This window comes from Scleropages formosus, chromosome 7, assembly GCF_900964775.1.
Source record: "Scleropages formosus chromosome 7, fSclFor1.1, whole genome shotgun sequence".
In the NCBI taxonomy this organism is placed as follows: Eukaryota; Metazoa; Chordata; class Actinopteri; order Osteoglossiformes; family Osteoglossidae; genus Scleropages; species Scleropages formosus.
Window position 1 is genome coordinate 2,579,215 of NC_041812.1, and position 288,358 is coordinate 2,867,572.

The 288,358-nt window shown below is 45.2% G+C and overlaps 5 protein-coding genes, 1 long non-coding RNA gene and 1 other non-coding gene across 12 annotated transcripts in view; 4 read left to right on the forward strand and 3 right to left on the reverse strand.

Annotated features, from left to right (window-relative positions):
• Positions 1 to 6,147: 6,147 nt before the first annotated feature.
• On the reverse strand, positions 6,148 to 116,467 carry LOC108927986 (sodium channel protein type 4 subunit alpha-like). The gene is made up of 28 exons (XM_029253514.1): positions 116,400 to 116,467; positions 98,495 to 98,798; positions 94,397 to 94,515; positions 88,866 to 88,955; positions 87,110 to 87,238; positions 83,143 to 83,234; positions 80,108 to 80,347; positions 78,981 to 79,044; positions 64,319 to 64,460; positions 63,773 to 63,970; positions 63,354 to 63,533; positions 62,688 to 63,038; positions 58,846 to 58,975; positions 56,347 to 56,585; positions 50,909 to 51,082; positions 50,019 to 50,375; positions 41,431 to 41,853; positions 33,485 to 33,487; positions 26,545 to 26,665; positions 21,319 to 21,473; positions 19,746 to 19,919; positions 10,277 to 10,399; positions 9,886 to 10,158; positions 8,821 to 8,874; positions 8,394 to 8,535; positions 8,215 to 8,315; positions 7,655 to 7,925; positions 6,148 to 7,370 (listed from the first exon to the last, which is right to left on the reverse strand). The coding sequence occupies exons 2-28, from the start codon at positions 98,756 to 98,758 to the stop codon at positions 6,148 to 6,150; spliced, it is 5,832 nt and encodes a 1,943-aa protein (XP_029109347.1). The 5' UTR covers positions 98,759 to 98,798; positions 116,400 to 116,467.
• Positions 72,597 to 72,669, forward strand: trnak-uuu (transfer RNA lysine (anticodon UUU)). The gene has a single exon. It is a non-coding gene; the product is annotated as a tRNA-Lys (tRNA).
• Positions 116,468 to 122,638: 6,171 nt separating the features above from the next.
• Positions 122,639 to 134,677, forward strand: LOC108928022 (WD repeat-containing protein 48). Of its 2 annotated transcripts, none has more exons than XM_018741764.2 (19): positions 122,639 to 122,704; positions 124,488 to 124,628; positions 124,911 to 124,989; positions 125,168 to 125,250; positions 125,676 to 125,805; positions 126,587 to 126,675; positions 127,156 to 127,257; positions 127,951 to 128,175; positions 129,274 to 129,348; positions 129,571 to 129,673; positions 131,662 to 131,759; positions 131,872 to 131,979; positions 132,283 to 132,379; positions 132,510 to 132,605; positions 132,707 to 132,812; positions 132,916 to 133,003; positions 133,309 to 133,385; positions 133,645 to 133,837; positions 133,955 to 134,677. In XM_018741764.2, exons 1-19 carry the CDS (start codon positions 122,657 to 122,659, stop codon positions 134,048 to 134,050), a joined length of 2,034 nt encoding a protein of 677 aa, XP_018597280.1. In that variant the 5' UTR covers positions 122,639 to 122,656; the 3' UTR covers positions 134,051 to 134,677. The 2 variants fall into 2 exon arrangements, with proteins under 2 accessions (XP_018597280.1, XP_018597279.1); XM_018741763.2 differs by having other exon boundaries at positions 122,643 to 122,704; positions 132,704 to 132,812.
• Positions 134,678 to 135,921: 1,244 nt separating this feature from the next.
• gorasp1a (golgi reassembly stacking protein 1a) lies at positions 135,922 to 142,418 on the reverse strand. Of its 2 annotated transcripts, XM_018741765.2 has the most exons (10): positions 142,296 to 142,418; positions 141,351 to 141,494; positions 140,832 to 140,912; positions 139,877 to 140,080; positions 139,329 to 139,415; positions 138,575 to 138,705; positions 138,360 to 138,504; positions 138,005 to 138,134; positions 137,444 to 137,581; positions 135,922 to 137,365 (listed from the first exon to the last, which is right to left on the reverse strand). In XM_018741765.2, the coding sequence occupies exons 2-10, from the start codon at positions 141,411 to 141,413 to the stop codon at positions 137,094 to 137,096; spliced, it is 1,251 nt and encodes a 416-aa protein (XP_018597281.1). In that variant the 5' UTR covers positions 141,414 to 141,494; positions 142,296 to 142,418; the 3' UTR covers positions 135,922 to 137,093. The 2 variants fall into 2 exon arrangements, with proteins under 2 accessions (XP_018597281.1, XP_018597282.1); XM_018741766.2 differs by lacking the exon at positions 142,296 to 142,418 and having other exon boundaries at positions 137,444 to 137,578; positions 141,351 to 141,622.
• A 4,392-nt stretch (positions 142,419 to 146,810) lies between these two features.
• LOC108928012 (cysteine/serine-rich nuclear protein 1-like) lies at positions 146,811 to 159,576 on the reverse strand. Its single transcript, XM_029253353.1, has 5 exons — positions 159,356 to 159,576; positions 150,626 to 150,825; positions 148,656 to 148,915; positions 148,132 to 148,428; positions 146,811 to 147,846 (listed from the first exon to the last, which is right to left on the reverse strand). The coding sequence occupies exons 2-5, from the start codon at positions 150,798 to 150,800 to the stop codon at positions 146,872 to 146,874; spliced, it is 1,707 nt and encodes a 568-aa protein (XP_029109186.1). The 5' UTR covers positions 150,801 to 150,825; positions 159,356 to 159,576; the 3' UTR covers positions 146,811 to 146,871.
• Positions 159,577 to 253,992: 94,416 nt separating this feature from the next.
• Positions 253,993 to 261,452, forward strand: LOC108928003 (uncharacterized). The gene is made up of 3 exons (XR_001965639.2): positions 253,993 to 254,673; positions 257,422 to 257,586; positions 260,685 to 261,452. It is a non-coding gene; the product is annotated as an uncharacterized LOC108928003 (long non-coding RNA).
• An 18,591-nt stretch (positions 261,453 to 280,043) lies between these two features.
• Positions 280,044 to 288,358, forward strand: part of xirp1 (xin actin binding repeat containing 1) — a 12,085-nt gene continuing 3,770 nt past the window's right edge. The window contains exons 1-4 of one of the 4 annotated variants that reach the window (XM_018741759.2): positions 280,044 to 280,109; positions 285,290 to 285,438; positions 285,757 to 285,813; positions 286,704 to 288,358. The exon at positions 286,704 to 288,358 is cut by the window's right edge and continues 3,217 nt beyond it. In XM_018741759.2, the coding sequence (XP_018597275.2) occupies positions 286,704 to 288,358 (1,655 nt within the window). In that variant the 5' untranslated portion in view covers positions 280,044 to 280,109; positions 285,290 to 285,438; positions 285,757 to 285,813. The other 3 variants (XM_029253506.1, XM_029253505.1, XM_029253507.1) reach the window with 3 other exon arrangements.

The following is a 288,358-nucleotide window of genomic DNA, read 5'->3' on the forward strand; positions in this document are numbered from 1 at the left end:
GGGTGCAGTAGCGCAGTGGGTTGGACCGGGTCCTGCTCTCCGGTAGGTCTGGGGTTCGAGTCCCACTTGGGATACCTTGCGGCGGACTGGCGTCCTCTCCTGGGTGTGTCCCCTCCCCCTCCGGCCTTACGCCCTGTGTTGCCGGGTAGGCTCCGGTTCCCCGTGACCCGGTATGAGACAAGCGGTTCTGAAAATGTGTGTGTGTGTTTGGAACGCTGCACATGTGCAAAGTGTTTTGCTTTCAGTTTCAGCAGTGGGTGACCTGTTAACTCAATGTGTGTGGACAAGCCATCGAGTCCAACACATGGCGGAGGAGAGGGCTGTCTGGAATCACTCTTTCCGTCGTGGGTGTTGTTGGGGGGGTGCGCGCATACACAGGGAGAAACGTGCAAATCGCACACACTCCGAGCTGCTCCCAAACCATGTAGCCACCGCATTGCGAGGCCCCTCCTTTCCCCGCTGTGCCACCGTCTCCCTTAACTCGACCCCCTGGCCGACGTTGTTTCTTTATCGCCTTTCTCTTCCTTATATAATGAGGACAACGAAACTGTTGTGTTACTTCGTCTGCCGTGACATCCGCTGAAAAGAAATGAAATGCGAGATAATAGTTACGTCGCACAATCTCCAGTGAAGAGGACTTCGGAACGGGCACAAGTGGCACGTCGCAGCGCTGATGGTGCTGATCTAATTGGCCTGACGTGGCTGTTTCGTGCCCGTTTTCGGAGGGGCTTTCGGGCTCCTCCAGCCTGAGACAAACAGGAGGATTAACCTCTCGAGAGCGATGTCACCGGTCCCGCTGGGAGAGCGCGCTCATCTCCCGGCCCGTTGGGAAACCTCATCAGGGCTCCGCTGCCATGGCGACCGCACCGCAAACACGGGTCTCCCAGGGTCTTCGCTTATCGCAATTCGCTCGGAAGGACGGATGCGGGGGGCGGGGAGGGAGCGGGGACGGTGCTAGCGTGGGCCGCCTCTGCTGCTCGGCCATCGGCCATCAGCCCAGGGTATATCCCACGAGGCATGTGGTGAACCCCGCCCCCGAGAAGATCAATCGCTTCATTTCGAGCGGATAAACTGAGCTCAGGCTCATCCCACAAGCAGCCGCAAGACGACGGCTCCGTGTTACCGGCGCCGCGTTCTTTCAGTCGGCGGCAAACAAGCAAAAATCGTGGCGTATTTGCGAACTCTCTCAAAACGAAGCACCGTAGCCTCCGCCGCTCCATAGCAGGGCTGACGGATCTTTCGCTGCCCTCGTTCGACAGCGGCCTTCAATCATTCCGAATCAAATCGATCTTCTCGGTGCGTCCGTCCATCACCGGGAATGTGCTGGTGCGATGCAGGGTCGTGGTGGTCTGGAGCCTATCCTGGAAGCATAGGGCGTGAGCAAAGGGCACAGCCTGTTTGGGATGCCAGTCCGCCCCAGGGCAATCGCACACACTCACACACACACGCATACACACACATTCGTGCGCCAGGGGCACTTTAGGGTCACCAGTTGACCTGAAACACGTGTTTGGCCTGCGGAAGCTTCCAGAAACACTTCAGCATGTTTTGAGTGACTACAATTTTCTTACAGTTGGAATGACTTTCCTTCAAAATATTTCCCATTTTTGTTTTTAAAATATTGAAAAGAGCATCACATTTGATTTCTACCCAGCAAGGTGGTTCAGTGGTCCGACACGGTAAACAACAAGGTAGCGCTCCCAAAGACACAAGGAAGACTCCACCATCAAGGTCAAGATCCCGAATGCCGAGATATTTCCACGTGATCATGAGCTCAGAAACGGAGTTTCACGGGAAGAATCGTCTAGAATTTTGCGTTGATTCAAGTGATTTGTTGTGCAACTGGAACAGAAAACTTCATGGTCCATGAGTGTCATACAGCGGTATAAAATGGACCCTGGACCACGAGCGTAATACCGTGGTATAACCGGCCTGTCTGTGGATGGGAAGGTCACGCCGAGATGCGGCACGAAACAAAGTCGTTTGTGGTAACTGGAAATTGTACCTGCTCTGCACACACACACTCGCTTTGTGTTGTGCGTGTGTGTGTGTGTGTGTGTGTTTTTGCGTTTTCTGCCACAAAGAGGCTTTATTCGCTGCGCCGCGAAATCTGCCACGTGTTCACATGCTTTCAAATCAGATCAGCTACTAGGTCACATTCATACTCTTTTTTTTTTTTTTTTTGCAATTTGTGCAGAAACCCAAATTAAATTTAAAGCATTAAAGCATCTGTCTCTGGCAAAGCTTGATGAAAAAAATATGATGAGCCTGAAGCCAGCCTTAATATTTTGTTTATTTATTTGTTTGTTTGTTTATGTATAAACTGCTAAGGGGCCACTTTCCGATATCAACCCCGATACAGGAATGACCACAAAGGGGAATCTCTCTCACCCCCTTCGTCCGCAGTTCTCTCTTTATGCGTTGCACTTTGCAAACGCTGGTATATTAAAGCAAGTATATTTTTAGTCTTCTCGTGGTTTGGTTATTACCAACTGATTCGATTTCACCATCACCTCTGACTGGCAACACTAGAGACATTTTATTTTCACTGGAATGAAACCCCGTGTCTCTCCCTCAAAGGATATATTGCAACCGCGACAGCAACAATAGTATGTTTATATTAATAAATAAATAAAATTCTCTCTTTCTTCTAATGTAATGAACACATTGTATTTTCTGAGATGTATGTCACTTTGGAGAAAAGTATCTGCTAAATGAATACATGTAAATGTAAATTATATATATATGTATATATACAGTATATATATGTATATATATATATATATATATATATATATATATATATATATATATATATGTGTAAAATATAGAATAAAAATGGATTTAAAGGGATACCTGGAAATATACATTAATTTCTGTCACCAAGAGAAATTCCTTGTATGTGTGAACATACTTGGCAATAAAGCTCGTTCTGATTCTGATTTTAATTCACCATTATATTACTGTTTTAATTCAGTTCTATTATGTCACTCATCAGCAGAGATCAACATTCACATCTGTTTTCTATAGTGTGAACATTGACTTTTCTGCAGTCAACCAGGCAGTTATTGTCTCTTCAATCAGAGACGGTCTTCTGTGCTTAATTTAGGCAATGATTAAAAAAGGAAATATGCTGGTGGATAACAAACATGCAAAACTTTAATTTACCCGGTAAATTTGCCAGGTAGAAGACATCAGTACATACAGTATGAATGTATGTGAAACCAACTGGAATGTAATGCATTACATAAAATATGCCCAGTTACATAAAAGATACAGTGATGCTGTAAGAGTTGACTGACTTTGTTTAAACCAAAATAATTTAAAGTTAAAAACAATAATATTTCTAATTATAATATAATCCAATTTTTATTTATCTTAGGTGCTTTCTGCTGCTGTTGCCACACAAAATTTCATTTTATTGCATAAAATGGCAACTAAGTATCTTATCTTATCTTGTCTCTAAATACATATATACAATAATACTGTATATATATAATACATTACGTTACAATTAAATTTCTTAAACTGTTTTCATATATGTTAAATGCTGTGATGAGCCATTCTTCTTCTTCTTCTTCTTCTTCTTATTATTATTATTATGATTATTATTGCTGCTGTTGTTCTTGTCATGAGTAATGTGACTGCGGTTGCAGAGTGTGTTCTGATTGCACACTGTTGAGAGTACTATCATTTTACTTTTTTTAAGCACAACCTTCAGCCTTGTGTCGGTATGACTTTTACAGAAGTTGTGCCTAAACTGCTCTGCTTACTCCATTATGGCGCCGGTGGAAACACACCGCTGCGGTTGTTACCGAACGTTAATGGTCTCTGGAGGACAAACGGTGCTTTCCATGTCCGAACGCTCGTGACCGCAGCGCGCGTTACCATGTGCGCTCACTCCGCCTGCGTGGAAAGGGTTACGCTTTCATTGTTTCCGGAACCACTTTGTTCCCGGCGCTCTACCGTTGCACTGCGGTTACCATTTGTCTGAAACGGCCGGCCTTACTCACATTTTGCTCCATTTACACACTGTACGTACAATGGAGTAACGAAGGGCTCAGGTTCATGAAGACGTATGCGGGCAGTCCCCGGGTTACGAACGTCCGACTTACGTACAACCTGTAGTTACGAACCATCCCCCGTAAAGCCTTCCATATTAAAAATTTGAGTTACGTGCAATGGTTTGTAATAACCAACAGTCGCTACTTTGCGAAGAGCATCGAAACGCTGCGCGTCTACAGCGGTTCGTTGGCTCGTGAGCCCGAGGTAGGAGAAAAATTTCCTTCTTTTCAGTCGGACCACGTTGCCGCTAACAGTGTCTCATGTGTTACTGTATTTGTCTTTAATTTTTTGTTTTTACCGTCCTAACCATGTCATCGAAGCGTAAATGCGATGCAAGTGATGGTGATGCGTCAAAGAAAAGGGAAATGATCACAGCCGAAACTAAAGTGCAAATAATAAAGCGATCGGAAAAAGGTTAAATGCCAACGAACGTTAGAAAAGCACTGGGCTACAGTCTGGCAACAATCGGGACAATTTTAAAGGAGCATGTAAAAGGCTCAAGTCCCGATGTGTGTGTCTGTCTCTCCCTCTATTATAAGTACTGTAGTAACATTTATTATTATTATTATTATTATTATTATTATTATTAGTAGTAGTAGTATTGTTGTTATCATTATTATTATTACATCATCACATTGTATTATTATTATTATTATTATTGTGCTGTGATATGAAAGAATTAAAGATGTTTTAGTGTATCTGGAAGTGTTTGTTTAATGTTTTTATGCATAGAAAGGTACACGATATACGATATACCAAGACAGACGTTTGACTATCTGACGTTAAATACGAACTGTTCCAACTTACGTAAAAATTCGACTTAAAGAGAGACTGAGGAATGGAACTCGTTCGTAATCACACACACACACACACACACACACACACACACACACACACAACTTCTTTATGAATCTAAGAAACATTATGCGTTACACCCAAACTGATTTCTTTACACCCATTTCTATCTCTAATTGCGTGATGAGCACTATAAGAGCATCCGCAGTTTTCTCAGTCCATATTTGCTCCATATTTTCCTCCTCACATCAATACCTTGGAAACACACAAATGCAGAACACTAATAGGAGTCACCGAGACTGTGCCAGGATGAAGGTTTAATATGATACAAACAACTGTATGATACCATTCACTTGCTGTGCAGATGCTGATACTTTGTCTTCTTGTTCAACAACCTTACCCCTCTGAAATCATGTAAAACATGGTAAATCATGATTTGATATTTGAAAAAAATTCAGGCACACACTGGAGGTATTGCTACTAGATAAAGCCCTTCAATACTGGAAATCATTGCTTGAAGAGAAATTTATAATATTCCGGTATATATTCTTTGTGCAAATTTAGCTCCTTTCCAATTGAATTATACGAATTATTAATAACACATTCTTTTTTTTCTTTTTTTTTTTTGCACAAAATACTGCCAACATGTCACTAAAATAGCGTATTTTATGTTCTAGCTTTCAGAACTACAGCCCACTGTGCTATTGCATGTCGGTCTACTTTCATTCAGTGTTTTCACTCCCTGCTCAAATTTTGACAGAATTTCTCATCTTTCCATTTAACTGTCCCTCTGCAAAAGACTCATAACATCGAATCATGTTATATTTTGCTAACAGAATTATATAATTTTTATTATTCAATTTAAATAATAATAATAGTAGTAGTTGTACATTGTCATAAGAAACCACACATATGTAAGACCTTAAATGAACGCATACAGTCAGGAATATTAAGTAAATAGCAATAAATTGGACCTTTTAGTCTGTTAACTGATAATTATGTCTTTGATACAACTTGCGTAACTCTGAACCGGTTGTTCATGCAAACAATTGTTCGGCACGAGTCAGCGGGGTCAAATGGTTGTTTTCATGATTCACGTGTTCCCTTTTTTTGCATTCCAACAAAAGAATTGCAAAAATGGAAATATATTCTGCAGTGAAATACTGTAGTGCCTTAACGTGACTCAGCCGCCCAGGTTATATTACATTCCATTAACCGAAAAGAAACGATCCAAAAAAAAAAAAAAAAAAAAATTAAACCAGGTTTTAATTAGCGTCTCAAAAGGGTTTAAGGGTTTCTTTCCGCGGGGCTGTATGGTTCAGTGTATTCTTTGTTCCTTGCTTCAGGTATGATAACCTGGTAAAGGTCCCCAGTAGCCCTGGCCACACTGTCATAAGATGGCGGCGAAGAGGTGGAGGACAACGTCTCTATCATCTCCATCTCTGGTCCATAATGTTCTTTGATTAAGGAGGCTATGAGCCCCTCCTTCTCAGGCGCGTCATCCACGCTGACGGAGTGCTCCCCGTTGATCTGGCGGTAGAGGAAAGAGGCTTGTTTCATGTGCCGCCGCACCAGGTGTCTCCTGTACGCCCTCTGGATGATAACCACTGACACCTCTTCCACCTTGCGCCGCAGCGTCGTGGTAATGGGCTCGTGAGAGATTTTGGAGGGGTTGGCCATCATGAACTTCTCCTCCATCTGCTGCTTCAGCGCATCCATTTCCCCAGATTCTCCCAAGACCCTTTTGGTGAACGCAAACAGGATGTCCAGACAATGGATTTTGTCCCCGCTGACCATTGGCAAATCCATGGAGATGAGCTTGATCTTGTTCGGCTTCGCGATGCGCAGCGGCTCCGACAAAGAGTCCGCGAAGGTCGAAAGCATGGAGTACTCGATGAACTGCGTGGCCTCGGCATCAAACTTCTCCCACACCTCGTAGAACATCTCAAAATCGTCCTCGCTCAGCGGCTCTGTGCTCTCCTCCGTGGCCACGCTGAAGTTCTCCAGGATGATAGCTATGTACATGTTTACAACAATAAGGAACGAGATTATGATGTAGCTAACAAAGAACGTGATGCCCACTGACGGGTTGCCACAGTTGCCCCTGGTGTTGGTGCCGGTGTTAGTGATGTTGGGATTGCACTCTTCCGGGGAATTGTTCAGGATGGGGTTAAGCAGGTTGTCCCATCCAGCAGAGGTGGTGATCTGGAAGAGGCAGATCATGCTATTCCCGAAGGTTTCAAAGTTAAACATATCGTCAATTCCGCCCTGTTTCTTCACATAAGCAAAGTTAGCCATACCGAATATAGCATAGATGAACATCACGAGGAAAAGCAGGAGGCCGATGTTGAACAACGCTGGCAGAGACATCATTAAGGCAAAAAGTAACGTTCTTATCCCTTTGGCTCCACGTATCAGTCGAAGGACACGTCCTATTCTCGCAAGTCTGATGACTCTGAAAAGAGTCGGTGACACAAAGTATTTCTCTATAATGTCAGCTAGAACAATACCTAGGAGAAAGAAACAAATACGTCAGAGTTTTGGACGAGTACTTCATTGTTTAGGCAAATTAGATTACGTATCATGACTATGTTCTGTCTCACAATTCATGACTGGGACTCAAGATTGACAGCCCATCCAACGACAACAATCCAAAGCAAGACAGGCTCGCAACAGGCAAATGTACTGGAGTTCATACAATCCGTATAAAGTATCTCAGCAGTAATTCTCCTGATAGCAACAAAAATTTCAACATATGAAGAGGAAAACAATCAGAATAACCACAACCACCCACCCACTATGGAGAGAATGACCACGACAAAGTCGAATATGTTCCACCCAACGGTGAAGAAGTAGCAGCGTAGGGCAAAAATCTTGATGAGGCATTCAGTGGTGAAGATGACGATGAAAGCCAGGTTGATCTTGTTCAGAATGGCCTCCATGTGAGCCGACTGCTCGTCAGTCTCGACCATCATGGTTATCATGTTCAAGATGATGAGCATCATGATCATGATGTCAAAGGCTTGCTTTGACACGAGGTCAAAGCAGAATCCTTGCAGTATGTTCTGGGGAGTTAAAATAACCAGACATTAACCTCTCGAGGACTGAAGTCTTGAGCTCACGCAGCTATACAAAATATTTTCATTTCCTACTGCTTTCATCGTTCATTGAGTGACAGTGTTCTCAAAATCAGAGGGTTGGAATTTGATGATCTAGGCAGCGTTTTAGCTTAAAAATGTACATGACTAAAATAAAGCATGGATACAGCATATTTAAACATCACGGCCACGGTTGTATTACTGTTTGGTGCATTATAAGAAAAAAAAAAACGAATTGGTCACATTTTTTTCATACCACTGGCCTTGGGATAGGCTTCTGAGGTTTTTTAGATCCCAGTTTCTTCATGGCATTGTAGTATTTTTTCTGTTCCTCGGTCATGAAAATATCCTGTCCACCTAAGTAAAAAAAGCATATTAAAATATTATTTTTTTTTGCAGATATCCACATAGACTTTACAACAGGAGTTTGTACACTTATCTTTCTTTTCTGCTGGTTGAAGTTATCGATGATGACACCGATGAAGAGATTCAAGGTGAAGAAGGACCCAAAGATGATGAAGATGACAAAGTACAGGTACATGTAGATATTGAATTCCTTGATCGGCTGTTCCTCCACCTATCGCAATCAGACGAAGATCACACGACGCGTCACCGCAGGAGCGTGTTACAATTCGACACGTTAACGTGATCGGTATTGTGAGAGTTCTCAGAATGTTTTTGCGAGAACAGTTTACATCGTGATGTGGTTACTTATTCATAGATTCAAAGGTAATTTCACACCTACAGGCAGGAGTGGGTGGGGGGTGGGGGTGGGGGTGGGGGTGAGGGGGGGCTTTCATTCCAAAAGGAACAGGGCCTATAGCATTTAAAAAATAAGAAATGCTACAAGTGCGCCACTCACAGCTCGTGAATCCACGGCCGCGTACATGATTTCCATCCATCCTTTAAAGGTTGCCTGTGAGACATCAGACAACAGACTGCATGTTTACTAATTGTTTTCACGTTGCAATTCAACCGTGTCTTTGTGCCTTATGTGCAAATAACAGACAATGAATGAGTGTTTAATCCTGAACCGCTTTAAGAACTCATTTTTTTCATGATGCCATCAGAGAAGGATGCTGAAAGTACTTGTTGTAAATTATATATAAAAAGGGGATATTTGAGAAGCGCTGTTCTGCATTTTAATTATGCAAATTGGTGAAACTTGAGAGGCGAACATGTGCAGCCGCCTCCAGCTGCCTTTTTTTAATCCATATCAACGTGTGACAGCTGGTAGCTTGGTGGTTAGAGCTGCTGTCTTTGGACCCAAAGGTTGCAGGTTTGCTCACCACCTGCAGCTGTAGTAGCTTTGAGCAAAGTACTTACCCTAGAACTGCTCCAGTAAAAATTACCTGGCTGTATAAATGGGTAAATAAGTGTAGGTAGACTTACGCTTAATTCGCTTCGGAGAAACATGTCAGGCCAACGTATGGTCCTGTGGAAAATCCCTGGCGGCTGCTGCTCACCAATTCTAAAATCCATTGCGAATTTCTTCCTGACTTTGACTGCGGCAACGACATAAATTGACTTCCTTCGAGCGATATTTTTAGAAGACGCGAAAGCGCTGGTTTACTTGAAATCGACTGAGTGCCTATCAGCAGAAATCAACGCCGCTGTCCTTTTGCCTGGGTTACCAGTAATTACAGGCTTGTGTGAATGACTGGGGACAGCCTATTTCTAGATGCAAATGAAAGGTTTGCACTGAGTGAAGTCAGAAGAATGTGACAGAGTACAGCTAAGTGACTTGTTGCTAGGCTACTACACAAAATCAGTTAAGCAGAAGAATGGGAAGTACTCTTGTACAGCATTAAGTGTCTTCTTTCGGCCCTTTCGCGGATAAAAATAATGTCCCGCTGACTCGCTGATCAATTCCAACTTCGACAAAAGAATAATATACAGAAAATAAAAGCATAAAGTCCGAACTCACAACTTGCAGGAGCGAGAGGTAGCCGGAGCCCACGTTGTCAAAGTTGACTTTCACCTTGGTCCAGTAGAACTGCGTGTCATTCCTGGCTTGGCATTCCGACTTGTTGTTAACCACGGAGGCATTGTGGATGTACCCTGTGCGGTTCACGCACTTGCCGAACTTGCCCGCGAAGAGGTTCACGCCCATGATGCTGAAGATCAGCCAGAAGATCAGACAGACCAGCAGCACGTTCATGATGGATGGGATGGCGCCAATCAGGGCGTTCACAACCACCTGTTGAACGAGGGAGCACATAGGTCTCCCTTAGCTAACCGACCGTCACCGAAACATATACGTACAAACATTTATATTTATATTCATATATTTTTTTAGAACCAGTTGTGATCCCTACCCTCATGCCTTCAAATCTGGACAGGGCTCTCAATGGCCTGAGAGCTCGGAGGGTTCTGAGAGATTTGATGGCAGCAAAGTCAGAGTACCCCAGAGAGTTAGCTATAAGGCTTATTAAAGATACCTACATGGAGAGAAAGATGCAAGACTATCAGGATTGTAAAACACCCTGAAAAAAGAGACGAGATCAACATTCAACATAGTTGAGTTGTGGAAGAGAGATGACATCTCTACTTGCTGCTATCATGTCATCCCCCCACGCGTCCTAGGAGCGGTGGCAGTAGACAACGGTTGGAAAAAGATCAGCCAAAGATGCCTGGGGTATTTTTCGTGACGAAAAACATCCAATGGTTCTCTTACTGACAAGTTACTTTCAGTCTTTTTATCACTGAAATACAGGAGAAGTCAACGATGAATTATTTTGTGTTCCTCGTGTAAAGGAGGATTGCGTCGGTGTTCGACTCAAGGAAAGTTCCTTCGCATCAAGCGCTACTCTGATAACTTGACGTAACCAACATTTTTATGCGATAGAAAATATTAACAAAATTAGGGTAAAAACGATATTCTAGTATCTGTCGCTTTTTTTTGGTCATGTTCAAGCGTGGCAGGTTTTCGTTTTCGACTGTTGGATGCATTAACGACCTGCCATCTATTTTTCCTTCCGTGACTGAAAAATGACATATGATTAATCAACAATTTTCTTCTGTATCCTCCTGGGAACAGGCCTTGTTAGATGACGTACAATCTTGGCGATAAAATATTATTATAATTGAACACTGAATATTCTGATAGATTTCAATGACTCACGTCTGTATCTAGACTCTAATTTTCAAATACAGGACTGAAAGTAAGATGCCAGCGTGACAGAAGTCACATATTTTCGGTACAAAATGAGATGACGTTCATAGAACAAGGAAGCAAAAAAAAAAAAAAACTGAGAAGAAAGAAAATGTGAATTTGGAATTTTTTTTCTTTTTTTTTTTTTTTTTCATTTTTTAGGAGAATTACTCATTCTGTTACATTATCATGAACTGTAGTGTTAACAAGAACATTGAAGATAAGCAATAATAATTAGTTTTTTGGAAAATATTTCATAAAACCCTTTGTTGGTGTATATGAACTATAAGAACAGCGGGGGGCACAATGGTTAACATGGTTTTTGTAACCTCATTATAAGCCCTACTTCTTGCTACTAATGAAGTACCCTTGAGCAGGGTATTTACCACAAATTGCTCCATTAAAAGTACCGGGTTTTTTAAAGGAATGAAATAACTGGTCTCTTTGGATAATGACTTCCTAAGTTTTAATTTGTATTGAAAATTGCTTCTATGACACAAGCGCTCAGTAAAGAACATAAAACAAATGCATTTTGAAATCGTATGAACTTTTGACGACAAACAAAAGTTATCTGCAAAATATAAAAGATACAATAACGCGTCCCTACAACTACAACAAATTGTGTTTATTTTCAAGTGTATGGAACCATATCTAATTTTGTGACTTTGGAAAGTTTACAACTATGGCCGATTCTTTAATCTGGTCTAATAGCTGTATCTTTCTTTTTTTTTTTTTTCGTTTTGATCTCGGTCAAATTGTTTAAAAGCCAGAACCCTTCAGTCTTGTACATTAATCCATGGAGCATGCAAAACATACAAAACAGGACACACTGACAAAAGTTCATCGTGCTGCAGAAAGAAATTTCTGGAAAACATGTAGTACTTTATCTTTGCAGGAATATGCATTGGGCGATCTTGAGGTCTGAATGAGCTGAAATAGACACTTTACAACAGACGTCCCTGGGTGAATGGAGTTGCTGAAGAGTGCCTTAGTAACGCAGTGATAGAATGAACGCACTCTTTTCCCGAGACATATTTTAAACTCGGAGTACCTTAACGCCAAAGAGCTTCACGAACTGGACTATAGATTATTATTACTTTGCATTCCTCCAGCAAATGACCAACTTGACTGATCTCCCTCACCCTTTGGTAGCTTGGTGAGTATCAAACGTTGTCCCAAAATACTGTTTTAACAGAGAATTTAGTTAATACGTGAAAAGTTAACTCATGCTGCTAAGTTCAGTGCCGAAGCCAGATATTAAAGCGAGTTGTTAAACTGGCAGTGGATAGTTTGAGTGGTTTGGGTTGTTGTCTCGCGCTCAAAAAGCTCAGCTTTGAAGCCCATTCCCGCTGTCATAACCTTGTGCAAGGCAATTACCCTGAATTACTCCAGTAAAAGCTACCCAGCTGTTAAAATGGAGAAATAATTCAAATCTCGACATTGTAAGTTGCTTTGCAGAAAAGGATTACTTAAATGAAAAATTAATATTAAAGTAGCCAGCTGCCCTGGAAGAGTAAGGTCATCATTTATCTGACACTTTTTCTCTAAAGCAATTTACAGTATTGAGGTACATAGTGTACAAGTGTTTACCCATTTACACAGCTGGGTAATTTTACTGCAGCAATTTTATGCTAAGTACCTTGCTCAAGGGTACTATCGCAGTAGGTGAGATTCAAATCTGCAGCCTTGGGGTCCAAAGACAGCAGGTGTGACCCTTACTCTACTCTACCAGCTGCCCCCTCTGATACGCAACCATTAAAATGAGTGTCGTTCGTGTAGCGCTGTCCACCTCTCGTTCTCGAGGGCCTCAGTTCAGACGGTTTTATATATTTTACTAAGTGCCTGATTTACACCTAAACAACAGCTGACGTGACAGACTGTCACATGTAGCAACATGCCATTACATCAATGAACGTGAAACAAAGTAAAACACAGTATAAACAGTGGTTCTCAAGGGTTTCGCCACCCCTACTGAACACACTCTACACACATTGTGTCCTTGGTGTGTGAATTAAAGCAGTGCTGCAAAGCTTTTAAAAATCAGAATAATCTATATGAGATAATTTGTCTTAAATAACGTGATATAATACAATAAGAAAAAAGAGAAAACAAAACACAAGTGTAAGGAAGAAAATTTCTGAAAGGTGCCTGAAAAAGGGGCAGCTGACCATCTCTATCTACTATGAAATATGTAAATCTGGGATTTTAAGTTGTTCTTATTTTCCAATATATAACCATCAAAATTTCAAACGCTTGTAATCAGAAAATAAAAAAAAAACACTGAGTCGGGGGGAAAGCGATCTCTATGCCGCATGGTTTGTAATAAGACAAGTTGTGTTGAACACGCTATTGCTGGGTGAGGTCAGCAGCTTCCCTGAACTCACCTAGCCACTTATTGCGTTTTAATGTCTAATTCTTACATAAACTACCCGCTTTCTGAACTTAGTCAATTTCCAAATCTATTTAAAAGCACAGATGAAGCTTAAATAGAACAACAATATTTTAAATCAAGATTATACTCAATAAACTGCTGCATCCTATTAGTAAACGATAAACACCATATTCAATAAACTTCTGTGTCTTCATATTAGTAATCTGATTAATTAATTAATTCAATTCATTCGTACCACTTTATTCCACAGCCAAAGCACATAAATATATTTCACTCTTGGATGACTCTGGTGGATGTCATGGTTGAAGGAACATGGAAAAAACCAAAAACAAAAAAAAATCCATTTGAGAAACGGTAAGGAAACAAAATGAAAGGGATGGAAATGATACAGGATTCGATACATAGAAGATAAATGTACATAAGCATACATGAAAATGTACATATGCATGTGGAGGTTTTCCTTGCATAACGAGCGTGTTCCATTTCTGAAAATCTGCTACCAAAGGGGACTCTCATAAAACAAAGTCTTTCATGATTATTAATTTAAATAAAAAGTAAATGATGCATTTCTGAGCTACAGAAGGGTCAAGCATTTTTTCCAGACATAAAAAACATAGAAAAGTGTAATGAATTCAAAGCCAAATCAAGAATATTTGAACTACTCCGGACAACTTTAAATCCAGGCTTAATACCCACATGTTTAAAATGACATTTATATGATTTTTTAAAGCTATTTTCTTTTCCCCTTGCCCTTCACTGATGTAACTTCTGTTTTCTCTTTTTGGTTGTTTCCTTCTCCTTGGGTGGTGTGGTAGTTTGTGGTGCTGGTGTGTCACAACTCCTGGTCCAGTCTTTGCAGAGTATGCCAGTTTTTCCCACAGCTGTGTGGGTTCCCTAGGGGTTCCCTGCTCTACTCCCCCTATCCAAAAGTACAAGTTTCGTGTTCACTGATGACTTTCAATTTCCCTTTGTGTGTGTATGTGTGAGAGAAAGAGTGTGCCTGTGTAACAGCTAATGCCTTGGACTGCGCTTAAGGAATAAGCTCTGGACCACTGCAACATTGCACAAGTTGTTGGTAATAATGTACGGTGGATGATATTTTTTATTTTGTTGTTTTATTCTGTTATTTTACTGTATTTTTAAAATGTTGGCATGTATTGTAAATTTCTTCGCTTTGGATTTGTAATATATATACCTATGTTGTTTATTCTAAAGTGCTTTGAAAAGTTCCTTTTAAATGCAGTATATAAAATTATTATACTCATAATGCTCATATCCCCTCTTTCCTGAGCTATTTGTAAAGTATCATTTGTGATAAAAATAGTAAATCAAGTTATAGAAAGTCATTTTAAATGAGACAATTCTATGGGTTTTATCCGTTCATAGATTGATAGGTAAGGCTGCCCTTTGCCTTTCGAGCTTCTTTTATCACTTTTTCCTTTACGGCCCATTGCTATGATACATGATAGTTTTACACAATGACTGAAAGCCACTAGATTTCTAAAAAAAAATGCTTGCGAGCAGACACGACGCTATGAAACAACAGATACACAGGAGAAGTCATGCCTCATGTCGGGGGGGCTGCTTGCCTTGTGTCATCCTTGATGTCACTAAGTCTTCAATTATAGTTTATGTTCAGGCTGTTTCATGTAAGTTTGAAGTGATAGCTCATTATGCAAATTTTAGGGTACAACTGTGCTTTAAAGTCTGAATTCTCATAATATCAGCGCTCATTATGCGAGGGAAGCCTGTAATAATATATATATATGTATATATTTTATACATATGCATGCACACATCTATGTGTATATACATATGTTTAAAAAAATATTTTTATAAAGAATCTGTAAAATTCCTTTCATTTTAAAATGACCGAATCATTTTTTAAAGTACAGATTTAATAAAAATAAGTACTATAGGCTTCCAGGTTGAAAGCTCAGCCCTTCAGTTCTTATTCAGGAAGCCAATAGAATCCAATGGAAAGTTTGAAAGTCTTGATTCACTTCAAAACTCAATTTCTTTATAAAATGTACAGGGATTGCTTCCAGTGTATCTACAGAAGATTTCCACAGAAATAAGAATGTTGAATTATTTTTTCTGGCTCATAGGTAGCACAGAAATGCGAGAACTGGCGAGGAATCCAGTGAATGAACTGGTCACATAGCAGGACAATCAGCCCAACTGAAGAGTATTAAACGATAATAAATTGATGTCGACGCATCTCCTTTAATAAAATCTACACTTATTTGAAACATTAAAGTGGTGTGAGAGCTCATCGTTACCGTTGGCCATGTCACAGGTTGTGTGAGACGTCACAGTGACAGTGATTGACATTTAAATTTGTACTATGGCACAATAGTACGCAGTCATCGTCACCGTTTCCCAGTTCGTTGTTCAGCAGTAGGGTCTCCCCTTAATTCCTAAGCCGTGTGAAGATGCTTGAGTGCACTGACTTTACATTTAAGCTGTTAGGTTCTTATCAAAGTAATAATAATGATAACAAAGAAAAACATAGATCTTCCATAGATAATCAGTAAATTAATGGTATTCTGGTTTTATCTGATATAAAAGCCAAGGTCAGATTTCTGAAATTTTTTTTTTTAAAACACGGATCGTAGACCAGCACCCCAATCTCAGTTTACTTCTGTTGTTGGGAAAAAGTTTTTTTTTTTTTTTTCTTCCTTTTTTAATTCATTTTAAAATAGACAATGGCTTTTGATATCTCTGTGTTGAACACTTACAAGTGGAACACACAGAAGTAGTTGTAATGCAGATGTCATTTACCTTTAGCCGATGAAGTAAATGTGCTACTCACCTCTATGACCTGCACTAGCACTTACCCTATCATAAGAAGTGTCTGTAGAGATCTGTACAACAACCACGGGACAGGTGAGACCAAAGGAAGCACAGTAAGGCCTTGCACATGGACAGACACACACCTCTGCACACCTTTGGCTACCGCACACATTTAGGATGTAAGTAAGGAGACAACTGGGATTTTTCGCCCGAGATCTTCTTCCTGGTGTGCTATTAATACTTAAGTGTAATTCACATGCTACTTAAATTCTCGTTTGTGTGAGCTTATTTTATTTTACTATGTGATACAGTACCAGTTCTGAAAAAAATAGAAAATAAACCTCATTTATCATGATTGAAACAATAAAAATAAATATTATTTAACTGCATTATATAACTGGAAGAATGAACAATAAAGGCATTTGAATAACAAACGGTGCGGAGGAGCTGAGGAGCACGGGTCTGCCGAATTGGGTGAAAAACACTCCTGTGACACTTCAGGTCATTGAAGCAGATTTGCTGTTTAATCAGTTTTGTTTTAAGTGAAAGTCATCAAGCTTAATGTACAAGAAGGAAGGCTGGGAGCTACCTGCAAGGTCCGTGTAATCAAGTAAACAGAAATATTTTACTTACTTTTTTAAAATATGCATTTTAATATACAGATTTTATTTTTTTATTTTTTATTAATAGTTTAATATTTTATCAACATATGTATATACGTGAAATACATACATATATTTTTAACATTTTAAATATTTTAATACTTTCTATGTTACATGGCCTAGTAAATGATATATCTGAATAATAAAGCACTACATTGCTAATAAATGCATACATTTTAAACGCTAATTTAAAAACTAGCAAGCAGAGAGCCGAGGCTACGCCTGAGAAGGAACAAAGTGGTGCTGGACTTCCCTCCTCCCAAATCTGATACCACCACAGTCACAAGTGTTACTGGAAAATTTGGACACATTTTGGAAAACTTTCTAATTATTCACTTTCCATGTTGGCTGCTGCTTTGTCATAACTGCTCATGATCTAATTTTATTGAGGATGGGAAGTGATGAAAAACTAAGCTGAGAAAACACCAAATGAAGCATTTAAGGAATTAACTAAATCAATGCATTAAATGAACAAATATAGCAGTGATTCGGTCAATCGAGAAAAAGTAGAAGTCAGTTTAAAAACAAGGAAACTAACTTTTAAATTAAGTTTTTAATTATTTTTTTTAAATGAAGCCTGTAGTCATCTTTCATCTTTTTAAACATTTATTTATAATATTCCAATAGCCTTTTATCATTCCCCTTTCTCAGTTTTTCTATCTATACTTCTGCTCTGCCTCCTTTTTATTCGACAAGCAGGTCGATAGCTACACGTGTGGAACGTCATTGGTCGCAAAGCGAACATTTGAAACGACTCTTGTAACTCTTGATCCTCCATGAATGTAAGACACACTCTGATTGGTCACTGACCCAACATTTGGAACGATGCCAACTCCTTGTTAGATTTCAGCAAAAGCTCATTGGCGGTTCTCTCTCTCACGGTTAGCATTTACCTCCACTTTATAAGGGTATTATCAGTACATACTGCGTATTTCGTAAAAAACTGCAGTTGACATCATCTAATGAGTTATTCTTATTTTCTCGGAATGCTTGCTAATGCTAGCTCATCTCGAAAATGTGAGGAAGTACGGAGGAGCAGCAGTGGCACATGGAGTCTCCAAATGTTTGGTTCAAAACCAAGAAGAGTCTTCCTGACATCTATTTTGCAGTAGCAAAAAAAAAAAAAAAAAAAAGATGAAAAAATAGGGAGACCAAAAACAGATGGAAGAAATGGAGACAAGAAGCAACATTAAAAAAAAAATTAAAGAAAAAATTAAATTGTATAAAGTAATAAAATCAAACAAAAAAGGTACTACTGTATAGTGTATTAAAAATCATGAATACACTGAATTTTAATTTTGCATGAAAGTATATGCACTGAGCTCTAAATTCTTTTATTGATTCACTGTTTTTTTTCCTGTATTATTTATTTACCATAATTATTTATAGATATAGATATTTATGGACTGAGTTCTTGGTTTTCACACTGTTTAATGTTTAAATGATTATTTGACGAGTATTACTTGGCATCACTCCTGCTCCATATTAATCGCCAATATGGCAGCTGTTATTGTTTCTCAAAGTCTTGTGAGAAACAAGGATGTTTTTTGCCAATATTGTAAGCGATGTGTGATTGATTGTAAAAATGTGCTACTCCAGTGAATCAGTGTCTGGGCCATTTCTGTCCAAAACACACTTTCTTTCTCATGGAACTTGTACACATAAATACATTGAGAAACAGTTTTGAAATCCCACTTTCGTAAACTCTTATTCGCTGTAAAAGAATAGCAACCTATGATTCACAAAAGAATGAAGAAATCAAATAAGATATGAGATAAAATAAAATACAAACTCAATACATTAGCCATTTCATAGAAAGAACGTTTATAAAAGTTCATAGGCAATCTTCAACAGTTAGAAACAATCACACCATTTTCTTTTCACCACTTTTTCTAACTTAGATGAACATTTTATTAATGTAAATCAAATAAATGGAAATTTGCGACTGCTGCATTGGTGTGAAATAAACTGATAGTATCTCTGTCTATCTACCTGCGGAAAACATAAAAAGGACATTTGTGATAAAACAACTTCACATGAAATGCCAGGTATTGTACCCTGAACGATCGATAGGAATAAGGTGAAGATCTTTTTTACTCACACAAATTCAGGTTTGTAAAAATGTATAAATGCCTTGCTGCCAATCCCAATAATTGGAGATATTGAAAAACATGCTTTTTAGGACAAAATTCGGTTACCTGTTACTGAGGTTCTCTGAAATAGAGACTATTGCTCCACCAGAGCAGAGAAATAGTTTCTGTGAGTGAGTGAGTGAGTGAAAGAGAGAGAGAGAGAGAGAGAGAGAGAGAGAGAGAGAGAGAGAGAGAGTGTGTGTGTGTGTGTGTGTATAGAGGTACAGTATAGAAGCTCTAAATAACCAAAATACATTTTTGCTATCAACATCACACGGAACTGTGATAAAATTTATTATCATATTAATTATCACGTTTAATTATCTATTTTGTTATATTATGTAAATAACTAAGCTAAGGCTGTATTACCAAAAATTAAAGGAGAGAAATATAAAATTACCAGGTTCAGGCACTGTGCTAGTGAATACATGTGAGAATGTCTTTATCAAATGCTTAGCAAACGTCATGGTGCTTTTCACTGATTTTGTTTGAAATTATATTGAAATCCCAGCCCCCCCCAACCAAATTCATTGTGGAAAATAATGTTTAATTTGCTTTGAAAATGCCTTAATAACTCACCAGTGTAGCAAACGAATTAAATGCACACAGACACACATGGGGGGTCGGGGGGCTTGGGGTTGGTTTACTTACGTCCACGATTAAAAAGTCAAGCCAGCACCAGTAATTGGTGAAGTACTTCTTAAAGCCGTACGCAATCCACTTGAGGAACATTTCCAGGACGAAGATGTAAGTGAAAACCTTGTCTGCATACTCCAGCACCACTTTCACCACTTTTCTTTGCTCGATGTAAATGTCTTCAAATGCCTTCGAAGAAAATAAAAAAAAAAAAAAAAAAAAAACTAGTTGTTATAAAATACTGCTTGTCATTTCAGTTTTCTTCTCTAAATCTGGTAAAACACTTTTTAACACATTCTTTGCTCTGGTTTATTTTTTATTTATTTGTAAGTATATATATATTTATTTATTTATATTAGATTTTTTTTTCTCCAATAATGTTTGCATTTTACAGCATTTCTTATTATATTGTAATTTTTTTTTTTTTTTTTTAATGTAGCACCATGGTCCGTTGTTTCGTTTCACTTTATACTGTACCAGCTGTATATGGTTGAAATGACAGCAAAGCCACTTTGACTTTGACTGGAAAGAAGAGGCTCTGAGCAAGAGCGGAATCTGGTTCGGCGACACCGTGTTCGATGGGGAGTTCATACAACATACAGTCACTTAGAATAAATGAAATATGACACACAAGGTTGCTTGTACTCTGGCTGCGCTCAGTTCACGGTACAGGTGTTGGTTGCCTTCAGCTGCACACTTCTGTCCCCTTTTGCACGCAGGCGATGGTTAGGCTGGAAAGTTAATTGCTATAATTTCCGCTGCACAAGATGGCACTCATGCAGCAATGGTGCAGATCTCTTGACAATGGTTATTAATTCTTATTTTAGCATTAGCATTAGTTACGAAATGCCAGTAGTGCACTTTGCTACCTTCTGCATGCAGAGAGTGTAGGAGTGGACGTGGAGGGAAACTGCTCGAAACTCATCTTACTTTCCTCTCATAACTTCTTAGAACTTGCAATAACTCGATCTAGACGTTTTAAAAATTAAAAGTGGTTTTAAGTGTGCATTTTATTGTAAAAGTTCAACTATATACAGTATGTTTTTCAGACTGCAGGAGGTGTGGTACTTTTGGTACTTGGTGTGGTATTTAGGGTCATTGCTGTGCAACCTGAAGGCCCCAGGTTTTAACCCCCTACTGGTGCTGTTGGACGCTTGAGCAAAGTTCTTATCCTAAATTGCTCTCGTAAGAATACCCTACTGCATACATGGGTAAATCACAGTAAAATTGTTTATCTAAGATTGTAAGTCACCTTGGATAAAGAGAAAGGTAAAAAAATAATGAGAAAATAAAATTAAAAATTACATCTGAAATTTTTATACATTTCGCAGAAGCAACGAACAGTTTCTTATATTGCACACTGCGAAAAGAGCAGAGCGGTGATGCTGGATCAAATGAAGTAGATGTCAAACGAACTGAGACTAAGAGTTGATTTAAGTCATCTGATCTCATTGAGTTTCTAGTTGAAAAGATGTAAAAGGCATCAGGCTTTGCTGAATGACTGTGATTTTGGGAACGCGGGAACTGAGACAGAGCGAGCGAAGGAGACAGGGGTTCGAGCGTGCAGGGGTCACAGGTCGGAGCTCACCAGGGCGCCGCTGCTGAGAAGAATCATGAAGATGATGAACGTCTCGAACCAGCTGTGCTCCACAATCTGGTAGCAGGTCTTGCGGAGCCTCCACCAGACCTGGCCCAGCCCTTGCGTGGTGTTAATCTCGCAGCAAGGGAAGTGACGCACACACACTGCCCATCAGACAGAGCACAAGAAATCAGGTCACACAGCTTAAAACCCTTCCTCATCTTCAGGCTTAGCCGACCGAACGATGAATTAATTAACATGACGGGCCAAACTGGGCTTTCGTTGCTTTTCGCGTCCTGTCATCGGTGGCCTCAAAACTTTACAATCGTGCAAAAAAAAAAGAAAGCGTTAAGCAGCTGAACATTGTCGTAATTGGCCTCATTCTTTCTATAGCTGAAAGAACGGCATGATTTCCATGTGAGGTGCAGCGGGTTATTTACCTCTAAGTGCTGGAAATCACCACGCGGTGAGGAAACCCGGGAGTGCGCAAAATGAATACTCCGGTCATGCAATTTTTAACGCACCGTGTGCCAGTTTGGATGCGTTCTGGATGGAAACCAATGTCGTGCAGCTGCTCACCTCTCCAAAGACCCCGCACAAAGCCGAGTGCCCCCGTTCGGATTAAAATCGCCACGTTGCACCTTGGCGCTTTGTTGGCGGAGCCCGCGGCCCACGTCCTTTGTGACCTCCTGGCGCCACTTGTTAAGGTATGATGGCTGTTACACAACAGGACCCCTGGTATCAATTACCGAGCTTTTTAAAAGCTTCCCTTTCCATTGGAGCACTCGGCTAAAATCACATTAGGGCCTTCAGCGTTCATTCGACTCTCTCCATTACTGGCATCCGAGCTCCTCCAAATTAACTTATTGCTTGTGATCCGTGATTATGGTAATGCGATGCGCACAACTCAATTTGTAACGACGCTCAAGCACTTTCTTGGCAGTTGCAGACGTTTAGCGCCCCGGCGCCAGCATTCGCTGAGCAATTTATTACATTACATGAAAGCTAAGGGGGTGTGGTAGTTACACAGATATTACATGGCCATTGCATCGCTATCTTTACCAAATGGGTAAATGTACACCCATGTGTTAAAGTCTATATTTTTGATTTTGTTCTGAAATCACTGCAGTCATGCACCGCTTAACGACATTTCGCTTAACGACTGACCACATATATGACGGTGGTCCCATAAGATTATAGTAGAGTTGAAAAATTCTTACCGACTAGTGACGTCGTAGCGCAACGTGTTGCTTGTTTGTTTGTGGTGTTGCTGCTGTAAACAAACCTTCTGCGCTGCCAGTCGTATAGAAGTATAGCACATACAATTATATACAGTACATAATACTTGATAATGATAATAAACACCTATGTTACTGCTTTATGTATTTACTATACTGCACTTTTTATGGTTATTTTACAGTATACTCTTTCTACTTATAAAAAAATTTACTATAAAGTTTACTTGATGATCGAGGCTATACCATCTAGGTGTGTGTAAGTACATTCTGTGATCGAGGCTATACCATATAGGTGTGTATAAGTACACTCTATGTTCGAGGCTATACCATCTAGGTGTGTATTGTGTATAAGTACACTCTATGATCAAGGCTATACCATCTAGGTGTGTATAAGTACACTCTATGATTGTGGCTATACCATGTAGGTGTGTATAAGTAAACTCTGTGATCGAGGCTATACCATGTAGGTGTGTATAAATACACTCTATGATATTTGCATAACGATGAAATTGCCTAATGATGCATTTCTCAGAATGTATCGCTGTCGTTAAGCAACGGGTGTCAGTATTTTTCAGAATGGCAGTGTGGTGTACTGGGTACCGCTGGTACCTCACAGCCCCTGGGATGGGGGTCTGACAGGGTTTCTAATCCAGCTCAGTCTGTGTGGCGTTCGCATGTTCTCTTCAAGTTTTACATGGATGTCCTCCTGGGGTTTCTGCTTAGTCCCACAGTCCACAGATGTGCTCCAGGTCAACTGGTAACTCTAAATTGCATGTAGTGTGTGTTTGGGTGAGTAAACGAGTGTGTGTGACTGGGATCCTGCCCAAGGTGTACTCTGTCTCATACCCTTTGCTTATGGGATAGACTTTGAACCGCAACCCTGCATTGGACAAGTGGTTATTAATAATAGATGGATTGTCATTTCCCTTACATTTATTCATTCAGCATTTGCCATCCATTTACCATCCAACTTAAATACAACAAAAAAGCTGTGAGAAGTTAATTAAGACATATTACAGGACAATGTGCTCAAGATTCCAGAAGGTCTCAACTGAAATCTCAGAAATATAAGAAAACCTGAATTATATATTATTCTGAAAACGGACCCACTATAACATATGCCGTAAATCAATATATTTCCGGGCAGCCAACTGTACACTGAGTTATACATTTTTAATGAATTCATCCCAGTGAGAAAGGCAAGTGGCTAAGCACACATGATTTCTATCTATCTATCTATCTATCTATCTATCTATCTATCTATCTATCTGTGTTTGGAGGTATTCTGCATCTTTATTCCTGTGGCACAGGGAGGGGATTTGACCGACTCTGATTCTGAGAACCTACTCATGGCCGAACCCCGTGCAAACACAGCAAGTTGCCAGCAATTGTTTCCTTGAACAAGTGATCCAGTGAAATTTCTGCTGCTGGTAACTGTCTTTCTCTCCAAAGGTTGCTGCTTCAAATCCCAGCTCTAGTATTCTAGAGTAACCTGTACTCCTTTTCTCTAAAGCAAAGCATCAGCTATGCACATAAAAGTAATGTCAGTATCTGCCTATGTTCTGTAGTAAAAGCCTGGCATTCAAAAATATCATTTTACAAGGTTTCCCTGCTTTCACTACAAAATGGATCTTACTGAACAAGAGAAGAATTTCTGCTAAATTGCCGCGTTCTGTTTGTGCAGTTACATGTCGGGACTGTTTTCATTCGGAGGTCACAAGGCCAGACTGGGGCTGGATGGAGGGTGATCCTGGGGGCCCCCACAGCGCATGGAGACACTGCACCTCAAAGTGAGCTTTTTGCAGCTGGCCGCCCACCGTCTTTCACAATAAATATCGATTTCGCTGATGTTTACAGGGAGCCCCCCAGATCTTCTGCAGCCGATCGGTCCATCTCTCTCCCGCAGCTCCACTCCGTGCAGCTCGTGCCATCGCCAGCCTGCCCACCTTGGCACGATTCGTCGAAGGTCTTCGAATGGGAATCCCAAGCATAACTGTGTCTGAACTGCACCCGAAATGAGCTGTATCGCACCGTAACTGTTCACATGCTTCCATAAGTTCGAAATAAGATTTCTAAATTATTTGAAATTTTAATGAAAATAAATTTAGAATTTATTTCTTCATAAGAAATATATTTATTAAATAAATGTATGTCACACAGATCGGTTGAAGCCGCTTGTCCTGAGCGGGGTCACGGTGGGCCAGGGCCTAGCCTGGTGGCACGGGGGGGGGCATGCCCGGGTGGGATGCCAGTCCACCGCAGGGCACCCCAAGCGGGACTCGAACCCCAGACCCACCAGAGATTGGGACCCGGCCAAACCCCCCGTGCCACCACACCCCCCTACATTTTGTCACAAACAAATATGTTAATTTCCTTTTTTATTTCATTTAATTTATTTAATAATTTATCACTGATATTTTTCATTGTTTTGAAATAAGATTTTTCTGCAAAGGTGGACAACTGAGAGCTCCACAGGAATTGCATAACATCCCATTCGCCTGGACAGCTGCTTTGAAATCCCCTTCCTTAAGGTAAGTTCATCCGCATGGAATTGCACAGCACCTTATTTCTTCTCAAATTCACAACAGACCACGTTGCGTCTAATTAGGAGACGGACGTGTATCTTGGCCCGAGGGAATCGCTGTGCTCTTCCGTAACAAGGCATTTCAAGCCACGTGCATCTCTGAGAAGCACCAAAGCACAGCGGGTAGAGGAATTTATGAGTTTACCTACATGTGCTGCTTTCTTTCATTGAAACTCCTTCTTTTCCCACGTACCTGAAGGCTTGGTTAGACAGCAGTTCAGCTCCTGCGTGCCCATTAATCTCTCTCACCGAGCCCAGAACGGTTCCGTCGGCACACGTGTTGTTCACATGCGGGCGCACGTGCCTTTCTGTCTGTTTTACTTCCAGAGCTTTCTCTGGCCAGGCTGCGGGGGGGCGCTTTATTTCAGGAAGCCAGGTGTGCTGTGACAGTTGTGTTATGACAGGCTTCTTGCTTTCTGTGCGAAGGGCTGCAACAGCAGAGCACCTCTGTGCAACCGCACAACTGGCGATTCCAAGTCACTGCACTATGATGTCAGTACTTCTTAGAGACTTGACCACATCTGTTTAATGGCATCTCTCTCACACACACACACACACACACACACACACACACACACACACACACACACACACACACACACACACACACACACACACTGTCTGAACCACTTATCCCATTCAGGGTCACAGGGAGCCAGAGCCTAACCCAGCAACATAGGATGTAAGGCTGGAGGGGGAGGGGACACACACAGGACAGGACACCAGTCCGTCGCAAGGCACCCCAAGTGGGACTTGAACCCCAGACCCACTGGAGAGCAGGACCCGGTCCATCCCACTGTGCCACCGCGCCCCCCCCAAATGGCATTATAGTAATTTGCAATATTTACTACATTATTTCCATTGGATTTAATTTAAAAACAATTAAAGCATGTATACTGGGTAGCACCCTGCCAGCATACATTGGTGGCATGGTGGCACAGCGAGTGGTGCTGCTGTCTCACAGCTCCTGGGTGGTGCAAGAGGACATGGGTTCAATCCCTGTTCAGCCTGTGTGGAGTTTGCATGTTCTCCCCGTATCTGCATGGGTTTCCTCTGGGTGCTCTGGTTTCTTCCCACACTCCAAAGACATGCTGTTCAGGTTCCCCCATAATGTGTGAGTGACAGAGAGAGAGAGAGTGTGTGTGTGTGTGTGTGTGTGTGTGTGTGTGTGTGTGTGTGTGTGTTCCGCTGATGTATGGATGAGTGACCCAGTGTAAGTAGTGTATCTAGCAGTGTAAGTTACCCTGGTGAATAAGGTGTGTGGGCTCATAACACTACATGGAGTTCATTGGAAGTCACTTTGGAGAAAAGTGTCTGATTAAAAAAATAAATGTGTGTTATTGGAGGGTTCTGTGAACAGAAGGATGTCCTTGCAGAGTGGCACATACACGGGAGCCTCAGGAATGCACTCACACTCGGGGAAGCAATCGTCGGGGTCCATGGCCTCTTCGGCCAGCTCAGAGTACTCGTCCTCCTCGTCTCCGGGCTTCCTCAGGTCCACCGTGCTGCCCTCCGACAGGCTGACTGCATCCTTCTGCCGGAGGACAAAAACCATGCACGTTTCAAGAAAAAAGAGATGTTAAGGAGGGGTTCGCTCGACAGGTGTCACTTTCAAGGATACGACACTTATGGTTTGCAATTACTGACTAGCTTATTATAGTCATATCCCCTGTCTTGTTAATACCATACTTGTTATGAAATGTGTGTTCTTATTGCATCACTGAACATTCTGAAAATATTTTAGCAAAGCCAACCTACCTTGAAGAATAAAGTAATATGTTTGAGTACGCAGAACTTCTATAATAGCCCTCTCTATAAATAAATAAATAAATACACAGATGCCGAGATGCCGTGTTGGAAGTTTGCCGTTTTAGGGTGACATCTGAACGAAGCCACCTTTGCATGTTCAGTGTTGTGTTCTGTTGGGACATATTTGGCAGCTATTTACTAGTTTAAATCAGAGATTGTAACTGGCCCACAAAAAAACTATTAATGTTTTATTCTGTCTCTTCTTCTTAATAAAGACAGACAATCCCAGTTCTAAAATAACTGTTTTATAAACCCAGAAGGCTGCACTTACACACTCACGTTGCTTGGGCTAGCTTTCTCCCGGTGCACTCTCTTAGTCTCTAAAACTGGCACCTGCTGCAACAGCATATATAACAATAGTTCCTATTGCTACAATTAACAACGCAACTTTCGCTAATATTTGCACTGCAAGGCATTTCTGGACTGAAGCACGACCGCAAAAAGGATTGAAGAGCGTCCTGCTTAGAAAAAAAAATATTGCTAGGAAGGTGATCAGGAATCGTTCATATTCTGATAAAGTTTTATGCAGCTTCTCGTACGATGAACATTGCTTCATATGGTGGAAAAAAGCAAACTAGCTGCACTTAAGAATCACACGTCTGCATCTAAGTGTCTCTTTCTGCTAATGTAATGAACACATTGTATTTTCGATGAGATGTTTGTCGCTTTGAAGAAAAGTGTCTGATAAATGAATAAATGTACAGCTGATCCCCGACTTATAGGGTTATGTTCTGCGAAATCCATCATAAGTTGAAAATACCGTAAGTCGAAAATGCATTTAATACATCGAACCTACCGAACATCATCGACCAGCATACATGTGATGGCCATTACGGGATTGCTGCATTCATGCTGGGCAATTATCATGAGTTTCTCCTCAACAGTAATTGTCTTCCTCTTCTTCTTCTCACCAGTAGCAGAAGACACAGATGGACGTTTCGTACACATGATGGATGCACAAAATACAGTGTAGATACAGGGGGGTATATGTGTATAGCAACTGCGCTGCAGACCGAGAGATGCAAATCACTGCCGCTGCCCAGCATCGCTGAGAGAGTATCATACTGCATATCGTTTGGACAGGAAAGACTCAACAATCAAAATTTGAAGTACAGTTTCTACTGAATGTCTATCGCCAGCTCACCATCGTAAAGTCGAAAAATCGTAAGTTGAACCATTGTAAGTCGAGGAGCATCTGTAAATGCAAATTTAATGACACCCACATGGTTCACCTTCAAGACACTCATTGTCAGAATATTTAACCAGCTCAGTGGAGGTGGAGACGGACGTGAAAGTAAGGACAGGTTGCGTTGCGTTGGGTTCCGTTGCATAGCGCTCCAAATGGGTGGATGAACCGGTTCACGGCACAACTGCTGACTTAAGTGACTTAAGGCTTAACTTGGTGACTATGGTGACTTAAGGCAACAGTGATTTATTATGTTTTGAATTTAATGCGTGGTGAAGAAAGTGGATCCAAGCAGAAAACGAAAGTGGCTGAGCGAGTGAAGGCAATGGCTTGGATCCGCTCGATGTCTATTTAGCAGAAACACAACAAGGGAAGGCAGATGCGCAGTCAATGGCACAAACAACATCTGACAAGAAGACACTCCTGAGTCTTAAAAAACACTGCAAGCCCACTGGTGCATTACAGCTGCATACAGCACAGGCAGACTGCATCTCATTACATTAGTAATCCACTTAGTGCAATCATGTACTTCTCTCCAATGCTGGAGGCAATTTAGAAGACACAGAGCAGGAGAGGACGTCACCGCAGGCATAACGGACAGGTGACACCTTCTGGGGTGATGTATCGAGTGCCTGTTGAGGAAATAAAAGCCCCTCACACTTAGAAACTGACTCACCACATGAAACAAGCATTAGAGACAGATGAGAGGTGTGCGGCTCACACACTTTCGAGGCTCACGTGCCTTTTGGAAGACTCGAGCCTGCGGAACGGTATTTTAAAAAGTTACCACATTCAACAGGGCACATTGACTCTAGTTTCCAGCACATCCCATCGATATATGAAGCGTGCCGCCCAAGTAAAGTGACCATGGGATTGAATGCTGGGAAACAAAACCCTGGCCTGTACGTGGTCGCTGCTGGACTCATAGTACAGTCCTCCTGGAAGCCCCATGGATTCTCAAAAAGCATCTCCTACGATTCACACTTCCACTGCGGAACTCTTCTCTAATGGACGTGAAGAAGAGGCTTTTCCCAACAAATAAATAAATAAAGACAATCTGCAGTCATTTGAAACGTTAGCCCTGCTTTCACGGGCACCGTTGTGCTGCTTTTTAATCACTCTTCACAAGAGGACACTTAGCGCGGTAATTTAGCTATAATTAAAAGTTTAACCTGCACACCAACACTGATCTCTGGCCACTTGAATAATCAATGATTTTGGATATCCGTCCGCCCTGATAATCTCTCATACCCATGCGGATTCCTTGTCGCTCAGACGCACTGTTTCATGTGTAGTCAAATTGCACCGAAGCAGATCATTGTGGTGGGGCAGTAATGTCGGAATATTCATCCTTCCCAGGCTACCATTCACTTTGGATTTAAGGTTTGGTGACCTGTACAGACACCCCTCTACTTACGTAAATTTGACTTACATAAATCAGGATTTATGGAAAAAAATTCCCGGCATACACATTATTTACAGATAGAGCTTTTATTTTACGCGAAGCATCTGAAATACGTTAAGTGCAAGTCGGTGTAACCAGACAAGGCAGGAAGCTGAATCTTTTCAGTCCTCGCATGTTTTGAGCTGTGAACGCATCTCCTCTCCTCAGTTTAGTGCTTTTCCCCATGTTTTTTGCCCATTTCATTATTCACAATGCCTGGTGGTAAAGGGGCACTTGAAAGAAAACGAAAACCGTCTCGCAAGCGTCCAGCAATCGATTTGGAGAGGAAATTGAAAATAATAAGGAAATATGAAGGTGGACAAAGATTACGGTCTATAGCACGGGAACCGGGTTGTTCACAGGTCGTATCGACTGTGAATACGATAGTGAAGCTGCACATATAAAAGAGCAGTGAAAGGAACAGCTGGCATGAAAACAACGCTAATAACGAAGAAACGTAATTGTGCAATAACTGAGATGGAAAATTATTGCTGTTATTATGTTGAATGGTGGGGGAGGAGGGGGATCCGACATACGTAATTTTCAATTTACGTAAAGGTTTGAAGAACAGTCTATTTGCGTAAGTCGAGGGGTGTCTATATTCCACAAGCTTTTACCACCCTTACACACCTCCGCCTCAGTCAGGAGGGGCCATGTAGTGGGTGGAACAGCAATACCCTGACATTCAAAAAAGGGCAAAACTGCATTAAAAATTGAGACACAATGCGAACTGGTTGAAGGCAGCAGAGCGATTCTTGTTACTGCATAGTCATCATCTCATCAGTAATGATTAGCACATCACCATGTTACCCTATTGTTACCATCTGACCGGTGAGAACCTGATCCAAAGAGTTCCTTCCCTGTATCGCTTCTTCTGAGCGATCCTCTCCACGTGGCACAAACGGACTCGATGATCCACGAAGGGCTGCTCTGCTCTGCTCGGCATAGTCCGCGCCATGGTTATGTAATTGTCTCGAGTGGTTTGAGGCCATTCCACCTCCGCTCGCGAGTCTAATGCCATTTTGATTTGATTTTCTTTTCAAGCCATGCGGAGCAACCGTATTTATCCCAACTGGGATTAGAGCATAGGGAGGGTCCTCGAAATCCTTACAGGTGTTGTCTCAATCCAATGAGTGAGCCATCTAATCTTGTTTTTGCCATCCTGGGGTGGCTGGAAAATGGGATTACAGTCAATCATCATCCCTGAGTTGGAATCCACAGGGACAAAACTATGGTGAAGGCCGCTGCCGGCCCTCAAGCCACACCCCCGTGCTCACTATTGGCAAGCTCTTCTGCGACCAGTGTCATGGTCCTCATTAAATGGCCTACTGTTCAGACGAACCCCAATAAGGGACCAATAAACTTCCGTAGAATGCATCAAGGATAAAAATCTGACTGCAACATTTTTTTAAACCTTCTAAATGGCTCACGGGGGATTTCTTCAGTAAGTAAAATTTGTTAACCAGTGTGACATTGACATAGCATGTATGTCTCTGTATGCCACAGATCAGTTCATTATCCTTAAAAAAATCACTTTTAATCAAGAAAAAGACTAAAACTGGCCACTATAAACCCTTTTTATGGATGGAGGGTATGTATTGCGGTGCGTTCAAAACCACACCAGGTATGTAACTACCTGGCCAGCTAAACAAAAGGTAGCACTGCTTCCTCACAGCACCTGGGCTGGTTTGCTTTAGTTTCCTCTAGTTTCCTCCTACAGTCCAAAGATGTGCTTCAAGTGAGTAGGGGATGTTGGGAATTACTCTAACTGCAAAGTGTGGTGACCCTGCGATGGACTGAAATCCTGGGTGAGTACAGCCTTCCTTGCCCATTGCTTAGGCATTCCAGGATAGGCTCCAGACTGCTGCGACCCCGTCAAGGACTTAATGGATGTGAGTAGGTGAGCTGCTCAGCTACTGCTGATGTAGTAAGTTGACAAACATAGATATTTTGGCTTTCTAGGGTAGCTAGGGTTACTGCATTTGAGCTGAATTCAACTCATAACCATAACTCATATGGTTTTTGTGGTACAGATGGGGATGGCAGCAGGGTTACTATAAATCTACACATTTCTTCAGATTGCTAAACTCAGGGCGGACTTGCAAACACCACGCAGCCTGAACGAGATTTGAACCCACAGCCTAACAACCAGCATCTCAGTATTGTGAAGCACTAGTGTTACCTACTCCCCCACTCTTCCACCTTCCAACTTTGTAATGCAAAACAATAAAAGCCATACAGAGCTGCTTGAAAGTATGTGAACCCTATAGGGTTGGTCAGTATTCTTGTATTGAATATTAAAATAAACCTTAAAATCTAGATGTTAAATCTCGAACCTAATAAATGACACACATTTACACACCTGACTCTACTTACCTACAGACGGTCCGCGACTTACTATGGGGTTATGTTCCGATAAACCCGTTGTAAGTAAGTGGAAAATATCGAAAGTTGGAAATGCATTTAATATACCAAACCTACCAAACATCATCACTACTTATCCTTTAAGATGGTCGATTGCGAAAGTCCAAGTTCACGTGCAAAGACCATTACGGGCTTGTCGCCTTCACGCTGGGCAATTATCTTGAGTTTCTCCTCAACAGTAGTTTTCTTCCTCTTCTTCTTCCCACCAGTAGTAGGAGACACAGATGGGCGTTATGAAGACATGATGGATTCACAAAACACAACGTAGCTATGGGGGGTATCCAAAAAAATGCTGGCAAGCACAGATCACTGTAAAATATCGGTTGTATACACTAGCGACCTCGTGGCAGACTGGGAGATGCAGATCGTTGCTGCTGCCCAGCATCACGAGAGGGTATTGTATCACGTATTGCTTGCCCAGGAAAAAGAAAAATCAAAATTTGAAGTACAGTTTCTACAAAATGCATATCACTATCGCACCCTCGTAAAGTTGAAAAATCGTAAGTTGGACCATTGTAGCAGGGGGTGCAGTGGGTTGGACCGGGTCCTGCTCTCCAGTGGGTCTGGGGTTCAAGTCCCGCTTGGGGTGCCTTGTGACGGACTGGCGTCCCGTCCTGGGTGTGTCCCCTTCCCCCTTACGCCGCGTGTTGCTGGGTAAGGCTCCGGCTCCCAGCGACCCCGTATGGGACAAGCGGTTCAGAAAGTGTGTGTGTGTGTGTGTGTGTGGACCGTTGTAACTCAGGGACCGTCTGTACTTGGTTTAACCAATGCAACTTGGGCTTCACTTATTTTTACACTTGCACTACTTGTGTGTCTCTATCGCACGCATGATTTCCTCTAAAGTGACATATGGAATCGGTCATTACGCACCAATTATGTCACATGAGAAACAGAGATTCTCATTAAATAGCCTTTATGTGGTAAAACTAAGGGACATGAGGGGTTCGCACACTTTCAGGCAGCTCAGTACAGTGTAGTAGGGCGTGGTGCTCTTTTCGGGACAGGGAAGCTGGCTGTCCGCCAGAGGTTCGAGACTACGAAGACAGGTGAGGGAAGCCATCACTTTCATCTCCTGGCCATTACAGGTGTTGTCCTTCAAAAGATCAAGATCAACCGAAGGATCAGACGACTCCTCGGCACCTCGGGGTCATCTCATCGTCCTTGATTATGTTCGTGCTGCGGAGACATCACACGTCCCCTCTTCCCATGAGCTTTCAAAGCCCATGAGTGCCCTGTAATCCCGGGGTGAGAAAAACCTCAAACTGTGAGAGGCACAAAGGCGGAAATGACCCCCCCCCCCAACACACACACACACACGCACACGTTTCCTCGTACTGAACTCATGCTGACATCAGCGCTGCAAAGAGTGTCTCGCGCCGGCGGCCGTGCTTTGACACTGAGGCGCTGTGAAAAGCATGTGGCACTCTCCGCTTCCCCTGCAAAGAAATCTCAAAGACAGTCTTCCCTCTGCATCATGCCTTTAATTTCACCTGCTTGCCTTTTCCCTCATTCCTCATCCGATGTGTTAATAAAATATGTACATTAGACGTGGGAAATGTGCTGTGCCGTGCTGCGAAAACCCTTCATTCCTTCCTTTCAACGTGCATCACGGGGCACGAAGCCAGCCTGACCGAGGGTTACGGAAAGCAGCTTTTTTATTTCCATGTTTCCATTTCCCCAGTGACTAATTCTGCGGTCGAGCGGGACACGCGTGGGAGGAGGAGCGGGGCGGGGGGGGGGGGGGCGCCCCGTCCTCCAGCCAGCCGACAGAGAGACCCCGAGAGGGGAAATGGGGAAAGAGAGGTGCATGGGGCGACTGAAAGAAGCAGTGCGTGGGTGAGGTGGAAGGGGTGAAAGAAGGAGCAAAAGAAAGGAGACGTGGGAGAGAGTCAGACTGGGGGGAGGGGGGTGGCAACTGAAAGAATGAGTGAGTGGGTGAGGTAGAAGGGTACGGGGGGGGTCGGTAAAACGGTTAACCTCTCAGTAAGAACTCCGACTCAAAGACATGTACCATATGGCACTGACAATTGGCACCAGCATTCCTAAGTGCTCTCCCACCACTCAATTCATCCCCAAATCCCCATCATGTTGCGGGGATGATTGCGGCATGTGTCCTTGTGTGTGTGCGTACGTGTGTGTGTGTGTGTGTGCACGCGTGCATGTGCTCACGCTCCTCCCCGTATCAAACAACAACCTATGTTGCTCTCTTTCCTGTCCCGAGCTCTGCGGACTTCTCTCGCAACGTGACGACAAGGCGAAGACGCCGCCTTCGGAGGGCAGCCCGATTACACAACAGGTCACGTGGGGCTACGGTTTTGCGCACGCTGCTGGCCAGCCGCGGGGTTAAAGCCCACAGTGCAGGGCTGCTGGGAAGAAGGGTGGCCTGGCCAGGGCCCGTGAGCATCCTGCAGCACCCAGCTTCTCTTCCCCGAGGTCAACGCCAGAGAGCGTCCTGGAGCGCCGACACCCCAGTTAAAAACAGTTTGTGGATCTGATTTATATCTGTAAATCTATTTTCCCTCCCGTTCTGTTTCTGGCAGCAACAATGACAAGTTGTACAAGTATGACTGCAAAATGCTTTAAAAAATTGCATTGCATCATTAATGCAACATTGAAGTCGCCGCCTCCTGAAATATGTTTGTATGTCAGTAAACCAGTATAGAAAGTTTAACGGAAATAAAAATAAACAGTAAAAGTGTCAGATTCCAGTTTTAAAAAAAAGATTTTTCAAAGGTAAACTACTATATATTTCAAACTCAAATATATTTGAGGTGTTTGGGTGGGAGGGGGCGCAGTGGGTTGGACCGGGTCCTGCTCTCCGGTGGGTCTGGGGTTCGAGTCCCGCTTGGGGTGCCTTGCGACGGACTGGCGTCCCGGCCTGGGTGTGTCCCCTCCCCCTCTGGCCTTAGGCCCTGTGTTACCGGGTAGGCTCTGGTTCCCCGCGACCCCGTATGGGACAAGTGGTTCCGAAAATGTGTGTGTGTGTACGGGTGAGAGAAACCTCGAGAGACCATACCGCTTTGCCTCTGATGCGTTCATTAACCTTCTCGCACTGAGGTGTGTGTCTGGTTTCAGGGGCTGTTTAAAGGGGCTGTTTAGACCTGATGAACTTCGGTTTTTCTGCTGGGCAGTTGTGTCCAGCGTATGTGTACGAGCGGAACACCACCATAGTAGGAGCCCTGAAGAAGTACTATGTCACGTTCACATGTCTTGCAGGATTATAATCGTGACTATAGTGGATTCATACTCATAACCACAATAGATTCATAATCGTGACCGTAATAGATTCATAATCGCAAATATAATAGACTCACAATCGTGACTATAATGGATTCATAATCGAGACTATGAAAGATTCATAATCACGACTATAACTGATTCATAATGGTGACTATAATGGATGCATAACCGTGACTATAATAGATTCATAATCGTGACTTTATTGAATTCATAATTGTGACCATAATAGATTCATAATCATGACTATAATGGATTTGTAACCGTGACTATGATAGATTCATAAACGTGACTACAATAGATTCATAATTGTGACTATAATGGATTCATAATCATGACTATAATGGCTTCATAATCGAGACTATGAAAGATTCATAATCACGAATATAATTGATTCATAATGGTGACTATAATGGATGCATAACCGTGACTATAATAGATTCATAATCGTGACTTTATTGAATTCATAATTGTGACCATAATAGATTCATAATCGCAAATATAATAGACTCACAATCGTGACTATAATGGATACGTAACCGTGACTATAATAGATTCATAATCGTGACTATAATGGATTCATAACCGTGACTATAATGGATTCATAATCGAGACTATGAAAGATTCATAATCATGACTATAATTGATTCATAATGGTGACTATAATGGATGCATAACCGTGACTATAATAGATTCATAATCGTGACTTTATTGAATTCATAATTGTGACCATAATAGATTCATAATCGTGACTATAATGGATTTGTAACCGTGACTATGATAGATTCATAAACGTGACTACAATAGATTCATAATTGTGACTATAATGGATTCATAATCATGACTATAATGGCTTCATAATCGAGACTATGAAAGATTCATAATCACGACTATAATTGATTCATAATGGTGACTATAATGGATGCATAACCGTGACTATAATAGATTCATAATCGTGACTTTATTGAATTCATAATTGTGACCATAATAGATTCATAATCGTGACTATAATGGATTTGTAACCGTGACTATGATAGATTCATAAACGTGACTGCAATAGATTCATAATTGTGACTATAATGGATTCATAATCATGACTATAATGGCTTCATAATCGAGACTATGAAAGATTCATAATCACGACTATAATTGATTCATAATGGTGACTATAATAGATTCATAATGGTAACTATAATGTATTCATAATCATGACTTGAATAGATTCACAATTGTGACTATCATGGATTCAATAATTGTGACTATAATAGATTCAGTCAGGAAAAAAGATTGAAAAAAATTTGTATGAAGTTTTGTGCATTTTTAAGTTCAACACAACTATTAAACAAAATGTTTAATAGAAACAAAAAACACCTTATTTAAAACAAAACTGAACAAAATGTAAATTTAAAATTTGATTAACACTAAAGTGTAAGACATTAATGAAGCTACTTTATGAAACTGCAGCAGTACATTTTCCTAATTATGAGTTTGTTATCAGATGATATGGTAAACGTGATTGATTAAAGAAAGTAATAAGGACTTCAAACTCGGCAGCAGCTGTACCCTGTTTATTTACTCTCTTGGCGTCAGGCTACTACAATGCCTTAGGGTCGAGCTGGGACGCTGTATCAACCCCCCCTAGGGAGATACTACCTTGCTGAAAAGAATATTATGACTCCCAATCAGGGCTAATCGCATTCGCTGCTGCTGATTGTTGTCAAGAGCGTACGTGTGTGTGTGTGTGTGTGTGTGTGTGTGTGTGTGTGTGTGTGTGTGTGTGTGTGTGTGTGTGTGCGAGCTAGGGACACGCAAGGCAGCAGGAGCTCGGAGAAATTGGTACCCACCTTATATATCACTTTGAAAAACTGGAAAAAGCATAGAGATAAAAGCCAAGGTTTTCAGCAGCTGCTGCACTGACATGTTGTGCTGCAGTAGGGCATCACCATAGTTAAACCTACATGGCATCCTGCTTTGTCCCTTCACTGATAATAAATCTTTATGTTACTGTACTCTGCTGTGTGACATCATTATTGGAATAATGTCAGGAACTCTGTGGTGTGACATCACCATTTGTTTAATGACATGTCATTGCTGTGTGACATTACCATTGGTACAATGACACGGCCATCTGACGTGTATCATCACTATTGGTATAATGACATGGTCCTCCGCGGTAGGACTTTTCTATCGGTAAACCTGCATGGCATCCAGCTTTGTCACCTCTCTGATAGTACAGCTTTATGGTACTCGGCTGTGTATCATCACTGTCAGTGTAACGACACAGTGCTGTGATGTGTGACATCATTATTAGTATATGGAGGCAGTGCTGTGTCACGTGGCATCACTATTGCTTGAGCCTTCAGCTGTAGCTCCTTGCAGATCTTGTCAGTGTCTCCTCCTCCTCCTCCTCCTCGTCCTCCTTCGGCTTCCTTGCTCGTTCGCCGGACCTGACGGAAGCTGCTCGACATGCTGAAATGGACCCTCTGGCAGTCTGACAAGTTCTGCCCCAGGGAGCGCCACAGGTCCTTTTGACCCAGTTCCCTCAAACCAGTTCGGAGCAGCTCAGCAGAGCAGCACAGCTTCCGAGCTATGATACAAAACCATTCCCTCCCCTCCCCTCCCCTCCCATCCCATCCCATCCCATCTCATCCCATTCCCTCCCCTCCCGTCCCTTCCCCGCCCCTCCCCTCCCATTCCATTCCATTCCATTCCCTCCCCTCCCCTCCCCTCCCCTCCCATCCCATCCCATTCCATTCCCTCCCCTCCCCTCCCCTCCCCTCCCCTCCCATTCCATTCCATTCCATTCCCTCCCCTCCCCTCCCCTCCCCTCCCATCCCATCCCATTCCATTCCATTCCCTCCCCTCCCCTCCCCTCCCATTCCATTCCATTCCCTCCCCTCCCCTCCCCTCCCATCCCATCCCATTCCATTCCCTCCCCTCCCCTCCCCTCCCATCCCATCCCATTCCATTCCCTCCCCTCCCCTCCCCTCCCATTCCATTCCATTCCATTCCATTCCATTCCATTCCAAGCCACTTACAGTGATTCACACAGAGGGAATAAATCATTTCAGAAACACCAGAGCAACACTGGTCACATCCCATGAGTTCTTTAACTAATATACTAGGCAATGTATTGAGCATGAGTGTAAAAACAATGAGGGGGTGCGGTGGCGCAGTGGGTTGAACCACAGTCCTGCTCTCCGGTGGGTCTGGGGTTCGAGTCCTGCTTGGGGTGCCTTGCGATGGACTGGTGTCCCGTCCTGGGTGTGTCCCCTCCCCCTCCAGCCTTACGCCCTGTGTTGCCGGGTTAGGCTCCGGTTCCCCGTGACCCCGTATGGGACAAGCGGTTCAGAAAATGTGTGTGTGTGTGTGTGTGTGTGTGTGTAAAAACAATGCATTTAAACAAGTGCCCATTTCGGCAAACATCTCAATGCGACGGTTTAGCACAGACATTTTTGCTCTTTGGATTTCTATAAGTGTTTGTTTTGTCTCATTAGAAACCATTAATTACTGAAGAAAACATTTACAGAGCTTAAATTTTCAGTGTTCATGAATGTTCACTTTAAATCTTTACACAGCTACTCCTGCAATGTAACGTAAATATTTATATGTATCTCAAAAAAAATTCTTACTAGGAAGGTGATCAGGAATCATCGATATTCAGAGCTGTGGAACTATATTCACATGTAACATTTCTGAACTCAACCACAAATCATCATATATGATTACTGCAATTAGATTGTATGGGCAAATATTTGAATTTTTCAAAGATAATGCACTGTGCACTATAATTTTAACATCATGTCCGGATCAATCTTTTACACAGCTATTCCTGAAATGTAACGTAAATTTTTCTATATATCTCAAAAAAAATTATTTCTTGGAAGGTGATCAGGAATCGTCGATTGATAAAGTTTTATGCAGCTACTCGTGTGAAGAACAATGATTTATATGGTGGAAAGAAACAAATTAACTGCACTTAAGAATCACACGTCTGCATCTAAGTGTCTCTTCCTGCGAATGCAATGAATACATTGTATTTTCTATGAGATGTTCGTTGCTTTGGAAAAAAGTGTCTGATAATGAATAAATGTAAATGTAAATATGCAACTCATACAGAAATTAAAATTCAAAAATAGAACTTGGGTTAACTTTAAGAAGAGCGAAGTGCCAGGGAAGCATGAGTGTTCAAACACACCTGACCTGAGCCACATTCAATACAAAGAGCACCAAAAAGAACAGAATCTGCAAACGCCGCAAGCCCTTAAATCCTGCCCTGTGCACAGCTGGCCGATGTGTGTCGGTCACCGGACCCCCTGCGATCATTTGACGGGTAAACGTACATGACCCCCACTTAATATCACCGCTTATACTCAAATGATATGAATATGAGACACCACTGAGTGTTTTCACAAAGCACAGGTAGCGATCTGCATCTCCAGGTGTGTATTAGGTGTATTAAACGCATTTTCGACTTACGATATTTTCGACTTGCGATAGGTTTCGCGGTACATAACCCCATTGCAAGTTGGGGACCACCTGTATGAATATCTATATGAATACTAATATATTTTGAATTTTAGTGTTTGAACTGCACAGGGGGTGTGGTGGCGCAGTGGGTTGGACTGGGTCCTGCTCTCCGGTGGGTCTGGGGTTCGAGTCTCGCTTGGGGTGCCTTGCGGTGGACTAGCGTCCCGTCCTGGGTGTGTCCCCTTCCCCCTCCGGCCTTACGCCCTGTGTTGCCGGGTAGGCTCCGGTTCCCCGTGACCCCGTATGGGACAAGCGGTTCTGAAATGTGTGTTTGAACCTGCATGAAGGGCTCAAACAATTGAATTAAAAAATAAGCAGAACTAATTCTTATATTTATATCATATTCTCATTCCACAGGGAACAGTGCAGGGTGAGGGCATGCTATATTCATGTTAAATTCATATTGCACTTTTAAAGTTGATAGACTAGGACCAGCAGTTAAGACAATTTCTCTTGGCTACATCTTAGAAAGAACAGTGTGCTGGTTTTTATTTGTGTAACTTGCCATACTCCTTCAAAATGTTGTATCTGTTTTCCTAGAAATCGGATCAAAACCTCGTCATATTATTAAGGCCATCGCTGTTTCGTGGAAAAGCCTCAGACAAAACAAAACAAATACGAAACTGGAGCAGCTCTAAAGAGGGTGACCGCGTACGGGAAGCAGAGGAGCGCAAGGGCTTAGAATGTCGAGAACAGCAAGTGTAAGCGGTCTGGCAAATATACCTTTGTACAAAAATTCCAGAAAATTCCACCAGCAAGCGACAGTCTCATGATGAAGCGAGCGTATGGGTGTCAACTGCTTCCATAAGAACGACATTAGTGAAATACGAAGAAGATTTATTGCAGTGTCCAAAACAGACTCCAAATTTTGTCCCAAAAAGCCTGAGGTTATTATTATATTGATTTGTTTTGCAGAATCTTTCATCTGATTGTGATGACTGCGTTTGATGCCTTTTCTCATGGGTCAGGAATCACCGCACGTATGGGCATTTGCTGATGCAGCTCATGGTGTCTTATTCTGAGACATAAACCTTCCTCGGACATAAACTAGAAGCCTATATTCTCCGTAACTTCAGAAGCCCAGTTGTATGTATTAGACCAAGTCGTTATTCATTCTCCGCAAACAGAATGTTTGTGTTGACTTGTTCTCTCCTCTTATATAAATAAATCTCTCTGTCATGAAGGACCCACTCATCTGCTTTTCAGATTATCAGATTACACATCCGGAAAGCATCCGCCTGGATCCACCAACCCAGCTGTAATCCAGCACCCAACTGAAGCAGCGCCACTATCTTGCTTAAGTGACACAGTCAGCAGCCAATCACGGCTTTCGCTTTGGCTCCACCTCTTTTTCCTATTGGATGGCCAGGAACTACAATCCAAAATTTTCCCAAGGCTCTAACTTCGCTTGCACTCTGCTTATTCCCTCAGATGTGAGTCTGGCAGGTGCACAGGTTCTCATCAAATGTGTAGTTTTTGCTTTGAACTGAAAAAAGCAATAGCTTCCGAGAGGGTAATCAGTGCCGAATGAGTCGTGTAAAGACCTTAGCAACACTAATAATAACATAAGTTTTCCAATACTTGCCAGTAGAGTATTTCTCATAGAAGACTTGAGTAAATCTGAAATCTCACATATGATGCAATACGAGGGAAGTAGGAAATCCCAAACCTGTTTAGTTTCCTCGTCCTCCGAAGATTCGGTGTCCTCCTCATCCTCAGGAAACTCCACGTCGGACTCCCCTGGAGCAATGGGGACATTGATGGTGAGGTTGGGGTTGGTCATGTAGCTGTCACCGTCAGGGATGATGTAGCGCTCCTCGGGCCGCCCCATGCCCGGCACGGTGCCATTGGCCTCCACGTGGTTCCCCACGCGTGTCATGCGGAACGAGGCTCGCGCCTCCATGGCCTTCTGGCGCCGCCTCTTCAGGCTGCCGTTGAAAAGGTCACAGAGGGCCTTCTTGAGCCACGCGAGGCCATACTGGATGCGGGCGATGGCTATCTGAAGGTTGTTCATCTCGCCGTCTTCGTCGGGAGCTGACAGGTTGTCTGAGCTAAAGGAGCTCAGCAGGAGGGCCAGGAAGAGGTTCAGAACCTGTGTTGGTGAGATGGAGAGAGACCATGAACAAACCACCCAGAAAGAGACTCTGGAGTACCCTGTGAAAACACACTCTTTTGCAACAAATGCTGGATCCATTTAATCCATTAAAAGAGCTACTGTCCTCAACTGCCATCTACATTCCATGATGCAACATGTTTTCCCCTTGCCCGGAGAACTGTTGTTCCGGATTGCTGTGCCCGAATCACGTGGAAATACGTTCAATTATCATTTTTGACACCTATGAAAGTACACTCATGTATCAAGCTAGTTTGAATTGTATTTATTTCATTTATTTATGACAACTATATGGGGCAGCTGGTAGCATATTGGTCAGAGCTGCTGCCTTTGAACCCAAATCCCAGCTTTAGTACCCTTGAGCAAGGTACTTACCCTGAACTGCTCCAGCAAAATTACCCAGGTGTATACATGGGTAAATAATTGTGCGTAGATTAACATTGTAAGTTGCTTTGGAGAAAACTGTCAGCTAAATGAATAAATCTAAACTAAATCATAAAAATAACACTCACATTTCGGTAAATATAAATTCACACATACCAAAGTAAAAAAGCTCCAGTTATACTCTTTGTACGAAGACAATCCATAGCAGCGTTTATTGTATTTTTTATAAGAGAGGTTAATTCTACCGGCATTGTACTGGCAGTGTTATAAGAGACATTACAGGCCTGCTTCCACAGCAATCATCCTACTAACTCAGTAACAGAAGACCTGACTTCCAAGTTAATGATCTTATTCCACAGCTACTGTTCTTTGCTCACAGTCTTGGTGTGGAACTTTACTGTAATATTTGATTCTGTATGTTACAGCCATGAAAATGGTGATATTTCTGCTCTTATTTTTTTTACTTGACTCAGGAAGGTGTGGTGGCACAGTGGGTTTGGTTGGTGCCCCTTTGTGTGGCAGGTCTGGGGTTCGAGTTTTGCTTGGGGTGCCTTGTGATGGACTGGCTTCCCTCCCAGGATGTTTTCCTCCTTTAGCCTTGCACCCTGTGTTTCCGGGAGAGGCTTTGGCTTTCCGTAACCCTTCTCGGGAGAAGCGGATGTTGACGTTGGTTGGTTGCTTTTGACTTGATTACACCTAAATAGCTAGTATAATCCATGGCTCCTTTGGCCCGGGGCTCAACCATGGGATAAGTAGCTGTTGTATGATTCATGGAAGTTGAACATTCTGACCATCCTTTGACCCGGGGCTCAACCATGGGATAAGTAGCTGTTGTATGATTCATGGAAGTTGAACATTCTGACCATCCTTTGACCCAGAGCCCAATGATGGGATAAGTAGCTGTTGTGTGATTCATGGAAGTTGAACATTCTGACCATCCTTTGACCCGGGGCTCAACCATGGGATAAATAGCTGTTGTATGATTCATGGAAGTTGAACATTCTGACCATCCTTTGACCCAGAGCCCAGTGATGGGAAAAGTAGCAGTTCTATGATCATGGAAGTTGAACATTCTGACCATCCTTTGACCCAGAGCCCAATGATGGGATAAGTAGCTGTTGTATGATTCATGGAAGTTGAACATTCTGACCATCCTTTGACCCAGAGCCCAATCATGGGATAAGCAGCTCTTGAGCAATTCATGCATGCAAAATGTTATGGGCATCTGCACCTAATGATGTAGCCTTAACTTTAACAGTGGTGTTAGAGTGGTGTCCTTGAAGCTAAAGGAAGTCGCATTTTGTACTACCTAAAAATTGAAATGTGCTTTGCTGTTGTTTTGGCTTTAACCGGAATGCCCCTAGTTGTTTATTTTGCTAAACTACACTACCAAGCTTACAGAGGACTCTTAATGAATATGTTTTGGCTCTGTGCAGATATTAATTAGCCTTATAATGTATTTTATTATTAACATCTTCTGACATAAAGAACCATTGAACAAAGCAAATGTCTCGGAGCTACTGTGACTGTGCGAAAACTGTGATGACTGATGCGGACAATTAAAATCTGCAGTAGTGCATTGCGAGACTTAAGAATTGTTAAGATGCTTGTGATGACAGATCTATGAGTCACGGAAAACAGAGGAGGGAAAACAGGCAGTGATGTTCCTCAGCTTTCTGCAGCTCGAAAGCGATACTGAGATCATCCTGTGGGGCTGTGAGTCCATCTCTGCTGATGTAAGAAATGTGTGTGAGGACATTGACACAGTGCTACCTAGTTTCAGTGCCGCAGAAAAGATTTCGATGGTCTGAAAATTAGTTTCTAGTGACATGTATTTACATATTTAACAGATGCTTCTCTCCAAAGCGACTGCCAGTGAACTCTATGTAGTGTTATGAGCCCACACACCTTATTCACCGCGGTGACTTACACTGCTAGATACACTACTTACACTGGGTCACTCATCCATACATCAGTGGAACACACACACACACTCTCTCTGTCACTCACACGCTATGGGGGAACCTGAACAGCATGTCTTTGGAGTGTGCGAGGAAACCAGAGCACCTAGAGGAAACCCACACAGACTGAACAGGGATCAAACCCATGTCCTCTCGTACCACCCAGGCGCTGTGAGACAGCAGCGCTACTCAATGTGCCACCCACACGTGACATTAAACACAGTGTTTGTTGTAGGGTAATATTCTCCATGTCCAGGCATCCATGCACCCGCCAGTATGACCATTCATCATATTGAACATGTTCCTCCCTCTAAGCCAAAATAATTTTCTGCTCAAAATATCAATATTTTAACTTAACATCTCCAGCAGTAAGTTTGCATTCTGAACGTACAAAACCAACTGAATTCTATTTTCAGCCACAGACGTAATACACTGAAATGCTTTGTACGAATGTTGATTTTTTTATTGGATTCAACAGTAAAAAAGAAACTAAAGGATATTTTACCAAAAAAAAAAAACTGTGTTAGAACTCGTTCGGCTTGTTCGGCTTTGAATAAAAATATTGATATTTATTAACAAATAATTTAAATTTTTTTAATAATAAAAAATTATTAATAATGACTAAAATCCATCCACTTTCCCCATAAAAGGGTAGAAGATCATGTTGGTACTAACAAAATAACAAAGGCAACAAACTGGTAGACTAATTTACCAAAAACTCAAGGAGAAAACTTACAATACAAGTAAAACCTTGATGTGACCATGGCATTATTTCTACAATTCTGTTATCTGTTTACACATCCATATTTTTACATCTGGATTTAGGAACCTGGATATAACATTTCTTTTTTTACTTTTTTTGTCATAGCACTGGCCACTGCGTTCCAATTGATTCCTAGAGGATAATCCAAATCCCGGCCCAGATTTCTCTGGCCGTGGGTTACAGCCTAGCCGGCGGGCACAGCTGCCACATAAGCCCGTCTCCACCCTGCTCGGCTGGAAGGCCGCCAGCGCGGTACGACCGCTGCCGGCCGAGGATCAATATGTTCGTTTTATCCACCGAGTGACTGGCGTCCGTTGCGGCCCTTCCGGTGTCAGTGAACTGGCAGCGGAGAAAGTCCTGGGGCCTTTCATGTGAACCGAAGCCGTTCCCACAATAATCCCTTCTTTTCACTCTTAGTATTTTACTATTTCAAGGTGAGCGCTATAGCTGTTGAGTTTTTTTTTTTTTTTTTTTAGGACACGGTAATGAATAGCTCTTAAAGAGGTCAAATACGTTTTTTTTTTTTCTTTTTTTAGCAGAAATATCCTTAACAGCTAAACAGCGAGCGCTTTGACCTGATAGAGCAGAAAAATTAATTGGAAATGTTTCTCCTCTGTGATGTCGGTGTTGGGAGGCAATGGAGCTCTGCGATGTGTTACTATGACTTGCTAAATCAATATTGAGCTTGTGCGAACACAGGGCTCCTGCGCGGACCACAATCGGCATGTAAATCGGAGTCTTTGGCAGCGGACAGCGGGAACGGGGGCACTCGTTCTCCCGGGAGGCCGGGCGAGACTGCTGCTTAGAGAGAGAATCGCGTTTAACGGCTCGTGACCACCCACAGCAGGTTTTCAATTAGCGTGATGAAACGACGCCCCGAGGACCGAGCCGTATATACGTCTCAGTCTGGGACTTTGCAGGAAGGACGCGACGAAGACTCAGAGCAAGACTCTCATATTAGGACCGGAACCCCGCACACGAAGAGTAATTTTCCGCTCAAAGTTCAAGATCCGTAACTGCAAAACCGATTCATCATCCGACCCTGAAACACAAAAGAAATCCTAAGACACTGGGTCAAACTTTAGCTCCATGGCAAGTAATCACGGAACAGGGTATTTCTTTAGGTTTTCATTCCATAAACAACGTATGTCAAAAGAAACAACAACGTATGGGGAATAAAAATGTCGAAATACCAACTGAGGTCAACATCAGAGCAAAACTAACTAAAAATTAGTTCTGCTGTGTGCATTTGCCCTGGCAGCGGAACATGTGAATAGGATGTAAAATTGAGGGTAATCGCAGCTCTACATCCCCACGCTCTCCTTCGCCAGTGAACCACCAATCTGGAGCTGCTATAATACCAGGGGATGAGACTAAACAGAGTCACATTTCTAAAGACAAGCAAATTTGAAATAGCTTGGGTGGTGGTGGTGGTGGTGGTGGGGGGGGTTCAGTCTGAGATCCTCTGGAATTTGTAGACAAAACTGAAACTCCCTGAAACTCTTCAGACAAAGGTATTATGCTGTAATTGCTGGGGATATGAAGACGTTTGGCAATAATTAAGTGATAATTTCATAAAAATAAAATTAAAAGAAATTAACAATGGCAAAAACAGTGTGTACAAACTCCTACATTTACATATTTAGCAGAAGCTTTTTTCCAAAGCAACTTCCACTGAACGCTATGTACTTATTCTAGGAGTTTCAGTATTATAGCCTTTTTGTACTTATTCACATCAGGATATGAAATACATGATAGTGGTGTGTGTATAAGCAGTGCTCTTCAGCACAAAGAAAGAAAAATAAACGCAACTATCTGCTCTTTTCCATATCAGAAGACAGTTACAAAAAAACGCAAAGATTGAAAATAATCAGAATGTCAACAGGGTCTTATAACTCCAAGTATTACTCTGCTTAGTATCTGTGGCCACAAGCGACCTGCCCAAGTCACAGCCCAGTAATTCCCATCTCCATAAAAATTACTTGGTCTACATTTGGGATTACTTGTGTGGCCTCACATTTGGGAAAAAAAAAATATAGGACCACAGTTGGTTGAGGCAGGTTTCACTGCAATGTGGTCAACACAGAACATCTCTTTTGTCCTTATACAATATGTTGATTATAGTATGATACTGCAAAATATTCTCTGTTTATGTCTTAATCCTTCCAGGGATTGAATTTAGGATCCACTATATCTGCATCCATAGAGAAAATAGTTGTACAGTCCTGTGATTCCCCCCCCCCAACCAAAAAAAAAAAAAAACAAGAAAGATAAACAAGATGCTGTTAGTGCATCTGATTTTCAGATACATAGAACAATTGTAGTGTAGCGTAAAGATGACACTGATGGTCTCTTGAAAAGATAATTGCAGATAATTAAAAATTGCCATATAAATGTAACTGTGATTTGTAAGATGTACAAAGAGAGGTGCAACTTTAAGTTAATTTCAAATAATACAATGGTCAGTTAGAGAGCCATGGAACTATATCTACAAGTAACATTTCTGAACTCAACCACAAGTCATTCTATATGGTTATTGCAATTAGATTGTATGGGCAAATATTTGAATTTTTCAAAGATAATGCACTATGCACTATAATTTTAACATCGTTTCCGGATCAATCTTTTACACAGTTATTCCTGAAATGTTTATATATATATATATATATATATATATATATGACTCGGAAGGTGATCAGGAATCATTGATATTCGAGTAAAGTTTTATGGAGCAACTCGTGTGATGGACATTAGTTCATATGGTGGAAAGAAACAAACTGCACTTAAGAATCACACGTCTGCATCTAAGTGTCTCTTCCTCGTAATGTATGAACACATTGTATTTTCTATGAGATGTTTGTCGCTTTGGAGAAAAGAGTCTGATAAATGAATACGTGTAAATGTAAATGTAATGGGGCATAAAGATGAACATCAGAGCAGAAGCACTGAGGACCCAGCATAAATAACCCAACATAGATAGATAGATAGATAGATAGATAGATAGATAGATAGATAGATAGAAAAACTCATCTCATCCTGCCATAATATTCTTTAATCTCTGCAGAAGAGGGAAGAAATTGTTCTCTTTATTAACCGTTTATAATAAAAACCGAGTGCCTTTTATGCTCTCACTTATTTTCAGTACAAGTCAGGAGTTATTGTTGTGGTTAAGTAACTGGACCTGTGAGTAAAAAGTTGCAGATGAGCCTTACAACAGAGCCCTGGAGCTCGGCAACTGTGCTTTGCGTGAAGTGTTTATTGGCTGAAATGTCTATAATGAAATCATGCACTTCAAAACACATTAGAAGACATTAATAATTAAGAATATTACTTAACTCAATAGACAACGACCTGAAAATGAGTCCACTAATTTATTGTCGATTTTGCCTCTACGGGAAAATCAATGACAAAAACTCTCTGCAAAGAATTATCATCTATATCATCCTTCCACAGCCACATTTCATTATCATCGGCACGGCTTGGCAGAGTGCAGGCCGGACCAACTCTGCTGAATAAGACACGCTAAAAGCGGTATCGTTTTCATTTGTAAACGAAGACAATTTGCCAGTCGCAGTTACTCCAAGCATCCAAATCTGCGGTTAACCAAAGCGAGTTGATAACAAAATGATGATGAAGTCACATGAAGAGGCACCGAGTCACTGACCCAGAGGGTTCACAAACAGCCTTGGGGAGGAAAGCAGAGAGTGACGCAGTTTTGCATCTTGGCTGAGAGATGTGATCGGACAGGTCTGATTTTTTTTCCCTCTCAAATTCAGCATTCGCAGAGTTCATAGTTCAACCTCTTGAAAGAAGCAGACAAATCCTGCTCTTCTATCCTCACTCATTAGATAAACTCACAGCTGGGAATCAGAGCAGCATCTGGGCAATGTTTCCGCCTTTTCTCATCGTTTCTTTGCGCAAAATTGTAAGTGACCTGTGTTACTAAAGTGGTGATGACTACAGCACACCTCAGTTAAAAAAGACTCAAAGACAACAAGGCTCTGACACTCTTTAATACTCTATATATATGGAAAAATTTTAGGATACAGATGCTCCTCGACTAACGATGGGGTTGCGTCCCGATAAACCCATCGTAAGTGGAAAAAGAATACAGTACCGCACCTACCGAAGATCATAGCCTGGACTAGCCTACCTTAAACGTGCTCAGAACACTTACCATAGTCTACAGTTGGGCAAATTTAAGCAGGAGACACACATGGGCATTTAGTAGACATGGGATACAAAAACGCAAGATAAAAAATTCTTTCAACAGAGTATCGCTTGTTGACACTCGTTGGTGTGATCGCTACAGAGACTACGAGCGTGGTTGACTGGATCCTGCACCTCAATGCCATCACCCAACATCGAGAGAGAGTATCGTACCGCATATCACAAGTGCGGGAACGGATCGAAATTCAAAATATGAAGTCCGGATTCTACCGAATGCGTATCGCTATTGTACCATCGCAACTTCGAAAAATCGTAAGTCGAACCATCGTAAGTAGAGGAGCATCTGTACTTTCAGCTCATGAGGATCGGTCCTGTGTGCACATACACAGGTGAACCTATTTTTTCCTATATGGGCAGCTGGTAGTGTAGTGTTTCACACTGCTGTCTTTGGACCCAAAAGGTCACAGGTCTGAATTCCACCTCTGGCTGCAGGACCCTTGAGCAACGTACTGACGCTAAATTGCTCCAGCTGTATAAATGGATAAAGAATTGTAAGCATCTTAATGTTGTAAGTCGCCTTAATGCTTTGGAGTGTCAGGTATCAGGTAAATGAATGAATGCAAAATGCTCAGACATGATGAGCAAGGAATCTAAAGGCTGTCAATATTTCAATTGTTGGAAGTGTCTCAGTGTCTGTCAACGTCGAGAATCCCAGAGCAAAAGTGAAATCGTAAACAGATTGTCATATTATGCAGAACTCCAAACCTGAGGTCCATGCTCACATCTCTGTGGGTACACGGTTACTGATCTCTTGTGAAATTAATCATAGTTGTGGAATCCACACGAGCAATGAACAAGGTACTCACCACTAGGTTCCCGATCACCATGACCAGCATGAAGACCAAGATGCAGAGTGGCTGACCTGCCACCTCCATGCAGTCCCACATGGTCTCGATCCACTCGCCGCAGAGCACACGAAAGACAATGAGGAAGGAGTGGAAAAAGTCAGTCATGTGCCAGCGGGGCAGAGAGCAGTCCTTAGAGATTTTGCACACGCAGTCCTGGTAGTTCTTTCCGAAGAGCTGCATGCCCACCACGGCGAAGATGAAGACAATGATGGCTAGCACCAGGGTCAGGTTTCCCAGGGCGCCCACGGAGTTCCCGATGATCTTGATCAGCGTGTTCAAGGTGGGCCAAGATTTTGCCAGTTTGAAGACCCTCAGCTGAAAAACAAATTGAGCCATGAAGTCTAGATGTACTCCGTTGCTCTTCGTGTGGAAGAGACGGTCGTGCTTAAAACGGTCCCAAGTATTCTGTGGAGCAAGGTGGCGTTTCCAAATTCGGAATGCAGATGTGTCAACCATGAGCGCCTTCCTATTAATTGACATTATTTGATGCAACATCTACAGAGGCCAGGAAGAATTACTGCTAACGTCATGTTGAAGGAGAAGAAAAAATAAAGCCAATAAATGTATGATGAAGAGAAACGAGTTTTTACTAGTTTGCAGTACAGTGTACCTTAATGGACCGACATGGTCCATGGCCCTGCTTGTGTAGTTGTTTTCCATTTCCAAAATGCGTAGTATTTTTCAATAAAAATCCTTTAATGCCTTGTTTCATATGTATTATTTGACAGCTGTGATGTAGGTAAGATTATGATTCAACGGGGTGTCGAAATGTCGAACACGGAGCAGCGTGTAACTGCATTTAATGGAAGCGTTGCTCATGAATAATCAGGGCGCCTGGATGAGATTACCAGTCTGAAGGACCGCAGCACCGACAGTCCCTCAACATTGGAGAGGCCGAGCTCCATCAGGCTGAGGCACACGATGATGCTGTCAAAGATATTCCAGCCCTGCTGGAAGTAATAGTACGGGTCCAAGGCCATGATCTTGAGGACCATCTCAGCTGTAAAGATCCCTGTGAAAACCTAGCGAGACGAAAAGAGAGAAAAAACATCATACCTTTCAGCGCGGCACTCAGTTTTAATGACTCTGTAAGTGCCGTGGGAGCGGAATTGCGCTGATTAAGTGTCACAGATGCCGCTTGTTTCCTGTGGCTACTTGACAGAACGCACCTCGCCGGCAAGTTACATAAGCGAAGAGAAACACGTCAGGTGTTAGGAGAGCGGAAAAAAATGTGTTCCGTGTTCTTCCGACGAACCCCAGCGTTACCAGGAACAGTAACTGCGCTCTGCGGGCCAGTGATGTGTGTCTGTTAATGAATACATCTGAAATTATGTCTCTTTCCACCCAAGGAGAACGTAGGATATGTTTTCAGATATATTGTAATGTTATACATATTGACTATGTGTATTTTATTTATATATACATATGCTGTACATTGCTACAAAAGATATATTACTATATTCTCCATATTTCACATATTTATTTCATTTATATATACATATATTACTATGTTATACATAGTTTATGTTTATTTTATTTCTTTATACATATATAGCCACATCAGATATATTACAATGTTATGTATTTAATAATTAATTGAAAAAACCCTGTATGCAGCTACACATGGAATATATATTGGTTCATACAGAGGTCTGTAACAAATTGGCTGTACCCTAGAATGATGTGTCTACATCCAAATCCCTTCTTCTGTTGATGTGCTGCACTTTTTGTATCGTTCTCGTCGATGTACGTCGCTTCGAAGAAAAGCATCTGCTAAATGTGTGCATAATTGTAAATGTATATTTGTATATCTGTTGCTTTGGTGTGGCTGCGATTGCCATCTTTGCCTCTCCGCACTGCTGTGAATTAGCAAGCAGCAGTATGTAATTTACATTTTCGTGACAGTGAGAATGATGCGACCTGCGGGGTGGGGGATGGGGGGCTCAAATGGCAGACGGAATCCAGGCCCGGCAGTGAGCCGCTGCTTCTTGTTGCCGTGACACACGCACCCCGATGTGACACGAGATACGTGACGAACACGCACGGCGGAGACGTTCGTTACCGGGCAGCGCGAGAGCCCACGAGGAAGCAGTCTACCCTGCAACGTCATCTAGCCGACATTGTACAGACCAGGAGGCCTGGGTTCATTTAGCATCTCCTTTTGCTTCGGTGCTTTGAAGGTTTGTACCTCTAGCAGATCATGATGAATCCTAATGGACTTTAATAGGAAAATTGGCAATAAGACATCTACATGGTAAACTCAGCGCTGCCGCAAACTCGAACATTCAAAAATGTTCAACAACAGAATGAAAATGGAAGAAGTTCAGCGATAGCACAAAGCACTGAAAAAAACTCTCGGGTAAATTTAATTTAATAAGAGTTGGTTCATCATTTAAAGCCCGCTTAATACTTCTTATTGCGGGGTTCTAACTGAGGGTTTCTTCTGCTTTATGCCATGGACCCCTTTGGCAGTATGAAGACACCTGTGGAGCCCTTCTTAGAATAACATGATTTAAATGCATGAAATGAAATACTGAGGACTACAAAGAGGGGGGTGTGGTAGTGTGGTGGTGCAGTGGTGCAGTGGGTTGGACCGGGTCCTGCTCTCTAGTGGGTCTGGGGTTCAAGTCCTGCTTGGGGTGCCTTGCGATGGACTGGCGTCCCGTCCGGGGTGTGTCCCCTCCAGCCCTACGCCCTGTGCTGCCAGGTTAGGCTCCGGCTCCCCGTGACCCTGTATGGGACTAGCAGTTCAAACAATGTGTGTACAAAAGAAAGCTATTATACTGAAATACAGTTATCAAAATTTTAATATTGCCTACATTCATAACTGAGGGAAATTCGAAATTTTGCTTAGAGGTTAGCGAAAATAAAGATGTAAAATTTATCCCGGGGTCCCAAGGTTAAGAACCCCTGTTCTGATTGATCAGTTTTAAAAAATACTGTAACTCCAGTAGAAGTGTCATTTACAGAAGCCTGTTCTAAAGAACTAAGATCATTTATGTTCCGCGATTTTCCCCAGTCTTGCCCATCTTTAATTCATATTTTCAATCCACAGTTATTAAGTATGTCCCTTTCTTAAACATAAAAGACATGTTTAATTTCATTGGGTTTTCTAGCATTTACAAGAGCCGAAATTTCATTTTATAAATACAGGTGGTCCCCGACTTACAATGGGGTTACGTTCTGATAAACCCATTGCAAAACTGAAAATATCGTAAGTAGAAAATGCATTTAATACACCTAAAACACACCTCTGCGTGACAGACTGGGAGATACGGATAGCTGTCGCTGCCCAGCATCATGAGAGAGTATCTCTCCGTGTATCGGTTGCCCGGGAAAAAACTAAAATTCAAAATTCGAAGTATAGTTTCTACTGAATGTCGATCTCCAGCTCACCATCGTAAAGTCAAAAAATCGTAAGTCAAACCATCGTAAGTCAAGGAGCATGCTTCTCTGTATATGTTCTGTATAATTATATATATATATTATAATTTTATATATATACAAAACACCCTCCAAACACCCTTTAAGGACCAAACACTAAGTAGAAGCATGATAAGTTTTTCCAGAAGTTCACCTCTTCTCAAGTGGATAATTTCTTGTTTCCTGAAATATACAATAATTATAGATACTAAGGTGCGGTGGCGCAGTGGGTTGGGCCGCAGTCCTGCTGTCCGGTGGGTCTGGGGTTCGAGTCCCGCTTGGGGTACCTTGCGACGGACTGGCGTCCCGTCCTGGGTGTGTCCCCTCCCCCTCCGGCCTTACGCCCTGTGTTGCCGGGTAGGCTCCGGTTCCCCGTGCCCCCGTATGGGACAAGCGGTTCTGAAAATGTGTGTGTGTGTGTATAGATACTAAATAAGTTTGTTGCGTTCCACAATTTAAAATGTCTTGATCTTTCTGACCAAGGTTTATTTCGGTCTGTTGAATTCCCATAACGCTGTATTTAATTCCCTTTAATTGACAAAATGAGTAACCCTATCCAGTTCCTTGGGTTTACAAATACAGACAATTAGATTTAGACTCTGCAACTGATGATGACTCTTCCAGCCATTGCTGGCAGACCACTATTGTTGTCTCAATGTATGGAAATAGCTACACTGCTTTAGACTAAATAGCTATGCTGCTAAAGACAAAGTGATAATTTTGAGTAAAGAGAACAGACAAAACAAACAAAAGTGGACGTTAGTTCAGTACCATATGATGAACGTCAATAGATGAAGATCAGTTAAACAGAACCTGGGATACTTGGGGTTCATTTAGGCTTTTTAGCATGTGTACATATTTTGAATCATACCTGAGATGTGTAATTCTCAAAAGTGTCGAAGGCACATGTTGCTTAGGAGTCGTGCCAGAATAACAGCATAGGTTGAGTTATGTTGTTGCTTTGGTCAGTGTGAATTTGGTAAGGACTAACACTCTTGGGTTGACAGTGATGTTCCACGCTGGAGCCTCCGGGGCTGCGCCGTACCCCTGAAATCTTGAACATCTTTGTCCCCCCAGCACTTGAACCACAAAGGATACATCACTTTGACAACGTTTTATATGTCCGTGTCGGAGGTGCCAAGGACCAAACGTGGAATCACACACTCATGTGTTCCATCAGACATGCAGAGATCCAGACAACACTGCAATCATCTGCCTTGTGCTGAAGGTTGAGGACCACCTGAGATCTCTAGGATGTCGCGAAACAACTGCTGCCAAGAACAGCAGCTCACTTTCTACACCAGATAAAGCAGGTCCAGCAATGAAAGAGGCCACAGCAGTGGTACGGCAGAGGAAATTCATTCTGTCTAAAGCAGATGAAGCATCATGTGCACCCCCTTGATTAAAGTCATCACGATTCTGGCTGGCAGGCTTGATGGCATCCAAGAAGATGATTGTTCAGCGCTGCATCCCTCTACATAATTTACCATTAAAACACCGGCTGCATTTATTACTGGACGGACATCCTCTTTTTATGAACTTCTTTCAGGGCCTCATAGTGAACAGATAGTGGATCTCAAATAATTAAGCTGAAGAATGATTTTCATGTTTAATTACATTAATTGCTTGAATCTAATGACATCATAATTAAAGCAAAAAAGTAATTTATCTGATAGATGCTTTATTTTGCAGATAACATCAAGATGTCAAAGTGAGACTTGGCACTGCTTCTCGTGAGCAAGACTCTCAGTGTCAGGGTGATGGACGAGGTGGCAACACAAAGCGAACTCTCCAGATCTCTGTGCTTTGCCATATCGTCGGGCACCGGCGAACGCTTGCGCACATAAATATGATGTGACATACATATATGCCCAAGAGTGAAGTAACGAAGATGGTTCAAAGGATTCTTCATCAAGATCAAGACCCTGGTTAGTGCCTACAAATGCATCAATAGAACTTCTCCTAGCTATCTAAAAGTCTTGATCAACCGCTACACCCCAACCAGACTGCTTCACTCATCTGCTTCTGCCCGCTTGGTGGTCCCACATATGAAAGCTAAAGCACAAAGGTTTCGGTTCTGGATCCGTTTTGGCGGAACGACCTCCCCCTCTCACTCAGAACTGCTGAATCTCCGTCCACATTTACAAAGGGGCTGAAAACTCATCTCTTACAGACTCACTTCGCCCATCATCTCTTAAGTTCATGTAAGGTCTAAATGTTCATGCACTGTAACTTTAAGATGATGCCCAGATCAATCCTTTATGCAACTTCTCCTGTAATGTAATGTAAATGTTTATATGTATGTCCAAAAAAAATACAAGGAAGGTGATCAGGAATCGTCGATATTTGGATAAAGGTTGATGTAGCTTCTTGTGTGATGAACATTGGTTCATGGGGGGGAAAAGTCTGATAAATGTAGAAATGTAAATGTAAACATGCAAAACATACAGAAATTAAAATTCAAAAATATGACTTGGCTTACATGAACACATGTACATGTAAATCCACAGGAGAACCCTGACAGTGAGGAGGAGTTACCGTAGTTTCACTATGAAAAATGCTTGATTATTCTAAAGGAGAACTGAGAGTGACAAAGTGTGGACATGATTTGATTAATTTTAAGGGGAGAAAGTTAAAAAATTAAATGCAGGTTTAGAAGTAGTGAGATGGTGGTTAGAGAAATGTAACAGTGTAAAAGTATGTGTTTTGCTCGAGGGAAAGGAAAAAGTGACAATACCAAAGATAAGTGTGAAAAGTTCAATTTCTCTAGAAATCGATGTAAGTAGCAGAGTAAATATAACTAGTTACGAACCAACCTAGGCTTGTTAGGATCAACCTCTGTTATTGTATAACATGCTCTTACCAGGTTGCCCACAGAGAGCATCCTGTTGAAGTCATCTGTCATGGGGTAGTGCTCGAGGGCCATGAAGAGTGTGTTGAGCACGATGCACACAGTAATGGCCAGGTCCATGAAGGGGTCCATCACCACGAACTTGACCCACTCCTTGAGGCGTAGCCAGGCTGGGCAGCAGTCCCAGATCAGGTACTGCTGGGCGAAAGCATGCCAGCAGGGGTGGCATTTCTGCCGCGAATCTTCTAGCTCTGTGGGTTGGACCACAAAGGATCAGTACAAGGTTCATGGGAGGCGATGCCCAAGAACCACCATGAAAGCATGGGCTGTGATTCATCCCATCAGGCCTGGGACAAAATTCTATTACTTTCTCAGACAAAACGTATACCAGATAAAATTAATTAAAATACAAAATAACTGACATATTCTGTGACAAAAAATATTTTTGCGTATGTTTTCATTTCATATTTTCTTTAATTCCTTCATTATCAATAGCCACACATCCAATGTGGGATCGGTGGGCTCCAGAATGTATTCAGAACACATCAGGTGCAGTTTGATCATTTGCTACGAGATCCTGTTATCTGAGGGTTGAGTCTGGTTTACGTGCCTAGGAGGGAAAAACTATCTATCTATCTATCTATCTATCTATCTATCTATCTATCTATCTATCTATCTATGATCTTCAGGTGTTCACCAAGCTTGGCATGGGGACATCTGAATTTTCAAGCAACCTCTCCGGACGCCTGGTCCCCCGATATTTTCAAAGTCCATCGGGGGGACCTCATCTATCTATCTATCTATCTATCTATCTATCTATCTATCTATCTATCTGTGTTTGGAGGTATTCTGCATCTTTATTCCTGTGGCACAGGGAGGGGATTTGACCGACTCTGATTCTGAGAACCTACTCATGGCCGAACCCCGTGCAAACACAGCAAGTTTCCAGCAATTGTTTCCTTGAACAAGTGATCCAGTGAAATTTCTAGATGGCACGAAGAGGCTGGCTCTTTGCTGCTGCATGTTTCATGTCTGCTTGAAAAGAACAGCAGTTTGGAAACGACACCGAGCAAATATTGAGACTCGACTCAGTTTTCCTGAAAATAAACAATTACCTTTTCAGCCCTCGGAATTCCCGGTGAATCTAAATGGGCATTTCTTTTTAATTATACACCTGAACAAACGAGCAAAACAGAGTGAAGACACCTGTTCTTACTACGATTACAGCCTCCCCCTGCTGAACAAACACCGCTGCGGCAATTTTTACAATGGCAGCGTTCGGTCTGTTGAGCTTAGATCTGAAACCCATTTCTACGCGACCGAAGTGATGCTGTCGCCTTCGCTGAACTCGGCCATAATTTAATTTCTGAACGGTGAGCTCTCCCAAATGATGTGTTTCTATGAAATGATTTGTTTATTCTTTCTCGGCTGAGTGTGCGTTCTGTTCCTACCTGGTGAATTGAGGTTTCCGCCAATAATCTGTTTCTGAGCTCTGAAATCTGCTGCGCGTCTTTTTCTCGATCCCTTTAAAACGGGATTGTTACAGGCCAGCTAGTGCCAAGCAAAAGGGCATCCTGGGACACACTTCCTCTTCTTCGTATTAAATTTGGTAGACATTATTCATGATTTCTTTTCTGGTGTTCACATCCGTATCGCAATATGGAGATTAGGATTTTCAGTGAAGCTCAAGAAACACAAAGGGAAGCCATGGAATTAAAGTTTTAATTTTTATATCCATTTAGTTCTTTACTCTTGAGCTCGTTTTATTTGTAAAGTCGTGTGCAGTGGCCTTTCTGCTAGACCTTTCCATGCTTGGACTATTTGGAGGGGGTGAAGGATGGTTAAGAGTAGTAGGTCACCGACTACTGGTCGCCCCTAAAAATAAAAAAGCGGTAGAATGGCAGCAGCAAATTGTTTGGCTTCTCTATTGATATGTTGCTGCGGATGTGGAGGGAACCGGTGAGGGCAAAGCACAACGGACGTATGGCAAGCTGCGCTCCTGTGATCCTGATGGTCCGGGAGGTCTGAATGCCAGGCCGCACCAGGGATGCCGTTCCCAGCCAGTCCCATACCGCGGTACAATCATCACACAGCAGCAGCCGTGGGCAGAGCACTTACTGCCAGCAGGTGCCCGAGCGCACAACCTCCTGGTGTCAATGCGGAGGCACTGTAATCACAGGGTAATCGGAGCGCTGGCTGCAGTACATGCCAACTATATGACAAAGAAAATCTATGCATATTCTGTTCTTTCCTTTTTCTTTTTTTTTTAATTACTCATCAAGAGTAAAAATACCAGGGTATGCCTAGTTTGAGCCAAAGAAAATGGTGACATAAGGAATAGACAGAATACATGAACATCTAGGTATGATGAGAGCAACAGATTTGTTTTTTTGGTTTTTTTAAAATCTAAAATTCACAGAGGCTGGCAGAGGAGTGAGGTCCTTGTGTGGTGGATTTTAAGAGCTGCTGCTCACCGGGATCAAGCAGCAGACAGAATGTCAGTGATCTTACCCTCCATGGCGTCGGTGAGGAAGCTCACAATGCTGAGACCCCTGTTTCTACGCTGGGGCTCTTCCAGGAGCTCAGGGGAGAGTCTCCGGGGATACTGTGCCCCAACGGCCTCTGCGTCATAGCTGGGTCTCTGCAAACAAAGGAGATGAGAGTCTGGAGAACGTCTGTGAGCTTCAGCTTCCCTTTGGAGGCCAGAGAGCATCTCTAGCAAGCAAAAGCACTTCAAAACCCAGTGATGAGACAGGAAGCAACCACTGAACTAATCCATCTCGCCTGTGATACTGGATCTTCCGGAATTACGAACCAAGACCGAGGCGAGGTTTCCATGTAAAGAAATGTTTCAGCAAAATTTTTGAGATTATTCACAATCCCACATTACCAAAGTTATTTGTGTTTCCACTAATCAAATGTAAGAAATTGCATTTTGAAGCAGTCCTGTATCCGTGGATGCATCTGCTGCACCCACATCTACGCAGCGGTCCCACATTATCCCGTATTTTGCCTCCTTAAGAAAAGCAGTAATTGAATGCCATTCCATTCCCCTGTAATTGAATGACTGGCACAGAGCTACTTTGTCAACGCCCACGCTAAATTTTGGCTCGAGAGAGGAAATCAGGCCACTTTCGCACATGTGAGCAGATGCCGGTGCAGCACCGATTCCACAGCTGTTGCCATGGTGCACGGGTGCATTTCCAAGACAACGAAAAGTCTCTGTGTCGCACCCCTTATTCAGTCATCACTGCACAGCACCCTTCAGTTGCGTTCATCGGCAACGGGGCCTCTGCATCCCCCTTCTCTGGGAGAAATTGCCAGCTTCTAGACTGACGAGGACACTTAGTCATCACACAGTTCCAATTTGCATTATAATCAAGATACATATTGTCTGCATCCATTAAATATCATTGAACTGGCATATTTTCTTCGTCATCCTGCTGAGATTTAAAGATCAGTTACTGGGGAAAAAAAAACAGGTATGCATCAAAATGAATGTATCGACTAAACAATGGAATATTATTGTCTACTTTTAAAATTATGCAAAAGACTGTCTTCATTTATGGCATCCATTGAGTGCCTGATTAGCTAAAGCTTAGCTGCCAACCTTGTTTTAGTTGTTTCAGTCCAGCCACTTGTCTCTACACTATAGCCTGATGAGCCACAACAAATAGGCACAAGCAGAACAGCAAGATCACTCAGTAAAATTACTACATCCAGGCCAATATTATTACGTTCAGCTCCACTGCGCTGACAACATGCAGTAAAAGTGATCCAAGAGGCATTCTGCTGTAATCTGAATACTGTCTTTTCCAGCTGCGATTTGCACTATGCCACGACGGTATACTGTTCACCTCTATATGAGAAGTGGCACAGATGAGGTGGTGGGTGGCACGGTAGTACAGCGAGTATCGCTGCTGTCTCACAGCACCTGTGTGGTACGAGAGGACATGGGTTTGATCCCTGCTCGGTCTGTGTGGAGTTTGCGTGCTCTCCCAATGTCTGCGTGGTTTTCCTCTGGGTGCTCTGGTTTCCTCCCACACCCCAAAGACATGCTGTTCAGGTTCCCCCATAGTGTGTGAGTGACACAGAGAGAGTGCGTTGCACTGACGTATGGATGAGTGACCCAGTGTAAGCAGTGTATCTAGCAGTGTAAGTCACCGCGGTGAATAAGGTGTGTGGGCTCATAACTACATAGAGTTCACTGGCAGTCGCTTTGGAGAAAAGCATCTGTAAAATAAATAAATGTAAATGAGCTTCCAGGAGGACTTGTGCTGCAAAGACACAGTAAACAACTTAGTCTTCAGCAGAGAGTACATGACAGCTCCCTCAGATTTAATGTTTTCTCCATGTCAGCATAGGCCATCAGATAGAGGCTTATGAAGAAAAAAAGAACACGCACACACACACACACACACACACACACACACACACACACACCGCCCTGCTCCATGAACTGATCTGTTTCTGTGGTTGTTCTTCTCCTCTCATGGTTCAGTGACGTAAAGGCTGAAAACCACTGACATTCGCAAAGAAACTTGATCTGAGCAGATGAATAACCTCAGGATTGTGTGAATAAGTATGTAAGCTGCATGAGTAAGTCATGTAAAAAAACTTTTTGGACACAATCACCACGCCTATACAGTAATGTAGTAAAAAATGTAGGTAAGAATGTAAGCATGAGCCTTAATCATTTCCTCATTGCATATGATTAGAACAATCTGACAGCATCAGGCTCTAAGGCCGTCTTTACAAGGAGTAGCATCATAATGAGAAACATGATTGCCGTTGTTTGTCACACATGCATGATCTTATTGCTCAAGAACTAGAATATTTCCAAGTATAATAGACAATCTCATATGTGTGCTTATATAAGGAAAAAGAAATATCACAGTATTCAATAAACTGGCTTTGGGAATCAAACTGAAGTTATTTCTCCTCCTTCAAAAGCACAGTACCTCCTCAAGTCTTCTCACAATAGGCGCTTAAAGTCAAAATCGGGCACCTGTTGTGTTGCTTTATTAACGAAACTCAACGTGCTGTAATTTTCTTATTCATTGTCTGTTTAGCTGACCGCAGTGCTGTCAAATCACAGCGTTAAAGTCCGCTATTAATACACAACCCGAGCACAACATCACGGGCCTTCTCGATAACTGCAAAAATAAGTAAAAGCAAATTTTTGAAATATTTACAGTAGAGCAAAAAATTCCTTTAGACCAATCACATGGAGCAATGTCTGCTGACCTTCCAGCCCATGGAGAATGTAATTTTATCATGAAGGTGTATTTGAAATACCCAACCCTGGAATTCTTGAAAAGAAAGCTTTCACCAAAGATGTAGTGCCATTGATATAGAGACAAATTGTACATTTACTTATCTAGCAAACACTTTTCTCCAAAGCGACTTCCAACGAACTCTATGTAGTGTTATGAGCCCACACACCTTATTCACTGCGGTGACTTACACTACTTACAATGGGTCACTCCTCCATACATCAGTGGAACACACACACACACTAGGGGGGAGAAACCTGAAGAGCATGTCTTTGGGAGGAAACCAGAGCACTCAGAGGAAACCCACACAGACACAGGGAGAACATGCAACCTCCACACATCCTCTCACACCACAGGGATGCTGCGAGACAGCAGCACTACTTGCTGTGCCACCATGCCACCTACTTCGCCTGCCTTTTTGTGGCAGATTATCAGGTGACAATGTATTTAACCATTAAGAACTGTTTTTGAAAGTTTTGACCACATACAGTAGGAAAGGAGGAACATTTGTTAATCTGGTCATTTAGTCTGTTTTGGATTAACCCCATTGTGAAAGGACATAATCCACTCACTGGATCCTTTTTGTACTCTCTACCTATCGTAAAGGGACACGAAAACAAAGCTTTGCAGGTTGGCCCTGTGGGGAATACACTGCTAACGGCTTCATAAATTTGCATGTGCGAACTGGCAGCGGGAAAGGCCACGAACGCAGTGTCACGGATAGAGTCATCTAGTCCCACGAGCCACTGCTGCAGCTTTTCTGCAAACAGTCTGCCTCTCGCACGAGCGAGCCGCAAACGTGTTTTATGAGTGCTTCATTAGGACACCGCTGCACCTGGGCCTCCTTCAGATCCTTCCTGTGACTGCAGTCCCCCCAAACTGTCAACCGCACACTAACAGGCACGGACAAACCGTCCAAGCAGAACGGCGATCGCAGATGCAGACCCGGCTGAGCGTGCAGGACGGAAGCAGCCCGTGACAGTAACAGCCCTAAATCTGACAATTATACCGAAGTTTCAACGAAGTCAATCAATGCGAAATTCCAAAATTAGGATCTGGCAGATTTCAAGAACTCACTCTTTCCTCCTTAACCTTGTCCATTGCACATGGTGGAAGAGGCAGGGAGTTGACCGTAGCCAAGCCGCTGACTCCGTTGAGGTCCACGGATAGTTTCCCGTTGACGTTCAGGGATGGGCTGAAAACTTGGGAGCAGTAGCTCCCCACGCTCTGGCTGCTTGTCCGCCGCTTGGGCCAAGGTGCGGCCAAGGAGCCCGTCCGGCTGCTGGCTTCCCGGTGCAAACTGTACTCATCGTCCGCCATCTCCGCCTCCGAGTCCTTTCTTCCGCGGAAGGTGAACACGCTCACCTGACTCCCCCTCCTGGCACTCAGGGGGTGGGATGACAGAGTGCGGACGAGAAGGTGCTGCATCTGTGGGCAGGACGGAATCAAGGTGGTCGCGGGACCTCGGTTTCTTAATGGGGCTACATAGACCGATTTTGGACTGAGCACGTCTCTGGAGCTATGTTAAGATAAAGTGTAGAAAGACACTTAAATTAGGTTCGTCCACCAAAATAATTGGATCATTACGGATCCTTTCTCTGTGCATTTCCTTCGAGGGTCTACAAAATCAAAATTATCAATATTTTATTACCATAAAATGTTCGCTGGCCTCATGTGTCCTCCAGCTGAGAATTGCACAGTCTCAGGATTTCACTTTGACAGACACTGACTGATAGCCATTACCTTGGGGCCACCATCTACGTCCACCTTTGACGCCTTATCTTCTACATCCTCCTCGGTTTCCTCCGACAGCGTCCTTTGGGATTTCTTCCTCTTCTTCCGTCCCTTGGTGTCCTTCAGGGTGAACGGGGACAACTCTGGGGATCGCACCGAGTCTGTCTCGTGCGCTTTGTGAGCCATGGCCTGAGGAAAAATGAACGCAAATGAAAAGACCACCGATGCCGTGTTTATGATGACACGTTCCGCAAACTTGTAAAACTTGGAAAAAAGCCCATTCTGTCCAAGGGAAATCCAAGGGAATTCTAACCCTAACCCAAGGAAGCAAAGAGAGTTTTTGACAAACATCAACTCTGTGAGGAGATCACACTGAAATCGGAATTTGCATGGCTGCGAAAATATGTGAGGAGAATATAGCACCGTACCTGCTGCTCCCTGCGGAGATTCTCCATGGCCAACTGGAACTCCCTCTCCTTCTGCCAGGCCTCCGCGATAGTGGCCTGATTTTGCTCCTCATAGGCCATGGCCACCACAGCCAATATTAGGTTCACAAGGTAGAAGGAACCCAAGAAAATCACCAGCACAAAGAAGATCATGTAGGTCTTTCCTGCAGACCGGAGAGTCTGAGAGGAAACGCTTTCCGTTAAAAGGCAGCCAGTGAAACATTGCATATAAAGTAGAACATCAGCGTATTAAATCAATCCCTTCTTATTGACTTCAGCAGATCATTTATTTTGCAGGAGTTGCTCCCTTTGCAGTTGCCGCTGTTGAGGAGATTAATTTTTTACTAATTATGCATTTAATTAATTAAATTTGTCACCTTTACAAGTTTTTGCTGAGAGTTTTGAGTGGTTTTACATATCGTTAAACCCATATATAACTCTAGACAAACAGCAATTTAGCAGATAATTTATGGGTTGCCCATCCTTCAGCTGATAAATCTTGGGTGATCTGAGGAGACACAGAGCTACCTGCTGATAGAGGTTTTCCCAAAAGTCCTGCGTCATGAGGCGAAAAAGAGCCAGGAAAGCCCACCCGAAGCTGTCAAAACTGGTGTAACCATAATTAGGGTTTCTTCCCGTTTTCAGACACTCGAAGCCATCAGGACATTTCCTGTGAAGGAAAACAGATGGAAAACAATTCCTGGATAAGAGCAAACCCTTTATTTGAACATACTGCAGATAATCATTTTTGTGGCACTATACCCAAAAAGTTGAAAGTACAGCTTTGCTGTCTCTGGAAATAAGTGTTTTGACAGTAATTTATCAAATGCAATGTTACAGTGTTCCTGATTTGAGCTCGGTGCAGTGGAATCTATCTGCTATGTCTATATCTATGTGACATACCATCCGCATGCTCCGTGTGCTCTTAGGAAGGTCATTTAAAATGTCACAAGATTTGTTGATGAAAGGACTATATATAAAAATGACCTGTGGTTCATTACATTAGCAGGAAGAGACACTTAGATGCAGACGTGTGATTCTAAAGTGCAGTTTGTTTCTTTCCACCACATGAACCAACGTTCATCACACGAGTAGCTGCATAAAACTTTATCCGAACATCGACGATTCCTGATCGCCTTCCTAATATTTTTTTGTTTGAGATACATTTACGTTACATTACAGGAGCAGCTGTGAAAAGGGTTATCCGGCATCACCTTAAAGTTATGGTGAATGGACATTCACACCTTACATGAACTTAAGAGGGCGAAGGGAGTCGGCAAATGTTCATGGTGTGGTCACGCAGCTGGATATTTTACCAGAGACCATGTCCTCAAGGGTCCAAGAGCAGGGCCGAGTCCTTGTAACGTCCCACTAGATTAACCACTTGCTCCTTCATGTTTTGCGTACGGACCGCTGTACACACCGGAAGAGCTCCGGTACACTCAGAAATATTCGACACCACCCAGAGTCCATGTGGAATTCCCGTATCGTCATTACTTTAATTTGAGCTGGAGTTTAAACGCCTGCTACCCCCCTAAAAAAAATAAATATAACGCAATAGAATTTATTTCCAGGGGGATTACGGCAAGGCAGATGGATGCTCAAGTTGAGGTTCAAATTTCCAGTTTGATGCATCATTCCCTCCATCCTGAGCACTGAGGCATTACAGTGAAGGTTATATCCTTCCACGCAGCTAATGACAGCCTGGCCGGCATGGCCATTTTGGAAGAGTATAATTTAGTAATGGCTTGGCACAGCTGGATGAGAGTATCTGCAAATCTCACTGGTCACTAATCCCGTTTGAGCGGAGAACCGGTGCAGCCACAGCTGAAAAGAAAGCGGGAATCTCGACAGGCCCGCATTCCCATCATGAAAACAATTAGAAAAGGACAGGCAAGGCAAGACTGTAAACCGCCATTGGAGCGAAATATGCGTTTGCTGGGCGAAACCAGGATTCACCGATTCAGAGTAAACAGATTTTCATGGTTCCCTGTAATTCATGCAGGGACTAACGTTCCCTGACCGCAGACCCTTGACAGAGATCCCATGGAGGGAATTGCTTAGGCAAGCTATGAAAAATGTCATTACAATGTAAAAGTGAAGAGATCTTACTTCTCATCTGATGACACTTAAGGAAGAAGCCTAAACCACCCGGCGACGGCTGCGATTTCACACGGAATTCACAAAGTCCACAGACAGCAAAGTTAAAATTGCGCTCTTTTACTCTGCTTGCCGTGCATGGGCCAAAAGAGTGCAAAAGCATTACATGCACCCATCTGTCATTTGAATGTATGTCTGCAAAAAGCACTCTTATGTTGACCTAAATCATTTCAGATGTGATCCTGTCATCACCGTAATTAAATATCTCTCTGCGATACCATCACAAATGTGGTCATTCAAAAGCGAAGTATGGAAAGGTATAAACATTTCCTCTAATCCCTTTTCTGTCAAAATATAAATATGGACTCTAGCAAATCCTGTTGAGAGTTTCCGCAGCGGTTTATGAATGTGTTAATCCCTTCTATTACCGAGCAACAAAACGGAGGTTTTCGGAGTTCAAGAAGCAGCAATCTTAGAAAAGGGGAGGAGCCAGCAGATATCAAAGTACGAGTAACTGTCATCCTGGATCCAGTGGAGAAAAGCGATGGAAGATATGGTGGCAAAAACACGGAGTACAGGGTGTATCCCGGGTTACGAACATCTGATTTATGTACAACCCGTAGTTACAAACCAGCCCCCGTAAAGCCTATTATATAAAAAATTTGAGTTACATACACTGATTCGTAATAGCAAACGGCGTTACTTTGCGATGCTCATCAAAACACTGCACGTCTACAGCAGTTCGTCGGCTCGTGATCCCAAAGTACGACAAAAATTTCCTTCTTTTCAGTCGGACCACGTTGCTGTTAACAGTGTCTCGCGCGTTATTGTATTTGGCTTTGATTTTTTTTTTTTTTACCCTCCTAACCATGCCACCAAAGCATAAATGTGATGCAAGTGATGCTGATGCACCAAAGAAAAGGAAAGCGATCACGATTGAAACTAAAGCGTAAATAATAAAGCGATCGGAAAAAGGTGAAATACCAACGAACACTGGAAAAGCAAGCATTAAAATTTCACACACACACACACACACACACACACACACACACATTCTCTTTCTCTTGTCTTAATAATAATAATAATACAATGTAATTATTCTCTGATTACATTAAATTTATTATCATTATTATTATTATTATTATTATTATTGTTATTAATACTCTATTGTTATATTAAAAGATGTTTTAGTGTATCGGGAAGTGTTTCTTTAATGTTTTTTTTTTTTTATGCAGAGGAAGGTACATTGGAAGTTGCTTTGGTGAAAAGCATCTGCTAAATACACACACACACACACACAAGCTAGCTGAAACCACTTGTCCTGAGCGGGGTCACAGTGAGCTGGAGCCTAACCCGGCAACACGGGGCACAAGGCTGGAACGGACAAACCCGGGACGGGACACCAGTCCATCACAAGGCACCCCAAGCAAGACTCGAACCCCAGACCCACCAGAGCAGGACCCAGCCAAACCCGTTGCGCCACCACACCCCCCTGAGCTGCTAAATAAATAAATGTAAATGTAATGTATATAGGGGGTGCGGTGGTGCAGTGGGTTGGACCACAGTCCTGTTGTCCAGTGGGTCTGGGGTTCGAGTCCCGCTTGGGGTACCTTGCGACGGACTGGCGTCCCGTCCTGGGTGTGTCCCCTCCCCCTCCGGCCTTACGCCCTGTGTTGCCGGGTAGGCTCCGGTTCCCCGTGGCCCCGTATGGGACAAGCGGCTCTGAAGATGTGTGTGTGTGTGTGTGTAATGTATATGTACACTATGTACTAAGACAAACATTTGACAAACTGACGTTAGATACCCACCGTACCTAACTGTTCCGACTTACGTAGAAACACTATTTAAAGACAGATTTAGGAACGGAGCTCGTTCGTAATCCAGGGACGGCCTGTAACAATATTCCCTTCCTATATTTCATACCTAACATGAGATATGCTTAAACTCAATGTCAACTTTCCCAAGAACCCCACCCCCCCAACGAAATATACTGTTATTATATATTTTAATGACATTTTCCTGATGCTTGTCTCCAAAGCAACTTACAACATTGATCTATTTATAATTATTTACCCTTTTGTAGAGCTGGGTGATCTAGTAGAGCAATTTAGGATAAGTACCTTGCTCAAGGGTACTTCAGCTAGAAAGGGGTTTGGGTCAAAAGGCAGCTGCTCCAAAACCTGGTTGGTCAGGAAAATGCAGGGTCATGTTATGGATACAGCAGAAGAATTCTGGAAATTTCTATGTCCCAGGTGGAAAAGGAGGGTGAGAAATGTTGAATGGAAAGACAATGTGAGGGATGCCACAGATGAGCCCCTTAACTCCGACGGTGTGTGGAACCACCCACTTCCTCGGGATTCAGCAAGGAAGAAAAGGGGTTGACCTTTGCTTTATTTTTTCAGCCGCAGCAGCAACGTACGACCTCAAACTGCCTCCCACACATACACACACGTACACACATAGAAAGAAATACACAGCTGTCTGTCACTGGTTGGACTTCCACTCCAGTCCACCAGGTGACCACGGGACCTGGTCTGCCAGAGACATCAGAGGACTTTAATCTGGTTTCATCTCTCCCAGAAAGGGTGTCGCAGCCCAGACGCAACGAGACAACACAATCTACAAAGGAGCCACTGCGAGAGCAGCGAACTCAAAACACACGGCACGCTTCGCCATTTCGGCATGAACACACGCTCGAGTTTGCGTCCGTATTTGTTGTGCCGCTGCGCTCCCGTTCCACCCCTACACATCAAACCGCACTCGTGTTCCGCAGCCGTAGTCAGTTTGCTGCGCAAAAGACCTCCCTGACCTGTCACCTTAGAGAGATAAGAGGCATATGAGTTAATTTTATGCAGTGAGCTAATAGAAAAACAAGGCTGATGCCAGGATAAAAGTACTTAAAGTTTCTATAGCAACAGTATCCAGGAGGCTGTTGCCTGTGGAGATTTTTTCTTGCAGCATCTCTGGAGTGCTGTTTTGTTTCTTTGTCTCTGTCTTTCCTGGTACACTGCTGGGAAGATATTTCCAAGGCCAAGTAATGTAATTGTAATGCCATTATATATGTTAGATATTGATCTTATCATTTCATGGTGCTTTTCACCATAAAATTTAAATGAAGTGATGAGATAACAAAAATCGACTGCTTTGTTACGAGCCAAAGTCGTACTTTCTGTTAAAATTATCAGGTAGTAAATGTGCAGTGAATCAGTACTGAAGGAGGAAATGCCAAAAAAAGAATGAAAGAGAGCACTGTATAATAATTTTACTGTGTGAAATTATGGTAATTTCTCATAGCAGAATAAAATTATTTCATAAATCCAATAAAAAATATTGAAATATGCACACACATAAATCATTAGTGTTGACAAGCTGTGAAAAGGGCTTATTAGTGGGAAATTCCTGGGATGAAGTGAACTGTGAGGTACTGCATCAATGACACTCATCTCCATCTATTGTTGTTGAGATCATCAAACCAGGAGTCCGGTGTAGTACACTGTCAAGCACAACCAGTTTGCCCTCTCAGGCCACAGATTGTCACCCAGGAAAAACACGCCTGAAGCCCAAGTCAACCAAACTCAACCAAAGTCAACCCAAGTCAATCCAAGTTAACCAAAGTCAACCTAAGTCATCTCAAGTCAACCCAAGTCATCCAAGGTCAACCTAGGTCAACCTAGGTCAACCTAAGTCAACAAACCCCTGGTTTCTCAGTCCTTGAGCAACAGCTGTTGGGATTTTGGAGAAGTGTGGCTCATTGCTGTTTCGAAGCAGAATGACTCTCTTAGGACCCGTTGAGAATTGCGTGTAGGGTACTTGCCATTACTGCCATTGTAACATCTGAAACATGTCTTATAAATTAAATAAACACACATTAAATATCACTGGAAGTGTATACCTTTAAATAAATACATGTAAGAGAAGATATTCACTACAAACACAGGATTTAATCAAACCACCTGAGAATGATTTATAAAAGCCAGGTCATTGTTTTTAATTAAATATTATTTTTTTTCCCCTACTCCACCTTTTCCAGGGAACAGCAGTTGCGACTGTGCGAAAATGTTATTTTCTGGACGAAGAACAAACTTCAGCAATATGAGTTGAGAATTGCTGAGAAATTAATTCCACCATCCCATTTCCTCCTCTGTACTTCATACAGATTTTGTACAATATTGGTGCCAAGTAATGTTTTGTAAACGCAAGACATCGCTATAGAAAGTTGCATCATGTGTCATGGGGGCGTCTATAATGAGAGAATGAAATCACTGTGGTTTGAACCCATAGCAAATAACAAAAGAGAAAATCTGAAGGACACTCTTAAAAGGGATCCTTCATTACAAAGATTAGTGTGGGATTACTTGTCCTGTTGGGGTATTTTCAGTACACCAAAAATGCTCTTTAGCAATATTTCCCTTTTTGACCTAGTATATGCCTCCATGGAATATGAAAATATTTTAGCTTCAATGCAATTTTAAAACAAGGGCACAATAGTGAGTATTATGAAAAAGCAGTGTCACTTCTAATACATATACACACACACACACACACACATTTTCTGAACCGCTTGTTCCCATACAGAGTCGTGGGGAGCCGGAGCCTACCCGGCAACACATGGCGTAAGGCCAGAGGGGGAGGGGACATACCCAGGACGGGACGCCAGTCCACCGCAAGCAGGAATCGAACCTCAGACCCACTGGAGAGCAGGACCCGGTCCAACCTACTGCACCACCGCACCCCCTCGCTTCTAATAAGCTACCCTAAATCTAGTCAAAGCGGTTCATATTAATTATAAATTAATTAAAATGTTTCAAGAAATTAATATTTTTAAATAATATTTTTTTTTAGTTTAAATGATTAGTATTACTCATTGATTAATAAATACTAAGAACGAATAATTCCCATTAAAAATGGATATTATTAATATTAATATCTAGTCAAAGTGATTAATATTAATGTCATTCAAACCTCCACAACTTTCTCTTGAAAGTGTGCAAAAAGAAATTGTGGTTTCTCAAGTTGACGTTCAAGTGCACGCGCTCTCGGGAATGTATTGTACGTTTCATGCAGCTCTTATCTCCCAACAAGAGATTTACGAAGGATGGATTGACGAAAAACATTAGAATTTTAGGGTGAACAAGAAAGACAGAAGGTGGAGAGGAAAGAGGTTCAGGGACACGGAGAAACGGAGCGGTGGGGAGCAACGGAAAGAGAGCGAAAGAGACATTAATCCTCACTTTGTGCTGAAAGAGAAGAAACAGTCATTAACAAAGCCATTAAGGGCAGGGAAAAGAGCTTAAAAGGGATAAAATGTGACTAGAGGAGGGAAATCCTTTCTGCAAAATAGTGGGCGAAACAGAACTGTCGCCTACAAGGGGCATTTTTTTTCTGGGGAAATGGCTTAATGTATTGAGCACATGTTAGTCACAGGAAGACCATGCAACACACCGTGAGATAGAGCCTAATTCAATTACGCAGCGGCCACATAGCCATGAATCAAAGAAAAGATTAACGTCTAGACATTTTTCTACAGTCCGGTCCTCTTGCATTATTAGCCATTAATACAGTATGTTCTGATGTCGTCGTATCTTACAAAGTCCACTGGCGATCATAAGTTCACGTTGTGCGAGACGCCTGGGGAATTGATCATGGGGACGTATTTAGATGCTTCCAAATCAGCCAGTCCTGTTACTTAAACGCAGCAAGTTGCTTTAATGTGAGAAAGAACGGGGCGGCACAGTGGCACAGCGGGGACCCCGACCGCCCTACAGTGCTGTGTCTCTTCAGGCATGGGCGCGAGTCTGGATCGGTCTGTGCCTCCAGGCGCTCTGGTTTCCTCCCACAGTCCAAGCGCATGCAGTTGAGTTAAACTTGACACCCTGATTTAGCCCTAGTTTTTTGTGTGTCTGCCCTGTGATGGACTGGCTTCTTGTCCAGGGTTTTAATGAGGGAGTGACAAAAAGATTGGTTGAAACATTCTCGTACAGAGTAGATGTTGCATTTGGCGATTGGGTCAAGTGCCACAGCAATAAACATAACAAACAAACACTTTCAGAACCGCTTGTCCCATACGGGGTCGCGGGGAACCGGAGCCTACCCGGGAACACAGGGGCGTAAGGAACACACCCAGGATGGGACGCCAGTCCGTCGCAAGGCACCCCAAGCGGGACTTGAACCCCAGACCCACCAGACAGCAGGACTGTGGTCCAACCCACTGCGCCACCGCGCCACCGCACCCCCCTTTCACATAACAAACAAAGAAGGGTAAATGCTGTTAAATGAGATTTGACTCATGGGGACCACAAGTGTGCTCTTCGTGGTAAGACAGGGTATGGAAGGGGTTTACTGCTCTTCTGTACATTCTTGGGTTATGCAAACTGCACACCCTAACCCTAACTGTAAGACAAGCATACAGTTCAGGCACTGTGATGTGTCAGCATTACCCCGTACCGTACTTAGTAAACAAAGTAAACAGTGTCAAACACAACCTCAGCAAACAAAGTAAACTATGCCAAACCTCATACAGTGAACTTTTTCAGAACACAAACTTCTGTGCTGCTTGTATTCTTTGTCGGTATTGATACTTGAGCAAAAAAGTATGATTTCCATTCACTTGGATCCATTATATCTAGATATTTATGATGTTGTTTAATATTAGGCTTATATTTACACTTATAATCTCCAGTTCAGGCAAAGAAGAGAACTATAGAGAGCCTGGATAGCTCAATTGGTAGAGCATCAGACTTTTAATCTGAGGGTCCAGGGTTCAAGTCCCTCTCTAAGCAGATGTCACTTAACTGAATCTTCCCCTGGGGATCAAGAAAGTTCTTATCAACCTAAATAAGGGACATGTCAAGTGTAGCTCAGGGGGTTTTTCAAAAGATTGTAGAACATAGTAAACCATTCCTGCAAGTGGGGAATACATGGTTAGTTACATATTAATGTGGTTTAAAATGGAAATTTATTAAATCGTATTACTTTTGAGTCTGAAATTTGGTGCATCTGTAGTGCGGTAACATTGGTCGATCGTGCTGCTGTGAGGGACCCCTATTTATTCCTGACTGTCTATTAACAATGACTTTTTAATTACACACACACACACACACATTCTCAGAACCGCTTGTCCCATACGGGGTCGTGGGGAACCGGAGCCTACCCGGTAACACAGGGCGTAAGGCTGGAGGGGGAGGGGACACACCCAGGACGGGACGCCAGTCCATCACAAGGCACCCCAAGCAGGACTCAAACCCCAGACCCACTGTAGAGCAGGACTGCGGGCCAACCCACTGCGCCACTGCGCCACCATGCCACCATGCCACCGCACCCCCCTTTTTAATTACAAAACAATGTTTTATTTACGGGAGGGCGCGGTGGCACAGTGGGTTGGACCGGGTCCTGCTCTCCGGTGGGTCTGGGGCTCGAGTCCCACTTGGGATGCCTTGCGGCGGACTGGCGTCCCGTCCTGGGTGTGTCCCCTCCCCCTCCGGCCTTACGCCCTGTGTTACCGGCTAGGCTCCGGTTCCCCGCGACCCCATATGGGACAAGCGGTTCCGAAAGTCTGTGCGTGTGTGTGTGTGTTTTATTTACCAAACAATTAATTTCTGATCGCATTCAAGTTACTTTTTCTCATTGGCTAACAGGGAAAAACATGAGTATTCCAGTGGTGCAGAAAAGTGAAGCAAACAGAAACAGATTTTAAAATAAAAGCAAAATCAGCATGAAAGCAGAATTATAACAGCGCAATAAATTAATATCATTGTTTGCTCTTAGTATTATTTCAACATGAATAATATGTGAAATTAGTGAAAAATGTAACAATGCCCAAATTTTCAACGTAACATTCCTGCATATTATATTTAGCTGATGCTTCTCTCCAAAGTGACTTACATTGTTAAAAGTTACAATTTATTATTTAACGTATACAACTGTTACAACTTACAATTATTTACCCATTTATGTAGCTGGGTAATTTTACTTAATTAAACTCCGGTATTGCCGGGCCTAAGCGTGGATGAGAAAGGAGGAAGGTTGGGCGCAGGGTCGGCAACCCTGCCGTGTAAAGAAAACGATCTCGCAACGGAAACAACGAGTGCAATAAAGGGAAATATATCTCAGCAGAGGAATACAGGCCACCTTTTGATGACGGCCGTGGACCAAACCCGAAAAGGCATTCACCACCTGATGCGACCAAGTATTCTCGATGCAAAAACTGTTAGTACAAGGTCGAACACCGAAAACGTGGCGTTCCACCTTTCGAGAAGACCTGAAGACAATGAATATCGAACGGACGGAAGAAGAAGCCACTTGGCTGAACTGAAGAAGCCACTTGGATGAGTGGTGAAACGTCTTCAAGGAAACTCATGCAAGTCCAGTTGTCTTTGTTTTAGCTTGTTTTTAGATATATCCTGACCTGGATAATTTAGAATCTTCTCAGACAGAATGGATAGATGCAGAGACCATCGATGCCAGCAGAGCCCATCGGAGAACATCCATCCGTCCATCGCCTCAGTGCTGGTTCCGAGCAGGTGGTCGCGATGAGCCGGAGCCTTCCCGGCAACAAGGAGCGCAAGGCTGAAGACGTGGATGGGACGCCAGTCCCGCTGGAGAACGCTCGTTGCCCAATACATCAACCGACGTGGAAGGAACTAACCGACTAATTTTACTGGAGCAACTCAAGTTGAGTACCTCGCTCAAGGCTACTGCAGCTGGAAGTGAGATTCCGACGGATAACTTTCAGATCCAAAGGCAACAGCCCAAACCATGAAGTGTCATAGCTACTTGCAGTACAGCCGAAGTGTCGGGGGTGTAAAACGGAAGAGCAGTTGCTATGTGCAGCCCACGAGCAAGGTGTGACACAGTAAATCTCGCAAGGAGGAACATAGCCAGTGCTCCTGCAGCTACTGTAACTAGCGGATAAGGTCCGCGGTGGGAGCGGGAAAGGAAGCAAAGGCAGAACTATGCAGAGTCCGTAGGAGGAGGTCATGAGGAACTCTCGGTAGGTCGACCGCCCAACTCGAGAGCGAGCAAAGGCACGAACGCACACACAACGGAGAAGGGATCCCTGCTCTTAAATTGTGACCTTTCCTTTTTCAATCCCTGTACACAGGGAATCGATCCTCTCACCAGAGCGATAGCATAGTGAAAGACCACTGTTCCACACGGTCATGTAGCGGAGTGGGCGAGGGGTGTGCAGCACTAACTAACTGTATCTAACTGCGGGACTTATGTTCACACCAGCGTAACGGCAAATACATGAAATTTTCTAATACAATATTTATAATGTTATATAACATTTTATATTTTTATATTATATTTTTTAGAATATTTATGATAATCTAATATTTATAGCAACATTTTCGTTTCCGGAAGAGATCAGAGAAATTTTGTCGAGGAACCTTTGGACCCAAAGGTTGCAGGTTCGAATGCCACCTCCAGGTGTATACATTTATTCATTAAAAAAAGATAAAGAGCAACAGATGAGACTTAAACTGGCAACCTTTAGATCTGAAGGAAGAAGGAAGCACTTGTAACAAGTGCACTACCAGCTAAAGCACCCGTGAGCAAGGGGCTTACTCTAAATTACTCCAGTAAAGTTAGCCAGCTGCATAAAATGGTAAATAATTATAGGGAGCTTAACATTACAAGATGCTTTAGAGAAAAACTTCAGATAAATGTCAGCTTTTTACTCTCCCCCACGGTGCACTTGATTGCAAAAGTCTGAATTGTGTATTATTTGCTCAGATGGAAATGAAGTGTTCAGCCCTGAGAAATGAGAAACTGAACACGAACGCGATGCATCATCTCAGAAAAGGACTGGAAGACAAACACGCAAAACGATGTGACGATGAATAAAGCGATGCAATTCTCACCAATACGAATTCCTTTGCAACAGATAATTGAAATCGAATGTCACCTCCAGCTGTACATTCATTTATTGAAATAAACAAATAAATAAATAAATGTGGCATATCAGGGTGGAACAGTGAGTAGTGCTGCTGTCTCACAGCACCTGGGTGGTGCGAGAGGAGATGGGTTCGATCCCCCCTTGGTCTGTGTGGAGTTTGCATGTTCTCCTTGTGTCTGTGTGGGTTTCCTCTGGGTGCTCTGGTTTCCTCCCACACTCCAAACACATGCTGTTCAGGTTCCCCCATAGTGTGTGAGTGACAGAGAGAGTGTGTATGTGTTCCACTGATGTATGGATGAGTGACCCGGTGTATCTAGCAGTGTAAGTCACCATGGTGAATAAGGTGTGTGGGCTCATAACACTACAAAGAGTTCATTGGAAATCACTTTGGAGAAAAGTGTCTGTTAAATAAATAAATGTAAATAATTGGTATATCCATCATGAGAAGAAAGTGGCACGATTGACTGCCTCTCTGAAATGAAGAGCGCGATCCCAAATGGCCTGCCGTTAATATCCATCTGGCAGCGCGGTGCTGGGAATGAGGTGATTATCCAACACGTGGCGTTTTTTATGTGTGTGTGTGTGTGTGTGTGTGTGTGTGTGTGTGTGTGTGTGTGTCACTGCCGCACAGATACCCTCAGAATGGTCACCTTGACTATTCACAGAAATGACACGTTTCACATCACAGCACATTGATGGATTTTAGGGATTTCGAGCCAAGCGTAACTGAGAGACACATCACCCTGGAAAATGTGCCCAGACCTGAGCAAAGCAAAGAGGCTTCAACAAGTTCTGTAAAATCACTTTTACTTTGTTTTACCTCAGTGCTGTCTGTGCTATACCAGTGTCTGTCTGGGCATCATTAACTTTAATACAAGAGCACAAATTTACATTTCTTCTACATACAGTATTAGTCCCAAAATTACTCAGCGTCTGATGTGTTTCACCACAAACAGGCCCATTACAAATGTCAGCTTGGATCTATATAGTATCTCTAAAGCACATGTGAAAGTTTGCAAGGCATTTTAAGATGCCTAGGTGGCGGCAAAATTAAAAAAAATATATATATATTGGGGGTGCGGTGGCGCAGTGGGTTGGACCACGGTCCTGCTCTCCGGTGGGTCTGGGGTTCGAGTCCCGCTTGGGGTGCCTTGTGACGGACTGGCGTCCCGTCCTGGGTGTGTTCCCTCCCCCTCCGGCCTTACGCCCTGTGTTACCGGGTAGGCTCCGGTTCCCCGTGACCCCGTATGGGACAAGCGGTTCTGAAATGTGAAATATATTATTATTATTATTATTATTATTATTATTATTATTATTATTAGCATCAATAATCAGTTTTTTGAAATAACACACCAGAAATCTGAGTCATACACTATGGCTTTTTCATTCCTGTCTGATAATGATAATCGCTTTCGGTGGAAAATAATTGTGCAAATGATTTATGCAATGTTCGTAATTAAATTATGTTTTGTCATTTGCAGCAGAGCAATTAGTGCTCAGAGTATTGCAAAGTACCAGACTGCGTGAACGCCAACCGCTTACTTTTTCACTCAGGCTTTCACCTTTCGACACGCTGCTGCTGTTTTATTGTTTGAGGCCATTGAAAGCACAAACTCCCTGCTAGTTTCTCTTCGGTCACAGACAATAAAAAGATAATTAATTGCTCCTCTGCCACGCTCCCTTCTCTGTTTTACGATATGTTTTTATTTATGTTTTAAAAAGTACACATGCATGCCTAAAGCAGATCTGGACACAAGTTCAACTTGAATCGGTGCATGTGTGGAGCTGGCATCTTCTCCCTGAGTTTGTGTTGGATTTCTCTGACTGCTCTGGTTTCCACCCACAGCCCAAGCACACATAAGGGTCCTTTAAGGACAGATAAACTGCTGACTCCAAATGACCCTTAGTGCATGTACTGTATGTGTGGTTTCTGTGTGATGGACCAGCAACCTTCCCCTCTTGTATTGATTGTGGATGAATGGATTAAATTTACGCACACACACACACACACACACACACACACACACACACACACACACAGGCTGAAGCCGCTTGTCCTGAGTGGGGTCGCGGCGAACCAGAGCCTAAGCCAGCAACACAGGGCGGAGGGCTGGAGGGGGAGGGGACACACCCAGGACGGGACGCCAGTCCATCGCAAGGCACCTCAAGCAGGACTCAAACCCCAGGCCCTCCAGACAGCTGGACCCAGCTAAGCCCATCGCACCACTGCGCCCCCCAGATTATATTTATATTTATTCAAAATATAAATTTACATTTATCAGAATCAGAATGAGTTTTATTCGCCAAGCGTGTTCACACGCACAAGGAATTTGCTGTCTTTCTAGATGCTTCCAGTATTACAGACAGCAAACGGCTGACACAGAATTACAGAATAAATAATATATTTACAGAGTATACAAACACAAGACCACGAATGTTAGCGTAAGTACAAAAAATTTAAATACATAAGAAGTAAATTACAAAAAGTGACTGGATATTGAAAATTGCACTTAAGTAGAGGTATCTTATATAAAAGGTGTATTATTATTATTCATTGAGTGGACGCTTTTCCAACGGTAAGGTTACAGTTATTAGCAGCTTACAATTATTTACCCATTTATACAGCTGGGTAGTTTTACTGGAGTGATTTAAGGTAAGTACCTTGCTAAAGAGTACTATGGTCAGAGGTGGGGATCTGAACCTGCAACCTGTGGAACCCAAGGCAGCAGTGCTTAGCACTAGGGTACCAGACGTCCCCCTCTATATAGTACACTAATTTAAGTAATTTTGCACCAAAGCTACAGTTCTGCTATATGCCTCAGTACGTCTCCTAAATTAGTTTTTAATTGAGAAATGTCACCAGCTGACCTCTGACATACGTGTGTCTTACAGGGACTCCTTTTACCTTCTGCTTTCTGCTCACTCCTCAGATTTACGGTGAGGTTCGCAGGTTTAGAGCCGTTAGGGAATTCATAGCACATACTTATATACTCATATTTATATTGATCATCTTTCGCAATTTCACAGCACACGTCTCAACAGGCGAGTCTGTTAAAGCGAGGGTTTGAAACTTTCTTTCAGACGAAACCCTTATGATGTCCTTTCTGTCCTCTTTTACTGGACATTCTAACAGCAAAAGGGAGTGAAACGCACGAGGCCGCAGTCTGACGACGCGAGAAGCCTTTTACTCACCCGGCATCCGTGCTGTTCCCGCAGATTAAGGCATCCTTAGCCCCTTCGATCTTATAGAAGTTTTCTGCAATGTATAAGTGCAAAGGTTCAGCAAAACATATTATTCAGCTACAATCACAGTCGTTCAAAGCCAAAAGAATAATTCAGCACCAACCGTCTTCTACGTCGCACAAACGCAACTCTTAATATCAGTTTGATGGATAATCAGACATTTTTGTAGGGTGACATTTCTTTCAGCGTTACAGACAGTTCCCGGGATACGAACATTCGACTTACATACAACCCGTAGTTACGAACCAACCCCCGTAAAGCCTATTATATTAAAAATTTGAGTTACATACAATGATTCGTAATAAGAAACAGGCGCTACTTTGCGATGCTCATCAAAACAATGCGCATCTACAGCGGTTCATTGGCTTGTGGGCGGGGCGTGTGAGCCCGAAGTACGACAAAAATTTCCTTCTTTTCAGTCGGACCACGTTGCTGTTAACAGCGTCTCGTGTGTTATTGTATTTGGCTTTAATTTTTTTTGTTTTTACCCTCCTAACCATGGCACCAAAGCGTAAATGTCATGCAAGTGATGGTGATGCATCAAAGAAAAGGAAAACTATCACAAGTGAAACTAAAGTGGAAATTATAAAAGTGATCTGAAAAAGGTGAAACGCCAACGAACATTGGAAAAGCAAAGTTTCTTTAATGTTTTGCATGCACACACACACACACACACACACACACACTGAGTAATACCATTTATTGTTATCTCTTTCAATGTCTCTCTGTTACAAATATTGTCGTTACATTTATTATTATTATTATTATATTACAGATGTTTTAGTGTATCTGGAAGTGTTTCTATAATGTTTTTTCGGCATAGAAAGGTACACTACATACTACATACTAAGACAAACAGTCGACAAACTGACGTTAGATACCCACCGTATCTAACTGTTCCGACTTACGTCAGAATCCGACTTAAAGGCAGACTGAGGAACGGAACTCATTCGTAATCTGGGGACTGCCTGTAATTTAATTTTTGCTGAACGAAAGGCGCAGAGACTGCAGGCACGAGCGATCCTACGGGAGGTCCTGCACTACCTCTCCTGCTTTCCGTCCCCTGCTCTAGTCACCTTCTTCTGTGATGAAGTCCTTCACGGACGCCCAGGTCTTGTTGTTGCAGAAGAAGGTGCCGTTGCCGTAGGTTCCGTTGAGGCAGTGCGCCGTGCTGCGGACGCACTTCTGTCGCAGGTTACCCATGAAGAGCTGCAGGCCGATGAGGGCGAAGACGCTCAGGCAGAAGACCGTGAGTATCATCACGTCGGCCAGCTTCTTCACCGACTGGATCAACGCACCTACGATGGTCTTCAGCCCTGGTGGAGGGCGGGGGGCGGGAATCACAGGCCTCCGTCACCCGTGCCACCGCAGCTCGCATATCAACATGCACACGTGAAAGAGCCAAGAACTCTATGGTGTCGCCTGAACGATGGGCTCTATTATGTGGTCCAAAAATTTACCCAAACAAATTAAATGTTATTTACCACCAAATCTGATAAAAGCCATTTCGGGTGTGGATAAATTTACACGAGAGACTTTGTCGATTTTGCCAAACACCGAAGATCAGATCGAGGACTTTTTTTGCTTCTCCTACTGCGTTACTGCTGAATCTCGATGTAAATTGTAGTAAATGGCCATACCAGGGGGACTCACACCTATCCCTATGGAGTATCTTCCACTAATTATTAAAAAAAGGAACCCGAACAGCAATGACAACAACAACAACAGAAAGTCGGTGAGGAACGACATCAAACTTCGTTGGGTTTTGTTTTGTGCGCATGCATGAAATACTGGCAGCAAGGAGTGCGGCACCACTTGTCACTGGTACGAAACAAGGCAGCCAAAGCCACAAAGTAACACATGCACACAGGACTTCACACACAAGCCTGTCTCATATCAGGAGGCATCTTCCCTCTCGATTTTACGTCATTTCTGAGCAAATAGCACCGTCAGCATAAATTTGTCCTGCAGAGTCATTGGCATCAGACGTTGAGTGAAAAACGTGAAAGAAAAATCGCAATCGTCGTATTTCCCGAATGTTCGCACAATTATTGCCCGTGCAAATTGAGGCGCCGGTGTAGCAAGGGGTTGAAGACGGCATTTAGGAGAAATGACCATCATTTGGAAAATGCCGAATTCCTGCTGACGAAATGAAGCCGCGCATCGGTCAGCGCCAGCGGCATCACCAGGGTTGGTGTCACCCAGTGCGGTAACTCATGGTGTCCCCACCCCCCCATGGAGCTCCTCCCATACCAGATCATACGGAATCCCTAGTAATGTTTTTGTACTGATGTTATTCCTAAAACATGATAATTCCCCTATATCACGGAAAATAATCTGGCAATAGTAGCGACATAAACAACTAGCAAACTTATCATTATACCCTTAAATTACGATTTCATACGCACAGCTGAAATGTATTTACATTTACACAATTTCAAGTGGTAAAGTGAAAATTTGGTAAAAAAACAATAGAATTCGAAGTAAAAATGTTTAAGAGCGACGTCAGAAATATGTTTATTTTAACGTTATTGATACAGGTTCACAAATTACCGCAATACTGTAGCTAAAACACCAGAAAATGTGACAAAATCAGCGACTGTAAGAACAGCGGCGGCGACGAAAACAAGAGAGCCTGTTTGTAGCGCGTGGAAATGAAACCACGAATTTGGAAGGGTCACTGTAATTGCAATTGTAATTGTAATTAGGTAATAATGAGAGCTCTGAGCGAAGCTCATTGAGAAGTTCAAAAAGTCAATGGACACAGAGTTGTATCCTTGTAGGTATATTGATACATATAAACTGGGCTTTATTAGAAAAAACATTTTTGTTCTTATAACAGGATATTTTTCTCAAAAAATGTATATAAATATATTTTTAAAAACATATATAGAAAATATATTTGTAAAAAAATTTCTGCTGAAAAATTTTATAGACAGTCATTTTGGTATCAGCCCTTCTGATGGTGTCACCCGCTGAGCTTCGCACCCCCCGCACCCCCCGCACCCCCCTAGTGATGCCACCGGTCAGCGCTCCCTTTGTTTTCCTCTGACCAGCCATGTGCGCACGTTGGTGCAAGGGTGGGGGGCTGGGCCCCGAACTCGCAGGAGACTCGCAGCGGCAGTGTGTGCGAACACCGAGCATTGCGGTCAGCGCTGAGCCGTCACTTCTGTTCTAGCGGTCGGGGGAGACAGAGGGGGCCAAAGGAGGTCAGCCATCCAGGCTGCATCACACAGCCACCGCATCAGCTGTGCTCCATCCAGGCTCGGCGTGGCGCGACAACCTGGATGCGGACGCAGCACAAGAGGCTCGGCGCTGGGCAACATCGTCCCGCCATTATTTAGAGTATCGTTCCAGCGCGAAGGATCATGGGAGTATTGGTTTTCGAAACCTTTACACGGCTCATTTGGGACGGCCAGCGGTATTTCCCAGAGTGCAGTGCGCGCTGGTGCCAACGTCTGCTGTCAACGCTCATTTCCATGCAAGCGCTAATGAGTCTTTAATTCCCCATGATTTTTAGATGTTAAACACTAAGGTTGAATGAGACCCGGTGAGCGGTGTAACAAAAACTCTAAGGTGGAGTGGAAAAGCCTTTTCTTCGGGATGATTTTCTGCATCTGGGTGAGATTTGCGCTGCAAAATCATTCGGTCGCAGGAAAAGCATTTAAACTGAACGCAGGACCATTTAGAGTGGATGTGGCCAATTGTGAAGGTGATTCAGCATTTAGTGAATTTACATTGCTTTATTATTATTTTACATTTTTCATGTGTTGGTCTCAAATTGGAATATTGGTCCTGTGATTTTTTTTTTTTCCTTTTTGTTTTTGTGATTTGAAGGAATACTTTTAATTAAATCCAGTATTCCAGGGTACGAGCGCCTTTTTTTTTTGCAGCCCGAGAAACCCGATCTATTGAGAGGCCGAACGTATCCGGATATGGGAATTTTGTAGCCTGAGAAGATGTTACAGCACTCCGAGGTGTCATTGCCTGCACCTCTTGCATTTCCACCAGTTAAAGGAAAACAGGGTGATTTCCAGTAACAGAAAGGCGGAAATGAAAGGTGGGTTTTGCTCCTCCGTAAGGCAGCCTTAGTGTTTAACTCTCTTCTCACCTGGAATGACTGAGATAGTTTTCAGTGCTCGCAGTACTCTGAATGTTCTTAACGCTGAGACATTGCCCAGGTCCACAAATTCAGTAACATATCTGCAATAAGCCAGAGTCACACATACAATGACAAATGCACCATCAACCACGCAAACATAGTGAGTGGCCTGGGGTGGGGGGGGGGGGGGGGGGGTGGACGACGGGATGGCCTCTCGACCGCGTCGGGGAGGAGTGAAGGTCAAGGACACGGAGGAAGAAAGCATCTCAGAGCAGAAGACGGTGACAAAATGCAACCTACTTTGCGAGGCTGGCGCTCCTTACCTGGAATAACTGAGATAGTTTTCAATGCTCTGAGGACCCTGAACGTCCGGAGAGCTGTAAGATTGCCTATTTTTACAAATTCTGTTAGCAACCTGTGGAATTAAATTAAAATTATTTGATGGAGGAACAGCAAGGAAAATTACTCCAAATGCTTCATGTGTTCTGAAAGACTCCCCTGCAGTTTTTCAATAAAGGCGGCGCGTGGCAGGGGGTCTATCAAACGTTCTTGGGAAGTCAAGGCCCTCGCCGTTCGTTATTTTATTAACCGGTGTAAATTCGAAGGCGGACGCGGTGTAAATTGGGCGAAGAGATCGCGTCGTCAGAAATCAGCGGCCGTCATCCAAGACAGTGCGATTTGAGAAAGGAAAAAAAAAAAAGAAAACACACGAATCTGTTAAATTCTTCCATTAATCTCATAAACAGTTTCATTACTTACAAGTAAAGGAGCAAATTAGCTGTATTATTTGCAAACGTGATGCGTTTGACAAGTGAAGGTGTATCAAGGTGATTCAACAATGAGGTTAAGTATGAACAGATGTAAATGTTGATACAGGAGCGAGTGGCTTCTTGAAAATTATTGTTGAAATGGATACTAAGTATTAATCGTATAAATGGTGTTGCGCTTCCTGATTTAGGGACCGAGTATCTTCTGACTCCGGTAGCGTTACATCCTAACCCTATTGACTGCTGTTTTCCTTTCGCTGACACTTTTCTCCAAAGATACTTGAAAGCGTTCACCAATTTACACAGGTGGCCAATAAAATTCAAGTACCTGCTCAAGGGTACAACAGCTGGAGGTGAGATTCAAACATGCAACCTTTGCATTTATTCATCGAGTTCATGCTTTTCTCCAAAGTGCCTGTCAATGTTAAGTTATCTACACCTTTTTTACCCTTTTATACAGCTGGGTAATTTTACTACAGCAATTTAGGGTGAGTACCTTGCTCAGGGCTAGTACAACTGTATACGGGATTCAAACTTGCCACCTTTGGCTCCACAGGCAGCAGCTCTAACCACTACAATATCAGCTGCTCCTGGTCTAACTTTACAGTTCAGGTAATAGTATTATATTACTTATTCAAATCTTAATCAATTATTAATAATTGGGATCAATGTGGCACAGCGAGTAGTGCTGCTGTCTCACAGCACCTGGATGGTGTGAGAGGATGTGGGTTCAATGCCCTCCTCAGTCTGTGTGGAGTTTGCATGTTCTCCCTGTGTCCTCTGGGTCTCTGGTTTCCTCCCACACTCCAAAGACATGCTGTTCAGGTTCACCCATTGTGTGTGTGTGTGTGTTCCACTGATGTATGGATGAGTGTCCCAGTGTAAGCAGTGTAAGTCACCGCGGTGAATAAGGTGTGTGGGCTGATGACACTACATAGAGTTCATTGCAAGTCGCTTTGGACAAAAGCGTCTGCAAAATAAATATAATTATATTTTTTCAGATGCATAATCAGTCCTGGTAAAATAAGAAAAACACAAAGTAGAAGATTTTAACTTATTTTTCAGAATTTAAGATCTACTGGGGAACAACCAGTAGGCTCTTTCTCAGAGGGAGCACAACAGTGCCACACTGGGAGTTTACTACATATGTCCTGATGTGCGCTGTGTCTGTATTTTTGGGCAACTAATCCACCCCTGATTTGCCCAGGCAATAAAGACGAACAGACAGGCCTTGTGCTTAATCCCACTCGGGGCACCTGTTTCTCTGGGCCGCGTTGGCACATAAGTACCGCTCTCAACAGAGCTTTCGCCAGGGACTCCATCTGCTGTGCGGAACCCCTCCCTCCCTCCCTCCCGCCAGAGCGCCCTGCCCATCGGTGTTTCTAAAGTATTGGCGCCATCACGACCCTTTTCCCTTTACGGGAACGAAGGAACCCCCACTAGCCCCAGCGAATCGGGTACGTTTCGAAATATTCCACTGTACCGCGTCCGAATTAAGAGCGACACGGCGGTGCCGCGGGTAGAGCCGCCGCATCGCACGTCCCGCACCGCGCGTTCGCACGAGGCTTTGAATCTGGCGCTGTCTGTGTGGACTCGAGACGTTCTCCCTGTCTTCATGCGCGTTTCCTCATTCCTTGCCACGGTTCAAAGACAAGCGTTTCCAGAGAACCGGAGGCCCTGGGTTACCCACCGCGTGTCTCCGTGCGAGTGCACGAGCGCGCGAACGGCCTGCGATGGGCAGGTGTGTCGGCCACAGCGTAGCGCGCCTCGCACCCTGCGTTTCCGAGATAGGCTCCAGACTAGCACGACTGCGCGCTGGACAAGTGGTTACGGATAACGAACAATCCGTCCAGGGTGCCAATTTTAATACCTGATCAACCGGAGGGAGGGGGGTTACACTATGGACAGGACGCCAGTCCATAGGAGGGTGTGAGCGAACGATACATGTTAATTAATACGTTAATTATGCCGATACCCGGTTTATTCACCGAGCAATTCTGTCTGCTCACTTCTACGTTGCACCTCCTTACTCGAACCTTGAGCGACGCCCTAAAACAATTAGCTATTTCATTTATCCACAGCTGCCGCCTGAGAACCAACACACTGTTATATAAATACTAATCATTTATTCATAAGCTGACATTTTTCTCCAAAATGACTTACAGTGTTAAGCTACTTACAGGTATTTACCCCGTCATACAGCAGGGTAATTGTACTGGAGCAATTCGGGGTAAGTACCTTGCTCAAGGGTACTACAGCCGGAGGGGAGAGTCAGACCGGTAACCTTCAGATCCAAAGGCAGCAGCACTAATCACCACTATGGCAGCTGCCCACTGTTATATAATAATCAAAAGATAATCATATCAGGAAGGACTGACATTTCCATAACCGCCGACTGCGGTCTGTCTCAGCGCTCGAGGCGAGCCCGCAGTTAGTACCTAACGAAGAAGAAAAAGGATTTATTCTTTGAGCGGATTAAAATATGAATAAAATAAATGAAATAAAATGCGGGTATCCTGTAAGTCTGGCGTTAATTAGGCTGCATTTAAAAATGTGGGCAAGAAAAAGCGTGCGTTGCTCAAGGAGCGTGAAGGTGTGGGAGGACGGCAGGTGATTGCTGAGTGCCCATTGCGTAACTTCTCAGAGGCACTTAAAGGCCTCTTAAGTGCTGGAACACATGTACCTCGATAAGGCGTTTGTGTTCCATGACAGATTGTCTTATTTGACCGAAATATATTCGAGATTCACTTTCCCGTTACTGGAAGAATTTTTTTTTTTATTTTATCTTACTTTTTAATTTTTTTTTTTTTTTTTTTTTAGCGAGAACGAGCGCTCGGATGTGCGTTACAGCCGAAGCCCGTCGAGGAACTCGCGCCGAATTCGAAGCTCATGAGCAATTATTGTTTCCGCTCGTGCTTGTGTCACATATTTCGTTGTTATGTGCGGCAGAGATGATGAAACTCCAAGCTTTGTCTCCCTGTGACATTTTTTACAGAAAAAAGTAGGAAATCATGCAAAAAAAAAGAAAAAAAAATTTAGAAGAAAAGGACATTGAAAACACTTGAGGAGTTCAAGAAAGGGTGAGATGATCACATAAACATTCATGGGGACTCTTCGTCACGTGGCTGTTACGCGATGCACGTGCCGACGGGGGAGAAGGAAGGAGAGCAGAGGTTAGGGGGCGAGGTGCCGCCGAACGGGATACTTACGCCATGACGATGACGCTGAAATCCAGCCAGTTCCAAGGGTCCCTCAGGAAGGTGAAGGGACCGATGCAGAATCCTCTCGCCAGTATTTTTATCATTGACTCAAAAGTGTAAATGCCAGTGAAAGTGTACCTGAGTGAAGCGCACGGGGGTCGGGGTCGGGGGGAGGGGCGGGCGAGACAGAGCGTTAGCCGTTAGCGTGAGCCACTGACTGTCCGAGAGGGTGGTTGAGGGAAAGGCATTCCGTGAGCTCATCTCCAACATGCACCACATCTCCCCACGGTTCCCACCACCAAAATAAGCAGTACACAAGAGGATAAAAAGAAAATTGAATAACAACCGATGGTACAATCAGGTGGTAAGCATGTGCGGTTGTCAGCCCCTGGAGGGATGGATGGCAAGCTTTTGGACCCCCTTGATGAGCTGGTGATCATCAAGACAAGAAATGGGCGCCGATCCAACAAGTCACTCCCGACATAAAACAGAAATCATATTTCAGCAGAGTCGATGGCAACTGAGATGACGGATGGAGCATTCGGAATCGCATGACCATATCCACTGGTTGCTTTGTTACCAGTCTCTTGCTTTGGAGTCAATGTTTTCTGCTCATCTCATACCTCTCGGGTCCCGCCCGCTCGGAACGGAAGTCTCTTTTGGCGTTTCGATTTAGTCAGACGCAATTTTTAGTTCTCTAATGCGGCCGTCGTTTCCGCAAACCCCCGAGCCTGGCGCCGCGCACGTTCGAATCCTCTGTAATTTTGGCTCGACCTTTCGCGAAATTAGGCCGGGAGACCAGCAAACAGCTGCGCGAGGGGATTTTTCAAGACCGTGCCGCCGCGACTCACTTCTCCCGGCGAACCCGAGCGCAGTCGGGATTTGAGAGGTACGAGATGCTCGCCTGATGGAGCGGGTCATGATTCTGGGGGGGATTTTTTTTTTTCTGTTTTTTGCATGCTACGTGCTTGAGAAGCCCCACCCCTATCGAAGAGCAATCCTCAAATGTCTTGCGGAGAGTGCACTGATCCCATAAGGCATTAACTCTCTCTTCATTAAAGGTTAACATGGACGGCTTATTCGCACATTAGGCTGGGTATAATAGAGCCTGGGGGGGCCGAGCTTCTACACAACTCCGTGATGTTGACCGATGTTGGACTACTGCAAACTTAATCGGCCGCAGCTGAGGATGTGGGATGTATCCCAGACGCTACTATAAATCTTTGCCGCGTTCTCCGATCTTTGCGACCGCACCTCATTAGCTCGTCCCTTGTAAAGACGGGCCTTTGTTTAATTTACTAGCCGCTCGCTCTTGCCCAAGACGAGTTCCAGGAGGACTATGAAAATCGGTGAGCCACTTGAGATGTAACCCATATCCCCTTATTTTTTTTTTAAGCAAAATTGCCCAGTAATTCCATTCAGTAGTCAACTGCGGGCCTTTTTCATGATATGTCCCCTTTAATGAAAATTCTGGAGGGAATAACGGTATGTGACATCATACCATGGTTTCATTCCGATGTAGCATACCAAGTGCAGAGATATGGGCTAGATACACCGAAACTGTGGACTTACTTGCCAAGTGAAGTTCACAGGCAACAAAGACCTGGCAGAGCTTTACATTAGAACAAATAGGGCACAGTTGAGAAGGTCAATACAGTCAAGGGGACACAAGGAAACAGCACACAAAGAAGAATTGAAGGGACACAATAGTAGTCAACCAGGAGAAGTATGAATGCTGAAATAGGAGAGTTCAAAGGATACTTACTCGAGATACTTGGCCCATTGCGCTGGTTCAGACATTGCCATGAAGCAACAGTTGGTCAAAATAGTGCACATTATAAACAAACTGAACAATGTTGGCGAGCGTTAAGGAAGACAGGTAAATATTTTACATAACAACGCTGAACAAAAAAAGAAACCAGTGCAATATTTTCATAACATTCTGGCTAATGGAACAAAGAGGCAAAGTGTTCTGGGTAATGGAGCAAATATTTTAAATGACTGAAATGCCTTTGCAAAGATCATTTTTTGGTTATGTGTCTAAACTGAGTTAAAGGAGTAGGAAACAGTTTAACGGTAAATATTTGCAAACATCACCCTGCCTACTTACTGGGTCTGGTCGCTCCCTAAACCCCAGCAAGATCTCTACAACCTCCACCTGTGGCTGCTCGGTGGAGCCATGCATCCGTAAGACATCCGTAACTGGAAGTGTGCAGCGTCTCATGTTTCTCCCAGACGTGGTGGAATGAGCTCCCTCTCTCCCTCACAGCTGCTGAATCCCTCAGCCTCTCAGCATTCGAAAGGGCCTCAAAACGCATCTCTTTCGGACTCGCTTCTCTCACGATTATCTAACAGCTCCGTAAATCTGCATCACATCACCTGTCATTATAAATTCTTATAAAGACTAATTTGCAAGGAATTTCAGACTGCAACAACATGAAAGCGAGGTGTATCTTATCCTTGTTTACTCTCTTTAATCTTTTTTCATGATGTATGTTTGCGTTGTGATATGTACAACTGATGTACTCTGTTTTCTGTCATGATCACTCCTGTATTTCCTGTCAGTTTTATAGGCATCTACTCATGCAGTGACTGAGGAACTGGAGAAACTAACAGTGTTTCTGCAGTCATCTTAATTGTCGTACAGTATTTTGGGGAGAAGCATCTGCTACATCAATAACTGTACACAAAACGGGTGACAGAATATAAGATGATGGATTTTTTTAAACTGATGAATTACAAATCATGGGCAGTGTCGAGGTGTGTGACAGGCACACACTGGAAGCTGAGTGTTTGGAACACACACGGTAAATGTGATACGAGAACTTCTGTTTCGCTGAGTTGGTAAATAAGTGGAAAATTACGTGGAATTAGAAGAAACTGCTGAGCTGTATTTTCCAATCTTTTTTTTTTAAACGTTGAGCGAAAGTGTATTCTTACAGAGCAAAATAATTTCTTTTTTACTGTAAGGATGGATTAGTTAGACATGGGGGGAGTGGTGGCACAACCGGTTTGGCCCGAGGCCTGCTTTGCGGTGGGTCTGGGGTTCGAGTCCTGCTTGGGGTGCCTTGTGATGGACTGGCGTCCCGTCCAGGGTGTGTCCCCTCCCCCCTTAGCCTTGCACCCTGTATTGTCAGATTAGGGTCTGGTTCACCACAACCCTGCTGGGGACAAGCAGCTGTAGACTGTGTGAGTGTGGTTAGACATGTTATCAGCAGGAGGCTGTAAGTAAAAATATTTGTGAACGCAGTAAAAAGAGCTTTCAGTTCAGATAACTCTGCTTGAACCTAAATAAGCCATTTTAAAGTTCTGTCTTATTCATAAATAGTATTAGGACTTCCTACTGTAAACATTAATATTGTTTTAATGGAATTTTTACTGTGTGAAGGAAAGCTGCTGCGCTGCTCCACCTCTGCTCATTTGGTGGCCTCCACGCAAGAGGTCCAGAATCAAAAGTCCAAAGGTTCTCGGTTCTGGATCCGCTGCGATGGAATGAGCTCCCTCTGCCCCTCGAAACTGCTGAACCCCTCTCAGCAATCAAGAGGGGTCTCAGAACACATCTCGGCCTGAGACACTTCTCTACTGATCTCCTTTCTACTCCATAGTCTTGCACTTCATTATCTGTCAAAAAAAATGAACTCTCTACAAATTCTATAAGCAACTACAGACACCCCTCTACTTATGTAAATTCAATTTATGTAAATCCTGATTTATGTAAAAAAAATCCCAGCATACACATTATTTACGGACCGCGCTTTTATTTTATGCAAAGCATCTGAAATATGTTAAGCGCAAGTTGGCATAACCAGACAAGGCAGGAAGCTGCATCTCCCCAGTTCCCATGTGTTTTGAGCTGTGAACACAACTCCTCTCGTTGGTGCGGTGCAGTATCTACACCCGCCTCTCCGAACCGGAGCGTTGCCCGACGACGTGGGGCACGGGGCCGAGGGGACGCACCCAGGCACCCCAGGCGGGACTCGAGCCCCAGACCCACTACGCAGCAGGCAGAGGCCAAGCCCACCTTGCCACCATGTCCCCCACCTCCTTGGTAGTGTAGTGCTTTTCCCCCATATTTTTTACCCTTTTCATTATTCACAACGCTTGGTGGCGAACAGGCGCTTGAAGGAAAACGAGAAGCGTCTCGCAAGCGTCCAGCAATCAGTTTCGAGATAAAATTGAAAATAATAAGGAAGTATGAAGGTGGGCAAAGATTACGGTCTATAGCACGGGAACCAGGTTTAGTCGTATCGGCCGTGAATACGATAGTGAAGGATGCTGCACGTATAAAGGAGCAGTGAAAGGAACAGCTGGCATGAAAACAACGCTAATAACGAAGAAACGTAATTGTGCAATAACTGAGATGGAAAATTATTAATGTTATTATGTTGAATGGTGGGGGAGGAGGGGAATCCGACATACGTAATTTTCAATTTTCGTAAAGGTTTGAAGAACAGTCTATTTGCGTAAATCGAGGGGTGTCTATTTGCACATAATATATGCTGGCTTAACAGTGGTAGTAGATTAACTGACTTTACTTTGAGAATCATGTGTCTGCATCTTTATCTCACTGTCTGTCGATGAAATGCACTTTTGTTTTCGCTTTGGACAAGAGCGTTAAATGAACAAATGTGCATGTCAACATATAACTAGAATGTAGATTCAGCACATTTACCTTTATTGATTTAACAGACGCCTTTCTCCAGAGTGACGTACATGTCAGAGAACTATATAAAATGTAGATTAAATCAACAGAAGGAGAGTTACGGATGTAGACGAGTGATTCTGAAACAGTTAATATGTCACATACCACCATATGAACCAGCACAAGTTACATGAGAAGCTGTATGTAGGGTTTTTCTTGAAATTATTAAACGGATAACAAAGTACATATTTATCGAGCATATAGGAGATTGAGGTAGAACTGAGACTGAAAGAGATGCGTTTTTTAGACCGTTCTTGAATATTGAGAAGGATTCAGCAGTTCCGAGGGATGGGGGAGCTCATTCCGCCACAATGGAGGCAGAACTGGGAAACTCTGGGTGTTTGGTTTTGTACCTTCTGTGTGAGGGACCACCGAGCGCGCAGTGACATCTGCAGTAACATAACTGCTACTTTCTATAAGCAAAAGCCCTGATGCCATAAACTGCAACAGCTGTTTTCAGTGGAGATTTATTGTTTTTAAAAACAGTGATGTTCTATTTCATTCTGACTGTCTTCAAATTTTAAGACGTTACTTCACCACATTATCCTGCTGTCTTCTAAATGTGGCTGAACTATATATATATGTTTATACATATCATACACAGTGGCTGAAACAACTTGTCCTAAGCAGGGTTGTGGTGAACCAGAGCCTAACCCAGCAACACAGGGTACAAGGAGGAAGGGGACACAGCCAGGAGCAGGATGCCAGTCTGTCACAAGGCAACCCAAGCAGGACTCGAACCCCAGACCCACCAAAGAGCAGGACCCAGCCAAACCTGCTGCGCCATCACACCCCCAGTGTTTGCATACATCTAAAAAAATATTACTAGGAAGGTGATCAGGAATCGTCGATATTCGGATAAAGTTGTATGCAGCTACTGGCGTGATGAACGTTGGATCATACGGTGGAAAGAAACAAACTGCACTTGAGAATCACACGTCTGCATCTAAGTGTCTCTTCCTGCTCATGTAATGAATACATTGTATTTTCTATGAGATGTTCTTCGCTTTGGAGAAAAGCGTTTGACAAATTAATAAATGCAAACGTGTCGGATATCATACGACTCACTTGCCATGTGAAAGCATCAGTCCTCTCGCACCCCATCCTGAGCTGATTGACAAGGAGGCCAAGGCCCGTCCAGTTGCCCTCAGTGCGAGATCTAACAGACATCGGTCACATGCCCCTAAATCTCCTTGCTCTTATTTCATTGCGGAGATTAAGGGCGGAACATCAGCGGATCGCGTGCGCGATGCCAGAGAGGAGTCGGGTCCGAGCAGAAACAGACTGCGGAGAAATCCAGTCTAACTATTCAGTTTAAGGTCCACATCCTGTTACGCTCTGTTTCCTTTAGGACTTTTTTTTTAAGAAAAAGCCGTGTGATGCAGATCGGGTCTGAGCTGATCTCACGGCGATGCAGGCAATGCGCACCACATGCAGGGGATGTCTCGGCACCTCAGAGGCAAAAATCAGTTTGCATGTATTTATTAAGTGAATCGGCTAGAATCTTCCGGCAATCTGCAGACATGCGACATGTCAGTGTGTGCAGCTTCAAACACGCAGCTTCCTGAGAAATATGTAGACAAAAGGGTTTCGGGGGAAGTGCTGCAGATTTGGCGTGCCATCTGGTGTAACTGTAACTCTGCGATAAATTAAATTAGACAAAAATCATTACATGAAATGAAGGAAATGAAAGTGTTGCTTACTGCCTCGGTTGACTTTGTGAGATGCTTCGCTCTTGTGTGAGCTGAACAATTCTTAGCTAAGTGTGGAGATTCTCGGTTCTGGCTCCGTTGTGGTGGAACGGCCTCCCCCTCCCACTCAGAACTGCTGAATCTCTGTCCACATTTAAACAGGGGCTGAAAGTCACCTCTTCCACACTCATTTTACCCATCATCTCTTAAGTTCATGTAAGGTGTAAATGTTCATGCACCGTAACTTTAAGATGATGCCGGATAAACCTTTACACAGCTACTCCTGTAATGTAACGTAAATGTTTATATAGCGTGTATCTCAAAAAAATTATTACTAGGAAGGTGATCAGGAATGAGGGATATTCTGATAAAGTTTTATGCAGCTACTCGTGTGATGAACATTGATTTATATGGTAGAAAGAAACAAACTGCACTTAAGAATCACACGTCTGCATCTAAATGTCTCTTCCTGCTCATTTAATGAACACATCGTATTTTCTATGAGATGTTCGTCACTTTCGAGAAAAGTGTCTGATAAATGAATACATGTAAATGTGTGATTTGCTATTTTATTTTTTTTTTCTTGGCTGGTTCCTTTGATTCTTGAAAAATTAACTTGTAATCAATAATTTAATACCCTGCCTGTTATTGCCCATGTATTGTTTCTCTGGTAAACTTTGAGACAGATTTACAGCATGTTTTTCCACAACTAAACCCCAAATGTTTCTCTGAAGTTTTGTCTTTTTTTGTGAGTCTTACTGTAAAAAGTAAGCAATTACAATATGAGATTTAGGACCAGGTTTCCTAGAGGGTGAAATAAATGCAAAGAAAATAGAAATCATACGTTAAACAGTCCAGCTTCTCTGATTAAATGACAAATCGCAGTATTCGGAAGAAGGATATGAGTGGACTAAAATTCTAATTGAGACTCTTCTGATGGGGTGAAAAGGGCTAAAAATGTACAGTGCAGATGTGGCACTAAATCGGAAGATGGCTTTCCCCTTGTTTAGTACTATAAAAGTCTGTGAAGAGAAAGAAGAGTAACACACAGTTACACACGTGGCCTCATTATCTGAGTATCCATAAATCTCCTTATTTCATCTGTCTACTTTAAGAATAATTAAAGCTGAGGAAACAACATGCTGAAATTGGGCACGTTTTCCTTTACCATTTGTTTTTTTTTTTTTTTTTTTTGCCAAACCATCAGTATGCAGTCCTTCTTAGGCAATAAATAACAAATATATGCATGAATACACCCATACATACACACACACACACACATTCATACAGTACTGCTCGAAAGTATGTGAACCCTACAGGGATGGACATTATTCCTGTATAAAGTATTTATATTTTTTATTCATTTAGCTGATTTTTTTCTCCAAAGCAATTTACAATAGTAAGGTTACAGTTACAAGGTTACAATTATTCACCCTTTTTACCGGAGCAATTTAGGATAAGTACCTTGTTCAACTAGAGTCAGAGGCGGGGATCAAACCTGCAACCTTTGGATCCGAAAGCAGAAACTCTAACCACTACGCTGCCCCTCGCCCCGCTATGATGCTATCCTATCACAATACAATACTATATTATACTGTATTACTATATTAAACTACTATACTATATTATATTGTAGCGACCCACGTTACCATGGGTTTGAGCGGGAAATCTGTTTATTGTAAATAGTTGAATTATGGGAAAAAAGTGAATAAAGTGTGCAACCACTGGGGGGGGACTTATGGGGAGTACAGTTGGGTGACTGTATTTGCCAGTGGGGAGGGGAAAAAGCCTGGTGGGTGCTAAGCAGGCTGGGAAGGCTGGCTTGAGGTAAAGGTCCTTGAGGAAAAGGGGTCCTGGGACCGAGAACATTATTTCCCTGTGCGCCATGTTCCGATAAACGTTTGTAACGAATGCTGCCTGCGCCTCCTTCTTCGCCCCGTCTGAACCCAGAGCACTGTGTGCCACATTGGTGTCAGAAGTGGGATGGGGCATACAATGAGAGGATGGATTTAGGAGCTGTGGGACACCGAAGAAAGGAAATTCGGTGCAAAGAAAGAAGCCGGCAGGGCGAAAGAACGGCAACCAGTGAAAGAAGAGCCTGTGATGGTGAATGAATGACTATGATTTACACACCTGACTCTCCTTACCTACTTACCGCTTAGGGGTTACCATACTTTCAAGCTTCACTGTACATACATACATAGCATCACAGTTTAAACTTGGAAAATTGTTTATAAGCGAACAGGGAGGCCATATTATTATTTAACATTATTTAGCTGATGCTTCTGTCCCAGGTAACTTACCAAGGTAGAAAAGCAACTGTGCAATAATTTACTCTTTCACACACCTTGTTCATTCTTGTACTATATCACCTGAGGGTAAGTACCTCAGTCAAGGGTACTACAGCAGAAATGGGCTTGGAACTAACAGCCTAGAGAATGTAAGGTGTTAACTCTAAAGTAGCTGTTGAGACAAATGTGTTAGAGTTTTCGGCAGGTTTTTAGGAGGTTGTGGTGTTACCTTACTATAGAGAGCATGACAATCAACTGTTTGAGAAGACGTTATTGGATAAAAGAAAAGGCGCAGAAGGCTTGTGGTTCTGCACGTGAGTTCTTCATGCGCACTGGAGAAAAAATCAAACCCCGATAAGGAGGATGGAAGCCGTCCAAACTCTCATCATTTCATTCCAAACGGAGAGTACAAGCGTCTTGTATGACCGGCCGTTACAGGTTCTCACTAAGAATACGACATGAAATAAAGGAAATTTCATCCCCACCTAATTTGCATGGCATTGTTTGTTATTAGCGATTTGTCGGGCTGCACAATAATATAATAATAATAATAATAATAATAACAAAATATATAAGACCTTCAAATGATGGAAACAAAATGCACCATTTGCAGGACTTTCTTCACACAAAAACTGAAGTAATATAGCTTAGTGTCGTTCTCAGATTGACACAACTACATTTACACATTTAAAACAAAGTGTCACTAATAAGGTTACAGTTCTGTTTCAGAAAAAAACCATCATGCTGCATCACGAGCTCCAATCCCCCGAGCGTATTAATCCTAATCTTCCTATGTATTCCTTCTTCACTTAAACTGGAACGAGCATTTATTAAATAATGAGCTTTCCTCCAATGACTGTCCTGCACATCCTACTCGCTTTCAACGAAACGCAATTCTGATCTACTTCGCTGTCCGCATTTTATCTATATCTTTGAGTCGTGAATTGAAATGATGATAATTATCCTCACAATGCCCTTGGCAAATGGCCAGAATGTCTATCTGCTGACACGGCTCTGGAGAACGGCATCGGCTGTTGCAGGATTAGCATCCGAGAGAGACCTTTCTCCTAGGCGACATCTCAAAGGCCTCCTACCGCGGTCCCCGAACGACCGGGACCCTTGACAAACACAGGCCCTCACGTGGACCGCCGCGATCCGGTTAAAACCTTTTCCGTGACGTGCGGACGTCGGATCTGCCGCCTGTCGAACCGACAACCGTCGGCCGACCCAGACGGGAGCTCCAGATCGGGATGTGAGCCGTGAGACGGGGTTTCTGAACGGCGCTGGAACGGGAAGCCCAGCGGCGGCTGCAACGAGGGAACGGCGTCGGCGTTCTGGGTGTCGTCAGTTCGAGGACTTTTAACAAGACAGCCGTAAACTGCACTTTCGAGAGTAAAGACGGTCCCACTTAGGATTTTTTGACCTTCCGGCGGTGCGATAGCGATACGCGTTCAGTCGAAACCGTACAACGAATTTTTAATTTTGATTTTTTTCCTGGGCAAGCCATACGCGGTGCGATACTCTCTCGTGATGCTGGGCAGCGGCAGCGATCCGCTTCGTCCCGTCTGCCATGCGGTCACTAGTGAACATAACCAATACTCTACAGTGTGCTGTGTTTCCAACGGTTTTTTCTTTGGATGCCCCCCGTATCTACTTTGTGCATTCATCATGTGTACGAAACGCCCATCTGTGTCTCCTGCTACCGGTGAGAAGAAGAAGAGGAGGGCAGTGACTCTTGAGGAGAAACTCGAGATAATTGCCCAACACGAAGGCGACGGGCCCGTAATGGCCATCGCACGTGAACTTGGACTTTCGCAATCGACCATCTTAAAGGATAAGAAGCGATGATGTTCGGTAGGTCAGGTGTGTTAAATGCATTTTCGACTTACGATATTTTCGATTTACGATGAGTTTATCGGAATGTCACCCCATCGTCAGTCGGGGACCACCTGCATTGCTTCAGTGAAACAAATTCCTCAGTTGGAAATAAAGGAACGCACACACGCATTTTCTGAAACCACTTGTCCCACGCAGGGTCGCGGGGAGCCGGAGCCTAACCCAGCAACAGAGGGCATAAGGCTGGAGAGGGAGGGGATGCACTCTGACTGGACGCCAGTCTGTCGCAAGGCACCCCAAGCAGGGCTTGAACCCCAGACCCACCGGAGAGCAGGACCTGGTCAAACCCAGTGCGACACCACACCCCCCACCAAAAAAAGAACAGGTGACCATTTTATCACCTTTTCTTTCTTTTTAATTTAACTGCTTTATTAGAGGCAGCCGTCAACATAGAGGTTAGAGCTCATGTCTTGTAGTTAAAGGACTCAGATTTTAATCCTGCCCCATGCAGTAGTGTCCTTAAGCAAGGTGCTTACCCTGAACTAACACGGTAAAAAATAAATTAAGTCATATAATGGGTAAGACATTATAGGAATCTTGACATTCTAAGTCACTTTTTAAAAAAATAAGAAAAATAACCACTACATATTGATAGACAAAGTGTTGAAACCAATAAAAATTTCATTTGTCAGGCTTTCATACGGAAACTGCTCTCAACGTGTGTTTGCACAAGGGTCGGTCAAAAAGCATCCGCAATAATGTTCAAACGTAATACTTTTCGACTCACTCTCGTTTCAGCAACATGTTGTTTCCTCAGCCAAATTAACTCCGGCACACAGCGTGCAGAAAACACACCTCCGCACGGCACACTTACTCTCTGGTTGTTGTAAAAAGGGTCGATGTCCTCCAAAGGGACGCCCACAAGGGCCGCCGGGATCTCCCCAAAGATGCGCGGCAGCGTCTTGCCGGCCTCCAGGTCGACCCGGGGCGCGGCCGGCTCCACGTTCCCCAGGTCCTCCTTGTAGTCCTTGGCGTTTCTGGCCTGCTCCGCTGCAATCCGCTGCTCGATGGCGGCCAGGGATTCGCGAGTGAACCGGCGCAAGCCGTCAGGACCCGTTGGTAACAGCACGGTCGCCATCTTTTCATCCTGATCCTCCTGTCCTAGTGATTACTTACAGCTGCAAACCAGGGAAAAAAAGGAGGTTGGAAGAAGGGGTTAGTGACAGCTTAAGAGTAAAGCATCAATATTGTTCCCATTGTTTCAACATTTGTTTTTTTGGTGCCACAGAACGAAAGGTAAAGGACGGAGGTTCTTGGTTCTGGCTCCGTTGTGGTGGAACGGCCTCCCCCTGTCACTCAGAACTGCTGAATCTCTGTTTGCATTTAAATAGGGTCTTAAAACTCACCTCTTCCAGACTCAATTCGCCCATCATCTCTCAAGTTCATGTAAGGTGTAAATGTTCGTGCAATATAACTTTAAGATGATGCCCAGATCAATCCTTTACACAGGCGCGAAATTACATTGCCACAATCACCCATGACTGTCCTCAGCGCATTCGCTCCTGTATCTAGAAATCTTCACTTACTACTTACATTTAGAAAGTATTCAGAGATGTGATCTTCTGAAACTGGCAATATCTTACAATGTGCTGGGTGAGAACTTTCCAAGTTGCTGAAACTGTAGTTAAATTTCAATAACCATTTATCCACAGTATGGTCGCGGTGATCCAGAGCCTATACCGAAAGCATTGAGCACAAGACTGTTGGGGGGGGGGGGGGGGCACCGGTCCATCACAGGTTAGTCCCTCACACATCCATTCACACACTACAGGCAGTTTAAAGTCACCAGTCCACTTGAACTGCATGTCTTTGCACAGTGTGAGGAAACCAGAGCACCCGGAGGAAACCCATGCCGACACTGGGAGAACACACTGAGCTGGGATCGAACTCACGTTCTTTCATACCACCCAGGTGCTGTGAGGCGGCAGCCCCATGGTGCCGCCCCGAAAGCGCAATGCTTACTATAAGTATTCGGAATGAGTACAAGTGTTTCTCCATATACATTCATTATTTCATGTTTTTTTTTTTAATCTGTTATGAAATGCTCTTATCAGGGTGCTCAGCTTCAGTTTGGAAAAGCTTCCCAAAGTGCTGCTGGCCGACTCTAAGCAATAATCAGAATGGGCAGCCGGGGTGTTTGGAGTTAATGAAGTGGAGATTAAAGGAATTTTATAAATAAAATAATAGCAAAGCACAGGATCTAAATATAGCGCTTCCTTAAAATACACACGTCAAAACAATGATAGACAATTAATATTGCACACATAAAAACTGAAAACTTACAGTTATCATGGTACCACACAGCTGGTACATATAAATATTGTGAGTCAATGAACAGCCCAGCTGCAGAATTTATAGCGTGTACCTAACTTTTTCTGAGAATTTTATTCTAATCACTGCAATCGACTTAGTTATTCTTCCTTCTTTGAGCTCCTTATGTTTTTGGAGGTAGCGGTGGTTTAATCACTATCTATGCAATAATTACATTTACATTTATTCATTTACTTTTTCTCCAAAGCGACTTCCGATGAACTCTATGTAGTGTTATCAACCTACACACCTTATTCACCGCGGTGACTTACACTGCTAGATACACTGCTTACACTGGGTCACTCATGCATACATCAGTGGAACACACTCTCTCTCTGTCAGTCACACACTATGGGTGAACAGTATGTCTTTGGACTCTGATTTTGAACTTCTAATTCTATCTATTCTATCATCTCTAATTCTGAACATCTCTTGTGCAGTTATAATATCTTATGGAGCATGCCGGTCAACAGATGTAACTTTGAATATCACTCATATAATGTATCTTTTTTCGTGTCATTGATGTGATTTTGTTTTTGGTCAAGCTAAGGGACCGAACTGAGCTTGCAGAAAAGCGAGGGTTAATGGCTAAAGGACGAACCGATGACAGGGATCACTGACAGTTCAAATTTCACACATAATTTAAAGACATCTGCTAAGTGAAACGGCATAAGCAATGTACTGTCATGTAAATTAACAGCATGAAGGGATCGTAACATCAATCTGGCATCTGACAAATTCATGTGCAACTTCATGCAACTTCACGCAAGATGTGGGTTTTTGCTACGCCTATGTTCTCATTAAGTAAATGTATGAGAGTCTAAGGAATTATTACACAGCCAGACCCATAGACCTGTTTTACCACTGGATTACCATAAGATTTGTGGACTATAAGGTGCATGGGACAGCTGGGAGTGTAGTGTTTAGAGCTGTTGCCTTTGGCTCTAAAGGGTGTAGGTTTGGTCCCACCTCTGGCTATAGTACCTTTGAGTACGGTACTTACCCTAAATTGCTCCAGTAAAAAAAGAAAATTACCCAGTTGTATAAATGGGTGAATTACTGTGAGTCACTTTAGAGAAAAACAATGGATAAATGTAAAAATTTTCCAGATTATGATGTCAGCCACAAGAAATGTGTTCTCTGTGTCACCGTAGCTTAGATCAACAAAGATCGAGAACCTCAAAGGCTCTAGAGTGAACCATCTGATTTCCCAAGGGACTCTTCTTAAACCAAATCGAAGAGAACCCAACTGGACATGGGCCGTCCTTGTATTACTGACCCATTGCTCATCTGATGCCTCGGTCCACTTGGAACTAAAAATCTGCCTGTTTATACAGTAAAAAAAAAAAAAAAAAACCATCCCGGTGTGCGCGTCTAACCACCATGCTGTAAGATGCTCTATTTGTTGTCTCGGTTATTATCATATCGTCAGTAAACAGTTACCTTTCATCTCGCACTGGAAATGTAAATAGTGGGCCTTTTTTGCACCTTTCAAGTGACATCACATATAGCTTCCTTCCAAGTCTTTATAAGACAGGCCTGCAAATCAGATTACACTCCGGAATTACACACACACACACACACACACACACACACACACACACACCTGTAAATGGCGCCATTTTACCTGGCAGAATACACAAGGTGGCCTCTGCTTACTACGCTTGTTTTTAACCTTTTTATGCCAGTCTTAGAAGAACATCATTTAAATGCATGAAAACAAAATACAAGGGATGACAAAGGAATGATATTATACTGGCTCCGTTGTGGTGGAACGACCTCCCCCTGTCACTCAGAACTGCTGAATCTCTGTCTACATTTAAAAAGGGGCTGAAAACTTATCTCTTCCAGACTCATTTCGCCCATCATCTAAGTTCATGTAAGATGTAAATGTTCATGCACCATAACTTTAAGATAATGTCGGATAAACCTTTACACAGCTACTCCTGTGATGTAACGTAAATGTTTGCGTACCTCAAAAACAGAATGTATTTTCTACGAGAGTTACGCCGCTTTGGAGAAAAGTGTCCGCTAAACGAATAGATGTAAACGTACTAAAAACGCAGCTATCGAAATGTTAATATTGCCTACATTCATAACTGAGGGAAATTCCAAATTTTGCTTTGAGGTTAGAGAAAAAAAAGATGTAAAATTTATCCCGGGGTCCCCATGATAAGAACTCCTGCTCTAATTGATCAGTTTTAAAAAATACTGTCACTACAGTAGAAGTGTCATTTACAGAAGCCTGTTCTTGTTCAAAAGAACTTAGATCATATTCATTCCTTGATTTTCTGCAGTCGACCTGGTATTTTACTATGAATTTCTCACAGAACCCCTGAAACGTGTCCCCTGGCTTAATACATGGAGGAGTTAATAATGAATATGGCTAACTTTAGTTTTTAAAAACAATCCAGTTCCAAGGCTTTTGCTCTCAGGTGAGTCCCGGTGGATCTCCTCTCAGCGACCCGTAATATAGACTCTGCTGTATTGTTATGAATATGACACCCAACGGGGGTATGAAAATACGTTTATACACTGAAAATGTATCCCTCATGAAAGTTTTGAATAGAATACCTCTTAAAGCAGTGCTTCTGCACTGTTTATTAGACTCGCGATGCGACCTTTCCAAGGACAAGCATCCAACAACAAAACCAAAGATTGAGGGAAAGAGGCAAGAGGTGCACGTTTAATTGGAAGTGACAGCACCAAAGGACACATATCGTCACCATAATGGATTAGATGGACTGCTTCTCGGACATGTCCCACGAGAATTTCCGCCCCTCTCCAGTTGGGCGTTCCGCTCGTGATCAATATTAAGAGACACGGACCAATTTAGTCGCTTGTGTGAATGTGCTTCTCTTCATCCGAAGAAGTCTGCATTAAAGGATGTTTGTGACATGAGCAGGATTTAAAGTGGCAGCGATTACTTGCTTCATTTCGCTGTTTTAATTAATTGTTAACTTCGTTATTTTTGTCTGCGAATGTGTGTAAAAGAAAGCTGAGCTAAGGAACTCCTGGCGAACACTGGGATGAGAAAATATGGTGATTTTCAGTATTAACTATCCCATCAATATTCATATTCAAAAAGATATGAGATATTGATGATGATACTGATGGGATATTGATGATGATATCATCACTGATGATAAATGCTGCCTGTGCGTCCTTCTTTTCTCCATCTGAACCCAGAGCGCCGTGCACCACATTGGTGTCAGAAGTGGGATGGGGCAGGACAATTAGAGGATGGATTTATCATCAGTGACGATAATGATGATGATATCATCAATATTCAAAATGTTGAATGTTGAAAGATCATGCATCCAGCGTTTGAATGAAAAATCACAAGGCGCTGTTTACCTTCAGATGCAACAATCTGAATTGTCCTGAACCTTGATTTGGCAGGAGATGTATCTTCAAAACACATGTACTGTATGTTTATGGGTTCAAACTTGTGTAACGTGTATGAATGCCGTCGGTGAGAACTTGTCCACTTGAGAGGACACTGGTGTCTCTGAACGTGAAGAACAGGCCGCGCCTGTGGACTCGGGGGCAGCAGTAAGTCTCCTGCAGAAGATCACCAATGAACCTCTTTGTATTTCCTTACAAGGCATCATGCAACACATCCAAACCTCCAGACAACGCTGGACAGGGATGTGGGGCGCCGCTGTGCACAGAGCAAACTCTGATGTCATTAAAGCCCTTCCAGCATATGCATAAACACATGAGTGATGACTGCAGCTTGTGTGCCGCTCCCTTCACATCCCAGTACCTCTGTCTGCAATTTTTTTTTTTTTAACATTTATTTATTTAACATACACTTTTCTCCAAAGCGACTTCCAATGAACTCTATGTAGTGTTATCAGCCCACACACCTTATTCACCGCAGTGACTTACACTTCTAGATACACTACTTACACTGGGTCACTCATCCATATATCAGCGGAACACACACACTCTCTCTGTCACACACTATGGGTGAACCTGAACAGCATGTCTTTGGAGTGTGGGAGGAAACCAGAGCACCCTGAGAAAACCCACACAGAAACAGGAAGAGCATGCAAACCCCACACACATTGAGCAGGGATCAAACCCACATCCTCTCGCACCACCCAGGTGCTGTGAGACAGCAGCGCTACTTGCTGCGCCACCTGTTTTTATTAACCTAAACCACACAATGGGTGAAAACACCAGAGTTTGTAGCAATAGCGAGAAAGGCAAAGAAAGACCTCATTGCTTTCATTTGGATGGATCACTCTGTGCGTTGCACCCCTCTCCTGCCGTATGCCAGTCATCAGGAAATTTAAATGAAATGGATTTTAAAGAGGATTACCTCTGCATCAAGGGAGGGCTCTGCGAAACGTCAAGTCGAGGTGGGTTTGAGCCACACATTCCCAATGTGTCCCAGTGCTTCATCGCCAGTCAAAGTGCAGAGATTCATTGGGCCTCCGAACCTTGTCAGAGCTGCAGTTATTTCTGCATGAATGTGCACCTCTCTGCCTTGTTCAAAGGCTACAAAAAGAAAAATATCTCCAATGCTTGTTTATGGCACGGACATATTTTTGAGCAAAGTAAAGTGACATTTTCCATCCGCTCTGAGCTTCCATTGGGCCAGAGGTTCTTAACCTGGGGGGTCCGCCGATGGTCTTTGGAGGGCCTGCAAAATGCACGCTTGCCTTGAAAATAATATTGTTTAACTGAATAAAAGTTTAAAACATAAATATTACTATGCTGTTACGACTACTTCTAGAGATCAGTCTTTGTGAAGAAAATCGAGTTTCAACGTAATTAACTGAGTGCAATATTTTCACCAGATTAAGTTAAAGACATTTTTCTAGGAGGGGTCTTTAGAATTCTCCCGACACGTACCAGGGTCCATGGCGCGTAAAAAGTGCATTGTTGACCTCTGCTTTAGGTCAACAATGCAGTGTAAGATAAGCAAACATTTACATTTACATTTACATGTATTCGTTTATCAGACACTTTTCTCCAAAGCGACAAACATCTCATAGAAAATACAATGTGTTCAATAAATTTGCAGGAAGAGACACTTAGTTGCAGTCGCGTGATTCTTAAGTGCAGTTAGCTTGCTTCTTTCACCATATGAACCAACGTTCATCACATGAGAAGCTGCATAAAACTATCAGAATATCAAAGATTCCTGATCACCTTTCTACTAATTTTTTTTGAGATACATATAAACATTTACATTACATTACAGGAGTAGATGTGTAAAGGTTTATCCGGCATCATCTTAAAGTTACGGTGCATGAACATTTACACCTTACATGAACTTAAGAGATGATGGACAAAGAGGGTCTGGAAGAGGTGAGTTTTAAGAACCTTTTTAAATGTGGCCAAGGATTCAGCAGTTCTGAGTGAGAGGGGGAGGTCGTTCCACCACAGCGGAGCCAGAACCGAGAACCTCCCTCCTTTAGCTTTCGTACGTGGGACCACCAAGTGGGCAGATGTGGAGTAGCGTATCAGTCTGGTTGGGGCGTAGCGGTTGATTAAGTCTTGTAGATACCTGAGAGCAATTTTATTGATCCATTTGTAGACAATAACCAGGGTCTTGAATTTGATCAGGGCAGCTACAGGAAGCCCGTGCAGAGAAACGAGTCGAGGAGATATATGTGAACGCTTCGACAAGTCAGACACAACTCATGCAGCAGAATTCTACTGCAGAGGTTTGATGGCAGTAGCGGGAGAGAGTTGCAAACACTATCCGTAATGCACCGAGTCCTAATCACTTACACACATTTTCCTTTGTTGACTCTAAGACGTCCAACATCCTTAACGTTGCCACTTATAGTGACACCATTCACAAACTGCCTTGACAACCCAGTAATAACGGAAGATGCTTCCAGGGACCGAATTATTATTTTCATTGATTGGGTCTCCATTTCATCTAAGATGATTGACGGCTTCACTACGATACCACGAAAAGACAGCAGCTAAAGAATAAAATAAGACGTCTTCACTCGACATGAGAAAGAGAGCAGGAATAATAGTGTGGAGAAAGAGCGGTGACACAAACTGAAAGCATTTTCAGATATTTACTCCCGAACCGTCCAGTGAGACTCTAATTTTCCAGAGTGCTTTCTTTAAGCCCCACGGTACACTGCTCTCGTCTGGCCAGTTAAAACAGTTAAAGCCTGTGAAAAATACAAATATTCCTTTTAATTTGCCCTTAAAATGGGTTCCACCGCACTTGAGTTCACATCTGGTTTTTGAGTCCAGCCTTTCCTTTATCCCACCATCACCAATTAGTTGCATGTTTACATTTATTCATTTAGCTCACACTTTTCTCCAAAGCAACTTAGAATGTTAAATTATTTACCCATTTATACAGCAAGGCAATTTGAAGTAAGGGCCATGCTCAAAGGTATTACAGCCTAAGGTGGGGATCAAACCTGCAACCCTTGGATCCAAGGGCAACAGCTATAACTACTACGCTACCAGCTGCCCAAGTAAAAACATAAATAGAAGATTATTAGCTATAAATAGAAAAAAAGGCAAAAAATGTTCAAAAGCCAAAGGTGAAGGTCTGTAGCAAACTGATCAACCGATCAATGACCAATCAAAACCATCAGTCGGGGTCAGGCTATAAAAATCCCTCCTTTCGCTCTCCTCCTTTTCACCTTCTGTGATCTCGTGGTGTTTCCTCGATCGGTTTGCACCAAAAAAAGCCAAGCTTGGCGACCGTTTCTCACTCGCAGTCAGACTAATAACACTAAACTCGGCAAAGATGAACTACTCGTCTGATGTTTACTGCATATTGGAGCTGGAATCCGTCACGATCACTTGGTTCCAGCGTGTCAGTCTCTCCGCTGAAGTGGGCTTCAACATACTTCAGAAGCGAACGTAGGAGGTAAGAGCTACTTGCCCCCTGCTCTGTGGCCACCATCTCACACAGAACCCAAAGGTCACTGTGATCCTCCTGAGCTTCTGCACTTTACAGGAAGCTCTTTCTGCGGCACCCAGTTGTGAACGCAGCTCACATGAGGAGGTCCTACGCGGGGGACGCTGCTGGGCAGACCCATTAAAACGTCCGTGCTTCTCGTGACATAAGGCTCTCCGATGCTGATAAGCCAGTTCTTCTACGCAACCCAACTGCGTTCATGTTCCAGGCGATGCCACATTGTACGTTTCCAGAGGAGTGTGTCTGGCAGCAAATCAGGTACTCGCTATGTTATCGCAATGTCCAGATGGTCCATCAAGAGCTTGTACAATTGTTACGTGTACAAGTAATGGATGTGCGTTCCTGCAGAGATCATCTGTGGAAGGGCAGGCGGCGAACCCATTCATTACTCAACGCTATTAGCGAATGGGGTCTGAGCACCGCCGTTGTCGTTGTTAGAGACGACACACCTTCGTAAGGAGTAAATCAGGAAGGTCTGAGTGTTTGCTAGAGGACAGCGTGATGATGTAAAGTTGAGTGCGTCATTTGAACAACTGCACAGTGCACCATGGTTTATTCCACTTCCATCATCATCATCATCATCATCATCATCATCATCATCATCATCATCATCATCATTATTATTATTATTATTATTATCATCAGGGACAACTGGTAGTGCAGCGGTTACACCTGCTGCCTTTGGATCCAAAGACGGCAGGTTTGATTCCCCACCTCCGGCTGTTGTACCTTTGAGCAGCATACTTACCCTAAATTACTCTAATAACATTACCCAGCTGTATAATGGGTAACTAATTGTAGGATGACTGACACTGTAAATTGCTTTGGAACAAAGCATCAGATAAATGTGAATTAATAATAATCTAAATTTCTTATACACTCATCCACCAAAACAATGAGCTGGTATCAAGGACTAATGCACTCATTACGTACATATTATTCCACATGCAGTATATATTCATTATAGCAGACAGTGAGGATTAAGCTGTACATCTGGGAACATTGTGAAGCGTGACTCAAAAAAACTGCAAATCGACAACGTTTCCAGCCAGCAAAGTCGGTCTCTTCCTAGCGGTAATGTTTAGCGAAGAGGAAACAACCCAGCTCAAATGTCTGGGAGCAGTGCCAACGTCACTGGGATTTTATCGGAATAGAACCCACTAATGTATTTGACGTTTATACTGTACATAAATTAATTCACAACAGCGATATGTTGCTGAGTTTACTTTTTGTTCTGCTGGACTCCAAAAATCCCGATTTAACACTGATGTGCACCATCTATCACTAGCCTTCGCATTTTCAAGTTATCAGACAAGTATAATGACCCTGAAAACATCTGATGTCACTGCTTAAAGTTTTTAGTGCATATTTCTCACTGGCAATGTAGGCATATTAATTATCATGTAACGATAAGACTATAACATAACAGCAATTGCTTTACTGCTTTATACTGTATAATTGCAATATAATCAATCATTTATTTTTTGTTTTTTTTTTTTAAATGTACGTGAATAAAGTAAAATTTACATCACATAAGACTATCATAAGTACTTTGTCCTCCCTCCCATGACTAATATGACAGGCTGTGCTTGGACAAAAAAAGGATGGTTTCCATGGCGAAGCCCCGAGGCTAAAGACAGTCAAAAAGGGGAGAATTTTTTGGGGGTCATTTAAAGCCCAACGTTGGATAGGGATTATTGCCAGAACTTTGACTGAATGGCTCAAAAATTAAAATTAGACAGAAGTTTGTAAATAAAAATATCCAAATGTGCAAACAGATATTCTTGCCAAATCATAAATACGATAAATCCACGTCATAAACGGTCGCTATAAATTAGAAGGCCATAGCATCCTCGCTACATGCCATCAATACTTTCATTACCACAGAGATACAACATATGTGAATATTATGACGGGAGCAGTAATAAAGCTGTGGTAACAGCCCATATGCGGTCTACTTTGGGTTCCGATCGTTACACTGCTGTTATTTTCATTTTCACTGACCCCACTAACATCATGGCACTTGGTTAAGCCCTGATACATTTCATTACAGAAAAGTTCATATAGCTATTGTAATTATAGTTATATAATTCACTAGGCCAGATTCACAAGAATTTGTTAGTTGCTCTATTAAAATTTCTCATTAAAGAATAGTAGTAGTCTGACATCAATGCTAAATTTATGTATATATAAAGAAAGCCTTATTTGCAAATATTGCATTAAAAGGTTATCGGAGGTTTGAGGAGTCCATGACCCTATTAGTTTATATAATACACATATTGCCCTTGAGGGGAGACAGAATCCACACACAGCTTTATGACATCGGAACTGATGTGTGAACTTCATAAACATAATCTCACAAATCTGTTTAAGCCACAACTTGTAAAGAGCATCAGATTCCACCCAAATTACCTGGAAGATGATAACGGTAGTTCTAATATGTATATCCAAAAACATGCTGTCCAAGTTCCCCCATAGCGTATGAGTGAGAGAGATAGTGTTTGTGTTCCACTTATGCATGGATGAGTGACCCGGTGTAAGTAGTGTATCTAGCAGTGTAAGTCACCACGGTGAATAAGGTGTGTGGGCTCATAATACTACATAGAGTTCATCGGAAGTCGCTTTGGAGAAAAGCATCTGCTAAATAAATAAATGTAAACATAAATAAATAATATGCAAATGCATATGCTCATAATGTTACAGTGTCATACCACTATGAGGTTAATCCCGACTGCTGATTTATTCAGGTTCAGGTCCACGCACTCCTACGAAATGCTACATTCTGCTAACCTTGAAATATTAATCGGCATTAATGAACACAGTCTGAGGGCTAAATTAAATAATTCTCACCTCAGTACTGACCATCTCATGGTATACATGAATATTGATAGGAAGCAGCCAACACTGATGACCAGGTTGTGTGGGTAGTTCAATATGTGGTGTAATTATACTTAAGTATTTCTATACCTCTGCAGATTTTCATAGCCCCAATGGACAGTACAAACACAGCACAACAGCCTGAAGGCATTAAGGGCAGTAAAGTGATTCAGCTGATAGCACCAGTGACCCACAACACCTTTGCTGTGGATTCAGATATAGGTTTGAACCTGGTTCACTTTGCATTTATTCATTTAGCTGGCACTTCTCTCCAAAGCAACTTGCAGTGTTCAGCTACCTACAACCATTCACCCATCTGGGTAATTTTTATTGGAACACGGTAGGGTAAGTACCTTGTTTAAGGATGCTGTAGCTAGAGGTGAGATGTGAACTATGAGCTTTGGGTCCAAAGGCAGCAGCTCCAACAAACACACCTCTGGCTCATGCTCTCTGTGTGTGTGTGTGTGTTATGTTGCTGGATGGGTTACATTACATAGATGGGTGAATGACTGTAGGGGGTTTAGTGCACCACTATAAGTCACTTTGGACAAAGGTGTCAGCTAAATATGAGTTCATAAATGTTGTACACCGCTTTAGCATGAATTTTCCTCTAAACAAATAAAGGGAAATATCAAAGTGCTAAAAAAAAAATCAGTGCATCGTCAACATCGCACACTGAAAGTGAATGTGATCCGTGCTTCATATTTCCCTGGACTCTTGTTTCTTCCAAGATGAGACTTTTCCAGTAAAAATAGGATAACACTGAAAATAATATATAATAATTCTACACCATGAGTGTTTTTAAAAAGTAAACTGATTGCTCATCCTCTTTTAACCTGCGCAGTTATAGCAACAAGATTAAAAGTTGTTTATTGCTCCTAAATAAGCAGCGAATGAGATGCTTCTGTAACGCAGAAGCCCTGGTCAGATGGGTCTGTGTAGTGGGCATTAGTCCCGGAAATAGCCTTTGCTTGTTTCCTCAGCCATTTTCTGCAAAACGATAATCCAAAGTAGTGGAACATGGCAAATGAGACCTCTGCACTGGTGTGGGACCAGCTGCTGTTTTTCTTTTTTTTTTTTTTTTTACTATTTTAAAACTCTCCAAATCTAAATGACAGTTCCAACACGGGTCACAGTCTCAACCCTGGCAGTTTTTTTTTTTTTTTTTAAATGTTTTCATTCAAGGGGGTGCGGTGGCGCAGTGGGTTGGACCGCAGTCCTGCTCTCCGGTGGGTCTGGGGTTCGAGTCCCGCTTGGGGTGCCTTGCGACGGACTGGCGTCCCGTCCTGGGTGTGTCCCCTGCCCCTCCGGCCTTACGCCCTGTGTTACCGGGTGGGCTCCGGTTCCCCCGTGACCCCGTATGGGATGAGCGGTTCTGAAAATGTGTGTGTGTGTGTGTGTGTTTTCATTCATGTATCTCATTCCTTTCTCCAAACCAAATGATAACGTTAAGCTTGCAATTATTTAGCAATTTATTCATTTTCATCTATTCGTTTATCTGACGCTTTTCTCCAGAGATACTACCAATTATTTACCTATTTTTACACCGGATAATTTCCACTGTGTCAGTTCAGGGTTAATACCTTGCTTAAAGGTACTACAGCAGGAGGTCAGATTCAAACCCGGGTCCTCGGAGTGTGAGACAGCAGCGCTAACCACTAAGCCCTCTGCTGGCTGGGTTAAGTAAGCACGTGTTCCAAAAAGCCATCTCCATTAACTAGGGCACAGTATTTGCTCTTGCCACCACCTGCCACATCACACACTTTATTAAACAGCAAGGTGTAAATTAGATCAATTTCCAATGTAGCAGCATAATCATATGTTCTCTATGTATAGAAACAGCACATGTAACACATACAAAAATGCATGTTCATATTTCTATGCCCATTGGCTATTAACAACTTGCGAAGGGAAATACAGATGCTCCTCGACTTACGATGGTCCCACTGGCAATTTTTCGACTTTACGATGCTGCGATAGCGATAGACATTCAGCAGAAACCGTACTTAGAATATTGATTTTTTTTTTTCCGGTCAAGCAATACGATACTCTCTCGTGATGCTGGGCAGCGACAGCGATCCACATCTCCCAGTCTGCCACGCGGTCACTAGTGTCTACAACCGATACTCTGCCAGTGTTTTTTTGGAGACCCCCACCCCCCGTATCTATGTTGTGTTTTGTGAATCCATCATGTCTACAAAACACTGCCTGTGTCTCCTGCTACTGGTGAGAAGAAGAAGAAGGCAATTTCTCTTGAGGAGAAACTCTAGTATGTCTATATCTATAATATTTATTCTTATATTGTAATATCTTCTGTTTTTTACTGTGTTTATTGTTTCTTGATTAGTAATTACTGTACTGTTTTGTGCTGTTCTACACATGTGCACTTTATGTAGTCCTCCATAGGTAGCTTTGGTTGTTTTATGTAGCACCATTGTCCTGGAGGAACGTTGTTTCGTTTCACTGTATACTGTACCAGCTGTATATGGTTGAAATGACAATAAAAGCACTTTGACTTCGACTCTGATGAAGGCGACAAACCCGTAATGGCCATTGCACGTGAACTTGGACTTTCGCAATCGACCATCTTGACCATCTTAAAAGATTAGAAGCGACGATGTTCGGTAGGTTAGGTGTGTTAAATGTATTTCTGACTTACGATATTTTCCGCTTACGATGGGCTTATCGGAATGTAACCCCACCGTAAATCAGGGACCATCTAAAGACAGAAATTTTCCCACAACTATCCAGTTCCTTTTTTTTATTCAATCTGCATTATTTCTCTGACAGTGTAACTTCATGCAAGGTGAATACGAGGATCTATCAATCACAGCCCTGTCACTCTGTTCTGAGTAACTTGTTATGGGCCCTGATCCTAATTTTGGAAATCCTTGTCTTAGTGGATTATATTAAAGCCCTAGAAAGTAATCCTTTCAGTCAGGCCTAGATAACAAAGATTTTAAAAAGGCAATCTGCCTTGGGTGTCTTTTTATGACAAATGAAAATTACACCGAGAAGGTATGTGCTGCCTGTCACCTACCCACCAATCTGTTCGTTTCTGCAAGGAAATATTTCCTGAGTGCAAATCTTTATCCATCATCTGCCGATGTTTGAGCGGTCGCTGTCAAAAATTCTCAACATAGACAAAACGCATTTTTAAAACCTCATACAGCATCTTTTTAATCTTTTTTTTTTTTTGCAACTCTTAGTTTAACTCTGCAAGGGGACTCTGTGAAATGAAGTGATTGTGCGGGTTTTTTTTTTGTTTTTTTGTTTTTTTTACTTTGAGTGGCTTTTGCACATTTTCATTGCCCATTTGTGCCCAAGGGCTGCAAATTATAACTTATTTACAGAGGCTCCCTGAGCTCTGTGAAAATCACTAATTAAGTGATTGTGTGTCCACAAATCTCGCTCTGAACAGTGGGAACTTGATTGCTGTGCCTGTTTAAGTTCGCTGAAATCCCAAATCCTGTCTTCCTTCACAACAACAACAACATTAATTTGGCAGGCAGGGCTAAATGTGCTTTTCATTTGGTCACTTTTTACTGCAGTTTTCTTTCGGACACTCTTCTCCTATGGACAGGACTTTGTTTTCCATATTAAATGATTTCAGATCATTTCCCCAAATAATAACACATTTTCTTCACCCCCCATAAACTTTAAGCCATATTCAAAATACTCAACTCAACACCATTCCACTCCCTTTCCAAATTTTTTTTTTTGCAATTATGTTTAAATTTTACAGTATTTATTATATATTGTAATATACTGTTTTTTTATTGTATATATTATAATATATTGTAACATATCATTGTATTACAATGTACTGTAATATATTGTTTTTTTTATGTACCACCATGCTCCTGGAGGAACGTTATTTCATTTCACTGTATCCTGTAGCAGATGCATATGGTTGAAATGACAATCAAGCCACTTTGACTTGACTTTCACTTGACTTCAGTCAGTCAACCGAGCTTTAGAGTTAAAGGTAAGATGTTCGACGTTGGTGTCCGGGACGATCCAAGTTTGCCTCTCGCTGCTTTCTCATTGGTCCTTTGTGTATCTAACTCCCACTACCCACTAGAGAATTAAGCCAAGTCTCACTTTGTAGTAATGCATTTACTCACTTTTACTGGTAAACATGTAGGTCAAGTAGCTAAAAGCCATTAAGCTTATTGCTGTTCTTTGCAAACGACACACAGTTACCCCTCAACCACTGTCACAAAACACTATAAATAAATAATGTATTTTTAAAAACGTCTTCTTGTATAACTCCCTGGATGTTATGGGTGCTAAAGGAGTATAAGCCCACGAGGGATGGATGGAAGGAGCAGATGTGATGCCCAGCAGCCGCACACCACTCGAAGGATACAGTGCTGCGTCAACCATAAAGTAGCCAGGACAAGGCAATGACAGCCCAAGGGCAACCCTGCCCGAGGCCCTCGTTCCCAGCCTGCCAGGGGATACCGCTGCTCTAATTAAACGCTCAGCACCTCGCAGCCACACGGGCGAAAAGCAACAAGAAGCTGTAGTGAGTTATTTCATCGTCACCGTGAATCAGTGCGCGCTCCAATCCGGAGCCCATGACATCAATCTACACGACACACTCCTCAATCTGCCTGCCTGTTCGAGATGTGTTTAGGCAAATGCTGTGTGGCAGCACGGTATCTCTTACATGCTGAAAATGGATTAATGCACATGGTTTTTTTACAGAATTAACTTGATTGCTTACATAATGTTTATACCTTACGTTATTATGTTATTAGAATAATCCCTTACAATGTATAGCTCGTTTACTGTTTTTTTCTGTGCGTACAGTTTATGTAATTGAACATATTATGATTATTAACATAAATAATGACAATAAAATCTGGATTATTGCACTTTGCTCTCTACAGACTTAAATTTCACGATTCTTTTATTAAAGACAAAAAATATAAAGTTCATTCTCACAAGCAGATAGATGGACATTGTACAAGTGAAAAAATAATGTAAATTTAAAGACTTATTTTCTACTCTAGAGAGATCTTTAGTTATGTCTCATGTCTCCGTCATCAGGGATAATGTATTGCATGTCCTTGTCAAGTGTTATCAGGGAATCACTTTGATTTCAGACCTTTTAAAACCATTTTTTCTGCTCACTGGAATGACCATTTAGACACAGCAGTTGCATCCCACAGGATTATCTTACATATATACAGTATATATTATATATAGATATTTATATATATATATACTCATTTAATGCTTCACTGAATGGTGTCTTTTCTTCCTCTCCAAATGCCTTTGATCTATAGCGTCACCCATTAAATTCTGATGATTCATTAACAAAACAACATTAGGGAACTTCATAGACTGTCAGATTAATTAAATTACAATTTAATTCAAATATATTCGTGGCAAGATACAAATATATTAGTTTACCAGAGTTTAATATGCGTTATTATTTATCCACTTTTTATTCATAACAGCTTTTGAGAGATAGAAACAAAGTTTTGCTGCTGGTCCTGTTTTTTTTTTAAGAAAAGAAAAATAATTATATTTGGTTTTAGTTTTTTTATCCTCTTTGCTTTTTAAGGCTGTAGGATGACCTAAGATCACAGCACAGCAGTTACTGTGGTTTCAGGACCCTGGAGAGCTACACGCTCCTGGAGCCTTTACCTCTATTTCCACTTTAGAATGATGTTACCTCGCTCTTTTCTACATTGAAACCATTTATTTGTCCCCTAAATGTACATTTCCTTACACTATGAAAGAGAAACAGCGGGGCTTTTTTTGTGTTTTTTAACGCGGGACTTGCAATTTCACAATTCAATTTCGCACCCTGTTGAATTCGTTTGGTATTTTATATTTAAAAGTTTTTTAAAAAACTTCAGATGTTCAGCTGTGTGCTAAAAGGCACAGATCAGATCCGACACACTGCACATATGTATGTTGCGTTTTCTTGGACACTTGGAGGAATATCTAAATTCAGCTGCAAACTGCTGCCGCTTGTCTTCCACAGTAAATGATTAAGTTCGAGGCGACACCTCTGTCCTTGTCAAATGTATATTGGAGGTATTAATTCCTGCAGCTATGTCAACCCTAGAACATGAACCATTTTTAACAGATCTTTGTAAAAGTGAGGAAAGAAATTACATAAACTAGGCTCAATATGACAATTAATAGGCTGTGTTGAAACATCCACATCCCCTTAGTGTTAAATTATTAGTAGTGTAATAGACACGAATAAATAAAGCCTTTAAACGTTGAGATTTATCTTTTTTCCCTCATTTTTAATGCCCCGAAATAGATATAAGTTCTTTTAGATTTCTTTAAATAATATCTATTTGGTTCTGAGGAGCCCTGTGCGTAAGACACATGTGACCCAAATCCAACCTGAAACACAGTTTGTTCAAATTCGACTTTGTCAGTGATGAAAGCATCAGAAAGGACAAAGAAACATCCCCCCCCCCCTCCCTTCCAACCACTCCGTGTTTCCATACTTTGTAAATGCATTTCCTCCCGTGGTAAAACTTTACCGCAGTATACAGCGCATTCTATAGCGCGCGTCTCGGGTACTGAAACGAGTATGTACGGGATGCTGGGGCACAAAACGTGAAGAAATACTTACATATGAAAGAGCCTTATTTACAGCATTGCATCCGGGGAGAAAGAGATGTGCCGATGAGTTTAAAGATGTCCAGAGGGGAGCGGGAAGAGGAGCCCCGTTATCGCCATGTCGGGCTGCGATCTCCCGGGGAAAGCCCTGAAGACACCCTCTGTAAGTTCACATCGGAGCGCATCTCTCTTGCTCTGTGCTTCTGCGCTCGGATCAGTGGCGAAAGGCGAGCAGCAGCTGTTAAATCCCCTCGGTGCGCAGCGCGGGCTCACCGTGCGCCGCCGCCGCCGCCGCTGCCGCCGCCGCAGCCCGAGCGCAGAGCGCTGACATGCCGCTGTCGCTCTCCGCCACAGGTCCCCCCTCCCCGATCAGTGGCAGTTCCGCTCAGGAAGGAGTCTCGCAAGCCCTCGGATGTCCCCCTCCCCGCCCCGCCCCGCCCCGCCCCACCCCCACCTTTAAACCTTTCCTCGAGAAATCATCTTAACATGTTGGCGGGATGTGATCTCTGACACGGGGGAGCCCGACGGCACCGAGGCGCTACACCTAGTGCGCTCCATCGGCACCGGCGCACAAATGCACTTCCTTGACCACTTTGACAAGTCACTGCTGACTAGAACCGAAGCCCTGGCGGGGAGTGCAGAGCTGTGGGGGTTGGCTGGGGGTTGGCTGGGGGTTGGGGGCGTGGGTTGCCGTGCGCGAACTGGGAGCTCAACGCATGTAATTTATAAGAAGACCTCCCCCGTGTGCCCTTCCCCCCACCGATCTGCTTTAGACTTTTGGAATTTCACCCCCCCACCCCCCCACTGCCGACCCTCGCCCCCAAGGTCTATGAAATTATTTGGCGGATTTGCCGTGTCTTGGAGACACCGCTCATCATGTACCTTGTTTAACGTGTTATTCTTACCTAAACCTGTCATGGTTTTATATCCAGCTGCTGCGAATGAGTCGCTTGTCTGCCTTTTAATCGACTTCTTACTAACGCAAGTCATTTTAAACTAAAAAGTCAAAATGTTTCATGAAAACATGAGAGGGGAAAAAAATGTGGCTGTTAGTAATGCTAATGCAGTTGTCTAAACTCATATGGGAGGGGGGGGAAGTGCTTCAGACATAAAAGCTGAAGTGGTCACTCCCTCTGGTGGCAGATGGTTGACTTTGGTTTTTCTGCGCAAAATGATGTTCGGGTCACTTCAAACATCAGTTTTCTGGAGACCAGTTCATTGTTTTTGAGGTGGTAACAGGGTAGTTGGTGGTGTAGCAGTTACAGCTGTTGCCTTTGGATCCAAAGATCACAGGTCTGACTCCCAGCTACAGTATCCAGAGCAATGTACTTACCCTAAATTACTCCAGTGACATAACCCAGCTCTACAAATGGGTGAAAACTAAGTTCATCTGAAGAAAAAGCATCAGATACATAAAATCAATGCTTTGGTGAAATCAGACATCCGCACATCAGAGGATTCATCTGCCAAAGGCCTCAAACCCAAAGTAAGCTCTAGTTCAATGAAGCATAGAAGCACACAGAAATTTTAAGTTTAACATAATCCATCCATTTCATGAACAATTTTTTTCTTATGGGTGTTGTAGCATATGTAGTCAATGGTTATAAAAGTCATTTAATTTTTCTGCTCATAATGTTAATTACTGCTCACCATGAAAATCGCTGAGGGTGGTGTCCCCAGCTCATAAATTTAAAAAAATTTTTTAAAAAATCCTCAGCATTTGCCCAATGCTAGACCTTTTACCTGCATTTTATCTGACTTTTCAGTTTTACCACACTTGCTTTGATTCAAGTAAAGTGTTAGATAGACAGATACACTCAGACAGGTTGCCAGTCTCTCCCAATGAACCTTCACCTGCTAACTGAAAAAAGTTAGAAAAGTACAAATATACCTCTAACTGTACACAATCATGTCTAAGTCAAGAAAGAGCTCTTAAGGTAAGTCTGGTAACATATTGATAAATATTTAAGTGTGGGACGCAAAATTGACCTCATAAATAGACACAATAAAAGCTTGGCATTGCATTAGTATAAGCTGTAATGCATCACACAAGCAGACAGGTCCTTTCCGTGGTTCAATGCAGCCCATTTCACATACCCGGCCAAATCGAGAAAACATGCACAAATAACATTCATATTTCATGCGGTAATGCAATGAGGACGCATCAGCATTTCAAAGCATGGAAGATGTTTATATGATAGACGAGACAAACAGTCTTGATGCATTGCTGCCATGTTTAAAGGCTCATAAGATTAAAAAAAAGTTTGTGCAATTGTTATTTCTACACATCTGGCCATTTCTGTAGGAAGAATTAAACCACATCAATACAGCTACATAGTTACATAGCAAAGAAGCAATAGGAGCCATAGAAATGTAGAAAGTGAATATATGACAATTCAAAGGGCACATGGAAATCATGAGCTTTGTTGGTCATTACCTTGAGTACAATCCTTTTTTCCAGTGAGGAGGTGGAACATTATACTTAAATCAAGAAGGGCAGGTGAGTAAAAAACAAGGTAATGAATGGTGTTTAATCCTTTTCACCATTCTTAACAATATCTCTCACTGACAGTTTAACTGATGAGTTTTTCATTTATGGGTTTATTGAACTGAAGCCCGGCCCGTGTTGACAAAACTGAAGAAAGCCGGATGGGCCGAGTCCCCTGGGCTGCTATACAGCGTAGAAAGTTCCAGAAGCATATCACTGTATCTTAACTGTTTCTGGTAAAGTGTTTTTTAAAAATGCAGCAGAAATACAGAAACAGCTGTTGCCTCATACAGTTGAGATGAAGCATAAGAACAAGGCATTTACAGTACTGCTGCCCCCTTTGTACAGTCAGGCCACTGCTGGCAGTGTGTGTTCTAGAATATGCTCCAGTGCTTATTTCTTTTCTTTGGCATTACCTCTTTACCCTGTTCAGGCAACTAGTGCTAAGTCGTTGCCTTACAGTTGAAGGGCACATGCTCAAATTCTGGCTCCCATTGGAATACCCTTATCTCCTTGATCAAGGTACTGGCATGGGGTGAAAACAAAACACAGACAGGTTGCCAGTGGTATAACAAAGTTTGTACCAAGTTACATGTTATGAATTGATGAGACATCAAATAACGTGCACAAACAAGAGTACATGTTTAATATTCTTATGAATAGACTAAGAAAGTGAATACAACAAAGATCCAACAAGCAAACCTTAAAAAAAGTAGAGAGAAAAACCTTAACTAACCCTAACCCTTGTAGACAAACTGCTTTCCAACTCAAACCTGGAAACAAAAAAGGGGGTAAAAACCCAAAAGTCTTCCATCACCTTCCTAACAAAACTACTTTTATAATTTCTAAAGAAAACTCTAAGAAAACTAAGAACAGAAACAAAAATATCAAAGTACCTGCAAGAAGGTAAACCAGAAGTGACAGCACTACCAAAAATCACAGCCCACCTACTCTGTTAACCCAGAAAGCTCTCAAATGACCTCCAGGAAGTTGCTTTTCAACATGTGGGAAGTCCCTCCTTTTCGGCTCCAGCAAATCACGTCCATCACTCCGGGATTTATGCTGATGGACAGGTGTTAAACACAAATTGGGGGAGAGAAACCTTCAAAATAAAAGAAAATGGGCATCCCTGTGGATGTAACAGTACCCAGTTCTATAAATGGGCAAATAATTGCAAATAAAGTAAATGGGACAGCTGGTAGTGTAAAGCTTCGAGCTGCTGTCTTTCGATCCAAAGGTCGCAGATTTGAATCTCACCTCTGGCTCTAGTACTCTTGAGCAAGGTACTTACCCTAAATGGCTCCAGTAAAAAAATTATCCAGCCGTACAAATGGGTAAGTAATTGTAGGTAAATTAACACTGTAAGTTGCTTTGGAGAAAAGCATCAGCTAAATGACTAAATGTGAATTAGTATGTTATACAAACCTTAGGAAAAAAATTGTAAGTCACTTTGGACAAAGAATGACGAGGTTCTGTGGACAATACAGGCTTCCCTTGCACAAAGAGTAATTTGATCCCATGAATCTCCTTGTAAGGCAGTTTCTAGTAAAAATTACTTTTATTTGCTAATAATTTAAATGGAATAGTAATGCATTCCTAAACCACAATGACTTCACAAGTTTTTTTTACATTTACATTAACATTTATTCATTTAGCAGACGCTTTTATCCAAAGTGACATACATCTCAGCAAAAGTACAATTAATGCATTACATTAAGAGAAGGAGACATGAAAGTCTCAAGCAAACCTAATTCGTTACCTACCACTTGCTGCACCGAGGTTCATCGTTCAAGTAGGTGCACAAAACACAGGCTAGACAAACCTTGATACCCTCCTACCAATTTTTTTTTTTTAAATAATATTAAGATAGACAAGCAAGCAAATGCAATGCTGGAGTAATGGCAGATAAAAGGCTTTTTGCCAAAAACATAAAATTCCTGCCATATCTTTAGAACATTCGAAACAAAGTCGAGGAAATAAGCACTGCTCTGGACACCTTTAAATCCAAGCTTAAGACCCACATATTCAAAATTGCTTATATTGTTCATAATATATTTGCATTCTACCCTTTCTCCCATTGCCCTCAATGTTTATCTTGCTATTATTTTCTCTTTTTAACTTTGTTGACTTATGCTGCCGTTCTTGGGTTAACTGGTGGCACAGTGAGCAACGCTGGTGCCTCACAGCATCTGTTGTGTTGGTTTGAATCCAGCTCCACTTGTATGCTGTCCTTGTGTTTTTAGGGGGTGATCCTCTGGCAGTATAAAACATCTGTTTCCATGGAACTTGTGGCTCTGAATTGCCCAAAGTGAGAGAGTGTGATTGCACTGTGATGAACTTGCACCCCATGAAGGGTGTACACTGCCTCATTACCTATGCTTGTGGGCCACTGCATTGCCTGAGCAGTTACTGATAATTGATATTTCTGGTTTTATTTACATTTATTTATTTAGCAGACGGGGTGCGGTGGCGCAGTGGGTTGGACCGCAGTCCTGCTCTCCGGTGGGTCTGGGGTTCGAGTCCCACTTGGGGTGCCTTGCGGCGGACTGGCGTCCCGTCCTGGGTGTGTCCCCTTCCCCCTCCGGCCTTACGCCCTGTGTTGCCGGGTAGGCTCCGGTTCCCCGTGACCCCGTAAGGGACAAGCGGTTCTGAAAATGTGTGTGTGTGTGTATTTAGCAGACACTTTTCTCCAAAGTGACTTCCAATGAACTCCATGTAGTGTTAGAGCCCACACACCTTATTCACCAGGGTAACTTACACTGCTAGATACACTACTTACACTGGGTCACTCATCCATACATTAGTGGAACACACACACACACACACACACACACACAATGGGTGAACCTGAACAGTGTGTCTTTGGAGTGTGGGAGGAAACCAGAGCACCCCAAGGAACCCCACACAGACAGAACGAGAACATGCAAACTCCACACAGACTGAGCAGGGATTGAACCCATGTCCTCTTGCAGATGCCATAAGACAGCAGTGCTACTCACTGTACCACCATGCTGCCCTAATTTTAGGTAAATTTTAGGCCTTGGTGAATGAAGGCATCGCTTCTTCTCTCAGAAACTTGATGACTTTATAAAAGTTTAAAATCCAGAATCATTACATTCATCTGACACTTTTCTCCAAAGCAAGGTACAAGGTGTAAGGTCACATATGGGTAAGGAGAGAAAACTGAATTCTCCTCATTTGTAACATGAGAAAAGACTGCAGTTTTCTTCTTGCTGTTTCTCAGGAATGAACAGTAAAAATGTGTTGGGTTCAGAGAAGTAGTTTGCGTTCCTGTATTTGCTGTATGAAATTTTGTATGACAATTACGATCCACTTTCTATATAAAATATAACGTGTGCATCAATTAAATATATTGATAATTTTTTTCCTCCATACGTATACATATATAAAACAAAAATAATTTTCTTGAAAGTGTGTCAGTTTGCTGTTTCGTGTTTGTTGCTCTTATTGCTATTCTTGATATGCACTGTAAGGTTTCTTGTTACCTTGGATTTATCGAAAAGAAATTAACTGCATTCTAATTCAGATTTACTGCATTATGTGTTCTGTCATCCCTGTAATCTCATAGACCGATTAAACACACGTTTTAGGAAAGTTGTTTGAGAATGTGAACATTGCTTGAGTGACTGGCAGTTGGATTCTACATTCTCATCTTTTAGAAGATATAAGGTAATTGTGTGACCTAATATAGATTGACAACACGTTTCCGGAAGTCCGTTCCGGTTCTCGGGGGATGTGACGTGGAGCTGTCAACATGTAAGATGGCGGCCCATCACAGGCAAAATGCTGCTGGGCGGAGGAAAGTCCAGGTAAATTAACACTTTAGCGGCGATGCGGCGGGCAGGTGGAGACGAGCGTGGACTGCCGTTCTTTAGCGATGCCTGTTTTAGCGAAACCCGGACAGGTGAAAGAGGCTCAGGAGGGATTTTGAAGGAGGTGGCGGGAAGCGGGCAGGTGCTGGTCACTCAAGCTCCGGAGCTGTTAGCTGTAGCTACATCGCGATGAGGCTCTGCTCTGCTCCTCAGTCCAGCTCTTCGGGTGTTTTTTTAATAAACTTAATGATTCAGTGTTCCCCTGGCTTCTTTCAACATCAAGTCGTCATTTAAGAACTCGTTTGCAAGCTTCTTGGGGGGGGGAATTTAAAAAAAAAAGAATAAAAAAACCGCGGCGATGGTCGCGCGAAGCTGCCGTCTCGCGGTGTTTAGCTCTCAGGGCTAACCCGACAACGGCTCCCTGCCTGGGGCAAAATAAAATGTCTAGAAAATATATCTATAAAATAGTCGTGTCCTGTACGCTTTCCTCGGTTGTACCCTCACCTTCTCTGCTGCATCCCTTTTCCAGTGTATTTACACACTTGACTTGACTTGACGCGGTGGTTCATATTTATAATTTCCTCCCTCCTCCGTTCCTTCCTCTCTCGGCTCGTGAAAGTCAGTGCTTCACATCATGTTTTATTATTTCTCACACTCTAAATATTTAACAGTATTTAAAGGATATTGTCAGAAGCACGTGTGGTACATGATCAGGGCAAGATAGCTGCTAAACCCTTGTTTCCCATGAACGGTGATGCAAAAGAGCAGAATAACTAGTTACTGACTAAGTGACTTGGTTTTAATTCTGGGGAATTAACTTCCTGATTTCCCCGCGTAAACAAACATACATACATAAGAAATACATTTAAAAAAAAATGTTTCTGGCCACTTTCAGGGGTCTCCAGTTTTCCTTGTGTTTCGCAGTTTTTTTCCTAACAATTTCTTGAATTTGTGTTGTTGTTGTTATTGTCATCATCCTTTTTTCAGCTCCGCTTGCAGTGTTTCATAATCAGCTTTACAATAATTGACCCATTTCACACAGGGTATTTTTATTTTTTTTTTATACTGCATCAGTTTAGGGTAAGTACCTTCATCAAGGTGGAGGTGGGATTTGAACCCAAACCCCTCAGATTGCAAGGTGACACCTGTAACCAAGGTACTGCCCACTCTGTTCTGTGAATCTTTGTCCGTGACACTATTTGAGGTGGACAGCACAGCTGACACAGAACTCAAGTGTGCTTCATAAGGCCTGTGAACTTTGTCCTTTTGCCTAGAGTTTGCCAGCTGTGGGTTGATAAACTGTAACTTGTATTGATTCCATGCTTTGTATCGTTCTATGATTCCATCGGCGACCGCTTTGTGTGTCTGTCAAGGCGTACGCTATTATGGTTTCGGAGCTCATAATGAGTTATGTGCCTTGAGATTATAGAGAAGCCTGTGGGTGTCCCTGCTCTGACAGCTCATTTTCCCTAATGCCTTCGTGAGGACAACTGTACTGTTTATAAAAGACTCGATGTATTAACTCGCCTATTTCATATTATTAGTCCAGTATACTTAAAAGCTTGTGGCAAATGTAACATGATATGTAGTAGAGCCTGAAATATTGTATCTTGCTAACTAAAATTTCAAAATTGCTTATTTGTTAATTGAATATAATGTCCGTTTTGAATGCATTAGGCTGATTCAAAAGCAAATGTTTCAGCTGTTCCTGTTAGTTTGTGAAAATGTGTCTGAATTTGCGTGATCTCCATATATGCTGGACGGTCTGATCACTCTGCAGGTGTCTTATGTCATCCGAGATGAGGTGGAGAAGTACAATCGCAACGGGGTGAACGCACTGCAGCTGGACCCTGCCCTGAATCGGCTTTTTACCGCTGGGAGGGACTCTATCATCAGGATATGGAGCGTCAACCAGCACAAGGTGGACGATCCTTAGATACAGCAGTGCATTTTGTCTGGGATTTGGTGGATGTTGCTAATGCTGCATGTTGAAATACAAACGTTACTTCTGTTGTAGAATAACAACACAAAAGTCCTTTTCCACTCCGTAAATTGGCCAGTTTTTGTCGCACACCATTAATCAGTAGCCCTTTATTTTACGTATTAAGTTTAAACAGGCCTTTGTCATGTGCCTTATCTTTAATTAAACTGGGAGAAGTGTCTTTTCTGGTTTAGTCTTAATTCTTGCCTTTTTGTCTTGCAGCAAGACCCCTATATAGCATCTATGGAGCATCACACGGACTGGGTCAATGACATCGTTCTCTGTTGCAATGGAAAGACGTGTGAGTGTGTTTGACCAATTGAATCATTTTATTATATGTATTTTCACTATATGGTTACAGTCACTTAGGCTACTGTTAAAAATCCAGAAAGTCCAAAATGTACATCAAAGTGATGTAAGGCTCAAAGACTTTGGAGTGGATGTGTCAGCGATTGACACATGGTCGTTCTGCGCTACAGTGATCTCTGCCTCGTCGGACACCACTGTGAAAGTGTGGAATGCGCATAAGGGATTCTGCATGTCTACGTTGCGAACACATAAGGTAATAAAAAAAACAACAATGGTGCTGCACGCCGCTGTCCTGCTTTGTTTAGAGATTCATAAATTGTGCTTTCACATGGAGAATTTTATGCAAGGAATTAATGGAATGATGCAAGGACTGAGGTGGTGTCTTAGCTGTGTACCGTTTCTGACAGTTAAAATGTATTTGCTTCTTAAGAGATTGCTTAGTTAGTACTTTTACATAAAGTAACTTATGTTAATTGACAGATTTACACAGCAGTGTGGTTTAACTTAAGAAATTCAGGTAAATACCTTGCTCAAGAGTACTGTAGTTATAGTGGGGAGCGGAGTTCAAACCAAGAACTTTCTGGTTACAAGTCCACATCTATAATTGCAAAGCAGCTTGCTGCCCTATAATGTTGACTGGTGTTTTGGTTCATGTGCTGGGTGTGTTTCGATGTTTAGGACTACGTCAAAGCCCTTGCTTATGCAAAAGACAAGGAGCTGGTGGCATCAGCAGGCCTAGACAGACAGATCTTCCTGTGGGACGTAAACACACTAACGGCACTGACAGCCTCCAACAACACTGTCACCAGTGAGTACAGTACATACGTTTACATTTGAGCACCAGGATTCTGTGCTTGTGTGAAAAACAGGATGTGTGGAATGGCATAAATGGGAAGCACTCATCTTTCGTGAGACGTGAATATATTGCTATACGTGACACTCAACATGTTCTTGGATTTTTACCTTTTCGGTCAGGGATTTGTTGTGTCAAAACTTGCTGTTTCATGGAAAAAATGTTGTCCATTCAGCTTGGCCAGAGTTATTTAGTTAAAAATGTTTGATTGCACGTTAAAAGTTATGGTACATAACAAAATTGATTTTAATGCTTACTTGGCTCCCTGTCCTGGGTGTGCCCCCTCCTCCTCCAGCCCTACGCCCTGTGTTGCCGGGTTAGGCTGCGGCTCGCCGCGACCCTGCTCGGGACAAGCGGCTTTTGCCAATGTTTGTGCGCGCGTTCACTCACTTGGGATAGATTCGAGTTTTGTCCTTCATCTGGGAATTTTATTTTTGCCAAAGAACTATCATACTGTAGTTCTAGTGAGACATTATCAAAGGCTTATAGAGGATAGAGTATTAAGCTATGAGGCAGTTATTGTGCTACATGGTTTAAATTTCTGAGATGGAACTTGTTGCTTTTAAAATGTCAGAAGAGTGTGCAAGATCAAATACTGATTCATAATTTTGGCTGACTCAAACGGAATGTTCTTTCAATCTACATGTAGAATATGTTCCCTCAGTATCATTCAAATGTCAGGAGACCCTGTGCGTGTGGCAGGACACACTAACAGATCTCTGCATTGTTGTGACAGCCTCTTCTCTTAGTGGGAACAAGGACTCCATCTACAGCCTGGCCATGAATCAGATGGGAACAGTAATTGTGTCAGGGTCCACGGAGAAGGTTGGTCTGCACTCTTTTTCCAAATATCAGATACCTGTAGCAATAATAATGCATATCTTGGCTTTCCCCAAAACTGTCCAAATCAGCTTATAAATTAGTAATTGTGTTCTTGGCTGTATCCTGCCTCATGCCCTATTCTTACCAGATACACCCAGGACCATAACAGCCCTGCACTGGACAAACAGTTATTGGCAGTACATCGATACTGATAATAGATGGTCTTGTGTTTTGGCTTTTCCTGAATGCTGTAGGAGGAATAGTTAGCTCCATGGGAAGCCATCTGAAGTAAATGTGTAGTGACACACAGCTGGTTTGTCCTCTCTGTTTGTGTGTTCTGAGCTGATTTTGAACCTTAATTCTTCACAGAGAAGTTCAAAAAGCTCACGTACTTTGCTTAAAATGGAATTTAGTGACAATGCTAGTCCATGAATATGGAGTCTTGTGTCATCGACCCCTCTGTCGGTCTCTGTTCTGGAACAGGTGCTGAGAGTCTGGGACCCTCGGACCTGCGCTAAACTAATGAAGCTGAAAGGACACACAGACAATGTGAAATCATTATTGTTGAACAGGGATGGCACTCAGGTAAGGCTCTCTGGATGGTGCAGGTGAGCAGCAGATACTTTGGACTTATCGTGACTCATTAGTTGTGCTACAGAACATTTTTATTGCAAACGAGCCCATGTCCTTTAGTTAACTAGTAAACTTTATACTTTATTGTTTCTTCAGCACAGCCAGAATTTTTTAGATTGCAACTGTGTCTTTCCTACAGATTTTTAGTGTTCAAATGAGGTTTTGAGTTCTTTTGCACATGTATTAGTAAAAAAAAAAAAAAATTTTTTTTTTTTTTTTTTGTAGGTTTTTCATGTTTGATTTAAAATGTCTTCTTTTCAAGCATCATTTAGGAACAATGCAGGAAAACATTAACATTCATCATTAAGTCTGAAAAAGGCAGAACTGGATTGCTGCCACTCCTCTGAAATTACTCGACTGGAATGTCTGATGTTTTTGTTTCTTCACCCTATGCCTCTGTTCAAGCGCTGTGTCACTACGTGAGAAGAGCGCTCTATAAAACTAAATTGAATTCCTTCAGCTCTGCGAATAAACCAGACTTAGTGCTTGTTTGTTGAGCTGGAAGGATTTACTTTAATAGTAGCTATTCTGCCTCTTATTGCGTGAGCTTGGCGCTTTAAGGCTTCAGTCTTAGGAAACAAAGGAGGCTTTCGGTAGTGACACGGTCACACACTAACTCTGACCCGGCTCTTGTCTGCACCGCAGTGTCTCTCTGGCAGCTCCGACGGGACCATCCGCCTGTGGTCACTGGGCCAGCAGAGGTGCATTGCCACCTACCGGGTGCACGATGAGGGCGTGTGGGCGCTGCAGGTCAACGAAGCCTTCACCCATGTCTACTCCGGTGGCCGTGACCGCAAAGTGTACTGCACCGACCTGCGGAGCCCTGACAACCGTGTGCTCGTCTGCGAAGAGAAGGCTCCTGTGCTTAAGGTTAGGAAAGCAGCCTGTACTCACGGTTCTGATACCACCAAGCTTAGCAATGAGGTGCAGTTTGAAAGCGTGAAAGAGAAGATGTAGAGATATTTTCTGATTAGTTTGTTGGACATTTGGAGCCAAGGCAGGATGGTCGTTATTATATGATCATTAGGAAAAATTAGTAATTTAAATCATCAGAAGGCAGCAGCAAATCACACAGTGGTTAGAGCTGCTGCCTTCCATTTGAAGGGTCCAGGTTTGAGTCCCACCTCCTGCTGTAATACGCTTGATCGAGTTACTTAATGTGGTAAACAATTGGAAGTAGTTAACTAAATAAAGGGGTAAGAAATTGTATGTACATTAATGTTATAAATTGCTTTGGAGAAAAACATGAGCTAAGTGCTCTCTCTCTAGCACGCACACACACAAAATATCTTGGTAACCAAAAGGAATGGTCTTTGTTGTTATGAAATGTGCTTTTATTTACTTACTTGCGCATTACTTTTTAGAGAAACTGCTGCCAAATACATGTGTGTAAATGTAATGTAACATGCTTGTTTTTCGCCCACTTTGTCCACTGCTTGTGGTAGCAGTAATGGAGGGAACAGCTGCTGACTTGCTCGTCTTGACTCCAGTTGATTTAAGCTCTGAAGTAATGGGGCCAAGTTGCCAGTTAGCGGGATTGGAAATGAAGTGTAGTAATTGAGGCTCTTAATTGTACTGGTGAACTCATTCTTTGCATCAGATGTTGTATGAAAAGTTTTTGGATGTTTGGGCAGTGAACCAAGTCTCAGCATCAAGAGAATAAACTTTTTTTCTGGTCCTAATGAGTACTTTTCTACTGCTGGGTTTATTTCTTCAACGGAAAATTTATGATTAGACCCAGTAAAAGCGGATTCATTAGCTCATCAGACAATATGTTTTGCATAAATTATATGTTTTTCTTTTGTGTTTTGAAAAAGAGCCAAGTGTACTCCTAGAAGGCAGTCTCCTTTTCTTCCTTGCAACAATCGTAGTCTTTGCACTTGGACCTTAGCCCCACTTGCACTCCCCCCTGCCCTGGAGCAGGTGCTCTGTAAATGTTTACGCGTTGTTTCTGCACATCCTTTGCAGATGGAACTGGATCGATCAGCAGACCCCCCTCCAGCCATCTGGGTATCCTCAACCAAGTCCTCCGTGAACAAGTGGGTAAGCACTGACCAAAACCTGCTCATCACCAAAGTGAGGTGAACAGAAGTGGCGACTACACAGTACAGTGAGCTGCCAGGGCAGAGTTTGGCGGCGGGTTTGGGTCTCGTCTTGGGCCACTCCCTGAGCTAACTTCCTTTCCACATAGGTCCTCAGTGATCCATTGCCTGCACTGAGTTTGACTTTGTTAATAAGCAGCATCTCTTACATTGTTCCCTGCAGTCCCTCAAGGGAATCCACAACTTCCGATCATCTGGCGATTACGACAACGACTGCAGCGCTCCCTTGACACCCATGTGCACGCAACCCGAGCAGGTCATCAAAGGTGAGCAGCTGCTTGTTGATGGCAGTCGCAGGAATACTGTGGCTGGTTGTCAAAACCCACTGACCTGTTGCCTGTTAATGGGGGGGAGCTTTACATTTACATTTATTCATTTAGCAGACACTTTTATCCAAAGTGACATACAACTTGGCAAAAATGAGTATTTCACCAACAGATGGAGACATAGATGCAGGTGTGTAATTGTCAAAAGTACAGCCAGATTGTCTGTCACTGTTTTAAACCATCATGCATTTCTTTAGTAGCTGTGTATAGAATTGAGAGAACAGATTTTTTTTTTTAATCTTAACATTAGCAGTAGCATTACATGAGTAACAGCATATACATTTAGTAGGAAATATTTGTGACAAATAATACAATGTACATAAGTGATCAGAGGAAAAGTGAGACCAAAATAGATGTTTTGAGACCTTTCTGGAATGCTGAGAGGGATTCAGCAGTTCTAAGGAACAGAAGGAGCTCATTCCACCACATTGGAGCCAGAACTGAGAAGTTTCGGGATTTTGATATCGTACTTCTTGTGCTTGGGACCACCAAGCGGGCAGAGGTGGTGCAGCGTAGCTGGTTAGAGTGCAGCGAGCGATCAGATGTTGCAGGCGTCGGACAGCAGATCTGCTGATCATCTTGGGGTTAGGGTTAGGCCATGACCAGAATGTTGAACTTGACAGCTATAGGCAGCCAGTCCTGAGAGACGAGAAGGAGAGACATGGTTGCAAGCACATCTCTGTTACTCATCAACGTGTCACGAAGCACCTGGTTTGTTCGGCTTGCTCTTGGGAGGGTTGGGCAACTGGAGGTGGTCATCGAGTGAGTACTTTGTCCACGTTTTGTGGAGCACAGAGAAGGCGTGACCTGTGGGTTCAGCTTTCAGTACCAACAAAAATGCCTCTCTCTACGAGCACCCAGACACGTCATTGTTGCCGGAATCATATCTCTCTTGATCTTCACCACCACTGTTCCTTCCTCATCAGTTCAGAATGTGGAAAAATTACAGGAGTTTGAATTATTTAAACAGGATTTAAATAAGGTCATGTCTGAGCTGCTCTGCTCACCTCGGTGTCACCGGTTTGTGGCACATGGCTGTAGCTCCCTGAGGACATGGATCTCTACGCTGGACAGAGTATTAGGACTCGGACCTCAAAGATGTGGCTTAACCACACTTAACCCAGCGAGAAGGGCTTGAGCTCACAGAAGAAGATCTGATTTAAAGAGTAGCTTTTTGACAATGCTGTGTTGATCAGTGGAAGGCAGGGCTGTTCTGGGAACTTCTGTTGTGAAGCCATTAGTGTGTTATGGTGATTACCCCCAGTGCCCTGGAGACATCCTGAAAGCTCTGTTGGCAGACCTGTCAAGAGCTAATATTGATCAAACTCTAATATGTACATAAAAATAGAGCTAATGTACACATCTTTTTCTTTTGTGTTTGTTGGAAAATGACCCATAAAAACAAATCCGTGAGAAGCAAATGATGCTGCCGGTGTCTTTTATAATGAATCCATTGTCTGTTTTAAAATATGTATTATAATGTACCTCTCAATTTTAGCAGAAGGTAGTTTTATAAGTAATATTTCTCATTGTAACTTGGGCACACGAGTATCGTAATGCTTAGAGCTGTCACTTTTGGACACCGAGGTCTTAGGTTTGAATCCCACTTCATGCTGTAGTACCCTTGAGCAAGGTACTGTTTACCCTGAATTGCTTCACTTAGAAATAAAAATGACCAAGCTCTCGAAATGGTTAAATAAATGTATGTAAAACAAATGACATTTGTTTTGGAAAATAGAATGAACGAAGTGGATAAATGCTGCTGTAATACAAGGGGCAGCAATGTGGTGATTAGAGCTGCTGTCTTTGGACCCAAAGGTCGCAGGTTCAAAGTTATGGCCAAATATCTGAGTTATGTAAATGCTTTCTTGTTTGGAGAGTCCATTCCCCCTGAGCACTGTAATGTTTTGCACCCTGTTGGCTCCTAGGTGGCGCGAGCATCATTCAGTGTCACATTCTCAATGACAAGAGACACATACTGACCAAAGACACCAACAACAACGTGGCGTACTGGGACGTCCTAAAGGTTAGCGTTGCTTTTCCTTCCACTCGTTTCTTCAATTCCCCTTGTTTTGTTGGTGGAAACATTGCTGCTGGGTGGCAGTTTCTTATTTTTTTTATTCTTCATTGCTTTAAAGGCATGTAAAGGTGAAGACTTGGGGAAGGTAGAGTTTGATGAGGAAATCAAAAAGCACTTCAAGATGGTTTATGTGCCAAACTGGTTCTCTGTGGATCTGAAAACAGGGGTGAGTTTTTTTTTTTTTTCTTTTCTTTTCTTTTTAGCCCTAATGTTTTCACTTAATCTAATATACTATAGCACAGGAATATAGTAATATAGTACAGTACAAATTCAAGGTTATTCTCGTTAAGATGAATTTTAGTTAAGATGCAGTGCACCAACATGCCTTTATTATTCCCATAGTTTTGAAAAGCATGTTTTGTTTTTTGTAGGACTGTCAGTGAATATGTCACACATTCACACTAGAAGCTTCCATTAGAAATGGTCAGGTCAAATTTAAATATTTAATGTATTTTACTGTGTTTGCTAGATGCTGACAATCACCTTAGACGAGAGTGACTGTTTTGCTGCCTGGGTCTCCGCCAAGGATGCCGGTTTCTCCAGTCCTGATGGGTCGGACCCAAAGTGTAAGTTTTGAACTTATTTATACAACTTTTCGGTGCTGCTCAGTTATGTTATCAGTTGAAAGTCTGACAAGTAGTTTTCTCTTTGTTGGTGTTTGAATGTTGGGGTTTAACATGCTCTCTTTGCTTCTAGTGAATCTGGGTGGCTTGCTGCTCCAGGCCCTCCTGGAGTACTGGCCAAGAACACACATAAACCCCATGGAGGAAGAGGAAAATGAGGTCAACCATGGTAAAGCAGGTCCAAGTTTCTGTGTGTTGACAGTAAAATTTGTTTTTAACCATCTGTGTGTGTATTTGTGAGCAGATTGTCACTCTCTCTACCTCCAGCAGTCAACGGGGAGCAGGAGAACCGGATACAGAAAGGGAACGGCTACTTCCAGGTGCCACCACACACGCCGGTCATCTTTGGGGAGGCAGGAGGGCGGACCCTCTTCAGGTGTGAGTCGCCCCACTCTCCTTAAAATGTCTTCTTCCACGAGGACAGGCCAGGCCTACTGTGTCTCACACGCCACCCCGCCTCACTGTGCTCCCGTGTTCAGGCTTCTGTGTCGGGACTCGGGCGGAGAGACGGAGTCCATGCTGCTCAACGAGACTGTGCCCCAATGGGTGATTGACATCACTGTGGACGTGAGTGATCTTCTCCCTACTAGTCACCCCGCTCGCACTTAGCATGTTCTCAGATGTGATGGTAGTTTACTTATAGGCACCCTATGAAAGGAAGTGTGTGTATTGTAAGATATTCTTATTTGTGTGCACTGGTTCCTCGGCTAAGAGATAGAAGTGAGACCACAGGTGTTTTTGTAGCTTTTTATTTTCTTTAAATATCTTTTCTTTAAAAAAATTAATATATTTGCCTTCTTAACAACATCCACTAAAGAAACAGATATACAGTGTGTGAATATATGATGACTAACCTTTCTTTTTCCTTCCAGAAAAACATGCCTAAATTTAACAAAATTCCATTCTACCTCCAACCTCATTCGTCCTCCGGTGCAAAAACACTAAAGAAGTATGTTTATCCTTTTTTTTTTTATTTTTTATTAAATGAAATACCACTTCTTTAACACACTTAGCTAGTATGTGTTTTATGGTTTGCATATAGTAATCAGTAATTTAATGGTATGTAAACCTTTTGAGTTGTGCAGTGTTGACAATGTGTTGCCTTCCTTCTCTAAACTGGATAGTTTGAGGCAAGAGCCAGTAGGGCCACTCTTGTAAAGCAGGGGGAAACGACAAAATAAAGAAATGGTGGCTTTTGGTTTTGTCAGGGACCGTCTGTCTGCCAGCGACATGCTGCAGGTGCGCAAAGTGATGGAACACGTCTACGAGAAGATCATCAACCTTGACAACGAGTCACAGGCCACCAGCGCCTCGACCAATGACAAGCCAGGCGAGCAGGAGAAGGAAGAAGACATGGCCGTGTTGGCCGAGGAGAAGATCGAGCTGCTATGTCAGGACCAGGTGGGGTCTTCGGAGCTTCGCCTTCTCTTGCCATTTTCACATTCTGGCCCTCGTAGCACAGTTTTCAGCCTGCACTCCTATCTTTGTACGCTGAAGGATGCCATCTCCTTCCTACAGGTCCTCGACCCCAACATGGACTTGCGAACGGTGAAGCATTTCATCTGGAAGAGCGGTGGTGATCTGACCCTTCACTACAGACAGAAATCGACGTGAACCTAAGGTGTGGGACTCGCGGTGCGCCAGTCGCCATCCTCCTGTCGCCAGCTTGGACTTCCAAACTCATCAGACTGGTTCTAAGAGTAGTACTGTAGGGGGCCACCCAACCCTGTGCTAGATATTTCTCTGTGGCCAGGCCTACCACAGCCTCCAATTGTCCAAGGGGGGTAGTTTCGTTCTGTAACATAGAAACATTGTAGAAACTCCAGCAGAAGTCACTGTTTTCCAGTTAAGCCACACTGCAGAAAAAAGGAGCAAAGACATTGGGTGTTGGGTGTGGGCTGTGTTGCTGTGTACAGCGGATGGGTTTAATCACATCTTCAGGACACTTACATTTTGACTTATTTTCACTGCGCTCCCCACCCCCAGTAAAATCTTTAATAATTTATGATTTTGGAAGGTTTATTTTGCTTTGTGATTCTAGTTGTAAACTGCACTCATCTGTCTCCCCCCCCCAGTACATTCCAGAAACACCAGTTGTTTTGCTCTTTCAGTGATTGTGTGGATTTCAGCGAGGACACTCAGGCAGCAATTCAAAGCAATCGGAATTAGGTCCTATAGAAAGTGCTGATGTGTTTCTTCCAGAAACAAATTAGCTGTTACATTTTTTTTTTTTTTTTTTTTTTTTAAAAGCATGCCAAACAGCCGTAGCTGATATGAAGTAACATTTTATTTTCAGGTGTCATGTTTAAGGTCTTCGTTTTTTTTTTTTTCCACCCCCCTCTTTTTGGTCAATATCTTTATTCCCCCCCCCTTCATATTTTTATCCCTGACAAGATCTTGCCAAAGTCTGTTAGGGGAAAATTCACAGGTATAAAGCAGTGGTACCACTATGACCCTTGACCTCATGTAGGGGAAAAATGAAACATCAGCTTGACTGTGGGCATCTAAGGAGGTTCACCTGTAGTCTGCAGTGGGGGCTTCAGGGAGATGAGCAGATTACGACCTGCAAAGGGGAAGTAAAGCCGTCTCACCTGCTTATGGATTTTTCCTTTATGCAACATCTTTTATGTTGTACTCTGTGGATAATGATGTATATAGCAGCCGTTGGTATTTGAGTGCACAGTGTTGTAGATAAGTGTGTCTGATCCTGGAGTGCCTGAAATGCTTTCCCCTCCCCCATTCCTTTCATTGTAGGAATCCTTGATGAGTTATTTTGCTAAATCAGTGCAAGTGACAATGTGCTCAAAGTACAATGTACAACATTGGAAAAAACCCCAGAAAATCCACAGGGTACTCCAGGAACAGGGTTGTTCAGCCTTGATGTATGAATCATGGCAACTGTATTATATTTCATCTGAAGACGACAGACGATATTGCTTTTGGTTTGGTCCAAACAAAACTTTTAAAGGAATCTGACATTGTTGTAAAAGCTGTATATGATAAACTATGGAATTACATAAAGATGCCATATCCATAACCCTTGTAATATTTATCTCCCAATGTTGGTTGTAACTATATATGTAGCATATTTTGGTTTAATTACTGCTTAATAAATTGCCCAAAATAAAGAGCTACCGGATCATTTCCTTACTGTTCTTCCTGTTAACTGAAAAGCGTGAACAACTGCTCACTCTTGGAAATGAAAATGCATAGAAGGTTTGGAACATTGACAGATACAACTCCAAAGTTGCCAAAGAACCCAAACCCTTTGTGTACAAGGAATGTTAAAATACACACTGGGTTCCCCCAGGGCTTTTACTTGTAACTTTCCCCATCTGTGCTACTATGGTGGCAGATGAAATTTAAGTTCTCTTAACATAGCAATTTCAACAGTCATCCAATAGGAGCTCCACTCCTACATTACATTTGTTTCCCCTTTTTTAACCTCCAACAGACTATATGTTGTGGCAATTAAGAACCTCAAATTATTCAGATTACTTTATTAATTGTTCCAGTTTTGCCCTGTTTTTCCTTCAAAAGCTGAAGGAGACATTCAGACTCCTAAAGCACAGATACAAATCTTTTCCCAAAAGGATCAATGTTCGTAACAAAAAAAAAAAAAGTGTTCTAATCAAAGCAAATCAGCACATTCTATGGAACTTTAAAAAATAACTATAGACTAAGAATTTAGACAAAGCACCTAAAAATCCCCAAAATTATCATTACACTATAAAGAATACATAAATGTGGATTTGCATAGCCTTCAAAAAAAGATTTTACACAGCATTTGTGTGCATGAGATTGTGGTCATTATAGCTTTTTGAGAATTGCTGGGCTGGATGTGTGTATGTGGCAATGAAGAGCTAATGGTTATTCGACTTTGCATATTTGCATTGGGGGAGGGAGAAAAATGTACCAGTTATGTCCAAAAATATTACACTACATTTTTAATTACAACATATACTTTGAGTAGCTCTCTGTATCCTGCATATATAACCACAATATACTAAAATCTTTGTTTAAAAACTAGAATAAAAAATTTGTTTTTGTGACTAAAGTTGGTTAAGATGTACCTTCTCCATAATGTCACTGAAGTAACTAAAATAAGTTCAGTTTCTAAATTGCTACCCCTGCCACACAACTCCATTATTTGTCAGCGGTTGAATCTTTGGCTTACTGGTGCAAGGTGCTTCAAAAAAAATGGATACCTTTCATGGGAAATTTCTCATTTAAAATTTACATACCTGTTAATATAGCAAATGTTCATCTGTAAACTATGCTGATATTAGTGTTCTAGGCAACATTCAATGACTTGCCAAGTTTTTAATGCAATTAAATATACCAAGTAATTGCAAAAGACTATCTGAATAAATACTGATTTTAACCTTTTTAGCATTTAAAACCAACAATTTAAAAATCATCTCAAAAGTAACAATGCCCTTTGTGCATAAAATGGCAAGTAACCTTTTTTGTCCAAGCAAAGTTGAAAGTTTACCAATGGCTTCAGCTCCTTGTCCAAAGTGTTGGGGGAGGGGAGAAAAAAAAAAAAAAAAAAAACTGATTGTTCAGTGTTTCAATTCTGCTGTACAACTTTTACCCAGTGACTGATTTTAGAACCTCAGGGGACAAAGTGTGTTTGGCAAAGCCCAGAGGAAACCTACTCCACACTCAAAGCCGTAGTCTCTTCGCTGACACCCTGGGCTTCAGGGTCTCCGGGGTCAGATGTCAGCAAATCCGTCAGCTGCCTGGGAGACGGTGCCACCTCAGGCTGCAGCCTATCCACATCATCCAGACTGATGTTGCCTGTGGTGGAGTCAGCAAACTGGGAAACAGGCTCCGCCTCTACCTTTTCTTCCTCCTCCTCTTCCTCCTGAATGTTCCGCACCACCTGGCCACCTGGTAACGGATGCTCGCTGTCCGCCAATTCCTCTGAGGACAGGCAGAGACAGGTGAGAGCAAGAAGAGGTACACTGTGTACCGTCATGGGCACGAGCCCTGAAGACTCACCGATACCAGAGATGTTTTCCTCATCCTGCACTAGCAGAGCTGTGTTGGTCATGTCGATGGACGAGACGGACAGGTCCAACCTATCGGCCATGTCGGAGGGCTCACCCACGGGGGCTTCTGACTGGTTAGGGAAGCCTACTGGGCAAAACACATATCTTTAAAATACCATCCACAAAGTCTGCCAACGTACCAAATTCCAGCAAACTGCTCTTCCATTCACTGCAAAGTAAACGGACGACCCCTCAACGTGCAAGAGGAGGATTTTTAACAAGGTTTCTTAGTTAATATCTAAGGAGGGGCACTGCTGTAGTACCCCTGAGAAAGAATTTCTCCACCAAAATAACTAGCTGTACAAATGGACGAAATTCTAACCTGCACTGATTGAAGGCAACAGCTAACCCCCAAAAAATGACATTTCCTTCAAAAGACTTCAAGAGAGCAACTCATTTCTCTTTTTGGCAAAAATCCAGGTTCTGCTCCACAAACTATAGATCCCCTAAGGATCCAAGCAGCCAGATGCTAACATGCCCCATGCATCTAGTTCTCTGGGTTCAAATGCACCTGGATCCATGACTCTCTGGATTGGGGGTGGTAGGTGCGAGTCCTGAGAAGAGAGGGGTATGCCAGCCAGCTCGTGACCTGGGCTCTCTGTACCATTCTCTGACTGCAGGGGCGCAGCCAACAGAGACACCTGGGGAAAGTCGGCAGACAAAAGTTAAAAATGTCCTCCTTCTGGCAGGTGTTTAGTCACACCACCTTACACAAGTAACTGGTTAACAATCAGAGAGAGATGCTGTAGAGGTAACAGAAGAAACCTGTCATACTAAACTAAAAACAGTTAAAGACAAGACATCTGCAAAAATTCAGCCTTAGCTACGAAACTTAAGCTGCAGTTGGGAGAGAGAAAGCATCGTACCTCAGCGTACCCATTAGTGGGCAATTCAGGGGAGGGACTTCCTCCTTGCAGATGAGGAGAAGGGGACGTGGCTTTGCTCATTTTGGTGGAAACTGGCCGACTCGGGATGCGATGCAAATAGCCATAGCCGATGCCACACCCTAGACTGAAAACAGATCAGGTGTTTTTCTAATCCTACTACTGGGACAAGCTCACACATAAGCTGACACTCATACCTCCCTTCTCCACCCCATGCACCGTTGGGCGTGACCACCACCTCCCGGCAGCAGTCTGTCTCCGTGTTGTACACCAGCAGCTTCAGTGCTTTACCCTCATGGCTCTCAATCAAGGAGAAAAAGTCCTCCGACTGTGTGGGGATTAAATCATGGTATTATTACCAGAGACTGTAAACGCTCACACTCGTCAAGGGGAAAAGGGACACGTCAGAATGCTTTCAGTTAAATCTAACACCGATTTGGCCTAATGGTACTTACCTGAATTGCAAACATTTTCTTTTAGCAGTTTCTATTGACACTTTGTGGGCGTGTGAAAGGTGTGGTGTTTAATGTGTGCATACGTGAATGTGTGTGTACTTTAACCAGTGAGGGAATGTGTGGCTGCTTGAACTCTAACCCTTTAACAGTATTAATATAACTGTGTTATAAAGGCTTCATTGAACAAACTTGATATAAAGCAATACAGAAACCATCATATCATCTGCAAAAAAACTTAGTGGTGCTAAATTCAAAGCTGAAATTACATTCTTATCATAAAACAACAGGCATGTGGTCCTTCTATATATCTGACTGTCAAAAACATGGACATTCTTACTTAATTTATGGCTCCCCCATGTGGTAAATGTGTTGCATTCTATGCGAGCCCCTTCAGAACTGCCCTCACACACCTGACTATTCAACAGCCAGTTCATGAGATTTTAAACAAAGAAAACATTTGATACAGCTTATGCTGGGAGACCCAAACTATTCTTACATCTTGCAACACCTGGTCAGCTCCAACAATGTAGTCTGTGTGGGCCTGTAGGCTTGCCAGAGCAGCTGGAGAATTGGGATCCACATCCTTGAAATAAATAAAAAACACCACCATTAAATGCATTTCAAACATTAACCTTTACATAACATGACAAGCACCTGCTTAGTATAAGACTGCAAGTAAAATAATACACTGAAGACACTCCTATGAAAATATTATATACACACACACACACACACACACACACACACACACACACACCATCTGAAACCCCTTGTCCCATGTGGGGTCGCGGGGAGCCGGAGCCTAACCCTGCAGCACATGGCGTAAGGCTGGAGGGGGAGGGGACACAACCAGGATGGAAAGCCACTCCGTCGCAAGGCACCCCAAGCGGGACTCGAACCCCAGCTCCACCACAGAGCAGAACCCATTCAAAACCACTGCGCCACCGTGCCCCCCTTATGAAAACATTAATATTACAGTATTTAAATATGTCCCTTTTCCTTGATGGGAAGTTGCAGACTACGAAGTGTGTAAGGGGGGCTCACCAGAACGTGCCACACATTTTCATTGGCTCCCTGGAAGTTGGAGAAGCGGACACTGGCACCAAGCAGGCCCTGTCCTCCCCACATGTTACTGGGAACCACCTCCAGCTCACGGACCCTCATTGTTTTCATACTGTACACCTCTATCTTCACTGGCTTCTCCACGTTGGCCTTGAGCAGATCTTTAAGCATGTCGTTCTCCTGGTTCTATGGAGAAAACTGAGCTGCTCATTAAGCCCACAAAGTAAAGATAGCAGTCTTTGAGAAATCACAGTTCTCTGCTGGGGGTATTAAGAACAGTAGCAAAAACAGTATATCGATCTCCTCCTCCCTTCCTGACTTTTTTTTTTTTTTTTTTAAATGTGTGCTGACGGTTATGTGAGCCAAATTTTAAGATGTTGCTTTACAGAGAAATTTACCAAGTGCACAGTGGTATCAACTGAAAAGTACAGTATCACTATGAATTATATTAGGTACAGCTGGTAGCATAGTGGTTAGAGCTGCTGCCTTTGGACCCAAAGTATCCCCACCTCCAGCTGTAGTACCTTTCATGCAAGGAATTAAATTGTTGAGTAAAAATTACCCAGCTGTATAAATGGGTAAATAATAGTAACTACCCTAACACTGTAAATAGCTTTGGAAAAAAGCATCAGGTAAATAAAGAAATGTAAATGTATCAGACATGTTTACAGTCCAACTCATTATATATGAGTGTGTGTATATATATATATATCATTATATTACACATATTGAAGTCAGCAGATGCTTTTCGCTAAGCAACAGACAACGGAGTAAACAAAAGCCCATCCCAACATGGACAGATAAAAGACTTCAAAACACACTATAACCTTTTGAAATCTGTGACGATTCCTTCACTAACAGGTCGTGAAAAAGCACGCTTTGCATAAACTGTGCCAGAACATCAAGAATATCCAACAACCAGAAATGTTCCACGTACCAGTCTAGTATTTCCAATTGATATTATGAAATCAAAAAAAGGCTCCAAACCAGCTTTCTCCGCAGGCGAATTCTCCTGTATCTTTTAATAAAAATAAATGAACAGGTTAGATAGATAGATCAGAGGAAAGAATTTAGAAGGAAAAAAAAAAAAAAAAAGTTTCATATTAATAATTCCAGCTCCAACAGTGTGCCTTTACACATCACATGATCACATCAGAATTGTGTATTTTCCACTTGCACAAACAAAATAACATGATCCTGTACCAGGCGTCGGACTGTACATTTATTTACATCGTGGTGTTCCCTCCAAATGATCTTTACAGCATTTCCTTCCTCTATTCCTATATTCAGTCCATTAAAATGCCATTTCTGAGGTAAAAACACGCGAACGCCACCTCGGGGCTCAGTCAGCGAGCGAGTTAGTTGTGTCAGGACCATGATCGAGCCGGCGAGTGCGGCCACAATCCACATTTTATACTTATATAACATATATTATATATACACACACAGACATTACCCCATGGACGTGGTATCCATATGTGCTTCCTTCCCGCACATCCGAGCTCTGCGACAAACCCATCGTTTCTTCCCGCGGTTATTTACAAAGAAAGTCGAACATGAAGGAGTCCGTCGTCAGACCGGGGCCATTCTGGCAGATGCCCTGTGGCAGGCCAGAGTAGTAGATCACAGTGTCGTCGAGCAGTCGATCGATCGGTCGATAATCTTTGTGATGCGTCCGTCGAAATTAAACTTTATTCACTAAGTGGATACCAATTGGAGTTTTTTTTTTTTCCAGTTCATTTCCAGTTTATTTTGCTCTTCTTTAAATTAAACGAACAGTTCAAGAACCTACAATACAAGGACACTGACACAGGCAGAACAACCTAGCCAGCAGGAACAAATAAAATAAACAGAGTAGAAATAAAGAAGTTACTCCAATTAATTTTTATATTATAGCAAAATTGCACGAAAACCTTAAAATACTATAGTAATTTACTGTCTTAATGACCTTCTTCTTATTATAATACACTCTAATGTGTCAATCATTGTTTAATTGCCTCAGCAAACTCCTCTATCGTTTGTCTTTAAGTCTTTTGAAGGTGTCACTTCCAGGGAAAAGTCAGTTTGGTGACGTAAAAGTGTTAGTTTACTCGTAAGCATTTGACTCATTTCCTACCAGTAGTAGTGTTTGTAGACTGACTTGTTTCCTAGTGACCTTTTTATAACGTCAGCATCGCATTCAGTTGACTAAAACTAAATTCATTTCAGCCGCATTTTAGTCATGCTGTGATATTTAGTACTGAATGTATTGGTTAAATTATCCGTGTTTTGTACATTGAGTTGGGTTTGGATTTCAAAGGAATTCATAATTGTAAACATTATTTAAAAATATACAGAAGCAAAATAGTTTTAAAAGCCATAATAAACTGTGGAAATACAAAATAAAGAAAAAAATATTTACCACATATTCAAGATGCAGCAATGTGAATGTAAAAGATTTTACTTCACTCTTCAGGCGCCAGACTATGAATCTCAACTGTCTCACTATCGATTCCAGCCAAAATTATTAGCAGACGTTCTTCCAAACGTTTTGAGGAAAAATAAAATAAATCTATGATTAAAAGGAAAAATGAAGCGTATGCATGAACGTTAAGGAAATTATTATTAATTTCAGGTTCAACAACATGACGTGAACTCCACCGCCACACGAACCGGTACTAACGGATGGCAGAACTTGCCGAAATGTGCCAACATTTTGATAGTAGCGGAGAAACAATTTTGGTAAAACTTCGGTATTACATGCGGTGCAATTCTAATTAAAAATTGAGGGCATATTTAAATAACATCGACATACTAAGCGGCGCTGCTTAATGTAATGTTAACGAAACGTAGCTCGTGCGGTAGTTATCGCCAGAAAAGTGACGAAATGCGCTTTCGGTCAACCGGTTAGAACTGGTTCCCTCCGGTTTGTACCGGTTTACTCCAGTTCTCTTACCGTCATTTTTTACGGCATATTCCGTTTTCTCTTAATCTTGCTACTGTTATACATCGACATATCGCGTTTATATGTATGTAAATCAAATACAGTAAGGAATAATGGTTCAAAATAATGAAACAAACGTCTGAGACCGTCTGCTCCGTGCAAATCATGCTGCACAAAGCTGCTGTGGTAAAACACTGGAATACAAAATTAGGGAGCTATATAATTTTCATCTGATTTTCAAGAGATTTCGTCTCATTCCAAAGTCTCATGCCTTATGCCTCATGCCTTTTGGCCTTGTTTGTCTCCACGGATGATCCTCAAAGACTTGTTGTTGACGTAGACGAGAAGCACCTGACGACCACTTTTAATCATAAATGCATATATGCATATTTTGAAACATGTAAGGTGGTTGAGACATGCGACAAAAATGGCCAGGATGAAAATAACTCCCTGACCCACTGTGTTTCCGCAGGAAGGCTTCCAGTTCCTAATGCCTCCTAATCTTATTATACACAGGCCATCTCCCTGCTACAGAAATAGGATTGATGAGTATATTAATCTTTTGAATTTTCACAATTAAATCTTACGGATGAAGAAAATCTAGCTCTCGTTTCCTGCGGCTTTCGGGAAGAATATGCAGGCTGTTTGGCGCAGAAATGGCTATAGTGATTGCATAGTTGCCCTCTCAATCCTCCAACTTGACCATCCATCCATCTCTAAGGATACAGGCTTGGCCAGGCACTGTACTTCCTCAAGTCTGGATTACAGAGATTACATTTGATTGTGGTGACAGTAGTCCATCTGGCTGTTTATTAGCAGTCAAAGACCTACTGGAAAGTAGCATACATTGTGTGATTCCTCAGCTCTTCAGCAAACCTTTTAAGAGGTTGTAACACGAGTCCTTGCATGCAAACGTTGTAGGCTACGTATAAAAAGGTAAACCCACATTCTATTTTTTTCTGCCATTTCCACATGGAAGTTATCATTTATCACCCAAACTGCGGAAATGATGCAGAAAATACACCCATCCCATGCTTAATAGGGTTAATCAGTTCTGTGAAATTAGTGTTAGGCAAATTCCTGTTGTGAGGGGATCAAATTAATATATCAAAAAATATTTGAAAACAATTACTAGCTTGTCTTTCAACATTTTGCTTTCATTTATTAATTTATCAGTAACTGCTTGTCAAATATTGCTTATTCGCAATAGTCCAAATTCTACCTTGTAATCACAGGATGCGAGACATGGTACATAGTACACTTTATGGAGGGAGATTTGGACAATTTGACTCACTCCTGTTTATGATAGTTGATCCTCCACTTATAAACTTGAGTAACAAACTTGTTTCTGATACAAAATCCAATATTGCCATGGGCTGTGGACTGCGTATGATTCAGGGGTTTAGAAACTTAGCTGCCAAGAATTTTAAAATTGAGCGGCCTCAGGTCTTGCTGATCTACAGCGTATTGGGATTCAATCCAAAGCGTACCCTAACCAACCCAGCACGGTCATGGTGGACTAGAGCTCGACTTATTTTATACCTGCTCACTAATAACTATGTTGCCACCATCATTGACATGCATAAAATAACTTGTGGTACTGTAATTAGGTGACATTTTTCATGCAAGAACCTGTTTTTCCCATTTAAATAAAAGTATTTTGAGCCCATCAGAGATTCTGAACAGCTTCTTAACTTTGAGTTGAAGGAATTTAGGATTACTCCATGTTGCATCTTGGAAATAGGAGGACATACAGTAAAATAGTCTACCAGTTCAAAGAATGTTTGTCTCAGGAAAAACATCTGGAATTAACAGAAAATGCACAACACACAGTACTTAAGAAACACTGAACATTTATTAAGTGAGACATTGTCATATTGCTTGGACGAAATGAAAACTGCTTTTATAAACAGCATGTTTACAATGGAAATTTAAAAAATAAAGCAGCCTTTTTTTTTTTTTTCTCCTCGGCAGTACCGTCTAAAGCAGAAAAATAACAAAAATGCACACATGGAAAGAGGCAAAATGTGGGAAAAGCAAAGCCTCAGATCAATACATACAATAATCATAGATTACAATAAATAGCCAGGATTGTTCTTTTCTCATAGTGAGCAATGTATTTATACAAGATCAAAAAATAAGAAACTATTTACAGAACTCAGTGCCTTCTTAAATGGCACAAAAAATACAATAAATAAAAGTGAAAGCATGACTGCAGAAGCATAAATCTTCAATGGTTCATTATGCATATGCTGAAAATTAACTAAGCAGAGAAACCCAGGAATGTAGTTAATTCTGGAGGCCTGCAAACATCTTGTGTATAGTTAGACCCTGATTTCTAACCAAGGTCAGAAATGACTTGATATGTAGCCCAAAATGAAACCTGCTACAAGGCTCCCATAATGCCTTTCCATTTAGAGCATGCTTCTGTTACAATTTTGACAATAAGGTCAGCTTTATCTTCAAGAACTACAATCCTTTTGCACGATATGAAAAATATATCATACATTCCTTCTGCAACTTCAGATTTCAGCCTTAATTCATAGTCTTCATAACACTGATCCAAGCATCTTTAGCAAATGCTCTGTCAGTCATTTCATTGACAATTGATTTATTCCCTTTTAATACAAAAACTCCAAATGCATGTTAGTGCTGTGTAATTTATATGGAATATAATCTAATATACATCAGTTTTCAAAAATGTTATAATTTGTCTTTACTAAAATAATTTCCATTAATGATTCAGATTACAATGTCTGCTTTAGTATTCACAATTTAGGTACAAAATCAAAATTATATTTACAGTTTCCTACTTTTATTCTTTACACAATAATGCAATAGACCCATAATTTAAACGTAACAAACAGGTAGGCTACATACAAAGTTCAGTCCAATACCTAAATACAGCTTTGTGTGCACTCGACTGAAACATGGTTTCTCTGCATAACAGGCACAATAAGGTCTCCAACTGTCCAAATTTCTCAATTAATTTAATTATAAATTAAAAAAAGCAATGCAATTGTAAGACAAATAACTTAGAATGAAATGGTTTTGATTTTGTATATTAAATATTTTCCAGGATTTACAAAGGAAACCCAAAAACATATTTGGGTGGAGAAAACAGTGGCCCTGTCCCACGAAACTAGACACCAGAGGGTTTGCCCCTTCTTTCCAACTGGCGTTCACAAACACAGTGCTCAGTCATGGCAGAGAGGTTCTCCAAAGCACATTGCAATTTTGGGTCTGCTATTACAAAGCACAGTGCTAAATGAAATTATGATGTGTGGTGTTTAAAAAAATAAATAGATGTACAGAATAAATTAATATTTTGTGTAATATAGCCAACAATCATATTATTCCATCTCATCTTGAGCTCTGACTAATACATGTGGTGGCTCTTAATAAATTAAGCTCGGTATAGAATATTATGTAAACCCTTTGGCCCAACATCCTAAAGAGTGTCAGATGACTTGGCTTTGGAAACAATGAGGTGGGGAAGAAGCTTGTTCAGCCAGGTTGCCAACTGTTTTAAGACTGGTGTGCAGAATAAGGAATTTAGGCAATATTAACAAGGGGATTATTTCCAGTTATGGTAAAATTCATGGACAGCACAATCGATGGGGAGACAGAGGTTCAAAAACAGTTTGGATTTTTACATATGAAAACTCAGGATTTGTCTGACTGTCGCAGTACATTTCATTAACAAAACTGAGAAAATTCCCTGAGGAGCACATTCAGTGATACTTCAAGACTAAAACAATGGGGGAAAAGGAAAATGTATATTTAAATGTGGCAGCATGGGCATGTGACTGCTGGCCAGAGAAACTTGTCAAGGAGTTGGTGTTAAACTGAAAGGCCTGGTCGATACAGGTTCCACTTTGTATCGTAACAATGTACGGTAACTGCTGAAATTCAAAAGCCCAAGAAATATATAGAAATTGCAGCTGCCTTCAATTCAAAACATTTAGAAATTTAAAAAAAAAAAAGGTTGAAAAATTTGTATGGTCTAGTCTTTATGCAAAACATTGTTTCATCAGTTATGCAACAGTTTCCTCTAGACCTTTACAGGTTCCACCATGGATGACTTGATAGCTTCTTCCAACAGCTGATTGTCCGTAAAGGTGGCAGGGGGTTCTGGGACGGATTCAGACAAACCAATCAGGGACTCTAGGAAGCAGGTGCCGGGCTCACTACCTTGGGGGAGACTGGGATAGCTAGGCAGCTGGAAGTGAAAGAAATTGTCCAAGTGATCGTACTCTTTAAAGGAGCTGTACAAGGGGCTGGGGCTGTAGTCTGGAAAATTGTCAAAGAACTCCAAGTCCGACTCTGACGAGAGGCTGAGGTCCATGTAGCTTCTGGCAGATGGATTGATGGACGGGGAAGGTGTGTTCGGGCACTCCTGGACAGAGCCACTGTGGAAGAGCGCAGTGGCTTGGTTTGCATTTTCATCGAAATACCCAGAGACGGATGAACTCCGACTGTCTGAATGCTTCACAGCAGTGCTGCATGAAGCAGGACTGTCATTATCGTTGAAGAAGTCTACTGCGGTGATGCCGCAGAACCCTGTGGATGTCGGCATCGGCCTCTGTGCTTCACCCGAGCCGTCCTCGCTGTCCGAGTCCCCGAAGCTGAGGATGCGCGCCAGTCCGTTGTCATCAACCTCCAGCTGGGTGCGCCCGGGCTGCGGGCTTCCCGCCACTTCGGAATCCTCGCTCTGGCCAGATGAGCTCGAGGAGTCAGTCATGTCGCTGCTGCAGCTGTTCTCACCAGCCGCCGCCAACTCGGGGTTGAAGTGGAAAGCAGGACCATCCTCGCCGGGAAAGGGGAAGGGGCTGGGCCTGCCCGGAGATCCCTGTGGCTGCGTGCCATCCTCAGCGTCGGAGCTCTCCTCCAAGCGCTTTTCCAGTTCCAGCTTCATGATGGTGTGGATGTAGTGGGTCTGGACCCGGCTGGAATTGAACTCGATGCGGCCCTCTGTGTTCCCGCAGCCATCCCTCGTGCAGCCGCAGGGGAACGAAGAATGGTCCATCTGTCAGATGAAGGAAGGGGGGGGGGGGGAGATGAGCAAGGAAATCAAAGTCAACTTTGTCATTCCCACAATATGTCTAGAACATATAGGAGTGAAATGTCATTTCTCCTGGACCATGGTGTGGACACTAAGAACATAGAGATCAAGATATACATTTATCAAGTGCAGTGCTCAGAAAGATCGACACACTCAACATGACACGAAAAATAACCTTCTTTGACCTCACACATTCATCTGACATGGACTCAGCAGAGAACATGCACAAGGACAAAGATGTTGTCATACCTGGCACTTGATGCCAGCTAGGCTGCAGGCACAGCTCTCGGGCTCACAGAAGCCTTGGCAGTTGCAGCCACAGTCCTCCCGGGAACGCCGCAGCTCCTGCAGCTGTCTCTTCTCCTCGCGGTCGATTTTTTTCACGCCAGCAGCTTTGAGCAGTGCGCGCCGCTGCCGTGATGGGTACGGGTGCAGGAAAGAGCCATCCTCCATGTCCACAGAGCTCAAGTCAATGTCCTCGTCTGGGATGTCTGCCACGGTCAGACAATCGGCCTCCTCCGACTCCCGAGTACCATTGTTAGTCAGCTGTGGAATGACATGTGATTAGATCCCCTTCCAATCGGAAGCCAAAATTGTAAACCCACTTGCCATTGCAGAGGAAGTATGAGGTTCTCTGCACACAACTGTGTGACATGCCTGCAAATTACCTCCGTACACAAAGTTTCAGTGAGATTTTCTTGGAAGAAGGTTGAAACTCCCATTTGCTCAGACAACCCCAGGGGCACCCCGACTTCATGGAGATTGAATCTCACCTTCATTTTCATGGCCTGCAGCTTCTCTTCCTTTAGGCGGTCCCTCAGCTTCTCCCGACGCATGCGCCGCTGCTCTGCGGCAAACTCCGACAGCGTGTACTGGCGGCGTGCGCTGTGCCGGCGCCCCATGCCCAGCGTGCAGCCACCTCTGCTGGGCACGCTGGTGAAGCCCTGGCACCGTGGAAAGAAGAAGACGGTCACCTGGTCAAACTGCACGTTGCCCCTGGGTGCCCGCTTGGCCTTCTTTAAGATGGAAGTCACTGTAGGAAGAGAAATGAGGCCATCAGGAAGGAAACCCTCTCAATCAACTAGCAGACATACAATTTCACACAAGAAAATTAACCTATAAATGGCCAGCGCTTTAGAGTTTGTCAAGGTGATATGGAAAAACAGCTCATTAAGACTGAATGACTAACTCCAACCGTAAAGTGTAGGGTAAGTAGAAGCTTCTGCTCTTCACCGACACACTAGATGGCGCACTAAACCAGTCAATGCTTTTCACAGGACCAGGCTGTGTGAACACATTTGGTGGAGACTCTGCCCTCTACTGGCATTCATAAATACCAACAACACATGGTGGAGCTCTTTTATTAAAAAAAGACCACACACACACACCAGGTTGCAGCCGGTGACTCATTTACTGCAGACAAGCCTCATATTGTTTTGTACTTCAAAGCAAGATCAGTAAGGATGACATTTCTGATTAGGGAAAGGCACAAACATTTTGCTAGCAAAGCTAAAGTTGTGGAATGGCAGGCAACATACCAAAAAGCTTTGAGAATTTGGAGGTTTGACACTAGTCCAGGTGAAGACCAGTTCCCTTTCTTTCGACCGAAGGGTAAACGTCCCTTTGCTTATAGAGACTGGACGTACCTTACTAATACATCTGCCAGCCACCATCATTAGCATAGCTAGGAAACCACAGAAATATCTGAACACAATCCAGGAACTCAGTCCAGCTCTTCTCATAACATCACCATACAGGATCTTCAGGAAGGCATTTCTCCAGTTCTGTGGAAGCCACCAGCTTATCTTAAACAAATAAAATGGAAATGTGGTGCACAAGTTCCCATAAAGTAGCCCCACTTGCAACTAGTTGTGCACACATCTTATCTGGGGGAACCCCACCCGAACACTGCTCTGCTCTCTGCTGCTACACAACATACATTCCTCTAATGCACTTGTTGACAGACATCATTACTAAATGTGTGGCCAGCTCTTACTAAAAGCAACTCTCTCTCATCCAAATATACAAGATATTTTAATGGACTGGGGTGCCCTTGAGACAAACTGGAAACCTTGAAGATATTGACTCCATGTTCCAGAACCTCTCCACAACCCACCATTCTTTCAGTCCATTCCCCTGCAACCATGCCCTCACTCCATCCTCTGCTCTCCTACACTTCCTTACCTTACCGTCTTTCTACACCTGTGTTGGACATGGGCCCAGCTGTGGGACAGGACTCTGCTTGCATCCTCCTTCCAAGCGTATCTCCACTCCGTAAGGGCCCTTGCGACCGATACTCTGCCAAGCCCGCCTGCGGCCATGACTGACACACAGCCCCTTTCCCACACTAATCTGCTCCTTCACACTTCATCCGGCAGGGACATTCCAGGATACGGCAATCGTTCGGAAGCCACTTCAGAACATCTTAATTTCAGAAAAGAACTGTGAGGTGAGGGGGCTGCTTTCATTTTTCTTAAAATTTAGAACAGGATGTGCAGCATTTTACATTTGCATCAACACAGATTATTGGCAATTTTAGATGTCCCAGTTCAACAATGGCACTTTCTTTGGCGTCTTTGTGTTTCACCCCTACTAGCAATTTGTCTTGTCAGCCATGGCATTGGCCGGTGTGGTGAGGAGATAAGGCCAGTTGGAGCCGAGCAGATTATCTGCACTTTGCAGTTCTCGCCTGGCTTTGAAAAAGAACGAGACCTTTTTCTGACAGGAGCAGAGGAGTACTTACCAGGCAGGGATGACGCAGGGGAGCTGGGCCTTCCTTCCAAGGTGTCCGAGAAGCAGCCTTCCCCTTCGGAGTCCCACTCAGAGCTAGCCGACGAGTAAAGGGAGGAAGGCGAAGATGAGTAGCAGCATGGGTCCTCCTCCACCTCCTCGAACTTTCTCTTATGAACACCACTCATGATGCTTCTGGGGTGGCTGGAGAATCTGTCATAAGGACAACATCATTAGAATAAAGAAAATCATGGTCTGTGCAACATTTTCAATACAATACCCTAGACATGCATCAGCACATTTGCGCCACAGCACTGTGGCTAAGCGCACATCTCTCACACCTTTACGCAGTACCAACTCCACACCCAGTGGGAAAACATTTAAAACCATCAGCTTCTAGCAGCTGTGATGAGCAGTCCGAGGAGCCGACACCAATCAACATGGATCCAAACAGCTGCAAACAAATCCTCAGATAAAAGGTCACGTGCGGCCAAAATGACGCAGTCGCAGATGCTCTAGGTGTTCATGCCACTGCTGCCCATTAGCACATCTTAAAATGCAGAGGTGCGCAGCTGAGCCCCGCACCCCTCCCCACACACTGGAGCTGTCTGTTCCCTGGTTGCGTATAGCTGTGTACTGCCCAGCTTTGTAAACACGGCTTGTGTTCGTTACGCAACCCCTGCGTGCATTTCCTGTGGCCGGCCTTTGGGGCGAAGAGCTCTTGTTCTTCACAGGAACAGACGGCCCTTTCGAGGAGCGTGGAGCCCCCCCACGCAGGCTCCAGGCGCGCCTGATACCCATTCTCACAACAACCTGCTGACCAGCCACCATCCTCAGCCCTCACACAGGAAGAGTCAATAACTGCAAGACCATAACAGCATTGTCTTAATGAGAAAACAAGAGGGTCTCTTAATATTTAAGAACATTTCAAAAACTCAAGAGCAATTCTCTTTGCGGCGTGGCCACGGCTCCTGGAAGTCAAAGACGGACATGTGCAGCGGTGTTTGAGAGCAGCTCATCGACCGCCCTTTCTGCCCAGATTACCCTGTCAGCTAATTCAGCCTGAAAGCTGCTTAAAATTTCAACAATGCCAGGGCCATTCTGCACAGCCCCACTGTGGCAATCACAAAGGGATGCTTAAATTAGCAGCTACATCGTCTTCACACACGCAGACACGTGTACCAACGCCAGCTTATTTTTGTGACTGGTATGATTTAAAGAAAAAATAAAAATACTACATCAATTTTAACGTGAACCTGGGTGTTTTAACAGTCCTGGGAGTATTCAGATAACGCGTGACATCATAGGCATATTAGCAAAGTACCTTTACGTATCGTCATGGTGATGGCACGGCATGCTCCTTGCCTGTTTATATGCAGGACCTGATGATCCCCAGCGTGAATCTCTGGGGAATCAGACGGCTGTTTACTCGCCGCCCCTCATTAGCCATGGACATCCTCTTCGGCTTAATTAGCAGGGAAGCGAGTGGGCAATGGGGGCAGCAGGCAGCCGTGTGGGGGGTGGGGCATGAAATGCAGCGTCAGACAAACGAGCGACATCAGCACAGGGCAGGAGGGGCAGTGAGCCAAGGTCCCCCCCCACCTTGCACCCCAGACCACCTTCCTCTGACCCCTCCTGCTGCTCCCAGGGTAGTGCCAGACAGACAGGCACCTCGACTGCAGTCAAACATGACGACCTCACAACGATCCCAGACTAAACCAACTTACTGCTGCTGAAAGTCATGACAGTCAAGCTCTAGGTCTTCCAGGATTCAACATTCTTACCTTGTGAGCTGTGCTCTACAGACACTTTTTTTGGTCCACTAGGTATTTACCAACAGGTAGAAGCTCTACTACATAGCCAACCCAAGAGGAACTGGTTTAGAAAAGCATACTTGCTTTCAACCTCATAAAGCAAGTAGCTTAACTGGTCATTTATTTCTTAAGCTATGACCCAAGTTCCAGCTGAGTGCACTGAGAAAGTAAGCTAAGTGCAGGGAGCTTTGACACGTGAAGAACTTGCTTTCACTTCTCACTTGAGGATCACAATCTGTGTGGTTTTTTCCTTAAGTACACCCCAAAGCAAAACAAATTAAGATTCATCCAGTGTATCAATAAATGTTAAGTCAACGTGGAGGTACCCCAGAAAAGCTACTAGTGTACCCAATTTCAGTGCAATTGAACCGGAAGACTAACTTCTTGATTTCTCCATAAAAATAGCAGCACATTAAAAAAAACAGAAAATGTGCAAGTCCTTTGATTTCAAGGCAACAGCTCTAACCACAACACCACCCGCTGCTTTCTTTCAGGCAGTTCAACAGAATGCACGAGGGTCGATGCGGCTCAAGAACCTCCGTTCATCTTTCCGAGGAAGCCACACGTAGCTTGCAGCTGCATACAGCTGGGAGTGTTGAGCTCCAGCTGGACTCCACACAGCAAGTTGAGCAAAAGCAGGACTCTCACGCTCACAAAACAAAGAGCTGGCAAGATGTGAGGAATGCCAGGCAATTTCTCCAACAATAAAGGAGGGATTCCAGAAAAGGCCACATCACTGTCTTGGGCTGAGTGATTAACATTCTGCACATTCTCGGGGTTCTTTGGGGAAAACGATGGCGGCAGCCAGGAATTCCTACCGAAAATGATGGGCGTAAAAGCAGCTAGGAAGAAAGTGCCTTTTAATTCAGCTACTCTGAAGTGTTTCAGCTGCAGACAGCTTTGATGAGGAACACCATGAAACTGTACTACCGGCATGGAGACGCCACAATTCGGTTGAGTCATGCCTGGCTGCGTGAGTGCTGAGGACAGACTGTACAGCACAGCGCTGGAGGAGGGGCTGCAAGAAGGTGACACGGGGACACCGTCTGGCACCACAAGACAAAGTGCACTGCCGTTCATCTGGCCCAGCTACATCGCACCGCCTCCTCAGGTGCAGAGTTCCAGCTTTGCCCAGGTGTAGGCGGGGCCTCCTGGAGAACAGGCTTTGGAGGCATGGGCACGCATTGCGTGCTTCCTTTACGCAGGCGCCTGCACTGTAAACAAAAGCCGGTGTACCTGAGCATGAAGCTTGAGCAACTATGCAATGAGCACTCTGCGCTGGAAATGTGCCCAGAAAAAAAAAAAAAAAAAATCCTAGTCTGCACTTCCTGGAAACCTCCCATTTCAGTACTGCAACTAGGCCAACATACTGATGAAGTTTAAAGTGTGACAGTTGAGAAAATAAACCAAAGAGATGCCATTTTTTGCTCATTTTTCCCCCCAAATATTTAGGAATGCATGTGTCCACAGCATACTGTGCTCCACACCCTGTGAGGATAGGCTATGGCCCACCGCAACCCTTCATCGGACAAGCGGCTATCGGTAACGGATTATCAGATTCTATTTGTTGTGTTATTTCTCCCCAGGTATACACTTGCAGTCTTCTGGAACACAGTGTTTCATACAGTATTCCACCAGACCACTGACCAGTACACTGCATTTTCTATTCACTCCAAAAATGACAAACACACAAAAAGAAAGAAAAACACCCCATGAACAATCCCTCGGGGTCCAAAGAGGCAGCTAAGCGAAATGTTTTAATTAAGAGCAGTGGCGTAGGGTGGGGGTGCGGAGGCGGGGCAGAACTAGGTCACTGTCTCTTGACCGAGGCGTACCTGACAAATTGGTTTGTTTAATACTGTTCGCTGAACAGAAATGACAGCACTGCTGGACATGGAGGGATTTTTTTTTTGGGGGGGGGGGGGCAGGGGCAGTGTCTATGCGCAACTACCTTCAACCCCCAGCTCATCTATTCCACTCAAAATGGGAGGCCAAGAGACCGTCTCTGTAACCTTGTAGTTCAGCAGATGGGGGGGGGGGGCAGGGAAAAGAAGTCAACAGCAAGCACGTCTCTGACCGCTTATCAGACAGAACAAGCAGCTGCTTACTATTCCAGCGCTGCGAAGGAGACCAGACACTGAGCGCGCACTGAAGCACAGCAAAATTAGCTGCGACAGAGGTCACGCAAATGCTCCTTGATGTGGGGGGAGATTAAGAGAAATATGGCTTGCGCTCTGCCGGAGCAAAGGCGATCGAAAGAGGCACCGTAGCGCAGAAGTAGAAATGTGGCTGAGGACCCAGGAAACATGTTCCACAACCCATACAAATTATAATTCTGTATTTATCTATACCTATAAATTGGTTGGAAGAAAGGTTTCAGCAACATCAAGAATAAAAAGCATACCTAGGTCTCAGCTTCTTTAGGTCTGAACTGTCACAATAGAATAGTTTACATGTAGGATCATTTCCTTATGAAATATTCCTCATTTGCACCAAGGAATCAAGTCCTTCTCAATGTACAATTGTAAATAAAATAAAGCATGGTCCCAACAATCCAAAGATGTTTTAGATAAATTACAACCATGAAGTAGCACATGAACACTGCAACAGGAATCCTCAGCCGACCCATTTCTTGTAGAATCCACCAGCACTACACCTTTAGATCTCAAGTGCAGAAACCTGAAACTGAATAAACTATCCAGATTTGAGCAGTGATCTGACCACCCATTTCCTCCAAAAGCCATCCAGATCATCTACAAGCAGAAGATCATGTCCACACATCTGTTCTGAGAGCAGATAAGGCAGGGAGGATGGGGCAGAGTCCAAGCCCCAGGTATCCAGGTAGCCTGTTCCACCTATCTGCTCACCTGGCAGCTCGCAGTGCTGCTGTGGCTCCCGTTTACTTCCAGTAATCGGACCCAAATTACAAGAAGCCGCAAGCCACGACGATCAGCTGTCTGCCAACATTAATCTCATCTCACTGCATTTGCGCCACTCCGGCGTCATTGTCTCCACCGTGTCTGACACCTCTTTGCCACCTCCAAAGCGCTCCGAGGTTCTAGCTGTTTGCTTTCCATCCTTGCAATGCTGGTATTGGGCACGGAAACCACATTCCTTCTATAGCCGAATTCCACCTTCAAACCGAACCAATTAATCAGTTATGGGATGAATTAAGTTTATTCATATCAGTGTCTCCAACAGTGGAGTCTCAATACTGATGACAGTACTAGTAACTAAACTGGCTGAATAGGAATATTTCATCCAGAGACTTGATAATTACATCAGTCACTTAAGTACAGTTAACAGTCAAACATGTTTGTACAACTCTAGTTCCACCTGAGGCAGATTTATATTTTTTATTATTATGCACAACAAAAGAGCATTCATGGACACGTTCACCAGGTGGCGCACCAATAGTAACTAGCCTCCAAGTTCCCCCCCTTCACTAAAACGTAATCCGTCACGGTACACTCTGCCAACGAGACATTCTGTTCCTTGGCCCCAGCGCCTTTTTTCCCCTTGTTGAGACCAAACGAAGAGGAGGGCGGGGAATCGGACTAAATAAATAATGCGATGGCTGGAGCCTGTAGGAATCCCATTCTGGCATCCTGGCTTTCACAGCTGAGGGTTAAGCCACAGATATTTAACCCAGATGTGCTCCTCTCGCTCCCATCACTCATTCACACACACACACAAAAAAAAAAAAAAACACAACTGGCGTTCGCACGAATCCAGAGCAGTCATCCCAAGCGTCTCAGTCACAGGCAAGGTTCAAAGTTCTGTCCACATGTGGGTACTGCTCTCCACCCCCAAGGGAACACATACAGTACTACAGGAGGGTAAACTCATGCGTCTTCCCAAAGTGACGACACTTACATTGAGCCGTTTACGCTCCGCCCATACCCTCGTTCACTGTTCTGAAATTACTAAGCGCGCCGCAGCACAGAAAGACCACTGATGCCTTTCGTTGTAAACATGTTTGTTTTATGGAAACCTGATTTATAAAAAGTGCCTGTAATTTGGACCCAAACACAGCTGTGATGTCAGTGATCCTGGGTCACGCAGAGAGCCCAGAACTCAGGCGAAGATGAGAGCCTTTTTGCTCCTTCCTCCTCGCTTTGATGTCAATTCTAACCTCGCTGCGGTTTGCTTTTCGTTTAGTTTCGTCGTCTCCAAACAGACGACTTTCCTCCGCTGGCTGCCCAGCCGTGCCGTTTCGGGCCCGGAGACGTCCGAGTTTGCTCAAGGGTCATAAATATGTTTCAGCGGGGGAGGGGGCTCCATGCATTATGCCCGTGTTAGTCACAGGAGAGCGAAGCTGTGAGGAGGCTGACACACCCAGAGTGTGCTGACACATGTAGTGGTGGGGGGGATCTGTCTGGGACGCTCGGGGTCACCCTTCGCTGCCCTGAACACACAAGCTGTACAGCAAAGCTGAAGCTGGACCAAAAAAAAGAAAGCATATGGGCACTCCCCTGCTACAGTGGCTCTCAACGACAGAACCCCCTACCCCAGCCACCCTGCCCCCAACACACAAAAGCTTGAGACACTCTGGGAACAAAACTAATCACAGGCACCCAGTGGAAAAGGCAGATTTATAGCGCTGTTGCTCGCCAAGGTGAAATGGGGGGGCCAGACATGAGTCTACAGTACAGCGTTGAGAGCCTTCCGGGGGAGAAGAAAAAAAAAAAAAAAGTTTCCCCCCCATACAGGCCCAGAAATGCCTCCCGAACAATGTCCTCTGCTCTGTTGAAAGTAAGGACCTGCCAGAACTGGGCAAGAAGAAAAGCCCTGGAGATGAGGCCCAGCACACTCCACTGAGTGACTCCTCTCAGCCTTCCATGAATAATTCATGCCGTCTCCCTCCGTGACACACTCAGGTGTGGCAAATTACCAGAAATACCCCAGACGTCGCTCACCTGCGTCTGCCCCAGAGAACTGGAAGGTCCGTTTTTGGTTGTGGAACGGCCCCGTTTTATACGTCAGACAGCAGATGACTCATTTAACTGTTCAGAATTTCCCACTCAGATGTTGTCACAGTCTGTATAAGAACACAAGAAATGCTCTAACACTGCTGCTATGCTCATTACTCAACGTCTGACAAGGTATCCGCTGAAGACCTGGAATATACAAAGCAGGGTGAAATAGCTCAACAATGACATCCTTTACAAGTGAGGCTGCATTTCTGGGTGTTGGATTCAGGAGAACAGCTTTGTTGAGGTCAGCGGGCAAAATGATGTCAGAGGCAAAGCAACACACACACACAGTCTACTGCTGACTGTGTTCCCAAGATTCTGTCTGGCATGCAGAGCCATTTAGTCACTTCAGGCTCTATGACCAGCAAGCTATAGTCTGTATGCCTTGCTCTCTCACACACACAATGCAAGAACTGTTCAAGACTACAAGCTGTGTCAGCAGACATCTATTGCAAAAATCAGGCAGGGTATTTAATTCATCCAGAGGGTCAGTCCACCAGTTGTTCTTCCCACTACCTTCACCCGCTTCCCCCCCCATAGCAAATAAATGGGGACAGCCCTGCAGGAGGCAATGTTTTTCAAGGATCATTAGATCCAACTCATCCAGAGCCCAGCAGCTCGACTAATTGACTTCTTCAGGAACAGGATGGAGCGATGAGGACAGAGGCGGGGATGAGGCCCATTCCTCTGGGCCAAACACACCCCTCACATATTAGTGTAGCTATAAAAACATCAGGTATAAACTTACATACACAAAACTCCTCAAATGACCCCCCAAAAAAAAAAAAAAAAAAAAAAAAAAAATGTTTGTGCTGCTTGTGTTCAGTTGATAAATACAAAGGTGATGCAGACACCAGGAACTACTTAATTTTTTAAAGTCAGAACTGGGTGAAATACACAGAATATTCCATTAATCGTCTCGAGTAAATGCGCATCAAGACCAGTCTTCCTCCTCCTCCGGTGTGACCCCAGCGGACCGGGAATTTCAATTACAGTTGGGATTACAATTACAAGTGCAAGGCTGAGTTCCACCGCATGACTTCAGTCAGCCGGAGCTCCTTCAGGAGTCGCTATTGTAACAAGCACGAGCGCTTTGTGTTATCATGGACACACACACACTACATTATACAAAATCAACAATTACACCTGACTACAAACCGTGGTGACTTGTACACATCGGAAGCGATCAATGCTACATTGTGATACAATCAAAACAAAGTGTGACAGAGAGTGGCGTGGACACAGCGAAAGGGGGGGGGGGGGGGGGGGGGGGGTCACTGTTGCTCACGTGCACACACGGTCCCCCACCTCCCCGTAACACAGCTCTCTCTCACTCTCTCACACACACACAGGCTGCTCGCACAGGTCATTTAAAGAACCCAGCAGCTGCTTTCACTGTCACATCACCGTCCGTGATCACGACGTTCCTCGTAAAACCGAACGTGACTTTTTAAACAAACTGTTTTAACACAAACAGAAACACCGCGAGGGACGGACGCGTCTTTAAATGTCCACGCGGCAGAAACTCGCGCAAAGACAAAACACGAGAGAGTTTTGAAGGGGGATCATTGGAGCCTCTCGGCTGCCTCACGGCAACAACAGGCTGCGACCGAAGCAGCGCGGCGCTTCAGCGAAGTGAGCGCGAGCTAAAAAACGTCCCTCGATTCGAGGAGCCGCCGAGACGCGAGACGCTCCGCGCGCGCAGCTCAAGACGCTTTTTCACCGTTTTCTTTTTTTTCCCCCAGCAAAATCCGAACCGAACCGAGGGACATGATGATTAGTGCGAGTTCTCCGCTCTAGGAGACCAACATCGCAACTATGTGGCCCGAGTTGAGTGCAGAGCAGCCCGAAAGAAGAGAGAGGGAGAACAGAGAACGCGAAACATCACAACGAAATGAAAACGCGAAACAAGAAGAAGAAGAAGACAACGTCGTCGCACGAAACGACACTCACCAGCAGGGACGCGCGGCTCTTCTCACCATTAGTTTGTCAGAATATATTCCTGCAAGTCTCTCCCAGGCAGCCCGGCGTGGACGCGTTTAAACTGCTTAAAGTCCGCTATCGTTACCCGCCTTCTTTCTGTGAGGAGACGCGTCGCAACCGTCGTCTCTCCTCTTCTGATCCAGAACGTACAGCGGCGCCGAGCTTTCCGTCCCTGGAAAAGTCCGCCCTCCCTTTTCCACCCCACGGAGCGTGTGACGTAGGCTGTGACGTATGCAACCCCCTTGCCCCTCCCGCCCCTTCCCTTCTCTTCCCCTCCCCTCCTCAGGACTTGCCCACGCGGCTTCCTGCCTTCCTGCCTTGCGAGCGCCGCTGTGCCCGCGCCGTTCCCGCTGCCCGCGCGCGCTCTCCCGCCGCCAATGGGCTTCGTCGGGTCGCGCGCGGAGACGGCGTGAACGCGGAGGGGGAGGGGGAGGTAGTGAGGTATTAATACACCATACAAACTGTTCAAAATGGAGCATAAATGCGGAAAAACTACACCCAACTACGGAAAAGGGGAAAAAAATAAAACACACATGAAATAATACAAAATCAAACAATGAAAGATACACTGTAGACAAATCTGCATAATAAATATGCACCGTAAAAACAGAAAATAAACCCAACAGTGTAGGAAATCGAAGAGAAGCAATAAAATTCCTGAAAAACCATATAATAAATTTTTTTTAAAAAAATTGGCAACGGTAAAATATAGGAAATTAGCTCAAACTAACTGAAAAACACATGACAAACTGTGCACAGTTATATGTGAAATAAACAGAGCGCTGTAGGCAATGAATGAGGATGGGAATCTACTCGGTGACGAGAAGCAAAATGGAACCTGCAGTGAAGGAATTAGCACCGTCAATTTCCCCTCTCATGCCTAATAAATTCTGCGTTAAGTTCACGTGAGCATCACGGGGAGCGGAGACGGGAGCATTATCATGTTGTCACGTTGCGTTATCGTGTTGTCCTGTTGTCAGGTTATCGTGTTTTCGTGTTATCGTGTTCGGCACCAAAGCTACGCTGTTTGCCTTTTCGCCGTGTGTTTATTTGCTGTGCGGCTGAGAGGGGACACACTGTGGCTCTCCGTTTGTGTGTGTGCAGGAAACCAGGATGACGAGTGACGATTGCGCTTGTCCCCGAAAGGTCGGAGGCCCGCGAAGGCCTCGCGGGCCCCCTCGGCGTCGCAGTTGAGCGGCAGCTTCCCACGCGTCACCTGAGTGCCGTCACACACTCGAACCCCCGACCCGAAGGGCCTCTCCGCGAGCGCAGCCTGAATAATTCCTGGTGTCCCAGTGAATATGTGGCTAAGGGCCAGGCTTTCCTTTGGCCCTGCCTGTGCCTCTGGGCTTCCTGTGAGGGGAGCGGTGCACCGCCAGCCTGTCGCCGGAGCGCCCGGCTCCCCACCCAGAGTGGGCGAGCCCACCCGCCCCCTCTACCCCTTCCGCTCCGTCTTGGGGGGTCATGCCCCCCACCCCCCGGGTGCTGGGAACTGGCTTCTCCTGTCCCGCAGAAACAGTACCAACTTGCATCCCAAGCGGTCTTGTGACCGCTATGACCAGACCGCCCCGCGCCAGCACCCCAAAGGGTCAAGATCTCTCCTCTCCCGATCCCTGGTGAATTAACCCTTTCGTGCCCTCTACCGTTAACCGGCTCCGCCTTCAAGCGGGTCACGGGTCAGGGATCGTAAGAAAGACAACATCCTCCTGAAACAGTTCATCGGGTTCGACGAGATTCTGGTAGCAGAGATGTTCAGGGTTTCAAAAACGCAGTAGATCAACTAAAAACCACAAATCAGTTGTTTACGAAAAATATACGGGGTGTGAGTCCAATTCCATCTCTTACTGTAAAGACTCTACAGTTATTTATCTTGTAAATAAAATAAATAAGCCAAAGTGTAGGCTGAAAAAATATTTCACTCATATATCTCGACAGTGCAAAGATGTTTAGATGTATAATATCAGTGGAAAATGTTTCTTCAGCCTACAGTTTGGTTTATATTTATAAATCATTTCAACTTTCCTCGGCTCGACCGAAGTTGTCACGCTGAAGCCCGCTGCAGGGTATGGCCGGACACGCTGTGCATTACAATCGGGCCCCATTCACACCAGTCTGAGGCGGAACCATTCGGGGCAGTTCTCCTTTTCACACCTTGGAGGACTTGCCGTCACACTGTTGTGAAACCCCAGCCTTGGCCCGAGGGCCTTCTCTTGTTCTTTCACTTTACCCGATTCTTCTTGCCATTGTTCATCAAGTGGAATGATGATGGTGCGCGGTTTACATGTATTCATTTATGTGCTGCTTTTCGCCAAAGTGACTTATGGTGTTAATCTACAAACAGCTATTTACCCATTTATACAGCTGGGTAATTTTACTGCAGCAATTCAGTGTGGTGCAGCACATAGCACTCCTGCGTCACGGTGCCTGGGTGGTGCAAGAGGATGTGGGTTCGATTCCTGCTCGGTCTATGTGGAGTTTGCATGCTTTCCCTCTGTCTGTGTGGGTTTCCTCCGGGTGCTCTGGTTTCCTCCCACAGCCAGCTGCCCTCTTGTCGATGTGATACTTTCAGCCACACTCAGCCTGAGGTGATACCCATTGTTGGATGGGTACAGAAACACATTTGGCAGCCCTGGAACTGTATAGCTCTGCTGCCAGTCCTCACAATTGCTAGAAAACTGGGCTTTGGCAGTGAATCCCAAGTGTAATTGTGAAAAACTCTGAGAGACCAACACTTAAATCAAGCTACAGCTGATAGTCTGATGAAGTGGCTGTCATTACTCAAAGCCCAAATAATTTGCAAGAACTGTAGAGATAAGCATTGGAGAAACACCACTTTCCCGTATGAGGGAAATAAAAGCCTTGGTACACGTACTGTTTCTGAATGGTGCTGCAACAATTTATTAAATTGTGATGAGCACATGTATTCTGAGTTAAATTTAAAGTGGAATCCACACCTGAGGATAGCCTCAGCATGGTTATTCTGTTCATTGAGTGCCAAGATATTGCTTCCCGACATCAACGTAACACACACACACACACACACACACACACACACACACACATTGGCTGAAACCACTTATTCCAAGTAGGGTCGTGGCAAACCAGAGTCTAACCTGGCAACGCAGGGTACAGGGCTGGAGGGGTGGGGGACACACCCCGGATGGGACACCAGTCCGCCTCAGGCACCCCAAACAGGACTTGAGCCCCAGACCCACCATGGCACAGGCCCCAGCCAAACCTGCTGCGCCACCATGTCCCCCTCAATGTTACTTGTCTTACACATTATGTTTGTATGAGAATAAAGTCTTAGCGAAGGGTAGACTGCACCAAAGGTCCAAAATCGTAAAAATTCTTAGGTTCTTGGTTCTGGTAACAATGTGCTGCAATGAGCTCCCCCTGTCGCTCAGAACTGCTGAATCCCTCCCAGCATTCAAAATGGTCCTCAAAACCCACCTCTTCTCTCCCGATCTCCTAACAACTCTCTAAATGTGTCGACACTGACTGTCACACCCACCTCCGCATCACCTCTCTGAATTCTGCAGCCAGTTGTTTAAATGTTGGAGTGTACTGGTTAGAGCATCTGCCTTTGAGGCCAATCATTGCAGGTTTGAATCCCACCTCCAGCTGTAGTAGCCTTGAGCAAGGTACTTACCCTAAATTGCTCCAGTAAAATTGCCCAGCTGTATAAATGTGTAAATAATGGTACGTAGATTAATATTGTAAGTTGCTTTGGAGAAAAGTGTTGTTTAAACAGATAAAAGCGAGTAAATGAATAATGTGTGTTGGCAAAAAGTGCTGTATCTTTGATAATCGTGCACCTCTACCTGAAGCTATTGGTTGCGAAATGTACTTTTGTGTACCGAGATGCACGTTACTTAGGAGAAACGCATCTTTACAATGCAAGCATGTAAAGAACTTAAGAATAATACAAAAGGGGACCTTTCATCCATTCTTGTTCATTCGTGTATTTGATGAATTTAGAGACCCTGGGTGGCCAGCGGGGGAAGAAGACCCCCCGAGCGACATACCCCCGTCCCCCAGTGCCGCCTCTCCGGTCCCGCCGACTCACAGCCACCAGTCATATGCACCATCTGAAACTCCCACAAGTCAGAGCCCCCCCGTCCCCCCACGTCAACACTCTGTTTGGTTTTTTAGTAACTATGAACTGAATGAATTTTATTAAAATTGAATGAACAGGGAAGCTGGGCCCCTGCATTTGTTTGTGCGCTGGTCAGAGTACCGCCGCTTTCCGTGCCGTTTTGGCTTCTTTTTAAAAATCATTTTAAAAAGCGCAGTGTGTACACATGCACACGGGTCAAATGAAAGGCGAAGGAAAGAAAGAAGTGCCTCCACACACAGGCTCTCGACCAGTTACTGCCCAGAGGAGCTGCTTTTCTTGGAGACCATCGCCTGTGCCGTGATATGACATCATAATCAGCCCATCAAAAGAAAAGTGTTATTTTTTTCTCTCTCTGTTTTGAATTGAGGCAGACAGCGGAAATATTGTGCTGTTCTCCGGGAATGCTTTGGTCACTGAGCTCTGGAATACACAGCCCTGTAATTCTGTTACCAAAACAGAGCATAATAAAGCCCACCTCGCAGGACTCCCTTCGTGGGAAACGTAACTGAACCCGAGGATCTATTTTCAGAAACGGGAGAGAATATTCAAGGACTTTTTCATACACGTTTATTATTATTATTATTATTATTATTATTATTATTATTGGCTATTTTAGTTGCTTACCAAACACTTTTTTCAAATCAGAATCTAGCATTCGAATTGCAACAAGGTAGTATTTTGGTTTAAAAAAACACAGTCAATTTAGAATTGTGCATTTATGGAAATTACTTACTTGTAATAAAAATAATAATAATAATAGCAGTAGTAGTAACTATCATTTCTAATTTCAGCAACAAGCTTACATAGGTGTTGTTATATTAAGGTACTTACCCTGATCTGATACAGCAAATATTACCGTACTGTTTAAATGGGAATGTCATTGTAAGCAAAAGTAGGTATTCAAACCCAGGTCCATTGGCTGCGAGGCAGCGGCTCGAACCAATAAGCTACCTGCTGTTACCTGTTTCGTCTCATAAATCAACGACTCCGGTGTAAACTTTAACCTGCCCTTTGTCAGCTGATTGATCTTGAAAGGTGACACTTACTATTATAGAGCTGTGATCAGATCACCGTAGGAAATCACTGGGCTCGTTTAAGAGGACCAATCTAGTGTCTATTCCACACTTTTTTAAGCCCACGACCCTCACTTTATAGTGTACTCACTACCACCGAAATGCACCTCATGACTGTTGACACCTATAAACAGCATTTTAATGAAAAAGCCATGAGTATTTGTGCTTGTTTCCTTTGGCTATGATTACATCAGTGGTGCAGAACACAATGTATCTGCCCGATTATTTTAGTACCGCTCCAACGTGTGGGTGTTTTAAGTGCTGCAGCGTGTTCGCAACCGATATGCTTTGGTACATAGTCTTATTTGTGACATGACACATCCTGTTTTGCTTGTCTCGGAACAGCACGAGAAGGTCTAAATTATGTTTTCAAAGTTCACGAGCAGAAACAAAATTTAGGAAGTTGGCTGATCCGCCCCCTACCCCCATGAACCTGAAATAACCTGGGGTTTAAAAATAAAAAGGCAGGAGACTTGTGCACAATCTATGCAGAAATGCATCAAAGGTAAAACATTTTTATTGCACAATGTGCATATTTATATTCGGCTCTGTACGCAGTCGGGCTGCAAGAAAGTGACGCCGGGTTATAAAGAGACCGCAGCGTGACCTCCGTCACCTCGCCGGGCTGCTAACCGTTCTCTCCTCCACGGCGCCCTGTTCCCAGGTCAGAGCCGCATGGCATCTATTTTCCTCTCACCTCCAGGATGCTGAACACATGTGATCTCCCAGCATCCTCTTTGTTCTGCAGGACATGCGAGTGCCTCTGTGCTCTGCCTGTCCCTGGTCATTGTCCACCCTGTGCAAGCCCGTAGCCCCCACCCCGACCACCACCACCACCACCACCATCCCTGTCCCGCCAAGACAAACTCAAATAAAAAGACTGCGATTCATGCTGCATGTGCTCAAGTTATGGGAAACCTGCCTTCGACAAATATTGCATATTTGTGATATTGCAGTGCAAGCGAAAAATGAATCCAGCCAAGTGCAGGGGGCAGCTGGTGGTGTAGTGGTTAGAGCTGCTGCTGCTCTAGGGCCCAAAGGTCACAGGTTTGAATCTCACCCCTGGTTGTAGTAGCCTTGAATAAGGTACTTACACTAAATTGCTTTAGTAAAATTACCCGTGTGTGTAAATGGGTGAACGACTGCAAAGTAGCTTAATGTCATAAGTCACTTTGGAGGAAAGAATTATCTGAATGAATAAACATTTGATTATTGCTCTTCCGCGAGCAGCAGCGAAGCCCTCAAAAGAAGCTCATTGTGAAATCGGTGAATGAAGACACTCCAGACTCCTTCGCGTCTTTAGAAGACTCCACAACAAAACGCAGATCCGCCCCTCTCTTCCTGCTTCATGTCACAGGAGGGAAATCATCCTTCCTTCTTTGCGCTAAAATAACTGCCAGGCCACGATCAATGGCTCACTACATAAACAGACGCCATAAATGCTTGCGTAAACACGCAGAACAACAAAGAAGGGCAGAAACAGGAAATGAAAGTGATGCTCTCACAAGCCGCATCTTGCGCACGTGTGCCGATGCGGTGGGGTGGGGGGGTTCACTATAAAGCTGCTCAAACATCTGCGGTGGGCAGCGCCTGACTGATGTTCGTTGCCACGAGGCGGGACGGACGCAGGCCGGACGGGTGCCCGTCAAGGCTCCGGTTCTGCTCAAGTCCCCCAACGCGGCGACGCTTCCTTCTACCCGTGTTTACGCTCTGCTCGTGAGCTCTCGGCGATTTCCAAGAAGCCGCACGCGCTCTGAGTGCACTTGCCGCAAAGGGAAAGTCACATTATGTTTTCCCCGTGACGGTCGGGGGGAGGGGTATTTAATACCATATGCAGGGTTTTACCGGTACTCTACTGCCACTAGACACCACAAGCAGGAGGCTGAAGGGGCTTCAGGAAGACTGTGTACCTTCTTGTGTCATTAGTTATAAATATAATCATCTATCACATTCATCACTTACTTTTAGCTCCGCTTCAGCACTTCGGGATGGGATCGATGTGAATTTCTCCCACCTGAAAGCCTGACAGTTAATTTGTTTCACAATTAATTTGTATGAATTCTGGAAGCCCTGGACACCCTTCGTACCCATGATAAATTGTCACCCTTTGACCCTGAGCCCTTGCTCTGTGTATGTGGACTTTTTTTGTGCATGGTGTACTGTCTGCCTGTGTTGTTTTGACCCTCTGCTGTGCATAAAATCAATGAAAAAGTAGAAAATCCAAAAAAAAAAAAAAAACGAACTGGGTTATTTCATTTGCTTCGATAGAGGACTATTTCACAGAGGGTGGCAATAAACAAAAAAGGGGATTATCTTTTTCATAATTACGCCACCTCTTCCCTGAACTGACCTTTGTTTTTATCTCTGCAAGGAGGCAGAAAAATACAAATATGAACATTATGAGACAGTGAATTGTGTGAGTAATGTGTGGGAAAGCGAGTCTCTTCTGAGCGGCAGCGCAGGTGGTGAAGGAGGATTCCTCCGCTCGTGTTGCGTGGGTGGGTTGGAATCTGCTTCCTGCCTTGTTTTAGGGCCTGATGACAGGTCTCAGGTTCGAGGTGTACATGGCCACCACCATCGCACTGCTTAAGGATTCAGATTTGGTATCCGAGGTCACGCTTTTGTGGCTACGCATACGTGCATTCAGGTATTGAGTGGTGGCACATGCGCACGTGTGGGGAAGGTCCGCGGCACAGCAGCCCTGCAGTAACGTACTCCAGCCTGGGATGTTTCCACCAGCCCAGTGTTATTATGGGTGAAACGGTGGCAAGTAGTGCTGCTGTCTCACAGCGCCTGGGTGGTGCGACAGGACGTGGGTTTGACCCCTACTCAGTCTGTGTGAAGTTTGCATGTTCTCCCCGTGTCTGCGTGGGTTTCCTCCCACAGTCCAAAGACATGCTGTTGAGGTTCACCCGTAGTGTGTGGGTGACAGAGAGTTTGTGTGTGTGTTCCACTGATGTATGGATGAGTGACCCAGTGTAAGTAGTGTATCTAGCAATGTAAGTCACCACGGTGGATAAGGTGTGTGGGCTCATAACACTACATAGAGTTGATCAGAAGTCACCTTGGGAAAAAAAGCATCCGTTAAATACACACACACACACATTTTCAGAACCACTTGTCCCATACAGGGTTGCAGGGAACTGGAGCCTACCCAGTAACACAGGGCGTGAGGGGGAGGGGACACACCCAAGATGGGACACCAGTCCATCGCAAGGCACCCCAAGTGGGACTCGAACACCAGACCCACTGGAGAGCAGGACTGTGGTCCAACCCACTGCGCCACTGAGCCACTGCAACCCCCCCCCTGCTAAATAAATAAATGTAAATGTATTAGCGATGGGACCCGTCCTCACCCTCCCTCCACACCGGACCCCCGCCTAGGCTGGAGGAATGCAGGAGCCGCGCTGCCCGCAGAACAATGAGCCGCACCTTCCAGTCTCCTCAATAGGAGGCGTTCCGTCCTGAGCGGCAGGGAGAGAAAGGCTGCTGATTAGCGGCAGTAACCTAGGGGAAAATCGTCCTCGACATTTCCCGTTAGACGCCAACACTTCCTTATTCCTCAGTTCTCATATGAAATTGGCTGTGGCTGAAATTAGCAATGGTCTCCAGCCATCTGTGCAAAAAGTGGTAATTGTGGTAATACCCAAGTGGGAATACACTAGAGCTGCGGTAATCCCCAAGAGGGAATAATCCAATTCAAGAGAAACTGCATTCCTCGATTAAACAAATTAAGGTTTACATTCAAAAGGTCTCTAAAAAGTGAGCCAAAAAGTAACTCATAAATATTGTGCATACACAATAAACATTTTATATAAACAATATTTTAGCCAGCAAATGTACACAATAATATGCAGCAGAAGCTATTGCGTTGCAACCAAAAGACCCATTCAGGGCCCCAGATTTAAATCCCCATCTTTCTGTAGTTCTCTTGAGCAAGGCACAGGACTTACCATGTCTGATATAGTACAAATTGTCCAACCGCATGAATGGGTAAATAACTGGAAGTAGCTTAGTGTACAAGCATAACACTGTGGAGTGCATTGGCCAAAAAGTGTCATTTTAATAAATAATACATTTTCTTATGTGTGAAATAGATACACTTGTTAAAATCCTTACGTTTACTCACTTAGCTGATACATCTCACCAAAACAGCTTACAGCTCTCTAAGAGTTATTTCTTTAGTGGAGCTTTTCAAGGTAAGTACCTTGTTCACAGGTACGGTAGCAGTAGGTGGGGTTTGAACCTGCAACCCGGTGCTTCGAAGGCTGCAGTTCGGTGCGGTGCACTAATAACTGTCCCGCTAAGTTCTCGACTCACGCCCTTGAGCAGAAACGACCGGTCACCTATCAACATCAGCGACGCCGAGTTTTGAACCTACATGCGAGAACCTTAGGGTTAGGGTTCCTTTCACTGCAGGAGTAGGAAAATTCCTGCTCTCCATCTACCCTGATGCTGCACATTATCCGCCAACCCTGTAAACACACCGCAAGGCACAAGTGTCCTCAGCACTCCTGCTAAACAGCATTTATGAAAATTGCGGGACTCACAACATCTAATTAGCGAGCAAGCGGGGTGTTTGGGTTGTTAGAAGGCCTCGCGCCCCGTTTCCTTCTCGACGCGCTGCTGTAAACATCGTGCACGACTTGACGGGGGGGGAGTGTTTCGGCGCACAAAAACAACGCCCTCGCTCCCCGCACTGGTGCGCCGATGTTTTTGGGGAAGCGCAGGTGGACTGGATTGCAGGGGGCATGACGTTCGGGAAAAGTCAAACGCACTCGTTGTGCGACAAGCTATGCGCCGCTCGCACCGACGTCTCGTTCTTGAACTGCGCGGCGTGGTCGTAGCGTCGCGAGGAGCAGCCGAGCGCAGGCCAAAGATCGGCGCAACGTGCCGCACGTCACGTCATACGGAAAAATACCGCAAGTCCTCATGAGCCATACCTAGAGAGGAATCAGGAAGTGCTTGCTGCAGAGCTGAGACAAAAGAAAGCTTTTGAGCTGCCGCTGAATTGACCGCAGGTTACTAGCAGAGAATGTCGTTGAGAACTGTGGGTACCAGCTTCACAGGTGCTGCTAGCATTAGCATTAGCATTAGCGTTAGCATTCATGCTCAAGTGTCAGGACTGGACAGTGTTAACTGGGAAGCCGGTAACTCAACCGATCTATGACTTAGGGTAGAAAAAGGTCGGAGGAAAGGCCATGAGGAGCTTAGAACAGTTATTCATTCAGTTGACACTTTTCTCCAAAGCAACTTCTAATGTTAGTCTACCTACAATCATTCCCCAGCTGGGTATGTTAGTGGAGCAATTGTTTTTTTTTTTTTTTTCTTTTTCAGGTTAGTACCTTGCTTAGAGATACTACAACCAGAGGTAGGGATTGAACTGGCAACCTTCAGGTTTAAAGACAACAGCGCTAGCCACTACACTAACAGCTAAACCCCACTATTTACCATAGCATTAGCATTCGTATAAAGGAGAGTCTTGGCAAGCCCACCACCTGCTTTGGTACACAGTGGGGTGAAACAGGAATACAATCCATGACTGGAACCCTGGCATCTGGGGTCACGTGTTAGAATGGTTGTGCACGTGTGAATTTTCATTTGCATGTCATTCATTATTACACATAGCAAAGAGCACCAAGAACGATGGGCAATGGGCTACCTGAGACACCGCATTGATCCCAGCGAAGGACCTCCAGACCAAGGCGACAATGAAATCCACCCTCACATTTAGGATTGTTAACGAAACCGCTCTGTGATTTAGGGTTAACAAAGGGCTGGGGGGGGGGGTGAAGCTCTTAAAAAATTAATCTTGGCAAGATGACACCCCCCCCCCCCCAACTTTTGACATGCGCTGGGGTGCAAAAAGGACACAAATGCAAATGCACGGTTAAGTGATTTCATTACGGAGGCAAAACCGTAGGTTTACCGCAAAACGGGTTTAAAGATCGTTTCCCAAATATTTGCAATATTGAAAAAAAAAAAAAAAAAAAATTGAAAACCATCACATCAAGCAAGTGAGGACAAACCTGAGGCCTGTAAATGGCACAGGGCTCTCTATGGTATTGTCACTCTGCATGGTGAAGCGCAGATTTGCAAGGCAAAAGAATGTCGACCGTGACATTGGATAGCCATGAAATATGCTTGTGGCTGAAGGTGTTGAATTAAGCTAAATTCTTTAAGGAGAAGCAGAGTACAAACGTCTGTGTGTTTTGCTGCTGTTTTGCTGCCATGGTTTCCCAATTCTACAGTTTAGCAGCAATTTCCAACCGTTTATTTTCCTTTCTCAATACAGCCGGTGGAAAAGTTTTGATAAGGAAAAACGTGGTCAAAGTCCAACAGCCCCGCAAAGACGCCGCACACGAGTCTAGAACAACAAAAAAGAAGCAGTGACTCTGCAGAAAGCCATCAACAAAAGCTCTGTATGAAAAAGGGAAGAAAAGGCTGAAAATTCGGGGCCCCCAAACCCCCCGCTGGTGCCCCCCCGAGCCGTGCTGGGACGTGGGGGCAGGCTGCGTTTGATGGAAGCCCCTGCACACATCCTTTCAAACAATGGGGCTTTTGAGCCTCAGCAATGGGTTAAAGGCTGGTTTTACACTACGACATGGTGTCGATGGGGGTCCGGGGTCGGGAGGCGGGGAATGCATCCCAGGGGGCACGAGCGGAGCCTGCCCTGGGAGAGGGGAGTTGCAGACCAGGCAGGGTATCCATCTTGGCCTACATGCTTTCTTCTTGGCCTTCTATGGACAGTATGAGCAAAGCCAGTGAAAATGAGGTTATGGAAAGTCAACAAGAGTGCAGAGAAGGTGTGGGGGACAAGGCTGGTAAGGGTTGGCCACCTGGGAGGCTGGGGGGTCTTCTGTCAATGTGGGGAGGGTCTTCTCCTAGGGGCCAGGGGCTGAAATGAGCTACCTCCCATGGAGAGGTTCATCAATCACACCAATAAGCTCCATCTCCGGCTCTTATCTCGAATCCCCAACTCAGGCTGTTGTTTTTACCATTATCTCGTAAAGATTTGTGTAGGACATGAGAAATGCACTTTTGTTTACTCTGAGCTCCATGACACATTGGATAAAAGCATCTGCTAAACGAACAAACACACACGTAAACAGATGGTGTCGAGGTCAGAGTTGCCACCTTATACTCAAAGATCCCAGGTTTGAACCCCACCCTGCTGTAGTACCCTGGAGTCAGGTACTTACCCTGAAGTTATACAGTAAAAATGACCCAGCTTCATACATGGCTGAATCATTTTAAGGTGATTCAGAGGAAAGCAGTGCCTAAATAAATAAATGTAAATGCATGTGTGAACGTGAGCCTCGTATCTACAGCAAAAAACACTTTATGAACAAATTTTCCGAGAAAAACGATCCAGGTCAGTAATCTCAGAACGTGGTGTAAACATGGTGTCCACCCTTGTTGGCGCAAACCCAATACCAAATTGATGTCTTCAGGCTTCACCGAGAGCCAAAAAAGCTTCACTATTCATATAGGCTCAATACTGGTGGCACTTCACACCAGTGCTGGTCCACTTTATAGGTAAGACTAAGGCAGAGTGAATGACGGCTTTGGAAAAAGAGGAACAAGACAAGGGGAACATGGTGAACCATATTTCTTAGTGGAATTTAGTTTTTTCTTGGAACAGTATTTCCTTGCTTCTCATTGGCCAGCGGTGCGTCAACGCCACCCCGAACAAACAGCACCCGAGGGTACTTACTAGTGCTCCACTGCACTCGACCTACCTGTTGGACAGGTGCTGCAGCAGATCGCGTCCAACGCCTTGGCGAGCCCTGCGCAGCAATGGGGGACGCGTGCTACTAAAAGGTAAACCTCTGCTGCGTTAGTGCAGATATGCACAGTATGTGAACCCCTTGTGTCCCTTAGTTTTACAACAGAATGACTATTTAACAACCTTTCTAATGTGACGTAATAGGTGTGTAATGACAAATTCCATATGTTACTTTAGAAGTAATCATGTGTGTAGTAGAAACACACAAGTAGTGCAGGTGTTGCATTGGTTAAACCAAGTAAGTAAATAGAATCAGGTGTGTAAATCATCATCATTTGTTAATGACAGCTGGCACAGCGAGTAGCGCTGCTGTCTCACAGCACCTGGGTGGTGCGAGAGGATGTGGGTTTGGTCACTGCTCAGTCTGTGTTTGCATGGGTTTCCTCCGGGTGCTCTGGTTTCCTCTCACACTCCAAAGACATGCTGTTCAGGTTTGCCCATAGTGTATGTGTTCCACTGATGTATGGATGAATGACCCAGTGTAAGTAGTGTACCTAGCAGTGAATAAGGTGTGTGGGCTGATACACTACAGAGAGTTCATTGGAAGTCGCTTTGGAGAAAAGCGTCTGCTAAATAAATGAATGAAATTTTATAAGTTTATTTTAAGATTCAATATTTATATTTTGTAAGTTTATTGTTATGTTTCACGCAAAAACAATGACCATCCTTACAGGGTTCACATAATTCAAACAGCAGTGTGTGTGTGTGTGTGTGTGTGTGTGTGTGTGTGTGTGTGTGTGTGTGTGTGTGTGTGTGAGTGTGTGGTGGAGGATGGGGGTTGGGGGTACAACTGGGGCTGCGCACAGCGCATGCAATGCAATGCAGAGCTTTCCAGGTCATTTGACACAAGCCTTCCCTCAGCAAGGTCTATGCGCTGCAGGCCGGCAGCTGATCAGAGGGTCCTCGCTCACGTGACCTGCGAGAAGTGGCAGCGTGCAGGAGAGGACGCCTAGGACACCGAGGACACCGAGGACACCGAGATCAAAGCCTATGTTAAGAAAACCACAAGTGAACAACTTCTCCAAACAGGGAGGCACAAAGCAACTGTACAAGTTCTCGCCCTGCAGGTACCACACCGAGCACAGTATTACATTACTGAGTTGCAGTAAAGCCAGGCTGCGTGTGATGTCATTCTGACAAACACAGCACTGACACATTAAATTACACAAGTCTCTGGGACGCTCTTCCTTCTCGGAGGGGGGGGACGCAAAATAGATCGCGGCAGGGAGCACAATGCTTGTAGCCTGGGAAGGTCCCCAGTTGCAGTTCCTGCTCCTGCTGTTATACCCTTGATCAGGGTACTCACTGAACAAGCACAGTAAAATTTTCCCAACTAGAAACGGGTGTAATAATGAGAGAAGGTTAGCATACAAACCGAACGTAGCGAGCTGTGATGAGCAAAGGTGTCGGCCACGTGAGCAGCACAGGGCCTCCGTTGTTCTCATCATCACTTATTCTCGTCTAAAAAATCGTGAAATATAATTTGGTTCTCGAGCGTGGAAAGAGATAGGTAAAGGCGTAAAGGCTCCGTCGAGGCCCGTTGGTTGATAAATGTGCGGCACAGATGGTCTGAGAAGTGTGTCGGGGGACATTTCAGGTGGTGTGCCAAATATGGGAGCCTGAAACAAACACACACACACACACACACACAGCCGCAACCGTGGCATGTCTGAAGCTTACTGTTAGTCAGCAAGTGAGTTATGTCAACACACCCTAACTGGCAATAGGAACAGTGTCTCATTTGGTACGTGAAATATTATTTGATATACACTTAAAGGGAGTTATTAAGATTTCACACACGATGGGCTTTGAAAACCGTTTTCATTAAGGACGCGTTTTCAGTCACGCCCGTTATTGCAGTTATCATGGAGAAATAAAGAAAATTCATTAGTACAGATTGGTGCTGTAAGCTGATTGTCTGCAGGTCTGTCATCGTCCGCCTGTAATCTGCGCAGCGCTCATTTCTCACCAGAAACCTCATTATTAAAATTGCTGATGATCTGAAACAATGTCCAGGCAACAGCTGCTGCAAATCTGTGCTCATGGCATCTGCTGAACCCCACGAGACGGCAAAATTTGTTTTTGGTCAATAATCTGACAATCTTTCATTAGGGTCCCAAATGTTTTTTTTTTTTTTTTCCTTTGTCGTAAGACTCGGTTCATTTTCATCGTCTGCAATATTTCCGTCAAAGCGGAACAGTTTTAAATCCAAACATCAAGGTGAATAAACTTTAAAATACTGCCCCTTTTACACGGCTGAATATTTTTTGGAGCAGTGCAGGGAGAGGACCTTTGTTAAAGGTACAACGGCAGGGCCTGTTGAGGGGCTCGAACCAGGGACTCAACCCGGGGACTCGACCCCCTACTTTACAGCTCAGCTCTTTGCTGTCTTGCTGGTAGATTAAACAGGTTTGATTGCCGGATTACCTGCATATTATTTATTGTGACCTGCTCTACATAGACCCCCGGGGAAGGCGACGCCGTTCGTAAACAGGTCGAGAGACGACGCACGATGCTCTCAGTGAGATTATGGATTTTCTGCACAGTCCTAATATATCAATGAGTCGACGGCTTCCAGAGATTAGGCAGCGTTGGACTAAAGTGTTACAGACAGCGACTGAACGGATCTGCGCTCTGCGATCCGCTGTCGTTCTAACTCAGTTGAAGTTTTAAAATTATACGTTTCAAGAGCAGGCAGTGATAAACCTGTACAGCCACAACTCAGTGTTGTGTGTATTTTTGCAAACGTAAGTCCCTTGTTCTGGGATACATGTTCGATAACGCGTGATGCTTTTCTAAAATAACATTCCCCAAACCCCCTTTTAAATATGCAAGCACAGTTGGGGGACAGTGCTGAGATTATTTTTTTAAGCATGCTAAATTAGAGGTTTGAAGGTGTTAATAAGGCTAATAAGAAGGTAGAAAGCTGAGAGAACTGCTGGATTTTCAGCGGGAGAGTATCGGAATTGTAGATGTGACTGGAACTTCAGTGTGGTTATAAATGAAATAAATGGTACAAAAAAATATTGTAATAATAATTGCAGAACTCTCAAGGCCCTTTCACAAGACACTTTACATTTTGTCCTATAATGATAACCGATCAAAATTATAATCGTAGGTACTTACTGAAAAAGCCACTTGGCTCAGTACAGAGAGGTTGTAAATTTAATTAGCTGAAGAAAGCGATAATCCGAGTAAGATGTTTCTGGTGAAATTAACATACATTTAAATATTTAGCAGATGCTTTTCTCTAAAGCGACTTCCATTGAACTCTATGCAGTGCTATCAGCCCACACACCTTATTCACTGCGGTGACTTACACTGCTAGGTACACTACCTACACTGGGTCACTCATTCATACATCAGTGGAACACACTCTTTCTGTCACTCACACACTATGGGTGAACCTGAACAGCATGTCTTTGGAGTGTGGGAGGAAACCAGAGCACCCGGAGGAGGCCCACGCAGACACGGAGAGAATATGCAAGCTTCACACAGACTGAGTGGGGATCGAACCCATGTTCTGTCGCACCGCCCAGGTGCTGTGAGACAGCAGCGCCACTCACTGTGCCACCATGCCACCCATACAATCAATCAAAATGCATATATCATCAATTATAATGCATATCAATCAAAATACATACAAGTAAAATGCATGTATTTTCAGTGTAACGCATCTGCATTCACCCTTCTACCTCCTCGTATTTGTCTTGCAAAAAAGGGTTCCCAAAGAAATACAGATTTTATTGGCGACTCCATGTGGATGATTCTATGGCATGTCTCGTTTTGTGCATTCGCTGCGTGTTTAACAAGTTGTGTCCCTGACAGCGTCTTGTTTATCGGGAAACTCGTCCGGCAGACCTATTAGGAGGAAGTGAACGTCTCCGCACGTTGCGCTTAACTTCGCAGAGAAATGCAGAAGTCGTAGGGCTGAAGTTTCATTGCTGCCGGACGCCGAGGTGAGGCCTGCGTCGATGTGTCGGCGTCTACGACCAACCCCGTTTGCGCCCTCGCCGATGGCCTCCTGTTTCTCCACTTCTCCAGAAATGACTCGGCATGGCCGAGGTTTCGCTGGGCCGCGTGGCTCAGATGGCCCTCGCCGTGTGTGTGAGCTCCTCCATGTGACTCACCGTTTTCTAATACTTATCTACGCAGCTCATCTCCCTCGATAAGCGCGTCACATCAGTTCTCTGGAAACCAGCGCGTAACATGTGTCGCGTTTCCGAAGAGGCGGACGCCAGTCGAGAAGTGTCCCGCTCCTCCTCCTCTTCCTCTCTGCTGTTCTCTGAGTCAGATTTTTTCCTTTGTTTTTACAACACATAAATAATGTAAAGATCTACTATTTATAGCAACTGCTCTGGAAATGGTCCGAACCCATTAGAGCTGCACATTCCCTATTCCTCGACTTCGCTGGGGAATTGCAACCTACGGAAAATAAAGTTCAATCATATGTACCAAAACTAGTGTGTAGCATTTCATATTCCAATTTGGGCTTGTACTTTTGGGTTAAGGTTAGGTTTAGGTGGTATTACACTCTTAACATAGGGTAATACATCCCAAAACCATCTCTCATTCTACACTGAAATGACAGAAGGCCCCCAGCTGCACTATATATTACATATATTCTGTGTATGATTGTACATAAATACTCCATTCATACAGGTACCTAAGGACCAAAGGAAAGGCATTAAATGTCATTTCAGTGCTAAACTAGACACTTTCTAATCCATCTCACACATAAACACTATCAGAGCGACAGACTGCTGAGAGCCACACTGGAACACATCGAGAGCACTGCACACACCTGATGTGTACACACTCGTTTGGTGTGAGAGATACTGTACCTTGATTTATCTATGTCCGTTCATCTATTGTCCTGAACATTATTGATTTCTTTTAGCTCGTTTCTGCAAGGCAATGTACAATATTAGTTTTGCGTACTATGCTACTGAGAATTACCATAATTACTTATTTATGCAGCTGAATAATTTTTCACTGTGTCAGTTCCGGGAAATTGCCTTGATTGAGGGAACTGCATCGGTGAGCACATGTGGGTCCTTTCACCGCTACGCCACCTGCTGACCCACTGAAACTGAACCAAAGTTGAAGGAAAGGAAAAAAAGTGGTTTATTGGGGATATTAAATCAGAAAAGGGACGATTTACCGGGACGTGTTCGCTCTATGGGTGGCTTTTGGCAGGGCAATCCCCATTTCCAGCACACGACACGTAAGCGAGGAGGGAAAGTAGAAGTTGATATGCAAATTAGTCAGTGAGAGGCCTCTTGTGTTGTTTCCATGGATAAGCACTCGGTGTTTTCCTTCCTCCTCACATAACTAAGAATCCCCCTACAAAAGCACCAGCTAGTCAGATGACATTTTGAAAAAATGCCACTTAGGTTCATCCGGCTTCAACAAAGCACAAAACAGCTCTGTTCTCAATACCTGTCATGGTCATTTTGTACATTTTCCTCGTTTCCTTGTGTGGCGACGGCACTTGAACGCTGCTCATTCATAGCGTATCGGTTCGCTTCTATTGCTCTGCGGCTTCCGTCACAGGTATGGAACTCCAGCAGTTTGAGTACCACCTTGGTGCAGGTAAGTTAAATTTACAAGTAAAAAAAAGACACACACACGTTACATTTATTTATGTAGCTGTTGCTTTTCTCCAGAGCGACTTACAGTGTGTGTGTGTGTGTGTGTGTGTGTGTGTGTGTGTGTGTGTGTGTGTGTGGACGGACAGCTGGTAACATAGCGGTTACAGCTACTACCTTTTTCACCCAAAGGTTGCAGGTTTCAATCCCACCTCTAGCTGTGGTAGCCTTGAACAAGGTACTTACCCACACGCACACAGACAGACACAGGGCTGTAAATCACAGGTGACAGATATTATTTGCTCGGCAACACCTGAGCGCCAGGACGCAACTCGAGGGGAAGCGTTCGGCCCAGGAGACACGGCGTGGCCCTTGTAAACTGATCCTTCCTCTGGAATTTCCATAATGCCGCGTCTGAGCGCAGGCGGTCGATGGTCAATTCACCGACTCCTCTGAACTTTCTCAGGGTTTTTTTTTTTTTTTTTCTGGTTTCTTTCCAAGTCCTTGTTTCCCCTGCAGGCAGGCGCATATACAATGTGCACATTGTGTCACCTAAAAGTCACACACAGCAGCAGCAGCCCTGCAGAGCCACACGATCTGGGCAGCAACAATCAAATTCTTACAAAGTTGGTCACGTATAAGAAGTACTTTATACGTAGAATTATGCTTAAAAACAATAAAATCATCTGTCAAAAAAAATCTCATTAATTCATTCATTCAAACACCATTAAGCCATGAGAAGAACTGATTGACTGTTGGCAAAATAATTATATTTCTATGCATATATTTATGTATCTCTGTGTGTATCTCTATGCATCTGATTATATATCTATGTATGTATTTATATAAAAAGGCACAGTTTCTCTATCTATCTATCTATCTATCTATCTATCTATCTATCTATCATGCTGAATAGTCTTCACTCAGGGCTTGGATTGAGCCCCTCCCCCAACAGGCACTGCGTTCCCATAGTCATGACATTCCATGGCAGCGAGCGTCTCAGGAATGCACCGCAGAGTCCCACTGCGTGTTTACAGAAAGGCTCAGCACAGCGTGGCCCTCGAAGAGGATGAGGTGGGGGTGTTGGGTGGGGAGGGCATGGGATTAAAGCCCCTCCCGTGACACCCATCACCCGAGCTACCCGGTCCATAAAGTAATGGCTCAATTGGGAGTCTGCCCAGTATAGCGTTACACCAGTCTCCCCCCCTCCCCATAGCCAGTGCCAAGGCTTAGATTCCCCAAGAGCTCGACTGCCTTTGTCGATACTTGAGGAAAACTGCTCCGTCCTGCTGCCGAACAATTGCGCGTGGCCTGATGTAAAACAGATGCAAGGCATACCAGCTCCCATATTTACTTTTGCCTAAGATTTATGCCCTATCGGCCCTGTTTTTCTTAGAAATTCTCTGCTGAGGCTGGTGCTCAGCCAGGAATGCTGCTATACTCCGTCCTCCCTCACGTTCCCTGTGCGTTCATCTTGGGGCAAAACTCCCGGCGAAATCCCACTCGCCTGTTTGTCCTGGACCAGCTGAGCGGTGTCTCGGAACCAACGAGCCAGCGGCACGCGTTTCAAACTCCCGATTCAAGATCGCAGTTGTCACCCAACGTTCGGCTCCGGATCCGTGTCCAAAAACAGATGAGGTGAGATGAGGTGAGTTGCTCTCCGCTGCCCGCTTTACGGTCGTTTTTTCCTCATCGCAGCGCCACGGGCCGGGAGCACGTTGACAGCCCCCGAGAGAAGATTGTATTAATCTCAGACAAAGGAATGAACACACACCTTGGGAGTGCGCTGTTGGCCAGGCAACGGAAACGATCACACTCACCAAACGGTGCGCATCACAACCTCATTAAGAGGAGCTGTTATACACTCTCCATTAACCGTTACGGTTCTACTGGACCCAGTGGGCCTGATTCACAAACCCCTCGATTTACAAAATTAAAATGTTCCTGCAAATGGTGTAGATATTGAAATTTTAGATACTGAAACCATATTGCCAGTTATTTTAAATGGGGAAAAATAATAATGGATTCCCAGCCCATCCAAAAACCCCAAATAAATTTTCCTAAACATGACTAGAACATTGTAAAACACCCTACTGTCCACCCATGATTTCAGCACAATATACAACACATTCACACACTTGCAGAACAGGGGCAATCCCCACTTTTATTTTTAATTTATCATCTTTCCACAGAATGAGCAACAAACCAAGCTGGAATCCATAGAGTGTGTCATGTTAATTGTGAACAACTTTCTAAAACTGCACACTGCTACTGAACTTTTCTTGCTAATTGCTCTGCTGTCCCTGCAAATGTTCAATGAAATACAAAATCACACCCAGTGTGGTGGACAAAAACTCCTGTGGAATTTCATACATTTCCCATAATGCCACTCTCTCTTTATGCAACACTCACACATTCCTAACACCCCAGCAGACGGAGAGCTCTGGATGCTGTGGACTAGAGTAGAGTACCGTTCCTCCACTTCACTTGCACAATTTCTTTTGAACAGGCTTCAGATGAATTTTATGGTAATTTGTTTGTGTGGGGTTTGCATGTTCTCCCCATGTATGCGTGGGTTTCCTCCGGGTGCTCTGGTTTCCTTCCACACTCCAAAGACGTGCTGTTCAGTTTCACCCATAGTGTGTGAGTGACAGAGAGTGTGGGTGTGTTCCACTGATGTATGGATGAGTGACCCAGTGTAAATAGCAGTGTAAGTACCGCGGTTGAATAAGGTGTGTGGGCTGATAACACTACATAGAGTTCACTGGAAGTCACTTCGGAGGAAAGTGTCTGACAACTAAATGTAAACTCTGTTAATGCAAGACATTTCCTCACTTTAAATACAAATGGCACTTCAGTTCTCCCGGTGCTGCCTTCATTTGAGTCAGCGTCAGTCATGGTAGGAGCAGAAATCCGAGAGAAAAGATACTTTGACCTGTCTGATAGAAACGTGTGAGCAGCAGACAATCTGCACTCTGCACTGCAGGTCGCCAGCAGCATCCTTAACCTGCACCGTTGGGCACTTTTCGTTCCACTCAACGACTCACTTCCTCCCCCAGCTCATAAAATATGCGTCCTCACGTTTCCCGACAAGCTCGTTCCTCACGTGTCCTTCCAGCCATCCCCGTCACATGCCTCGGTCCCGAGCGAAACGTATGGGCCACGACATGCATTCAGGTTGAATTTCAGCAGCTCATATTGAAGTGAAAAAGCCAAGACGTATAACTGAGAGCCAACGACGAGCCAAACTTACACAATAATTATAGCTGCAGGAATATTTATCGAGCAGGACGTATTCCTCATCGGCGAATTTGGAGAAGAAAACCCGCCCATCTGACATGCAGTGGACCACAACAGGAGGCACTGAGTGCTCTGCCGAGTGTCCAAAGCCCACAGTCCATCTGATCACATTAGCACTGGACAAGAGGTAGGCTCCTTGCGCACGGGGCTCCGCGGAGACTCAAAGGGGCTCTAATCGCATTAAGGGGAGACACTTGTGCCTCCTAAAGCCTCGGACTTGGTTCCCTGAGCCCCGCTAAGGACGGCGGAGCCATTTAAGACACTTATGCTCCTGTCAAATGCAGCTTCAACTCCTGCCTTTGATCCTGCGCCACGGGACCCTTTGGCTCTGGCCAAACGCGCGGCCCTGTCATTTATGCACCAGTAGCTACACAAGTCAATCCGATGCATTTTTTTCCTTTGTAAAATATCGAGATCTGTGCCGGGAAGGAATGGCACGGAAGGGCTGTTTTGGGGAGATCTGTCCGCTACTCTTCCCCCCCTCCCCTTCATCCCGGACCCCCACGGTGGTAAGCTAAGCCTCTTAAGCAAGGCCCCCAACAAGCTGTTCGGCGCATTTACAGAACGAATGGCATTACTCCGGAGCGCTCGCTACCTAATTGGAAGAGCAGCGGCAAATGCGTTCACCACGTTCAGCACTTCACATACATCTGATGCGTGTGCACAGGTCATATAAGTACAGAAGATGCCCAGCAGCACCTCCGTGATCCCAGCACCTGTCAAAAACCTGGGTGCGTAGAGTGATGACAAACACAGAACATCGTATATACAAGCAACGGCAATAAATACCACAGTGACAATCCATATAATTTAGCCTGTTACATTTATAGTGTTTTTTTGTTTTTTCACATGAGAATAGTTTCCCGTTGTGCTATGCATGTTCCTTGCTCCAAACATTTACATATTTAACACAGACTTTTCTCCAAAGCGACTTCCAATGAACTCTATGTAGCATTACCAGGCCACACACCTTATTCACCGCGGTGACTTACACTGCTAGATACACATCTTACACTGGGTCACTCATCCATACATTAGTGGAACACACACACACACACACACACACACACACACACACACACACACACACTCTCTCTCTCTGTCACTCACACACTACGGGGGAACCTGAACAGCATGTCTTTGGAGTGTGGGAGGAAACCAGAGCACCTGGAGGAAACCCACAGAGAGAACATGCAAACTCAAAACAGACTGAGCAGGGAATCAAACCCATGCCCTCTCATACCAGCCCAACACTGTTAGACAGCAGCGCACACAGCACATCTCTTGTCCCCTTTTACATTCCTGGGACTGATTATGAAGGAGCAACTGTATTTTCTGTCACTCACACACACACACACACACACACACACACACACACACACACTATGGGTAGGAAACAAACACACAGCAGTAAGAAGCCACTTGTATGTGTGTATTAAATGTTGGCTGAGCTACTGTTCTTTAACAGCCACATAGGGTCTGTTCTGTAGATGGACTTGGAAAAAAAGTCCTGGGTTAAGGATGAGAGAGTTTTGTTGCATTGAGAGATGCTGCAGACAGGAATAATGCTCTGACAAATTGTAGCACATGTTATTATCCCAGTCAATCGATAGCAATTCAAAACTAACATGCATCCCTTATGTTACCAGGAGAGGCACAATTATCATAGAAAGATAATCAAAATACAATTAAAAGCTCATACAATATGCTGCAGAAATGTCGAGTGAATAGACTTGTAGTGAACGGAATGCGTGCTGGTGCAGTGGTATTATGGTGTGTGATATACAGTCCAACACATCTCTGATTTATCAGTCAAGCAGGTGAGGAACTCAGTGTGTGGAAATCACTGTAATAAACTGTACATATTCTACTCAAAGTGAAAATATGAATAAAGATGTCAGTTATTGAATTTATCTCAGATTTTCTTCAGAAAATAATTAGGAATGAATTACGTCGAGCATTTAAATTATGCATCGATGTTATCGGCGAATGTGGCACTGGAACGGTGCTTCTTGTGGAAGAACGAGACATGCACGGCTGCCATAATACAAGTCGGGTGTCTTATCTTCCGCCAAAGTGTCTCCATATATTATTGAACAAGTTCAGGAGGGGACTCGACTTCCAGCAGCGTAGCTCAGGAGGTGTCAGGTTTCCTTGGAGAGTGATTAACAACTAGCAAGGCTTCCTATCTGGTACCTTGGATATAGTGCACTGACCCCACTATACATACCCTAGGTAACAATAAAAAAAATAATAATAATAAAAAAATTTTAAAAAGGCTACCGAAGTAGTTCCAGTTTATTATAGGTTAGAAATACTTTGAGGGTTTGGAAAAAACACTTTGATGGCTTTTTTTTAAACCCCAGAATCAACTTTCTTAAGAACGTAAAGGTCTGAAGAATTCTTTCTGAGCAGCAGATGCACTGATCTCATCCCACAGTTGTGTTAAACTGGTAGCGCAAGTGAGCCAAGTCATTGTCGCGGATCTCTTCACCACAGATAGCAAGTGAACCGCAGGTAGGTCAACTGGGGGAAGTGGGGGGTAAGAGGCCGACCTACGCCCTCTTTCCGCCTTCGCTCCCGATCTGTCATCATAGCGCCGTTTGCGACAGTCCTCGCCCTACGTGCTCCATCAACCGCCCGGTCAGCAGACAAAACCAGTACTGATCAGAATCAGGATCAGAATCAGAATCTGATTTATTTGGCCAAGTATGCACACACATACAAGGAATTTGGCCTCGGATCCCAGTGGATCATAGTGTGGACACAAAAAAAAAACACATATACACACATAAACATACATACGTACAACAAGTGTAAAGATGCACCGACGGTGCTGGAGAATAAGAGAAAATATCGAGGGAAGGAATAAATAACGAGGGATGGAATAAGATAAGAGGGAGAAGGTATTGCACAGTATTAACTAACTATTAAGTATTAACCAACTGATACACGAAGGGTCATCATACAAAGATGTGTGTTTTGATTTCGTCTACGAGTTCATGGATTACACTTACGGCTCACAACCAGTGATGTTTATCGGAACAAGTGGTGGTGCAGTGGTTTTTTTTCTCTTTTTTTTTTTGCGATATCACTCTTCCTACTCTCGCGCCTCATAGGCTGAGGCTGTGAAGGTCCTCGGTTCGAAAGTGTTACGAAAGGCAAAGTTCGGCCGGGAGAGAAGCAGCAGTAAACAGTGCAAACGGCTACGGTGGCTCTAAAATGAGTGGCTTCCTGTTCCATCTCACTGAGCCTGACCGCAGAAGAGCCCCAGGGGACACAGTTAAACTGACAGTCTCAGGTTACCATGGTAAAGGCCATCAGGGCTGGGGGAGCAAGAACTTGCATTGAACACATTGGGAAGTCAGGCAGAAATAGGTAGATATTCAGTTCAAGAGACAATGTGCATATTGCATATTCCAGTGCTGCGAATGAAATCGATATTAATGTGGGATTTAGAACTAATCAATCAGAGGACATGAGAAATGTTTCAATCCAGATGCCAGGTCTTCCGTTTAAAGGAGCAGGGATATGATTTCAAGTGTTAAACCACGGTAAATGGAAGATGCGACACTGCAATTATTTACATCGTTTACTCATTTTCAGTTTTCTCATTTTTTTGAATGTTTGGTTAATTTTTCAGGCCCAGTCTCCACATGGGAAGGTTCTGCTTTGACTGGACCCGCAACCAGCTTCCGCACGGCGCTCATCTCAAAAAACGCTCATGAATTATTGAATCGAGTCTCCGACCCGACTGAAGACACTTATGAATGTTTAAAGGCTCGGCTAAAGATATCTGTTAATATTTAAGAGACTTTGAAAGATATTCGATAAATCTTCAGCGGACGATGTGTTAAAATGAGTCGCAGAATAAACTCTGCTGGAAAAAAAAAAAAACAACTGGAGATCCGTTGGAGGACAGCGCGCGGAAATGGGACACCAATTTTTATTTGGAAAGACTATTTAACTGGGTGGAAAAATATGTCTGATTAAGAACACTTGCAGAAAGTCGGATTATGGGTTTATATGCAGCGTTTCATTGGCTGCTCTGAAGCCTACGGGGTTTTGTCTCTCATTGTACTTCATACAAAGTGAGTCGGTGTCATTTCAGCAGAAAAGCTGGATGAGAACTATCTAACATAAGACTTTATGTGTGAGTCAATAAACATTTATTGCGCCATTGAATTATTCCTGAATGTTAATGGAAGTAGCTTTGAAATATGGATGTACATCATCCTTATTATTATTATCATCATCATTATCACTATTACATTAATTTATTTAGCTGATGCTTTTCTCCAGAGCCACTTACAGTGTTAAGGTTATTATTATTATTATTATTATTATTATTATTATTATTATTATTAGTAGTAGTAGTAGTAGTAGTAGGAATACCATATTTACAGCTTTCCAGAAGGTGTGCTACACATTCCTATTGGTATGTTATTGATTTTAAATTGTTATGGCAGCAGAATGTTGTTATTCAACTTATTAATGGAATGTACCTTTTTACATTTGTTTTATGCAAAGTGAAACATATTCTCAATTTATGGAAAACAAAAAAGAAAACTGAAACATTAGGCCAAACACTTTCTTTAGCATCATACTTCATTATTATTATTATTATTATTATTATTATTATTATTATTATTATCATCAATGAGTATTAGGGCACATTGTAGTTCCTCAGCAGACATTTCTCAATTTAAAAATGTAAAATTTGTTTTCAGGCAGTATTCGCATTTGAAAAGCTCAAACGGTGAGAAATTGCTGACTTGTTCTAAAGAGAAACAACAGGGGACAATTACAGCCTTTCCAAAGATGAGCTTCATTAAGGCCCAATTTGCGACGACACGCTTTACGCATCGCAGCTCACAAGTTCCCCCCCGGAGATGAACGCCGCCATATCCGGATTCACGTACTGCCAGGGTGTTCCGAATAAGCTTCGCGTTGAGAGCTGGAGTAAGAGTACCAGGGTGCAATGCGGTACCGGTACACAGTTCACTTGGACTCGTTGTGCCTGTAAACAATTTCCACCTGGGAGCCTTAACAGCACAGGATGGTCTCCTCATCGCATGAACGTGTGTGTGTGACCATCATTGACCACAGAGGAGAGGGAAGAATTCCCAACACATGCAAATTTATATTTATTCTGGATTTTTTAACAGGATTTTCTGGACTTAATATCCCACATACAGCTATTTACATTTCTCCATTCAGGTGATGCTTTTCTCCAGAGTGAATGTTAATCTATTTACCCATTTATACAGCTGGGTGATTCTACTGGAGCAATTTAGGGTAACTATCTTGCTCAAGGCTACTAGAGCCAGAGGTGAGACTGGAACCTGCAACCTTTGGGTCCAAAGACAGCAGTTCTAAGCACTATATTACCAGCTATTCATGTATGTGACACTTTTCTCCAAAGCAACATACAGTGGTGAACTATCTACAATTATTTACCCGTGTACACGGTTTGGTAATTGAGGGTCAGTACCTTGTTCAAGAGTACTACAGCTGGAGGTGGGATTCGAACCTCCATCCTTTCGGCGTAAAGGCAGTCGCTGCAACCTCTACACAGAGTTCCCCTGCTTGACTCAACTGGAGCTTCCTGGATTGAAGCAACGGTCTTCAATTAGAGGACACAAACTGCAGCCTGTGTGTGTGTGCGTGTGTGTGCGTGTACGAGAAAAAGGACATGTTTTCATTGGCTTCAGATGTCAGGTTTCACCGAGAGCCCTCACACACACACGAGAGTGTTATTTTTAAGGTTATCGTTGCCTAATGTACGACTTTTGAAACACTTGCGGGTGTTTTCTGTCCAGAATTGGCGGGACCTGGCGAGGGCTCCCCTCCGGAGAGGTGACATTCGGCCACAGCCCCTCGTGCGCGAGGCATCGGGTCCAGGAGAGACGGCGCCACCCACGTGCAGCTGCCAGCGGCAAACAGCTGGACCCCCCCCACCTCCCCCCGCATGACAGTAAACTGAACACGCGGCAATTTTGTGACCCGAGTCTCCCGGTGCTCAGAGCGCGGCAGCACAATTACAATCTCAACACGGCCTGGGAGGTACAACACAGAGTTGGGACAGCTGGTGGCCTAGAGCTTAGAGCTGCTGCCTTTGGACCCAAAGGTCACAGGTTCGACTCTCCCCTCCAGCTGTAGTACCCTTGAGCAAGGAACTAACCGTAAATTACCCAGCCTTACAAAAGGGTAAATAGTTGCAAGCAGACTAACAGTGTAAGTGGCTTTAGAGAGAAGTGTTGGCTAAATGAACAAGAGGCCACAACAAAGTTCTCAGAGCTTCCAGCTGTGGCGGAGAAGAGCAGAACCCACAACGCAAGCAATCAATGTCTTGTTGAAACACTCAAAGATGCTACTGCTCTACAACTGCTCCTTGGACAGTTACTGCAAGTGTGAAAAGGTCTTTAGGGGTGTTGCTGTTGAGGGTTTAGAACAGTCAAAACATGCTGACATTGAGTTAAAGTGACTAAAACAAGGGGGACTGTTCACAGCCCTTCGAGGTCATTCTGTGGTCCAGGAAAGGCATCAAGAAGCAGGCAGCAGGGTGGCACAGTGAGTAGCGCTGCTGTCTCACAACGCCTGGGTGGTGCGAGAGGACGTGGGTTCAATCCCTACTCTGTGTGGGTTTCCTCTGGGTGCTCTGGTTTCCTCCCACACTCCAAAGACATGCTGTTCAGGTTCACCCATAGTGTGTGTGTGTGTGTGTGTGTGTGTGTGTGTGTGTGTGTGTTCCACTGATGTATGAATGAGTGACCCAGTGTAAGTAGTGTATCTAGCAGTGTAAGTCACTGCGGTGAATAAGGTGTGTGGGCTCATAACACTACACAGAGTTCATCGGAAGTCACTTTGGGGGAAAAAAACATCTGCTAAATAAGTAAATGTAAGAGACACTGGAGACGGTGTCGTAGCGAAAGGGCTTCGAGGTGTGAGGCCGCACCAACAAATACCCCTAAGTGTCAAAGGGAGGCGTCACTTCGTGTCCCCGGACAACTGGTCCCCCGCTCACTGGCTGCCGCGCTGGATTTCCTGTCAGTGATCTCTGCACTTGGCCAGATAAGGCACTTCCTCAAAGCACAGACACATTCAGTGTTCACACAACAAGAAGGGAAAAAAAAAGAAACAAAACAATGCAGCTATTTCCACCGCAGGGCGGGACGTTGCGAAAAGGGCTTTTCCATTCAGTTCTGAGAACAGCAGCTGTTGAGCTCCGCAGAATCTGTCTGCTGTGAATCATGTTTCATAATCCCATCTGCTGATATTTTACGACACCCGTTAAAAAAGAAAGAACTTGTAAATGTAACTGTTCTTTGTGCAATATGAAAAAAATCACTTTTACGCTTATGAATATAAAGATATGTGGTAGCCTTGAACAAGGTACTAACCCTAAATTGCTACAGTAAAACTACCCAGCTGCATTCACATTGTAGGTGATTTTGGAGATAGGTGTCAGATAAATAAATGTAATGCAACAATACCTCTTGAGGGTGTACCCCCCCATCCTGCTTTGTACCCACTGCTTCCGGGATAGGCTCCTGTTCACTGCGACCCTGCTCGGGACAAGCTGTTCTTGAAATTGGATAAATACGGTGGTGCACGGTGCTCTGGGTTTGGAGGGGGCGAAGAAGGGCGCACAGACAGCGTTCATTTCGAATGTTTATTGGAACACTAGGAAATCATGCTCTCAGTCCAAGGACCCCCCAGTTTTCTGTACTTCTCATTGGAAAACACTGTCACCCCATTATTTTCCCCATAAGTCCCCCCAGTGGTTGAACATTATTTACACTTTACCCATAATGCAACTATTTACAATAAACATTTTCCCACTCAAACACACAGTAATGCAGGTCATTACAACATAAACAAGAAAATAATACATAAAATACATCATGTGTAAGTATTATTCATGCCATCAATGTACTTGTTATATAAACGAGATCATATTGATCTTTGTATCTATATTTTAAAGGGCCACTGCGCAATATAACACTGACACAGACAGTCGGAGGGAAAGGTTTCTATGGAGTATTTCTAAAGAGGCGCATGTCATCGCCAGAGCAGGTTACGGGAATCGGCCGCGTTCTTCAGTTGCGCTCATTTCCTGTCACCAGTAGCTCTGTGGCGGATCTTGCGGGAACCGCAACCGTAGAAAAACTCCTGATTGAGAAGGTCCCTCTCGGGCCGCATCCATTCACTTTGTTTTCGGTCAAACTCGGAGACGTTTCCCCGGCCTCCGTCGAGCCGCCGTCGGTGCAAACTGTTTACGAAGCAGAAATCAGCCCGGTTGCTCACAGCTTTTATTGCTTACAAGGTTACATGTTGTAATTCCATGAGTGTCAGATTAGAGAGGGGAATAAAACTAATTTACTGTCACGCGGCGGCGAGGCCGTGCGAGCTGGAGGAGCACGTCGCCGCACGGAGAACCGGGATCCTCGCAAATCAGGAGGAGCCGCAGTCGTTTTCCGAGAAGGGTTCTAAGGGCCGCTTCAGCGGCGGGGAAACAAAAGCCGGCGAAGGGACGCGTCCCCACAACAGCCCGGCCGTCACTGTTGCATAACTACTATGCTGACTGTGTTCAGAACCCAAACTTTTATTCTTCTTCTTTGACTCTGGTTACTGCTATGAGTATAGTCCTAATACTACTATACTAACTGCTGGTTAACTACTATGGTTGCTATGTTCAGAACCCAAACTTAGACATTATTATTATTATTATAGTGACTCTTAAAAGTGATATGTAACGTTAAACCACTGCTATTTACCCATTTATACAGCAGGATAATTTTTACTGGAGCGATTCAGGGTAAATAACTTGATCAAAGCTGCTACAGCACTTGAACCTCAAGCCGCAGTTCTTTATTTTAGTTATTTCGCCAATTTAAATGTTGACATGTACCTACCTTATGTCACTGAGGGCACTTTCTCAGTTCCTCAGCAGCTGAGGCCCCTGCTGTCGCAGCAGCAACGGGGCTCATCCCCGAGTTCCCTGCCGATGGGGGTCGGGTCAGAGCAGCGATTTCTTCCCATTTTCTTCCCATTGAGCAGACGGGGCTCCAGGGTGGGAACACAGTCCAATTATCACTTCGGCGCTCAGCTGAGATCCAGCAGGGCAGTCTGCTCCACACAAATGATTTTATGGCTCTCGAACATTTCTGATCACGGAGTGACCACACACGACACCAAACGCAAAGGTGTGTCATGGATGAATCCATATGGGATGTGCGGTTTATTACTGATACATAACCCCGCTGCTCGAGTCATGTTTAACCTGCCGAAGGTTCCTATGCACCCCCTCCCTCCTCATCTCTCCACGTTGGCTTCCTATAGCTGCCCGGATTGAGGTCAGCACTCTGGTTAAGTCCTACAAATTTCTATTTTTCTCTAAGATGTGCGTCACTTTGGAGAAAAACATCTGCTAAATAAATCAATGTAAATGTAAGTGTACTGGGGGTGCGGTGGCGCAGTGGGTTGGACCGCAGTCCTGCTCTCCGGTGGGTCTGGGGTTCAAGTCCCGCTTGGGGTGCCTTGCGGCGGACTGGCGTCCCGTCCTGGGTGTGTCCCCTTCCCCCTCCGGCCTTACGCCCTGTGTTGCCGGGTAGGCTCCGGTTCCCCGTGACCCCGTATGGGACAAGCGGTTCTGAAAATGTGTGTGTGTGTGTGTGTGTGTGTGTGTGTGTGTGTGTGTGTGTGTGTGTGTGTGTGTGTGTGTAAGTGTACTGTACCCTGTATTGGTATATTTGAAAAATTTGATTCAAACATCATGTCCCCAAGATCTCCAAAACCTTTCTCCACACTGAAACTTGCCAGCACTGTTCATGAAGTAAGGTATAATTACAGCTATTAGAATAAAGTGTTATGTTTCAGGTGGCTCGGTAGCACAGCAAATAACGCTGCTGTGTTATAGCGCCTGGGTGGTGTGAGAGGATGTGGGTTTGATCCCTGCTCAGTTTGTGTGGAGTTTGCATGTTCTCCCTGTGTCTGCAGGGGTTTCCTCCAGGTGCTCTGGTTTCCTCCCACACTGCAAAGACATGCTATTCAGGTTCACCTCTAGTGTGTGAGTGACTGACAGAGAGAGAGTGTGTTCCACTGATGTATGGATGAGTGACCCAGTGTAAGTAGTGTATCTAGCAGTGTAAGTCACCGCGGTGAATAAGGTGTGTGGGCTGATAACACTACATAGAGTTCATTGGAAGTTGCTCTGGAAAAAAGCATCTGCTAAATAAATAAATGTAAATGTAGACAGATAGATAGAATGAAACAGAAATAGACAGATAGATACTCTTATGAGTATTAAATATACAGGGTTCATGTATATAAAGTGCTCAAGTTGAAAATCCTTAGTAGTTTGTCTTGTACAATAATTGCTTTATTTGTATAGATCTTGCTTTTCTCCAATGTCAGGTTTTCACTCTAAGTTGCTTACATGCATGAGTGTCCAAATGTTTGTTTTCTCGACCTCCCGGGTGTGTCCGTCCCGCAGGTCCTCTGCGGAGCCCTGTTCAGGGAGCATGGATGGGCGGCTCAGTGCTTCCTTTTGCCCCATACCAGGGAGGCTGCAGTCACCTAGGTGCAGCAGGGCGGTACAACAGGGTACTTTATTACCCTCGATTGCAAAGGCAGCGTAGTGTTTCAGGATGGGGCTTGGAGAGTAAGCATCTCCTCCCACCAAAGATGAGCAACCCCCCCCCAGGTGAAACCACCGCTCGGGTTTTGCATTATTCTTGGAAAAGCATTGTAGTCATGAATATTTCACCGTGCTTTGAGGGATCTGGCCAATTAGCATGTCAAAAAACAAAGCAACTGGGTTGCAGCGAGCGTCAGGATTCCTCCCTCTTCGTAGCCCTCGTACAAACGAGTGGCGTGCAGAAAAATGCGATGAGGGAGCCTCCGAAATAATGACTGGAAGGTAAACAATGCCATTACTGGGACTTTGCTGAATAAAGAGATGCAGATTCACAGTTATTTATTCAGCAGACACTTTTCTCCAAAGCAACTTCCAACGAACTCTATGTAGTGTTATCATCCCACACACCTTATTCACCGCGGTGACTTACACTGCTAGATACACTACTTACACTGGGTCACCCATCCACACATCAGCGGAACACACACACAGTGGGTGAACCTGAACAGCATGTCTTTGGAGTGTGGGAGGAAACCAGAGCACCCAAAGACTTACACTGCTAGATACACTACTTATAATGGGTCACTCATCCATACATCAGTGGAACAAACACACTCTCTCTGTGTCACTCACACACATCTATGTATCTATCTATTTGGAAAACTAGGAAAAAGAGAATTTGTTGTGTAAAGTTGTTGTCTGAAGGGAAAATTAAAGTATATTTTAGCCATTATAAATTCTCATGGAATCTAGCTGTGTTTGAAGAAGACTGGTGCATTAATGATGCATTGTCTAAATACTGTAAGTTGGTGATACCTTGGAATTTTGTTTTAAGCAACACTTTGCTTTTTCGATGAGTTTTTCTTGTTGTTTATGTGCTAAGGGAGTTGATGTGGGGGGGGGGGGGGTTTGGAAATAAGCGTGACTTTGGGTTAAGAAACGGAAATTTTTCGACTGTATATGAACTTATTCTAAGTACCTGTTTTTTGATGATCACTAAAAAGACGTTTTTATAAAATCTCACAGCCCATCTATATATAATTTTTGTGTGCGAAAGCAGCACAATTAAAATGTCCTTTAAATTTCTTTCTAAAATTTCTGTTACAATTTCCTTTAGAGGAGTCACTTTTTGTGCTGAACGCGTGAGTTGCTGCTGGATAAAGCCGAACGCGGCGGCAAAGCGCGCCGATGCAAAGGCACAGATGAACATTTCGCAGCTGCAGTAAAAAGTGGAACGGTGGAATCGGACACCAAGGGCTCTCTTGCGGTCTTCCAGCCCACGAGAGAATCGTCACTCGCTCCACTTCATGAGCAGAAGCAGGCGGTTTAGATGCTATCTGGCCCCCGACATCGAAGAGGCGATGTTACGGGAAGGGACGCGTTCGTGCTCCCCGCAAACAGCGAAAGTGGCAGGAATGTGAGAGACCCTGGATTGAGAGGCACCGACGTGCGCTGACCGGAGGCCCACGTACAGAAGGCCCGCCGCCGAGCGAGCGAGCGAGCGAGCGAGCAAGCGCTCAGGTTCGGGCAAGTTACCAACGGCAACTGAGGTGTCGCAGGCGGCGCAAGCACTAGGGCTATAATTATCTCGAGAAAGAAGCGACAACACGTGTGAAAGAAAACGAGGAGCAGTCGCTCGTGCGCCACATGCACGTTTGCACATATCACCCTGTCTGGTCTTCCTGCTACTGCTGTCGAACCTCTGCTGCTGATACAGAATTCTGCTGCTGTCCGAGTTGCGTCTGACTTGCCGAAGCTGTCCCGTGCATCTCCTCAGCTCGTCTCTCTGCACTGGCTTCCTATAGCTGCTTAGATCAAATTCAAGACCCTGGTTATGGCCTACAAATGGATCAATAGAACCGCTCCCAGGTATCTACAGGACTTGATCATCCGCTACACCCCAACCTGACTGCTACGCTCTTCCACATCTGCCCGCTTGGTGGTTCCCGCGCACGAAAGGTAAAGCACGGAGGTTCTCGGTTCTGGCTCCGTTGTGGCGGAACGACCTCCCCCTCTCACTCAGAACTGCTGAATCCTTGGCCACATTTAAAAAGGGTCTTAAAACTCACCCCTTCCACACTCATTTCGCCCATCATCTCTTAAGTTCATGTAAGGTGTAAATGTTCATGCACCATAACTTTAAGATGATGCCGGATAAACGTTTACACAGCTACTCCTGCAATGTAACGAAAATATTTATATGCATCTTTTAAAAAAATTACAAGAAAAGCGATCAGGAATCGTTGATGTTCTGATAATTTTATGCAGCTGCTCGTGTGAAGAACGTTGGTTCATATGGTGGAAAGAAACAAACTGCACTTAAGAATCACACGTCTGCATTTAAGTGTCTCTTCCTCCTGCCAATGTAATGAACACATAGTATTTTTTGTGAGATGTTCGTCGCTTTGGAGAAAAGCGTCTGATAAGTGAATTCAATGTAAATGTAAGTGTAAATATAAGCGTGACATAAACGCCACTGAAGCATTCCCTTGCCACAGCAGGCCACACGCAATGAGAAATCCATCATATTTCTGCACTCTCTTCCAACGGAGCTCAATGTCTTGCTTCGACTGACTGACTCCTCCAGCACCGACTAATGTTTCCGTGAATCGAAACGAAGACGCAATCAGAGCGGGGGCCAACGTCGCCAAAGATAGCTGCCACCGCCGCTGCCGGAGATCGCCGGCAAGTCGGTACATGGAACTTGGAGCCGCGTTGTGTCGGGAATAAATGAGACACCGATGTTGGGTTTCATAAGCGGCGAGTCTATCGGCGCTAAGCGGGTCTCATCTCACGAGGTCTATAAGCGAGAAGTCAGCTGAATACAGAATTACTTTCCACACGCCGCTCTTAATCCATTTGAAACTGCTTTTTTGTTTTTTGCTGGACCAATTTAGGGTAAGTACCTTGCTCAAGGGTACCGCAGCTGGAGATCAACCCCGTGACCCTTGGATCCAAAGGCAGCGGTACCACCTGCGTCCTACCGGCTGTTCGGCAGATGCTTTCCTCCAAATCGATGTACACCTGGAGAACAATACAGAAGGAGCATCACATGAACAGAAGGAGGGATCTGGATGCACACGCGCGATTCTAGAAGAGTCAGTTTGTCTCAAACCGTAGTAAACCTTAGAGCGGTGGCTGCATGTTGTTTTTTTTTTTTTTTCCACCCCCTTAATGAATTAATTATCTAAGGGAGGCTTTGTGGTTCCCATCAATTGTCATGACATGGTTTAAACCAACTCATTTCTTCCTACTCAGTAAGTAGTAAAATAAAATTACGAGGCTATGATTTTGAGATCGAGTGACCTCCCCCCGCCCCGACCCCCCTCGGTGCAAGGACGTATAAGGGTACATCACGTGACCCGCCTGGGAGTTAAATTCATTACGCCTCGCGTACAAACAATCGTTTGAGACGTGCTGAATCAAAGGGCCAATTTCAGACGCACAAACACATCGGGCCGAACTGTAATTTTAAGTGGGAGGATTAACAATTCCTTTTTTCCTCCCCGGTGAAAGTGACAGCCTCAATTTTACACTCTGCTTCCACTTGATTCGCCTGAAAAAGGGGCCGCGCTCGTTACCGCGTATTGCACTTCCATCTCCGAATTTGTAATCTCCTGCGATGTTTGGGGGGAAAAATGAAAGGACAGCGGAAAAGCTTCCCCGGAATATATAAAAAAAAAAAAAAAAAAAAAAAAAAATACTGAAGCAATTACCGGCAGGACGGCCTTATCTCGTGGAAATGGATATCTGCTTAAAACATGTATCATGTGCAGCGCGGGGATTTGTGACACTGGCAGCTTCCAGCCAAGCGCGCGTCTCGCAGGCGTGTCTACAGGGTACTTACACGGCGCGCAATCTGCTTAGTCCGAGCAGGCCCGCTGGAAGGGGGAAAACGAAACGCCGACGGTTCGTCGCTTTAGAGCTTTATCGGAAGGTGAGCGCAGCTGAAAGGCGCTGCCTTTGAAAGCGGTGCGGCGCCGTCGAGCTCCGGAAGCACCCTTCCGCGACGGGCCTTTCGATTTACGCTCCGGGTGCGATGCGCGGTGCAGCGGAATGAAAACAGCGGATCCCGAAAGGGCTGTTAATTGTCGGTCGGGAAGCGGGAGCGTGGCGTTTACTCGGGGAGGAAGTGAGCGCAAAGAACAGCGGCGTCACTCCTGAGGCCCTGCGAGGAAGTTCTTCCCTAACTTTCTCTCTTTCCACTCTGTCACTTACAGGATTTTAATCCACAGCCTCATAACTTGGTAGAGAAAACAGTACAGATGATATAAGATACACCTGGCGACTTGGGGAACATAAATTTATTGTAATATCTGCATACATTTAGATTTATTTATTTATCAGATGCTTTTCTCCAAAGCGAGGGGTTGGGGAGGGGAGGGGAGGGGAGGGGAGGGGGTGGTGACGCCGTGAGTTACCGCACTGGGTGACACCAACCTCGGTGACGCCGCTGCATAAATGGTCTGTCGGTAGCGTAGCAGCCCCACGGCGCCTGAGCTGTTCAGGTGGTGGGTCGGAATCCGGCTAAGCCTCTGTGGAGTTTGCATGTTCTCCCTCTGTCTGAGTTGGTTTCCTCCGGGCGCTCTGGTTTCCTCCCACACTCCAAAGATACGTAGGCCCGGTGGTGCTAAATTCATCTTATTGCGTGAATGTGTGTGCGGCTACCCTGCGTTGGACCGGTGTCCCGTCTAGACCGTGTCCCCCTCTCAGCCTTGGGCCCAGCGATTCCAGGATAGGTCCCAGTTCACCTTGACGCTGCTCAGGACAAGCGGTTGCTGAAAACGGGCGGACGGACGGATGTTCTCTCAGTGATGGTTCACCTACGCGGTATACTGCGTTTTACCACATCTGTTAGGGATAACCGAAAAGAGAGCCGTTGCCTTTTCCCCAGAGCTGAAGAAAGAGACACAGTGACCACACATCAGACCTTAGAAATTACAAGTGAAGGATATGTTTCTGCAGGGCAGAACCCTTTACTTGCATCGCACCGTGTGTCGCCGATTTACCGGAAAAGGCCCGAGAGCCGCGATGAGCCGGGTGGCCGTGTTTTTCGCCGAAGCGAACGGAAGATAATTATCGAGCGCCTCCTCCGAACAAAAACATTAAACCGGCCCTCGCCGCCGTCCCCCCGAAAACGGGCCGTCGGTTCATCCGCAGACAGCGAGCGGCCGTAATTGCGGAGTGACCCAAATATCTTAAATGGAATAGGCACTTGAGCGAACGTCCGACTTCACTGACCTACATAGTGGATAAACAGCGGAGTGGCCTTCTCCGCAGTCGCTGCATGCGGCCGCCGCTCGGGACCTCGGACCTGGGCCTGGCACGTCGTTGGTACGGATGAAATATAGAAGGAATTAATCTCTGCTCATTTATGCCACCGTAGTGATGCGTAGCAGGTCAACGGGTCGCTCTGCGTATTCACACCTCCTGCGGTCTCACTGCGGTCTTACAGAGTGATGCGGTCACACCTCCGTACGTACATGTCTGCTCACCTAAACTGAGACCTCTAGCTGTTTAATAACAAGCAATCACGCGGACGGTCCATTGCAATCAGACCGAACGATGGCAGTGATTTCAGGCTCCGTTTAACTACTGTAACTGGAACATATGATGGGACACGATTGAACTTTATTGCCATATTTCATTTAATGACGTTTGTTCTGCATTGCAGCAGCTCTCTCCTGGAGGACAATGACAATGAGTGACACACAAGGATGTTAGAGAAAAGAAAAAAGAATCAGTAAGAATACACATTTTCTTTCACAGTCATTTTCTCCAAAGCAACTTCCAATGAGCTCTCTGTAGTGTTACCAGCCCACACACCTTATTCACCGCAGTGACTTACACTGCTAGATACACTACTTACACTGGGTCACTCATCCATACATCAGTGGAACACACACACACACACACTCTGTGTCACTCACACACTATGGGGGAACCTGAACAGCATGTCTTTGGAGTGTGGGAGGAAACCAGAGCACCCAGACACAGGGAGAACATGCAAACTCCACACAGATTGAACAGGGATCGAACCCACATCCTCTTGCACCACCCAGGCGCTATGACACAGCAGCACTACTCACTGTGTCACCATGCTGCATATACATATTAATATACATATATATTTTACAGTAGGTACCTTGGTCAAAGGTACTACAACTGGAGGTGATGCTTACATTTATTTATTCAGCAGACACAGTACACATATTTAGAATACACACACACACTTTCAGAACCGTTTGTCCCATACAGGGTCACGGGGAACCGGAGCCTACCCGGCAACACAGGGCGTAAGGCCGGAGGGGGAGGGGACACACCCAGGACGGGATGCCAGTCCGCCGCAAGGCACCCCAAGGGGGACTCGAACCCCAGACCCACCGGAGAGCAGGACTGTGGCCCAACCCACTGCGCCACCGCACCCCCTATTATTTAGAATAGAATCTACCATAATAATATACATATATAAAATACATAACTCAATTATACATCACAGATTGTAGGGTGGTGGTTAGAGCTGCTACCTTTGGACCCAAAGGTCACATGTTGCAATCCCACCTCCAGCTCTAATACCCACGAGCAGGTACTTACACTAAATTGCGCCAGTAAAAACTACCCGGATGTATAAACAGGCAACCAGTTGTAGGTACCATAACATCGTAAGCTGAAGAAAAGTGTCAGATAAATCTATACAATATTCATGTATTGTATAGTATAAATCTATACAATAAATTGTAAAATTCTATACCATATTCAGTTGTGCTCACTTTATTCGCAGCTGCTGTTATATTCAATAGCAGCTTTTGCGCTTTCTGTCCACACACACACACACACACACACACACACACACACACACACTCGCACGCTGAAAAATGTCCTGTTTCACTTTCCCAGAAACCAGCACTTGGTTCTCAGACTATCTGCTGACACAAGTGTGTCGCTGCGCTCCGCACTGTGTTGCGCTGCCAGAGTGATGGACACCGATGGACACCGATGGACACCGATGGACAGCTGAACACCAAGAAGGTGAACCGCCCGGCAGCTTGGGCGTCAGAGCAAAGATCTGAAAAATGACCCGGGTTTTCCTGATCTACAGCAATCGCAGTGAAATGAAAGCGAAACGCTGGAGATCCGGACACGAAATATCTGCGGGACACGGGGACAATCGAGAGCAAAGTGTCTCCATCAGTCTGCATTCCTTCTCATCGCCTCGCAGCTCTCACGGACACACCTTGACGGCGCGGCGCTTCTGAGCAGATGGGCGCTGTTTTTTTATTCTTTAAATTTTTAATTTTTTTTCGGTCAGATCAGAGACCCCCCCCTCCATGCCGAAACGGACTGCGCAAAAAAAAAAAAAAAAAAAAACGATTCTCGCTTGGATGGGAAGATTTAGATTACTGAGTCTGCGAACCAGGATTTGCAGGAGGCGAAGCGGTGCCAAGAGTGTATCTAGTGAGAAGATTAGAGAGACGGACTGGAGCGCAGCCACCGAGGTATTTGTGCCACATATTAAAGAAGGAAATCACCAGTCTGGCTAGCAGACGGCTCCCGGTCTGCCGCTTTGCCGCGAGAGCCAGGGCGCTCAATTTATCGCTTCCAAAGGGCCCCGTTTGCTAACTCCGCTCTCCCGTGGACGCGGTGCTCGCCGGGTGGCGTTAGCAGAGCATCATCTGACGCCTCATCCCATCTGATCCACGCGCGGGGCCCGGAGCGGTCGAGCCCTGCGGTTGATTGCATCCGGCGGGGGATGAGGTCGCCGCACCCGTGGCTTCGCGCACGCTTCTGCCTCCAAGCAGCTGGAACAGAGAGGGGAGGCGATGGGTAGGAAATGGGCCCTCCGGCGCAGCTCAAGTCTGAGCAGAAGCTGTAGGTGTAATCGCACGGTATTCCCCGAGTTACACCCACGGGTATCGCTCCGCAAATGAGTCAGAGACTGTTTTTGACTTATATAAAAGGTTAAGCTTGCGAAACCGAGCGTATGAAAATTGTATTTCGGCACATGTGCTACGGAAACGCAATCTGCAGTGTCAGTCTAACTAAAAAGTCAGCGTGTTGTTGTTGGGGGGACACGGTGCTGTGGCAGGCTTGGCCGGGTCCCGCTTTCCGGTGGGTCTGGGGTTCGAGTCCTGCTTGGGGTGCCTTGCAACACACTGGCATCCTGTCCTCGAAGTGTCCCCTCCAGCCCCACACCCTGTGTCACCAAGCTAGACTCTGATTTGGCCCAACCCTACTCAGGGCAAGTGGCTTCAGATAGTGTGTGTATGTTGCTGTCACACACATTCATTTATTTTTCGGACACTTTTCTCCAAAGCGACTTCCAATGAACTCTATGTAGTGTAATCAGCCCACACACCTTATTCACTGCGGTGACTTACACTTCTAGATACACTGCTTACACTGGGTCACTCATCCATACATCAGTGGAACACACACACACACTCTCTGTCACTCACACACTATGGGTAAATCTGAACAGCATGTCTTTGGAGTGTGTGAGGAAACCAGAGCACCCAGAGGAAACCCACACAGACACGGCGAGAACATGCAAGCTCCACAGAGACTGAGCGGAGATCAAACCCATGCCTTCTTGTACCAACCAGACGCTGTGAGACAGCAACACTACGCACTGTGCCACCGCACGTAACGCATCTCCTGTCCTCTTTGACGTTCCTGGGACTGATTGTGAAGGAACAACTGATACCGTATTTTCTCATGTCATCTATTACATGTCATGCAAAGGACCACAGTGTCAGATGTTCTCCAAGTCAGAACATAATACATATTTCATACGGTTTGCATCACATGCCAGAGAGAAGGCAACTTAAAGGAGATTGCCGTTTACAATCCAAAGCCAATAACTCGCCCCCCTGGGTCCTATAAAAGATCAATCCATTTACCAGAGGATTTTTGTCTCGCAATATCAAAGGCTGAGCCAATTCGAGAGGAATGGATGAAGGCGAGGCCGAAAATACGCAAGGGGACGAGTACGGCGTCGGTGCACACGAGTCAATTATACCGCGGTAGGAATAAATTGATGAAGGTTAAACGTGCTGATTTCAGAGGCTGCTGACGGAGAAGGAAAATCCTATGGAAAAAGAGAGAAACTGCCCATGAAACGTTCCTTGTCCATTAATCTTTCGAGGAAAATTATTTGTGCAGCTATTATATTTGAGAATAGCTTTGATTAATTCGAAGCAGAATGAACGATTTCACTGCGAAAATGAAGTAAATGTACTGGGGGGGAGCAGCTGCTAGTGCTGCTGCTTTCATTCGGAAGGTAGCGGGTTCGAATGTCACCTACTGCTGCTTACACTACATTGCTCCTGTAAAGTTACCCATCTCCTCAAAAGTAAATACTAACTGTGGGCAGCTTAACAGGGTAAATCAGCGCAGCTGGTGGCATGGGGTGAAAGCTCTTGTCTTTGCACCCGAAGGTTGCAGGTTCATTTCCCACCTGTGGCTGTAGCACCCTTGAGCAAGGCGCTTCTGCTGAATTGTTCCAGTGAAATTACTCTGTTTTCTAGATACTTTAATGCTGTTGGTTGACTGAGGGGCCACGACGGCGCAGCAGGTTTGGGTGGGTCTGGGGTTCGAGTCTCGCTTGGGGTGCCTTGTGACCGACTGGTGTCCTGTCCCGGCTGCGCCCCCTCCAGCCCTACGCTCTGCATTGCCGGGTTAGGCTCCGGCTCGCCGCGGGACAAGCGGCTTTAGCCAACGCGTGCGTGTTAGTTACTTTGGTGAAAACTATGAAATTAATTTAGAGGGGACAGGATCTGGCAGCAGGTAACATAACATCGTTGGTTCAGATCCCAGTGGGGAACCTGCAATCCTGCTGTACCTGGACCACAATGTCTTTGCGAAAAGAGACGCCCCAGTTCTCCATTCGCGCCCGGGGCTTCGCGGAATCGTCTTTACGACACTCGTTCGCCGGATCCGTCCTCTACGGCGTGCCGCGCGAGACGGGACGAAGGAGCCGTTAACGCTCTGGACGCCTCGACGCTCACAGGTCCCAGACCTACTCCTCCTCCTCCTCCTCCTCCTCCTTCCCCCCTCATTACAGTGGACACAGTTCCAACCATGTTAAATTTCACGAGGAACAAGCCAGAAGTGAGAGCAACAAAGGGACGACCGGCAGCCATCAAATATTAATAAGCTTTGCACATCCGGCACTCGAATCCCTTTCAACTGAGGAAGTTTATACGATAGCGCAGGGACGCAAAAATTTAAGAGCGTAATGTGCTTTCATTTCAACGGCAGATAACAATAATAATTTCCAGCAGTCTGTAATAATATTCAGATTTTGCCACGGTGCATTATTCATTGACGGAAGACGGATGATGCTCCAGAAGTCTCAGCGGCCGTGTCGGCGCGGCGGGCCCCGGCGCGGAGCCCCGCTTCCAGGCTACGCGGCGCACGATCCGGCCCCTCCTCCTCCCTTTGATGCCTTCCCCTCTTGCACGATCAAAGTAAATGCACTTTATTATCCATATGTTACGGTCAATGGAAAGAAAGCATTTTCCGTTTAATTAAGAAAATCTCCCACAGATTCGAGTCCACCGGCGTTTCGAAAGGCCCCGCCAAGCATTTTCCCTCTTATTAATTCGCAGGGAAGCGTTTGGCTTATTCGCTTTTTCTTTCTTCTTTCTTCTTTCTTCCTCTCATGTTGTTTTCCAGCGTAAATCTTCAGGGTGTAGGTCTCCCAGCAGGGTGACTACGGCGCATGTTTCATTTATGCAAGAATGGAAGATGGTTTCTGCTTTGAATGAATTTCTCTGAGTTGCGCACTGGGGCAGGTAAGAGGCAGAGAAAGCGGCGGCCGCGCCAGCTCCTCCGGTCCGGGTTACGTGAGTACACCGTGCGAAAAAAAAACACGGTACGATGAAAGTAGTCGGTTCTGGCACAATATGGAGCGGAACACATGCTGGGATGGTTGGTTCGGGCTGATTTGCTGCCATTTAACTCATTATCACTGTGTTTTTTCAGCATGTGCAAAAACATTCCTCGGTGCCTTTTTGTTACAGAACCGCTGTACTATGGTATTTTCACTGCTGTTTATGGTCCAGCACATCGCTCAATAACATGTCTATACAGGGTCATGCTGGTTTGGACCGTGATTCAACATATTTGGTGCGAATTCCCCAAATGCGGGAATCTCGACTGCATAATTTCTGGTAGTGGGGGACTGCGTTCGCGCTCTGGGGGTGCGGTGGCGCAGTGGGTTGGACCACAGTCCTGCTCTCCAGTGGGTCTGGGGTTCGAGTCCCGCTTGGGGTGCCTTGCGACGGACTGGCGTCCCGTCCTGGGTGTGTCCCCTCCCCCTCCGGCCTTACACCCTGTGTTACCGGGTAGGCTCCGGTTCCCCGCGACCCCGTATGGGACAAGCGGTTCTGAAAATGTGTGTGTGTGTGTGTGTGTGTGTGTGTGTGTGTGTGTGTGTGTGTGTGTGTGTGTGTGTGTGTGTGTGTGTGTGTGTGTGTGTGGTGCAGTGCAATACAGCTTGCTAGCGGTGGCATGGTGGCACAGCGAGTAACGCTGCTGTCTCACAACGCTGGGGTGGTGTGCGAGGAGATGGGTTCGACCCCCCCACTCAGTCTGTGTGGAGTCTGCATGTTCTCCCTGCGTCTGTGTGGGTTTCCTCTGGGTGCTCTGGTTTCCTCCCACACTCCAAAGACATGCTGGTCAGGTTCCCCCATAGGGTGTGAGTGACAGAGAGAGAGTGTGTGTGTGTGTGTGTTCCACTGATGTATGGATGAGTGACCCAGTGTAAGTAGTGTATCTAGCAGTGTAAGTCACCGTGGTGAATAAAATGCGTGGGCTGATAACACTACATAGATTTCATTGGATGTTGCTTTGGAGAAAAGTGTGGGCTACATAAGTAAATGTAATACAGTCCTCTATCCTGATGGTTAGGGTTAGCCCTGACCCCATTACACATGACTGACCAAAATGTATCTGAAATTTAAAAAAAAGAGTAAATATGTCAGTAAATGTGAAAGCTGAACTCAAAGGTAATTTGGTTATACTGAAGTGGGCAACAGGAGAGAGGAAAACAAAAACTCCAGACTGCCATTAAACTGGAGAAAATTAACCTCCCGGGGGAACGGTGAGCTGGAACATACGTCGGACCGACCCCGGGCAAGCGCACTTATAGTATGCAACCGACCAGCAGAAGTCCCGTCACGCAGAAAGACCCACGCGTTCTGTTCCGCACTGACCCACCGTGGGTTTCCGTAAACTGAGAATTTCTTCGAGACTAGGACGGTCCACCGGGCCGCACGTAGCACCCGAGACGCCGAAGCGCGCAGGCTGATGGATGACTCGCCGCGTGGCGCCCGCCGCTGGCTCAGGGTGGCCTACCGCTCCACGTCCATATGTGCGGTGATGAATAGCGGTAGTGTGGCACTCTGGGAAGAAGCAGATGGAGGAGCCCTGCGTACCTGGCTGGGGAAGAGCTCCAGCTGAATGTCGGCGCCAAAGGCGAGTCGCTCGCGTTTGCTGTCGGCGAACCCGGAGGCGTGCGAAGATGGGGCAGCGCGAAGCAGCGGGTATCGCGGAGATTAAGGGCCACGGATCAGACTTCTGGAAAAATCTCATCGCGCTGTCCTTGAGCAGTCTGCTCTCGCCAAGAGAATTTCCCTCGCAGGTATTTTTCATCCTTTCTACGAGAACCATCCTCTAGCTAATTAGTGCCTTTGCTCATTCAGCTGATGCCTTCCTCCAAAGCGACTTCGGGGTACTCTAGCCAGGGGTGGGATTTAAACCCATGACCTTCGGGTCCGAAAGCAGCAGCTCCACCCAGCTGCCCCAAGTACAGAGATATAAAAGTGATAGAAAACATTGCACAAGAAGACAAGGGGATGCCTTCTCAATCGGCGCTGCCCTCTTGTGCTTCCGGTTGCTGCGCGACCTGCGGACACCTGACCGTGCTACGGCGCCGCACGCGTTCTCACGCTCGTCCGGAGTCCCGGCAGGAATTCGCAGCTGCTCGGAATACAAAGGCGACGCCGGCCGGGCGATTCACCCCCGCGGCAGCTTCGGCTCCGCACCGGGAGGGCTGCATTCCCCGCATAGCCCTCCTCCCATCGAACACGGGCGCGACATTCCCCGGTAACGTTACGTGGAGGGGTGGGGCAAGGCCCGTCCCGTCTCTTCCCGTCCACGGCTGGCTTTTACCGTGCGATGTTTTGCTCGCGTTGTTTTCCCGAGACCTGTGCACGAATCATCGACGCACGCTTTGAACGCCAGGCGACTGGCCGCTTGCAGCTATTTCCGGCGCCTTCCCGCAGCTACCGGGATCAAGTTCGAGACTCCGGTCAGAGTCTACGAGAGGAGCACAGGGTCTGCACCCTGATCACTTTCACACCTCAACGAACCCAGTGTTCTGCGGCTCCACGCCTGGATGCTTGACCGCTCCGCGTGGCGCAACACGCTCTCCCCCGCAACTGCAGGATCTCTTTCAACATTCAAGAATGCTCTCGAAACGCATCTCTTTCGGACCCACTTCTCGCCCGATTTCCTAACAGCTCCATAAAATTGCCGCACACCGTGTGGCACGATCGCCTTCGTTTTCCTTCCAATTTTGTAGGCAGCTGCTTGTGTAATATGGGCCGAAATGAAGGGGGGGGGCCAGACGAACTAACTGTGCTTCCAGAACCGCACCTAAAGCCCCTTCTCTGTTGGCAAAATGCACTTCTGTTGACTCTTTGGGGAAAAGCATCTGCTGCATTTAATGGTTTAGCTGACTTTTTTCTCCAAAGCAGCTTATAGTGTTAAGGTTACAATTATTTACCCCTTTACACAGCTGGGTAATTTTACAGGACTAGTTGAGGGTAAGTACCTTGCTCAAGGGTGCTACAGCCAAAGGTGGGAATCAAACCTGCAACCTTTGGATCCAAAGGCAGCAGCTCTAACCACTACTTTGCTGACTGTCCCTGTCCCACAAATGAATGCAAACGTAACAAGAGTTCAACAATTGGAGTCTCTTGCAAAAGGAATTTTTTCAACAAAACTGAATGTCGTGTAGAGGGGCGTGGGTTGGACCAGGTCCTGCTCTCCAGTGGGTGTGGGGTTCAAATCCCGCTTGGGGTGCCTTGCGACGGACTGGCGTCCCATCCTGGGTGTGTCCCCTCCCCCTCTGGCCTTACGCCCTGTGTTGCCGGGTAGGCTCCGGTTCCCCGCGACCCCGTATGGGACGAGCGGTTCCGAAAATGTGTGTGTGTGTATGTCGAGAGGAATCACACAGTGCAACTGTTTTGTTCACAGGGCAGCAGGTGGTGTAGCAGTTAGAGCTCCCATCCATAAGGCCAAGGTTTGAATCCCTGACTCTGCTGCATTACCCTGGTGCGCAGCATGCACTCTAAATTAGACACACACACTGTCTGGAGGGGACACACCCAGGACGGGACGCCAGTCCATCACAAGGCACCCCAAGCGGGACTCGAACCCCAGACCCACCAGAGAGCAAGACCCGGTCAAACCCACTGCATCACCGTGCCCCCTCCTCTAAATTACTCTAGTAAAATTGACCGAGCTGTATAAACGGACGACTAATGTTTAGTAACCCATGAACTAAATGAAAATAATCATTCACACTTTGTTTTTGTTTATCTAAGGGCCCAACCACGAGTCAAAGGTGAGACACACGCACCTTGCGCGGGGCTTTTTTTCCGAGCTCGGCCGTAATTAATTCATTAGCGCGAGGCTTTCACGACGAGCGCATCCCACAGTAGTCGGATGTTATTCTCGGGCATTTCCGCTTCTCGTGCACCGAGGTTCCCTGGGACCGGCGCGGTGTCCTTCGCCGTCGTTGCGCCAGCCCTTCGGCGGGCTGCTGACGCTCCCCGGCGGAAAAATCCCGCTTGATTCTGAGACCCTCTGACAGCCGGACCAGAAAGAGAGGTGCGCCGTCGCTCGGCTGCCTGTTTGATGTGGACCGCGGTGCTGACTTCCAGCCTCAAGAAAAGCAAGACAAATAAATAAATAAATTAAAAAAAAAAAAGAAAGAGAGAGAGGAAGAAAGAAATCCGCACAGCGAGATTTCAACATCCTTGCACGTTTTCCTAATTTGGCAAAGTGGGAATTGGGCTTTGAAGGGAGCGGGCGCCGCGGCAGACTCTCGAACCGTTGCCCCCTTTGTTCCGCGGGCTCCCCCGGCAGCGCGCGCGGAGGCTAGGGGAGACACGGGGAGGCGCTGGCAGATGAGACGGGCCCGCCTGGCACCTCCCGCACCCCTCACGCTGCTCCACTGACTGACTTTTTAATAAATGATGAGGTGCGGTATGAATTAAGTAGAAGGAGAACTGGCGCGGGAGGCCGCGAGGTGCCAAGGTAACACTTGGGAGGAGATCAATAAATAAGCGGGACGGTTTGTGTCAGAGGAGGCGCGGCGCCGAGGATGTCGTCGTGAACGCCCGGGGTCCTAACGGCAGCCCGGCCGCAGCAAACGAAAACGGCGGGAGCGGAAATCTCCGGTCACCGGCAGCGAGGGGCCGCTACGGATGATGATGATGATGATAATAGAGAGAAAAAAGTCCTTATTGAGGATTTCCGCTCAAAACAGATTCAAGGCTAATTCTATTATTTATGGGTAAGTTATGGATATTCTCTGAGTATCTTAGAAAATATAATAGGATCAGAGACCACATAAATAATAAGTCCTTATCATACAAGTGATTCTCATAACCAGACAAGGGAGAGCGAAGCTGCGGTTCTCAAAAGACGTTACGGAAAATGTGCGACGGACACGGCTTTGGCCAGAGAAACAGCGGGAGCGCATCGACGGGCACGGTCCTCCGCTGCCGCCAATATTGCGGCGGGGGGAGCGAGGCTTCGCCGTATCTCGTACCAGGAGGCTAGCCTACTTCCTCCCGTTCGGTGCGGTGCCAGCAGCGCTCGTGGCCCATTTCGTATGAGGCTCCGTAAGCGATGGCCTACATAGAGAGCAGGGCGGCTCTCAGACGTGCGCGGAGCTCAAGGCCTCTGCCAACTGCAGCCCCCCTTCCCCCCCCCCCAGGAATCCAAGGCTGGGAGAGAGTGGCATACTGGGAATTTTGTACATTTCAAATAGCAGATACACAGAGAGACACGCATTTAAAGTTATTTAGCTGACGCTTTTCTGCAAAGTAACTTGCAATTTTAAACTTGACCGAGGATACAACAGCAATAAGCGGGGGTTAAACCTGCAACCTTTGGCTCCGAAGGCAGAGGCTGCATCCATTTATGTTACTAGATCACCCCTCCCATACACCCCCTGTACATACATAGATACATAGATATATAGATACATGGACTGATACCCAAACACACAGATACTTTGATAGATGCATAGATACATAGATACATACAAAGATACATTTTTAGATACACAGATACACATAAAGAGACAGTTATATAGATACATAGATGTATAGATACATAGATACATACAAAGATGCATTTGTATAGATACATACATTTATAGATACACAGATACACACAGAGACAATTACATAGATACATAGATGTATAGATACATAGATATATACAAAGAAACAGTTATATAGATTCATAGATGTATAGATACAAAGAAAGAGAGAGTTATATAGATACATAGATGTATAGATACAAAGAAAGAGAGAGTTATATAGATACATAGATGTATAGCTGCATAGATATATACAAAGAAACAGTGATATAGATTCGTAGATGTATAGATACATAGATATATACAAAAACAGTTATATAGATACATAGATGTATAGATGCATAGATACATACAAAGATGCATTTGTATAGATACATACATTTATAGATACACAGATACACACAGAGACAATTACATAGATACATAGATGTATAGATACATAGATATATACAAAGAAACAGTTATATAGATTCATAGATGTATAGATACAAAGAAAGAGAGAGTTATATAGATACATAGATGTATAGCTGCATAGATATATACAAAGAAACAGTGATATAGATTCGTAGATGTATAGATACATAGATATATACAAAGAAACAGTTATATAGATACATAGATGTATAGATGCATAGATACATACAAAGATGCATTTGTATAGATGCATACATTTATAGATACACAGATACACACAGAGACAATTACATAGATACATAGATGTATAGATACATAGATATATACAAAGAAACAGTTATATAGATCCATAGATGTATATGTATAACAAGGAGACAGTTATATAGATACATAGATGTATAGATACAAAGAAAGAGAGAGTTATATAGATACATAGATGTATAGCTGCATAGATATATACAAAGAAACAGTGATATAGATTCGTAGATGTATAGATGCATAGATACATACAAAGATGTAGTTATACAGATACGCAGGTGTATAGGTGCATACAAAGATACACAATTACGTAGCTACACAGATGCGCTGACGTTTGCGTTGATGCATAGAAACGTCTGCACGGCTCGCATTATTCACGTGGTGGAACGAGGCACTTCCGCAGGTCATCCCGCCCGTGCTGCAGAACAAACTGTTTCCGCAGATATTGTGTAACAATCGCGTGGACTACCACAGGGACCCAAATGTGTGAGGGGCACCTAATCTCCGCCGGCAGGCACACGTGCTGCGGCCCGCGCGCTCTCCAGGGCCACGGGATCAGCTCCCGACACGCCGTCTGCTCGGCGACCGCAACGTGCCCGGCAACCTCGGCGCCCGGACGAGGAGCACGTGATCGGCGGAGGAGCGCGGTCGATTAGGCGACCCGAGCAGCGCTGCGCCGGCGTTACGCATCACCCTGAGCTTTGCCAGAGATAATGCTGTTATGCACATGTTTAATGAGCTTGTTCCCTTTACAGGACACGTAAGCGCGCTGCGGCACCGGTTACTCCGGAGCAACGTGTGCGACGCAGATGTAAACGCGGAGCGTGCGGCTTTATCCAGCCATTGTGATCTAGGCCTCCGGACGCTTTCCTTTTAATAGGTCTGCCGTTGCACCGATGTCTGACTCCGCGGTCTGGAATGTGCGAAGGAAAAAAAAAAATGGCGCGCTCTGATTCAGCAGCAGAGATCGGAGAGCATTTTTCACGCTCGAGGAGCCGAGTCAAACCTAAAGCCTTATGTACTCGGCTGCGCTTCTCATCACTTATTGTGATGCGAAGAAAAAAATCAGGACGGGCCAGCGAGCGCTTTTCTGCAGAGCGGGTTCACTAATGCTGCCTACCAACTCGCGTTACATAATTACTCGAAAAAGGGTCGCTTGATAAAACGTGCTCCTAGCGGCGCATTTCGAACCCGCACGTCGCCCCCCGTCGCCAGGTGCCTGCGCCTGGGTACCTAGGCGGTTGCGCTAGGACCGTCTAGGACCGTAAAGTGGGCGAAAGCGGATCTGATCGGCTGATGTTCCTCTGGGAAGGGTGAAGGTTGGGGGTGGGGACCGCACTTTGATCGATGAGTTGAACCGTGGGCCGTCCGGTCCGGCAGCCACCCTGACCCGACCCACGGCCCGACGGCAAATCCCCGTCCCACCTTCCGTCTCGCCCTCTCCCCCGCCGTGGGCGCGGTGCCCCCCGGCCCCCCGGGCGCGTTCCCTCGGCCGACCTTTCTAGACGGCCTCTAATCCTCTAAGCGGACCTCGGATAACCACGGCACTCTGGGAAACTTCCTCTGTGTCAGACGGGATCTCTTCCGTCCGCACCGTTGACCTTCCCAAAATTCGGCAAATTCCGACACGTGAAGAGCAGCTATCGCGGCCGTTCGTTTATTCTGTCAGGAAAAACTAACGTGCAGCAAAGGTGTGATAAAGTAAGGCTGTAGTTTAATTTTTTTCTGTGTATTAAATTTATTCATCGAACTGACGCTTTTCGCCGAAGCGGCTCACATTTATGCAGCTCAGTAAGTTTTACTGGAACAATTTAGGGTAAGTTCCTTGTTCAAGGGTAGTACAGCTGGAGGTGGGATTCAAACCCGTGACCTTTCGGCCCAAAGGAAATCACGTTAACAACTAGCCTACCAACTGTCACCTTACCGCAAAAACCAGAAAATCTTATTTTTATGTCATGACACCCACTCGTAGGACACATTGACTGTGGTCGAGCAACGTCAAAAAACGAAGAGTTCGGTGCTGCGCAGACAGGTGTAGGGATGCGAATGGCATCTCGCTACTGAAAGTACGGGCAGTTAAAAACATTTGTTTTTCTCGGTTTCAGCCGAACAGAAACAAACACAACAGAACAGGTGTCCGGCGAACGAAATACGGGACGTCCATTTGCATGTCCACTTTACCGCGGTAATAGCACACAACACTGTCATGTGCGCAGTGATATTGCCAGTCCGTCATTTAATAACTAGCATTTGCGCGCACAGCACTGTTCCCCTATAATTGAAGGACCAGGGTTCAAATCCCCCTCCTGCTGCGGTATCTCTTTCAAGCTGTTTACCGACACAGCAAAAGGCACCCAGTTGTATAAAAGGGAAAATCAGTGTAAATAGCTCAGTATGCAAAAGTAACATTTTAAGTCCCCATGGATAAATATGTCAGATGTATACGTGGGTTAATAATAGCAATAATAATAATAATCATCATCTGGCGTCCGGTCTAGGGTATGCCCCTCCGCCCCTTCAGTCTTGAGCCCTGTGTTTCCGGGATAGGCTCCGGCGCACCGCGACCCCGCTTGGGATAAGCGATTATAGACACTGGATTTGATTGGAATAATAATAATAATAATAAGAATACCAGGAAACGTTTGATTTAAGGTAGAGCCACACAAATACGCAAGCGGAACCAGCCATGTCTGGTTCTGACACTTCTCAGTGTGACCTGTGCTTGTGTAACGCCGCCCGGTGCGTCCGATAGCTGGCCGTTGTGCGTCACAACAATGACCATCTGCGGACCCAAACGATGCGCAGAGGGGCCCGTGCCAAGGGCGCCGCGGCCCGCTGCCAAGCATCATTTCCACCCGGGGGGGGGGGGGGCGCCGTTCACAGCATCCGCCGACAGATGGCTTGCAGAGAGCTAACAGGTGAAGCCTCCCGGCTCCATCGGGGCTTTCGTCGCTCTCCGTGCAGCCACCCTCGACCCTCGCGGAGCACGGTGATGCTGGATATGCGCTCAGTGGTGAACCAGGCGTCGTTTCACTACATGTCATCTCACGAATGCAAAATCTTTTCGGTCAGGAATATTTATATTTAGTAATATTTCAGTGCAGCGTCAGGGATGCGTGCTGCTGCTGCTTGGCTTCACCGAAACGGTTAAGGCGAAGTTCAGCTCTTCGGTGTTCAGCAGTTAGAACCCTACTGGATCTTTGTAAGAGCAAAAATAACAAACCTTACAAGCACACACACACAGACAGACTGAAACCACTTGCCCCAAGCAGGGTGGCACAGAATGGGAGCCTAACCCAACAACACAGGATGCAAGGCTGGAGGGGACACACCCAGGATGGCACATTGGACCCTCACAAGGCGCCCCAAGCGGGACTTGAACCCCAGACCCGCCAGAGAGCAGGACCCAGTCAAACCTGCTGTGCCACCGCACCCTCGTACCTCACCAGTACAACACCATTATAAAATGATAACAGGTTGCAGTGCTTTGAATTATCATGATAAAACAAGGATAATTGTGGCCTGTAAAAGTGGCCCGTCTAGAATAAAAGCAACCAATAAGGAAAGGAGCAGCTGGTATTGTAATGGTTGGAGCTGCTGCCTTTAGACTCCACAGGTCACAGGTTCAAATCCAGCCTTCAGCTCTAATACCCTTGAACAAGGTGTAAATGGGTAAAACAGCATAAGGAACCGCATGTTGTGAGTTGCTTTGGTGAGATATAAAGCAGCTATAACTACACTTCTGTTTTTTTTACTGGACTTGATCATCCACAACACCCCAACCTGACTGCTACGCTCTTCCACTTCTGCCCGCTTGGTGGTCCCACGTACGAAAGCTAAAGCACGAAGGTTTCGGTTCTGGCTTCGTTGTGGTGGGACGACCTCCCCCTGTCACTCAGAACTGCTGAATATCTGTCCGCATTTAAAAAGGGTCTTAAAACTCACCTCTTCCAGACCCTCTTTGTCCATCATCTCTTAAGTTCATGTAAGGTGTAAATGTTCATGCACCATAAGTTTAAGATCGGGCCCGGATAAACCTTTACACAGCTACTCCTGCACACACATTTCTGAACTGCTGGTCCCATACAGGGTCATGGGGAAGCAGAGCCTAACTCAGGGCATAAGGCTGGAAGAGGAGGGGACACACCCAGGATGGGACGCCAGTCCATCACAAGGCACCCCAAGCGGGACTCAAACCCCAGACCCACTGGAGAGCAGGACCCGGTCCAACCCACTGCACCATCGCACCCCCAACTCCTGCAACTTAATGTAAATGTTTATATATATCTCAAAAAAAAAAAATACTGCAAGGAAGGTGATCAGGAGCCATGGATATTCGGATAAAGTTTTATGCAGCTACTCATGTGATGAACATTGATTTACATGGTAGAAAGAAACAAACTGCACTTAAGAATCACACGTCTGCATCTAAGTGTCTCTTCCTGCTAATGTAATAAACACATTGTATTTTCTATGAGATGTTCGTCACTTTGGAGAAAAGAGTCCGATAAATGCATACATGTAAATGTAAGTGTAAATATATGAAAACGGGATGGTAAATCTCCCTCTGATGTGTTTCAGCGCAGTAAGGAAGGCAGAAGTTGATGATCACGTGTTCGCGTCAGACTTGTACGGTCAACTCTGTACACGCTCTACATGGTACCCGGCGCCCTGCTTCGTCCGTTACTTGGAGTAGTCTGTACATTTTGCACAGAGGTACATAAACAGCGTGTGCAGTCGCCGATGAAACGATGAGCACGATTATTGTCCGCGGAGTTTCACCATAACCCTCAGCACGGCCTGGCGCGATGTGTCAGCGAGCGCGGCGGGAACGGGAGAAAGCACCGCACAAAAGGAGTCGACGGAATCATTTCCTCCCACATGGTTTGGTACAAATAATTCATGTCAGCAGGCTACGAGAGCGCCCATAACTGTATATTACAGCAGCAGGATAATTAAGGACAGGATATAATTATAACCTGGCACCAGCCGGCTGAAAAGGGCTTCCAAATATACACGCAAATTGCACCTCCCAGAATAAACTTTTGCTCATCAGCTGCTCCAAAAGAGCAAACAAATCAAACCGCCATCGTAAAGCTGCCCCCCTCCCGCGGGTATGAGGTTTCAGCATAAGGGTTTGCTCCCTTTGGCTCTTGTATACGTACATTTATTTATTTAGCGGACACTTTGCTCCAAAGCAACTTCCAATGAACTCTATGTAGCGTTATCAGCCCACACACCTTGTTCACCGCGGTGACTTACACTGCTAGATACACTACTTGCAATGGGTCGCTCATCCGTACATCAGTGGAACACACACACACACACACACACTCTCTGTCGCTCACACACTATGGGTGAGCATGTTTTTGGAGTGTGGGAGGAAACCAGAGCACCCAGAGGAAACCCACAGACACAGGGAGAACGTGAAACCTCCACACAGGCCGAATAGGGATCGAACCCATGTCCTCTCGCACCACCCAGGCGCTGTGAGACAGCAGTGCCACCCCAAGCGAAGTAAGCAAGATGGTAAATCTACATACAGGAAAGTGCCAGGACGCAGTGGGAGGCAAAGCGCCTGTAAACACTGTCCATGGACAGAAAAGGACTTTGTAGGTTTAACGTGCGAGTGGGACGGTCTGGAGAGAAGAGGCGACAGCCGAGGGGAGGCGCTGGGGATTTAGCTCTGAGCTAATGATGGTGCCGGCCGCGACCTGGCTCCGGGGCCGAGGCGCAACCTATTATCAGTGGAAGAGGGGAAAGCGTGCTGCGCCGTCCTGGCTTCACCTAATCATGCAGCTCGGCTCCAGCAGCCCGTTGCTACCGCCATCCCACCCCTCCTTCGGGCCGCACCTCGCCGGTTACTGGACGACTGCATCAACCGCGCCATGCTAATGTCCTCGCATCACGAGCTAACTTAGGCTCGTTACCGCTCTCAGGATCACGTCCCCATTGCCGGGGACACTCCGCGCACTACGTAACCACTGTGCGAAAAGGGGCTGCTCACAACTGCTGGCTCTGCTTTCCGCGATGGCAGAGAGGTACTAGAGCAGTGGCATGGAAGCCACCACTGGCACAGCTGCTGTCTCACAGGGCCTCGGTGGTGCTAGAGGACATGGGTTCGATCCCTGCTTAGTTTGTGTGAGCTTGCTCTGGTTTCCTCCCACACTCCTAAGACCTGCTGTTTAGGTTCACCCATGGTGTGCGTGTTCCACTGATGTGTGAATGAGGGACCCAGTGTAAGTAGTGTATGTAGCAGTGTAAGTCACTGCGGTGAATAAGGTGTGTGGGCTGATAACACTACGTAGAGTTAATTGGAAGTCGCTCTGGAGAAAAGCGTCTGCTAAATATGTAAAAGTATGAACTCTCATCATGTGTGGCTAACCTGTAGCTAAATTTACAGAAAAAAAAAGAGTGTGGCTAATGTACGTAAAATACACATCTGACAATAAAAACACAGCTGTACTTTATAAATGTGAAAAAAGGGGACAAAAATGCACGTGATTCAAAGAGGAAGTTGTTGCCGAAGATTTGCTTTGAGACGCTTGAGTAGACGTGCGTTGGCAGCTCCACTTATAGCCGCTTGATCTGCTTTGTTGGGCAGAAACTTATATGAATGTGTGTGTTCATGTAACATGATCCAAGTGGCCCTGAACAGACCACATGGGATGTATTCTTGTGCAGCAAAGACTCTATATATATATATAAAACCTGTGAGTGACAGCTGATGGACAGTTATTGATAATGGCAATATTGATATTGTTACTGGTAATTGTAAGAACAGCAGGGACAGCTGGTGACATAAGGGTTAGAGCTGCTGCCTTCTGACCGAAAGGTTGCAGGTTTGAATCCCCCCCTCCAGCTCTAGTACCCTTAAGCAAGGTACTTACCCTAAATTGCTCCAGTAAAACTACCCAGCTGTGTAAATGTTTGTAAGTGTAGTAATTCTAACTTTAATGTTGTAAGTGGTTTTGGAGAAAAAGTGCCCGCTAAATGAATAAATGCAAATTAAAAGCTTTTTTGATGCACACGTGGAAATTGCTTCCTTGCCGCCGTGCAAAAGCTTGAAAACTTTTGAAAACAGCTTCTCTTTGCAGTGAACAAGCACGCTGTTGAAAATACTGCTAAAAGGTGTTATTTTTAAATACATTCTATCATATGCGGTAATTGGCGCCCGCACGGTTCGCCGTGGCCTCTCCAAGAAACCCCTAATAATAAGGAGCGTGCAGCCGACGCAAAAGCTCATTAACCGTTAACAGACAGGAGCAGATATCCCCAGAGCAGCATAATCGCAATAATACCGATCACATCCATATATTAATTCGTCGTATTATAGGTGCAACAAAGCGCTTTGATTAGTGCTCTCGGAGCGTGTCGATGCGTTGCTTTGCGGCGGCAGCGGCGTCATCCGAAAAGGCCACCTCCGCGCTGACCTCGACGCTGCTCCTCTCTCGGCTTGCCGGTGATTGGGGCTCTATATTTAGCGCTGCTTAGGGAGCGCAGAGAGATGTGAATTAGTGCTAATGAGGCCCAGCTTCCCCGCGCCACGAGCTGCCGGGAGAGCCGCTCGCCGCCTGGCGCACGGAGAGCCGGCGGCCCGAGCGGCAGAGGCACGGCGGAAGCCGGGCTCCCGCGCGCACACCCTCCTCGATCATCTCACCACATCTTCGCCTTCATCTTCAGGAAGCTTCGCTAACAAGGACGGGAGATGCTCGAGGTTCTCCGCCCCGGCCCTCCGACATTCCTGTTTCGGGAAACGGTGTCGGGCGAGAGCTTGGCACGGACGCGGCTCTTCATTACCGAATCTGGCTACGGAGAGCTGGAGAAGATATCTATTTTTAAATATTATGACCGTGTTTAAAAATTAAACAGACCCGAAAAAGTGCTAACGTTCGAGCGAAACGCACAAAGCAGAAGAACTGATGTTTGAATAGGCGGCGCGGGTTCCGACCCGGTAACTCGGCGCCGGGTCAGCGGCTCCATCCTTGCGGTAAATCGGCAGCACGCGCAGTGAATTTGTGTGCGTGGTGCGCTGTGCCTTGGCGAGGCTCTGATTACCCTCCTGTGTAAAGTTACTCTGGTGTAAAACATGCAGGGAGAGAGAGGTGCCGATTGAGCGCTGACTCCCGGGATGCACGGTTACCCAACCGGCCCCTGGGGCCGCGCGGTGCGGGGGCCGCAGATGGCGTCTGGCTCCCGGCCGGGTGGCCCGAGCGAGGACCGTGGGACCTGTTCTTAAACGTGAGCCCTAGGAGGGCTCGGGCGGTCGGAGCCTCTCGCCAGGGAGGCGCGGTGACGCACACGCACATGCGCTTGCCCACACTCCCCGTAGCTGACGGCGCTCTAATCAACGTAATGGTGCGTAATCTGTTCCCGGGCCCTGCGCGACTGTCAATAATGGAGCTGGGTGGGTTCCGGGAGACGGAGGAGGTTCCAGGTCAGCGCGACGGGGCCGGTCAGGCACCGGCGGACGATGGCGTTGGGGGGGTAATTAGATTCGGCGGGAGGGGGAAGAGTCACGTGCCCGTCGTGTCCTGCGTGTCGGTTTGACGGCCAGTGCAGATGCGAAGATGCGAAGATGCGAAGATGCGTGCGTGAGCTGCGGTCGGACAAATACCAGCGGCTGGAAAACACTCCTGGATTCCGAGCTGAAGTTGCACAATGTGCTTCGGCCTGTCGATAGGCTATTAGCTATTGAACCGTCGATCGGCATTTGGCCGCAGAAACGGCCCCGAACCCGACCCCCCCCGCCCGAAAAGCGAGGTACGAGCCCCGACTGTGATTTTCGGCTGCGTCGGTCCAGTTTGGCTCCCGTTGCCAAAAACATTCTCTCTAACAGTCGCTATGCATCCCACCCTTGCAGCTCAGCTCAGGCTCACAGATACATCTGCGAATTTATCGGAGACATCCCTCCGCACCAAATTGCAACGTCGGGTCAATCGCAGTGATTTGTCCTTTGATACAGCGCAGTATTTACTCCAGCACTTTTACTGGTGTAACTGAGGGTAAGCGCGTTGCGGGAGGAGCGGTTCAAACCTGGCTCCTCATTACGAAGACAGTGGCTCCAACCGCTACGCCACCTACTGGCCCAAATACAGGCAGAACATCTCGAGGGATTCTGTTCTTCACAGCAGGCGGGAAAACACATTTTTGGATTTTCGCTGGCAAAAAGATCTCTTTCCTGCAAAGATAAGAGGCGTCTCCTCTCCGGGCGCGTTAATTGCGAAGCAACTGGCAGCCCAGTCTCTTTTTCTATTTTCAATTTCATGGGGTTTCCGATGGCTCGGGGCGTCTCGAGAATTATGCATCGCTCCCCCCTCGTAGCAATTATTTTCCCCGTGCATCTGACACAAGTATAAGGCCTGGCTATCAGCACATACATCTCCTCTCAAATTATTACTGTTACAGTACAGAAACACGGACAGTTGCCGAGGCCCTCTTGCCGATCGCCCCCGTTACGATTCGCAGCGCCGAACTCATGGGACTTTGTTCTGTGACTAATGCAAACTTTAACTAAAGAAATCTGGGAGAACTGTATAAATTCTCTGAGATGCGCTACTTATAGCGCTGCCCCCCCCAGGATGTCCACTTGAGTCCATCCCCCAGTGGCGAGAAGGTCAGTGCGGCCGCAATGCGAGAGGAGTCAAAGACGAGGGCGGCCGGTTGCAGCTGATCATCGTTAATCATCGCGAAGCTGCTCCACGTGAAGCAAGTGCGGTACCGTACTGTACTATACTGTACTGTACGCTCATAGGAAGCTGAGCGAGAACGAGCGGAACCGCTGGATCGCCTGCCAACCTGCAATGTCTGGGAGCACTTCCAGCTCTCTGGGAGCAAGGGTGAAGTACCGTGGAAAACACGAGCCAGTTCTGACATGGGGAGGGGGCGGCGAGAGAGGAACGCGGCGCCGTCCGTCCTCTGCGCTCTGAGGCGATCCATCAATTACGCTTAATGGGAGCTCCATAAGTCCCCCGGCCCGTCGGACGGCCTTTACGGGCACGCAAGGTCACGCGAGGTCACGCCCACGTAACGCGATCCGTGTCGCGCGGGCACGTCGATGCAGGGGAACGCGCTCGGATTGCAAAAACGAGAGAAAGACACATCCCCCGTGACAATGACCGTAAGGTTCAACGGTGCGTCTTACCGGTGCCCGGAGCCCTTGAGTCCCTTGTTTTACCACGAAACGGTTCTTTAATGAGAATCGGTGTTTCTCGTGTGACATCATAGGTGTGTGATGACCATTATGGTCCGTATGTTACTTTAGAGGAAATCACGTGTGTGGTAGGAACACGCAAGTTAGTGCAGGTGCAAAAATAAGTGAACCCAGGTTGAACTGGTTAAACCAAGTAGGTAAGTAGAATCAGTGTAAATCATAGTCATTTATTCATTTTACACATGCATTTCAAGGTTTAAAATGATGTTTTTATAAGTTTATTTTCATATTTTATACAAGAATAATGACCCCCACCCCCCATAGGGTCCACACGCTTTCCAGCAGCGCTGTAGGTGTATTCAGAGACACAAATAATGGACAGTAATAATAAGCCGCAATCGACAGCTCTGAAACGATGTAGTAAAAGTGCGGCGTTTAATAATAGCAATAATAAATCTCAGATTACCTCACAATAATTTCCATCTTCCAATATCGATGTTAGTTCACTTACCTTGATATGGCTTATTTAATAATTTATAGAAGGATAATGACCGTCCTTATAGGGTTCACATATTTTCGAACAGCACAGTATAAGTTCTCGGTATGGCAAGGTGTGTATATCGTAATCATTTACTCATTTACTGCACTTATTTTAACATCTAACATTTAGATTTTATAAGATTAATATTTTTTCATCACGACTAATGACCAGCCTTATTGGGTTCGCATACTTTGACGCAGCACAATGAAAGCAGGGGTTCATAATACACAATATTTCACCGTTATGAGTCACTCCAGTCGGCGCCGTGAGCCGTTTATGTAGAAAGGATAAATATAACCAGAGTGATGTTCGCTTTATTTTTTTAACCCGGTTAAATTACAGGAGCTTCTTCCTTCTCAGTCATGCGGCGTTGCGCCGAAGAGAAGGTCGTGCGGCGGAACGCCTCCAACGAGACGCGTAAACAAACGGCGCGGATGGGCTCATTTCGGCGCCCATCGGGCTTTTAATGATCTCCTCCGTTGCGTGCGACTCGATGGACTGCGGAAAAGAGCCCCGATAATGACTGTAATTAAGAGCGCGGGAAAGCGGGCGTTTTCAATCCGTCTTCTCCTCGCCGAGCCCCTTAAGTAGGCCTCCCCTTCGGCCCTCGCCGCCCTCGGGGTCACGAAGCCGGAGGCGCGGGTCTCGGCTGTCGGCGGGAGGCGGTCGCGAACCCCCCTCGAGCGGGCGGTCCGGAGAAACGCGTCCACCTCCGCAACCCCCCCACCCCGGCCCACCTCTCGGTTTGGGCGGGGGGGTTACGAACAAAAACGTGTTTAATATTCCTGCCGCAAAAGGCCGTTTTTTTATATAACACCGCTGTTATTTTGAGAGAAGCGGGATGCTGTTCCGGGAACGCTGACCGCCAGGGCGTTGGAGCCGGGCCGCGATGGGAAACGAGCGTGTATTTTTACACCGTTAGGTGTTCCTGACTTTCACCGCGATTGCATCATTAGTGTACGGGTACAGGGAGGACTTTGGCGAGCGGGAGAGCGGCCTGTTGTCTCTGACTGATTCCCCCCCCCCCCCGCGCTCATGCCGTTTCTCAGGGTCTCGCTGAAAGGTTGGGAGGTGGTTCGCAGGGGGCCGCCGCTCCTTAGCGGACGCGGGACCGAAGCTGTCGGAGCATATTACCGCAAACACGGTGAGACTCGCGCTGACAGCTCCTGCCCCCACGATCCCCCGCCAGCAACAGCGCGCTCGCAGATGCACGCAGATGCACGCGCGCACACGCACGTGTTCGACCAGCCCGGAGCACTACGACCCAACTTTGCGTTTGCAGATGCCGGCAGAGGGCGGCGTCTGGGCTCCCCCGCCTCGAACCCGGGGCGCCCCCAGGTTCTGGAGTTGGGTTCTGCCGCCGCGCTCCGCCAGTTCATCCACGGCGCAGGAAGCGGAGGGTTCTCGGTGCACCCGATCCGCAGCGCACCTGTGTACCAGCGGCGTCGTGCCCCTCCCCAACCCCCCGATGTGGTTTGACATCTGTTGCGACGCTCCGTGGGGAGGACGGGTCGGGGACGCTCTGTGGGCGCCGCACTCCGGCTGCAGGCGCCCGTGGGGAGCGAGTGGGTGCCCAGTGTTCACACTCTGTTCGCCCCCAGCGGGACGCTCGCATCGGCTCAGAATGTTTGCTTTTCCCTTACGTGCAAGTGGCGACAAATTGCATCGAGGAGCGGGGCGGGGGGGGGGGTCCGAAAATCACAGGAATTTGCTAGACTGTCCAAAAAAAAGGTGAAAATACAAGTAACGTAGAATTTGCATGTTCGGGTTTTTATATTCAGAACACACATTTTGATAGGCTGCCCTGCGATGGGCTGGCATCCTGTCCAGGGTGTACCCCCCCCCCCCAATCTCGCACCCAGTGCCTCCACAATAGGCTCGGGAACTATGAGACCCTGACCAGGACAAGCAGTTATTGAAAATGGATGGATATATGGATGGATGCACGGACATTAGCAGGGAGGCACGGTGGCCCAGCGGGTACTGCCGGTGCCTTACAGCTCCCGAGCTGTGGGTTTGGACCTCGGTGGCTCGCTCCGCATAGAGTCTGCATGTTCTCCTCGTGTTCGTGTGACTTTCCTCCAGATGCGCCACCTCCTCCTGTACTCCACAAATGTGTTTCAGGCAAGTTGGTGACTAAACCGCTCAGCAGTGTGTGACGGTGTGAGTTAATGAATGTGTGTGTGTGTGTGTGTGAGATTGCCCTACAATGCATCCCATCCAGGGTGTACCCTGCCTCACACCCTATGCTTCCAGGGTAGGCTCCAGACCACCACGACCCCGCATTAAGACGAATAGCTACTGATAATGGTTGGGTAAAATTGCCACTTAATAAAAGACTTCTCGTATTTTCGAGTAATTTCATTTGTTTTACCGCACAACACACTTTGCGTGTGTCTCGTGTAGAAAAAGGGCACCGAGAGGATTATAAAAGTCCCCCCCGAGGCCTGCGGTTTCTCCAAGGTCGCCCGCGATCGAACACGAAGTCCTGGACGCCACGAACGCGAAGGAGGAGAGCTCATTTCACAAGAGCGCGGCGAGAGTCGAACTCGGAGCAGCGCCACACCTGCTGGATCAAATTCTAACGAGGGAGCAGAACATTTTATCAGCCTCGCGGTGATGCAACGAGACCACCGGGACCACTCTGCACAAAACGTTTTCTTTTTCAAATGAGAAAAGCACATGTATACAACAGAGAATTTACCGTGGTATTCAATATTTAGCGCCGCAAAACACCCGATACATCGGGGTACAACAGCTGGAAAATGTGAGAAATTGCATAATAATAAACTTTTTTCCTCACATCTCTATGATATTTAGAGATTGAGCCGGGAGACTAACGCCGCCATCCAGCCCGGCGTCATTCGGCGCTCATGTGACCCAATCAATCAATATGTCACTTTGGAACACTGCAGATCAATCGGGGGGGCAAATCTCACATAACAGGGCAAATTGAATAACGCATCGCTGCAGCGCTCCTGTCTGCGGTGTCTTTGCTCATGAAGCAGGGAGAGTGGGCTGGGATCAATTTAGGCTCCTCCCACTCCATCAGGGTCGTGTCAGGTCAGTCCCCACAGTGATTTACACACCCGGCTGTGACTCTTCAAACAGTCGATTCCTAGGAGCAGTGAGAAAGCACCCGCCGCGACCTCTGACCTTAGAGAGGTCTAAGTGTTTCCCTAGCTGGGGCTCGTCTCCGTCTTTTTTAGGGTTAGGTTTCCTGGATGGTGACACTCAAGAGAAGGTTCAGCTCGCAGCTCCCGACCTGGGAGGGTTCCTGTTAGATCCTGGTCAATGCCACGGGTCATATTCGTTCGTCTAATGTTCCATCACCCCCCCACATGTTCTCCCTGTGTCTGCGTGGGTTTCCTCCGGGTGCTCTGGTTTCCTCCCACACTCCAAACACATGCTGTTTATGTTCACCCATAGTGTATGAGTAACAGAGAGAGTGTGTGTGTGTTCCACTGATGTTTGGGTGAGTGGCCCAGTGTAAGTAGTGTATCTAGCAGTGTAAGTCACCGCGGTGAACAAGGTGTGTGGGCTCATAACACTACGTAGAGTTCACCGGAAGTCGCTTTGGACAAAAGTGTCTGCTAAATAAATGACTGTAAATGAATTCTCAGTCGCAGTTATTACTCTGTTGCCACATTAGATCTCGATGAGATATCACCCGCTGGACGGTAGAGCTCTTGATACACTGACGGTCATTGTTCATTAGCAACCGTCACCTTCCATTGACTGCGACACAATTTCACTGCTGGACATGAAGCTGCTGTCACTTTTAATGAGATGCTGGAACTGGGAGGTAAAAATAGATCATAACTGTACGCTCTGGTGATTTCTGTGCTCTCATCTGCATGTAATAAGGGCCGATATCTTTCTCAAGGAGATGTTTTTCTCAATACGAATGTCTCTCGAGTCGTGAAAAGCGGAGGGTGTGTGTGTGTGTGTGTGTGTGTGTGTGTGTGTGTGTGTGTGTGTGTGTGTGTGTGTGTGTGTGTGTGTGTGTGTGGGGGGGGGGGGGGGGGGGGGGTGGGTGAAGGGAAAAACAGCTGCAGTTTTTGCAAATAAAACATACCACAGTCAGCCGGATCTGGGAGCGAGGAATGTGTGGGATTCCAAAGGACTGTGCTGTGAGAGTGAGGGGACGGAGTCTGGGCAGTGACTGCAGCTCTGCTGGACAGTGGATGAAGCCCCTCCATCACAGTGATTGAAGCCCCGCCTCCTTTACAGTGGCTGAAGCCCCGTCTCCTTCACAGTGACTGAAGCTCCGCCTTCTTTTACAGTAACTGAAGCCCCGCCTCCATCACAGTGATTGAAGCTCCTCTTCCTTCACAGTGGCTGAAGCCCCTTCTGCTTCACAGTAGCTGAGGCTCCTCCCTCTCTTGGCCCTTGATTTGTGGTCCTCTTCTTCTACAAACAGTGTTGAGAGCAGTTCATTTGAATCAGTTTGTTACGATTTACCCAGTAATTCCATCACCGACATCTTGGCTCAGCAGCTCAAAGCCAAAATAATTTCAAAGACAGTTTTTCATGTCATTTTTTGCCAGTGTTGTTTTATGATTGGTTCGTCAGACGAACCGCTGCAGTTCAAAACAGGAACGTTATAAAAAAACCACATGCTTAAGAAAATAACTGTAAAACTGCTCAGTGGAAAGGGCAGTGTGCCAAAAAGAGAAAGAAAGAGAGAAGTGCTTTGCACAAGAGGCTGCAGTTGCGTTCGCTGCAGGAAGCGTGGACTCTGTGAGCGACCGTGAGCGACCGTGAGCGACCGTGAGCGACCTCATGAACCCTCCTCATTTTCATCAACTCTTTACTCCCACTCAAATTACTGCCGTGTGTTGATACATTTTTCTCTCGTGCTTCATGGTCAGTTTGCATCTCTTGCCCACATTTCTGTTACACTAAGCGTTCAGAATTTTCATAATAACACTCTTACCTGAAACTTTTCTCCAAAGAGATTTACAATGTTAATCTACTCACAGTCATTGACCCATTTATACATCTCGGTAATCTTCGCCGAACAGAACAATTTATGGCAAGTACCTTGCTCGGGAGGCACCGGCCCGAGGTGGGATTCAAACCTGCAACCTTCGGGTCCAAAGACAGCGGCCCTAGGAATAATAACACATTGGTAAGAACTGGCGAGGGGCGCGGTGGCGCAGTGGGTTGGACCGCAGTCCTGCTCTCTGGTGGGTCTGGGGTTCGAGTCCCGCTTGGGGTGCCTTGCGACGGACTGGCGTCCTGTCCTGGGTGTGTCCCCTCCCTCTCTCCAGCCTTACGCCCTGTGTTGCCGGGTAGGCTCCGGTTCCCCGTGACCCCGTATGGGACAAGCGGTTCTGAAAATGTGTGTGTGTGTGGTAAGAACTGGTTCTTTTTAATGAGGTCACCTTCTGCAGAGGGAAGAATGACTGAAGTCCATAAACCTTAAACCCAAGAAAAATACATTTTAATATTTTAAGACTGAGAATTTCAAAAATGAATCACGTTCATGTAAGAATTTTATGGAAAACCTCTAGAAATGGGTGTCGCACCACCGTGAAGTGGCTCATCATATGTCTTCGGCTTTGTTCAGATTTGGTCATCAATCAAAATCGTCCATCTTTACTGGAATTTTCCCACTGAAACTCTTTCTGAACTGAAACGAATCGATCGAGCTCAACAAAACAACTATTGTGCCGTATTGAAAACACCAACGAACCGATCACCTCGTTCTTACCCTATGGATTCTCATCGTTCTTTCATTTGGGCTAAATTTCAGGAGGAGCATTATAATAAAGACCACACGCTTAAGAAAATAACTATAAAACTGCTCAAGGGTTTTTAAGACTTCTCAAAAAAAAATCTCGGATAAAAAAAAAATTATTAGGAAGGTGATCAGGAATCATCGATATTCTGATAGTTTTACGCAGCTACTCGTGTGATGAACACTGATTTATATGGTGGAAAAAAAGCAAACAAACTGCACTTAAGAATCACACGTCTGCATCTCAGTGTCTCTTCCTGCCAATATAATGAACACATTGTATTTTCTATGAGATGTTTGTCACTTTGGAGAAAAGCGTCTGATAAATGAATAAATTCAAACGTAAATGTACATTTACACTGCTAAATACCTGGACATTGACGACTTTCCCATTTTGCTCCAGTGTTTAAAATGCGGTTTGGTGTCATTGTGAAGGAGGCACCTATTTCTAAATCCCTTCAAAAAGTGCAGTGATCGTACTAATCGCTGCATCATAATCTCAGTGATGATTCCATCACTTCAGCATATTACGTTTTTGAGGATCCGTGCGTGCGGGTGTATGATGAACACGCTCACACACGTTGTGTAACACGTCTTTGCACGAAGACAAAGAGTGTCTGCTTCCCCTTAGGGCGGTCCAGCTCGGCTCTCGAGGTTTATGGAGGTGGAACATGCGCTGGACCGGCGCTCGGGGAGGGAATCGGTTCGTCACGTGGCACATCACGTGGGGGTGAGCGACGGCCAGGTGCGCACCTACAGCGACGGCACCAGGCTTCTGAGTCGCACTTCCTACCCTGTGTCTCTCCCTCTCATACCCCCCGCCTTCCCCTGTCCCGTCCCGTCCCGCTGGCCGGCGGCCACATTCCTCACTCCCTCCCCCGTTGGCAGCCGCCCCCAAGTCCGATTGCCAGTCCCTGACAAATTCATACGGCAGCAGGTGGCCTGTAAGTGCCTGGAACAAAGAGGCCCATGAGGAGCCAAGGCCATGGGGGCACAGCGCACCCCCCCACACAGCCACACAGCGCCTACGTCTGTCCTCCGCCGTCAGACGTCACTCGTCACTGTGGCCCAGAACGGTCGCGGTTCACGAGTTCCACTTGCATAGGGGCCGGTGCAAAAAACGCGAGCGACAGTGCGATAACGTTTGGCGAGAGCCCCGACTCCGCACTCTTCCGCGGGGATGTCGAACTCGCGAACAGAATGTTCGTTTCACACCCTTTCGCTGCTGGACTGACGGGCGGCACGGTGGCACAGCGCCGGGGCGGTGCGAGAGGACGTGGGTTCGATCCCCACTCAGTCTGTGTAAAGTTTGCATGTTCTCCCCGTGTCTGTGTGGATTTCCTCCGGGTGCTCTGGTTTCCTCCCACACTCCAAAGACATGCTGTTCGGGTTAACCCACGGTGTCTGTGTGTGACAGAGAGAGAGGGTCTGTGTTCCACTGATGTATGGATGAGTGACCCAGTGTAAGTAGTGTGGGGGGTGTGGTGGCGCAGTGGGTTGGACCGCAGTCCTACTCTCCGGTGGGTCTGGGGTTCGAGTCCCGCTTGGGGTGCCTTGTGACGGACTGGCGTTCCGTCCTGGGTGTGTCCCCTTCCCCCTCCGGCCTTATGCCCTGTGTTGCCGGGTAGGCTCCGGTTCCCCGTGACCCCGTAAGGGACAAGCGGTTCTGGAAATGTGTGTGTAAGTAGTGTATCTAGCGGTGTAAGTCACTGTGGTGAATAAGGTGTGTGGGCTGGTAACACTACATAGTGTTCATTGGGAGTTGCTTTGGAGAAAAGCATCTGATAAATAAATAAATGGATACTTTTTCAGGTCATCTCTCCACTCCAACCCGCTAAATCAGGGGCTCCCAAACTTTTTTAGCGGCGACCCTGAACGCCGCTACAGTGTTACTGACCAGTCATTTCACTCTTATCCGACACTTTTCGCCAAAGCCACTTGTAAGGCTTCTTACATTATTTACGCATTTATACAGCTGGGTAGTTTTACTGGAGCAATTCAATGTAAGAACCTTACTCAAGGCTATAGCAGCAGCAGGTGGGATTCGAACTAACAACCAAAGGTAGCAGCTCTAACTACTATAATATCAGCTTCCCCGTTTTAAAGCCATTTGTTTATTGATATAGTTTCATTGAAGTAATTAGGAAAGTGTTTTTAATGAGGCAAAATGAAAAACATTTAGATGAAAATGAAAGTTTGTCGCACCATTTTCCCAAAGGTTACTGCGGTACTGCTCCACTGTGCAGCGACGCTCCTTGACGCACAAGAGTGGGACATGGACAGTCACACATTATTATAGTGAGTGCATAAGGATGTATATTATGTATATTATTGTATATTGTATTATTATATGTTTTATTGTATTGTATATTGCATATTGTAAATGTATATTATTATTATATATCTATATTATGCGCAGCTCTTCCACTTTCACTATAATTTTGGGAATCTTCCATACTGTGCCAGTGAAGTAAAACACGGTAATATTTCCTTTTTTGAGACCATCCCTGGACCCTGAGGAACACGTACAGGTCTGGGAGCCACTGCACAAAAGGAAAGGCACAAAAGCACCAGGTTGCAAGGTTCACAGGTGTCACGGGATCTGAAGGGGGTCGGGGGGTCAGGAATGCCTCAGGGGTCAGGGGTCAAGGGTCAGGGGCTGTGACCCGTGCAGTGGACGGGGTGAGTCGCAGGACGCCAGGTGAGCCGGAGAGGCGGATCTCCTTTCTTTTTCGGACACCCCAGGCGTGTCGGAATACGGCACTTTCAAGTATTTATGGAAGAGGAATGAAAATGGTCTCAAATTACATTCCGATGCTTCTCAGCAAGACTTTAAATGATTCTCATCAGCGTGACGCGTCTCTGCTTCCCCCCAGGTGTGGGACGTCTCCCGGGGAAGAGCGGCCGAACCGTTTGCCGTTCTCTGGCAGAAAACACACACGTGTTGCGTGATCGAGGTTTCAGGGCTGCTAATGAGCGGGCGCCGAGGCTGCCGACTCGGGACACCCCCAGGAGGGACCCGTGTTCGCAAATGTGTTGGCACCGGGTAAAAAGTGTGCGTCCCGCAGACGCCCGGCCGTGTCTCTCCGAATGAGAGACGAGACTTGGATGCAGACACATTACTCTACAGTGAAATGCCAAGTTACATCTACGTGTAAGATGTATAGATATAAGTACTGTATGTATATGGGGGCGGGGTGGCTTGGACCGGGCCCTGCTCTCCGGTGGGTCAGGGGTTCGCGTCCTGCTTGGGGTGCCTTGCGATGGACTGGCTTCCCGTCCTGGGTGTGTCCCCTCCCTCTCTAGCCTTATGGCCTGTGTTGCCGGGTAAGGCTCCGGCTCCCCGCGACCCCGCATGGGACAAGCGTCTCCAGACTGTGTGTATGTATATATGTTAAATAGCTGAGTTTGCACAATTACAGCAGTTAAAAACATTTTGACCTCCACTGACCTGAGAATGACTTCTACTAATGTCTTAAAAATAATTATAATATAAAGTAATATAATTTGGGTGGTGTGAAAGAACAGGGGTTCGATTCCCGCTCAGTCTGCGTGGAGTTTGCATGTTCTCCCCACGTCTGCGTGGGTTTTCGTGCGGGTGCTCTGGTTTCCTCCCAATCACATACAGGTTGATTGATGACACTATATTGCCCGTTGTGCACGAATGGGTGGTTGTGTGGACACCCTGCCGTGGACTGGTGTCCCATCCAGGGTGGACCTTGTGCTTGCAGGATAGGCTCTGGATCACTGCAACTCTGCTCAGGACGAGTGCTTATTGAAATTAGATCATTAATATGGTAGTTATAAGAAATTAAAAACACCACACAGTTAAGGTACGGAGAACAACCTTGGGATGAGTCGATGTTTTTCTTTTTTTTTTTCATTTCCTTAACGTAATGCTCTGTAAACGTGTGGAGCTTTAATTAAGGGCCCCGCCAAAGCTCTCGGAGCGGAGCGAAGCGGAGCATTGTGGCGGTTCGAGCGCAGCGGGAAGGGGAAAGAGACCCGTGAAGAGAACCAGCGGAGCGGCGCACGAGCGACCGATACCCGCTGACCCCCATCCCCCCGGGGTCGAGCCGAGGCTCCCGTTCCCAGTCGCAGGTGCGCCGGCCGCAGCCGCCCCCGTTGCGCTCGGGAAAGGAGGAGGAGGAGGAGGCCGGAGACGAGATGAGAGAACAAGGCCGTCATGCTCCTGCCCTTTTCCCATGAGTCCGGGCAGCGCTGGGAGCCCACAATGTCGCCTTTGTGCCGAGCCAATGGCCGAAAGGCGTAGCGTTACCTAGTCCCTGCGGGATCGCGTCTTTCGCGTGTATCCCCCCCCACCCCCCACCAGGCTCGGGAACGAACCACACTCTCACGGTCAAGCCGGGCGCCACTGCCGGCCGCTCGTTTACCGCCGACGGGTTTCCCTGGCCGCGAAACACCGGCGCAAAGTGCTCCGTTAAGTGTCCGGGACAACGAGGCCCGTCCGCGTTTCCGCGCCGACGAGGCCGAGTCGCGTATCGCCGTAGCGCCGCTGCACTTAAGTCGGTGGCCACAATGAAATGTCTGTCTTCGAGAAACAACGCTGCCATTGTTTCGTACGAAAAGTTACATAATAGCACTGATCTTTGCGTTAAAAAGAGGGAATTTTAAAAATGTCGGCGCGCGGCTCCCGAGGTTCTCTCCAGGGTAAACCGTTGTTCGGCTCCGGACGACGCGTAGTTTGAACGAGGTCGACACGTGGACCGCAGACGGGATTAAACGACGGGAATATAAGTGTTCCACAGCAGAGCCGGAGCACCGTCGTCCGCGTCTCGCCATTGTGCCGTTTCGAAGCCTTGACGACCATTAAAATCTTGTGAAAAGGGAACATAAATTCCGAACATGGCACACATGCTTTGACTTAAAGGCCATTTCCATAAAAATAGGAGGGGCTCTGCGTGTGTGTGTGTGTGTGCGCGTGTGGCCGGATCGCTGGCCGGACGCCCGACCGGAGCCCAAAGTCCCGATTCATTCCATTCAATCAACTTCTCCGTCTGGCTTTAATAAAGTAAACTGTCTGGTAATAATGGGCCTTTATTTTGTTGTCTTCATCTTTAAGTAAGATTTACGCTGACCCACTCGGAATGGTTCAAATCATCATTTTTTTTGCGATGCCTCAGCACAGATATTTAGATTTGATTTACAGCCGAGTCCACCTTACATTAATTCCCAGCTGTACATAACAACGACAGTTACACGGTGTACATCGCGTAGTGCATTGCCCTCCATCTCTGTATCTTCATTTATACGTATGAAATATATAAACATAGCCGTACGTATGTCTGCTTTATATGCGGATGCTCCCTGATGTCACAAGGGAGCAGAGGACGTGGGGACGGCCGGACCCAAGCGCAGGATCGTTCGTCGGGAACCGAGGGGTCGGGTGAGTTCTCGTTGTCGGGGACGGGCGAAGACTCGGTCGATCGGCAGTCAGAGCGGGAGCGAGGACCCGTGGACGTAGTCAGGGGACGAGGCGGGCGGTCAGAAGCCGAGGAACGGAGAGCCGGGGCTCGGAATAAAGGAGATCGGGACACGAGCGCAAAGGAGGACGGGTGTCTCGTTGAGATTCCGCAAGTGCGAAGGAGCCGAGGAGGGTCTTTTAAAGCCAAGTCCTCTAATCGTCATCGGGTGCCGTCGATTGCGGCGCGGCTGTGGACGTGACACCCGACTTACGGTGGGGTTACGTTCCGATGAACCCATCGTAAGTCGAAAATGCATTGAATACACCTAAACTACCGAACGTCTTCGCTTCTTATTCTTTAAGATGGTCGAGATGGTCGATTGCGAAAGTCCAGGTTCACTTGCGATGTCCATTATGGGTTTGTCGCCTTCATGCTGGGAAGTTATCTTGTTACTTCTCAACAGTAATTTCCTTCCTCCTCCTCCTCTTCCCGCCAGTAGCTGGAGATGCAGACGGGCATTTCGTACACATGACGGATACACAAAACACAAGATAGATACGGGTGGGGTATCCAAAAAAAATGCCGGAAGCACAGAACACTGCAGAGTATCGGTCGTAGGCACTGGTGACCATGTTGCAGACTGGGGGATGTGGATCGCTGCTGCTACCCAACATCACGAGAGAGTATCGTACCGCGTATCGCTTGCCAAGGAAAAAAATCAAAGTTCGAAGTACGGTCTCTATTGAATGTCTATCGCACCGCCGTAAAGTCGAAAAATCGGAACTCGGACCATCGGAACTCAGGGACCGACTGCACATGCATGTGTATGGCTATACGCCGTTTGTAAAATTGACTTTAATAAATTTGTCAAGATAAGAGCTGGAGATATAAAAGAATATTAGTTACACCATTAGTTACACCGTTACGGTGTTGCGACTTTGCTCACGTCGTCCGAAGCGAGGCTGGTTTACCACACCTGCTGTACTTCTTTGTGTGTCGATGGGTCTTATTTATGTGGACTTACTACATTTGTGTATTTGTACTTAATATATTTTTTTACACTTATCCCGTAAGGTGCTTTTGAGAAAACTTCAGGGTTTATAGTTATGAATGTAGGTGAGCAGAATGGTTGCTTTAGCGGTAGGAAATTTGAGGGCCGTTACTGGTGCTAATAAGCATCTTCTGGTATTTCGGCATTTCGTCTGCGACGGGAAGGTGGCTCATGTGCACATTTTTATGGATATGAAGGAACCTGCCTGATTGGGAAGCAGCAACCAGTTGAAATCGGTAACCCTTTCCCCAGAAACTGACCTCTGCCCTCAGCTCCGCTCCTCCCAACCACGCCAGACACGCACCCCGGCACACACCGATGCTGCACACACACTTAGTGGCCCTCTAATTGTAAGGTGTGTGTGGAGCAGCAATCTGGAGTGGTGGGGGGGATGAATGGACCCTTTGTGCGGGGGTAGGGGCCCCCCGTTCCCTGCCTGCGGGGGGTGTCGGAGCAATGGATTCACGGGCAGGAAGTGGCCCCCAATGCCAGCCACGAAGCCACAGGGCCTGGAAACTGGACGCGCCATTGAAAAGAAAGGCGACGAGGGGTGGGCGGCACAGGGAGCACGGCCAGGAGAGTTAACCCTCCCCAAGGCTCCACACACTCCCGCTCCACAAGTTGGCGCTCTGCGCCGCAGATCCAATCTCTTGCATCTATCCCACCGAGCGATAAATAAAGGCAGAGCGATTAGACTCAGCAGATCCTCACGATCACATCCCTCCTGCTGCTCAGTGCACGAAGGCAACATTTTCCGACTTTGTCTCTAATGATTCCTTCGCAGACTCGCATAGTGAGGATTTAATGCGGCGGAAGAGAAATAAAGGGAGACGGGGATCTGCGGGCAGTTTGCCATTGTCTCGTCAAGCGCTGCTTCGTAAGGAGCTTTCGGTTCGAACCTCGAGACGGGTCGCTCCGCAGGGAACGTGGCACGGCCCCCCCGGGCGCTTTACTATGGTTACCGCAGGAGCTTTTAAAGACCCCACCGCATACTTGAGGTCTGCACCGGGCCATCTGGAGAGAAAGGCGCTGTGCACAGGGCCTCCGAGTCGTGAACCCAGGATCTGAGCCCCAGAGCGCAGCTTCAGGCTCCGGCTCTCAAAGGTTAAGTCCCCTACCTTTACATTTTTCCACTTTTATGTTTATACATAATAAGCGGTATAATGACAAACCGCCGAAGTGCATCGCAATGTCACGGGTGCCCAGCGGTGGCTGTAGCACGCGGTCGAGAACATGTCCTTGTAAGGCCATCGTAGCCGCAGGCACCGAGATACCCGCCGGCGCCCACCATCCCGGCCGGCGGACGTCCCCTCGCCGCAGCCACCAGGTGGCGCAGTGATTAGCGCTGTAACTTTGCACTCGAAGGACCTGGGTTCAAATCCCCGCCCTGCTGCAGTACCCCGAAGCAAGGCGCTTACCCTGATTTGATTCGGTACAAATTATTCAGCTGTGTAAATGGGAAACTTGTTGCAAGCAGCTTAGCAAACCAACCTAATGTAATTCACTGTCTGATCCAGGATGAAAACCTGAACTTACAGCAGCCTCCGAGCACATGCATATACTCATTTATCAGACACTTTTCTCCAAAGCGACGAACGTCTCATAGAGAATACAATGTGTTCGTTACATGAGCGGGAAGAGACACTTAGATGCAGACGTGCGATTCTTAAGAACAGTTAGTTTGTTTCTTTCCACCATATAAATCAGTGTTCATCACACGAGTAGCTGCATAGAACTTTATCTGAATATCCACGATTCCTGATCACCTTCCTAGATTTCTTTGAAATACATATAAACATTTACATTTAATTGCTCATTAAACTTTATGACTCATTGAAGGACTTTGAAACACTCACTGAAATTACTCTTTTCACTCTGTTATTTGTACCTGCCCTTTCGTACTTCATATTTGCGCTGCCGGGTCTGTTCGCGTCTGTACGAGCCTCGTCACAAGCATTTCAATGCCCGGCGTACCCAGTATAACTGCGCAAATGACAAATAAACGACTCTGACTCTGAGTGACTCGTGGAAAGGCTCTGAACTCTGCACGAGAAAAGAAATGGTACAATGCGGTCTGGAGAGAGAGAAACGTATATGCGTGGGTGTGCAAACTCTTGCCCCCCCCCTTAGTTTACAAACGGTGGGACCAGCGGTGGTCTGGAGCCGTGCATCTCCTCCCTGGGGAAGAGCAGCTGTGTGTGTGGACTTAGGACAGCTGAGTCAGCATGCAGGCTCACAGCACGCCAGGCCTCACATGTCACACGGCGCCTCGCGCAAACCCCCCCCGTTCCCCGCGTGACCCTCCCAGCAGCGCGACTCGGAGACGGGCGAGTCCGCGCGACCGTCTGTCCACTCCCACAGCCCTGCTCTTGGTGGGGGGGGGGGGAGTTCTGCTATCACGCACATTGGAGAAACCACGCGTCTCCACGTCCATCTCGTCTCATGACCAAAAAATCACTGCTTTGTCCACCCGAATCCACCGGCGGCGCGGCTTTATTTACATGCGCTAAATCAACTTGCTAAGAAGTCTCTTTATTTTATTTATGACCCCACATTTCAGCCACGAAATGCTGTTTAAATGCACAAACCCCAGCAGGGCAGCAGGTAGCATGGTGCTTAGAGCTGCAGCCTTTAGACCCAAAAGGCCCGAGTTTGAACCCGACGTTGTGCTGCGGTACCCCTGATCGGGGTACTTACCATGAACTGCTCCAGTAAAAATTACCCAGCAGTGTAAATGGGCAATGGGTTTACTAACATTGTAAGGTATCTGGAGAAAAGTGTCAGTTAAATGTAAATGCAGGCACTCCTCACTTTAACGACCGCGCGGACTTACGACCAGCTCTGCGACCAGTCGGTATTGTACGCTGTACGAGAATCTCAGAGTCAAGCATCTCATCTCGCATCACCCTTAGTAGTGAATACTGACCGTCTCGTTCCCGTCTCGTTCCCGCAGTCGGTCAGTATTCACTACACTAGCGTTCGCAATCTCCAACACTACGTATTTCGTCTAGAAATTTGTACTTTATTGCGCACCCCATAGTACAACATGTCGGCGAAAAGTGTACAGTACACTACTGTATAAACATTTATAAGTATACTAAAAATGTTATAACTGGTGCAAAGGTGACATTAAAACAATATCTATAGATGGTTGACACAAACCCACTACCGGTAATGTATGCTTGAAATATCGGTAAGGGGCGGCTCCTGGCTTATTGACCAGTTCGCTTAACGACTTAGTCGTAGGGATGGAACTTGGTCGCTAAGTGAGGAGTGTTTGTAAATATGCAAAAGAAGCTATTATTTTTTTCGCTGATATGAAGTCGTGTTTCGTAATTGTTATGCGGTATAATAACTGGTATGAGCATGTAACCCAGTAAAACTGGACAGCGGAGGTCAGAGGACAAACTGAGGTTTCATTGAATCCAGGCTGAAAACAGTTGAGCATCTTCTGTAATGCACATATGTCCTTATCATTTTCAAAATCATCGTCATGGAGACTGAGGGCAGGGGTGCGGGTGGTGGGGGCAGTTATGAAATCATCTCCATTTCAAATATTTGGACGTTTACTCTGGTTGAAACAAAGGGTCTAGATCAGCGATGCTTCTGATTCACCTCAAGGGTCGAAAGGCCTCTGATGGAATGAGGTGGAGTCGCATGTAGAGGAATGGAGATCACAGTCCCGCCACCCCAACTCATCGCAGTGATTGGGGGGGGTAATGAAACCATCTTCATTTCAAAATTTGGACATTTAATCTGGTTGAAACAAAGGGTTTTGCACACACAGCTTTTGCTCTACGGTGCGACACCCTTCAGGGTGGGCCGTTAGGGGCCTGGGGTGCGATGGGCATAAAAACCACTCGGCGTTATATTTACCACATGCCCTCCTCCCTTGGTCAGAGGTCAACGAGAATTACTCATGTCGTGTGTCCCATCAAAGCACATGAGATGCAACTCGCAGGAAGGAACAGGAGCGGCAAAGGCGAACAGGCCCCTCTCTCTCTCCCCCCATCTCTCCCGCGGACGTTTGTTTGCAGTCGTTGTTTTTGGTGCCAAGTGTGACGACTGCGCTCAGCCCAAATTGGCCCCAATGCATCTGGAGAGCAAAAACCAAAAAACCAGAAAAAAAAAGGCGCTGTTTATGTCTGTTTGAAACGTGTAGCCCCCCCCGTCGCCTTCCCTACCGCTCGCCCTCCCTCTCCCTCCCACGTCTCTCCCAGGCACATATTTCCCCGTCCTGGAGACACGAGCTCCAGTCGCTCCTACCCACCCCGAATGTAAATGTGATTTACGACGCGCAAAAACAATCTGCTGCGGATCAAGCTTTCAGAATCGCTTTTCATTTGCATCATTTTCCCACATCCAGAGGTGGAGATTTTGGGTGGAGATTTTGGAAACGCAGGAGAGGCTCTGGTTGCGGAAATGATGTCAGAACGCAAACGGCTGTGCCGCGGTACGAACGTACGCACGCCTCTGCGATTGGTCGCGAGGAGTTTCTTGTCCCTGCGGCTTACGCACGATCGCGCCGTAAGCCGCAACTCATGGCCCGCGTCGGCGAATCGGGTGCACGTGCAGCGCTTTGCCGTGCCGGCAGTGTCACCATGGCGATAGGGCAGGCCAGGTGCAGCGTGACACAATGGCTTTTTGTGAGCGCAGCCAATGGAGGGAGCAGCCCGGCCGCCGCCGTCCCAGCTGTAGCTTTTGTGCCGGGCTGCAGATAAGCGCCCCGAGCCGTATGGCTCCCACCTGGCGCTCTCGAGACCTCCTCACCTTTGTTCAGCCAAACACTTCCTCGCTTTCGTCGGGCGGACCACCGCCTGTTTGACACCTACCGGCTCAATCCTGGCCGGTTTGCAGCAATGACTGCCGACGCTCTCTGCCGTGTGCGTTAACCACTCTAACCACTCAAAGGCTTCAAAATGTGCTCTGAACAAACAGCAAGCACGTGGATTTAACAGGTGGAATGAAAAAACAGTAAGTGAAAAGTTGATGAAATGTAGGCATCAGTTCAACAGAAATTCTCCCACATATCTACAGGACTTGATCATCTGCTACACCCCCACCAGACTGATACGCTACTCCACATCTGCCCACTTGTTGGTCCCACGTACTAAAGCTAAAGGGTGGAGATTCTCAGTTCTGGCTCCATTGTGGTGGAACGACCTCCCCCTGTCACTCAGAACTGCTGAATCTCTGTCCACATTTAAAAAGGGTCTTAAAACTCACCTCTTCCAGACCCTCTTCGCCCATCATCTCTTAAGTTCATGTAAGGTGTAAATGTTCATGCATCAGAACTTTAAGATGATGCCGGATTAACCTTTACACAGCTAATTCTCTAGTGTAATGTAAATGTTTATATGTATCTCAAAAAAAATATTGCTAAGAAGGTGATCAAGAATCATGGATATTCGGATAAAGTTTTATGCAGCTACTCGTGTGATGAGCATTGGTTCGTATGGTGGAAAAAACTAACTGCACTTAAGAATCACACGTCTGCATCTATGTCTCTCTTTCTCTTAATGTAATGAACAAATTTTATTTCCTATGAGATGTACGTCGCTTTGGAGAAAAGCATCTGATAAATGAATACACGTAAATGTTGGCATTGGAACAGTGGTGACATTAAGAAAAAAAACAGATGTTTACATTAAAAGAGGGAAATAAGTGTAAATCCAGTCAGACGGTACTGGAAGAAGTCATTTGCTGGGCCGATAGTGACAAGCACTATTTATCAGCTGTTAAGTAGTTTCGTTTGGCAGAAGAGTGTACAGTTCAAAGCCTAGAGGAAGTTCACAAGTAAATATTATTTTTGGTATAAAAACGTCACTCAGAGTATAACAGTATTATTTTTTGACTTTGCTTTGCGTATGAAGTCCGTGATGAGAAGAAAGGGCAGGGGTTTTAAGTTTGGAGAGAAGACCGTGGAGCTTGGAGACGTCTGCAGGCTCCCTCTCGAACCGCTAAGCCAATATGCTGGTGGTTTTAAGGCTCATGTCATTAGTGGCCTGTTTGTCAGAAACATTTCAAGAACTCCCCTGCTAACCGCTGCCTGTCGCAGAGGGACTATCCTGTTTCGGGGAAAATAAGTGGAGCAGGTCCCATTCAAACTGATTTACTCTTTGTTAAATATTTGATCTGGAAAGGGACCCGTGATTCTCTCACTTCTTTTCTGAACGGTTCCTTAGGAGAAGCCAGACAAGGAGGTCTGTGGCACCGATCCTCAGTTCTGGACTCAGAAGGACTCAAGAATCCTGGTATCGAGACAAGAATGTATAACCTCAACACAACATGCAACCATCACCAACACCATGGACAACAAAACCCAAACAGAACGTCCAACCATCACCAACGCCATGGACAACAAAACCCCAACAGAACGTCCAACCATCACCAACGCCATGGACAACAAAACCCCAACAGAACGTCCAACCATCACCAACACCCTGGACAACAAAACCCCAACAAAACGTCCAACCATCACCAACACCATGGACAACAAAACCCCAACAGAACGTCCAACCATCACCAACACCATGGACAACAAAACCCCAACAGAACGTCCAACCATCACCAACGCCATGGACAACAAAACCCCAACGCAACACCTAACCATCACCAACACCATGGACAACAAAACCCCAACAGAACATCCAACCATCACCAACACCATGGACAACAAAACCCTAATGCAATGCCCAACCATCAACAACACCATGGGCAACAAAACATCAACACAACACCCAACCATCACCAACACCATGGACAACAAATCCCCAATATAATACACATTAATTATTGTTGGGCAGCTACTTGGACTCTGTCCCGAGCAAAGGACAGAACCGTAGACGTTACGGATCGCGTGTAGTATTTGTGACGCCTCCAAGACAGATTCATGTGTGGTTTCCCAAGTAAAAATATACAGTGCAGCAAACACAGCATAGACAATGAGGACGGTCAGCATGTGCAGACAGACAGTCAAGAGGGAGTTCTGTGCACCAGCCACTCCCCTCAAAGCTGAAACTAAACCCAAACCCTCCCCGAAGACATTGTTAGTGCTGGGGGCAAAGGCAGGCCAAGGAGACACTGCTGTCCCCCAGGAGGTGGGAGTGTGAGCCTCCAGCAGAGTGTGTGTGAGAGGTGCGAGCCAGCGAGCAGGAACACACAGCAGGAGAAGGAGGCAGGCCAGCATTCAGGAAAGGGGACACTTTGACATCCAGCCTCACCAGGCTAACGTTCCTCTCCGTGTCGAGTCCACCTAATCTGTCCCGTTTTCAACCTTTAGTGGCACTTTGGAATCAGTGCAGAAAATTTTTAAAGATATTTATTTATCACACCTAATAAATTGCATACAGACCCCCTCAACTTATGCAAACAGACCGCTCTTCAATCTCTTACGCAAGTCGAAAGTTACGTATGTCGGATCCCCCTCCTCCCCCACCATTCAACATAATAACATTAATAATTTTCCATCTCAGTTATTGCACAATTACGTTTCTTCGTTATTAGTGTTGTTTTCGTGCCAGCTGCTCCTTTCACTGCTCCTTTATACGTGCAGCATCCTTCACTATCGTATTCACAGTCGATACGACAAAACCTGGTTCCCGTGCTATAGACCATAATCTTTGTCCACCTTCATATTTCCTTATTTTCAATATCATCTCCAAACTGATTGCTGGACGCTTGTGAGATGGTTCTCGTTTTACTTCAAATGCACGTTAACCACCAGGCATTCTGAACAATGAAATGGGTAAAAACATGGTAAAAAAGCACTACACTGAGGAGAGGAGATGCGTTCACAGCTCAAAACATCCGGGGACTGGAAAGATGCAGCTTCCTGCCTTGTCTGGTTACGCCGACTTGCGCTTAACGTATTTCAGATGTTTTGCGTAAAATAAAAGCGCTCTTTGTAAATAATGTGTATGCCGGGTATTGTTTTTACATAAATCTGGATTTACGTAAGACGAATTTATGTAAGTGGAGGGGTGACTGTATTTGAACATTTGGGACTAATCAGTAGTACCTGATCCAATTGCGGCTCCGATCATCCAGGTGTTGGCAGTTGTGAGAATGAGTGGTGCCTTTTGCTTTACTGAGGAGCAGTAAGAACATGGAAGATCTTTGAAAAGGTGATGTCTGATAGTACCTGGGTGGTACGAGAGGACATGGGTTCGATCCCCACTCAGTCTGTGTGGAGTTTGCGTGTTCTCCCTGTGGGTTTCCTACGGGTACTCTGGTTTCCTCCCACACTCCAAAAACATGTTGTTCAGGTTCCCCCATAGTTTGTGAGTGACAGAGAGAGTGTGTGTGTGTGTGTGTGTGTGTGTGTTCCATTGATGTATGGATGAGTGACCCAGTGTAAGTAGTGTATCTAGCAGTGTAAGTCTTTGGGTGCTCTGGTTTCCTCCCACACTTCAAAGACATGCTGTTCTGGTTCCCCCATAGCGTGTGAGTGACAGAGAGAGTGTGTGTCTTCCACTGTATGGATGAGTGAAATAGTGTATCTAGCAGTGTAAGTCACCGCGGTGAATAAGGTGTGTGGGCTGATAACGCTACATGGAGTTCATTGTAAATCACTTAGGAAAACAGCATCAGCTAAATAAATAAATATAAAATGTAATAGCAGGTTTAAATGACAGCACCACAAGAAAGCTTCGTGTGCCTAAAGAGGGAGAAAAAAGCAGTAATGACAAAAGAGCGCTCATTCATAAAAACGTTCCACTTCTGATGATGAGTCATGGGACGTGCTCTGGAGGACACAAGATCCCGATGTACTCTAGAGAGGACGCCGGGACTGCGTCACCCCACCTTCTTACATCACGGCACTTTGATCCAGGTCGAGTGTGACGTAAATGAATAATTAACCTGCAGCTCCGGGCTGCTGCCCCTACTGAGACCTCACCGGGTTGGCAGAGACGTGGTGGATCATTACCCATGGGCCTCAGCGCGTCGCCATTGACAACGCGTACGCCGTGAACTTGCTACTGCCGGGTGAAAGCACTCAGAGAACAATACAGCTCACCGAAGCTGATGGCGAGCTTTCGATCGCAAGAACTTGCCATCGTTATAATTGCAACAGGGACAAAGGGACAGCAGGTAGTGTAGTTCTTAGATCTCCTGCCCTTGGTTCCATAGGTTGCAGGTTCAAATCCCAGCTGAAGTACTGTTGAGCAAGGTACTTACCCTAAATCACTCTGGTAAAATTACTCAGCTGCATAAATGTGTGAAAACAACAGATTGATTAACATTGTAAGAAACACTTTGGGAAAAGCATCAGCTAAATGAAGGAAGGAAGTGCAGGTTTAAAAGTTCCAGAATAAAAACTATATAAATAATAATAGATGTTACGCCCTTGCTGCTTAAGAATCGTCCTCACACCCAGGAGAGGGAGATTTTAGAGATGCATCACAGGTGACACATTTATTTTAAGAAAAGCAGGAATGGGCCCACAAATCGACTTTTCCTTGGACAGTTGTCAATAAATGTCATTTCTCTCCAGACTCCCCCCACGTACTCTCACCGCGGTATTACTGCTGTTCGTAATATGCAGAGCACTTCGCTGTCAGAAGAGAAAAATGATATAATGCATTTAAAAAAAGAAAAGCACTTATCTACGTGCTGGATCGATGGCTAGTGCCAAAATCTCTACAAGAGCTATTGACAAAGGATACGGAAAATAAGAATTAAAAAAACACGGTACACTAGAGTTAAGTACAGTCTGTTCACAAGCTTCAAATTCTTTTGGCTGCCTGCCCAGTTATTTCCCAGAGTACAGGTTGCCTGGCAACCAGTCCCCAGCTATTTGAATTTTTATGCATCACTATGTCCACAGTGATGTCACAGTTGCTATAGTTACTATCAGGCATAGTAACCTAGACATGTACAGTGAACTACAGCACTGCTTGAAAGTATGTGTACCCCTTGTGTCCCTTGTTTTACCACAAAACGAGTATTTAATGAGAATCAGTGTTTCTCAGGGGACATAATAGGTGTGTAATGACCATTATGGTCCAAACGTTACTTTAGAGGAAATCATGTGTGTGGTAGAAACACGCAAGTTAGTGCAGGTGCAAAAATAAGTGAAACCCAAGTAGGTAAGTAGAATCGGTGTAAATCGCACACGCATTGTATGAACCGCTTGTCCCAGACGGGGTTGCGGTGAACCAGAGCCTCACCCAGCAACACAGAGCGCAAGGCCGGAGAAGGAGGGGACACACCCAGGACGGGACGCCAGTCCATCACAAGGCACCCCAAGCGGGACTCGAACCCCAGACCCACCGGAGACCAGGAACCGGTCCAACCCAATGCACCACCGCACTCCCTCGGTGTAAATCGTAGTCATTTACTCATTTTACACGTGCATTTCAATGTTCAGCTTTTTAAGTTTATGAGTTTACGTCAATTTTTTATACAAGAATAATGAGCATCCCTACAGGGTTCACATGCGTTCAACCGGCGCAGTGTGTTTGGTGTTCAGTCACAACAGTGTCACCCATCTGTCCGGTGCTTTCAAAGTACTCAACACAACTTGTGAGAAGAATGTGATTTTTTTTTTTTTTTCCACCTCAATCTTTGAACCGTTGCACAATTTATACTTTCATGTGTCTCACTGGCAGCAGTAAGCAATAACCACCAATTCTTGACCTCATCCTTGTCCCCCCAACACCAAACGATCCCTCCCCTCACCTTTGCAACACTGATCATTACAAAACCCGGTGGGCTCCCGGCCCGCGTCCTATTTCGCAAGACCTCGCTTTCCGAAATGGTCGGAGCACATGGGAGTTTTTCACAATGCCTTTTGTTAAGACTCCAAAGCATTGGCACGTTCTATGCGAAGCGAGGCAGACGGGATGTGCCGCACGGCGAGATTGTGAAAAGGCGGCACTTTAACCTCGAGTCCACGTCTTCTGCAGGCAGTCCATCCGAAACCCGAGACGAAACATCCCGCTTCTCGACGCGGGTTCGCGTCACGAAGACCACAACTTATCCGAGCGTAGCAGAGCACGAAACCTCCCGTGAAGCCCTCGGCCGTTGCCTTGGGCTGCATCGGTGGCCACTTTCTTCCTCGATGCCTTTGCGTTGCCACGGGAAGTCAAGAACGGGAGCCTCGGCGGGGGTGTCGTCACGCCTCCCCCGGCTCCCCCCCGAACCCAGCGCCAGCACTTTGACTGCACCAAAAGTTGGGCGTCACACTCATAACCCCCTCACCTCCAGTAATGCAACCAACAGTCCCCTTCCATCACGTCTTCAGATCTGACATTTCATCTCCCACATCCCCACCCCCACCTCCACCACGGATTAGGTTGTTGGATGAGCAACGGAACCGGAACCACAGTCCACTTGGGAACGAATTTGTGGGAACAAGTGTGGTCGGGAAAGCAGCCCTCATCTCCCCAACTCCTTCCAGACAGGTAGGACACTTGTGGGTTCTTTTGCCGCCCCCCCACCTCTCCGGTTCTGTCCGTACAAGTGCTGCCCAGGTTGCCCACGTGGGCTCACACTTTGGACCGGCACTGCACACCAAGACACCTCCATGGTGCTCATCCGACAGTCAGTAGTCATCATTCTTTATCTTGTGGCGGAATCCTCGGTCCTTCAAGGATGGAGCCGATAGGTCAGAGGAAATTATGACTTTCCTTAGGCACAATCACAGTAAAAAAGGTACTTAATACAGTGTTGTGACACTTTTGAACAACAAAAATCAACTCTTAAATGCTGGAGACCGGACAGCCTGAGCTGAGTGTCACCTCTATGTGCCGAGCACTTTCTCCTTTTCCCTTTGCGAAGCTCTAAGAGTGATTGAAGAATGCAAGATTACGAATCAGTTTTTTTTTTATTCAAGTATTGAGAGATGCTTTTTACGTTAACATAAAATGTTGTCGGTGATTAAAAAATCTAGTTTCCCACAAGTGTATTGGAATTTTTTGACTGATACAATACTTTATGACAACTCAGTGAACCTGCTTCACATCTGAGCTACTAAAGCTGTGATTCAAATATGAGCGCTTTGAACAAAAAAAAACAGACTAATGTTTTTTTTTTTTTTTTAAATTTAAATACAAAATATTCCATAATTAACCAACGAGATTAATGAACAAGTTCTGATCCGCTTGTGTCCGGTAGCGCGGTACTCAGCATCCCCTGTACGGGGGAGTCGAACATGTGAGTTTCACAAGAGGCCAAATGGATCTCGGCTTTTCAGAACATAAACACGTCTCCTTGGTCAATGACGTGTAAATCAACTGCTCTCCTCATAAATTTTGGATAATACGAAGGACGGAGGTCCGCAGAGACACACGGGCAGCGTATGGTGCACCTCCCTCTGCTTCTCCATTTGATCTTGTCTCCTTGTCCTCCTTAACCAAGCGGCCTGGGCTCTGAACAGTGACACCAGTGGATCCAAAGTGCTCACACTCAAGAGAGACCAGTGATGAATTTCTCTCATTTCTTTAGCACGAACTGATCTCATTTAGCTCTGGATTACCTTGAAATTTCAATTCACAGAGGCACACATTTATATTTATTTAACAGATGCTTTTCTGCAGAGCAACATAGTATGAACTCTCTGTTGTGTTATCAGCCCACACACCTTACTCACCACGGTGACTTACACTGCTAGATACACTACTTACACTGGGTCGCTCATCCATACATCAGTGGAACACACTCTCTCTCTCTCTGTCACTCACACACTATTGGTAAACCTGAACAGGATGTCTTTGGAGTGTGGGAGGAAACCCACTAAGACATGGGGAGAACATGCAAACTCCACAAACGCTGATCGGGGAACAAACCCACGTCCTCCTGCACCACCCCAGCGCTGTGAGACAGCAGCGCTACTTGCTGTGCCACCGTGTCACCCATAACAGATATACTAGCAGGTGCACCTCGGAAAACTATAACGCACAGTAAGTAATACACACACACACACACACACACACACACACACACACACACACATAGAATCAAGTTTGCGAGAACCATAACGGTTCCAGAGCAGAAGTAGGTCAAGGCTTATTTCAAGTAACTGAGTCGAGAAATTCATCATCAAACATTGGTTGTCCATCAATCAGCTGTTAATAAATACTTCCAAAGATCTGCAAAGCTTAGGATTAGTAAAGATTACTTTTTTTTCCTGTCCCTCCGGGAGATGCACTGGTTCCCATAAATGACTGCAGGCGACAGCGGCCGTAATCTTGGAAGGCAGACAGGGCCGCTTGGCAAGCGACACAGCGAATGTCGCCCAGGAGCGCCGCTCCACGCCGCCGCCGGAGCCGACCTTGTTTTCCAATTTCTCCCCCCACCAAAGAGACAAAATGGGTTAAAGCAGCATTACGCAAGTCCTGCCACAATGTGACACCAGGCTGCTCGTTTTAGAAGCGCAAAGGTGGAGCGGTTAAGGCACCGGCTGAAATCGTTTGATGAAACATTGACATTACATTTACATTTATTCATTTGGCAGACGCTTTTGTCCAAAGCGACGTAAAAGAAGAGAAAGAGACACGGCTGCAGACATGTGACTCGAGTAAACCTAGTTTGTTACCCACCACTTGCTGCACCGAGGCTGATCGTTCAAGCAGGTGCATAAAACACAGGATAGACAAATCCTGATACCCTCCTACCAATTTTTTTTTCTTTAATATTATAAGATACACAAGCAAGCAAATACAATGCCGGAGTAGTAGCTGATTAAAGGCTTTATATGGTGATGCTCATGAAGTTACGATGTGTAAACAATTACACCGTAAATGAGCTGGAGAGATCTTGGGTGAAGTGGGTCTGGAAAAGGTGAGTTTTCAGACCCTTCTTGAATGTAGACAGAGATTCAGCAGTTCCGAGTGACAGGGGGAGGTCATTCCACCGCAACGGAGCCAGAACCGAGAACCTCCGCGCTTTACCTTTCATGCGCGGGACCGCCAAGGGAGCAGAAGTAGACGAGCGAAGGGGTCTGTTTGGGGTGTAGCGGTTGATCAAGACCTGTAAATAGCAGGGAGCAGCTTTATTGATGCATTTGTACACGGTAACCAGGGTTTTGAATTTTATACAGGCAGCTATAGGAAGCCAGTGCAGAGAATGAGAAGAGGAGATACGTGGGAAACTCAAGTTACATTTACATTTTCTTATTTAGCAGGCTTCCAGTGAACTCTATGTAGCGTTATCAGCCCACACACCTTATTCACCGCAGTGACTTACACTGCTAGATACACTCCTTACACAAGGTCACTCATCCATACATCAGTGGAACACACACACACATGCAGTCTCTCTGTCACTCACACACCATGGGTGAACCTGAACAGCATGTCTTTGGGGTTAAAACCAGCGATATGTTGGACGACGTCCAGTAAATAAGCGAATTCCATGGCTGAGGGACAATTTCGCTGGAAGTCTAAACGGAGCCTCCTCTGTATCTGGGGTTGGTTTTGTGGGATTTCTCACATATGGTGAGCAAATAAAGTCCCGCCAGCGCTACCAGACAGATAATCTCGTAAAGCTTCACGATGCCGACAAGCCCGCAGGTTTTCGCCCAGAACTCGAACCGTCGACTGAATCGCGCCGCCAGGCTGAACGCGACCGCGTGGTGCCACGGGAGGTCGATGGAAACCGAAGGTTGGCGGCGACTTCCTGAAGGTTCTGGAAGCGGCTCCCGCCTTCCGTCGCCGAGCAGCCCTCGGTAATGGAGCGGTAGCACTCGAGAAGAACGCTGCCATGCTGACGCACTGGGCTCCCGCTCCCGCTTCCCATGTATGAGACACAGGATTCCTCCCGAACTGAGTCATCGCCACATCTCGGCCTCCGTGGAGGATGACCGTCTGACCTCAGCTGCTCCGTGTGGAGATGATGCTCATTGTGCGCTTGCTCACCCCAAGTGTAAACACGTCAAGGATCCACACGACTCACCAACCCTTTGGGAACCTGAAAGCATTTTTACTTACATTTTACTTACATTTTACTTACATTTTCCAGACAGCAGCGCTACTCGTTGTACCACCATGTTGCCCGAATTATTATATAATTATTCATAATAATTAATAATACGTATTATGGGAGTGGTGGCGGCGTTTTGTCCAACGCCTTACTATTTGGCAGCACTGGGGGTTCGAGCCCTACTTGGGGTGCCCTGCGACGGACTGGCACCCCATCCAAGGTGTACCCCCCAATTTTAATTTTACTGGAGCAATTCAGGGTAAGTTCCTTTCTCAAGGGTACTACAGCCAGAGGTGGGGATTGATAATTAATTTACATTTATTCATTTCACAGACGCTTTTCTACAAAGCGACGTACATCTCCGAGAACAATACAAAAAGTGCATCTCATCAACAGAAGGAGAGAATTGGATGCAGACATCATTTTAGAGCACAGTCAATTCGTCAGATACCACAGTACAAAGCAATGTACATTACACCAGTAGTTGTGTGCTGACTTTATTTTTTAATTATTAAACAGATTATTAAATATATAGATTATATTTAAAGCATGATGTTTTGAGCACAAAGGAGATTAGGGGAGAAATGAGTCTGAAAGAGATGAGTTCTGAGACTCTTTTTGAACGTTGAGAGGGATTCAGCAGTTCTGAGCGACAGAGGGAGCTCATTCCACCATTGTGAGCCAAAACTGAATACCAACAGAAAGCTTCAGGTAAGCATGTTTCTCCAGCTGCTCTCATAGAGCTTATTAGCATAAAATAATGAAAAAATATATTATACATTTATAGGCAACTGGTGGGGGGCGTGGTGGCGCGGTGGGATTGGCCAGTTTCTGCTCTCTGGGGGGTCTGGGGTTCGAGCCCTGCTTGGGACAAGCAGTTTTGGCCAGTGTGCATGTGTAGGCAGCTGGCAACACAGGCTGTTCAGAGCATCAGGTCACCGGGACTGGGGAGTGACTTCTTTAACTGCATGCGCTTGTAGGAAAAGTAGACACACGGAACAAGTGGGTAGAAACGCAACACATCTGCTCTGGAAACACGGAAAGATGAGAGCGGATCATCAGGAACACTGAGTCATCTGTCTTTCTTTCGTCACTTGTTTTCCTTTTCCTTCCCAAAACAGGCTGCTGACGCATGACGACTCGGAGATGCTGAGCGCTGCCAGTGACATCATGCCCATTCCAGAGTGTCCAGTGTGCGAGATGTGTGTGTTCTGGAGGAGGGCGACTCATTCGGCTCCTGATGAGGGTGGTGTGCTGAGTCAGGTGACAACATATACTCAACGTTCCTCTCCAAAGCATATTTAGATTTTCTTATTTGGCAGACACACACACTTTCTGAACCGCTTGTCCCATACGGGGTCGCGGGGAACCGGAGCCTAACCCGGCAACTCAGGACATAAGGCCGGAGGGGGAGGGGACGCACCCGGGACGGGACACCAGTCTGTCGCAAGGCACCCTAAGTGGGACTCAAACCCCAGACCCACCGGAGAGCAGTACCTGGTCCAACCCACTGCGCCACCGCACCCCCCTATTTGGGCAGACACTTTTCGCCAAAGTAACATCCAATGAACTCTATGTAGTGTTATCAGCCCACACACCTCATTCACTGTGGTGACTTACACTGCTAAATACACTACTTACACTGGGTCACTCATCCATACATCAGTGGAACACACACACACACTCTCTCTGTCACTCACACCCTATGGGGGAACCTGACCAGCATGTCTTTGGAGTGTGGGAGGAAACCAGAGCACCCAGAGGAAACCCACACAGACAGAGGGAGAACATGCAAACTCCATACCGGCTGAGTGGGTATCAAATCCATATCCCACTCAGGCACTGTGAGACAACAATTTCAGTCTTTAGAAATACTTACCCATTTATACAGCTGGGTATTTTTACTGGTGCAATTGAGGGTAAATACCTTAATCAAGGGTACTACAGCTGGAGGTAGGATTTAAACCTGCAACCTTTGGGTTCAGAGGCTGCAGCACAAATCACTACACTACCAGCTAAAGAACAGAGGACTTGGGACCAGGTGTGTATACTGATTCTTTGCCTTGGGTCTGGGACATAGTACACACACTCAGTTAAGTTCACATCCCCCCACAATGCAGCCGAGCAACGACCCCCACGGAGCTCCAGCAGACCGAGCAGCTGCCCGCCGCCATGGCGACATCTCCCACCTTCAGCTGGAAACCAAAAGAAACTGAACGAGATCATTGTAGCACGCTCTGCAGTTCCACTGTCCCACATCCACGCCTCCCTGTGGATTTTACCACGCTGTACTCAGTTCCTGAGGGACGACTCACAAGGACTGTTTTGGCAAGACACACCAGGGGGGAAGCCGCTTTGTCCATAAGTCACAGATTTCGCTTCAACTCAATGACAGCATTCATTCAACGCTCATTCATTCGTTTGTTTGTTCGCTCATTTTTTTGTTTGTTCATTCATTCGTTTGTTTGCTCGTTCGTTTGTTCATTCACTTGTTTGTCTGTTCATTTATTCATTCGTTCGTTTGTTCCTTCATTTGCTCATTCATTTGTTGGCTCAATCGTTTGTTCGTTCATTCATGTCTTTGTTCGTTCAGTCATTTGTTCGTTCAGTCATTTGTTTGTTCGCTTATCATTCGTTTGATCACTTTTTCATTTGTTTGTTCATTCATTTATTGGTTCATTTGTTTGTTCTTCATTCATTTTTTTGTTTGTTCACTTGTTCATTTGTTAGTTCGTTCGTTCGTTCATTCATTTCTTGGTTCATTTGTTGGTTTGTTCATTCGTTAGTTTGTTCATTCAATTGTTATTTCATTCATTCAGTTGTTTGTTCAATCATTCGTTTTTCATTCATTCATTCATTTATTTCGACGATCAGTCAGTGACTCTGTCCTCTGTGCAAAACAGGCTCCAACACCAGAGAATCTAAAGCAGTAAATATGACTTTTTCTCAGAAAATTTGCTTTTTTAGATGCATCGTCGGTGGTTTTTTTGCTCTCACATCTGCTATCTGTGTGTGTATGTGCGTGCGTGTGTGTGTTCTGAAACACACGAGCGGTGACGGCTGCTCTGAGACCCTGTGGAGACGAAGTCCAGGATTCCATCAAAATCCCAGCGTGAGAAGCCTGAAGGTGCAGAAGTTGTGAGCTGTGTCATTATTTGGACTGGAAACACCAGAACACTCGACTACATGGAGCTGAGAGTTCATCATTTATTCACTTGTACATTTTTGACAAAAGCTTCCTTGATCGTATTTTACAAAACTCCAAAGTATTTGTATAATGTAAAAATGCACATATTCTCTGTGAGAAGGAAAAAGAAATAAGGATTGAATCTGGAAGCTTTTTTATCTTTTTATATTTTTTTTTTGGAAAGAAAGTTTAGGACAACACAAAATATTTAATTAGAAAATTCATAATTTAATGACACTGCTTTAATGTTCAGAAATAATTCATTTTACATTATTTGGATTACACCACATGACTTGAGCAGCGTTGTGATTTTGATTTAAAAAATAATGATAATCAAAAAAAAAAAGAGAAAAACTGTGATGTATTCAGTAAATATATTTGTAACTCTGGATTCCATTACTATGAAGGAGACTTGAACTCAGAGTAAAACATATTTGACCTGTATTAAAGTGACCATTGTTTACTTATGCTCATATAGCCATTGATGTATTTACTGACAGTACAGTTATTTGTCCTCTGAACAACATCCACTTTACTCTTTTGTGCGAAGCCTGCAGATGATCAGTGGATTATTGTCTCAAACTGAGATATACGTACATGTTGCTCTACTCTAACAAGGCCTGGCAATAATAACAGGCAAAGAGATTATGTTGGAATCCACACACACTGATGGATAAAGTGCACAAACTGTCATATATATATAAACTGTGGTATTTCAGAACCACCCCACGTCTCTTCTTTGAACCTGGTTCCAGCATCAGTGCGACGCGTAATCCAGGCTTGAGGGATGGAGGCTTTACTGCGCTCATGTGTGGCTGGACACCACTTGTTCAATCCATGTTCGCTTCATCCCCACAAGAACAAAATTTACTTTTTTTCCCCATGACTTAAACATTTATATGATGCTTTTCTCCAATGTACAAGTATTTATCCATTTCTACAGCAGGGTAATTTCACTGGAGCAAAGCAGGGTAAGCACCTTCCTCACTGGTACTACAGATAGAGGTGGGATCTGACCCTGTGACCCCTGGATGCAAAGGGAGCAGACCTAAGCATTACACCACCTGCCACCCCCACCAGATGCTGCAGATGCTGTTGTGAACCACCACAGGTGTATGGTGTCCCTTGTCGTTTACTCCAGCGCAGACACTCGCGGGGTCCATTCGCCTCCTCTCGCAAATGTCATGTGTTTCCTCAAGACAGACTCCGGAACGTTCCGGCCGCCTTTAACGGCAGAGGGTGCGTGAGGAACGAGAGCCGTTGGATTCTGCAGCAGGTCTGCGGTGCTGGCGCTGAATTTATGGTCCCCTCCCATCGGCCTGTTATCGGTTCGATGTATGGTGGGGTTGCTGGGGGGGGGGACACACACACACACGCAATCGCTCAGCTTTCTGTCCGATTGATCTTATCCAGCACCAACGATCCATCTGGAAAACGACCGAGACCAATTGTACCTTATTCAGCGGTTCCTTCCGGAAGGAAACTGCAGCCCATTTGGAGACTCGCCTGACACCCATATATCTTTGGACAAAAAAAAAAATCCTTTCTTCTGATCTTAACCTGTGTTTCACCCCTCAGAATGAGGCCCTTTTCCACCGTCCACATTTACACCCGGTGGACACAGAATATTTTTTTCAGGCTCCACATAGACACACACAGTGTGTGCAGCACAGCTGCATCAAAATACACACCGTGTTACGGTTACTCCTTTGGACGAGTGAGACACACATCCGCTGCCCTGAACACGCTTTGCGTCTCGGCTCTTCTGCCTTTCATTTACGTTTATTAAGCAGATACTTTTCTCCGAAGCAACTTCCAATGAACTCTATGCAGCGTTATCAGCCCACACACCTTATTCACCAGGGTAACTTACACTGGGTCACTCATCCATACATCAGTGGAACACACTCTCTGTGTCACTCACACACTATGGGGGAACCTGAACAGCATGTGTTTGGAGTGTGGGAGGAAACCAGAGCACCCAGAGGAAACCCACGCAGACACAGGGAGAACACGCACACTCCACACAGACTGAGTGGGAATCAAACCCACATCCTCTCGCACCGCCCAGGCACTGTGAGACAGCAGCGCTACACGCTGTGCCACTGTGCTGCTTTTCATAGATACTCAGCAGTCGAATACGGGAGTCGATCTCGCCTCGTTTCCATCTGTCTTTCATAACAATTTGTCATCATTTGCCTTCGCGTTGATCAGCAGTTCCTTATCATGCCTTCACACCGGTTCATTTGCATATCTCCCATGAGGTGATTCTGGGGCTTCCTTCTTTAAGGAGGCGGACGTTTCACTTCCTGTCTGTCTTTGCAGTAACTGATCCTCGGGCTAATTTCTCACTTGTAGGTATCGAGGCTGCTGGTAGTGTGTGTAGCGATTAATGCTGCAGCTGCCTTTGCAGCCGAAAGGTGGTAGGTTTGAAGCCCACCTACTGTATTTCTACAGCACCCTTGAGCAAGGATCTTACCCTAAAATGCTCCAATAAAATTATATACCTGTGGCATACATGGGTAAATAATTGTAGGTACTTTAACATTGTTGCTTTGGAGAAAAATGTCAGTATATATTGAATAATAATAATAATAATAATAATAACAATAATAAAAAATAACAATAATAATAATAATAATTATTATTATTATTATTATTATTATTGTTATTATTATTATTATTATATATTGAGTAAATATAATTCAATATCTTTTTATAGAGTGCTCTTCTCACACAGTGACAGAGATCTGAAGACAGGCTCAGAAACACGGAACAAATAATATGTTGGCTATAGATTATTACAATAACTATATTAATTATTAAAGCTGTAAGTAAGCCAACTGGTCACAGAGGAAAGGAATAAAGACACTCCCAACCGAAATACAGGGGAGGAAAAAAAAAAACCTCTGGTGGTCCAAGTGCAGTGGGAGCCCACCCCCCGGCCATTCTAGTTTAAAAAAATCTTTCAAGTCAATTTGCAGCTATTTAAAATACTGCTGTTAGTCTTTAATAAGAATATGGTGGCACAGCAAGTAGTGTTGTTGTCTCACAACACCTGGGTGGTGTGAGAGGACGTGGGTTTGATCCCCGCTCAGTCTGTGTGGAGTTTGCATGTTCTCCCCATGTCTGTGTGTGTTTCGTCCAGGTGCTCTGGTTTCCTCCCACACTGTTCAGGTTCACCCATAGTGAGTGAGAGAGAGAGAGAGAGAGAGTGTGTGTGTTTTGCACTGATGTATGGATGAGTGATCCAGTGTAAGCCGTGTATCTAGAAGTGTAAGTCACCGCGGTGAATAAGGTGTGTGGGCTGATAACACTACATAGAGTTCATTGGAAGTCGCTTTGGAGAAAAGTGTCTGATGAATAAAATAGAATATATAAGTAAAAAAAATGTCAGGAGATCTTGCCTACTGCACACGTCCTCAAGGCTGTTCCAGCGGCCCTTGGCGCCACTTGTTTTCTCCACTGGCCTCTGTGAGCTGAAACACCTCTTTGTGCAGAGCAGCAGCTGTGCTCCCAGTCGAGTGTGAAGCAAATCCGCTTTAGAGTTGACTGGGCAGAAAGGGGGGGGGCACACACACAGATGTTTAACTATCCAGATTAAGACACTCAGAAAACAAGAGGAAATACAAACATCTTGTTTCTTTGCTTCCAACACAACGGATCAGATTAATTCTGAGGGGTGGGGGTGGGGTGTGATCTCCATTCCTCTACATGCGACTCCACCTCATTCCATCAGAGGCCTTTCGACCCTTGAGGTGAATCAGAAGCATCGCTGATCTAGACCCTTTGTTTCAACCAGAGTAAACGTCCAAATATTTGAAATGAAGATGATTTCATAACCCCCCCCACCACCCGCACCCCTGCCCTCAGTCTCCATGACGATGATTTTGAAAATGATAAGGACATATGTGCATTACAGAAGATGCTCAACTGTTTTCAGCCTGGATTCAATGAAACCTCAGTTTGTCCTCTGACCTCCGCTGTCCAGTTTTACTGGGTTACATGCTCATACCAGTTATTATACCGCATAACAATTACGAAACACAACTTCATATCAGTGAAAAAAATAATAGCTTCTTTTGCATATTTATTTACATTTAGCTGGCCTCTTTTCTCCAAACTCACTCATGCAGGTTAGCCTGTGTACAATGATTTACCCATTTGTATAGCTGGGTGTTTTTCATTGGAGCCCATCGGGGTAAATACCTTGTTCAGGGGCTTTACAGCTGCTGCTGGCATTCAGAGCCGGGTCCTGCGAGCGTAAGGCACCTGCTCTAACCACTGCGCCCCCTGCAGTCGCCCGTGTCGACAACTAGACATCTTCGCTGCTCGCCTTCCAGAGGGCTTAGAGGTCATCGTGAGTCTCACGTGACGCTTACCGCGGTCGAACTGAACGGTTACGCAAGTAACACTTAAAACAAACAAGCGACGTGCCATATGTGACACTCCACACGCTCGTTTGTCTTTTAATCCTCGAGGGATAAAAACAGCAGCAGCCGGGGCTGTTCTGCACTCGTGCGAAAAAGAGACCTTCCGCGTAGATCAGCGGCACAAGGAGATAATCCTCCCGCCCCTTCGGGTTTGACACGTTTCCGTACGACGAGGCCTGGCTTTCCCGCGGCAAACGGCACGGCCGGCGGCCCTAGGTATCGGACCCTCAAAAGGTAACGTGCCCGACGAGTCGAGGGGGAAACTTGCAAAGGGAAAGAAAAACAGGAGGAAATGTCGCGCGAAGGAAAACAGCTCAGGGATCTATTTTTGGACACCGCTATCTATTTTTGGACACTGCTGGACACGTACTGTGACATGACTGTAGCGCCTCCGCAGGTGGCATGTGCTGGCGTGTGGTTGCATTAGAGTTGGCATAATGACAGCATTAACCCGCCGTTGGACTCTGTGCATGCAATCTGCAACCTCTGAGTTGCCTGCTCCTCAGTCTTAGGAAAAGTGAATGATATACAGGAGCGGTCAAAAGTTTGAGTACACCTAGGCAATGTCTGCATGAGCCGCAAAGTGGCACAGTGAGTATCGCCGCTGTCTCGCGGCACCTATGTCATGTGAGACGATGTGGGTTTGATCCCTAGTTAGTCGGTGTGGAGTTTGCATGTTTTCCCCGTGTCTGCGTGGGTTTCCTCAGGTGCTCTGGTTTCCTCCCACACTCCAAAGACATGCTGTTCAGGTTCACCCATAGTGAGAGAGAGAGTATGTGTTTGTTCCACTGATGTATGGATGAGTGACCCAGTGAGCTGGGGAGATGTGCGAGTTCATTTACCGACCAAATGTGGCACAAAGAAAAACTCCTTCCCAGCAAGTGGAGTCCAACTTTTCGTCGGCACTCTTGATACAGGGAGAAACATATCTGCGTAAATTACTGCGGGGGGAAAAAAAAAACACAGCAGACAAAATCGTTACACATTTGCATCATGTGGCGTGAGCAGGCACAGCTGTTCTGATGCAGTACCTGATATGGGTCGTGTGAAACACTACATGCGGTTCACATAAACCACTCACCCGGGATCATCAGACTGTGCCATGTGAATTAATTATTATTTTTAAAAATCTGTGCTCACAGCCTTCACCACAAGACAAGAATACACTTCATTAACCTGATACTTTTCTCCAAAGGAGCTCACAATGTTAAATCACTTACAGTTATTTACCCATTTATACAGCGCTTGGTAATTTTACTGGAGCAATTTAGGGTAAGTACCTTGCTCAAGGGCCCTATAGCTGGAGGTGGGATTCAAACCTGCAGCCTTTGGCTCTAAAGGGCAGTGGCTCTAACCACTAGAGTACCAGCTGTCCCCTACACGATCCCTGTCAGTGATTACAGAAGACACGTTGGCAACTAAACAATATTACGACGTTAATTTGAAATGGCATTGTTTTTAAAATATGTGATTTTTACATTATTTTAATTTTTTTTTATTTCAGCATACTCATTGTCAGTAAATGAGTATACACACTAAAAATCCTTTGGAATGTCTGTATATAACAGTGAAAAGTAGTAATGGGATCGGAGAAGACCTAGCGTGCCCTGCCACCCCCCACTAACACAGCACCAGTGATGGATGGGGGTATCCGTCAGTGTCACTGGGTCACGTTACACACCCTTGTGTCACACTGGGAGCCGCTTGAAGATGGGAATCTAGGATCGCAGTGCCGTGTCAGCACATTACGTCCTCAGTGCGCCCCTTGTCCCCCCACCACGGTCCTCTCTCACGACACCGCAGAGCAGATTTCGACCAGAGGTGGTCCAGTCATCCATGTCCAAACAAGAGTCCAGTGAATGTAGAAGCACGAGGGGAGGATCACACTGGACTCCATGTGACAGGGGTAAGTCCGTGTGAAGGGGGCGTGTCAATTTGACAGGGGCACGTCTTGCTAGACTGCAAGTTATTCTGCATGGCTTCAGTGTTACTGGTGTGCAGTGCTGTTCTGTCTCCCCACTACACACACACACACACCCTCCCTCCCTCCCTCCCTCCACCTCCTCTCACAGTAAAGCTCTACGCCTGCAGGCTTGCATCTGGTCCGTGGGTGGGGTGCAGGGCATCCTGGGAGCTGACCCGCTGGTGGCCCCTGGCAGGATGCCCGGACGAGCAAGACGGCCCCTCCTCTCCCCTCCCCTCCCCTTTCAGGCAGGACAGCTGACAAAACACAAAAGTGAGAGGCGTGCGACGGATGAGAGGAAGTTGGGTGCACGGTGCTGCTGAAGCCACCGTCCAATTAACCCAGAGCACAATGCGTGTGCGGTAAAAAGAGCTTTTCTCACACTCCTGTAGCGGCACAGTGGCGGGCAGCAGGTGGCGCAGTGGTCAGAGGTGCTGCCTTTGGAATCCAAGGACCTGGGTTGGAATCACCTCTTGTGAATCCCTGAAGAAATAAAAAAAAAAATACTGCCTGTACTGACACGTAAATGATTGTGATTAAAATCATAAATTGCTCCGAAGAACGAACGCATGTAAATATTTAACCGAAGGGTCAGCAAAGGTCATTGTCGCTGTGGAGGAACCGGGCCGGAACACAGCCGGTTAGCAGCGGACTTTGGAAACGTACAGACGGTCGCGTCCTCCCACCAGCAGGTCCCACCTCTCTGCTGACGGCGCAAGAAGCCCGAACACGTGTGCCTTTGAAATGATCCCCGTGTGTTGCTGCAGCGCGCCTGGGCCGACTACAAAATCACACAACTCGTGTCATTCGATCAGAGCTCATGGAAAAAACTTCACGTTATGCAAATTGTTCTGTTGAAACACCGTTGTCAAGTAAATATTCTCAATATGAGAGTACTTTCATGTAAAATTTACATGGAATTATGATCGTGGTTTGTGTTCAGTTGTCAGACCTGTAAGGTGTCATGAATGAGTCAATAAGAGAGAGAGAGTGTGTGTGTGCGTGTGTCTGATTAACAGCCCAAGTCCATCGAAGAAAACTCCATCAGGCAGTCCACGGTCTCGGCTCCCTCTGTCCTCGGGCCTGAGTCAAACCCGCACGCCGCTGAGCTGCGGGGCTGTTCTGTCAGCGTGTCGGGCCGCTGGGAAGCTGCGCTCCCTGGCTGTTTCCATGGCGACGCACAGGTGAGCAGACGGGGCCAGGAGCATGGCATGAACATGTGACAGGGGAGACGTGTGTGACAGGCTGTGGCGGTGATGTGTTGAGGGAGGGGGACTGTCTCCATCCCCAGGTACCACATGTGCGGGGGGGGGGGGTGTCGTCTGTTCCCAAGGACAGGTGCAGCACAGCATAATCCCGCCGCCTCCCCTCACCATCAGCATCAGTACCCGAAGCCTTGACCACAAAGCCAGAGCAAAAACTGCGGCAAAAACCTGGACAAATAATATAATAGCAAATAATAATATTTTATAACAAAAACTGAGGACAGTTACCTGCAAGGGGGTCGCAGGTCCAGCGCCATAAAAAAGTCAATCAAAATACGTGAATGGGATCGCTGACCTCATACACCAAATGTGTGTGTTTATTTAAATAATTTTGGGGGGGTGTGTTGCATAAAGATGAGAATTCATGGACACAATTAGGTTTTAGGCAATTAACATGGCAATTAAGAAATCATGGATAATGCAAATTCTCAGAATTCGATTTAGCGCATTTTTCAATTAGTAATAGACCTCCATTCATTATGTATCTTAATTCTCAGACATCGTGTCTCAAACATAACAATTTGTAATTAATTAACAAGCAATTCATTGCGAAAGGTTTTTATTTTCTTTTTACGGCATTTAAGGTGATTATTAAGACAAGTGAGCGGAAAACCGGGCCATTATCTCGGGTGAATTAAAAGGGCTTCCTTTCCTGTGTCGAACAAAGACAACATGGCTTGTAGCCCCGCACAAATTCCTCTCTCGCTCACTTTGCCCCCTCTCCTCCCCCTTATAGAATTTCTACTTTCTCTTCATCTCTGGAATCATCAGAGAGGCTGAGACAGGAGACCCGAGCGCAGGGTCCATTCGACCACTGCATCGCACAGCAGAAACAGGCCCAACAACCCCATGGGTGCCCACGACACCCTGCACCTACGGCTAGCCATTCGCGCCTCGGAGGCTAAATAAATATCGAAATAAATAAATCTGAATTGGCTGTGTCAGCAAACGCGAATATCAGGAATGTCACAGCTTGTCGGCATGAATTATTCCTCGCTCGTACTTCTCCTTGTTTGTTTGCATTTGCATCCGCCGCTCGTACGGCTCCTATTCATCATGCGGGAACCCGGGCGCCTTGAGCGGAGCTTGTAGCCCCAGGGACACATTAATGACTAAAATACACCGAGGACTCAAATTTCAAACACAGGTCCCAGGAAAGGCCGGCAGAGCGGCCGCGGGGTCGCTGGAGAATTGTCGCCCTGCTCGCCCGCTCCGCTACCAACTCAGCTTCCCTTTAAAGTCTGGGGCTCATTATTAAACCATGACGTGCTCACGTTTAACACCCCATTTGAGGAGCCTGGGGAAATTTCATGCCTCCGTCTCATTATGTTAAGAGGAAACATGTTCTGTTTGTGTTTGCGGCGGAGGGGGGTTACGGGTGGCCCAGATGCCCTTCGAGCAGCACCTTGTTATTTCTGAACCCCAAACACGGAGAGTCGAGTCGGGTGCCGATGTACGAGCATCCGGGCTCAGGTTTGCGCCGAATGCTTCTGCTCGTTCAGAAGCGCGGTGAGCTGAGGGTGCCGAACCAGTCCAAGTGACCCAATTTACAGAGAGGAGGTTCCGCGGATAAATCCGGAGGCGGAGGAATACGATCAAATCCCTTCCCAGTGTGCGTCATTTTATCTCGTGCTCAGAGCCCACTCGGCACCAGAGCTTTTGTGTGGTGACAGTCTTCACAGACTCATCTGAGAAAAACACAGTAAAGTACATCAAACATTGTACAGCTGCACACTGCACCTGCTGCGGGACTTTGAGGCTGACAAGTCCGCAATTCTGCATTATAATTCCATATTCCGCATTTGAAATTCTGCATTTCGCCGTTCTCCGCCAACTTCGCCACATTAACATAAAACTGTTGCTTGGCCAAAGGTTGCTGGTTCAAACCCCTTGCTGCACTAAGCAAGAGCCTAACGCAAAACATCAGTGCAAAAGATAAAGCTGAGCAGCACCGTGGCGTTTCCTCGAGCCTCTGAAAGGCGTTCATTTTTCACAAGTTTGGTGACGTGACTCAGAAAGACCCCGAATCAGAGACGGAGGGGGGCCCAACAGGTAGCGATCGCCTGCAAAAATCTCGGACCCTGGCGCTACTTCGGTTGTGGTGTTGAAACCCGTTTCCCTTCCACCGCTGGATTTTCGATCCTCAGCTGCACACGTCCCTGTGCTCCATGAAAATAGCTAGATCTCGACTCCTGGGCTTCTCTCTGTCTCTGAGCCTAAAAATAGATGCTGTCAGATATGCTTCTTTCTTCCCACTAAGCCTGTTCAGCGGTGCAGGATATTAATATCGGTACAGTGCTACCAAAATGTTAAGGAAATGACAGTGACAAGTGTCAAGTCTGCGTTGTTGCTTCACTCCCCTTCCCCCCACCCCCTTGGAGGGGGGGGGGGGTATTAACGACCACCGAGAGTTGGTTCAAGGGCCATCCTCCGATCCTCTGTCCAGACCGCAGTCTACCCTCTCAGGGGCTGTTATTGGATTACAATCCCGTCAGATTGGATTCACGGTCCCGTTCGTCATCGAATGTTCTGCGGGATCCGACCGCAGCGTTCAGGCACTGAAATACCGTTCCAGGGTGTAACCGTATTTTTGCTCTTTGGGATTTTTCAACATTTGGTCCCGTTCTCGATAAATCCCATTTGCGTAAGTGGTTTCACATTTGTGCGCGCAGACGATCGCCAAGCAACAAAATATCGGTGTGCTTCTCAGATCGATCTATAGGCGCGTTTTCCATTCTTTAAGACATGTTCCGCTGAGACTGGAACGCGAAACTATTCATAAATCACAGGTATGAAGCAATTGAGTAAAAGCTAGCTGGCTCAAATATCACTAATGACAAAATTCAATTTAACGTTTGCATGTAATTAAATGCAAACACATTTATAAGCCAGTTATTGATTTTCCAGTGAAGCTGACATGGATCATTTTACTTTAGTGAGCGATGGGTGGACGTGCCTTTAGCACACGCAGAAGATCACAGGGAATTGTGCTCTTTCTTTGTCATATTTCTCAAAAGGATCAGCGTTCAGAGAGCGGCGATCCGACCAGGGGACCGAGCGTCTCGCAGTCTCACACTGAACCGGCCCCCCGTTCCCCAGGAGGCGGTGAACGCTCTGCCTAGAATTGTAGCGGCGGCGGCAGTCTGGGGACACAGCGCCAGGGCGCCGACTCCACGCCAGCACTTCCTGGCTCCGGGACACACGTTTTACAAGCCTTCAATTAAGTGGCGACAAAACTGTTTTCATCACTGCGCTAATGTGGCACAAAAAAACAACACCCAGTAAGAATAGCAAACGGGAATAAAGAGATTATTTTGCACAGCCTGTGGAGTCAGTGTGAACAGCATTGGATTCAAATTTGTGTCAAGAAAAGGTGCTCTATTGTGAGGCCCTTCTGCAGCTCCCCCCAGAAAGGCCATGTCCTCCGCCCCTCCTCTCACTCGGCCGCTGACTTCTGACCTCAGTCATTCAGAGTTCTCCTGCAGGCTGCCGGAATCCGCAGACAGCGCGGGACCCCCGAGACCAAAGGGCAGACAGTCGCTCAAAGCGCAGACAACCCAGCGGGCAAGTGGCAACGTATGGGCCGCGGCGAGTCGCTCGAATCCCACGCCTTCGGGCCAGCTGGGAAATGTCTGGAGATGGTCTGGGGAACATCTGGGGAACATTTGAGCTTGTGCCACTTGTACAGATTCAGAACTGCAGGGAAATAAAAACAGCCTGAAACTCTACGAACTCTAAGGTACATCACCTGCAGAAGCTGTACCATAGTGGTTAAAGCCGCTGCCTTTGGCCCCAAAAGTCCCAGGTTGTAATCCCACCTCCAGCTGTAGTACCCCTGAGCAAGGTACTTACCCAAAATGACTCCAATAAAATTACCCAGCTGTATTATACATGGGTAAGTAATTGTACGTTGCTGAAGTGTCAGCTAAACAAATAAATGTAAATGGATTCCCATTCCTGCACCGATATTTAATAGACATCTCAGAAGTTGTGAACTCAGCTTTCAAGATGTGTGTCTGTACCAGGTAGAGATTCAGAACTGCACAAAACCACTTGTTTAAACTCTCCACACTAGGTAACAGGCACCAGGTACAGGAAAATTAAACACTACTTTATTTACACGTACTGTGAAGTATAAATATATAGTATGTGGGATATACCATATGCATCACTGACAATATTTTTTCATAATTTGTGTGTAACGTTCGCTGTGGTTCATGCCATGTGTGTAACAAGGATGCCATTAATAGCCAAAAGGTATCACTTTTTGGGGGATCATTAAATGGATAGAAGTTTTCAGCAATACAAAAAGATATTTTAGCACAATTACAAGGACTGGTTTAGCCATATTTCAACAAATACAATTTATTGCTGGACTATGGATAAATCGTTATGCAGCTACTCATGTGACGTACACTGGTTCATATGGTTGAATGTGACCAACTAACTGTACTTTACACTCACGTGTCTGCATCCAAAAGTAAATGTAAATTACACAAGGTGATCAACGACCAATGTGCACTTAATCACATTGTCCATGCAGAAATACGTATATCCTGTAGGTATTTTACATTTACATTTATTTATTTATCAGACACTTTTCTCCAAAGCGACTTCCAATGAAGCGGGGATCGAACCCATGTCCTCTAGCACCACCCAGGCGCTGTAAGACAGCAGCATTATTTCGCATGAACCTTCTCTGCGATTCATGGAGCGTTACACCTATATTGTAGAAAGCGTGACCTCACTGTGTCTTTCCAAAGGACACAAAAGCATTTCTTTGAACTGTGTGGAATCCGGCACTGGAACTGCCCCGACTGCGGCGCAATTAATACCGCGAGCAACTGGCTGACGCGCCTTTCACCCAACACAATGCACCCTATTTTCAATTACATGCCCATTAAGGACAAAACGTGAGTTATTTAGCACCATGCGCATCGAGGAGCAAAGCCCTTCGGTCAACTGAGACACCAGAGGATGGAATGTGATCGTCTGCTCTCCGCTGTGCGGCGAAACGGACAAACGCGGCGAAAGGGGGTTCGCGTGCAGGCCAGCAGGTCACCAAAAATATGGAAACGGCCCCTTTATTCAGCCTCAATCAGCTTCACTATAAAGCCCCTATTTATTGGCTTATTAAAGATGTGCATTGTGAATTATAATACAGAAATATTTTAATTAAGTCGCCGCATGACTGCAGTCATTTAAAAGCAATTATGCTTTATGAAGTCATTAGCAGCATGGAGGAGTTTTCGGATCAGCAGGAAATGGAAATGCCGCAGGTCCAAATGAACGCAGCCGCCTTCCGGCAGAGGGTCGTGCGCAAAAAGCATTTGCATTCAAAGTGTTTCGAGTGTCTGGGTTCGAACTTTGCAGCCAGATGGGGTTCGTGCAACGATCCACCCCTTCACTATACGTGTTGTCGAAGTGACTAAGAGGCGCGGCGAATCACTTGCGAGACGGCAATGTTTGCTCTAAACTATTCGGAACTAGTGCACTGTGGGTAAGGTGCGCTCAGACACAGCGCACTCAAGGTTCAGATACGCACATTTCGCGGTGTGAACTGACCCCTCTTTCCATTACCTATGGTGCAGGGTCGTGGTGGTGCTGAGCCTATCCTGGAAGCATTGGGTGTGAGGAAGGACACACCCTGGATGGGACACCAGTCCATCAATAGGCAACACACTCAGTCTTTGGACTGCAGGAGGAAACCAGAACACCTGGAAAAAACCCAGCAGACACAGTGAGAACACCCAGACTCCACAGACCGAGCTGGTTTTGAACCCACATCCAAACCCAAAGCCCAGGAGCTATGAGGCACCAGTCCTACCCACCGTACCACCTCTAAGGAGCATTTCATTGCTGAATTACCTCCACACATAAGGTTCAAATTTCCACTGATGGACACCGACAGATAGCCGACACTTTGCCAACAGCGTCAACATCTGATCGCGAAGGTAAATGTTTACTCTTTGAAGGTACAACAAAGTGTGAGTCATACCATCACTTTTTAATCACCATTGAAGTGCTGGTTTTAACTGGTTAGAGTTGCTGCCTTTGGACCACAAGGTTGCAGGTTTGAGTCCCAGCTCCAGGTACAGAACCTTTCAGTGAGGTATTTACCCAAAATTGTTCCAGTAAAATTACTCAGCTGTATAAATGTGTAAATAAGTGTAAGTAGATTAAAAACGTAAGTTGCTTGGGGGGGGTAAAAAAATATCACCAGCTACATGAATGAATGGAAACTTCCAGAAGCTGGTGGAGTAAATCGGTGCGCTGTGGAGGCCCCTCGCTTTCCTGACTTGTTACACACACTCGTGCGGATGACTGTGGCGAAACCTCCATCGAATCTCTCCTCCACATTAGCGGAGATGTTAGACACGCAGGGAGCGCTGTTAATTATTAATGCTGCCTGCCTCCTCTGGGATCAGAGGCAGCGCAACCCCTATGCGGCCTATAGAACGTGGTCGACCAGACGTCAGCGCTCTTCCGTCTCGGACGGACAAAGAAGCGCAGAGCGGTTAAGGCACCGGGGCGCATCACCAGCGCTGCACTACAAGAGCGTGAGCCACTTGCGAGGCACCGAATTCGGAAGGAATCCCTGTCGGAACGCTGCCCCCTACAGGCACCGTTTGACACGAGCGGCTTGCGATAGAGGAAAAAACATGTTTACATGAACTTGCATGTTTACAACAATGGGGAAACACACAAACGCGCACGCGCTCACACACACGTCCTCGCTGCACACGAATGCCGAGACGCGGCGTTTTAAGCGAGTCGCTATTTGCGTTCCCGTACGTACCGCTCGCAAGGGGAGCTCTCAAGACCCCCGGGGATGCGTGCTCAGATGGAGGTGCTTCCCTCCAATTTACCAAATGGTTTAATGCCCTGCTGCATCTGGGGGGTTGGGGTCAGAGGTCATCTGGGGTCTCGCCACACCCGAGGGCGCGACGCTTTTCTTACAGAGGCTTTAACTGGAGGCCAGAGCAGAGATACCAACAGTGTGTTAGGGTGGTGTTGTGGGGGGAGCTCCACGGCTTCGTCCCCCACAAGGGCCGGGGGTCATCAGGTGCTCGTCCTCCTCATCCTCATCGTCATCCTCACAGCGGCCTGGTGGGGGGGGTCAAGAGAACCACGACGCCAGGCCGGAATTCACCTAAATTAACAACACACACTTCAGCATACTTCTCTGAACTGTGACTGAAAACACACCGGGAGGAAGAGTCGTGCTGCTTGTGCCTTGTTGTGTTTGTTTGCGGTCAGCTGTTGATCCACCACAGTCACAGTGCGACAGGGACTCGGCGCCGTGACTCACATACCGCGTTACAGCGCGCGCTTCACCGTTTGCTTCGTCACAGTTCCGATATAGTCACTAAAATAGTGCGGACGGGGGAGTTACAGTCACAGATGAGGAAATAAATTCTGCGTTTTGACTTTAAAAGGTTAACGGGTCGGCGAGTACGCCTTTAAATAAAATAAAAAAAAAAATAGAAAGAAAAATAAAACAGGAGCTGAACGTGCGCAGGAAGCGCGTGACGGCAGACCTGACACAGGAGTCCGCCACGAGAGCAAGCGCACGTGCGCAACGTCCGCGCGCACTCGCGAACACATTTTCTGTCACGCGCTGCGACCGGGAGGGGCGGAGCCTCCGCGCACCGGGTTCCGTTCTTAAAGCGACAGGCCATCCCTCCGCCGGACCGCAGCTTGTCCCCGACACGCCACATGTCTCCTGGCGTTGACCTCACGGGTGACGTCACACGCAAAACACAGGGCCTTTTATCGAGCGCCAGCTGTGCTGCGCGGAGGGAACACGGAGTTCACAAAAGCGAAAAAGGCATTTTTTTCCCCCCCTCACCTCTGGCAAACCGTTTGTTTCGCTGTAAATTAAGTGACAGCCTCGAGCGAGGCAAAAAAGGGAGAAAATTGACGCAATGTTACTCATGAGCACGTGTGTAAGAGAAGGGTGGGATTCGAACCTGCGACCGCATAGTGTTACGAGCTGAGACATGAGCTAAAAATACGTGTCCAAATGAGAAACGTGTCCAAAAATACCCCGCTTGTCTCAGCGCTCTTCTCTTGCACCCAGGGCAGGAGCCCAACGACAGGCGGCCTGGTGCCAGCAAACTGCCAGGAAACACCAGTGAGGACGACAATAACAGCTGCTTCGGTTCACATGGAGAAGTTCGACAAACGTGTGACTGTCAGACCTATTAAATGTCTCCGAAAGCTCAGAATGACCTTCTACGCAAGTTTTGGCAATGTTCATCTCTAACGTCAGGGGCAGCGGTTAGAGACGCTGCCTTTGAAGGACTGAGGTTCGAATCTGACCTCCCACTCCAGTACTGGAGCAAGGAACTTACCCTGAACTGACAGAGTAAAAAATTATGTATTTTTTTACTATGTATTATGTATTATGTCTATAATACTATGTATTATGTCAATGTAAATGCAGGGGGCGTGGCCTCTGATTTAACTCCGCCCCCAATGGTACCGCACGTGGCTGCCTTAGCCCCTCCCCCTGCTGCACTAAGAGTGTGTTGGGAATCGCTGCACTGCTGAGTACATCTGCGGGGGGTTGGGTTACACAAGAGCTTCTCGTTACGCACGCTGCGTTCACACCCCGAGGCCGCCGCCCTCTCGCTCGTCCTGCCCCTCGGCCCCGAGCCGCGCCACCATTGGCCGTTCGGCCACTTCCTGGTACGCACAGAAAGCAGGGCTCGCATCTCTGCTGGCTCGTGGTGTCCTGATGGTGACGGACAGCAGGGCCCCTTTCACACACCTCCCCCCCCCAGCGCTGACATGCGTAACCAACACACAGCAGCGAAAACATTACCTCACACAGCGAGGAAACCATTTCTGTGCTTCTCTGTCGCATGCTGTGCCGTGACTCACATGCTTGCGTAGCCTGGTGATGACACACATGTCTCGCGGTGCCCCTCCAGCCATGAGTCACGACACTCTTCGTCACACTGAGTCGGAGTGGGGCTGGGGGTGAGGGGCACCATGGCTCATGTCTCAGATATGGGCTCCTGTCAAAAACCCCCCCCAGGCCTACTAGAGGGAGTTGGAAGGGCATGGGGCCGAGCTGCTGGAAGCGCACGTGACACACGGTAGCCTCCATGCTGGGGGGGGGATTGGGAGCGCCTGGGGGCGATGGGTCGGCCACGCGGTGCGATCGAGGAGCGTCGTCGTGTGGTGTTCGTGCTGGAAGCGGTGATGGAATCGCCACACTTCTGCTCACAGCTGGCCCATCACCTTGGTGCCTGGTTGCTATGGTAACACCCAGCAGGATTTGAGGTGGTCGGGGGGGACTGAGTCATATCACAGTGAACTTAATCCAGGTCAATGGTGCCCCCAGACCATAAAAGCCAAACAATTTAGTGAAGCGGGGGGGGGTACGAGATGGTGGGGAGACACATAGGGGAGGACATGCGAGTGTTACTCTTCATCTGGAGACATAATCAGGTTATTTCACAAGTCTTCCAACTCCGACTGCATATTTGAAATATCGCGTTCCACCCTCCTGTTGTTTGGATACGGAATAAATAAACATCGTTCCCGTTGTTCTCGCATAATCCAAATGTTTGTCAGTTTGGAGCTACCTGTCAAGGCGGCGCAGTTCCGGTGCCCGTGGACAGTAGGCCCCCTGTTGGCCGTTCGCTCACATTGCGCCGCCCGATTGCTTCCCCAGGGTGATGTTCTCCAGCACGTTTCCAGCTCTGACATTTGGGGAAATCGTGACCTCAGACCTTCACGCGGATTCGGAATTTCACTGTCATCGCGCTTTCGGAGCCTGAAATTCCGAATCCGCATAAAGGTCTGGGGTCATGATTTTAACCCCCGTCGGTCAAAATTGCCTCGAACGCAAGGATCTACGGGGTATTTGCAACAGGTGCGCATATTTACGAAAGTACCATAGAAGGACACATAATAAAAGTCGCTTTTGTGCACGTATCAAAATAAATGCAAAGAAAATTGTTAACATTTTTCAGCATTCGTATGTTTAAACACTCCGCAAAACTGTATCCAACGTGGCAAAAACACACACACAAGAGCGCACCGTACGCACCTGGTACTTTGGCCCCGGGACCGAGACAGATGGGCCCTGCTGTCACCATGGAGAACTCCTGTATGAAGGGCAAACAAAGGCCACCAGGGGGCGTAGTAGTGTGGGAGAGAGGCCCGGGTCGGGGGCGGGGGTGTTGTTGTTCTCGCATTCTGCATCTCACACACTAGCTGGGGGGCAAATCCTACAAGCTGGTGCGATCCCCTTTAATATTTCATACTCCTCTTATGATTTTTTTAAAATGGAAAATCTACCCCGAAGGTAAATGCAGTAGAATTACTTGGTGAGCGCAAGTTTGTTTTGAAAAACAAACAATTTGTTTAGAGACGGGAAGAATGAGTCGAGCGCCTCGCGGAGCCCGAGTGTTCGCGGTGCGCGAGGAAGACCCGGGATGGAGGGAGAAGCGGTCTCCGGCAAACAGCAACGGCACCGGGGCTCGGCTCAGCTCAGCCGAGACGCCGAAAGAAACTTTTAAGACTCGCTCTTGAGATATGATTGACGGCGAATAATTTAACGTGAACCTTAAAGGGGGGGGAACTTCTGGAAAGCGAAAGACACTTGACAGCATTCCCCGACTCCTTTCCTACGACACGTCATTTCGGAGACGCCGCCGGAATGGGAGCCGAGCCTGTTGGCGAGCTTCGTTTAGGGTTCGAGGAGGAAGCGCACACCTGACACCTGTCACGTCGGCGCTCGTCCGAGACGGATGCGATTGGGCACCGGCGGTTCGCGGGCTGAAGGAAGGGGCCGAGGACACGCCCGCGGGGCTCCTGCCGCGTGCCGAGTTGTTTGCGCGCAGCTGCCAGAGGCCCCGATTCGGCATCCCGACGCCTCGGAAAACGCCGGGGGCTGCGGCACGCTTCCCGCCCCCACCGCCCGTTCTCCAGCTCGCTTCTCGCAGAGGAGCCCCCACCCCTCGCACCCCGGCAGCTCCCGCTCCCTGCCGGCGCTGGCGCTGAAGGAGCACCAGAGGAGCGCCGTCCAGGGAGCGTGTGTGAGCTCCCACTCCGGGGATCCTCATGAGCTATTCTCTTTCATCTGCCTGCTGTCGTGGAAACGCTGAGAGAGGCTGGATTTTTCTCCTTTTTTTTTTCGGGAGGGGTTCTGGTGTTGATGCCGAAAGCTGCTCGCCCCCCCCCACAAACCCAGCCGCAGGTCCGCATGTGGAAAAACACTCTTTGTTTGGGTTTGGCTGAGTGGAACATGTGACACAAGTGGATCTCCTCTCTCTCTCTCTTTGTGTGTGTGTGTGTGTGTGTGTGTGTGTGTGTGTGGTTTTTCTCCAGCATTTTTGTGGCTCCAGCAAATACTGAGGCCATTGTCTGCTTACAGCCGATGGTGGAACTCCCAGGCCTGGAAAATGTTCTCTTTCAGTGTGGTGGAAAGGACAACAGCCAGAGGCAATAACTTGCAGTCTGGCGAAACGAGAAACACGCTGCTTTAATCCACACAAAGTAACTATGCAAATTTTTTTTATAATAGTTAAAATGTCCTTGTACTTCACTAGGAAGTTGGACGTTGTGTATAAAACTGGGAAAATAAGTGGGGGGGGGGGGGTTAGTTGATGCAGTGTATGGAAGTCCACACATTCATAAACTTTTAATGTTCGATTAAGTATTTACCCATTTATCCAGCTGGGTAATTTCACTGGAGCAAGTTAGGGTAAGTACCTTGCTCAAGGTACTACGACAGTGGGCGAGATTCAAAGCGGCAACCTTCGGATCCAAAGGCTGCAGCTCGTCATTCCTTAATGTCATATAGTATTAACTTGTCCATCATAAAGAATGTCAGCTTTCCAAAGTACATTATAAAACAGAACATGTGGTGGCTTGAGACCTAAAGGTGCTGGGTTTGAATCCCACCTCCCGCTCACATTAACTGAACTTCACCTGATTGTTTTCGCCAAAGCAGCTTACAGTGTGAAGGTTATAATTATTAACCTATTTACACAGGTTGGTAATTTCAGGTAAGTATGTTGCTCAAGGGCACTACAGGCAGAGATAGGGATCAAACCCATGACCTTTGGATTCAAAGGGAGGAGCGCTAACCATTACACTACCACATAAACTTAAGTGAATTTAGGCCTGAACTGATATAGTAAGAATACCGCACTGTATAAATGGGTGAATCAATGTAAAGTGGATTATAATCTGACACTTTTTAAATTTTGGACTAAGATGTCGTATGAATAAAAACTGATAATGTGAAAAATGACAGTTCCGTCATGCTTGTGTGAATGGCAAAGGGCCACCTGGTTACATTCACCTGAGGTTTTTCTGCAACGTAACTTACAATTATTTACCCGTTTTTACAGCTGGGTAATTTTACTGGAGCAATTTAAGGCAACCACCTTCCTCAAGGGTACTACAGCTGTGGGTGGGATTCAAACCTATGACCTTCTGGACCACTGACAAGTTTTCTAACTGCTACACTGCAAGGTTTCCCCTAGTTACACCACCCTTCCTCTAGTGCCTTCGTTGTACAGGCTGGGCTTCCAGGACCAAAAAGAAGAGTGTAGATAATATTGTTCTCATTCCAGAAGAACATCTCTCTTCACTCGGCACGGAAACCAAAGGAAATCTGAAAGCTGCGCTTATTGACCTTTGCTGGCCACCCTACAAAAAGTACCACCGAGGCACTTAGCTAAAAATAAACCGCGTGCGGTCGTCTCCTCCGGGCCCTAAGAGACGCTTTCATTCGCGCTGTGTTTGCAGAGCTGCGGGCGAAGTCTTGCCCAACGCTTTGTAGCGTGACCTCGTGGTGGAGGAGAGCGCGTCCGGAGCCACGGTCATTCGGGGAACGCCGTTGAGACGCGGAGGTTCGCACGAGGCGGCAGGAACACAAAAAAATGACCATCTGTGGCCTCCACCACCAGACCGACAGTGTAGTATTAACAGGGTTCAGCGTAACGTCCCTGGACTCCGGTGGACGCTCCAGTGGGAGTCGCATCACGGTCCACGTGTGATGGCGGACCAGGGTGCGAGAGGCCACGGAAACAGGAAGGGACGACTCGCCCCTTGCGCGCAAAGGGACGCAGGGCATCGGGCTTTAAACTCATCAGACAGGTCTGTTACATCCAGAGGACACGGGTCCCTCGGGATCCCATGAGGCGGAGAAGATGAAGTCGAACGAACGTGGTGATGATGAAAGCCGGTGCTGGAATTCACAGCCGCTTGGTGTGATTTGTTTTGCCTCTTCATATGTTTGACGCTTGAACGGAACATCATTTATTCGACTAAAACAAAGCAATTGGAGCTACGCAAAAGTCTCGTGGCAGAACCGGACTTGTCGTACGCTGACCGTACGCTGACCGTTTGATTTTGTGTCCCAAACTGAGACGAACTGGACATTCTTAATGTAGCCAGATGGGGGCGCAAGTCCAACATAATTAAAGGAGCTTCACAGAGAAGCACAATTGTCATTTGGTGGGCAGCGCACACACACACACACACACGACAGTCCAGGGTACAAAATCTGAATTGTTATTATTGCTTTATAAGGCAAATAAGTGGCAATATAAAAATTTTATAATTTAGTTAACAGCTGGGAATAATACAAATAGTAACTGAATTAAAGTATAAAATATTCAGAGGCTGGTCTGGTTTGAAATATGATGGAGATGTTAAAGGAGATCTCCTGGATGACAGGAACGTGCTCACATTCTGCTGTAAAAGAGTGATGAAATGTGACAAAAACGTGGGGTGATTTCATAGAGCTGCTTTGAACTCCTGTCTTTACTTCCATCATGAACAAAGTCAGACAAACATGAAACGTTACAAATCATCAGTGAACTTGAAAGGACCTTATCCCTCATGTTGTCATAATTTCTGTTCCCCAAAATATGCTGCTTGTAAAAACCGAAGAGGCACAAAACTAAAGTTAATCTACCACTGGAGGTCCGAAACACATTGGACAGCTGGTAGTTTACTGGTTAGAGCTGCTGCCTTTAGACCCAAAGGTTGCAAAGTCAAATCCTGTCTCCAGCTGTAGCACCCTTGAGGAAGGTACTTACCCTAAAATTGCTCCAGTAAAAGTCACCCAGCCGTGTAAGTGGGGAAAACAACTGTAGGAAGCTTAACATAAGACAACATTCAAGACCTTGGTTATGGCCTACAAATACATCAATAGAACTGATCCCAGACATCTACAGGACTTGATCATCCGCTACACCCCAACCTGACTGCTACGCTCTTCCACATCTGCTCGCTTGGTGGTCCCACGGACAAAAGGTAAAGCACGGAGGTTCCCGGTTCTGGCTTCATTGTGATGGAACGACCTCCCCCTGTCACTCAGAACTGCTGAATCCCTGTCCACATTTAAAAAGGGTCTGAAAACTCACCAATTCCAGACTCACTTCTCCCATCATCTCTTAAGCTTTTTTTGTATCTCAAAAAAAATACTGCAAGGAAGGTGATCAGGAATCGTCGATATTCTGATAAAGTTTTACGCAGCTACTCGTGTGATGAACATTGATTTACATGGTAGAAAGAAACAAACTGCACTTAAGAATCACACATCTGCATCTAAGTGTCTCTTCCTGCTAATGTAATGAACACACTGTATTTTCTATGAGATGTCTGTCACTTTGGAGATTCAAGATTCAAGAGTTTATTGTCATGTGTACAGTAAACAGTTCGTTGCACCATATAATGAAATTCTTACTCTGTGAATCCTCTCAGCAGCCTAAGACATAAATTGTAAGGACATAAGGAAATAAAAACACAAGAAAAAAACAAGGCATAAATCACAAACTTACAAAAATAAAAATTACTATTAGTGCAAAATCACAAATTTACAAAAAAGCAAAGCGTCTGCTGAATGAATCAATGTAAATGAAAATGTAACAGTTTAAGTTGCTTTAGAGAAAATCAAAATATGACCTTTTTATCCAATAAACAACATTCCTAATCTTTTTTTACACACCAAAACCAGGAACACCAGACAGGAGCTGTAAATGTGGTAAATGCTGGAACTACTATGTTCCAATACTTTCTGAGGGTGTTTTGCTGCCAACTACTGGCCACAAGGAGAAGTGCAGGTAATTTTTGCTGGGGAAAAAAAAAATTCAGGAAAAAATAACAGTGAAGAAGTAGCAATTAAAAGTCAATTTAACCGTCTCTATGTTCCATCTTTAAAAACCAGTATCTTGCTAATGTTTATAACACGAGACACCAGTGTACTTATTTTTCATCCATTTCAAAGGGCAATCTGTCCCATATCGCAGAGGGTTCGAATACAGACGTGGCTCTGGGTCCTGCAGATGTTGAACGGACATGTTGCAGTGGAATGAAGTTATTGACCGACAATGTGTGGCACTCAGGCTCGCCCGCTCAGCACGGTCAGCACTCAGCACCGCCCAGGTCCACCCCAGACCAGCTGGTGAGTTCTTGCTGCAGTTGTTCCCTTTTGCAAACAGCACTTTTCAGGGTCGGTGGCTACAGGCAGAACAATTGGAACTTTATCTGGAGCCATATCTGTTCATGTAAGGTGTAAATGCTCATAGTCTGTAACTTTAAGATGATGCCCAGATAAACCTTCACACAGCTGCTCCTGTAATGTAACATAAATGTTTATATGTATCTCAAAATATATATATATATATATATGACTAGGAAGGTGATCAGAAATCATAGATATTCTGATTAAGTTTTATGCAGCAACTCGTGCGATGGACGTTGGTTCATATGGTGGAAAGGAACAAACTGCACTTAATCACACGTCTGCGTCTAAGTGTCTCTTCCTGCGAATGTAATGAACACATTGTATTTTCTATGAGATGCTACTGGCATTTTCGCTACAGTCCTCATGAAATGCATCTCTGGGCTGTGGGAGGAAACCAGAGCACCTGGAGCAAACCCAGCAGACACAGTGAGAACATGTTAACTCCAAGGTACTTACCCTAAATTACTCTAATTAAATAACCCAGGTGTATAAATAGCTGTAAGTCACTTTGGAGGGAGGTATCAGATAAACGAGTCAATGTCACCAAGTCACCATCTTAGCATGATGTGCCAGGGGAAGCGATAGGTGAAGACCTAGTTTAATCTTTCCCAGCTTCCTCATTCTCAGAAGTCGGGAGCAATAAGGGAGAGGACTTTGCTCCATGCCAGAAAGAAAGTGGCTTCTCAGCGACTCGGTTCCTCGTGTCTCTGCAGGTGAGCCTGGAGAGAAGGAGCACAGCAGGAAGCGGAGCACTTCATGCAACACAGGAGTCTTCACTGAGGTGTGTGTTTCGCCGTTTATTTCAGTATCGTAACACATCCAGCTTCATACTTGAGCTGGACCCTGTTCCAGGTGTCCATTTGCGCTGACGGGTGCTGTAGACGATGTGAAATGCACAGATTTCTGTGTTGATGCACTTTTGGGGTCAACGGTGGGATTACAAGAGTGGAAATGTAACATAATCATATAGAGGCACCTGAACCCTTCAGCTGCTTTTGTACTATAAAAGGTGGTACCAGGTATAGCAGTTAGTAGTTACAGTGGTTAGTGTTGCTGCCTTTGGATCCAAAGGTTGTGGGTTTGAATCTCACATACAAAACTTGTACCCTTGAGCAAGGTGCTTACCCTAAATTGCTCCAGAAAAATTACCCAGCTGTAAAAATGGGTAAATAATTGTAGGTATCTTAACATTGTAAGATGTTTTGGAGAAAAGTGTCAGCTGAATTCATATAAATATCAGCGCTTTCTAATGATATTTTCTCCAGCTTCAGTGAATTCACTAAAACTTTGTTACATTCATCATTTTCAAGTTTATGAAAAAATTTTATTCAAAACAATATTTGAAAAATTATACAAAACCTAGCAATCGCTTCACACGTCATGCCCAAGGTCCTGTTTTACAGGGATACACATTAACTTAGTCATGTGAGACTCAGCAGCCGTGCAGATTCTTCTGTGTGAATCTGTCGCTAATGTGTCTAATTTACCCGAAATATTTACTTTTATTCATTTAGCTGATGCTTCTCTCCAAAGCGGCTTACAATGTTAATCTATTTACCCATTTATACAGCTAGGTAATTCTACTGAAGCAATTTAGGGTAAAGTACCTTGCTCAAGGGTACTACAGGTGGAGATGAGATTCGAACCTGCGACCTTTACGCTACCAGCTGTCCCAGAGTCACCTATCATGAGAAAAATCAATGAGCTCCAGGTCAAAAAGATTCATATCCCTGGATTGGATAGTCTGTTTTACAGCATTTTACCACAAACTACTTTACTTTCGCTTTTTCACTATATTCATACAGTGTTTGTTCATCATAAATCCCAGAGTGCTCTTCCCACAGAGGAACAAGACCACGAATGACCTGAATATACATGTTATCTAAATTATGAATCACTAGAGAGAGCTGCTTGCAGCTGATAGTCCTCAGGTCTACAATATGTTTTCCCTGATATTGGCTGAATTATTCAATCATGTAATAACTCCTTAAGTACCATGTAACTACTGCACTGATGTTATTGTTTTCTCTGGGATCATTTTCATAGTCTTAAGAAGACATGCACAGGAGGGAAGGGACTGGATGTCACTAACAGTTGTCTAGGATTAAGATCCTTCACTCCCTTGTTTTATAGTAATATTTTTTATCATTGACATTTTTTATTTTCTTATCCTTAATTACAGCATCTTGCCTATCTATCCATCATTCTTATATAAATACACTGTATTTATACACACGTTACATTTATTTATTTAGCAGATGCTTTTCTCCAAAGCAACTTCCAATGAACTCTATGTAGTGTTACCAGCCCACACACCTTATTCATCATGGTGATTTACACTGGTAGATACACTACTTATACTGGGTCACTCATCCATACATCAGTGGAACACACACACTCTCTCTCTGTCACTCACACACTATGGGGAACCTGAATAGCATGTCTTTGGAGTGTGGGAGGAAACCAGAGCACCCAGAGGAAACCCACGCAGACAACATGCAAACTCCACACAGACTGAGCAGGGATCAAACCCATGTCCTCTCACACCACCTAGGCACTGTGAGACAGCAGCACTACTCGCTGTGCCACTGTGTATATATGCACAAAATGCCAAATGCATATATGCACAGACACTGTTAGAACAGATGGGAGTGTAGTGGTTGAACTGCTGCCTTCGGCTTGTGAGGTTGTAGGTTCAACTCCCCCACCAGCTGTAGCGTGAAGGTACTTACTCTGAAATTACCAAGCTATAAAAGCATCAGCTGATGTTTTTCTGCTTTACAATGTTAAGGTTACAGCTATTACAAGCTTACAATTACTTGTCCATTTACACAGCTGGGTAATTTTTTATACGGCTCGTTGAATAATTGTGTGTATATACATGTTGCGGTCCAAGGTTTTTCAATGAAAACCTTCAGGCTCGGGGCCTGGGTTGTCGGTACAACAATAAGAGCTCTTGAATCGTGTGACATTTTTTCTGGCGCCATTAAAATTTAGATTTGACGGTCAAAAAGAAGACTCAGCATGACTACGACCAACAGCCTGCGCAGAGCCCAGTCTCTCAGAGACCTATCCACGGGCCATGGGCGCTCGTGGACAGAGAACGAGTTCTGGACCAGGAAGAAGTCGGTCTCCCAGCTTATTCAGCAGTAAGTGAGAAGGAAAAAAAGGGAAAATTTAATATATTCCAATTTAAACTGAACCATAATTCCAACAGAATGTAAAAACAACCACTACATACACGCACACTTTACATGAGGCATCTGACTCTGCTGGTTGTGAAGGTTTTCTGGTGCTTTCACATTTATATTTACTCAATAGAAGTACAAGGTTAAACTGTAAAGCTTTGCACCCAATTCTTCCTGGATAGGCTCCAGTTCACCGCGACCCTGATCGGGGCAAACAGTTCTTGAAAACCGATGGATGGATGTAAACCTTATTTTATTTGCAGTCCTTCCGGAGTTTTCTGGAAGTGGATCTGTTGAGCTGATCCGCACAATTTACGTACCTTGGAAAATCTTCTTATAGGTACCAGAGTGCCGTTGAACTAAGAATCACATTTTCAGAAGAGGACAAGAAAAAGGTGCAGTTCTTTATTTAAAAATATATTAATAAGTCCTTGTTTAACTAACCACCCAGGTTTTCGATGAAGATACAAAACATTGGTTGATTATTCTTATATTTGCAGAGAAAACATTAATATTGAACCTGCATTATAATTTTAATGAATTCTCAAAGATTTGGTATTTTTAGATAGTGCTATATGACCAGTTGGACCCTTTTGCCCATATCGGTAGGTATTTGCAAATTCTCAATACACATTCTCCATATGTTCTGTTCTGCTGCTAATTAAAGATAAAATTTCATTATACACAAAACTTAATAATGAGCCGGCTTATCTTCTGATCAGTTGCTACAGGTTTACAAAATAAAATAAATCAGTGCAGACTTTCAAAGTAAAAATGTGGATGGTCTCAGGCATGATGTCCAAACCTAGAAATAACAGTAAAGGAAGGAAGGAAACAATCAATAGAGAAGTTTACTGTTAAACTCAGATCAGAGTTGACACCTTCTGGGCAACAACAACAATATCTTCTAGAAAAAGCAGAAGTAACGGTTGAGTGTGCACTTCCTCTCTTTCCGGGATCCGCGCAGTTGCCTCAACCGCGAGTGGAGAGCCAGGGGGACAAGCTATCGGACATGCTGAGGAGGAGCGAGGCGAGAGGGCGACTCTACGACAGCACGTTGTCTCGCAGCCGCTCGATGGATCACCTGCCGTCACCGGAGCCGGTTGGCACCAGGGCCCTCAAGGCTCTGTTTGAGTCCAAGGCTGCCGTTCAGGCAAACTCCAGCCCTAGATCCGACCGTGGCCACGACCGCATCACCCCGACCATTAGCATCCCCCCAGAGAGATGGGGATCCCCTGAGCGGGCGAGAAGTTCGCTGGGAAATACTCACCTTTCTCAGTCAGAGCAGCATTCAAGACCTTGGGTATGGCCTACATGTTCTTTCTCTCACTGGCATTTGAAAACATATATCCGTTAGTCAGTTTTAGTTTTGGCACAATTTGGTTGTTTCCGGAGAAAGATCTGACCAGGGAGCTGGTAGGTCTGGGATGCAATCTACTTCTGAGCTACTGGTAAGAAGAAAGACACCTTGATGCTCATGGATTTCTGATCATGTAGAGTTCTGGCAGAAGTTTGTTGAGGAAAAATGCTGGATGTCATTTTGTGCAACATTTCGATGATCGCTATCGTGACATTTTATCCACTGAAATGTAGAATTTCATATTCACAGAAGGTGAACACAGCTCCGCTGGAGAGGAGGAAGACTACAAGCAGTGAATCTCTAACACGTGAAAAAGCCCCCATCATTCCAGGCGGTGAGTCCTGTAACACGGTACTTCTAGGATTTTAATGAAGAAAAAAAATTTGTACCATTAACCATTCAGACAGGAAGTTCGAATGAGTGGGAATATCCTTCAAAGGTAACATTTCGACCAAATTCACTTCTCCTTCCTATAGAGTGCATATTGTGCATCTGCACAGTTGAGACGCAAGGAGAACGTGCTTCCATGGGCATCAGTAGAATGACGTCGTAGGGCTGAATGGGAGTTTTGCTGAGTTGACAGCAGATCTGTAAAAAATTTCGGGCTCATAGTTAGCGCTCTGCTTTGGGGAAGATCAAAGATACACCAAAGGCCTCCGCTCCCAGGAAAGGAGGCTAGGCAGTTGTTGACTGGCATACAAATGCTCACCCCCCACTGAGCCCGGCATCCAAACATTCAGACACTTGTCATCGAGTAGGTCCCCGGTGTCGAGGCTGTGACTAGTATGCGCCGACAGCACGGAAACACACCCTTTCTGAGGAGCTGCGGGGAAGAGCGCGAATCGCCGTCAGTGCCGTGTTCCCGAAGGGTCCCGAAGGCTTCTTCCATTACCGTAGTGTTTGGATAAGGCGTAGAAATGTTCTCGAGGCAGCTGGAACGATGCACGAGGTTCGAGGGTCGTCCTGAAGGAGGAGCACGGCCAGCCGACGGCAGATCTGCTTTCCAGACCCGCAAAGAGGAGACGCTAAAGATAGCTGAAAACACATACCGACGAGTGCCGCTCATGGTGGGTGGTGGCCCAAGAGCTCTGCTTATAGCAAATGACTTTACAGAGGCACTCAAGGGTAACTGCAGGCCATCCTTCTCGCACCCCTGACCTGCTCTCTAATAGCTTTTCTCAGTAAATGTACCATCACAGTTTTTACCTAATTTTCCCAAGAGGCTTTGAAAGGACCGATACAGTTGTTGTTGTCAGGTGCCGTCGAGTCTATGCCGACTCATCGCGACTCTATGGATGGTTGTCCTGAAAAGCGTCCGGTCTTCCGCCAACCGGCTACGACTTGAAAGCGAGGCATCCGTGGCTGCGGCGGTTGCGTCGATCCACCGCGTAGCTGGCCTTCCTCTTCTACGTCGACCTTCCGCATTTCCCAGCAATGATGCCCTTTTCCATTGAGTGTCCTCTCCGCATGATGTGACCGACGTTTGCTTCCTTATAACCCACCGTCCGGCCGGTAATGCGATGAAAGTATACCCTAAAACTAACGTGACAACGTTGAGCAGAAAACTATGAAGTAACGCACGATAATGATCTCGATATAATAACCACAGGATAAGACCGCATAGAAATATACATGGAGAAAGTTACTTTCATTTCCCATATTCAGCATGTGCCACATTGTGCCGCACTGTTTATCATACTCAGCTCAGGTTTACTGACGATGGCGGTCCATCGTGCGCATCGGACTAATTCTTTATTTTGAGTTCGGCCAGCTAATGCTCTGCCTGTATCTGCAGCGCATTTATTACAAATTAACTGGCTAAACTATGAATAGACAGAGTGCGTAAGAGTTCGGTGACGTTCGCTGCGGAGACCTGAGCCAGAACAGAACCTGAGTAGAATGAGGCAGCAGTCAGAAAGGGATTTTGACTTATCAAACAGCCGATGACATCACCAAACGGGCCATCCCGGAGGTCAGCGCAGGTGGTGACACCGGAGCGGCCGGGAACGGGAGTCACGCTGTCCAAGACGCACCCCCCCCAGGCCCCATTGACAACTTCCAGAATCGGTGATTGACTCGGACGGGTGGAATACCAGTCACAGCCCACCCAAAAATAGCTGGCTGGCTTGAACCCTCTGCCGGTGCGGGGCTGATAAAAATCAGCTGCCGCCACCGCGGGGCCAGTAGTGACACGGAGTGACACCACAGAGTGAGGGAGCAGAAAGCAGCGCTCCAGTCCGCATCCACGCAGCCACCCGGGAACTGTACGCGTCTCGCCAGGAGCTTCGGGTCCACCTAGGCGGACATTCCGCACGTCTGTGAGTACACGGCATCCGTCGCTCCGGCACCTGCGCGCTGCTCGGCGAGTCCGAAGACGGTCTTTACTCACGTGCGTAATGCCAGTGGTTACTGTTGCTACGAGTGAATTCACTGTAAACTGCAGTAGGACATCACTGAGATTAAATAATCGGTCACTACTTGTTTAACAGCAAAGGATTTCCCAGGCGCTCCGATTATAATGATAGACCACAGACCCTTCTAGAACATCAGCTGGCTGGTAACCTCTTCTGCTTATGGGTTTTAAGCCTAGCAATCTTTTACACACTGAGTAAGTGGAAACCCAGTTTATTACATAATACTGTGTATTAATAATGTAACCATCAGGGACAGCTGGTAGGGTAGTGGTTAGAGCTGCTGCCTTTAGATCCAAAGGTTGTAGGGTTGATCCCCATCTCTAGCTCTTGTCCTTGAGCAAGGTACTTACCCTAAATTGCTGCAGTAAAAAAAAAAATTACCTAAGTGTGTAAGTAATTGTAGCCTTAAGACTGTAAGTTGCTTTGGAAAAGAGCATCAGCTAAATGAATAAATGTAATAACATAATTAATCATAAAAACAACGAGAGCTGATTTCAGAAAAATCAAACCTCTGCTCATACTGAGTGGTCATATTCAACATAGTAACAGGCTCCATATCCTTTGTCAGACCAACTTTACGACTCCTTTCTGAAGCTAAATTGTATGATTTAAAACAAAGAGTGGAGCTAATTAATTATTCTATAGGGCACAAAGATCCTGTAAAGATTTAGGAGTATTTAAAATTTAAATGTAGGAATATTTGACAATTCGGGACAATGAAATGACATTTTTCATGTCACACCCTCAAGATCCCAAACACTGAGTGTTCATGGCCTCAGAATAGCTGCTCTACCGTCCTTGACACACATATCAGCCATATCGCAGGGTCCCCAGCTCTGCTGTCATGTGTATTTTCGCTGAAATGCTTGGGCGATGATTTGGTCAAGCGGACACACACACACACACACACACACACACACACACACACACACACACGGCTGCATAGCTGCGGGACAGAGCTTTTTTCGGCCCACTTCACTGGGGGTCTTTTCCCCTTCCTCGTATAATTCTACAGATACGGCAAATATGGGGGTCAAGTGTGAGCCCTGGTAAAAATGCTGACTTCAATGATCACCCAAAGAATGACATTCACTGTAATATTTTTATTATTAATTTGTTGCTTATGCAACACTTACAGCCAGAGCGATTCACGGTGACCCATTTATACTGCTCTGTTTTTTATGTCAGTAATTCAGGGTCAATACCTCGCTCCAGGGTGTTATGAAAACAGTGGAGAAAGGGGCTTGAACCAAGTTCGTGTCCTTAACCACTAAATCCCTGCTGCTCACTCAGGGTGTTTGTATTTTATTTATATTCATATACAAGGTCTATAATATAGCTTGTCATAAATTTGCACGCACAATGTAAAAGAATTAATTTGCATTATCATAGTACAAGGTACATTAGGCCATGGTGGGTGGCGTGGTGGTACAGCGATTGGCACTGCTGTCTCACAGTGCCTGGGTGGTGCTAGAGGTCGTGGGTTCGATCCCTGCTCCGTCTGGGTGGAGTTTGTATGTTCTCCCTGTTCTGTGTGGGATTCTTCCAGGTGCTCTGGTTTCCTCCCACACTCCAGAGACATGCTGTTCAGGTTCCCCCATAGTGTGTGTGTGTGTGTGTTCCACTGATGTATGGATGAGTGACCCAGTGTAAGTAGTGTATCTAGCAGTGTAAGTCACCGCGGTGAATGAGGTGCGTGAGCTGATAACACTACACAGAGTTCATTGGAAGTTGCTTTCTCAAAAACCATCTGCTAAATAAATGTGTATTACACATTTCAGATTTTAGAGAAGCGTATAACTAAAATTTTGCACTTGGTCCTTAGTGCATCACAGAAAAGTCTAATTTCTAACAGCAGCTCCTGCTCGTGCTGTTTTTCCTGATCGTCACTTAAAGCAGGATGTGATTCTACGGTGAGCAGCTGAAACTTTTATAAACCCCACTTTTGAACAGCTGTCAGCAGGCAAAAAGCCATCTCATTCCTGAGCTTCTAATAGCTCTGACAGCTGTGGGTTTGACAAGGGTAGAGCACCTCAAGAGTCACATCATGTTGTCCAAAAATGTGGTACAGAAAAAGCACGACTCCTGCAACTATTAAAGATACATCCATTGTAATCTCATTAAGAATTAAAAAAAAATACTTTCCAAGTTATCACTTTACTATTTTACGGCCACATGAAGCTTAATACATTTATTTTTATTTAATCAATCTATGAATAGATCCACGTAAATGTAATAATAAACACAGGACTCGTCTAAATGAAGGGCATGGTAGCAGCTATGAATCTGGCAGTTTTTCAGGATCAGACCCCGGGGGGGCAGCAGGGCCTTACGATTTACATTTACCTGCTGCTTTTCTCCAAAGAAACGTATAATTATTTATCTATTGACAGCTGGTACTTTTACTGGAGCAGTTTAGGGAAAGTACTGTACTTTGCTCAAGGCTACTACAGCTGGAGGTGGGATTTGAGTTTTAGGCAGCAGCTCCAATCACCGCACTACCAGCTGTCCCTCAGCTGATGTTAAATCATAGTATAATAACCAAACAAGTCAGGCCACAGCATCTAGCAAAAGCAAATTAAAATTATATTGTTGCAAATTTTTACTAATAATTATTTTTTTCCCCCACATGCAATTATTATTTCGTTTTAAATTTTCTTTTTACCCCCCTCTAACAAAACGGCCGAGGCCTCATCTGAGCTCAGTTTTTGAGAAACGCCATGTCTCAGCAGGTGTCTTCAGCCTGAAGAACAAAGTCCAAGAGCAGCGCAGAGATTTTTTTATTATATGCTATTAAATCACTGCAGACATTATGAAAGGAACAGTAGCGCACACACACTCACACACACCTACTGCATATATAATGTGTATTCCTACTGCATACACCAAACTCTAAGCCACATGACGCACGGCGAGCATCCGTCAGCTACATGGCTGAAATCATCGCGCTGCAGCCGCAGCCTCCCCAGGGCTTACATAGCGTTACGCTGTTATTTTGTGTGATCATCCAGCTATGAAAATATTTAAGACCAACCTCGTGAGTGGCGCCAGCTCTTTGCGCGTCCTTTGTTCAGCAATAGCTTAGTGTGTGAAATGTGGGGTCGTGTTCAGGCTCGGCTCTTAGTTAGTGCAAACGGGGTGGCGTGGCGCCGCAGCTCGCGCTGAATTACACAAACGTGACCGTCATCTCTTTTTATTCCTCCCCTCAATATTGAAGCTTCGTCACCTTCAATGGGACAGATGCGAAGGTTCAAGCTGTCGGCTCTAATCGCCGATGTTGACGTTCACGACCGTTTGGCGCTTGCATACGCTTACTCTCCAGCTATTGCAGTTTTCCAGAAACATCCGCTGCATTGCACACGACAGCGAGGTGTTCTCCAATTCTGTTTGATGCACTTTAAAAGAGCTCATGACCTCTCCTCAGAGAGTTGCACGGAAGAGCGCTGTGATAGCCACATCATGCACTGACATTAATATAATGTGCAACTGAATAAACAGGCAATCGGCAACAAGAAGAACATCTCGCAGATTAATGAGGCTTTAATGTGGCATCATAGGAAAGCTTTTTGAACCAACGTCGTTTCTATGGAACGGCTAAAACCTTTCTCGGCAAGAATGCTCAGCGCTCCGACGTGAGTTCTGAAACTCCTGTACGTTCAAGGAATGGAGATCAGGGTCACGGAGAGGATTAAAAACACCCCCCATGCGGCAGGTCCCACAAAGCAGCGCAAAGTCACATCCCTTCACCCAGAGCCATGATATTAATGCTGATGGACTCAGAGAGTAAGCCAAGCTGCCATTGTTGGCGGACAATGGGGGAGTCATGTTCCAGCTGAGCTTGCAGCTCTTTTTTCCCACCATGGTATCTGATTGGAAAGGAGACTGCGGTTCTGGTTTTGCTGCCAAAGCGGGTAACTGGTACAAAAGCTCCCGGTGGGAGCATCTTGCACAAACACACCCCTTCTGTCCTATTGTTTTAATTTGTACATCACTAATTCATCGGCGCGTTGATACGTTTCAAAGGGGACGTGGCTGCTGACGCACCGTTACGTTCACGTGATCTTGTTCAGAGGGGGCAGGATAGAAGTGAACAAGGTGCAGATTTCCCACAAACCCTTTTTTTAGGCTGCAGTAGCACACTTTCTGAAGTGCCCAAGCTGTAAGGATGGTCAGAACACCATGCTGCTATATATACACACACCAGTATCTGGGTGCATGGATTCTACCAGATGCCAGACACATACCTCACAAATGCAAGGCAGGACATAGCGGAGAGAAGAGCCTGTTGCATTCTTCCCAAAAATAGGCACAATACTGAGGTCATTGAGTGCAATTCACAGTTAAAATGCACAAAAACACAAGCTTGGACTTTTTGACAAAAATGCTAAAATATGTCGTTCTGCATGCTGAAATAATTTGCTTTAAAATTGCCATAAGCAAAGCAAAAGGCTTTTGTGACCCACACTGGCTGAAACCGCTTTTCCCGAGTGGGGTCACAGCGAACGAGGGCGCAAGGCTGGAGGGGGAGGGGACGCACCCCGGACGGGACGCCAGTCCATCGCAAAGCACCCCAAGCAGGACTCGAATCCCAGACCCGCCAGAAAGTGGGACCCGGCCAAACCCGCTGCGCCTGCGCCACCGCCCCCCCGTGATGACCTCATAAAATGTCACAACATAAAAATTTGAAAGCAAACCTTTGAGTAAAAATACTTCCATCATACATGGCGGAGGAAGGAACAAAGAATACTGTACATTCAGACACATTCATCCAGTTAAGGCTCTTCCAGAATCCTGGATTTTGCTTATTCTGGTTAAACATTTTCAACACGATTATGAAAAATCATGTGATGTTACAGGCATCTTCGCAAAGAAAGACCGAAGTCTGCAATTCTTTACAATCCCACGTTTCTGTCATTCCCGAATAATCATATTTCTAAATGGTACATCATAACATTTTATTACTTCTCATATCCACAGGACATGGTGCTCATCATCAGGGGTGTTTCCCATGTCTGTCAATGCTGTTTGTTTCATCATTTCGACCTTCTGCAAATGCTTTCAACGGACCAGTTCTCTGACGACAGATGAATATTATTGATGTCGGAATGCCATACACATCTGGCTATTCTAATCCCCTGTTGCGATTTTGAAACAGGACGGAAAAGACTATCTGAGCACCACCCCAGAGGTCCCCTTCCTCTCCAAGGTGAAGAGAAAACCTTCACTTCCATCAGCGAGATATCTGCGCTCTACCTTTCAAAAGCAGCAGCAGCTGCCAACTCTGCAAGCAGTCCTACAAAACCAGTAAGTACTTGTCATTCTTGCCATTCCATGCATGCCTACACCCATCCTCCCGGGGGTCAAACGGTCAAGCTAGGTATTAAATGTGCCCTGTTGGGGTAAAAGGAGGAGCTTAGTGTTGCAGGATGCTGTAACTTTGAATACACTGCCAGCTCACAGATCACCTCATTCAAAGAAAAGGTGTGCTGTTCCCATCTGCTGCTTGTTCATCCTATTGAACAGTCCTCAACATATTGTGGTTAGTATGTTACAACCCTGCATAGTCATTGTGTAACAGAACATTTTGCAGCTGAGAAAAAAAACTTTATTTTATTTCACCAGGACAGTGTGGTGCAGAAACATACTAGTTCCTCTGGAAAAACTTCAAAAACAAGCAAGGTATGAATGAGAGCAGTTGTTTTTAATGGCACGTGCGTGATTGCAGTGACATGTTGTGTACTAACCATCAAAAAAAAAAAAATAGTGTGCCACAGTCCAGGAAATAGATAGTGGCAATTGCAAATCTCAAGGCTTCCATGGAATACAAAGCAGCGTATTATCCTTAACAGATAACGTTTCATTTTCCACCCAAAAACACAATTGAGAGGAAATATTGATGTCATGTGTATTTAGCGGCTAATTATAAAAGCAACAATAAACAAGAAATGTATAAATAGAACGTGAGCAGTAAGGTAAAATTACAAACTTCATTTTAATTTTAAAAATTCGGACAGATTTATGACAAAAGATAAGCAAAATGCCAAACAGATGGACTATTAGCTCAGTGAATGAAAATACAGCACAAGAAAATGACTTTGTGTTTTGTAATAATAATCTGTTTATTCCAGTGATTAGTGGCCAATATGTCATCACTGTGGAGACTGCTCCCTTTTAATCCTTTCCTGCAAAGTGTCCATATTCCCTGGTGCCAGGATATGAAACACCACATGGCCAGCGATTTATCAGGGAACTAGACTCTCAAGAATATTCCTTATTTTTCCCCACGTAAAAAAAATTTACTGAAGCCTCTATTTGGTTGAGAAATCAAATCATCTGCTGACCATTCGGTAAAAGCGGCTATACTAACATTTGTGGAGTTCCGCTAACACTGGCTTGAATGAAGATGGTTTGCAGTGGCTCGTATCCCGTGGTGTCCTCTCAACTCACTCAAGGTATTGTATGCCTTAAACTTTAATTTGCATGGCTTTCAAATATTCTTCTTGTGGTAAAATAATACCATGGTGGATGTGAAAAACAATAGTAACACTCTCCATTTGTTTTCAGTAAAGATGGCAGACAAACTTCGACAGATAAAAGTCTCTGATGGACGCAGTGCAGAGGACGACTTGCCTCCCCCTCCTCCTCCCCCTCCTCTCCCAAGACCACAACAGGAGGGTTTGACCACCTCAGGAGATCAAGGACACATCTTCCTGCCTGTGCCCCCACCCAAGGAGACCTTCTCAACATTCTACCAACAGCGACAGAAAAGTGAGCTGAAAAGGCTCTTTAAACACATCCACCCGGAGCTCAGGAAGAACCTTGACGATGTTGTAGATGAAGAGCTAGAAGAGGTGTTGAGTTCAGAAAACCCACAAGCAGCGGCTGAATCAGGGTATCATGGTGAGGTCCAATCCATGCGATGGATATTTGAGAACTGGAGCCTGGACAACATTGGGGATCCTCATACCACTAAGAAGCTGCTAGAGGAAGAAGCCCTTCAGAAGGGAGATGTCAGGGGCACCTCTACTATGTTTGAGCGTCTAGAATTAGATGGTGCTCGCTTGCCTCCAAGCTCGGCAGCTTTGAAGAACAGTGAGGTGAAAGGAGATGTCCGCACAGCAGCCTGGTTCTTTGAGACACAGCCTCTGGACTCCCTCAATAAAATCCACCCAGAGGAAGAACTAGTGGAGGCTGTGCTTAAGGAGCCCATGCAATGCGGGGACGTGAGGGGAACTCAGCTGCTATTTGAGTCCAAGCCCCTGGATGCTCTAGGTCGATGCAACTCAGTTGAGGATCAAAGCTTTTTCAAGTTGAAGTCAGAAATTCAAGAACAAAAAGGAGATGTGAAGAAAACAATAAAACTTTTCCAGGCAGAGCCCTGCTGTGCCATCAGGGATGGCAGTGGCAACATTCATGAGATCAAGTCTATCTGCAGGGAAGAGATTCAAACTAGCATGGTCAAAACAGCACGTTGGTTGTTTGAAACACAACCGCTGGACGTCATCAACAAAGATGCATCGAAGGTGCAGATCATTCGTGGTATCTCATTGGAAGAAGCCCAGAAAAGCGGTGTTGACAAAAAGCGATGGTTGTTTGAAACACAAACCCTGGATGCCATTCATGAGAGCCTCCAGGAAAACCAGTTTCAGGGAACCATTAACGTTGTGGAAGCAGGGGACGTTGGGAACAAGAGACTGATGTTTGAAACAAAGCCACTTTCGGAACTGAAAGGGGAATCCACAGAGGAGGCTTCGACAAAAGAGGAGATTGTTGGAGGGGACGTACGATCCACCTTGTGGCTGTTCGAAACCCAGCCCATGGAGACCCTGAAGGACAACTACGAAGTAGGGCACCTGAAAAAGGTTACTGTCACCGGCGAAGAGAGAGGAGCAGTGCAAAGCAGAAAAAATACATTTGAATCCTGTGCCTTAGACAGTATCAGCAAGGAGATGACTGAGATGGAAAGCAAAAGCAAAGCAAATAAGATTGAAAAGGGAGATGTTAAAACATACAAACACCTCTTTGAAACAATCCCCATTAGTAATATTTCTCACTCTGATACCATTCAGAGCGAGAAACAGGCCGACATCATGGGTGGCAATGTGAAAAGCAATACAGCGCTGTTTGAAACCATCCCACTTTATGCCATTAAAGACTGTTCTGGTAATTTACATGAGGTCACAACAGTGAGCAGGGAGGAGTGCATAAAAGGAGATGTTCAAAA

What these genes read in the sequence shown, in the direction of transcription:
- gorasp1a (XM_018741765.2), bottom strand. Translation starts at nt 141,413, where the DNA reads ATGGGTTTGTCGCAGAGCTCGGATGTGCGGGAAGGAAGCACATATGGA. An exon ending in AAAATGTGTGGCACGTTCTG is followed by an intron (nt 139,416 to 139,876) that starts GTGAGCCCCCCT and finishes ATTTATTTCAAG; the next exon opens with GATGTGGATCCCAATTCTCC. An exon ending in CTGACCAGGTGTTGCAAGAT is followed by an intron (nt 138,706 to 139,328) that starts GTAAGAATAGTT and finishes ATCCCCACACAG; the next exon opens with TCGGAGGACTTTTTCTCCTT.
- LOC108927986 (XM_029253514.1), bottom strand. Translation starts at nt 98,758, where the DNA reads ATGGCGACCGTGCTGTTACCAACGGGTCCTGACGGCTTGCGCCGGTTC. An exon ending in CTTTTTACAACAACCAGAGA is followed by an intron (nt 94,516 to 98,494) that starts GTAAGTGTGCCG and finishes TTCTCTTCACAG; the next exon opens with ACTTTTATAGTACTAAACAA. An exon ending in CAATGGGCCAAGTATCTCGA is followed by an intron (nt 87,239 to 88,865) that starts GTAAGTATCCTT and finishes CGCTTCACTCAG; the next exon opens with GTACACTTTCACTGGCATTT.
- LOC108928012 (XM_029253353.1), bottom strand. Translation starts at nt 150,800, where the DNA reads ATGAGTGGTGTTCATAAGAGAAAGTTCGAGGAGGTGGAGGAGGACCCA. An exon ending in CCCTGCGTCATCCCTGCCTG is followed by an intron (nt 148,916 to 150,625) that starts GTAAGTACTCCT and finishes CTCTTCCTACAG; the next exon opens with TGACTTCCATCTTAAAGAAG. An exon ending in TGCAGGCCATGAAAATGAAG is followed by an intron (nt 148,429 to 148,655) that starts GTGAGATTCAAT and finishes GTCATTCCACAG; the next exon opens with CTGACTAACAATGGTACTCG.
- LOC108928022 (XM_018741763.2), top strand. Translation starts at nt 122,657, where the DNA reads ATGGCGGCCCATCACAGGCAAAATGCTGCTGGGCGGAGGAAAGTCCAG. An exon ending in TGATTGACATCACTGTGGAC is followed by an intron (nt 133,004 to 133,308) that starts GTGAGTGATCTT and finishes TTTTCCTTCCAG; the next exon opens with AAAAACATGCCTAAATTTAA. An exon ending in AGCTGCTATGTCAGGACCAG is followed by an intron (nt 133,838 to 133,954) that starts GTGGGGTCTTCG and finishes TCCTTCCTACAG; the next exon opens with GTCCTCGACCCCAACATGGA.